The sequence below is a fragment of the Xiphophorus maculatus genome, chromosome 17 (genome assembly GCF_002775205.1).
Source record: "Xiphophorus maculatus strain JP 163 A chromosome 17, X_maculatus-5.0-male, whole genome shotgun sequence".
Taxonomy (NCBI): Eukaryota; Metazoa; Chordata; class Actinopteri; order Cyprinodontiformes; family Poeciliidae; genus Xiphophorus; species Xiphophorus maculatus.
This window is the reverse complement of record NC_036459.1, coordinates 16675383-16951804: the sequence shown is the minus strand read 5'-3', so window position 1 is coordinate 16951804 and position 276422 is coordinate 16675383. Positions and strand designations below refer to the sequence as shown.

Genomic DNA, 276422 nt, shown 5'->3' with positions numbered 1-276422 from the left:
CTCAGGAAAATATAAATAAAATTCAAGCATGATTTCTAGTCATTTTTTTCAACTTCGGTAACCTGCTAAGGAAAGACAGAAGTTTATGTAAAACTTGTCTTAAACCAACTATATTCATGAGTTGGGTCTAAAAATTTCATGTGGTATGTTGAACATAATTTCCCTCTAAGACCATTTATGATTTAAATATTGTCATAATTAAATGTAAACATTGTGCAAGTTTTGAGTTTATTAATGTAAATCTGATCTCTAAAGAGACCACAGTTGGATAAAAAAAAAGACTATTAAATAATTAAAAAGAATAATCAAAAACAAAATTACAGACATGATCAGACAAGGATTAGAGATAATATCAATGTAAAGTCTGCGCACCAACAAGTGCTGCTGGTTTCATGAAGCCTTTAGAGGGCGCCGTTTCAGGCTCTCTGCTTCCTCCTAGTGGTCATTTCAAAGTATGGCTTGTCACTCCTGGTCTTGCTCTGTGGGATCTTCTCTGCAGCTTTCACTGGGTTTCTCTGAGAGGTTGTGGGTTGAGTTATTGTTGCTTCAGGCTTCAGTGCCGTCTTTGTGCTGGGGTTCCCTGGAGCTGCTGGTTTTCTTACAGTCCTCTGTGCTGTGGGGGGGGCCTTCTGATTACCTTTAGAGGAAGAGGAGGGAATACTTGGGACCGGCCCAGGGATGGCAGAGGCCACCTTGATTTTAACCTTTGACATGGAGCAGATAGAAATTACTGTTGCTGGGGACACAGCCTGGGAGCAGGGGGTTGGGGCACGGGAGGAGCCAGCCTGGGAGCAGGGGGTTGGGGCACGGGAGGAGCCAGCCTGGGAGCAGGGGGACGGGAACTGTCGGGGTACCGTTTTTTGTACCGGCACAGTCCTTGTGGCCACCCTGGCCTTCCTGATCGTCCCCAGTCGGAGGCGTGACGCCGGAGAGCCGGAGCGCCTCTGTGCAAGGTGGGAGCGCTGGCTGGCGCCCGAGGGAGGCTTAATGTCTCTGGGGGCAGGTACGGTGGTGGAACGGGGCATGTGCTCAGTAGTGGGGGAGGTACATGGGCTGGAAGGTTTGGGGCATTTGGAGGAAGGCTCAGGGCAGACAGGGCTCCTGGGGTGGGCAGAAGGACCATGTGGGCGGGGCTTTAGCTTTGAGGCGGAGCTTGGCTCCACAGGGGGAGCTGATGGAGTCAGGGCTCTGCGGTGACTGCCCGGGCTGGGGGACCACCTGCAGGAGCTGCTCACAGGTGAGGAGGGCAGAGAAGAGGAGCCTTTGGTGGGGACGGGTAGGGGGAGTTGGGTGGGCTTCCTGGGGGAGGACGGCACCGTCTGAAGGTCCTTCTTCGGTACAGCAGCAGAACCTTTCCTCGCCAAGATGGGGGTGCAGGCAGGGGAGGGGACATATGAGCGGCAGCTCTGTCCTACAGGGGGTGCAGATGCTGATGAAGAGCAGGAGGAAGAGGAGGAAGCAGAGGAGGAGATGAGGCCATTAACTGCAGCAAGAGGGTCCATATGAGGCGGAGGGGGTGGAGCGTTGTTGGCACGGTGACCGCCCAAACCAGGTGGGCCCTTCTGAAAGGCCAGGATCTTCTGCTCCAGTGTGGTGAACTGCAGCACCCGTAGAGGGTCGTACTTGGTCAGGAAGCCCCTCAGGGTGTCCCAGCCCCCGCCAACTCGCACCATCACGTGTTTGCCGTGCAGCATCTGAGGAAACAAACATTCCCACATCATCCCAAAGTCCACACCATGAGCTTTCAGGCAAGCAGCGACCGTTTCACTGCAGCTCCCAAAATAGCAGATGCAGATTAACCCGTCTGCACTGAGGCGTTGTGCCCTGAATAGCAGCGGAGTTGTGATGTAATCACCATCCGCTGCTATTGGCTAATGAGCTTGCATGTGTCCAGCCACGGCCTGCGGCCATGTGCACCACCGGAGCTGCCAGGTCGCAACAGCTAGCAGCTAATCTCTGACAACAACACAAACACTCAGAGCCAAGTTCAAACTGACCGGGACGGACAGACGGAGATACTCACTCTGATGAAGATGGTCTTATCGCCCAGTCTGTAGCGTCCCTCCGACAGGTACTCTATGGACACCTTGTTGGAGCAGTTACAGGGAGGGTCATCCATGCTGAGCTCCTGCAGGAGCAAACCAGCAGATACATTTATCTCTGATATACACAGAATCAGTTTAATGTCGGTATTTAAACCGCTGATTGTTGAAGAACGCTCGAGTCGATATGGATGGATGTTCAATGGTCACCTTTAGGACAATAGCTGTGCTTCCGCTAACCATAAGATTGTCCTATATGACATTTGAGGTGTTTTTTTTTTTTTTTTAAACGCACCCAAAATGGTTTATTTCACAAAACTGCCATGGAAACACTTTTTCCACATCACACAAGTCACATGTTCAATAACCGGATGTTGCTGCTGGAGGAAACCACAAAGACGACAGGAAGTAGTGGGAGGATCACGGTGCAGATAAATCACTTTTTACTGACTTATCACGGGAACAAATTTATTTTTGTGCGATTTTAATTTAATGGAAACACCTCAATTGTGACATTTTTATTGGTTTTCCAATATTAGCGGAACATGAAAACGCAGCTAATGTGAATAATGTCCACTATTCCCCTCATTATATCCCGCAATGTCGTCGCCTTGTCAAATATGTCACTGTCGGTTAAAACATTGATTTGGAAAAAATGAAAGTTGGAAGATGAAAAATCAAAGTTTGAGATTGAAACCTGACAAAATGTGCAAAAGTTCATAGGAAATAAATACCTTTGGGAGAAAAAAAAAAAAAAAAGAGAAAAAACCTTTTAAAGTAGGAACAGCTCAGTTTAAAGCCAGATGCATTTGGGAATATGATTAATCCAACTGTGTCCGTTTTTAATTCCAAGCCATTTCCCGCTTCACTGACTGGTTATTTTTAGAGCGGCCGTCTCCTCTGGGAGGAAAACCATCAACCCCGACTGTTGCTGCTGCGCTCTGATCCACTGAACCAGACTAAATACGTAAACCCATCCAACCGGCTCCGCAGCCCCCCCTTCAGGAGCGTTTCGACATCTGCGCCCACATGTGTGTCACGACGTGGCTCTGCACGTGTGACTGAGTCAGAGCGCCGGCGGGGCGTCACGTGGGTCAGCTGCCGTCGTCAGGGGAAACGGGGCCTGATCTCACCTCTGGCTGGTAGAGCGCCCCGTGCTGGCAGCACACGCTGAAGGTCTTCACCGCGGCGGGAGGTTCTTCCGTCATCAGCAGCGTCTCCTCCAGCTCGATCTCCTTCTCCAGCTTCACCAACACGGGCGGCTCCACCCCGTATCTGGGACAGGCGGAGACGAGTCAGGACTAGGTGGCGTCGAAGAGAGAGAGGGAGAGACTCAAAGGTTCTATGTTCAGAGGGGCCAACGCACCTGGAGACGATCCGGCCGACCTCCAGCAGACACAGACACACCTGCCGAGGCTCCTTGTGCAGCACTGGAGCGGAGAAAACACCCGTTAGCAAGAGGCGGCAGACAAACAGTCAGGATCAAAAAACATGTTAAAAATAATTTTTTTAAAATTCAAAATCAGATCAGAGCTTTCTAAAGTGTTTTATAAACCTGGCCATCATCATTTGTCTTATTTTAAAAATATACACTAACCGCATTTCCATCGACCATATAAATACATAATTTAAAAATTAGTTTATTTTGCAAAACTGCAATGGAAATATTTTTTCCCCACATCATACAAGTCACATGATCAACAGCCAGATGTTGCCAGTGGCACCAACCACAAAGAAGAAGACAGGAAGTAGCTGGAGGATGATTGCGCAGCGCGTTTAACAGCTTATTGTGTGAACAAACTTATTCACATGCGATTTTAATTGCGCTTCTTAATTACTGGAGACACAGGAACTGCTAAATTGTGGGTTTTTTCAACATTAGTAGAGTATTGACAAAGTTTGTGCACATTTGTAATGGAAACTGTACACACACTTTACTTAGGGTGAAACAACTGAAGTGAAAAAAATTTATTTTAATTATATTTTTTATGTTTGCCATCTTTAAGACTATAAAGCTGACAGGACATTTTAAAATATGACTAGGTGACTATGCGTTACTGGAAGACATCAACAGTACCTAAAATCCAACGATAAACATTTAACTCAAAAACACGGCGGGTTGTTGGCCGGCCGGCCCAACGCCTCAACCAACGGACTTAGCAGCTTCACTGGTGGGAAACCCTAACTAGGAAAAAATAATTAGAGCAGCAGTTATTTGGGTTTCCTTCCAGACTGGGATTCAAGTGTGATCCATGTGGGATCACTTCATTTGAGTTGCTCAAACTCCAGAGTGATTGCTCCCTTCATCAGATCCCGTTAAGCCACTAGGACAAGGGTGGGCAATCCTGGTCCTCGAGGGCCGGTGTCCTGTAACTCTTAGATGTCTCCCTGGTCCAACACACTTGAATGCAACAGCTGAATCACCTCCCAAGTGCAGTCAAGTTCTCCAGAGTCCTGCTAATGACCTCATTATTTGACTCAGGTGTGTTGAAGTAGAGATGCATCTAAAAGTTGCAGGAGACCGGCCCTCCAGGCCTGAAGTTGCCCACCCCTGCACTAGGAGGTCCAGCTTAACCGGACTCTGCTGCTCAGATCTGCTCCGTTTGATCCCATTCGCTCCTCAATGCTACATCCAACAATAACGAGCCGCAGCTTAAACATAGCAGCTAATAAATACCGCCTTGGTGCCGTTTTGTTCATCAATGTTCTCTTTTTAAAAAAAAAAAAAAAAAAAAAAAAAAAAAAAACACACACACACAACAACTTTTGACCTGAATGCAGATATATTTTCATATAAAAATCAGAAGTGTAGTATGATAGCTAACATTTTCACTTGACAACCAAGCATTACTTCCTGTTGGTCTTGCATATAAAAACCTTCTTTAAACTTTGTGGCAAAATGAGGACAAATGCAAAAGGAAGGAATGAGTATTTCTGCTAAGCAGTGAAGGTTTAAATAAACTGATAAATGTAGCTTCTAGTAAAAGTTTTTGATTTTCACTGTAACTCGTTACTTTTAATGAATCTAACAAAAAGATTTTTAATCTGTGACTAATGTTAAAGATTATAGCTTCATTTGGCCTCAAACTTGAACCTTTTCTTTACAGCTGCATTTTAATAAGTTACCCAACTGTCTTTCTAAATGACTCAACTAGTTTTAATAGTTCACCAAATCGAGTGGGCAGGTCATTTCAAACGTCAACCTCAGAGGTCATGTCTGCAGGAATCCAGGTTGAAGCCTTCTTTCCCTGAGTTGGAATGATTAGACATTAAACCTGAACGTTTGTCTAAAAGTCCCAAAAGAAATGAGTTTAGTCGTCTGGTTGGACGCGTTCTGGTGTTTACCGAGGCCCTCCGACTCAAACAGGTAGGTGTTGTCCACGCCGACGTGCCGGCACCAGGCCAGGAAGTTGGCCGTGTTGTCCCGAGCGAAGAAGGAACCCGGGGAGGCGTCGCGCTTACAGGCCACCTTCCTGGTGGGGAAGAGCTGGACGGGAAGCGGAACGTCAAACTTATGTGGAGGCGGAACATTCCAGTACACATTTGTCGCGTTTCCACGTCGTACCTTGGGTAGCGCTGAGGGGCAGGTCTGGGCGACCTTGGTCTGCAGGGCGCCGATCAGCTGGCAGAGCTTCACGCCGTTATCCAGCTCCTCCATGAACAGTTCGGCTCTCACCTCCTCTCCTGGAAAAAAAGAAAACCACAGAAAGGTTAAAAGATATAAACCAGAGGAACATCTTCCTTTCTCTCCATGTTCCTGAGCAGGAGGCCACATTAAACACCAACATTTCCTCCTCCAAGGGGCTCAGGCGCTCCCACGCTCCCTCTGCTGTAAATCAAAGCCAGAGGGAACAATACGGCCGCACTAAGTGACAAAGATTGCTCTGTAAAAGTCGACTTCCGCCTGACAAAGGGCTCAGCCTCAGGGCTAGAAACTTTATCCCGTTGATCCCACCTGTTGGTTCGCTGTTTGAAACGTCTAAAAACCTGAAATGCAGGCCATCCTGTCCACGGGAGCGCCAACTCACGTTGAGCGCCGAGAACCTGCCCACATTCCTCGTGTTAGCAGCCAAACACTGGGCTGTGAAACCCTGATTCAGCAACAATAGAGTCAGTTTCGGGTTCCTCGCTGGTCCATTGTGCCACACGGACAATGGGCGTCCATATGAAGGCAGCAGCGGAGAAACTGAGGGATTCTGTTCCGCTCTGCGGTTTCCCCAAGAGATGCTTGGAAATGGAAGCATCGAAATCTGATTATACACGAGAGCCGCGTCGATAGTTCATCGGTACGTTCCTGGCCTCTGGGGGGGAACTGTTGGCAGGCAACACACACACACAGAACTACTGTTGAAGGCAGATGGAAAACTGATTGGATCAAACCTTGCTGTGTCAAAACATCTAAAAAAAACCCCAACAAATTAACAGTTAGGAGAAGCTGGTGTGGAAGTTAAACCCACCCAACATGCCACTGAGCCAGATGGCCAGGTCCTCCTGCATGGGGACCAGCGTGGCCTCGTGACGGACCGCCAGCCACTGGTCATACTGGAAAACGTTGGAGAGACCGGGGCCGTGCCGCTGAGCCAACGGGCTGCGGGGGCACCTGGGACTCAGCAGGGGGGCGTCGAACTTCTCGCTGAACCAAACCTGGAGAACAAAATAAAGTTAACTGAGCTGGAAAAAGGAAAAAAAAACATACAAGTAAAAACACCTTAAATCTAAACAGGTCATTTACAGACAAACGCTTTTGGTGGAAATTAAGTTTGCGTTTGTTAGTCTTACAGCGAAGCTCACAAACACAGGAACTTAGAAAAGTTAGCATCTGAAAAGAAAAGGATTTAAAAGAAGGGAAAAAAAAAAAACATACCTGAAACTATTCCATTTTTCTGAATTGCTGTCATTTTATACACAAAAGCTAACTGGTTTTGTTGGCCAATAATTTCCTTTTAGAAGTTGTTAGCCTTGTTGCCCAGCTAGCAAATACAGGAACTTAAAAAGTTTGTATCCAAGAGGAATAATAAAGTTAAAGTCAACCTTTTCTTGGGGTCCAAATTTGTCTGTGGGAACACAAACATGACAAAAACCAGATAATTTTACTGAAATGCCTCTTTCTTTCCCATTAGTAATTAGCTATTCTAACCCAACATTCTGAGACAGGCATAATTTTCACTTAGAACATAGAGTTAATTTATGGTATTAATGTTCCTAATGCAGCATTATAAATAAGCATTCCTTGCATTGATGATCAAAATACTATTTTAGTAAGAATTTTGGTTTACAAATTCAGTGATTTAAAAAAAACCCCAAATTGTTAAGATTATTTTTTACCGTTTTCACCACGGTTCGCTCAATAAGAATATCAAATTTGAAAATATGATTAAAAGCAGTTACTGTGTGCAGTTTAGTCTCATAATAAAGTGACTTTATTATGAGACTTGTACATCACTCTTGAAAAACATTCCATTATTATCTGTGGGGCGATGATTGCTGTGTCAAGCCACAGCCATACAGTTACATAAAAATGAAACAATGTTTATACGGTCAGTTTTATTATTGGAACAGTACCACAAAATACTGCAATAGTGTTTTACTCTTTAGGACAAAAGCACAAATGATATTCAGTTTTCTCCTTGTGTGAGGAAACACTAATTGATCATATTTAGTGAGCTACCCATGCAGCCTTCACACAGTGCTGCATGTAAGCTCTACTGAAGAATCTGTGCACAAACCTGACCTAGTAACTGTGGTTACTCCATCTTAAAGCCACAAATCCATCTTTAATCAATACGTTTTCTGCACAGCTTCGTGTTATTTTGCTTCTAGTCTGAATATATATATACACACACAGGAACTTAAAAAGTTCATACTTTTTAAGTATGAACTTAAAAAGTGTATATATATATATATATCTCCAATGCTGCTGTACTTTCCCAACATGTGCTTCTTTGTGCCTGAAGCCAACGTCCAATCATATCCATCCCTGCTGTCACACACTGCCTCACCCAGTCAGCATCCTCATCTGGTCACTCAAAGTCTGTCACACAGGGAAACCAAGTGTATGTGGGGGCAGTGGGGAGTTCTCAGTTTTATGGCTCTGAACAAAATGTAAAAAAAAAAAAAAAAAAAAAGTGCTTTATGTTCAACTCTGTCAGTGTAGTTAGAGGAAGAAGGGGGGTGAAAGGTACATTTCTGCCCCCCAAAACTTTTTTTTTTCCCCCAGAAAATTTCTGAGATTAAAGTGAAATTTTTCAACATTTGGAATTGTTCTGATTTTCAGATTTCTGTGGCTTTCCTAGAAATTTCCTGAGATTCATCTTAAAATTTGTGTTCAAAAAGTCACATATTTTCTAGAAAAAGATCTTAAAATTTGAGTCTTTTTCCAGAAAATATGAATCCTTCCTCCCTCCCTCAATGGCCCCAATACACAGTTGTAAAACTCAGACTGAGAAGCAGGGGACCTCCACATTCCCAGCTGATTTCCCAGTTTCCAGGCGGTCCGAGGGGGTAAACCTAATCAGCTGCAGATGTCCACTCTGACATCTCCACACGTTACGTAACCAGCTGCTGATGGACCGCTCCCTCTTCCTGCCATGCAGCTTGTTGACATCTGCCTCGGATGCGGCCTTTAATCTTGGTGTCGTTCGCATGTGACCAGGCGCTGCCGAGACGCGCAGCTCAATGGATTGTTGTGCTGCGGAACAAGGCGGCGAATTCATGGCGTTGGCCCGGACGACAAACAGGAAACCTTCTGGGCAGAGGAACGGACGGGCCGTTCTACACCGACGCAGCGCTGCTGCAAATTGTTCTGTTCCAGATCGCTGGACTGGGAGCGACTCAGGCCTCAGTGGAGCAGAACTTTGAGGTCGATATGATGATTTAACCTCAGTTTGTTCTCCACTGTGACGCTAAAAAGAACTTGTTGCAACTGAAGATTACAGAGAATGCTTTCACCCTAGAAAGTTAACTTTTTTTGCTACGTTTTCAAAGCTCAAGTCAAAGCCAGTTTTTAATAATTAGATAGGCCAGACTGTTGAGATGTTTAGGAGAGGTGGGAAAAAAATAAATGAAAAAAAAAAAAGTAAAAGGGGAAAGGGACAACTCTCGGGGTTTAGATCTGCAACTTCCTGCTTTCCCTGCTGTAGAAATTACAGGACAGACAGCAAAATCTCTTAGTCACTTTTAAACCTCAGAAAGATTGAATCATCTGTTTGAGATAAGATTTTAATATTTTTGTCGTATATTTCTGGATCCAGAATATGTGTGTTAATAAAATTTTGAAGTGGCAAAAAACACAAAGGATGGTTTGAGTGTGCAATCAGTCACATTATTTCAAAGAAGAAAACAAAATGGAAAATCCAACCTGCGACAACTCTACAGATATTCTCAGTGAAAGTGAGAACAGCTTAATATTGGAATCTAAATGCCTGTGGAACAGAGCCGGTCCGAGTTAATCTCACTGGGTACAGGAACGTGGACTCGTAATCCAGAACACAAACGCCCCAGATCCTGAAACACTCCCCACCTTTAATCACCAATTAAAGGTGGTTTAATCTTAAGTGGCTCAAGCTAAGCACATCAAAACTTTCTAAAGGGAAACCATCCAACCAGATGGAAAATAAGAACATGACAAAAACAGATTCTCATAAGCTCCTCCTGCTGCTGCATGTCTATGAATCATCTGAACAGCATCAACAACAATCAGTTACATTTTTCAATGCGGCACAAATGTTCCGTCTCCAAACAATCTGCTTCAAAAGTAGCAGGTTTGCAACTTTCAAGCTGGTTTCCTCCCACTTCCCATGACCTGCTAACTGACCTTTAAACTAAGCCTGAGCCGTTTACTTTAGTCCTTTTCACATTGCGTACTAAAATGCTCAATACAGACTTTACATTTATGGTAAAGCTTTGGATTTCATTGGGACAAATCCCTTTATATTGTATAATTATAAAGGTTTCGATGTTTGGAAATGCCAAATGGAACCCAAACTAAAGCTTCCAGTGGATTCTGCAGCAGTTCTTCCCTTTACAGATTGTAGTTCTACTTCCATGAATGCATACATGTTCAGCATGGCTGAGCAGATATCTGATCTGACTGTGCTCTACATGCGCAGTGAGGCTGCAGCATCACTGCATCCTCACCTTCCAGACCCATTCAGCCTCTTTCTACGCTCACTTCACTTTGAAAAACACAAAACCTCGATTGGTAAAATCAAAGCTGCCATTTCGTCCACAGAGACTGTAACATGACCTATAGGAGCCATGTGCTGCGTTTACAGCTGCAGAACATCCGCGTCATGCTGCAGCCCTTCCTGCCACATGTTATGCCATCAGTGCTTGGGAAGCATATTTTACATTCCCACAATCCAACTGTGGTGGGAATGTGAGAGTCCTGCTTTTTCCAGAGCAGATGAGAGGAGCGCGCCGGTCGAGGAGGTGTCGAACGGGGACAAGGCTGTAACTCGATCCGCTTGTTGTTCTGGGTTTGGGAACAACTTGCGATTCATCGCTGGGAGGGGAAAGGGAAAAAGTGAGGAGCAATCCGCCCACTCCCTACAAGATGTGGAGGGGGAAACAACTAAAGGCTGGGAGTTTAGGAACGCCAGACATGCACAACAACAGCAGCAGCAGCACGGCATGCTGGGACACAGGTGGGCTCGAAGCAGCTGCTTAACTCGTCTGGAGTATCTGAACTGAAAAACCCAGATAGTTTAGGAATAAATAGATTTTTTTTCTTCTTTACTAATGTGACAGTTTGTGGTCCTGAAGCTGAACTTTTGACAGAAACAAGCAGACTCTTACCTGGATGCCAGTCTGGACAGCCATGATTGTGTTCACCAGAAGTTCACTTCTTCATTCTGTCGAGATGAAAGCAAATCTTTAGGGCAGAGTTTCCCCCCCTGAGAACCTGTCTTAGCAGGGCAGTCTGAAGTCTACAGCAAATTTGAAGATGTCACTAAGTAATTATGAATTATTGGAAGACATTGTCAACAATACCCAACACCTGCTAAAAGGTCTTAAAGGCAAATATAAATAAAACAATTCTAAGCCTGGTGGGCACAAGTAAAGACTGGTGGCCTGCCAGGCTTATAATACATTGGAAAAATCTTGTTTTCCCCACCAGCAGCTACAAAACATGAATCAAACTTATTGTTTAGAGCAACTGTGTCCAAACTTTTCAGCTAAAACCGTCACGTTGAAATTGATCGAGATCCACAAAATGTAGATATAAAAAACAAACAGAAGGTCGGGTTTTTTGCAAAAAGTTTCCCCTCTTGCCTGTAAACAAAACAATATTTTAATGAAATCATCAAGTCTGATTTCTATAGAAGAGGGAGCTACAAGTCATCGTACAACTGAAACGTAACATCTGCAAACAATACGTCCCAATTGTTTAACATTTGGATTTTTTTCTCAAAGGCGAATGTTCAAACATCTTGCATTATTTAGTTCAGTTTTCCGTAAAGGCTGTGGCAAAATGTGCTTGAGTGAAAGTCACTGGGTGTTTGTAGTCCTGTTTACTAAGAAAATTAATTAATGAAAAAAAAACAACTTTTGATTTAAAAATAATTTGAAGGAAAAAAAAAAAAAAGTACTTTGTTTTGTACCTTCCACTTTCAAAAGATTTTAAATTGTAACTTCTTTGAAAGGCAGTGAAAATTCCTCAAGATTATTTTTTGTATAAAAAATTTAAAAAAAATCAGCTTGACTTGGAAAACTGAGTTTGTGCATGTATCAATTTGTTTTTCTAATTAAAGGATATGAATGAGCACACTTTGTTCAAATCAATGAATGACCAGGAAGGAAGTTACTTATTAAAATGTTTCAACACATAGCAAGATGTATCAGATCTCAAAGAGAAAAAAAATAATTATATATATATATACACACTTTCATTTGTGAGCAATAAGCATTCAGCAGAAGCCCATGAAAACTGTGAAGCTGCCATCTGCCACGTTAATCATTCAGGAGGTTATGACCAAGCAGACCGACCATTCCAATTTTACAGCCTTATTATTCTATGTAAATGTACCGATCAGGGCAACCGGTTTGCTGTGACACTCCTCAGGGTAAATGCTGCTGCAGATTGAAAAACTCTGTTACCTTCTTCTAGAGTCGCAGGTGTGTTTAAAAAGTGTTCAAAAGTCATCTCATTAACTCTGAATAATTAATTAAATTAGTTTAAAACTCAACATCAAAATGTGTAAGGAGAGTCTGTTTTTTTACTGAACCTTCAAACTTTTCTCAAAGGAAGTGACACAGCTGGTTTCTCCAGTTTTCCCACACCAGTCTTACCCCGACACTCCGCGGTCCCAGTGGGGAGTGTGTTTGACACAGAGGGAGTGGGTGTGGGGAAGCAATCATGAGCACACAGATCCTAATAACAGAGCTGATTTGGACAACACAGCTGAGACAATAGTCCTGGAATACCAACCCCCTCTCCACGAACTGCTTTCACCCCAGATTTATGAATATCAGCAGCAAAAACTCTTGTGCTGCATTCAGATAACATGTTTTCTACTAAAGCACAGAGTGACAGGACTGACAAAGTAAAAACTAACCTAAACAACAGGGAGTGATGCATGCAGACGAGAGGAGACGCAAGTCTGTCTGACATCATCTCACTTACCGCGGAACAGAAACAACTCAAACTACTGAAGAAACCTGTCCAGCGTCCAACTCCTGTCAGCCTATTGGACACACCGTGGACTAACCATGTCAGGTCCCTGCACAGTGTTCAGAAATGTTCAGCCAGAGCGGCTCCTGCCTCTGCGTCCACGACTGGGTGGAGGGAACGCCAGCGAGGGAATGACCGGGCGGAGGGAGGGAGAGAGAGAAAGAAAGGGATGAGAGGAGGAGGTGCACGAGGAGAACCCTGACTAATGAAGTGGCTACGCTTCACTAAGCGCTGACCATCTATGTGCCCCCCACCAATCCCATCACAGCGGGACACTCTTACAAAGCAGCCATTGTTTTCTTAACCAATCTCATCTCCGACCCAGGAACTCCCCGATCGGGATGCAATGAAACGGAAAGAGATGGAGTAGAGGAGGTGATTTACTGCTGCTTAGTGATTTACTCTTAGACCCCCCCCCACACCTCCCGGTTTGAACTCGGTCTGGACCGAGGAGTCAAACAAAGCTGCTGCAGAACGAGCAAACTTGAGGCGCAAAGAGCAAGCGCATGTGACATCCTACGAGTGAATCAGGTGTTTGCTTTGCCACAGCTTTTTCAATCTGATGACCGCAGGCTTGTTTGAGGTTCACCGCTCAAATAAGGCAAGCCAACTTCCAGCAGCCTTCCATTTTCAGCCACATTAGTTGCGTTTCCATTAACCGTAGAATTGCAGCAATTGAAATTACTAAAATAAATTTGCTTTCGATAAGACTTTTTGCAATAGGATGAGATTTTTCTCGGCCACATTGAAAAATATGTATTTTGCATAACTGCAATGGAAAGACTTTCCCCACACGAGTCACGTGACCAATAGCCAGATGATACTACTGGAGAAAACAAAGAAGACAACAGGAAGTAGGAGGGTTTTTTTTTCCTGGGCTATGCATCCAGCTCCACCAGAAATCTCAGTTCATAAAAAAAGTTCTGAGTCTGCCGTAAAACTGCAGAATACACTTTTCCTAAAATCCTGCATATGTAGGCTTCCAAGCCTACATATGCAGGCCTACATACGTCACTCCAATGTCATTGGAGTGACATTGGGTTCGTCCCTCCAATGTCTGAATAACACAGCTGATGGCGCTAGCACCATGGCTGGATGATTAAAATCTCATGTAAATGTTTACCTCCATCCCTGCCATGATTTGTAATGACTTATCGTGTGAACACGCTCATTCAGGTTTGATTTTCATTTAATTTCTTATTAAATGCAGCAATTGCGCAATTCTGTTTTCTCGACATTTGCAGACAATAGACCAAGACCTGCACACATTTGTAATGGAAACAGCTACTGACGATAATAATGCCAGATAAGTCCCTGGAAACCACCTCAGGGTTTGCAGTGGTAGAAAGACCTTTAGAGTTCCAACAGAGAAGTATCTGTTGGATACTTTCATGAGGGGTGACCGCTCAACGACAGAAAAGAGGACAAATCTTTGGCAAGAACTCCAGTTGTGTGCATCTGGAGCATGAAAGGGGCCCACACACACGGTCAAATGTCAAGCGCAGAGGAGGGTGGGAGAACTGAAGCCAAGAGAGGAGATAAAAACAAAAAAATGGTTTTATTATGCTGCCGAAGCCGAGCATGGTACCCCAGAAAGGGCATGGATCGACATGGAGACCTGCCACGCACATTCTTCAGCGGTCATTTGACAGACATGTCCACACAGTGCTAGCTTTATTCTAAGGTTCATTTCCCATTTAACACTCAAAAGTGATTTCCCATGACACCCCCACCCTTTCTATTCAGCAGTTACGGCTTAAGTCGAGCACAAAAGATAACCAGTGGGGTTAGACTAAGGCTGGACTCAGATAAACGCTCAATTACCAATAGGGGTTAAAGATAAAGTTCTTTTTAGTTTTATACAACTCAATTTGTAACACAAGTCATTTAACTTCAGAAAACAGCTCATCCTGCTTCATTTCCCCCATGCCTGCAACAACGTTACACAATGTGGCTGGAATGGATGCCGATTATCCCACTCCCCGTCAATCTGGTTTCATGCGTGAAACCGACACTCTCCCTGGCATCTCATTAAACGGACTTTCAAATTATTGGTTTTGAATCCACAATCATTTGAAATTGTGGCATACCTCAGAACGATCCACCAGCGCATATGTCTACTCTACTGTAAGGATATTAAAGAAAAAATAAATTCAACGATATAAAAATACTGAATTTATCCTAAAGGGAAATTAAATGTCACATTTCTGTCATTTAGGTATCTTTAAAAAGAGTCATCATGGATGGTGTTGCTGCGGGCAAAGCAGATCTCTAGCAGAGATCAGTCTCATCAACACTTGCCAACAGCTCAATATCCAGTGAGCAGAGATGATAACATGCCCTAGATGACGTCCGTTGTGGCCAAGCAGTGCTAATCCACATCACTTGCTTTTGCTACTCCTCCTCAAGTCTATCTTATCGTATGTATGTGTCGTATGACTACAGGTGTATAAATAATTTGCAAGCAGAAACACTTATTTTAATTTGAGCATACTTGATCAGAATAAATTGATGGGGTTTCTGAGCTACAATCAGTGCTTGGATCGTTTAATACAAAACATGAGACCTCACGACTGAGATGATGTCTGACTCTCATAGTTCACAAAAATACTTCATACATACCCAGATATCATCATGTACCCTGAGACCAGTGCTTTGTCCAGAGAATAAATTAGGAAGGAATGAAACAGCAGAGTCAAACCGGTAAAGAAGAAAAGTGAGTAAGGGCAGGCTGGAACATTCACAAACCAGATCACACCACATTCCTAAAAGAAGAAGGGTTTGTGGAGTGAAACAGGCAGACAAATCTGCCAGAGAACCACCAGAGTCAGGTTTAGGGGGAGGAAGCTGTAGTTCACTCTGGGAGTGAAATTACGGACATTTTCAGACTGAACAGTTCCATGTTTACGGTAGAGTAAGCGGCACAAGCCCCGGTTCCCCCTGCAGCCTGAACTAAACTTAGATCCCGTCTGTGCTCTTTAGCATTCAGTGAGGGTGAAGACATCCGACTGTTCCCACTTCACACACGCATACGTCGCACTGCTCTCTAGTCGTATCCAATAATCATTTAAGAGGATTGGGGCTATTCCAGACAGCAAAGCACATCCACGACGCTCCGTCACCAAAACACACAGCACGTGGCGCGCTCAGGGCGCCCGCGGCGCTCCGCTGAAGCATGCAGGCGCTCGTGCAGAAACGCAGAAGAGGGGGCATTACGTAATAAGTGAAGGTTCAGGCGGTGACGGACTTCTGATTTGCCGCTGAGTGATAAAACGCAAGCCTGAACCTGAGGCTTTTCATCCCTCCAGGGATTTTTTTTATTTAATCGGTAAACACTTGAATTCAGTGCGTTATTTGTTATGCAAGCGTCAGTCTAAAGTGGGAAGCAAACATTAGAGCAAATTTCCTTAAATCACTTACCGTTTTTTTTAATGACAGAGTATTAGGGCCATACTAAGAAAAAAAGAAATAAAATTACAATAATAAAGTCCTGCTATTACAAGAATAAAGTCGATATGTGTAAAGTCGTATCTCAATTTATGTCCGATATCACGAGAAAAAAGTTGAAAGCATAAGTTGCAATAATCTGAGAATTGAATACATTTTGAGAAGTCAAAGGTATAATATAAGAATTAAGTCAATATTTCGAGAATAAAGTCTTAATATGATTACGAGAAATCATGAGAATAAAATAGAAATAATACAAGTGTAAAGTCACAGTACCTTAAGTATTCATAACACTGTGAGAACGCAAGTCGAAAAAATACGAGAATAAAGTCGTAACACAATCAAGTCAATATTTCATGAAATCATATTATGAGAAGTTGTAATACAAGCAAAAATAGAATCACAATATGCCTTGCAATACGACTTTATTCTCTTATTATTTAAATTTTGTTAAATTCATTTTTTAAAACCTCTTAGCGTGGCCCTAATACTCCGTCATAGTTTTTCCATTAGCTTTACAGCCATACTGCCAACGTTGGATTTAATCAGTTCATTGTGAACGCAACAATTTCCTTGTCGATTAATAACTTGAGGCGACACAATAACTGAGCGACATCCCTGTTAAGTGGCAGTAGGCCAGTAAACCCCCTTTGTTGGAGTCCAGAGGGGTCCTGCTGGACCAAACTGGCCCCTAGAGAATAGCAGCTCCTTCTCTATTAGACTCCTTCCTGCTGAGCCCTTTGTGTCTGGACTTAATTACTCGATCAGAGCAGCGGTCGTTTAGAGCCTGGCCTGCTTCTTTTTATTGCAGATGGGGCCGTTTGCACCGTGTCCATGAGGAAACTCATTCATTCAGGAAGGAAATAATGTCCCTGAACTGAACGGCTCAGCTTCAATTACTCTAAAGTTATTTAGCCCCCAGGTGTTTACACGTCTACTTGAAGTTTTTAAATAGAACTTTTAGAGGATTAAATCTACTGGACCCAACCTTCCTGTCCTTACTGCAGCGGCCTCTCCTTAGAGGTGGGACGTTATGAGTAAAGCCCATCTTAACGGCTTGAATGAGTGGGCCCCACCTGCCGACCCAATTTTGATTTGATGACACTAATCCACAGCTTGCTTTACATCACAGTCAGCTCCTGGATATTAAAATCTCTCAGTGCCAACTCAGGAACAACGAGGCCGACTCCAGACATGCCGGTGTGGAGTCAACCCACCAGAGACGGCCTTGTAAACGGCATCCTGCACAAACAAGTTTGAGAATGAGTCAACGCACAAACAGATGATTGAATCGGTTATAGCTTCAGACATAAAAGCTGTTGGGTTTCAAACAAAAATAAAGTCACATTTTCTAAATTTTTTAAGTGAACTACCAAACACGTCTAGTTAGAACAGAGTTAGCTTTGTTTCAAGTGATATTCTGTTGCAATATTATGAACAGTAAATATCTTCCCTTTGAAACCATTTCCAGATATGGTAGGGTCCCTTAATCTACATTTTATAAGACTACTTTTTTTTTAATAATGAAGAGCAGAAGTTCTTTTTGCCCTAACAAGCTGTTCGAATCCTCACTTTGAGAACTGTAAACTGGTGAGCTCTCAACAGAGCCTGACTTTGCACATTGGGTTGTCATGGACACCTGATTGCAAAGCCTGACTTTTACACCAAACATTTTCCAATTCTGCAGTCCCGTCCATCCGCCTCAGAGTTATGGGATGTTTCATTTCAGAGTGCGACAGCCCTGGGAAGATTTCTGCCATGAACCGTTTCTGCTCTGAAATCCCACAGAAACAGCAGGTCGGCCATTTGCAACAAATGGCTCAACAACTGCTACCGTTTGTCTTTCCACCAGCATTACTTCAGCTGGTTGGTTCTGTTTGTCCATATATAAATGGAGAGAGCAAAGTGCATCACCTTGTGTGTTTTAAGATAAACAGGAACACAAAACTGGGAACTCAAACATATCCTGGAAGGAAGCAGACAGTTTGCAAATCAACACAACATTTATTTGCCTTTCGTTAATTAAAAAAAAGGGGGGAAGAAGCTATTTTATCCCTTCATGGCAGCTTCAGGTGAAGAGAAACAATGTAAATGCTGTTCAACTGGGCCAGAGCTCTGCTAGTAATCAAATGTTCAAACAAATAGTCCCAGTGTTGCCAAGTTACCAGCTTTATTAAACTACATCTAATCAAATCCTCTGAGGAGTCGTAGGCACTTCTTTTGTAGGGAGGATTTAACCTTTATCATAATTTGCTTTGGAAAACTGTAGGTCAGAGCAGAAACTGGAGAATATTTAAAAAAAGCACCGTCACAGAAGAGACTGGTGGTTAATCCTAGTTCTCAGTAACAGAGGAGCTCCTGAAAATAGCAGAAATATTTGAATTAAATGTTTGCATGCAGCTATCAGGAATTGGCTCAAAGTTCCAGAGTCAAACAAGCATTCAAATGACTCCTTCACTGGAGAAACAGAGAAACATTCTGTATGTCATTTAGGCGGCCTGCACAGTGCCTTGGAAAAAAAAAAAAAAAAAAAAAAAACATGAAATAAAATTCCTGAAGAGAAAATGTCAATTTATAAAAAGTTGCAGCTGATTATATTTCACAAATTCAACAATGCCTTATCAATCCCAAAGGGAAATTAAATAATCTTTATTAATAATTTTATTTATGCCTTTGGTAGTTTGTGGTTTTCATTTCCCCCCATTTACAGTTTTGTGTTTTATTTTGGATATGCAAAATGTCTTCTAATTGCAGTGCTCTGTACAAAATGTAAGTTTATTAGGTCTTTGAGATGGACAACTTGCATCATTATGCCATCATCAATACATTACTAGAAAATGGTTTCAAAACAATATTATTGTTTATCGCAATTATTTCAGGGACAATTTGTTACCGTGACAGGCCTTCCGACTATGCCAACAGGAATTTGTCAATATTCTGCTGTCAGAAGAAAAGAATAAAAAAAGACAGACACAATTTAACTTTTTCTATTAAATATTAAACGCAACTAAAAATCATGTGAATAAGCTTGTTCACGCAATAAGACAACGCGCCTCCTCCAACTCATGCCGTTTTCTTTGTGGTTTGCACCATTAGCGAAATCCGGTTGTTGATTGTGTGATGCAGTTTTGCAAAGTAACCCAATTTTGATACAGAAAAAAAAAAAACTCACTTCATCCTAGCCCCAAAACTTTTTAATTGAAAAGCAAGTTTTCAGATTTGGTGCGATTAAGCCAATTTACTTTCAAAATGTCAAATTGCACAATTAAATAGTCAATGAAAACAGAGCTGGTGAGATAACTTTAACTTAACAGGCTTTGACAAGTATAAATATTGTTCAGTAGCATAATTCCAGTTTAACGAGACTGGAATATAAACCCAATTTTGCTAAATCAAATCAGATTAAAGAAAAAGCCATAGATGAAAATTGGAAGTGCCATCAAACAAATAGTTATGGATTTCCTGTCTGAAGAATCTGCGAGTCTTTAGATGATAAGATTTATACTGCAAGCTGGAACTGTTCACGGAAGCTACACACATCTATCAAACCCTTAAGAAGCAGCACCAGATGAGACAAAGACAACTTAATGAGTTAAACATGAACACAGGGACATATGGGCTGCAACAGTCAGCCGACACAATGGGATGATAATGAAATCTGGGATTACCCCTCATTTATTTGGGATTTCAGCCTCAGGAGGGGAGTGGTGGTGGGGATGTATTAAGGGTTAGTGTGTGTACGCATGTGTTGTAGCTTTGGGAGGTCCTACATGTGAAGCCCAATGCCAAAGATCAAGCAGATGGCGATTATGAAAATTGATGGAAATGAGGTTCCTACTCATTTATTATGAAGAGGCGACCAGAGGCAGCTTTGTCTCAAACAGTGACTTGCTGTACAGAATCTAATCTGGAGGAGGACCTCACTTGGAAACATGGAGCAACTTCTGATAAACAAAAAAAGAAAACTCCAAGTCCTTTAACCAACTAAGAATGTGATGTTCTGCCAAACTCTTATCAGTTTCCACATTGCTGCTACAGTGAAAACCCAGGAATAATGTGTAGAGGTACCAAGATCCTCTCAAGGCTGTTTTCTCTAAAACCCGTCGTTTCAGTTTTGATCTCCAACCAACAGGTTTCTGTCCATGTTTTGTCAAAGCGATGCGTTAAAGACAAGATGTCTGTAGTTATGCAGGTAAAGTCAGCAGCCAGCGCTGTGCATCCATCAGTCTGATAAAACTAGTACGACTGTGTTGTTTGTGAACAGAAATGCATCCAAATGCCCAAACTCTGTGCTTTTTGTGATCATTTAAACATCTTGGTGGCCTCATTTCAACCAGCTGACCAACAGTGTGCAGAAACAGGTGGGTATGGGGCAGTGCTGCATTACTCTAATGACATGTTTATCACATGTAAGTACAAATTGTCCGACACATTTTGAGGTTAAAGGTGCAACTTTAGAACTGACCCATTTGAAATTGGGCTGCAATTAATCATTTTAATACATTTAATATTCTGAACATTAATCAGATGAATAAAAATTGACATTGTGCTGATTTTGTCATTTAACCACTAAAACATCTTTATTGAATATCAGAAATGCATGCAGATGGAAATGTTCGATTTAATTCTTAAAGAAAAACATCTTTTTTGCCTAAAATACATATTATTTTTATTTAAATAATCAGATTGATTAGTAATTGAATAATAGTCAATAGGACTACAGACCCAAAAAAGGCAATTTTGAGAACGTGTAACAGACTTGGTAATTTAAAAAAAAAGAACACACACCAAAATATACATTTTGCACTTAAGCTATAAAAAGCAACTGCACTGATGTTAAGTGAAGCAGAAAGGGCTGAGCTGTTCACATGTTGATGCCAGAGGTTGGGTTTTTTTTAAGCTACAAATGCATCATTTGCTGCAAAATGCTGAAGAGTTCACTGAAGGAATGATGCGTTACTGCATTTTAAACACAAAATGACCTTCCCTAGCACCATTTTTTTTAAAAAAGGGAATAGATTTCTTAATTTTGATGTTTTAATACAATTGTTATACTGCATAAGATAAGTTTAAATGAAAAATATGCAGAATGTGCCTTTTTTGATGGTCAGAATAATCTATAGAATACTTGATTATTAATCGTTAGCTGCAGGCCTTTTGACAAGTTCAGAAGAATGAGCAAACCTGCTCCATGTAGACACGTACAGGCCACCAAAAACAGGATTTCTATACATTTCCAGTCTCAAACTTCATAAATTTCTGCAGCTTAGAATTTAATGTTGAATCAAAGAAATCAGGTTTTGATTTGTGGCAGATCGTTTCCTAGTGGCCAGACTTTAAATATGCAGTCTACAAAAAATACAGAAAGAAAAATAAAAAATCTGAAGGGAGGAAGGCTGATGGATGGACTGACAGACGAATCATAAACGGAAGGTGGAACGATGGACAGACAGGAGAAGGAATAACAATAATCTGTTTGGATGGACGAATGAGGGACATTCGTCTGGGTGGTTCAATGACAGACAGATTAGTAAGTGATCAGAACAAACTTTCAGACGCATCTCATAGGCTTAGTGTCCTGCAACTTCTAGATGTACCCCATGTCCCTGGGCCAGCACAGCAGAATATAATGACCAAATTCACATTCACTGTGAAACTAAACATGCAGGCCGAGGCTCTAGATTATAATGCATGTCTAGCATTTCCCTGAAGACAACCTCTTTGCAGGAAGCACCTGTCCGTCCTTACTTCATCCCCTTTCCTTCAACAGGAAACCAGGATTGTCACACAACAACAACACTTCATCCATAAAAAAAAAAAAAAACAAAAAAAAACAGCCCATCTTTATTGTTCTGGATCCATACGTGCAGCCGCAGGAAGAAACATACCAGCCACTGTGGACTTTGATTTAAAAAAAAACATCTTACATGATTACAATTCCAGACTGGATAATATCAGAATAACTCAGCAGAGACTGGCAACAGATTAAACATGTACTAGTAAACTACTGATCCTCTTACCCATTTATTTTTTGCTAGCTGCCATTCAACCAGGGATCAATATGTACACGCTTCAGACAGCGGCTCAGACTCAACAGAAGCAAGTAAAGACGTGTCAGAACCAAACAGCGAGGCTGCCGTTGGATAACGGAGACGGCAGGGAAATATGGATGGAAATTCTGTTTAAACAGAGCATTCTTCCTTTAAACGTCAGTCATTTTCAGTGTTTAGGAAGCCAAGCCGCAGATTTATTGCAATAAAACCCGATAGACCCCTTCAAAAGTTCCAGGACTGTTCCAGACTCCTCGAATGCTCCATTTTGTGTGGACACAAAGTAACATGTAGAGACAAACGCGTCTCAATGTCATGATAAACCCGACACAAAACTTTAGCTTAGCTTTCAACTCTTCCTCTGTATTCTGGCTGCTAGAAGGCTCCACGAGGCTTCCTCGCGAGGAAACTTTCACACAGGCGAAAATTCCAGCATCTTCCCAACCGCGTATCCTTTTCAATCGAAAAGAGAGCAAATAAACTCACCAGCGGCACCGTGAGTTGGCAGTACTTCGCTTACAACCTCCGCGTCACAGTTGGTAGTGGATGCTCGCTTGGCTCACTGGAAGTTTTCGGTTGGAGCTTCAATTATCGAGAGTTACTCACGTTCTCCCCTCTGTTGCTCCAGCTGTGTATTTAATGGAGAGCGCTGTTCGAAACAGCCAATCGGAGCGCAGAGACTGACTGTGGGCGGGACCTCTGGCCTACCTGAGCGTCGTTTTAATTGGATGATAGAAACCCATTCACATCAATGAAATTCATTCAGCTCTTGCGCTATGCCGCAAGGTCTATGTGCGACAATTAAATAAACATAGATAATTATCCACATAAAAATATACAAAACAATCCAGTTTAAGTGCTCGACCCACGTTTCTTTTATACGTGACACTAATTTTATCCGGACACCTACTACTAGGTTTGTAAAAAAAAAAAATTAAATATAAATGAATAAATAAAAATAAATATAGAGAAACATCTTTTTATTTGTCCTTAATTTTTTTTTAAAGAAAAAAAAGAGAGAAAAATTAGGTTTCCAAAAGTATCAGAAATAGAAAACTCTTGCTAAAAATCTGTCTGCTCTGTACCATAAAAGTCAGTGGGCGGAGCTAACACGGTTATCGGGGACTATGTAGTTAAACTGCAGCACAGGTCAACCAACTACATGATAGGAGTCAGAAGAGTTAAAATGACCGTAAGTAAGAAAAAATCAAAATGGCTGTCGCTCATATAAAAGGTCACGATAGTTAAACTGTTTTTTGTTATTATGTTTGTCTCATTATATCAGTCATACACGCACACTATTGTTCATTTTCTATTTGTGAGTGTTGCTTTTAGTCAAACTATTTTTCCACACTGACCGCCCTGACCTCCAGCAGGACTCTTTATTGCTACAGAGACACAAACTGAGCCATGTAAAATGAACCGCTTGAAGTAAACAGCGGGGAGGTTGTTTCTATTCACATCAAACTCTTGTGTTCATGACTGTTGGCTCCTGAAGGGAAGAAGTAGGTCAGACTTGGGTTTCAGTCGCACACTTGCTATTGTGGAGTCAGACCATGGCAACCTGAAACACGGCGGTGGTAGTGGGATGGTCTGGTTGCTGCTTTGCTACTTGAAGGTTTGGACAACTTTCACCTATGTTTCTCCAACAGATACCTGTTCAAAAAGGCACGATTCACAGTATGTCACGGAAAAACTTGTATTCAGAAACCACAAAGAAATCATGAATTCGGTCTGAAAAACACCAAGGAGCTGTTGGAATAGATTAAAAGAGACAAAGAAAATACTTTATTAGTCAAAGTCAATGAGTTGGTGTAGGTGCTGATGGCTGAAGACAGGAAGGATCTCCTGTAGCAATCTGTAATACAGCGAATCCGAAGAAGCCTGTGACTGAAGACAGGCTGCCGGTGAAGAAGAGGACTGTCTCACGAAGAAGATGCTAAGGTTTAATTTTCTTGATGTTGCGTTCTTTGTGTTTTTTTTAAATGTGCACGGTGACATTTGCTTCAGTGTTATAAAGAAATTATTTTGTATTTATCTATTTTTGGCTGTGTTATCGTTTTGGATAAGTAAATGCTGATGAATGGGATGGGACAACGTCTTTATTTTTCTTTTCTATTTTTTATAGGTAAATGTGGTATCACATGTTTCTCTTAGGTAGCTTGAAGGGGGAGAGGGGAATGGTTAAAAACAGGGAAAAAAAAGTCTAAATCTGCTTCACCTGTTTTGACAAAACAAAACAAGAGCAAGAAAACAAACAAGCACACGTACACACACCACGACCCATTTTAATACTGGCCTGAATTTATATTAATATCAGTTATGAAGAGAGTTCAAAAACCCAAAACTGAATCAGGACTTCCTGTTGAGTTGACAAAAAAGAAAATAGGATTTTTTTGATTGTTTTTTCCAACGTGCATAGGTGGCGTACATTTTATGATACAGTTTTAGATCAGAACACAAATGTTTTCTTTTCTCGAACAGTAGCAAAAAATAAAGACATACCTGTTTTTAAGATTTATTTTATAAGAAATAAGTGTCAAGAGTGGGGCCACTCCACCTCATTACTGAGTAAATCTACCTAAAAAGTTTTTTTTTCTCTAAAATGTTCGCTAAGATGACACTTTTCCACAAAAATAAAACATCTGTTCACGTTTAACAGTGTTGCCAATACATATGGAACACATCGCATATTTAGTATACAGGAATGTTCTTTCATAATATGGAACAACGTCATAAAAGGACTTATCCTGATATATGAAAAGGATAATAATGTTGGAAGATGTATTATTTCCTAACAGTGAACAGTATGTAAATGCGAAATTAAATGTTCTCGATAAATGTGAAAAATTAAACAAAAGTGCCATCTACTGGACTAAATGGATAATTAAATACAGTTTGTGTTCTATGCAAATTTACTGTACGTCACAATATTTTTTGTGTGTAAGTTTTCTAGTTTAAGTTAGTTATGTATAATATCTACAGGACAGATGTAACACTCAGGTTTTTTTCTGTCTTTATTACATTAAAAAAAATTCTGCACAAAAAAAAGTTATGTGAAGTTTTTTATATATATATATATAACACGTCTATTAAAGTTTAAGTCACACTCGTTGATATAAAGTACTGATCTAACTTCAAAAGTACAACGACAGACAACGAGATCCCATCAAAACAGAGAACAAAATAGCACACAGAATAACTTCCATCTGCGCGCGAGAGGATCCCTCGCGGCCACCTGCCGCCTCCTCCAACCGGATTCCCAGCATGCACTTCGCTCCGGCCGTGACAGTATCAAGTTTAAAAATCTCCCAACTGATCTGTCCAAGTACAATGTGTTCCTGAGGAAATAGTCCATGACATGAGGTGGAAGCTGTTGGTCAGAAGATGGCGCTGTTTACCAGAAGGTAGGTGAGTGAGGCTCCGGAGGTAGAGGCGGGTGTAGGAAGCAGTTAGGACGGTTTGTGTCCGAGTGTTTGGGGGGCAACTTGGGCTTTCTGCCCCTTCTCTCCTCCCCATTTGCACCATATGCCAGACCTGACTGTCACTTCAGATGAGAACCTCTGCAGTGATGGCACAACCGTCTGAGATGCGTTCAAGTGCTCACTGACAGCATTTGTTGCCTCTTGAACGGAGTTCATCTTCGCACTCATTTCTAATACCTACTATACAAATGGAGTATAATTATGAATAGTATGCTTAAATGAAAACAAATAATGATTTGTACTACCCTTGATTAGAACTAGTTCGGTTCAAAGACGTGGAAATAGTTTTGCTTCACAAACAAAACAAATGCTTTAGAGAATATAAAATATGCTTTAAAGAATTGCTATAGGGCACGAAGGCATCAAGATACACCACATCAAAACTAATAACATTTTCCATTATACACTTTAAAGTCCTTTAATTGAGACGCCAAAAGTGTTTATAAAATAGCATTAAAATACTTTTTAAAAAATTTTGTAGTTTAAGAAACAAAAAACGGCAATGCAGGGTGACGTGCCTAAAAGCTGCACTTTATGAGCCAGATCTGAGATGCTGTGAATGCCAACTCAAGCACTGAACTCACATTTTTTGTGTTTTGATAAGAACACTAAAGGTTAAACAAATCATGAACTGGCTTTTGAAGAATTTGGAGGGTGTTGGAAACATCTAGCTCAGAGTTGACTTCTCTGAAAATGGCAGTTTTCCAGCAAGACCCCACCTTAGGCAGTCTAAATAAAATTTAAATAAAAACCATTAACATTTTACTTTAGATGCCTACAGAGATATAATAAGCGTCGAATAATTCATGACATGATTTATTTTTCTAATAATTAACAACTAAAGTGGTCAGGACTCAATAATACTGGTGCACCGATTGCAGTTTTTCGCCGATCTTTGAAAGTGCTGACCTGTCGATTGCGACAGAACTTTTTGTCTGAAAAGTCACCACATTGGGGTGATTACTGAAGGCATGAGCTAGTAGGTGATCGTTGAACTTTTTTTTGGGGGGGGGGGGGTTTCAAATATAATAAAGCCTTTGCTGATGATAAACAGTGTGTTAAAGAATCACTAAGCAGTGCAAAATTATTTGGTCAAGGTTTGACTTGCCTAAATGAAAGCATTTTCCAAGCTTGCCCATCTAAGGTGGTGTAAATGCCAAACAGAAGTTAAATTTCCTTGTTATGTATTTTCACAAACAAGGGAACACAATTGAAATCATAAACTGTGCTTTAAAAAAAATGTAGTTAGTATGACATATTCCCAGGTTTAACCTGCTAACATACTCTAGATTTTAAACAGCTGACCAGTTCACTGTTTTAATAAACAGCAGTTTATTATAATTCCGTGTCAGATGGTAACATGACTGGTGTCGTGCCACAGGTACCTCTAAGACCTGCATTACATATTAATTACTACCTATAATTAGCGAAACATCCAATAAGACGGTTAGCAACAAAACAGTGTTGTCGCTCCATAGCTGTAAACAAACCCGCAGCTAACTCGCCTGGCAGTACACACCTTGGGGGATTTTAACATACATTTTAAACAGTTTCGCGTTTACCTTATGTATATGAGATATCACCGTTTAATACTAAGCAGCTAATAAGTAAAAATGTACTTCTTAGTCGCTAACAGACTGTTGTGAACTTATTAGCAAACATTAGCGATGATGTTAAGGGATTGGAATTTAACACACTCGAGAGCGACACCACCACAGCTAGCTTCCAAACGGCTAACTATCAAGAACAGTTATCTCCTCATTGTTGTGGCTGCCATTCGCTTAAAAATGGAAGAAAACAGAAGAAACCCTTCTCCTTAGTGTGAGGTTTCAACGAGTAATTGGATTAACACGGATATCTGAGAGCACTGCGGTTGTTATTTTTTTGCTAACATTCACCAGGCTAGCTAGCCGAGCGCGAGAGCGTGTCCGTTAGCCCAGAAATGGAATTGCAGAGAGGGGAGCCCAAAGAGGCGCGAGGTGAACTCCGGCGCGCCGCCGTTTTAACGGCGAAAATAGCACACTTTTAAAAACCGCACGAGGACGACAAGCACTTTTCTGAGTTGCACGGTGTCAATTCCTCAAAATGGGGTCTGCTAACGTGCGTCTCCGCCATTTTGTGACAGGTTTTTCATTGAGCAAAGGGGTACGTGTAATGGTTGAATGTAACCCCATCAAGAAAGATATCCGCTCGCTTGGCAGTTGCTGCGAGAAGGGATCGGGAGCAATTTTCAACCGACCCCCTCCGTGAGATAAAGTCGTTTTGAGGTGGTCACTAAGGGGTAGTGGCAGTTTACCACTACCGCTGACAAGTATGCAGCAACAGATTTCAGAAAGGAAAATAATATATCTGAGCTTGAGTAACACACAAAAAAATATATATAACCTTACATAAGACTATTTATAGGAATATGCCGAATAATTCAGATTTTCAGAAAATATCCGGCCTCAACAAAATTGATAAATAATTTAAAAAAAATACGATTAGTGTTGCATTTTAAAGCGAAATATTTGTATTGGAGACAGGGCTGTACTTAAGCAGGGGCAGCAGGTTGGGGCAGGCATAGTTTTGGGGGCCAAAAAAATTATTTATTTTTAATTATTGAATTAATGCTTTAGAAACTCGGTATTTTGTGCATTTCTAGAATAAAAAAAAAGACTGTATGAAATGATAGAATTTCATCTCAATAGCTACCATTTAAAAACAATGATGTCATACTCCTTTTTCTTTCTAGCCTAGCTCGTGACATCTAGCTCATCAAATCTATCAGTAAGTTTTATTGCTACATTATATCTGTACTAACAAGTCTGATTTTTGGAGTTCCCATATGGACACTCCCCTCAAGTCTTAGTTCTTAATGGGAAAGTTGGAGATCACTGGATAACAACTGGGTTTAGGGACCACATTCACCCCTAACTAGCTAAAACCCATGAACACTTGAGTCCCCTATAAAAACGCTTATAATGCCTATTTGAATAGTTCAAACACCAAAAATACCTTAATATGCATTACTTCATACAGCGCAAACAGTTGGCACTGCCATGGAAGCTAACATTTATAGTCTTCTTTATTTGGGCTGATATAGCCAATCACCTCTGAGGAAAACAAATGGTGCTCCTGGATTGGCTGCTTTGCAAGCACCAGACCAATAGTCTGCCAAGTAGCATTGCATGTAAATACTTCAGATTCCCCATCTGAATTTTTTGTCAAATATTCTTAATATTCTTGACAGAAAAATAGGTGAATATTCCACAAATAATTAGAATATGCCTACAAATAATTCCATATACACAAGGCCCTTTTTAAAGAGAGGAAATCAATGCAAAAATTGTTTCCAAAAATTTTTTTATTAGGTGGGTAAGGCTTCATGCTACACAGCGTACCTCATTGGATTGTAACAAGATCTTGTGATACTGAAGCATCACAGTGTCTCATTAAGAAGCCCCAAATATGTGTTTTCTGATTGACATCCTGTTGAGCCTACATTTGAATCTCTTATTTTGAAGTAAGGTGAGAACTAGTTGACAACTTAGACTACGATAGACTTCTCAGCTAGATAACTGACAGCAGTTTGTTGCGTGAGCATTGAAATAGCCTTTTAAATAGTTCATACTCTGTAGAGAAAAAAAAAAACAGTGACAGACAATATGGGCATAACTTGTAAGCACTGTGTAAATACTATGACTAGCTAACCACTAGGTTAGCATTCAAAACTTCTGATTTAATGAGTCTGGACTGTATTTCATCTATATAATCTGTCTATAGTTCCAAATCTAAAATCTACTGCTTAAACCAGAGTTGGATTCTTTAAAAACAGCAATGTTGGAAAGGTATTGTTTTACCTTTCCGACAATTTTGTGATTTGTAAAACCTCCAATTCTGAAAACAACAACAACAAAAAAAAAGAATTCTTAATATTACCCAAAATATAAAATCTTACCTTTAGCATAAACATAATATTATTTATTGTCTTTAAGCGGGGTGAAATGCTGCAGCCCGAGTTCCTATGTAACTATTAATCAAGTATAATTTATCTGCATAGAATAAACTTGTGTTGGTAGGGCATCAAAACTAACTCCACCCACCTATTCTCCTGAATTTGGCCCTGACTGGAGATAAGCAGTGTCTAATAACTAGACTGAAGATTTCAAATGAACTCCAAAGCTATTAACTGTGTATCAGAATACTTTTTAAACTTGGCTTTAGTTCAACATGGAAGTAATTTTACCCCTGAAATACTAAATACCCACCATACAGCGTCTAATTCAAATGATTACGAAGCCGTAGTAATTAAATTAGTACCATCCCCATCCCCCCACGGGACACTTCCAAGAACCTTCTGACCCGTTTTCTAGTCGGCAGAGAGAGGAATTGTCAGACTGTCCCTAAAAAAGAAAACAGTCTCTATTGTTTCAGCAGTCACTGTGCCCGAGCATGGAAATAGTACCGCCACAGGCCACAGAGGGCGCTGCGTGGCAGGCCGGGCTCCGCGGCCTTCACATCTTTTTGTCTGAGAACTGGGTCCTCTGCCGCTCTACAGTGTGTGCGATAGCCTCGGAGCTGCGTCCGTAGCACACTGTCAAACCACTCCAAACGAACACAGCCGCGACCAAAAGCACTAATTGAGCACCTTCCGCCATGGCGCTTCTAACCTACCGGTAAATCGGCCGTGTTTTGGACTGCTCGAGGGAACTTAGTCCGAGCTTGTATCGGGTTTGCTCTCTGTGTGCATCAGTCTTTATTAGCGAGCTGCCGCTCTCCTTGCTACCAGCTATTTCTTTAACTTTTTAAACAGTCGGCTCGGCGAATGACTGAGCGCCGGCGGAGTATGGGATCCTTGGTGTCTTAGGAAGCGACTGAAGTGGGGTTCGAGCGTTTTTGCGTGCAAAAACAATGGCAAATTCGACGGGGAAAAATCTCCTAGATCAGCGAAGGAAAGGACAGGCTTTCCTGGACGAGCTGCGGCAATTTCACCAAAGCAGAGGGTGAGATTGGGGCGCCTTTAATCGCGAGAAATACAACTTTAAATTCAAATTGCACGAACATGTGAGTTACCCAGAAGTGTTATTTAAGCATGTGTCAATTTATTTCATGTGTTATCTCAACAGATCGCCGTTCAAGAAGATTCCTATCGTGGGTGGGAAAGAGCTGGATCTGAATGCTCTCTATATCAGAGTCGTCTCTTTAGGTGGATTCGCGAAGGTGAGTGGGGACCTAAAGTGTAATTTCTCCACACTGGACTGCTGGCTGGACCGCTTCAGAACTCCGCGCGGATAACCCGGGACAAGTGTAACCCCCCCATGTACCTCCCAGAAAGACGTTAGTGGGTCGATGTTGGCCTTGTGCTAGTTTGCCATGTATCTCTATGCAATGTGGTGGCTTGTGTTGTTGTGTGGTTTGAATCGAGGAGTCCCACTGCTCGCGGAGTCAGAGTGCAGTTGGAGCGACTCGAAATTAGCGGGCACGTTCACCATCGATTATCGGCAAGGAGCCCGGCCTGGGGGTGGGGGGGGAGCACCGCGCGGGGACACGGCGCGTCGCTCCGGGCTTTTACACACAGTTTACACCGGGAGGAGGAGGAGGTGGGGGGGAAGCCTGAATTCTGCTTCTCGCCATAGCCATCTTTCTTCGGTTTCACGGCTGGGCTCGACTGTAGGCCTCAGTCAGAGGGCCCCGTGTCAGTGGATACAGTAAACGCTCCCGACACTTTACTCCAAAGACCAAACGACTCGCCGCTAGCAAATGCGTTTGGAACCGCACCGAGGCAGCTTATTGGACAGTTTGGCCTCGAGCGGTTTTAACTTCAAAAATGGGAAAAGTCAAAGTTAGCTTGTTAGCAACATGGCTAACTAGCGTCAACTGTAACGTTTATGTCCCGAATGGATTCAGGCGGTTTAAATGATCTTTAATCCCCAAATTGTACATTTTTAGCATTACTAAACAAAAGACACGTTAGACTAAGCAACCCTAAGCTTCTTATTGGGTTTATTTAGTTTTAGTTTGCTCGACGAAGTTTGAGAAAGTTATTGATAAACGATGCTGATATTGGCAGGAGCAGCTGCTTTCAGTGTAACCGCTCTATCTTTAAGTTCTTCCTTTTTTCTTTTCTTTTCTTTTTTCTCTAACCAGCTCCTCTTTTTCCCCTTCTTCTTCAATTTTTAGGTGTCTGACAAAAACCAATGGGCAGAACTTGGAGAAGAGTTTAACTTTCCGAGGAGTTGCTCCAACGCAGCATTCGCTTTAAGACAGTACTACCTACGGTAAGCAGGACCGCCGAGCTGCTCTCCTCCCCGGGTTCAGGTAGCATGTGCGGAATGTTTACAAACGTAAAGATGCGAGCAGCAGGATGCAGCCTGCTAGCAAGCAGCACTCGTGACTTACTCCGAGACTTGAGTTGTATTTTAACTCATATATTTTTTTGAGCATGTTTGGAGTACATTTGTCAGATTGTCACTTGTAAGTCTTTCGGTTCAGGCAGCTGTTTGGAATGAAAGTGGAGCAGCTGGCATTTTGTGGTTCCGTTGCAACGATTGCTCCCCACCCCTGCCACCTGCCCACCAGAGATTGCACCTGTGTAGCCATTCATAATTATTGTACAGCCAACTGGTTGTGAAAGAAAGGAGGCCCTCTTGTTTGTGTGCTGTCAACAAGTGGCACCTAGTTGGAAGTAATTGGATTAAAGTCTGAGGTGTTTGCATGGCAGTATTCTAACTTTTTTTTTGCTGTCAGAAGATAAAACTATTTGTTTTAATCTCTATTTGGAAGCTCTCTAGTATCAGTTTGCTCGTCTGCCTCTAGATCAGGCCGCAGTTTAAAGATTTGGTGGTATTATGATACATTAGTAGTGCATTCCTCATCTGTTATTGACACTCTGTGACCTTTGGCATTTTGGGCAGAGTCTCTTGGAGTGAGAAACCATCAAACAACATGCAAATTGTGAATTTATCACACTTAAGACATTCTAAGCAGTCCTCATCTATACTAAAACTGTGGTGATATATTTTTGCAGCCCTGTGTTCAGTTCTTAAAAGAATTCACACTTTTGGCTCAAGGATACCACAAACTGTCTATCTCATTCAGGTTTCATGTGATGGACCGACACAAAGTTGCACATAATTTAAAGGGAAGAAAAATAATGCATGTTGTTATGTTACTGGGCGTTCACCGGCTCAGTCTAATGTGAAGTCTCATCCATGTTGTTGACAGAAGTAGATGTAATTACCTGTGTAAAAGAAAAAAAAAAAAAAAAGAACATGCTCATGCTGCTCGTCCACTGCAAGTGTAGTTATTCTGGCGTTTGTCTTGTGTCGGAGCGTTCCCGCCGCTGACACAGGCGGAGCGTGTTTGTTCCTACCAGAACCTGATGTTTGCTAACATCAGGTTAACCCTGATCATCCGGTCCGATGCCCACCTGCAATCCCTGTCCGGTTGTGCGTCAGGCAGATGACGGCGAACCAAAACTGTGTTTTTGCCGACCGAGTAGAGGAACGACCATCTGTTGGCCAAAGATCTTCCCGTCGTGAATGAATCGGACCGTCTCGGGTCAACACTTCCCACTCAGCGGTTCGGCGTGCCAAAGCTCCCGCTGCTGCCCACGAGATCCGAATGCAGCTCTGGAATATGCGAGCGCTCATCACCAGGAACTTTTTTTTTTTTTACTTTATTTTTTCCCCCCACTCACACTCGCTTGGAGTCGTTTCAACTGAATCAAAGCCCTCGGCGTCCGCCGGCCCGTTTGTAGGGGAAAAAGGTGTGCATGTTAAACGAGAGACGTTTCAGATGAGAAACTGAGAACGTCATTAATCTGTAGGTCAGGAAATTCACTGCATTTTAAAACGACTTGCCAGTTGTTGCGTTTTTCTTCCTTCCTTTTATTACCCCTTCAAAGCATCAGCATCTGACCTATATTTCCTGTGTACTCCGCATTATTTAATTCTCTACACAAGTTGTTGTTTTCTATTATTTGCACACACACACACACACACAGACACACAAAAATGCGTCCGTTGCAGTGAGTTGTGAGAGAGAAGAAAGGCTCCTGGTGTTCTTGGCGTTTCCTCCGAGCTGCAGAGTGTTGTACCCAAGTCAGGTGACTAGAACCGCCGGTTTAACCTCCGTTTGCCCTCCTGGCCTCTGAGTCAGTGACATCTAGGAAGTTTCAGTAGAGCTGCAGCTCATTGAAGGTTCAGTTTGTGTGTTGGGTTTTATTCTGGTGCGAGTTGTGCACGTGGCTGGAGAGTGTGTTTCTTAGGATTTGAATGCCTTTGTTTATTTCTAGCAAAGTTTTCAGGCATTTATCGGTGACGGGGATTTTCAACCTGTTCTGTGGCAGTGCGCGTTTTGACAGTTAAACTCTGCGGGATGCACCTTTTGAGATTCTCACGATGGTGTAAAACTCTGATAACTTTCCGATCTACCCACATAAATTGAATCAAAGATGATTTAAGTCCTGCTGCTGCTGCCAACTGTAAAATAATTAAACATGCACAGAGCTGAGATGTTCTGGCTAATACTGATCTTTAGTTTTCTTTAATGCTTGGGGCTATGTATAAGATGAACAATGTGTTCCTTGATAGAGTAGTTTTTAAATCCACTGCACAGTGAGGGAATCAAATATTATTTCTATTTATGTATCAAAGCACATGTTTATCATTTTTAACTTAAAGAAGAAAAAAAATCAATCTCAGATAAGTAGATGTTCCTTCCTGATGATTATAGAATAAAATCAACAAGAGTTTCTAATGTTTATATGACCGGTTGAACATGTTTGACTAAATATGTTCTATTTTTTCTAATGATCTCAAAGAAGTAGCTTGTGATGCGTACAAACTCGAAGTACTTCACAAACTGTATTGTCTTTTGCTTACGAAGGTCGCCTTTTTTTTGTTTTGTTTTGTTTCTTTATCTGCGCAATGCATGCTGGGCTGTAGATCATAGTCTACAGCAGCCTATTGAAAACACACGAGAAGTCAAGGTCATGGACTCTGGCGAGAGTCTGGTTGAGGGAAGCTACCTCAAAGTTTTCTTGTGACCTTATACACAAGATATCTGAAGTAAACGAACGTGTCACTTGTGAGCCGCTGTTTACTAGAGCTAACGATGGTTAGCAGAGAGCTTCCGCCATTAACACGGAGCCACCACAGTTGGCGGGAGGCTAGCAGGGAGCTTCTGCCGTTAGCGGGGAGCTAATGTAAAATCGAAACAAATTGGAAGACGATGAATGAATGAAGTGACACTGAAGCATATTTAAGTCTTCTAGGTTAGCCTTTTCAAGCAGCAGCACCAACACCAGCTTTTTCGTCCATCTTTCTCCTCATCGTCTGTTTGGTCCTTATCCTTTTCATTTCTCCTTGTCAAGTCTTTAATGCCTTGTGTCTCAACGCGATACAGGTTCAAATTCAAAGAGCGGAACGTTTCTACTTGCGCAGAGATTACTGCCCTGCCTGGCCGGAGCTAGCGCCTCAGCTATCATACATCATTTGTCCTGGGTGTGATGTTTGCAGGACAATATACACACATCATAGATAGTATTTTACTGCTTTTTTGTTTACATTTTTCACATCTAAAAAAAAAAAATTTCTTTGACTTGCTCATTATTGGAAAATTGGCCAATTGGTCTACATCTTAAAAATAGTGACCAATACAAATAAAATACCGTAACATTTATTCATTTTTGGTGTTTAAATCTATGTAAAAAAAAAAAAAAAAGACTACCAGAACCCTTTTTATTTTTTAAGGCCTTATTGTACAGAATATTGTTCCTTTTTCCTGCTTTGCTGTTTCTAGAATAACTCAAATATGAGGAGACCATGTTAGCTTGTTAATTAGCAGGGCTCTGATATTTATCTTGCAGTTGGCTGCTTATCAAACATTCCAAGCTTTTAGTTTTAATTCAGTTTAATAAAAAAAAAAACTTACAGTATTTATCCCAAAAGAAATAAAATATCAAAATATTAATATCTGTATCTGCCCATATATTGAAATTTTTTTTTATCTAGATCTGGTATTTGTGACAGTGTTCCCATTCTATAAGGATGGATCTAAGTGGTCTAATTCTATGCTTTATTATTTATTGTACATTATATTCATAATTACTAAGGACACTTTGTTGTAGTTTATATATTTTTTTAATGTTTAACCAAAGTAGTGAAGTTATTGTTGTCAGTTTCATTATTGTCTGTTGGCTTTTGTACTCCTAACTGGACTGACTGGACAAATTGAAGTTATGTTGTTTCTCCATGCTTGACTGAGCCTGTGATGCTACTGGTGTATTTAAGTGAGCACTACTGGTGCAGAGTTATCAAATAAATTTGTAGTTGAGTCCAGTTATGTCTGCGTTTAAAAAATAAAAAAAAAAGTTTTAAGTGAATTCAGCTCCTTTTTTCTGTATCTGTTCGGTATCGGCCGATACTAAACCTCATATTTATGTTAGAAGTGAAAAAAGTGGATCGGTGCGTCCCTAATTTAGTGTTGAGAGACTCGTTGGAGGGAGGAGTGTGTGAGGAACCAGAAAATCCAGCGCTGAACTTCAACCTCCTGGATGAGTTCAGTGTGTGTGGGTTTTCACACGGCCTGCTGCGGTTTCCCCGCTTCTTGTTTCTGCTGCTGGACTCTCCTGCTCCTCTGGAAACATCTGGAGCAGCCTTTAGATCTGCCTTCCTTCAGCAGTGTTTTTTTTTTTTTTTTTTTTACTCCTAGCTAAGGCTCCAGAGCTGTCCAGTTGGTGACTTTTTTTGTTGTTGTTGTTGTTTTTATTTTGTGACGGATATGCTTCCCTTTCCCTCCTCCTCACGGACTGTAAAGCAAACTTGTTATCGGCGATAAGATCTGAAGGCCCTGGAGACTTGGTGTTTTTGGTCCGTCTGTAATTCGACCTGCCCTCTAGCAGTGTGGGCCACCACTGATAGCCTAATCTTCTTCTCTCAGCTTCCTCGCTAACAAGCAGATGGACAGATCTGCCTAATGCCTGACAGCGCAGCTACAATCTGGCTCCAGCACTTTATGATATTAAGGATGCGTTCCATGTCTGTTCTAGGTGTTGATTTTGGGCGTCTTCTGCGCACGTTGCCCTTTCCAACGCTGTCTGCTCAGTATTTACACAGCAACATAATGTTGCTAAGCCCATACATGGTAAATATGTCCAAATGTACACCTGAGTTCACCGATCCCATCGAGATCAGATGCTTGTTGTACCACACAGCTGTTTGTTTAGAACCAGATGGAGTAGAAATGTCAGGCCTGAAAACGACCCTCTGATGCTGGTAGTCAGCACAGATACGACCAATAACAATAGGCATAATTTATGTTACTTCCACTGCGTAGAATTATCTTTCTCCAATGGGACAGCAGCAGAATATTATTGTTACTGTCACGATTTAATTCAAAATTGATTTTTGTGTCAAAACAATTCGTAATTTCTGCTCCAATCTGCCGGTGTGCGGAGGATCCGCATCAGGCATCACGATTATTTTTGTAATCGGTTATCCTATCGATTAATCGGATACAAAATTTTCACATTCTGCAGATATTTGATTGAACCACTTTAGCCTTTTTTAAAATACGATTTCAGAAATGCTTATCAAGATGAAAATAAGCAGTTAAATTCCTTTTTAAATATGAAAATAAACAATTTATTGGAACGCTGTAGCATTATATGCAACAGTGTAGCATTCCTTTAGTGAACGTCTGATCATTTCGGTGCAGAGGAGGCATCTGCAGCTAAAATAAAAAGTTCCAGCATCAACATGTGAAAAGCTTCACCTTTGCTGCCTGACTTGATATCAATAGAATAGGACTGATCTGTTTTTTTGTTTTGTTTTTGTTTTTTTGGATTCACGGGTTAAAAGTTGGATTGCAAAATATGTTGTTTTTCTTCTTTCTTTTTAAAGAATTTGAACCTGGTGAAGCCAAAACGTAGCCACTTGAGATGTTTTTGGGTAAAACATAATTACAGACATTTTTTTTTAATCTTAAGTGTAAGATGTGCATATATATATATATTTTTTTTATATAGTTTAGGCTTAATTACTGCTGGGTGTCCTTTCAGCAAATTGCCATTTTTGCGTACATACTCCAGTTAACAATTAATCGATTACTAAATCAATTGACAGTTGTTTAAAAAAAAAAAAGATGAATCATTTCCGCAATAATTTTCTTGAACTACTCCAGTCTGTTTTTTAAGGCAGAATCACAAATAGACGTTAATGAGTCACATTTATTGCATTTAAAATTTTATCCTATGCTTCGATGGAATTACTCCCTCCATGTGTCCTCTTGTATTTTTTGGTTTTATGGAACAACCTTCCTGCAGACAGCCTCCTCCGTAGATGACGATGTTGCATTTCCATCCAGACGTTTGTAGCCATTTAACTGTCGCTATTTAGTGAAGAATCATAAAAAAAAATTATTTTCTTCTTACTATGTCAGATAAGCGCTCCTGTATATATATATATATATATATATATATATATATATATATATATATATATATATATATAAAGAAAAGCGGGTAGTCTTTGAACTTGCATTATTATGCCATTATCAATATATTTCTTGAAAATAGTCTCAAAACAACAATGTTATTGCTTATTGCAATAATTTCTAGGGCATTTTATGATCCGCTTGAACTTCTTGTCACAGGCTTACATGCCACAATAAGTTCGTCTGAGAAGAATTTTGAATTAAACAGAAATGTAAGATTATAACTAATATACTAATTCAACAAATCAGTACAGTATATTATTGAAAAGTCAATTTATTTCAGGAACTTTATCACAAAGTTAAACACGTTTTGTAGATTAATTATACACAGAAGGATGTTTGAAAGGCCATTTCTGTTAATTATGATGATTTTTCCACTTACAGGTATTGAAAACAGGACATTTAAAATTAGAACATTACCTCAGACAATTAAAAAATACACACACACTTGATTCAGAGATAAGGGCTTAATGAAAAGTAGGCTTAGCACCTGCTGAAATAATACTTCTAATCTGGGAAACAAGTGAATATGACTGCATCACTGGATGTCCTTTACCTTTATTTGGTCTTCACTCAGTTCTATCAATCCTGAATTCTTAAACCATGATCCACAGGGCTCATATTTCAAACTCATTTTTCCTTTATGTATTCAAGTACACTAACGTGAACACTCCCACTTTATTTTCCGTCCATAAATACATCAACAACCTGGATGTTCTTTAATGTACTTTTTGTTTTGAGTTCAGGAAAAAGAAATTGGACCGATATTAATATTGCTGTTAGGGTTGATAGCTAATATCTAATATCTATCTCTATTCATATTTATATCTATATCTCTCTGTATCTTTTTCTATTTCCATTTATTTTTGTCTGACTCCATGTATCCATATCTCTCTACCGGGCTAATGCTGAAATATTGTGCATTCCTTGAAAAATGTTATAATTATGTTTAATTGTGTTGCGTGTAGCTGTCTGATTTAAGCTGCAAGGTTCCCCCCCAGAAAATGAGCTAAGCCCGGTGGTTGGGCTCTAAGGCAGTCATTCTTCCAGCGGTCTGTTGTGTTTCTGAGTTAAAAAATGTTTAAAGTTGACAGGAAATTTTAAAATAGCACCTCATAATTCTGTGTTATTGAAAGATTGGAAGAATAATACCTGAATACCAACTATAAAGTCTTAAAAATGCAAAAAAAAAAAAACATTTTTAAAGAGACTTAAAAAAAACAACCCCAAAACAATCAATGCTTAACCTGGTGGAGGCACAACTAAAGCCTGGTGACCCGCCAGGCTTATAATGCACTGGGGGAAACCCTGAGCATTTGTAGTCTGCAGAAGAGAAATTGTAATGTGGAAAAATGGGATTCAGCATTGAATGAAAAGCAGAAATCGGTCAAGGCCGGTGCATTGCTGCTCGGTTCCAAGCATCAAAAGTCATCCTGTTTGGTGTTAAAAAGAGCGGAGGAAATTTTTGAGACTTTGTAGTAATTGATATTTCATCACTGGTTTTGAACTTTTTCTACCTAAAAAAACGTTTGTTCCTCCACGACTTCCAGCTGCTAGCAGCTCGTTTTCAGAAAACTGGTACACGTTCTGCTCTCATCTACTCCACGTTTCACACAGCGTGTGCGCTGCAGATCGTCTGGAATTCTCATGGCAAGACATGGGAAAGCCACCATTGGGACGATTTGTCCGACTTTTCCTGTGAGATCAGGGTTTTGCTCTGGAAACTGTTCCAAGGTGAACACAGAGTTCCTGTCTCTCCACTTGATAAGCAACCTGGTTACTGTCAGCAGGACAGTTCGGACTTTGAGAGGTTTAACTTTCTTTTTGGTTTTGTTTTGGAGAATATGGATTTCTTTGAGGACTTTTCCTCCATATTGCATTCGGTTTACTCCGCTCTGATTTGGAAAAGCAAATGTCATGTCACAAGTACGCCTGAAGTACATCCAGCTCTCTGTAATGTTGCATATGAAAGTACCCAAAAGATAACAGTTTTATTTGACATTAATGCAAAAAAAAAAAGGAAAAAGTAACAGAAAATGAAACTCCTGGATGGGATCAGTAACTTTGTTCCACTTTTTCCATGTTCATTGTAGAAGTCCAAAAACATGGATGTTGTGCTGGTTGCTCATTCTAATCTGCTTTCAGGTGTGACTGTTTGGTTATTAATCCATCTCTTACTTGTGCTGTCCATAATCTGACCTTCATGGAAGAGTGGCGGCATCATACAGGGGGCGATAAATTGATTTGATCACTTCAGGTTTTTGAATTTGTTTGGAATTTCTTTTCTTCACCAATGCACTCCTCTGGTTTCCAGAGTTCAGAGTGACGTTTGGGCGGCCATGTCGTTTGACAAGCGTGTTTTCCAGCTTCTATTTATCTGGACTTGTCTTTGTCAAAGCTGTAGAACTCTAGAAGCGTTTTTTTTTCTCATTAGAATGCTTTTCTGTTCATTTGAAGATATTTTTCTGGTAGCATTGCGTCTTCATTCTGCTAATATTGCGACTTTATTCTTGTAATTCAACTAAAAAAATCTCAGTCTCGTAATCTCTATCTAAGGATGCTCTGATCCAATTTTTCCACTTCTGATGCCAATATCTGAGGTTTAGTATCAGTCAGTACTGATGGTGGGAAAAAAGGTGAATTGATTTTTTTTTTAAACTTTAAAAACAGACACAAATGTACTGAATTACAATGCATTTGATAACTCTGCACACTTAAATACACCATGCGCTTCACAAGCTTCATCAAAAATATAAAAACTGTATAATTTGTTCAGTAGGTGCAGTTAGGAGTAGAGCAGCTGATGTAGAATAAATTTAGAATAGCTGCATTTCCATTGTGCAAATTGGAACTGTGGAAATTAATTTGCCTATTGGCAACGTCAATTTAGAAAGAAACTCACATTTTTTATTTAAAAGTGATGAGTAGGTTTTTCAGCTGTATAGAAATTGGTTTATTTCACAGAACTTTAATAAACAGTTTTCCCATCAAATGAGTCACATGATCCCCAACCAGATGATACTATTGGTGGAAAAGACAACAGGAAGTGGCAGGATGATGATGGTGTGGCATGTTTTTTAATTGACTTATTGCATGAACAAGCCCATTCATGTAATTTTAATTTTGTTTCCTATTTAATGGAAACACCCCAGTTACATTTTTTAACATTTTTTTTTTACGACATTAGCAGAATATTGACAACGTCTTTCACACATTTGTCCTGAAAATGCATCTACTGCCAAAAACAGGTCGACTACTTTGGTCAAACATCTTTAAGTAAACAGCAACAGACCTTTCAAATGGTTCAGAAAGTGCAGTGAGAAATTATGAGTATAATATAAAATAAATTCTAAAATATGATGTCGCTCAGAGCACATGGCATAGAATTTACTGAATAGATCTGCTCTTATGGATTGAGCACATTGTCACGCATAAATGATCTACAATTCTTTTCAATATCTGTACAGATATTGATATTGGATCGCTGCATCTCTGATCCAGTCTGACTCTACATTGCAGAGATGTTAAAAGATGGTTCTTTGAACACTTTTTCGAGCCTGCTTAAAAAACATACACCAATGAACTGCGTCCATGTCCAGCAGGGGGCAAACCGCTCTTTTTCTACATCTCCGTATTTCACAGTGATGGCATCTGGGCTGTTGGCATTCAGGAATGAAAGCCAGAGGATTCCTCTTCCGCTGCGATCCAGATGTGTGTAAGTAACGGCCCTGACAGGGACAGTGTCGCGCTCTGCCTCGGCCAGAGGGAGAGGGCAGAGAACGTCGGTACAGCTCCATCTCTCGCTCGCTCTCTCCTGAACGGTTGTAGTGAAATTCATGCAAACGCTGGCGGTTTGTGCTCTCTGTCGGTTGGTAGACGTCTCTCCCGCAGGAAGAGGCTGCTGCTCTCTTCGTGCATGTAGGGGGAGAAGAGAAGGGGAAGTGCCGTCACGTGCAGCTGCACTCAACAACCCTCCCACCCCCCCATCCCGTCCCCCACCCTGCTTTTATCTCAGACAGCGGTTGATGACGATGCAGTCAGCCCTAGCTTTCTCCCTCCTCTCTCTCTCTCACTCTCTTTCCAAATGATGGCAGAGTGTATTTATAGTCCAGCGTGCCGAGCGGGGGATTACCTCGGTGAACAAGCGGGGGCCTAATTCAGAGGCAGGCACTCGTTCGGTGACTCTCTGTCACACTGCCCAGGTTTTTTTGTGTGTGTGTGTTCATCGCTACCAGGTATTCATCAAATCGCACGATGCTCTTTTGAGAAACGTTTTCCTCTCGCCAAGAGGGACCTCGTATGTATTTCCGACTTTTTCAGCGTTTCGGTAACTTCGAATGTGACCGAAACGTCACAAAGAGCTGCGACTTTGGTGGTTCTGTTGAAGAGAATCCCAGCCCGGCTTTAGGAGCAGCCGCTGCCTGCTAAACCAGCAGAGTGAGACCAGACTCTGCATTGAAAGCAGAGGTGATCAGTTTGCTTGGCAGCAGCAGGGATGTGGGAATAGAACCAGATGGAGCATCAGAACACCTGGGGAAAGATGAGGAGAAAACTTGTTTAGGTGGTCTTGGACAGTACGGACGACTGTTAAGTTCTTGGATCTCGCTTGATGTTCAGCCCGACTCTGGTTGGTGATGAAGTCATGCGTTTGGATATTTAGAATCTAACTCTGGTTGTTTATTACCCGGACTAGAAAAAGTTGGTTCGGCTTCCGCTGGTTGGAGTTTGGAATGATGTCCCGGTTATTTACATGTTGCCATGAACCGGTTTCAAACATTTAATTCAGAACCATTTCTGGAAGCTAGGGCTGAAGTAGAACTTCTTGGTGACATGTTTTTGGGAGCACCGATTGCAGTTTCATGGCTGATCAGATTGTTCAAAAGTCCTATGTTAGATTTATTTATTTATTTTTTGTCTAAAAAAACAAGTTGGCAACAGTGACCTGGCAGGCGGGTCTGTTAATCAGCCTTCTTTCACAGCAGAGCAAAAGGAGACATTGGCTGATTTTCAGATCTTTGTAGAATAGTTGAGATCGATTTCATATTTATGTTTCACCCAAAATTAAAGAAATCGAGGCCCGATTTTTGGGAGTTTTTGATCCGATATTGAACGTCGGTTACAAGTCGAGATGCAAGTTAACGATCAAGTTAATCTAAAGTTGATTGATCTTGTCATATCACTAACAATTAATTGATAAGCGGCGATGTGCATAAAGAGTTTTTCTCTTCTATCAAAAAAAGCCATAACATAGATGGCTACAATGTACTGTATTAAAAGATACAACATTTTTAACATTGTTTTGTGTCAGTTGTATTGAGTCCTTACTTGAAAGTGGTGGTTTTCTGACAATATTAAACTTAAACATGCTCATAAAATATAACAAATCACTTTTTGAATAAATAAAAAAAAGGATGTCCTCCGCTTTTCTGACATATTATCCTCGCTTTTGTATCAAATCTAATATTTGGTTGAGAAGCTGACGCTGCTCTGCCATGCAGCATTATTAAAGTGATAACTAAGAAGCTTGTCAAGTGTTTGCTTCATAACAGGACCGCATAAATTGCATTTTGCATTCCACACCGGATTCTGTTTGGGTAGTTTCTCTTTCAGGTTCCATTATGACCCCGCCATCTTTGTTTCTATATCAACTGGCTCTGCTTAAAGATGACCGGCGGCGGCACTACAACGCCAAAAGAAGGTTTAAGCAAATATTACTAATCAATTGGAACTCATTTTAATCTAATGAACCATTAATTGATAATTGGAATTAGATTCTTGAGAAGGTAGATCAAAAACCCTCGACTGACTGCAGAAGTCCTGCAGTTTCAGAAGAAGTCCTGGAAGATACTAAAGTGGCTATCAAAGCTGTCTGACTTGAACAGTGTCGTAAGGCTGGTGGTGTTTTCTAAAGGCAGTTGTGGCTCATGGATGTTGGTAAATTGGAGAAATCTTCCCTTAAGGAATGGGCTGAGAGTTGTCACGTACGCAGCCAAGATGTCTGGATATCTTGTCGTACCACAGCAACACGGTGCCATGCTAAACTCTAAAGATGATTTTGAAGAAAAAGGTTGATTGAGGGGTTAATTCTGAGGCTGCCGTTGGTGGTTTTTCCTCTTTTTTGGGGGGTTAAATAAAAAAAAAACACATTCAGTTAAGCGTTTTAAGTTCTCGTTTGAATGTTAGTTTAATTGAATAAATTTAACTTGCATCGGGAAGTTGCACATTTTTCTCGACAAGCTGCTTTCAGTTGCTATCGGAACTAAAAGAGAAACTTCTTTGGGGGCCAGCAGCTACTCAGGGTTGAAACAAGAAGCATGTGAATCTGGCTCAGGCGTCGCAGTCTGAAGGGAGAGAGCTGCTGCTAACGATTCTCAAAATAAGAGCTGAGCTAATGTTTCAACAAACACTGTTAAATGGGCAGTATTATATAAAATTTACTATTTTTTTTTACGTATGTTGTTTCCCCATCAAAATCATATCTGGAGTGCCACCTTGACTCTTTTATGCATGTTTGAGAAATCTTTTTATCTCCTATGGCAACCATTCAGCTGTGCAAAACGCCTGGATGCACCAAGCTCCGCCTTCGAGGTGCAGTTTCAAAGTTTCCCCTCCTCTGTGACTTAACAACTTCACTCCTTCAGACTAGACAGCAGCAATTAGCAAACACCTGTTGGAACTGTGCATCTGCTGAGGTCAGTATAGGAGCTACTTCAGAGTTGAACACTTTGTTAGAGGGTTATTAGAGGAGCCATGTTGACTTCCTCAAGGCGGAGCTTCAGAAAGAGTAGAAGCTTCTTAAAGAGACAGTCACTGTTTCAAGGTATTAAATTCCAAAGTCATAATTTTTAAGCCATATTTAAGATCTCTACAGTATTTTTATAGTAACTGTTGACAGTTACTTGATTATGCTATAAAAAGGCACTATTTGGAGAGAAAACACATACTGCACCTTTAAACCAAAGCAGCGAAGGGCGTGCCATGGTGGCGTAACGGTTAGCGAGACCCATATTTGGAGGCCTTGAGTCCTCGACGCGGCCGTCGCGGGTTCGACTCCCGGACCCGACGACATTTGCCGCATGTCTTCCCCCCTCTCCTTCCCCGTTTCCTGTCAGCTTACTGTCACATAAGGGACACTAGAGCCCACAAAAAGACCCCCTGGAGGGGTAAAAAAAAAAAAAAAAAATAAAATAAAAAAAATAAACCAAAGCAGCGACAACCATAAGGAAACTAGGATTCTGCACATTATTACATTTGGTTAAACAGGAAGTGTTTCAATTAAAGCTGGACACTGGGAGGTTGACTGTGCTCCTCTTAGCTCTCCTCTGACGGATCTCTCTTCCCCTGACACAGATACCTGGAGAAGTACGAGAAGGTCCACCACTTCGGCGAGGACGATGAAGAGGCTCAGCCGGGGAATCCCAAAGCCTTCCTTCCAGTCGGTGCAATCCCCAGCTCCTACAACTACCAGCAGCACGTTGTATCAGGTAAGCAGTGCGTCCCCCGTCTGTCATTTCCTCACCGTCCTCCTGAGCCCCAGCAGCCCCAGTTACTGTCTGAATAGGAGATTCCCATTTGCTGTAACTCTGTAACTACGGCTCAGACGCTCTCATTTCATGTCAAATTTTTTTTTATTATTATTCATTTAATTTAGGAAACATCAAAGCTCTCTTCTCAGTTCTTTTAATCACATGCGTTTTGAAATGTTGTCCCCTCAGCATAAACTGTCTTAGCTTCAGTATTTTTAATTTCCGGATAATCTGCTCTGAACTGATTTTTCATACAGATCCCAAAGGAGCGTTCTTTAATTGCAGCGTGCTAATTTTTACTGTAGGAAAAGATGCATAAATGTCATTTTTGAGCTTTGAAGTGGATTTGATTTACGGCCCAGCCCCCTTTTTTAAGTAGGATACAGAAAGACACCGATGAAAATCTGTCATTATAAAGCAAATGACCCAAATTGATCAGCAATGACACAAAAAACTATTCCAGATTGTAAATGAATAAATTGAAAATAAAGTGAAAATAATTACAATCTTTTGTAAACTGTCCCGTAGTGGCTGTGAAGTAAAGACTCATTTAATAAGGCCTGAATTATTTGGAGTTTTCAAAGGGTTTGGTTCATTTGATACAGTGCAGTGAAAATGTAACAGATGTTGCAGTTTTGGTCCAAAAACAGTCTTAAAATAATGTAGATCATTAACTTAACTCCTAGATCTTTGCCAGCATCTCCAACTACAGCATGCTCCACTAAAGGCAATGCAACTGGAGTCAGTTCTGACTCAGTCCATAAGTTGATATCTTGTGGCAAACGGCTCATTTTTAGACCTGAGAAAGTGGTGAAATCGCACCAAACAGTATTGCCTGGTTACACTTTGGAGTGGTGCATTCATGAATCTGAAATGGATCAGGTTTTTTGAGTTTCTGACTCAGGTTAGGGTAGTTCTGTAGTCCAACGAAAGATGACAGACTGAAGTAGCTTAAGAGAGAGAAATGTGACGTTGAGGATTTTTGATGAATTCACGCAGCATAAAAGTTGGAGAATCCAATTATTTTTAGGGGAGGATTGGCTGATTTCAGCTGCTGGTCATTTGATTGACCAGTTGTTGGTGCCACTCAACACTTCATAACCTCATAGAAATGCACTGTAATTAGCTCTGAATCTGTTGACTGCAACAAAAACGCGCTTCTACGTTAGAATTGTCATTTAAAATAAATCAAATACTGCATTTCTGCATTAGCAGTCTGAATAACACATACAAATGGGTCTGTGGTGTCATTTAGCAGAACACACAAACCATTTTAATTTGCCTAAGGAATGCTTTCATCATTCCAATATTGAAAGTCGTTATTGTTCAGTTATTTAGTCAGTATTGACATGAAGATCAGTTTCTAAGTGTGGGATCGCATTGCATTTACGGCAGAAAATGAAAAGTACTTTGCAGTCTACTTTAAAGCCATTCTATTCTCCTGTTTGTTCACTTTTCCAGCACCGATTCATTCAGTTCTCTTCACCGTACTGCTGTGTTTTCACCAAGGTTATCAGGATACCCTTCCCAACCCCTTCCCTCACCACATGAATGCATCAAGTGTCCGTTTTCTCCAGCAGGAGTTCAGCTGTTTTCATGAGGAAAAACCAGCTCAGAGGATTTAAAACTGGATGCCAGTGTGGAGTCCACTGTGGAGTCCACTGAAGCCGGCGGTTCTGTGTTCCTTATCTGGGCTCCGGCTCTGTGAATGCGAGCCATCCCGTCGCCACACAGGGTTGTAGTGTCGGCCGGTGGGGCTGCTCTCTCAGATAATTGACTTTCCTGACAGCGGTTATTGATGAAGGGAAGAAGGACGCACTTGTTGTTGGTTTTCCTTCCACCTCGGTTCAGATTAGTCTCCAGCCTTTTTAGTCTGAGACTCGTTTTTTTTTCTTACTCCTTCTTTCTTTCTTTTTCTTCTGCTCAGCTAATTGACTCCAAAACATGATCACTGTGGGAAATCCAGTTTATTGAAAATGCAGAAGCAAAAGCTAGTCATAGTTTTCACTATAGCACATTGATCTGATTATTAGACCAGTCTATTATTAGTCTTTGAAGCTTTAAACCAATCAGCAGCCACACAAAGATTAATAATTAACTGATGAAAATGAAGCAAAACTTTATTCAAACTGCATCATTAATTCATAAACACATTCTCTTTCAACATTTACTATACACCAGTTATAAAATATATTTTCTCGGCCATATGCATTAAATTGACAATCTAAGTTGCAAACAACATATTGTTTTGAATTGATTTGTTTTAGACCGTTTTTTTTCTACACACTGTTCCATAGTTCCAAACTGTTCCATAGTTTTACTACATGCACTGAAATACACATCTGTTTGTTTTTAAATCATATTTCCTTCTGTGGTTTTTGTGTCTTGAGCTCAAGACAATGAACATTTGTAAATGATCAATAACCTCTTTAGCGTTTCAAGATACTTGAATGAATAAACAACTTATTCATATGTTCTCTAGCATTCAGTTTTTATAAAATTCTCACCTCATTTGTGTCACGAACATAAAGCTGGGTGTTATATATATTTTGCCCCATACATCGATACAGGTGTGTAGCAATGAATGAATAATATAATGCGTGGGGTTTTGATAGGTTTAAAACGTTTTATGTATTTTATGAGCTTTCCAGTTCTTCGTGATCAGCAACAGCCCCTAAAAATGTAACTCCATGTACTTTTTCCATTAGATGATTATCTATTGTTCTGTTGCTAGAAATCGTGCGTTTTCATCCCAGCTTATTGAAGGTTTATTGTATTAAACCGCTGTATTTAAGTTTGACATATGACAAACCATAGTTCCTATGATGGCTTTAAAATCATTTCAAGAACGAATTTTTTATAATCTTTGGATTAATTATAACATTTTATAGACTTCACAAATCTCTATAATGTACAAAACAAAAAGCTGTGGTCCTAGCACTGAACCTTGGGGAACTCCAGATCTGTTTTTGTCCTTTCCTAGCTGTACGAGTTGTTTTTTAGAAGAGAAGTTATAATCAAATGAGGGCTGATTGCAGTCAGTATTGTCATTTAAAATGGTCAACATTTAGATTGCAAAGTTATGTTTTCCAAAATCATCTTTATTTTTGCAGTTTGCCCATTTCATTTTGGCCATCTCTATAGCAACGGCCTCTTAGTCTTCTTAGGTGCACCGACAACAAAGTGCCGAGTCGGCTACAACATCATTATTGTCATGTGTGCTTCATTTTAAAAAAGAAAAGCGATTAGTAGTAGTCTACTACCATCATCCAGTGCAGCTGGGTTACCATGGAGACTGAACGCCGGCTAGTGGGTATTTCCATTCCCTTCAGATGACGACAAGTTCTCTGCAAAGTTTGTGAAGTATTCATTTAACTGCTACAATTTGTGTAAAGACCCATTTGTAGTTTTATGTCTCCCAGGAGATGTTTACAGATCTTTCTGCAAACCTTGTAAATTGTGTTTTTAGCGGCTTACATGATGCTTGGTTCTGCAAATGCGGTCTATAAAACCTGATTGCTGCTGGAAGGTTTTCTGAGCTGAGCTGACAAAAAAAAAGAGCAGATTTTTTTTTTTTTGGAAGATAAAACCCCAGAGGAAGGTTGTGTTTAGAGATAAGGCAGGAAGAGGCTGTGGAAGTGATGAAATGAAGCGGTTTCTCCCAGACTGAAGTTGTATCATATCTAATGTAGCAGAAACTGACCTGAACGATATTTGTGAGCACAAAACATTTTAGGGCTGGAAATACAGTAGGTAAGACCCCGCACCAAACCAAAGGAGCCGTTATCTGGAAAAACTGAGAGACGGACACACACACACACACACACACACACAGAAGGATTGAGGAAAATCGAGCAAGAATAGAGGGAAGAATCTCACATTTCTTGACAGATTGTGCTTTGTAACACTGGATCATCTCTATTTAAGATTTCTTAAACGATAACATGTTGAGGATGTCTCACACTGTAAAAATGACAGTTTAGATTATGAGCAGCTTGGTAGATTGAACACTTTTAAAACAGAGTTCCTATTCTGCATGGAAAAAGTATGGAAAAGCAAAATGGAGTGAGGACAATATGCATTTCCAGATTTTGTTCCCTTTCATATTGTCCCAACGTTGTGTCCGTCCATCGGTCAGTCTGCTGGTAATCCATCAATCCATCTATTCATTCACGTTTCGTCCATCCTTCCCATTTATCCATCAGTCCATCCATCCATTCATCCAGGCGGATGGACAGTACTTCCGCCTGTCCATCCATACATCCGTCTGTTCCTCCCTCCATTCATCCATCCCTATGCCTCTCAGTCAGTTGGTCCATCCATGTCCCCATTTATCATTTTTGTGACATCTCTTGCTGTTGTGTACCTGTAGAAAACCTTGGGTGTGATCTTCAGGCCTTCATTGCTCTTCCATGTAGCCTGACACATTTCCTCCGTTCTTTTTCTTCCAGACTATCTCCGCCAAAGTTATGGGCTGTCTACGGACTTCACCCAGCCGTGCGACTACAACAAACTGGTGCTCTCGCTGCTGTCGGGCCTACCCAACGAAGTGGACTTTGCCGTTAACGTTTGCACGCTGCTCTCCAACGAGAGCAAGCACGCCATGCAGCTGGACAAGGACCCCAAGCTGGTCACGTTGCTGCTGGCCCACACCGGCGTCTTCGACGACTGTAAGCCCCCCACATACAACACTTCAACTTTCATTTGATCGTAGTAGTTTGCTTTTACCGTTTGGGATTATATCAGTCAAGAAAATGACTGAATTAGATGTCGGGTATCCTGAAGGAACGCCACCCAGCAGCTTTCTTCTCTCTCTCCTTTGTTTTCCCATCACTGTTGGTCTCTTTAGCACCTCCCAAGTTCTCTAGTCAAGGAGCCATTGAAGGGCGATAACAGTAACTAAGCTAAGCATTGGCTCTCCCTCTAACCCTTTTTATGTCCTTTTCCAGCTCTAGGAAACTTCTCTGCGGTGTTTGGGACAGACTGGAAGGAGAAAACGTCGCGCGACTTTGTTAGGGTAAAGTTTCCTCTCACCTCCTTTGAGCTGGTCTTTAAGTTGGAACGTCTAATAAATAAAAATCAAATTACTCAAATTTCCATCAGCAACTAAGCTAACCCACTACACTAATGTTCAAAGATTCTTTTTTTTTTTTTTTTTTTTTTTTTTACTTGAGCAGCTAACAAACATCTGGAGTAAGGTGCTCTTATTTAACTGAGGCATTTATCTAATATTAGGTCCTCTAAGTGAGAAGATTTATTAGGGCATTACTAAACGAGGATGTCCAGGTTTTTATTGCTCCAAAGTAATTAAGTATTGATGCTGTAAAATCAGCTTATACGAGCATTCTTCTGGTTTGAATCAGTAATCTCACCTTATGCCCACGATCTGGTGAATCGTAAAAGTTAGATTTGAATGAAGTGGAAAAATTACCTCCTACTGCGTTGTGGTGAACCTATTCCTGTTGGTTTTGATGAAGACCTTCAGTCTGCTGCTGGTTTTAATTATGTGCCACACTTTTTTTTTCTTTTCTTTTTTTTTTATGTTGGTCAGACAGTGAGTAATGCCGACTCATTTCCCTGATCATCGTTTTGTTTGTAGTCCCACTTCGGAAGCTGATCCCACTACGGAGTGGATCGTGGATCCTGTTAGCTCAGTGTTTTGACGCCATGTTGTTCCTTCACAGTTCTGGAAGGAGGTGGTGGAGGACACCGAGGTCAGAGAGCTGATCTGGGACAAGAGCAGCTCAGCACAAGGTGAAACATTTTGGATGAGAGTTGTGTGACCAATTTCCAATCTACAACTAAATTGTAATTTATCTTTAAAAATAATGCAAATATATAATTTTTTTAAAATATATGGTATAGACTACTTTTTTGTCTCGAAATAAAGAGGCGTCTGTTTCATAAGACGCCTGCATTTAGAATATTTGTACACAACACCTGTGACTGGTAATAAGTGTTTTATATTGAAAGGTAGGTGCTTGAATTACGATTGTACTAGAATTTTAAAGCAAATAGAAATTAGCAATTGACATTAGCATCATATATTAGCAATTAGCTTAGTTTGAACAGCTGGCATTACTAAAACCACTGCCAGCTTGTATTTTCTGGAATTCTCTGACTTTTTGTCAGCAGTATCATCGCAATAAATGTATTTTCCATGAGGTTGAAACAAGACAGAAACAACAGAAGTTGGACATATTTTTAATGAATAAATTGTAAAAAAAAAAAAAAAACAAAACCATCCTTTCAAAGGATGAAAAATTCCCAGGAAGACGTCATTCAGTGAATGAATGAATAAAAATAAAGTCAGAATATTACAGAGAATGAACCTGCAGGGAATAGTCGTAGTGTTACCAGATTAAAGTCGTAATAATATGACGATAAGCCATATTAATGAGAATAAAGTCATGGTATGAGGATGAAGTCGTAGTCCTGTATTATGACTGCTCTTTTAATTTTGAGTTTATATTCTTAGCGTGAGCCTAATACTGTCGTAAAAATGTTATAGACAGTAAGGTGTTTGTTTTTTTTTCTTCTTTTTTTCTTGAATCTCTTTCTCTGAATTCATTTTCAATGCTGATTGGTGATGGCATAAAATATTGAGACTTAATTCAGTAGCAACTTCCACACTGAAGAGTTTTCATTTTAGTGTGACTTAATAATTTGCGAATGGTACATTCACTGAGTGTAAAAAGACTGGATTTTTGAGATTCAAACTGGTTAGGACCAGTTAAACTGAAAATCTACAACTTCTCCTGCCAATTTCTCATTAAATCTAGTCCTAAAACCAGATTTTAAGTCCTACAGTCCAACCTCTCGGCTTAGTCTGAACGACCCTTCCCTTTCTGCTCCGACCACAGATGGTACGTTCCGGGAGGACCACTGGCAGAGTCTCTTCCACCCGCCGCGGAACCCAGGCACCAGTGACATGGAGGCCCAGCGGGTGCTGCAGGTCGCCGTCATCCTGCGAAACCTCTCCTTCGAGGAGGCCAACGTCAAGCTGCTGGCGGCCAACCGAACGTGCCTGCGCTTCCTTTTGCTCTGCGCCCACTGTAACCTCATCTCACTCCGACAGCTCGGGCTCGACACGCTGGGCAACGTGGCTGCTGAGGTGGGTCATCAGTTTGTGTATCGACTACAGATCAACCAGATGAAATCCTCAGTTTGTGTTCTCAACGTTTATCTCTTTGAGAAAGTTACTGGTTTAGTTCCTGCTTCACCGCTAGTGTGGTTAGCTTAGCTTCATCAGGTTTTAATAAGACGGCTGCATAAAGACTCTAAAGAATCGTCTTTTTTTTTTTTATCTCTCAGCTCCAACTGGATCCCGTCGATTTTCGGACGACGCACCTGATCTTTCACACCATCACCAAATGCTTGATGTCCAGGGACAGGTTCCTCAAAATGAGAGGTGGGTCTAGTCAAAGCGTAGGCAGGAAACGACTGCGGTTTTGAGAGCTTCTAAAAAGTTTCTGTGTTTCTGCGTAGCTATGGAGATCCTGGGTAACCTGAGCAAAGCGGACGATAACGGCGTGTTGATCTGCGAGTATGTGGACCAGGAGTCGTACAGGGAGGTGATCATGCTCCTCACTCTGCCGGACCTCATGCTCCTCATGGCCTCCTTGGAGGTTCTGTACCTGCTGGCCCAACTGGGAGAGATTCCTTGCAGCAAGATCGCGTCGGTTGACCACAGCATAGGTACAAGTTCACTGAAAGCCTCAATCAAAGAGATTTTCCCCTAATAAATGATTGAAAAACAGAAGTTTTGCTTTGTCTAATCTAAAAATTAGTTTGAAACATTCAATTTCTTCACAGCGCTATGCCATAGTAGTACGTTTAAGTTCACCGTCGAGTCTGCTTTGTCTTCCTTGTCCCGGCTCAGACCTGTTGGTGCGGTTGGTGTCGGTAGACCTCCACACGTTCGGGCCCGACGCCCTGACGGCAGTGCGGTTGATCGAGCACCAGGCCAATGCCGAGCAGGCCGCCGAGGTCCGACCGCAGCTGGTGGAGCAGGTACCTGCAGCGGTGCAGGGGGCGACGGCACCGGGTAAGGGCTCCTCAGAGATGCTTCAAGCTTTTTAACTTCCTTTTACTCTGTTAGACGGTAGATGTTAGGAAAAAAAATCTCTGAAAGTTGGAAAAGAACAATTCCTCACCTTCCAGAAAGACGACGCCCAAAACCATAAAATCAAAGCTACAGTGGAATAGTGAAAACCAGAGCATATTCATGTGTTATAGAAAGGACTCAGCCAAAGTCTGGACCTAAATCGAATTTAAATCTGTTGCAAGACTTTAAATAGAAATGCAGACCACATTTCTTGGATTTTAATTGTGCAAGAAATTTGAAAGCTTCCATTTCAGAATTTTGCTTCCCCTTGTGTCAAACTATGAGGAAAATACATTGAAGTGACAGGAAAAAGTTAAAGGTATTGAAGTACTTCCTGCTCTGTACATATGTGTAAGTCACTCTTCCAAAGTTCCTTAGAACTGTCGTTGTTACGTACATAAAAATGCTGTTGCAGTTACTTTCCTTCAAATCAGTCAAAATCAGCCAGTCTTGAACCAAAGTGAATAACAATAATTAAGAGCCTCCTGGCTTCTGCACATGGTTCTTTATTAGTTTGCTGACATCTAGTGGGTATCTATGTAGCACTACAGTTGAATGAAATTTGTGACAAACCCTTTGTAATGCTTTCATAATGTCTCCTTAGTAACAAGAGTCCCTGTTCAGTCCAACGTACCACCACCTGGTATCGTTGAACTAGATGGGGAGAAGTTTACACTGCAGTGGTGAGATTTGGTTTTTTACATCTATGTTGATCTTTGTAGGTAAAACTCATTTTTTTCTAATTTCTGGTAACTTTAAAACCTGTTCATTGGTTTCTTTCTAACAGGCTGAACGCACACTTTGAGACGAACCCCGAGGGCTCGGTTTCACGATCCGAAATGTACTCCGAGTACCTGGCTACATGCAGCAAAATGGGACGTGGCAACATCTTGAACTCCACCGGCTTCCTAAAATGCCTGCGGTATGTACAGGGCGCACACGACTCAATCAAGTTAGTTTAGCTGCTGGGCAAGATCGGTAGATAAATCCCAGAAGTGGGCTTATATATGTAGAATCACAAGGTCTCTCTTCTGCACAGGACGGTGTTCCCCAACCACACTATGAGGCGGCAAGACGAGGCAAAAGCGAGCAACCCGCTTCAGATCCTCCTGGTGGGTATAAGGCGAAGAGCGATCCCTCTCCCCATCCAGCTGTACTACCAGCAAACCCAGCAGCAACACCAGAACCCGGCCGCAGCTCCTCCACCTCCAGTAGCTCGACACGAAGCACCTGGAGATCCTCAAGCTCCACCACCAGGTACCTCTGGTTTTTGTTTTCTTAGAAGCAGGCGCTCTGGTCAGATGAACATTTTGGTCTGCAAGCAAAATGCTTTGTATTGAAGGAAACTGAGGCTAGGAATGGACCGATATGAAAATTTGGGCTGATATCAATATTTGATATTAATATTGCTGTTGCGGCTGGTAACTTATATTTACCAATATTATACATATTTCACTACTGGGAGATGGAATTTTAATGGGAAGCTTGTTTTACTCGCCTTTTGTAGAAGATGGTACTACTCTACACAGAAGTTTCTGAAACATTGCATCAATCTGTATATTAATAAATATTCATGTTGTTGTGTTACCAGGGTTACCGCCAGGACATCCTAATCCTGGACCACAGTTCGTGCGGTCCCTAGGTGTTTCTAATAGCACCCCACCCATGGCCTCGCCCGCACAGGAAAGTTCTCGTGTAAACCACCCAGCTGTTCCCCGTCACCCTGGTCCCCCACAGGCGTTGCCACAGTTACCCCCAACCCTGGTCCGAACAGCTCCAGGGGTACAGATCACAATGTCCGCTGCGGCCGCCCAAAATCACAGCCCACAGAACCCGGCGCCCCCTCCCGTGCCTCAGCAGCAGCACTCTCCCATGCTTCCCACAGGAGCTCCCGTCACGCTATTTCAGCCAGTACCACAAGGCCACATCCTCACCGCCCGGGTACAAGGTGTGTGCTCCCAGGTCACCCAGCAACCACCTCTGCCTCAAACCCTCCCCGTCTCTGGGCCTCAGGGTGGAGCCCCCCAGGTTGACGCCCAGTGTACTGCTACGGTTTCAGGACCCCCTTCCATCCAGGTGGGAGGCAGCCAGGCTGTAGGGATAACGGGCATGGCCAACTCCCAAGGTTCTCGCGTAACATTTCAAAATATTGCTCCCAAACCAGCACCAAACCAGTCAGGTGGGCCAACAGCCACGTTAGCCCCTCCCAACCAGCAGCCTCAGCCTCAACAGAGCGTAGTAATAGTCAGTCCCAATCCCCAGCAGAATGCAGCCTACACCCCAGCCATACACCAGATCGTTCTTGCCAACCCCTCCTCCATTCCCGGTGCCCAGACTGTCCAGATAGCGGGGCAGCCCGGAGCTGCTTCCAGTCCCTGCTCACCTGCTGCCTCTCACTCAAATACCCAGGTCCAGTCCAATCAAGCTGTCAGCCACGCACTGTCCACGATACGGCAACAGCAGCAGCCGCCGCCGCCTCCTCTCCAAATCATATCCCAAACTCCTCCCACTCAACCTACCTCCACTGAATCCAGCTTGATCAAACAGCTACTGCTTCCAAAGCGAGGGCCTTCTACCCCGGGAGGGAAGTTGATCCTGCCCGCCCCACAGGTCCCCCTTCCGAACAACACGATAGCCCCCAACCCACAGGTCATCTACCAGAACCCCTCTCCTCAGCCGGTCAGCGTCCAGCTGGTCCCTGGCCAGCTTCCTGCTGCAGGTGCACCGCCCCTCCAGGCGGTCCAGCTGCTGCCAGGGCAGCTCATCTCCACCAGTACGCCGGGCGGAGCTGCCATCATCCAGGCCCCCACAGCAGCCGGACAAGTCACGTTCACCGTGGTCCCCAACACTGGCTTCACCACCTCTGCTGCTGCCGTCGCCGCCGTCAGCCAGGGCGCTGTGGCTCCAGGTGTCCCGCCACCGCCGTTTTCTACTGGAACAGTCCCCCATCACGTCTCGACAGGCGCACCGCTCCCACCGCCACTGCCGGCTCCCCTCAGAGGAGACAAGATCATTTGTCAGAAGGAGGAAGAGGCCAAGGACGCCACAGGGCTGCATATCCACGAAAGGAAGATAGAGGTGATGGAGAACTCTTCGTTGGCAGAAGGAGACCCTTCGAACAACAAAACGAGGAACGGGGACGTCGCTGCAGGTGCCAAGCTACTAAACGGTGGGAAGTGCGTGGAGCCGAATCTACCTCCATATCACTCAGGGAACAGCCAGGGAGTACTCAACGGCCCGGTAACGGAGAGCCTCTCCCCCAATGGGAAGCAGGCTCTCTCTCCATGCCCAAACGCCCCTCTCGTGGGCAACGCCGACCCCAAAAAGACCCTGGTCAACGGGGTGTGTGACTTTGAGCGGGGCGATAGCGGTGGCAACTTTAACAAAAACATTCCAAATCACATTGCTTCCAAACAGTACTTGGGGAACGGGGAGGTGGGCGCCTCTGAAAAGACTTCAGATCAGAGTCTGCCCAGTCCGCCCCCTCCCCAGCAGGACACTGCCAAAGCCCAGCAGGCCGAGCGCCTGGCCAACGGACCCCAGGCTGCAGCTCACCGGCCGCCCTCGGAACTAACCAACGGACCTCTGGGGCCGGCGCTGGGGCACGGCACGCCTGTGCTCAGACAGCAACTGCTCCCCAACTCCTCGCTGCCCTGCGCCGTCACTTCGCAGAATCCCGCCGCCTCTCCGGCGAACGGCGTGGCCTCAGAGCCCCGGGGCCTCAAGAGGCCCGCCGAGAACGACGAGCGTGGCCCGACGGCGGCGGCGACTTCCTCCGGGATCCCCAGCAAGGTGGGAGTTCGGATCATCACCATCAGCGACCCCAACAATGCCGGCAGCAGCGCCACCATGGTGGCGGTGCCGGCAGGAACGGACCCAAGCACAGTAGCCAAAGTAGCAATAGAGAACGCCACTCAGCAGAGGAACTGCTCGCCTACACAAGCAGCTGGCGCCACGGTGAGTCACTCTGGGGTTTCCTCCACGTAAACCACATTTCTGCACATGCTGTCCTCCTAATGGGACTTGATGCTTGGTCTACCGCATGATTTAGACTTTTGATGACAGTAAGTTCTGGAAAAGGAGAATCACTGACATAGATCCTGTCCGCAACATGAGTATTTAGCAGAACTTGTTTGTTTTTTTCTGAATTTAATCTATTCAGTAAAATTCAAACTGTCTTTTGGTGGAGATTTTTGTTGTTATATTTAGTGAAGTTTTGAGATTAATCAAAAGGTTATATAGATGACCACTTTGCAAATGTCTAGTATAGATTTTGTTTTAGAAACCGCATCTGTGGAGCCGTTTTTCTATTTTCTGTTGGTTTTGTTAAGAAATATGCTCAAACAGTTACACCTGTTTTGTCGCCTCCTACTGGTGTGGAAAAGGTTTTTGATTGAAATCCTATTCGAAATATTCAAAATGTAGAAATTGTCACGTTGCAACTTTAATTAAGGTTCCAATGCCATCTATGACATTTACTATATTTAAAATTTGACTTGCTAAATTACTGGCATTTTTTCTGTAGATGTACTTTGAGTTTAGAGTATTCTCAGCGGGGCTGTTGTTGGGTAAATTCTCGAATATCTAAAAGTTTGGAGGTAAAGAAGGTGAGTCCAGTCAAGACCATGTGGCTCTCACTGATACCCACCTCCTACAGCGAAGCAGCTGAGTGAACAACCTTTGCCAAGAGAAAGGCCTGGGTTACATCTCAGCCAACATATTGGTCCTAATCCTGATCTCACGCCTGTGTCCGACGAAGCCGTTTGTCCGTCGTCCTTGTTTCTAAAAGCATGTCTCCTCTCCAGCCGACTGCCACCCCGCCCCCAGCTCCCTCCTCGCAGCCGGCAGCAGCAGGCAACCACAGTCCGCACCTCCCAGCGCAGCAGACCCCCACGTCGCCGACGGAACCGGGCAGGAAAGCAGGGCAGCACTTCAAGTGTCTGTGGCAGTCGTGTAAACGGTACAGCGCCCCCTTCAGCTTCACTTTTCACCTCCTGTGTGATCATTTCAGCCACGTCCTTGTAAAAACTCTCATGTTTTTTGGGGGGGGGGTTTCCAGGTGGTTCGAAACGCCGTCTCAAGTGTTTTACCACGCAGCAACGCAACACGGAGGAAAAGAAGTGTATGGAGGGCATTGTCTGTGGGAGGGATGTGAACCTTTCCCCCGGCAGAGACTGTCCTTCATCACACATCTGCAGGTAAAATCCCGTCATCGGCCAGATGAAAAACAATTTTTATTCTCCAATGTTGATCGTGTTATATTACTGCCTTGATATATAAAAAAACAGCATTTAACGTTGTTGTGTGAACCTCGTCTTCTCTGCTTCCCCAGGACAAACACTGCTCCAGAGAGGCTTTGCTGGCTGGACTCAAACTAGAGGAGCAGCAAGCACAAAGTCCCAATCAGACATCTTCCCAGTGCGTGCAACTTCCTGTCTGACGCGACTCGTAACTTGAATCAAAACCATCCACGTTTATCAAAAATCAGCTCTGCTAACAACGGTTTGTGTTTGCTCTGTGAAGGACTCCGCCAGCGGCAGGCAGCACTCCGGCACAACGAGCACCGAAAGCAATCGTCAATCATCCGAGCGCAGCTCTCATGGCCCTACGTAGAGGTTCTCGAAACTTGGTCTTCAGGGACTTCACAGTGAGTACGACCAGGCTCACACACGGTTTAAAGACTGTTATTATTAATAATTTTACTCATGATGGGATTTACAATACTTTATTTCACTTCTTCTTTTTTTTTTTTTTAAAGTGCCAGTTTTGTCTTATTCAGGGTTCATACGGGTTCTTGAAATCCTTGTAAAAGCTTTAAATTCAATAGGTGTTTTTAAGGTTTGGAAAGTGTTTCATATTCAAACTGCAGTTTTGTAATAAAGCGCAGTCTAAAACTTGATTAAAAGAATACATTAGAATATTTTTCACTTTCTGAAGTTAAATCAGACCAAATTTCTCTTGTTTTTTGTCAGTTAGAATTACCAAAATGTCAAAACATTTTTTTATTTTCACTTTTTGGTTTACCATATCTCTGTTGTCAAATGTAGCATACCACCACAAGATATTATTAATAACGGTAATAAAAGATATCATAAAATAGTTATTGGGGCCTGCCCATAGCATTGCATAGGGATAGAATCCATAGCATTGCCCATAGCATTGCATAGAATCCCTATGCAATGCTATGGGCAGGCCCTTATTGTTCTACACCTCAAAATAACTGCCCCTTCCTACTACCGTTAATACGGCTCGTACCGCTGCATGTCCCCTCACAATATATATATCAAAACGTGAGGCTCAATCCTGTGAGGGGAGCTATTACTTTTGTTGGCATTTCGAGTAACTGTGGCGACATAATTAACAAAAAACGAGCCAAATTTAACTCGAAACAAAAGTCTAACTGACACAAAACAGTGTCAGTTAGACTCAAAATAGACAGAATTTAGTCTGCCCCTCTGAGCTGCTCTTTAGAACCACAGTGATGGCAGAACGTCAGAACTACAGACATGGTGGAACAGCTGCTATAAACTCATTGCATCTCTGAATGGTGCTGTTTATGTTATATCTTATATGCATTTCATCTAGTGGTGGCAAAAGCAACAAAATGCTACTATGCTCTGGACATGATGACATGCTTTGATTAAATTAATAAATGTGATTCCAGTACCAAAAAATTAACTTTATACCAGATGAGTCTCTCTAACCTGAGAATGTGAACCTGTACTGGGCTGATTCTGTGCCTTCAAATAATTTTAACAATACTCCTGGAAAAGATTCATAACTTATAACTCTGAAACAGGAACAGGTCTGAAAAACAGCCTGTGTGCTACACTCAAGAGAGAGATTCATTTGATGCATCAAAGAGTGATGTCATCACTGCTGATATCATTGTTACCAGTGGAACTGAACATTCTACTGATGCATTAACATCAAACATGTTTTGAGCGTCAGGCGAGTCTGGTTTATATTCAAAGTCTATGTGAAGCGTTGGATGCGCTAGATTTGTCAAACGCTCCAAACGGTTCAAATCGCGCCGCGCTAGAGGCTTGAAGCACGACGCAACGGCCCTCGACGCGCCTCCACATAGACTTTGAATGCAAACCAGCTGCGCCTGACGCTCAAAACGTATTTGGTGTGAACGCACCATTATATGTCCAGTGTCATATTAGGTTAGTGCTTCTCAATTCCAGTCCTTAAACCCCCTGCTCTGCATGTTTTAGGTGTGTCTCTGTTTCAGAACAGCTGTTCCAGAACAGCATGACCTCTTCTGCAGTCATCAAGTACTGCAGTAGCATGTTAATCACCCACAGATTCAATCCAGGTGTGTGGCAGAAGGGGAACACCTAAAACATGAAGGGCAGGGGGCCTGAGGACCAGAATTGAGAAACACTGCATTAGTTCCATCATATTAGGACCAGGCTTTGGTCCTAATATGATGGACTCATTGTTTTGGGTCAGGGGTAACATTTAGAGGTAAGATGCTAATTAAGTTTTAGTTAGGGTTAGGGTTAGGAATAGACTAATATTGTTTGGGGTTAGGGAAAATGTGTGGATTAGGCAAAATCGCAGCTACTAAAATGAAGGAAATCAATGCAAAGTTCTAATATGGGTCGAAATAGTTTTGACAAACCTGTACAGCATTTTGTTTTCTAAATCAGTATAAACAATGATGATATAATATTAGGGTGTTTTTCTGCCATTTGTGTAGCTGCAGTGTACTAGTAGTCTAATGCGTTGAATGTGCGGAGACACATTCAACGCATTAGAAACCAATCAGAACCAAAGGTTTGCCTTTTGGTTCTGATTGGATGTTTCTGGATAGTAGCAGAGCTAGATGCATTTTCGCAGATTCTCTGTTTCATATTCTACTGTCAGACACTTTTAACAAATATTCATCCATCATCTAACACACTTATCCTTGCGCACACACATTCACACCTTAGGACAATTTAGAGAGATCAATTAATCAAGCAATTAATGCCGAGTGTTAGCAAAACCTAGGTTTGGATAGTGACCTAGGTTAGTGCCACTAGGTTAGTGCCACCTGGGGGTGGGGCGGCGTAAAGGCCGAGCCGGGCATAGATTGGCCTTCATGCCAACGCCAACATGAAGCCCCTTCATGCAACCAGTGGAGGTTGGTCGCATGGACGTCTCCCTTTCCTCTGACCTCCATGTTTGTGTGGAGGTTTGGCTTTGCGTGGACTCCTCTGATTGCAACCTGGGTGTGGGTCGGTGCAAAGGCCGAGCCACGCTATGCATGGAGACCCCTGGTTGATTGGAGGTCTGTATTTCGTTAGACCTCCCAGATAGATTGGACGTCTGTCTTTCCTCGTACCTCCCTGGTTGATGGGAGGTCTGTCTTTCATTAGACCTCCCTGATAGATTGGAGGTCTGTCTTTCCTCGTACCTCCCTGGTTGATGGGAGGTCTGTATTTCCTTAGACCTCCCTGATAGATTGGAGGTCTGTCTTTCCTCATACCTCCCTGGTTGATGGGAGGTCTGTATTTCATTAGACCTCCCTGATAGATTGGAGGTCTCTCTTTCCTCGTACCTCCCTGGTTGATGGGAGGTCTGTCTTTCCTTGAACTCCTCTGTTCGTAGGGAGCCTTCTATTTGCAGGGGGACCTCTGGTTGGGTGGAGACTCTAGGATGGTTGTTTTCCAGAGCAAGTTTTAACTTCACCTTCAGGTCTGCAAGCTGACCCTGCAGAGATTTCACTGTTTCCTCCTGTTCTTTGAATTTGGAAGCTTGCTCTGTGTGACTTTTGAGCTGCTCCTCATATTTAAGTCTCACTCTATATTCTTCAACCATTACTTCTATCAGACCTTTATTGCGGGAGGCGTATTTTTCAGCCTCCCTCTTGAAGTAGTCCAACTGCTGAAGAACGCTCTTGTCGGCTGTAACTTTGGTAGAGCAAGAAACCTTTGATACGTGGATCTCTGGCACGTTTCTTTCATGTTCGCGTTTGACTCGCAGGTGATGTTCTTTTACCACCATTTTTTGCAGTTTTTGAATCTCCTCCTGCTGTGATTTGACTTCAGCCTGGCATGCAATCCTTCGTTCTCTTTCCTCATGGAGATCAAAAATCTTACCCTGCAGTTCTTTTTTAAGATCGTCTACCTGCTTTGTGAGATCGATGAAGTGTTGGCTTGACTCGTCCACGACTTCCACCGAGGGGGTAATCTCGAAGCCAGCAGAGGGAGTTGTTTCCTGCTCGACTTCCAATGATGTTGGATTCTCTAAGTCGCCGGAAGGACTTGATTCCCCCTGGATCTCTGTTGATCCGTCTTCCGGCTCAATGGGGCTGTCTGTGTCTTCCTCGAAAGGGAAAATGACAGCGTCGTAGTCGACTTGGATGTTCAGGTCCATAATGTCGACCCATGAAAGCTCAGGTGGAAAAGCTTCATGTTCACAAGCAATCTGTTGTTGCTTCATGTCGATGTTCTGGTAAATTCTTGCTTCTCTGAAAGGCGTGTAATATCTGGAATCGATATCCCGCTTGCTTCGATTAATTTCGAACTTGCTCTGAAGAGTGATCTGTCGCGATAGAACTGAGGAACAGGTCTGAGAAAACGCTGTCTGCGAGCTACATTCAAGAGAGAGACTCCTTTGTGGTATCATAGAGTGTCGTCATAACCACTGATGTCATTGATACCATAGGAACTAAACATTCTATCAACCTTATTCCTGGGAGGCTTACTGGGGAAACGATTAAGGGTCTTACTTCCGTCGCCCACCAGAAGTAGAAGTATTTCATTGTAATTTGGAGGGTTTTTGGCTAATCTATATTCATGATAGAAGTTACATCTCTGTTTTCAGTTATTGTACAATATTTAGTAAACTTGTTTATGGACACCGTCTGCTATCAGAGAGCTATTCAGTACAGAGGATTGTAATTATGAGCTTAATCACGGGGAGCAACAGTGACACCGCGTTAAGTTTTGTAACGGAATTTCAAAATAAAAGCCTAAATATTCCTCTCAGGGTAGTGCTAACTAATATTAGCATTTACTATCTTTTTTCTCTCAGGTTATTGCACTGCCCTGCTGCGCAAGACAGTAAATTAACCTTAGCACAAACCTTTGCATTTCACTGCCCCCATTAGCATTAGCCTTTTCCCTAAAAGAAGCTTTTAGCTATTTTTCTTATTTATTAGCCATGCTTAGTACACTGAATGGAGTGATGCTCCACATGCTACTGACAACATTTTGGCTAATGTTAGCAGTTTGGCTCATTTTAACTTGTACACTAATTTCAACATACTGAATGGCATAAGTCCATGTTACTCAACATGTTTGTCAATCTCCACATGCTATTGAGTACATTGTAGCTTACTTTAGCATTGATGCTAATTTGTAGCATCAGAACGCCCACGAAGTGTGCCAACCGACAGGCACACTTTGGCAGGCCTCGTTTAAATTTCTTCAGAAATTTTCTAGTTTGAAAATGTCGTCTTTAGATCATTTGTATTGATTTTTGTTTTATCTCCTAAGTGTGGTGCTGGAAAAGTTTTAAAATTTCCCTTGAAAGTGCTTGAATTTTACTGTGGTGAAAACTCAACCAACCTTTTAATAGATTATATTAGACTTGTTGACTTCGTGGGTGTCACTTCTGCTTGTTGAAGGCAATCAGAAAACCAAAAGCAAATAAAATTTCAGTATGCAGAGACATTATAGAAGAGGGGGGGGGGAAAGCATGGATGATGTAGTAGGCGAATGAGCTTCTCATTAAGATAACCTGCTGAGTAAAGTGATGTTTGTATTTCGTGTTTCCTGTAGGACGAGAAGGAGGGACCGGTGACCAAACACATACGACTAACTGCTGCCTTAACTTTAAAGAACATCGCCAAGCACTCTGACTGTGGTCGCATGTAAGTGTCTTGCTTGACTGAAGGACGTTTGAATCCACACTGTGGTGATGTAATTAAGCCTTCTTCAAGATAATTAAATCTACAAAATACAGCTGTGGCCACATTGTTTGGTAAACCCTGGTAAAAATGAATATACAGCCTTAAAATATCATCTATTGTTTTTTCACAAGGATTAGTTATTGGTGCCTCTATATGCCTCTGGAATAAATGTAATTAAGCATCTTTTATTTCTTATTTTTAGAAGCTTTTTGTCAGTAATCCATGACTTCCGAGTCCCTTTGGTATGAACATGATGTAATATTTCAGCTCTTGAAGGCGGGAACCCATAATTAAGTTTCCACTACACACACTGAGCAGGATGGGGAGGGAGAACTACCATGAAGAGAGGCGTCTTGGGCTTTACTAAGTCTCCATAACAACAAGGCTCCACCGACTTTAGTAAATGCATTGCCAAATGTAAACAGGTGGAATTTACTAAACTACTGGGACTTTACTGTAACTGAGTACGTCGGTCTAAATAGAGAAAGATTGACTTTTTTGAATAGAAATACTGTAGTTGAAAAAGCACCTGATGCCTAGTGTTCTGTATGATGGAGGATTTCTGAGGCTCTGGAACCTTTTTTTTTTTCTTCCAAAGGCTCTGAATTATAAAGTCTTTGAAACACCTGGAGTCTTTTTTTCTTAATCTGCTGATTGTTCATCAGCGGTTCAATCAGCTTTTGCGTGGTGATCTTAAACATACCTAGTGTGGATGATTCTACCTTGTGAAATGTGATCAGAAGTGTCCTCATACTGGCTAAAGGGATTGTAGAAACTATTACCTGCATGGGACAGCAATTAATGGACTTGTAACTTTATATATATATATATATAATTTTTCAAACTGGATATTTTTCCCATTGAATAATTGTAGTCAAATTACAAGTTATATGCATATATATATAGATTTTTTTTTTACTTGTCTTATTTTACTTTAAATGTGTTGTTAGCAGAGGTGTCAGTAAATGTAGGAAGCACTGTAGGAAAAATCTGAATTGCCACCTTTCAGATTTTAATTATGCAGGTTTCATGTGATGTTTTGCTGATGTTTATAGATTTTTTTTTTTTTCTTTTTCGTCCCTCAGGTTGGTAAAAAGGCACGAGACGCACCTCTCTGTGCTCGCTTTAAGTAATATGGAGGTCTCCACCACGCTCGCCAAATGCCTTTATGAACTCACGCGCTCGCTTCAGGCTTAACGCCAAAAGGACAACCACCTACCATCCTCCAGCCCTCGCTCCTGCGAAGGCTCTGGCGAGCCGTAGCCGGTCCACCACGGGTGGAGGGACTCGCGGGGAGCGGAGGACGAAGTTCTGCCGCTTCCACCTCCACCCCTAAAACTCTGTTTGATCCTTCACCTACTTCCTCGCTCGCCAGCCTTGGTCCAACCGCCTGCCCACTACATCACACACAGGGGAAAAATGAAAAGAGGGGGAAAAAATTAAAAAAAACTGCCTTTGGGGATCTTCCACCAGCTGCCCACCAGGGGGAGCTCCTTGAGACTGCTTCCCCTGACGAAACCCCCCCAAACATGAGCACATTTTTGTTTCAGTGTAGTCGTTTTTTTTCCTCCTCCTGTCTTTTTTGGTGATCCCGTAAACAGGAGTGTGCTTAAGTTCTAGGGTGACGAGTGTGAGTGGGCGGGGCCGCGAAGGGGGCGGGGCTACTGAAGGTTTCTCACAGGGTTGGGCGGAAGGACGACTCGGCCGGCGACTGGAGCAGAGAAAATTTTTCTTTAGAAACTCGGTAGCTTGGTTTTCTTACTTGAGTCAATATATTTTCACTTATTTATTATTGAAATGAATACCATTACAATTAATAAAAAGAAAAAAAAAAAGAATCTTGTAAATACGTTGTGAATATATATAAAGAAGATCCTTTGATGCCGATGCAGCCACTGGAGAACACGCTCTGTGGGGTAATAGAAGCATTACTTTGACAGGATTTAATAAAGTAGTATGTTTGTTTGTTTTTGTTATTTTGCTCCTTTTTTTTAAATGATCCTTGGTCACTTGTATCTAATGTGATTCTATACTCAGCAGTGGATGAATGTACTTAAAAACTTGTAAATAATTCTGCAAAGGTACTGATGCTGTAAAGCTTAGGGATGGGGTTAAAAGCAGTTTTTTGTGGAACTGTGACATTTTTTGTATTATAATACCTTGTAGAACTCATTTTGCTGGCTGAAAGAGTATGGAATAATATATCTCATGTCATTTTGTAGAAGAAAAAAAAATATTGAAGGTATTCTCTTCCCTTAATCCCCCTCCCCCACACGTTCCTCCCCTCAACACGTGCACACACACACACACACACACAAGGAACATATAATCCACTGTAAGCGTTTTTTGTCATCGTACGGGCACGGTGCGCGTACCAAAAATTTTTTTTGTATTTGTAAATTGGTTTAAATACATGGAGTTTTTATACAGGTTTTCTCCTGTGTTCTTTGCTTTACGTGCAGGTATGATATTTTCTTCACTACTTTTTTCTATCTTAATATAGTGTGGAGTTTTATTGTACTATTTTTTCATTCTTACTACCATGCCACATTCCGGCTCACGTCCTCAGACTGTCCTCTCTACCGTGTGTTGTGTAACATTTGACTGCCTGTCGTATTAGCATCTGACCGGGGCGACCCCAACCATCTTCATTTCTGCGGTGTCAGTAGGATGTGTGACTATACATAGACCTAACAGTCTGTTAGAGATTGGCTTTATTTACTTTGGTGACTGTTTATAGTTTTTAAATAAAACACTGAACATTTTTTGCCTGGGTCTTTGCTCATTTTTTTCCCGCTTTCTTTTGTCCGTTTAGCAGAGAGACAGTTGATTATAGCATTAAATGGGTATTTTTACATACAGCCAAGTTTAGCGTAACTTATTTCCTTTTAATAAATGGAGTAGTCTAAAAGCAGCTTTTTATATTAGCTTTAAAGTGCCTGACTTAAATATTGTTTTATTTTTAAATAACACCACTGATAGCATGTGTTGAGGAATCTTTCCCTTGTTCAAGGTGTTATTCTTTTAGTACACCTACAACTTGTTACAGATTCTCACTGTATACTTAGCGCTAGCACTGATAAAGCTGCGTAAAAAGCTTTAAGGAAACGATCCCACTTGATATTAAGTCTACAAATGTACATTTAAGTGAAGGAGAAAAAAGTTTTCAACAAAATCCGACAGCACTTCCATCCATCCGTCCATTTTCTACCCTAGTGGGGTCGGGAGGGTTGCTGGTGTCTATCTCCTAACGTTCCGGGCGAGAGGCGGGGGTACACCCTGGACAGGTCACCACTCACCAGTGTGTCGCAGGGCAACACAGAGACAGGACACACAACCGTACACAAACATAGAGTTTTTGGACTGTGGGAGGAAGCCGGAGTACCCGGAGAGAACTCCGTGCAGAGGTTTGTCAGGAATCGAACCCAGGACCTTCTTGCTGCAAGGCAACGGTGCTACCAACTGCACCTACCTGGCCTTATGTAACATTTCTCATTTGAACGAGGTCTGCACGATATGCCGATTTACTAAAACTCATTTGGCCGATAACTGATACCAATACTTTTGTTCATATACCTACTTACTATGAATTATATGACTTTCTCTACTGTGGAATTAAGATACTGCATTATCTTTGTCCGTTTAGCCAGCTACCAAATGCAAATGCTACAAAGGAGGCTGAAAATGATGTAACACGTTCAACTTGCATTAAGTTTAATGTCAAATTTATTCAAAACATTTGCTTTCTCTAAGACAATGTCAACAGTGCAAAATGGATGTGCTGCAGGCATTATTGCCACTCGTTTGTCATATAAAAATACCTTTTATATCGGTGAGTTATTTTGACGGAATGGCCGATATCCAATATTAAATTTTCCAGCTAATATCGGCCCGTGCCGATTTCAAGCAGTTAATGGTCATATTGCTGCTTATTCCTCTGATGTGATAGCTTTACTGTGATTGATCAAAGATTCGAGCTTGATTGCACCTACATTCATCAACTGATGTTCTCTAGTTTCTGTTATTTTCCTTTGAAATACCTGCAGAAAATGTCTCCGTTTTTTCTAGTCAATATTTTTATTGGGATATTTTTGTCCCAACTCAAATACTCCTAGTTGCAACTAAGAAATGTGGGGTTGGAAAGGAAAACTAATTTATCATCAGCATAACAGGAAACTGTAGGGTTGTTTTTGTTTGTTTGTTTGTTAGCGATTAGCACCTTCTGTGGTTCTCTCACGCACCAGCGCGTGCGTTCGTCAACGTGCGTTCGTCAGTGAGCGTCATGGAAACGACGTTAACGTCGGCAACCCTATAAATCGCCCTGACCTTCTGAATTCTTTCCCTTTGCTACGGGACTTTTGAAGGAGACGCCAGAAGGAGCATTAACGCCTCGGACGGTTTGAAACTATCGAGAGTCTGCTTTGCAAAACTCGCGGAAGAAGCACTTGCTGAAAACGCACTCGACGAAGAATCGTGTGGTGGAAGAAGAACTGCCAAAGATGGTTCCTGGCCAGGAGCAGCGCCAGCAGGGCGACCAGCGGGAAGGTTAATATTATTCTTCCACTATTTTAAATAAACGAAAGCGAGATATTAGTAAGATATTAGTGAATTGTTTATTTTGTGTCTCTGTGTGTGTTTTTGAAGAAAGTCTGACTGCTATACAGAAAAAAAGACAATTAGCATTCTTGCTAGCGTAGATCTTTCTTAACTAATGAGCCTTTTTTTGGCAGGAATGTTAAACTGTGGTGTAGTGATTTCAGAAATATATGTATTTTAGTGAATGATAGTCAAATTAGTTGAATTGATGTCAAATTAGTTTGTTCGTGACCGTTATTTTTTGAAAATTGCTCCGATAAACATTCCGTTTCCATGGATACGCTGAATGAAATACATTAGATATATAATATTACTTAAATTGTTTTTGTTTTTGAAAACACGTATTCCCCCCTATTATGGCTTACAATTAAATTGCTTAGTTTTGATACATTTTTAAGAAATGGACATGTTGACTTGTTTTATTTATTTAATTTTTTTTTTTTAGTATAGCCAGGAAATCTAACCTGGATGCATGTCTGGAATGTTAACGCTAATGTTTGGGAATAAATGTAATGCTGGTTTAAAAACCCCCAGTGAAATTTCGACCCAGTTCTTGGAAAACGAGCTTTTTTGACCGTTATTTTTTGAAAAATGCCGTGATAAACACTCAGTATCCATGGATACGCTGAATGAAATACATTAGATGTATAATATTACTTAAATTGTTTCTTTTGTTGTTTTTTTTTAAAAAAAAACAACACGTATTTCCCGCTGTTATGGCTTATAATGAAATTGCTTAGTTTTGATATATTTTTAAGAAATGGACATGTTGACTTGTTTTATTTATTTGAAAAATTTTTTTTTAGCATAGCCAGGAAATCTAACCTGGATGCATGTCTGGAATGTTAACGCTAATGTTTGGGAATAAATGTTATGCTGGTATAAAAAAAACCCCAATGAAATTTCGACCCAGTTCTTGGAAAACGAGCTTTTTTGACCGTTATTTTTTGAAAAATGCCGTGATAAACACTCAGTATCCATGGATACGCTGAATGAAAATAAATACTTAATATTACTTTTTACACTTCTATTTACAAAAACATTTTTGTAAATGTATTTTCCCTATGACAGCCGATTTAATTGTTTAGTTTCATTATTTTTTCAAGATGGTGACCTGTTTTTCTTTTGTTTGTTGGTTTGTTTTTGGATAGCCAGGAACTTTACATGTTGAAATGATTTGAAAAAGCAAAATCAATGCTTTTTAGTCTGAGAGTATCATGTTTGAAGACTTTGGTGTCCAATACTTTGACATTTTGATGATTTCTTTGAAATCTAACTTGTTCTTGACTGTTTTTTAAAAAAAATGCTGTGATAAACATATTTGGTCTCCATGGCAATGACATCAGACTTAAATAGAGGTTTATTAGGACACTCGACAAACGTTCACGTTGATGATGATAAGATAATGGATTGTAGGTGTTGTATATTAATACTAAATATTTGCATTTGTGGATTGTAACATATTTGTGAGATGAATTAATTTGCTTTGTGAGTTATATGAAAATACGAAATTTTGGAAAATGTCAGTAATGCTGACTGTAGTTGTTTTGGTTTGAAAGAAATTTTGGAACCATCAGCTTTTTGAAAAATGTGGTATATGAAGTCTCCATGGATACGTTGATTAAATAACAACACACAACATTATTCTTATAAAAATTCTTTAAAGAACAACCAATGTGTGCCTATTAATTTCACAAAGTCACAAAATAACTTAGTGTATTACTCAAGACCAGAAAAATAGAGTTTTGGTCCATTGCATTTTAGTGATGTATCATTTTCAGAAAGAATTTGAAATGTTAACAATGAATGTTAAAATTCATTAGAGAAACAATTATCTCAATTTGTTGTCTTTAATGATTGAAATGATTGATTGGTACCAAAGGTGAAGCTGCAAGTTTGTTTCTCTGAGTGATAACTGTCCATACATGTTTGATCATTGAGTTTTAGAATACGTATGTTGTTCTTTTTTTATGTAAAAATATGTTTTATTCTGTTTTGCTGTGACTAAAGATGAGCTTTATTTATTCTATTTCTTAATTCATGTTCTTATTATGTAATCACATCTAGTGTAGCAATACCACTGTTAATTAAATCTGATCAAGAAAATTAAAGACATTCTCAAACCTGGGTTAATGTATTTTTGGCCTTTCAGTGTTCTCTTTAAACATTTCTTGGATTTTTCTGAAGGTCTTGATACTGAACTATAGTTTTTTGTTTTCTTTTCCATTCTGTAGCGCTCCCAACAGATGGATCCCCAATATTGGGGGGACATCCAGACAGTGGTAAGGATCTCAGTAAGGTGGTCAAATGTTTTCTTGCAGATGTCAGACGACATTTCACTCACACTTCATATTTCCCTCCCTCTCAGTCTCTGAAGACCAGGGAAGGTCAAGCTATCGTTCACCTCCAGACTCTGTGGACTGTATTACCAGCTCCAGTGAAGTCCAGGTTGGTAATGACTGCACTAGCAGTTGCAGTGGTAGCTGTACTACCAGCTCCATTCTGAGAGTGAACCCTGCTTATGCTGCGTCACAGCTGCTTGAGGTTCGTCCTCCAAGTTTTAAATACATATGTGAAATAGGGATGGTTCAGAAGCCTCAAGAGGGCATTTCTCCCTTGACTTCACTTGAATCCACATGTGGACTTGACAAGCAGGAAGAGCCCATTTTGAGTCCAGAGGATTCCAGACCTATTGGTACCTTGCAACATCACCAGGTAGGTTTGGAAGAGGATGCGGCTGATGTGACATCTGTGACTGGCAACAACAGAAAGAGGACAAAGGGCAGGGGTGATGAAGAGGAGCCCCCTGCCAAAAGGACCAGGGAGAATCTGGCTGAAGATGGCCTCCCCTCCAAGAGAACCAGGAACAGTGGTGCTGAAGAGGAGCTCCCTGCCAAGAGGACCAGGGGAAGTGGTGATGGTGAAGAGGAGCCCTCTGCCAAAAGGACCAGGGAGAATCAAGCTGAAGATGGCCTCCCCTCCAAGAGAACCAGGAACAGTGGTGCTGAAGAGGAGCTCCCCGCCAAGAGGACCAGGGAAAGTGGTGATGGTGAAGAGGAGCCCTCTGCCAAAAGGACCAGGGACAGTAGTGCTGAAGAGGAGCTCCCCACCAAGAGGACCAGGGACAGTGGTGATGAAGAGGAGCTCCCTGCCAAGAAACCTAGGGACAGCATTGCTGAAGAGGAGCTCCCTGCCAAGAGGACCCGGGAAAGTGGTGATGGTGAAGAGGAGCCCTCTGCCAAACGTACCAGGGAGAATCAAGTTGAAGATCACCTTCCCTCCAAGAGAACCAGGGACAGGGTTGATGGTGAAGAGGAGATCCCTGCCAAGAGATCCAGAGACAGCAATGATGAAGAGGAGGACGAGCCCATTCAGTCAACCCCTGTGTTCATTGCTTACCAAAACACAGACCATGAAGATCCCATTCTGTCATCCCCTGTTCTCAGTCCCTCAGGAGGGATGGTGCATGATGATTCTTGTCTGCCATCCCCTGTCTTCAGTTCCTCATCATTGTATGGTGACTTGGATGATCCCATTTTGTCACCCTATGACTTCAGTCCTTCGCCTAAAATGGAATCTGAGGATCCCAGTCTGTCATCCGTTATATTCGGTCCCACATCAATGACATACTTGGAGGATCCCATTTTGTCACCCTGTGACTTCAGTCCTTCACCTAAAATGGAATCTGAGGATCACAGTCTGACATCCATTATATTCGGTCACAATTCAACGACAAACTCGGAGGATCCCATTTTGTCACCCTGTGACTTCAGTCCTTCACCTAAAATGGAATCTGAGGATCACAGTCTGACATCCATTATATTCGGTCACAATTCAACGACAAACTCGGAGGATCCCATTTTGTCACCCTATGACTTCAGTCCTTCACCTAAAATGGAATCTGAGGATCGCAGTCTGACATCCATTATATTCGGTCACAATTCATCGGCAAACTCGGAGGATCCCGTTTTGTCACCAGTCTTCTGTTCTTCCCCTGTCCTTGGTCTTAGTTTCTCACCATCAACATACTCCAGAGAACCACTTTTTTCACCCTGTAACTTGAGTTCCTGGATGTGGTCTAACGAGGACATAGAAGAGGAGCCAATACCTTCAACATCTGACGGAATTACAGGAAGAGAGAGATCCAGACATGTTTGGTTTAGACCTCACTACAACTTGTCTAGTGACTCTGATTAGATTGGGATCTTGAAAAACTGAATACCTACCTGGTACCTGGTAACTAATGGAAGTCACATTAGGACATCATAACTTCGCTATTGTTTTATTAAAGCCAACGGCTTTCTACCAGGACTGAGGATGCCTTAGGTTGCGTCTTGCACCAGGGCTTTTCTTTATCCCGCTGGTAGATTTTGTATTTTAGATGTAAAGAATTCTGGCAGGACTGAGGATGCCTTAGGTAGCGTCTTGCACCGGGGCTTTTCTTTATCCCGCTGCTAGAGTTTGTATTTTGGATGTAAAGAATTCTGGCAGGACTGAGGATGCCTTAGGTAGCGTCTTGCACCGGGGCTTTTCTTTATCCCGCTGCTAGAGTTTGTATTTTAGATGTTAACTATTCTGGCAGGACTGAGGATGCCTTAGGTAGCGTCTTGCACCGGGGCTTTTCTTTATCCCGCTGCTGGATTTTGTATTTTAGATGGTAAGGATTTTAGCTGGACAGGCAATGCAGACTTTTTTGCTGTTTAATCAAATAATGACTCAATGCTGGAGGAGACAAATGCAAAATTCTGAGGAATGAGACCATATTTCTGAACAAAAAACACTAAAAGGAGTCGGACATCGCTGGTGCATAAACAAAAAACACTAAAATGAGTCGGACATCGCTGCTGCATAAACAAAAAACACTAAAATGAGTCGGACATCGCTGCTGCATAAACAAAAAACACTAAAATGAGTCGGACATCGCTGCTGCATAAACAAAAAACACTAAAATGAGTCGGACATCGCTGCTGCATAAACAAAAAACACTAAAATGAGTCGGACATCGCTGGTGCATAAACAAAAAACACTAAAATGAGTCGGACATCGCTGGTGCATAAACAAAAAACACTAAAATGAGTCGGACATCGCTGCTTCATAAACAAAAAACACTAAAATGAGTCGGACATCGCTGCTGCATAAACAAAAAACACTAAAATGAGTCGGACATCGCTGCTGCATAAACAAAAAACACTAAAATGAGTCGGACATCGCTGGTGCATAAACAAAAAACACTAAAATGAGTCGGACATCGCTGGTGCATAAACAAAAAACACTAAAATGAGTCGGACATCGCTGGTGCATAAACAAAAAACACTAAAAGGAGTCGGACATCGCTGGTGCATAAACAATAAATGCTAAAAGTATCGAGACAACGCTTCAGGATTAAAACTAAATCTAAAACAATCTTGCTGAGTAAAAATTAAACATCAAAAAAATTGAGACAACACAGCTCGGGACACTGGAAACAATACAATTGCGACAACACGGCTGCAAATTAAACTATTTAAAATTCAATCAATGTTTCTGTCACCTTCTAATTTTTAAGACATGAAAAAACGGATGGGGACACAATATAACTGGTTGTGCTGTAGTATAAACGGGTCGAAACATCGGTTTTAAATTTGAACACACAGGGCAAAAGGTAAGTATCAGTCCCAGACAGAGCAGCTCGCAGTGAGACTGCTTCTTCCATGATTCTCTTTGTGGTTCTGTTTCTGTTTTGAGGACTTTGAGATCTATCTGTCACTTGAGTTTTCTGTTTCGCTCTTTGTGTTTTCCTCTCTACTCTCCCATGTTCCAGGGTGTCATAGTGGGGCTTCGCCACACGGTGATCTCTAATATTGTAAATTGTTCTCACCTGTTCCTCCACTAATCCAGTCTCCCAGTTTTAATCGTTCAGGTTTTAGCCGATCATCGCTGGATTTTTTCGTCGCTGTCCACGTGGTTCCCGTCCTCCTGGTTTCCTTCTTGTTTTTCATACTGTTGGTAAGTTTTTGCATTCTACATTCACATGACACTTGCTTGCCTCTGGCTGGTGTTCGGGACCATCAGCTTTGCTAAATGAAAATATTAATAGAAATTCACAATTGGTAATTTAGAAAGCGAGTCTTTTCATAACAGCTGGGCCCTGATGACAGAAGGACGATCAGGAATAGAGCAGAGGACCTACTGATGTAAAGGTTACATTCAGTTTTATAAATGGTGAGGACATGATTATGACTTGATCAGAAAGTCTGAATCAGTCATCTGTTATTTAGAATTATTTAGAAATGAAGGAATGTGTGTCTGATCATGTGTTGGTTCATTGCATGACTCAAACAAGACAACAGCCCTGGACCAATCAGGGGAGAGAAGACACAGAGGACAGAGGAGACGAAGAAAATCCTGCTGGAAACCCAGAGAAGTTGTTTCCTGGTGGAACAGGAGGACAGGACACAGAATAAAGAGACACAGATCATGTGAAGTAGGTCCTTCAATAACAAATCAAGCTTTGCCATAGAAGATTATGTTGAAAATTCACCTGTTCACGGGTCAGACGTTGAATTTTAAGGAATTTTAGAAACAGTAAATGGACTGAACTTATATAACGCTTTTCCAATCATTTTGACCACTCAGAACGATTTACACTAGAGTCACATTCACCTATTTACACTCATTAACGCACACACGTTTATACACCGATCGGTAGGCACTTTGGTAGGTTAAGTGCCTTGCCTGGGGCACATCAACATGTGGCAGGAGGAAGCTGGAATCAAACCTAAAACCTTTCGAACGCAACGCAACACAACTACACTACCCACGAAACCCTCAAAGAAAACCCAGAGCTGATTTCTGATCTCAGATTTAAACTTTGCAGATCAATAATGTCTCTGATCATCCCAGGTTGGATCTCCTGAGCCTGTAAACCTCCACCTTCAACACCACCAGTCAAGTGAAGGAAGATAAGAGAACCCAGTTGACAAAAAAAGTAAGAACATTTGTATCTTTCAATATAGCTGAACATTTCAAATATAGCTACGGAGAATTGAGCTGAAAGTTAGAAGCTGTTTTTATCTCCTGTCTATGTATATTTTCCTCTTTAACTCTGTGTTCTTTTCTCTTTTTTCTACGTCAACTCATGTCACATGACATGAGTTGAGCAGCAATTAAGGCAGAAGACCTACTATATCTGCTGATTGACTGGTTGTAACAGGTTGTGGAGAAGGTGAGGACATGATGATGACTTGATCAGAAGGTCTGATTCAATCATCTGTTTAGATAGAAATTAAGAAATGTGTTTCTGATCACGTGTTGGTTCACTAGCATGACTGAAACAAGACAGCAGCGCTGGACCAATCAGGAGAGAGAAGACAGAAGATCCTGCTGACATTCCAGAGATTTAATGAAGAAGAGTTTCCTGATGCAACAGAGGGACATCTGAGGACGGGATGCAGAATAAAGAGACACAGATCATGTGAAGTAGGTCCTTCAATAATCAACCAAGCATTGCCATAGAATCTTATGAACTCATAGAAAACCCAGAGCTGACTTTTGACCCCTGGTTCAAATTCTGCAGATCAATAATGTGTCTGATCATCCCAGGTTGGATCTCCCAAGCCTGTAAACCTCCACCTTCAACACCATCAGTTAGGTGGAGGAAGATAAGAGAACCCAGTTGACAAAAAAAGTAAGAACATTTGTATCTTTCAATATAGCTAAACATTTCAGATATAGCTGCAGAGAGTTGAACTGAAAGTTAAAAGCTGTTTTTATCTGCTGTCTATGTATATTTTTCTTTTTAACTCTGTTGTATTTTCTCTTTATTTCAATTCTACATCAACTCATGTCACATGACTTGAGTTGACCAGCAATTAAAGCAGAAGACCTGCTCCACCTGCTAATCTACTGGTTGTAAAAAATTGTGGAAACGGTGAGGACATGATGATGACTTGATCAGAAAGTCTCCTTCAATCATCTGTTATTTAGACAGAAATGAAGGAATGTGTGTCTGATCATGTGATGATTCTCCAACATTACTGAGATAAGACAACAGGATTGGACCAATCAGGAGAGAGGACTGAGGAGACACAGGAAATCCTGCCAAAATCCCGAGAAGACGTTTCCTGATGGAACAGGAGGACGCCTGAGGACAGAATAAAGAGACACAGATCATGTGAAGTAGGTCCTTCTTGGATCAGACATTGAATATTAAATAATTTTAGAAACATTATAGAAAACATGATCCCAGATTCAGATGCAACAGATCAATAATGTGTCTGATCATCCCAGGTTGGGTCTCCTCAGCCTGTAAACCTCCACCTTCAACTCCACCAGTCAGGAGGAGGAAGATAAGAGAACCCAGTTGACAAAAAAGTAAGAAAACTTATTTTTATCCAGCTAACAATTTTAAATATGGATGAAACAGCGGTCAAATTTCAAAACTGTTCTGTCTTCTGTCCATTCTCTCTAACCCTGTTGTCTTTTCTACATCAACTCATGTCACATGACTTGAGTTGATCAGCAATTAAGGCAGAAGACCTGCTATATCTGCTGATTGACTGGTTGTAACAGGTTGTGGAGAAGGTGAGGACATGATGATGACTTGATCAGAAGGTTTGATTCAATCATCTGTTTAGATAGAAATTAAGAAATGTGTTTCTGATCACGTGTTGGTTCACTAGCATGACTGAAACAAGACAGCAGCGCTGGACCAATCAGGAGAGAGAAGACAGAAAATCCTGCTGACATTCCAGAGATTTAATGAAGAAGAGTTTCCTGATGCAACAGAGGGACATCTGAGGACGGGATGCAGAATAAAGAGACACAGATCATGTGAAGTAGGTCCTTCAATAATCAACCAAGCATTGCCATAGAATCTTATGAACTCATAGAAAACCCAGAGCTGACTTTTGACCCCTGGTTCAAATTCTGCAGATCAATAATGTGTCTGATCATCCCAGGTTGGATCTCCCAAGCCTGTAAACCTCCACCTTCAACACCATCAGTTAGGTGGAGGAAGATAAGAGAACCCAGTTGACAAAAAAAGTAAGAACATTTGTATCTTTCAATATAGCTAAACATTTCAGATATAGCTGCAGAGAGTTGAACTGAAAGTTAAAAGCTGTTTTTATCTGCTGTCTATGTATATTTTTCTTTTTAACTCTGTTGTATTTTCTCTTTATTTCAATTCTACATCAACTCATGTCACATGACTTGAGTTGACCAGCAATTAAAGCAGAAGACCTGCTCCACCTGCTAATCTACTGGTTGTAAAAAATTGTGGAAACGGTGAGGACATGATGATGACTTGATCAGAAAGTCTCCTTCAATCATCTGTTATTTAGACAGAAATGAAGGAATGTGTGTCTGATCATGTGATGATTCTCCAACATTACTGAGATAAGACAACAGGATTGGACCAATCAGGAGAGAGGACTGAGGAGACACAGGAAATCCTGCCAAAATCCCGAGAAGACGTTTCCTGATGGAACAGGAGGACGCCTGAGGACAGAATAAAGAGACACAGATCATGTGAAGTAGGTCCTTCTTGGATCAGACATTGAATATTAAATAATTTTAGAAACATTATAGAAAACATGATCCCAGATTCAGATGCAACAGATCAATAATGTGTCTGATCATCCCAGGTTGGGTCTCCTCAGCCTGTAAACCTCCACCTTCAACTCCACCAGTCAGGAGGAGGAAGATAAGAGAACCCAGTTGACAAAAAAGTAAGAAAACTTATTTTTATCCAGCTAACAATTTTAAATATGGATGAAACAGCGGTCAAATTTCAAAACTGTTCTGTCTTCTGTCCATTCTCTCTAACCCTGTTGTCTTTTCTACATCAACTCATGTCACATGACTTGAGTTGATCAGCAATTAAGGCAGAAGACCTGCTATATCTGCTGATTGACTGGTTGTAACAGGTTGTGGAGAAGGTGAGGACATGATGATGACTTGATCAGAAGGTTTGATTCAATCATCTGTTTAGATAGAAATTAAGAAATGTGTTTCTGATCACGTGTTGGTTCACTAGCATGACTGAAACAAGACAGCAGCGCTGGACCAATCAGGAGAGAGAAGACAGAAAATCCTGCTGACATTCCAGAGATTTAATGAAGAAGAGTTTCCTGATACAACAGAGGGACATCTGAGGACGGGATGCAGAATAAAGAAACACTGATCATGTGAAGTAGGTCCTTCAATAACAAACCAAGCATTGCCATAGAATCTTATGCTGGTGAATTTACCTGTTCATGGGTCAGATGTTGAATATTAAAGAATTTTAGAAACATTATAGAAAACCCAGAGCTGACTTTTGACGCCTGGTTCAGATTCTGCAGATCAATAATGTGTCTGATCATCCCAGGTTGGATCTCCCGAGCCTGTAAACCTCCACCTTCAACACCATCAGTTAGGTGGAGGAAGATAAGAGAACCCAGTTGACAAAAAAAAGTAAGAATATTTATATCTTTCAACATAACTAAACATTTCAGATATTGCTGCAGAGAGTTGAGCTTTAAAAACGGTTTCTATCTGCTCTCTTTGTAAAAAATGTTTTAACTCTGTTGTATTTTCTCTTTATTTCAATTCTACATCAACTCATGTCACATGACTTAAGTTGACCAGCAATTAAAGCAGAAGACCTGCTCCACCTGCTAATCTACTGGTTGTAAAAGATTGTGGAAACGGTGAGGACATGATGATGACTTGATCAGAAAGTCTCCTTCATTCATCTGTTATTTAGACAGAAATGAAGGAATGCGTGTCTGATCATGTGATGATTCTCCAGCATTACTGAGATAAGACAACAGGATTGGACCAATCAGGAGAGAGGACTGAGGAGACACAGAAAATCCTGTTGAAAATCCCGAGATCCCAGGTTGGGTCTCCTCGTATTAGCATCTAACCGGGGCGACCCCAACCATCATTCCGGTGCCAAAGAAACCTCAAGTCACCTCTTTCAACGATTACCGGCCTGTGGCACTGACTCCCATCATGATGAAGTGCTATGAAAGGCTGGTAAAAGAACACATCATGTCCAGACTCCCCTCCACATTCGACCCGTTCCAGTTTGCCTACCGCCGAAACCGCTCCACTGAGGATGCTATGTCCTCCACCCTACACCTGAGCCTGGCTCACCTGGAGGAGAAGAACACTCATGTGCGGATGTTGTTCCTGGACTTCAGCTCAGCATTCAACACAATCATCCCACAGCATCTGGCAGGAAAACTGGGACATCTGGGCTTCAGCACCCCCCTGCGCAACTGGCTGCTAGACTTCCTCACCGACAGACCTCAGTCAGTCCGGATCGGACAACACACCTCCGATGTCATCACCCTCAGCACAGGCTCCCCTCAGGGCTGCGTCCTGAGCCCTCTGCTGTTCACTCTGATGACACACGACTGCGTCCCCAGGTTCGCCACCAACCACATCGTGAAGTTCGCGGACGACACAACGGTGGTGGGCCTCATCAGAGACGACAACGACCTGGACTACAGAGAGGAGGTGGAGCAGCTGGTGGACTGGTGCAGAGACAACAGCCTGATCCTGAACGTTGACAAGACGAAGGAGATGATCGTCGACTTCAGGAAGAACCGGCCCAGCCACGCTCCACTGCTCATCAACAGCTCGGCTGTGGAGGTGGTCAGCAGCACCAAATTCCTGGGGGTGCACATCACTAACGACCTCACCTGGACTGTGAACACCACGTCTCTGGTCAAGAGGGCACAGAAACGTTTTTATTTCCTGGGGAGGATGAGAAGAGCACACCTGCCCCCGCCCATCCTCAAGACGTTCTACAGAAGCACCATAGAGAGCATTCTGACCAGCTGCCTCTCTGCGTGGTGTGGAGGCTGCAGCGCCTCCGACTGGAAGAACGCGAGGAGAGTGGTGCGGACAGCAGAAAGGATCATCGGGGCCCCCCTTCCCTCCATTCAGGACATTTCATCCCAGCGCTGCGTGTCCCGAGGCCGAAACATCGTCAGTGACCCCTCACACCCCACCATGGACTGTTCTCCCTGCTGCCCTCTGGAAAGAGGTTCCGCAGCGTCCGGTGCAGGTCCACCAGGTTCCGAAACAGCTTTTTCCCACTTGCCATCAGACTGCTGAACTCTTAACTGGACTGCACTCAAAAACTGGCCTCCACTTTATACCTTGCACATGTACAGACCTAAATAACTTCCTTTCTACTGTCAGTCCTGCACTTTATATTTTATATTTATATTCATATTTTATACTGTATTTTATTTTATTCTGGAGTAACCTCACAACATTGAAAGCTCAAAACATTGTCCTGAGCCGTATGCAACGGAATTTCGTTCTGTATACACCCTGTGCATGCAAAATGACAATAAAGTCAGTCTAAGTCTCTAAGTCTAATCTTCATTTCTGCGGTGTCAGTAGGATGTGTGACTATACATAGACCTAACAGTCTGTTAGAGATTGGCTTTATTTACTTTGGTGACTGTTTATAGTTTTTAAATAAAACACTGAACATTTTTTGCCTGGGTCTTTGCTCATTTTTTTCCCGCTTTCTTTTGTCCGTTTAGCAAAAGAGAGACAGTTAATTATAGCATTAAATGGGTATTTTTACATACAGCCAATTTTAGCGTAACTTATTTCCTTTTAATAAATGGAGTAGTCTAAAAGCAGCTTTTTATATTAGCTTTACAGTGCCTGACTTAAATATTGTTTTATTTTTAAATAACACCACTGATCGCATGTGTTGAGGAATCTTTCCCTTGTTCAAGGTGTTATTCTTTTAGTACACCTACAACTTGTTACAGATTCTCACTGTATACTTAGCGCTAGCATTGATAAAGCTGCGTCAAAAGCTTTAAGGAAACGATCCCACTTGATATTAAGTCTACAAATGTACATTTAAGTGAAGGAGAAAAAAGTTTTCAACAAAATCCGACAGCACTTCCATCCATCCGTCCATTTTCTACCCTAGTGGGGTCAGGAGGGTTGCTGGTGTCTATCTCCTAACGTTCCGGGCGAGAGGCGGGGGTACACCCTGGACAGGTCACCACTCACCAGTGTGTCGCAGGGCAACACAGAGACAGGACACACAACCGTACACAAACATAGAGTTTTTGAACTGTGGGAGGAAGCCGGAGTACCCGGAGAGAACTCCGTGCAGAGGTTTGTCAGGAATCGAACCCAGGACCTTCTTGCTGCAAGGCTACCAACTGCACCACTGTGTAGCCCCAGACAGCACCTACCTGATCTTATGTAACATTTCTCATTTGAACGAGGTCTGCACAATAAGCCGATTTACTAAAACTCATTTGGCCGATACCAATACCGATATTTTTTTTCATATACCTACTTACTATGAATTATATGATTTTCTCTACTGTGGAATTAAGATACTGCATTATCTTTGTCCGTTTAGCCAGCTACCAAATGCAAATGCTACAAAGGAGGCTGAAGATGATGTAACACGTTCAACTTGCATTAAGTTTAATGTCAAATTTATTCAAGACATTTGCTTTCTCTAAGACAATGTCAACAGTGCAAAATGGATGTGCTGCAGGCATTATTGCCACTCATTTGTCATATAAAAATACGGTTTATATCGGTGAGTTATTTTGACGGAATGGCCGATATCCAATATTAAATTTTCTAGCTAATATCGGCCGTGCCGATAATGTTGTGCATCCTTAATTTGAACATTAGGGGTGCTAAGAAGACTCTTACTATTCATTAACAAAGAATAAAAATGGCACCTTTCCATATGTTCATTCGAATAATATGCCACTACAAAAAAAATAGATTAATTGCTACTTATTCCAGTACATTGTCCTCCATGTGTTGGTGATGAAGAGCATGGTGTCACGGAGTGCGGGTGTGAGGTGGTGAGGCAGACGCTGTAGACCCAGATGAGATGAATAATAGAAATTTAATGATGAAAATAGGCTCAAATAAATACCAAAAGTCCAAAAACCTGGCAGCACAGTTGAGCAGAAGGCTAGGGCTCAGCACTGGTAGCAACAGGCTACACGAATGGACAAGATCACATTGACCACGACAAGGACCCGACGAGGAACAAGGAACACAGGTGGAGTTAAATACACGGGAGGGTAATCACAGAACGAGACACACCTGGGAACAATCAAAGGGAGGACAGGACAACGAAGAGACTCAAGGACAAGGAAAACTCTAAATAAACACAGAAAAACACAGATCCTGACACATGGGCACAAAGACATGTCATTGCTTGTTGGTTGTTGATGCTTTTCGCACCTGGAAATATTTACAAGTGTTTATTTTTTCTTCTGCAAGAATAGAAAACATGGAGCAGCTCTCGTTTAGAGACATTTAAATCATAGGCCATGTAATAAACCTTATAATTTGATACAATACCTGACTCATGCATCTGAAGTCTCTTTCCTCTTGGCTAAATCTCTCAACATGGAGTTCTTGCTGATCTGGAAATCTGCTCCCTTGGGCCTGATAATCTTGGCAGAGAATTTTAGCTCTGACTACATAGAGAAGGTAATGATTTCAAGCAGTTAATGGTCATATTGCTGCTTATTCCTCTGATGTGATAGCTTTACTGTGATTGATCAAAGATTCGAGCTTGATTGCACCTACATTCATCAACTGATGTTCTCTAGTTTCTGTTATTTTCCTTTGAAATACCTGCAGAAAATGTCTCCGTTTTTTCTAGTCAATATTTTTATTGGGATATTTTTGTCCCAACTCAAATACTCCTAGTTGCAACTAAGAAATGTGGGGTTGGAAAGGAAAACTAATTTATCATCAGCATAACAGGAAACTGTAGGGTTGTTTTTGTTTGTTTGTTTGTTAGCGATTAGCACCTTCTGTGGTTCTCTCACGCACCAGCGCGTGCGTTCGTCAACGTGCGTTCGTCAGTGAGCGTCATGGAAACGACGTTAACGTCGGCAACCCTATAAATCGCCCTGACCTTCTGAATTCTTTCCCTTTGCTACGGGACTTTTGAAGGAGACGCCAGAAGGAGCATTAACGCCTCGGACGGTTTGAAACTATCGAGAGTCTGCTTTGCAAAACTCGCGGAAGAAGCACTTGCTGAAAACGCACTCGACGAAGAATCGTGTGGTGGAAGAAGAACTGCCAAAGATGGTTCCTGGCCAGGAGCAGCGCCAGCAGGGTGACCAGCGGGAAGGTTAATATTATTCTTCCACTATTTTAAATAAACGAAAGCGAGTTATTAGTAAGATATTAGTGAATTGTTTATTTTGTGTCTCTGTGTGTGTTTTTGAAGAAAGTCTGACTGCTATACAGAAAAAAAGACAATTAGCATTCTTGCTAGCGTAGATCTTTCTTAAGTAATGAGCCTTTTTTTTGGCAGGAATGTTAAACTGTGGTGTAGTGATTTAAGAAATATATGTATTTTAGTGAATGATAGTCAAATTAGTTGAATTGATGTCAAATTAGTGGAAAATTAACTTGTTCGTGACTGTTATTTTTTGAAAATTGCTCCGATAAACATTCCGTTTCCATGGATACGCTGAATGAAATACATTAGATATATAATATTACTTAAATTGTTTTTGTTTTGAAAACACGTATTCCCCCCTATTATGGCTTACAATTAAATTGCTTAGTTTTGATACATTTTTAAGAAATGGACATGTTGACTTGTTTTATTTATTTAAATTTTTTTTTTTAGTATAGCCAGGAAATCTAACCTGGATGCATGTCTGGAATGTTAACGCTAATGTTTGGGAATAAATGTAATGCTGGTTTAAAAACCCCCAGTGAAATTTCGACCCAGTTCTTAGAAAACGAGCTTTTTTGACCGTTATTTTTTGAAAAATGCCGTGATAAACACTCAGTATCCATGGATACGCTGAATGAAATACATTAGATGTATAATATTACTTAAATTGTTTCTTTTGTTGTTTTTTTTAAAAAAAAAAAAAACACGTATTTCCCGCTGTTATGGCTTATAATGAAATTGCTTAGTTTTGATACATTTTTAAGAAATGGACATGTTGACTTGTTTTATTTATTTGAAATTTTTTTTTTTAGCATAGCCAGGAAATCTAACCTGGATGCATGTCTGGAATGTTAACGCTAATGTTTGGGAATAAATGTTATGCTGGTATAAAAAAAACCCCAATGAAATTTCGACCCAGTTCTTGGAAAACGAGCTTTTTTGACCGTTATTTTTTGAAAAATGCCGTGATAAACACTCAGTATCCATGGATACGCTGAATGAAAATAAATACTTAATATTACTTTTTACACTTCTATTTACAAAAACATTTTTGTAAATGTATTTTCCCTATGACAGCCGATTTAATTGTTTAGTTTCATTATTTTTTCAAGATGGTGACCTGTTTTTCTTTTGTTTGTTGGTTTGTTTTTGGATAGCCAGGAACTTTACATGTTGAAATGATTTGAAAAAGCAAAATCAATGCTTTTTAGTCTGAGAGAATCATGTTTGAAGACTTTGGTGTCCAATACTTTGACATTTTGATGATTTCTTTGAAATCTAACTTGTTCTTGACTGTTTTTTAAAAAAAAATGCTGTGATAAACATATTTGGTCTCCATGGCAATGACATCAGACTTAAATAGAGGTTTATTAGGACACTCGACAAACGTTCACATTGATGATGATAAGATAATGGATTGTAGGTGTTGTATATTAATACTAAATATTTGCATTTGTGGATTGTATCATATTTGTGAGATGAATTAATTTGCTTTGTGAGTTATATGAAAATACAAAATTTTGGAAAATGTCAGTAATGCTGACTGTAGTTGTTTTGGTTTGAAAGAAATTTTGGAACCATCAGCTTTTTGAAAAATGTGGTATATGAAGTCTCCATGGATACGTTGATTAAATAACAACACACAACATTATTCTTATAAAAATTCTTTAAAGAATAACCAATGTGTGCCTATTAATTTCACAAAGTCACAAAATAACTTAGTGTATTACTCAAGACCAGAAAAATAGAGTTTTGGTCCATTGCATTTTAGTGATGTATCATTTTCAGAAAGAATTTGAAATGTTAACAATGAATGTTAAAATTCATTAGAGAAACAATTATCTCAATTTGTTGTCTTTAATGATTGAAATGATTGATTGGTACCAAAGGTGAAGCTGCAAGTTTGTTTCTCTGAGTGATAACTGTCCATACATGTTTGATCATTGAGTTTTAGAATACGTATGTTGTTCTTTTTTTATGTAAAAATATGTTTTATTCTGTTTTGCTGTGACTAAAGATGAGCTTTATTTATTCTATTTCTTAATTCATGTTCTTATTATGTAATCACATCTAGTGTAGCAATACCACTGTTAATTAAATCTGATGAAGAAAATTAAAGACATTCTCAAACCTGGGTTAATGTATTTTTGGCCTTTCAGTGTTCTCTTTAAACATTTCTTGGATTTTTGGGAAGGTCTTGATACTGAACTATAGTTTTTTGTTTTCTTTTCCATTCTGTAGCGCTCCCAACAGATGGATCCCCAATATTGGGGGGACATCCAGACAGTGGTAAGGATCTCAGTAAGGTGGTCAAATGTTTTCTTGCAGATGCCAGACGACATTTCACTCACACTTCATATTTCCCTCCCTCTCAGTCTCTGAAGACCAGGGAAGGTCAAGCTATCGTTCACCTCCAGACTCTGTGGACTGTATTACCAGCTCCAGTGAAGTCCAGGTTGGTAATGACTGCACTAGCAGTTGCAGTGGTAGCTGTACTACCAGCTCCATTCTGAGAGTGAACCCTGCTTATGCTGCGTCACAGCTGCTTGAGGTTCGTCCTCCAAGTTTTAAATACATATGTGAAATAGGGATGGTTCAGAAGCCTCAAGAGGGCATTTCTCCCTTGACTTCACTTGAATCCACATGTGGACTTGACAAGCAGGAAGAGCCCATTTTGAGTCCAGAGGATTCCAGACCTATTGGTACCTTGCAACATCACCAGGTAGGTTTGGAAGAGGATGCGGCTGATGTGACATCTGTGACTGGCAACAACAGAAAGAGGACAAAGGGCAGGGGTGATGAAGAGGAGCCCCCTGCCAAAAGGACCAGGGAGAATCTGGCTGAAGATGGCCTCCCCTCCAAGAGAACCAGGAACAGTGGTGCTGAAGAGGAGCTCCCCGCCAAGGGGACCAGGGAAAGTGGTGATGGTGAAGAGGAGCCCTCTGCCAAAAGGACCAGGGACAGTAGTGATGAAGAGGAGCTCCCCACCAAGAGGACCAGGGACAGTGGTGATGAAGAGGAGCTCCCTGCCAAGAAACCTAGGGACAGCATTGCTGAAGAGGAGCTCCCTGCCAAGAGGACCCGGGAAAGTGGTGATGGTGAAGAGGAGCCCTCTGCCAAACGTACCAGGGAGAATCAAGTTGAAGATCACCTTCCCTCCAAGAGAACCAGGGACAGGGTTGATGGTGAAGAGGAGATCCCTGCCAAGAGATCCAGAGACAGCAATGATGAAGAGGAGGACGAGCCCATTCAGTCAACCCCTGTGTTCATTGCTTACCAAAACACAGACCATGAAGATCCCATTCTGTCATCCCCTGTTCTCAGTCCCTCAGGAGGGATGGTGCATGATGATTCTTGTCTGCCATCCCCTGTCTTCAGTTCCTCCTCATTGTATGGTGACTTGGATGATCCCATTTTGTCACCCTATGACTTCAGTCCTTCGCCTAAAATGGAATCTGAGGATCCCAGTCTGTCATCCGTTATATTCGGTCCCACATCAATGACATACTTGGAGGATCCCATTTTGTCACCCTGTGACTTCAGTCCTTCACCTAAAATGGAATCTGAGGATCACAGTCTGACATCCATTATATTCGGTCACAATTCAACGACAAACTCGGAGGATCCCATTTTGTCACCCTGTGACTTCAGTCCTTCACCTAAAATGGAATCTGAGGATCACAGTCTGACATCCATTATATTCGGTCACAATTCAACGACAAACTCGGAGGATCCCATTTTGTCACCCTATGACTTCAGTCCTTCACCTAAAATGGAATCTGAGGATCGCAGTCTGACATCCATTATATTCGGTCACAATTCATCGACAAACTCGGAGGATCCCGTTTTGTCACCAGTCTTCTGTTCTTCCCCTGTCCTTGGTCTTTGTCTCTCACCATCAACATACTCCAGAGAACCACTTTTTTCACCCTGTAACTTGAGTTCCTGGATGTGGTCTAACGAGGACATAGAAGAGGACCCAATACCTTCAACATCTGACGGAATTACAGGAAGAGAGAGATCCAGACATGTTTGGTTTAGACCTCACTACAACTTGTCTAGTGACTCTGATTAGATTGGGATCTTGAAAAACTGAATACCTACCTGGTACCTGGTAACTAATGGAAGTCACATTAGGACATCATAACTTCGCTATTGTTTTATTAAAGCCAACGGCTTTCTACCAGGACTGAGGATGCCTTAGGTTGCGTCTTGCACCAGGGCTTTTCTTTATCCCGCTGGTAGATTTTGTATTTTAGATGTAAAGAATTCTGGCAGGACTGAGGATGCCTTAGGTAGCGTCTTGCACCGGGGCTTTTCTTTATCCCGCTGCTAGAGTTTGTATTTTGGATGTAAAGAATTCTGGCAGGACTGAGGATGCCTTAGGTAGCGTCTTGCACCGGGGCTTTTCTTTATCCCGCTGCTGGATTTTGTATTTTAGATGGTAAGGATTTTAGCTGGACAGGCAATGCAGACTTTTTTGCTGTTTAATCAAATAATGACTCAATGCTGGAGGAGACAAATGCAAAATTCTGAGGAATGAGACCATATTTCTGAACAAAAAACACTAAAAGGAGTCGGACATCGCTGGTGCATAAACAACAAAACACTAAAAGGAGTCGGACATCGCTGCTGCATAAACAAAAAACACTAAAATGAGTCGGACATCGCTGCTGCATAAACAAAAAACACTAAAAGGAGTCGGACATCGCTGGTGCATAAACAATAAATGCTAAAAGTATCGAGACAACGCTTCAGGATTAAAACTAAATCTAAAACAATCTTGCTGAGTAAAAATTAAACATCAAAAAAATTGAGACAACACAGCTCGGGACACTGGAAACAATACAATTGCGACAACACGGCTGCAAATTAAACTATTTAAAATTCAATCAACGTTTCTGTCACCTTCTAATTTTTAAGACATGAAAAAACGGATGGGGACACAATATAACTGGTTGTGCTGTAGTATAAACGGGTCGAAACATCGGTTTTAAATTTGAACACACAGGGCAAAAGGTAAGTATCAGTCCCAGACAGAGCAGCTCGCAGTGAGACTGCTTCTTCCATGATTCTCTTTGTGGTTCTGTTTCTGTTTTGAGGACTTTGAGATCTATCTGTCACTTGAGTTTTCTGTTTCGCTCTTTGTGTTTTCCTCTCTACTCTCCCATGTTCCAGGGTGTCATAGTGGGGCTTCGCCACACGGTGATCTCTAATATTGTAAATTGTTCTCACCTGTTCCTCCACTAATCCAGTCTCCCAGTTTTAATCGTTCAGGTTTTAGCCGATCATCGCTGGATTTTTTCGTCGCTGTCCACGTGGTTCCCGTCCTCCTGGTTTCCTTCTTGTTTTTCATACTGTTGGTAAGTTTTCGCATTCTACATTCACATGACACTTGCTTGCCTCTGGCTGGTGTTCGGGACCATCAGCTTTGCTAAATGAAAATATTAATAGAAATTCACAATTGGTAATTTAGAAAGCGAGTCTTTTCATAACAGCCGGGCCCTGATGACAGAAGGACGATCAGGAATAGAGCAGAGGACCTACTGATGTAAAGGTTACATTCAGTTTTATAAATGGTGAGGACATGATTATGACTTGATCAGAAAGTCTGAATCTGTTATTTAGAATTATTTAGAAATGAAGGAATGTGTGTCTGATCATGTGTTGGTTCATTGCATGACTCAAACAAGACAACAGCCCTGAACCAATCAGGGGAGAGAAGACACAGAGGACAGAGGAGACGAAGAAAATCCTGCTGGAAACCCAGAGAAGTTGTTTCCTGGTGGAACAGGAGGACAGGACACAGAATAAAGAGACACAGATAATGTGAAGTAGGTCCTTCAATAACAAATCAAGCTTTGCCATAGAAGATTATGTTGAAAATTCACCTGTTCACGGGTCAGACGTTGAATTTTAAGGAATTTTAGAAACAGTAAATGGACTGAACTTATATAACGCTTTTCCAATCATTTTGACCACTCAGAACGATTTACACTAGAGTCACATTCACCTATTTACACTCATTAACGCACACACGTTTATACACCGATCGGTAGGCACTTTGGTAGGTTAAGTGCCTTGCCTGGGGCACATCAACATGTGGCAGGAGGAAGCTGGAATCAAACCTCAAACCTTTCGAACGCAACACAACTACACTACCCACGGAACCCTCAAAGAAAACCCAGAGCTGATTTCTGATCTCAGATTTAAACTTTGCAGATCAATAATGTCTCTGATCATCCCAGGTTGGATCTCCTGAGCCTGTAAACCTCCACCTTCAACACCACCAGTCAAGTGAAGGAAGATAAGAGAACCCAGTTGACAAAAAAAGTAAGAACATTTGTATCTTTCAATATAGCTGAACATTTCAAATATAGCTACGGAGAATTGAGCTGAAAGTTAGAAGCTGTTTTTATCTCCTGTCTATGTATATTTTCCTCTTTAACTCTGTGTTCTTTTCTCTTTTTTCTACGTCAACTCATGTCACATGACATGAGTTGAGCAGCAATTAAGGCAGAAGACCTACTATATCTGCTGATTGACTGGTTGTAACAGGTTGTGGAGAAGGTGAGGACATGATGATGACTTGATCAGAAGGTTTGATTCAATCATCTGTTTAGATAGAAATTAAGAAATGTGTTTCTGATCACGTGTTGGTTCACTAGCATGACTGAAACAAGACAGCAGCGCTGGACCAATCAGGAGAGAGAAGACAGAAGATCCTGCTGACATTCCAGAGATTTAATGAAGAAGAGTTTCCTGATGCAACAGAGGGACATCTGAGGACGGGATGCAGAATAAAGAGACACAGATCATGTGAAGTAGGTCCTTCAATAATCAACCAAGCATTGCCATAGAATCTTATGAACTCATAGAAAACCCAGAGCTGACTTTTGACCCCTGGTTCAAATTCTGCAGATCAATAATGTGTCTGATCATCCCAGGTTGGATCTCCCAAGCCTGTAAACCTCCACCTTCAACACCATCAGTTAGGTGGAGGAAGATAAGAGAACCCAGTTGACAAAAAAAGTAAGAACATTTGTATCTTTCAATATAGCTAAACATTTCAGATATTGCTGCAGAGAGTTGAACTGAAAGTTAAAAGCTGTTTTTATCTGCTGTCTATGTATATTTTTCTTTTTAACTCTGTTGTATTTTCTCCTTATTTCAATTCTACGTCAACTTATGTCACATGACTTGAGTTGAGCAGCAATTAAGGCAGAAGACCTGCTATATCTGCTGATTGACTGGTTGTAACAGGTTGTGGAGAAGGTGAGGACATGATGATGACTTGATCAGAAGGTCTGATTCAATCATCTGTTTAGATAGAAATTAAGAAATGTTTATCTAATCACGTGTTGGTTCACTAGCATGACTGAAACAAGACAGCAGCGCTGGACCAATCAGGAGAGAGAAGACAGAAAATCCTGCTGACATTCCAGAGATTTAATGAAGAAGAGTTTCCTGATACAACAGAGGGACATCTGAGGACGGGATGCAGAATAAAGAGACACTGATCATGTGAAGTAGGTCCTTCAATAACAAACCAAGCATTGCCATAGAATCTTATGCTGGTGAATTTACCTGTTCATGGGTCAGATGTTGAATATTAAAGAATTTTAGAACCATTATAGAAAACCCAGAGCTGACTTTTGACCCCTTGTTCAGATTCTGCAGATCAATAATGTGTCTGATCATCCCAGGTTGGATCTCCTGAGCCTGTAAACCTCCACCTTCAACACCATCAGTTAGGTGGAGGAAGATAAGAGAACCCAGTTGACAAAAAAAGTAAGAATATTTATATCTTTCAACATAACTAAACATTTCAGATATTGCTGCAGAGAGTTGAGCTTTAAAAACGGTTTCTATCTGCTCTCTTTGTAAAATTTTTTTTAACTCTGTTGTATTTTCTCTTTATTTCAATTCTACATCAACTCATGTCACATGACTTGAGTTGACCAGCAATTAAAGCAGAAGACCTGCTCCACCTGCTAATCTACTGATTGTAAAAGATTGTGGAAACGGTGAGGACATGATGATGACTTGATCAGAAAGTCTCCTTCATTCATCTGTTATTTAGACAGAAATTAAAGAATGTGTGTCAGATCATGTGATGATTGTGTCTTACTGAGATAAGACAACATGATTGGACTGAGGAGACACGGAAAATCCTGCTGAAAATCCTGAGATCCCAGGTTGGGTCTTCTCAGCCCGCAAATATTCAGATTTACAAATTATGAGACAGTTTTACCTCCATATGGAACTGTCCCTTTCGTGCTATCTGCAGCCTGAGTTTGCGTAAACGAAACCAAATGCATAAATCCACATTGTGCTGTAATGCTCACCGCTTCCAATAGGGGGTGCCAGAAGGGCAACTTTTGCAGCTAGTCTGCAAGACATGTGGCTGAGACTTTCTGAAATCTATGCCTCGTTTTTCGCTAAAAATACTTCCCGGATATCTTCATTCGGCCGAACAACACAGCCAGGACTTAGACGCTAAAAACACAGCGTAGAATTCAGCCTCAGCTCTGTTCAAAGGTGAGTAACGATAATTCACATTAGCTAACCGAAGCTAGCTGCTCTAGAGCTACAGGCGACGTAAGCAGGTGCTGTTGTTCAAAGCCGCTAGCTTTTAGCTGTCTCCTAGCCAGCTAGCTAGCTGCTGACCTTCATTGCAACCGTTGTGGCTAATAATAAACAGTATTCAGGCGCTCTGGTCGCTGCACTAATAACACGGAGATAGCTTTCAGAAGACTTTGGTTGTAGCTAACTGTGGTTGTCCTGCTGTCCAATAACAACCATGTTGTTACCGTCGTGTTGGCACAAGTTGGTGCTAATTTAGTATCTCCAGACTGGAGGCCGTGCTCACCAAAACAGCTTTTAAGAATATAAACTGCAAACCTATTTCACATGCTGGATCCCGTTTAGTACATTTAGGTTTAGTTAAACATTTGAAGTTTGGTCAGAGATTCAGCAGTTAGTCGGTTGTTATAAATGGCCTCTGATTAACTAAGTTGGGTTGACAGTTGAAAAACAAAGCTCAGCAGTGGTGTTGACATGATATCAGCGGAGTGGAGGAGAATGTCTTTAGGCCACAGCATCAAACTGAGTCAGAGTGACCTTAAATGGTTCACTTGGACAGATTTTTATATTAAAATATTACATGAAAAACTAATCTGATCCTGTCCCCAGAAGCACACTGTGCAAGATGAGGGGGTTTACTCGCTCGGTGGCTCATTAACATTGGCTACTGATAGGCTTGTTTACGATGATTCACACATAGTCAAGTCTGAACTCTCCAAAGAGAACTTGGAGTTGATTTGATCTTAAATCTAAGCAATTGTTGTCCGTGTTTTAACACAAGGTGAGTGACAGAGTCAAAGCCTGAAATTATTTCACTTTCATTTTGATTCAACAGCACCCTCCGATCTTCAAATGTTGGTCCAACTTAACCTTTGATAATCAACCGTTTTCTCAACCAAGGGGTCCACTGGAACCTGACTATGTCAACCTGATGGATGAATCACAAATAACCAGCGACTACAAAATGGCAGAGTCAGCAATTTGTTCCTCAGACAGCTCTTTAAAACTTTAGATATGATAAAACAGAATAAATGTTATTGTCCTTGACACAAATACAATTTCCACCACACCCTTAAACATTTCTAAATTTTTGCTGTTTATCTCACTTAAATGTTTTAAACTAACAAATGAACTTTAGTAAGAGATAAAAAAAAAAACCCAGAGTAAATACTAAATATGGTTTTTCAAACGATGTTATGAATCTAGAGGAAGAAAAGCTATAAAGTAATCATTCGCTAAAGCCAACAACTGTTGTGCCAGTCTTCAACTGGCATCAAGCAGTTGATCTTTGTTGTTGAGGATTGTTTTCTAAAGTTCAGCAGCTTTTTTTTTTTTTTTTTCCCCATGCCACAGGATCTCAGCCAGATTTAAGCCAGACTTTGATTAGGCCACTGGTTTTCGAGCTGTCCGGAGGTGGAAATGGCTTTGAGTATTTTCCCCGAGTATTCTGGCAAACTTATTATAAAGACGGTTTTCAACACCACCAGAAAATATTTTTTAAGGCTTGGTGTTCTTTCCGATAAACAGAACATTATAACCAATTACAATTTCAGCATATTTTCATTAAGATAAAACCTGTTGGTAATTCAGTTCCATATTTAATTTTCTTTTCTGTGATGATTAGTCATCAAGGTAAGGTCCCACTGGTTCTGACGAGTTTCTGTGCAGATTGTTAGCTTCAGGCTGAGTACGTTTGTTCTCATTATGTTTTATTAGCTACATTAGCTGTGTGACTTTTCACATTTCACAACTGATGTAGCGTCTATCCCTGGATGTGTACCTGGGTCTGATCAAACCCACAATAGGACGGAACAAAACCCATATTGACACGGGAACTCAACAGGATTAAACTATTGCTAAACTGCAAATGGTTAAAAAGCTAGCGTTAGCTTATCCTGTCCGACTTATTTACTGACATCTTTGGCCTTTTTCTGTTCTTTTGCCTCGTTGGCAAAATACTTTGCAGTAATGCTGGAGTAATGCTTTTGTCTTTTAGTCCAAAGAGGGTTGAACGGCTCTTCTCCAGGTCTACTTGTAACGTTGCTTGTGTTTGAGCCGTGACTGTTCCCGCGAGCCTCTGCAGTAAGATGAAAATGTCTGTTTGTCAAAGATCAATGTCTGTATTGATCTTTGACACGAATGACAATCTTTGACAACCCTAGTTTGCAACACTTCCCAGACTGACAATATCACTGACTTTGATTCCCTTCTCACCTTAATAAATTTCTTTAGCTACAGGCTGGATGTGTTGCGTTTTGAGATGTGTTGTCGTACTTTGTGTTGTCAGACATATTTTTTTTCAGTAATTTCTTGACTCTGCAGGTCTGGGAGTCAGTGTGCCTCGATGTTGCTGGCAAAACTGATCTCAGTTGCAGAGAAATGGACAGTTAGTTTATAATTGAACAAGTGGTGCATTTATTTTCTCAGTACATGAAATCATCATTTGAAAACTGCTTACTAAAACGGAAGTCTGTCAGTCTATATAGGGGCAAACACGTTTTTTTCAGTACTGTATAAATACAACATGTTCTACATAGGTTAAGGTCATAAATTCACATGATTAAAGAAACTCTTGGTAAATGGTTGTAAAATGCTGGTTAGTGTTTTACAAAATGCTAAAAAGTAAAGATTATATGACTTTTATTGCATGTGTTTAAGTGCATATATATCTATTATATTTCACTCATGATGTGCAGTGTTGACAGGCAACAGTTGTTTTCATTTTTATTAATCTTGTAGCTTTTTGATATCCTGCTTTTTAGAGATCAACAAAAATATAACAAGCTGGAATTCTTAAACAGTCAGGCTAGTTTCTCGGGTAGCTAGCCTGCAGCCGCTGCTTTACACGTGGAAGTTTCTACCATTTTTAAATATTATCTTTTATGAGACTGTGTGTTTTTCAAACTATGTGTTGTTGACTTTTTTTCAGCCAGCTAACTGGCAGTGCTATGCTAAAATTTTTAGTCTATTTCAGCCAGTTCAAGTACTCCCGTCTCAGCAAGATTATTGATCTGCTTCCGTGAGTTATTAAATAGACATGAAACACACTTTACGTCACCTAGGCCTGACATTAAAAGCTTGAGTTGTTGTTTTACTGGTAAAGACAAATCGCACAACTAACTCCTGTTAAACTGAGCTGGAACCATGGAGAGCAGTGGAAGTTGTCAATATTGTTTGATGGATTTCCAGCTGAAAACTTTCTAATCTTTATGTTTCTGTCGTCGTCATGATCAGGACCACCCAGGGCCGGACATGACTGGAGCTGGAAGTGGTGAGATGTTTGGATCTTTAAAAAAAATCAATCAGTCAAATAAAAAATAAAATTTTTTTAATATATATACAGTACAGACCAAAAGTTTGGACACAACTGTGTGTCCAAACTTTTGGTCTGTACTGTATATATATAAAGTCCTTGAAGTAGGTTGTTGTTATTTTTTCCAAGTATTAACATAATCTGCCTTTTTATCAATTGAATAATTACATATAAATGTGTTTTGTTTTGTTTTTCTGTGCTGAGTGATTCTTTGTTTTGTTGTGTGTTCAGGGGGCCAGGGCGCTTCGGACGGGGCCGACGGCGAGGAGCCAGAGAAGTGTCCGGTCTGCCTGGGCGCGCTGGCCGGAGGAGAGCTCGCCATGCCGGACAGCTGCTGCCATGTTTTCTGCCTCAGATGCCTCCTCACATGGGCACAGGTGACGCTTGTGTAAACTAACACACTTTTTGCAATTTTTCTCTGTTTGAATCAGTTAGAAAAATGTCTTTGCTCTACCATGCCAGATGTCTTCCTCATGCCCTGTGGACAGAAGACCATTCACTAATGTTTACAGATGGGACGGTCACCTCGGCCTCGTGCAGGTCAGTGACCTTTTAACTGCAGTACTTTCTGGTAACTTCATAACACTGTTATGAAACTGAGAGCTACTTTCTGTTTGACCTGAGCAGATCAAGTGTCTGATGTGATTCAGATAATATTTGTAGAGGTTGAACAAAAAGCCAGATGGATTTAATGCGATGTTGACCTTCTTTGGATCCGAACAGGATTTGTTGCTTTTTGAGGTTTTTTGACCTACTTCATGTTGTCAGAAGTTTTATTGAAGATGTTTCTTAATACGACAGGTCAGGAAGTAATAAGCTGAAGTGAACTAAATAATATGGTTAATCAGTTATACAGTCAGGTTTTATCAATCATTTTGGTTCTGTACATCACCACAATGAATTTTAAATGAAGCAACTCCGATACAATTGAAGTGAAAACTTTCAGCTTTAATTCAGTGGGTTGAACTCAGAGATTGAATGAAATGCAAATAATTAAAGCTTCAAGGGCCCAAAACTAATTGAACAAATTAAAAACATGAAATAATTATTTAAAATCCTAGCCAGGTAAGAACCAGCCCATTGTTTTACGCTTTGCTCTGTCCAGAGGGTCTGCAGTCTCGGCTGTTGAGAAACAATTGCTTCCCAGAGGCGAGGACTCCATTGAAGTTTAAAATTGTACCCAATTGCTGACATTTGGCAGAGGCGTATATTGGATGACATCCCCCAATGCGAAGAGAGAAGTACTGAGCTGAACGAGGCGGCTGTTAATGATGTGGCCAACACGGACTGAACAGCTTTGCTCACTTCCTCCACTACAAACTACATACTACAGTTCAAAAACAGCGCAGAAAATCAACATCAAAATTCTAATTCTCCTACTGTTAGCTGATTGGTTGAAATTCTACTGGAGAAATCCACTTCAATGAGAGAAATCCCAAACAGAGCACTGAAGGGAGATGAGAATTGAGTGGAACTGCATAGAAAGACGACCAGGCTAGTGAATTTCTAATACTTGGTTGAAAAAACCTTTGCTTTTTGACTTTTTCATGACTGTCTGAACAGCCCAATTGCAATCTTTTCACTCTCCCAAAAATTCAAACTTGTGCCACTTCCACATGTGAATCTAAATCGGATATGTATTTGATAGATTTCAAGGCGCAGACTGAACGGTCCGAGACATGCATTGTAATCCTGCCAAGCCTTTAATGTAGTGGCTTTAAATTTGTGGGTCTTTCTGTCCCCAGTTTAGTCTTCAACAAGTGAAATGCTCATTTTGGTTCAAATCAGCTGACTTGGCAATTAAAGAATATACCACTTCTTTGCGTTAATAAACACTATGTGTTTTGGGCCATCTTTATTCATTCCTTTGAATAAATATAAACCTAATTTGAAAATGTTTTGTTTTTACCTTGCTTATCTTTGATATAAAAATGAAAAAAAAAGAACTCGTTGATAAGGGAGCAAATATATTTTTTGATGCATGGAAATGTTTTTTTCTTTTTTAGATTCCTGTAAGGAGGCAAACAACTCAAATAGAATCTGACATTTGCTGCTGTCGAAAACCCGAACAGAAAGTCTGTCTCATGTGAGTTCTCCTGACACATTCTGGCATTTGACTAAAGAATGATCAGTTTCTCTTTAAACTCAAATGCTATTTATTTATTTTTGTTCATACAGAAACAAGCCTGCTAGGAGACTACGGCAGCAGAAAACGGAGAGGAAATCTGATGTCAAAACAAGAGGCCTCGTGCGCAAGTGTATGTTTCTTTCTTCTTTTTTTTTTCCAGAAATGTGCCCTGACTGTCTTTATAACAACTGATTTATCAATATCTCATTTTAGGTAACGACGAGGAGCCATCTTCTCTAAACAGAAAAAAGGTGCACTTCTTCATCCATTTCTACTGGAAACACATTTCTGCTGTTGTGGTTCGAAACTTAAAATGACTCATTTAAATCCAAATAATCTGAAATTTTGATTATTATGAATGGGTGAAAATGCTTACTCCAGTACAGTCGAATAACTGGGAAGGTTGGAAATTCTCCGTCTGTCGCACAAAACTATCTGACGAGCCGTAATATTATTTTCGATCACACCACGGCTTTGAGGCACAAACAAAGGAGCTCGGTGTGACTTAAAGCAAACTGAATCACACCATTAATTGTCAATAATAAAAGACACAGATGGTGTGAGGTTAAGAATCACACAGAGTCTACACACGGATCTTATCCTGAAAATATTTCAAATTATTAAACTACCAACAAGTAACTCTGCTACACAAATATGTCACACAGGAATATTAATCAGAAACAGTTTTTGGTCTGCTTGTCATTTTGAACACAATTGTATCCGAGTCTCAACCTTGTCTGTGACCTACGCCAGCAATCACAGTCCTGGATTATCCAATCAATATTAGCGACTGGCGTTGTGTGGAACACCTGCTGTTTCTGAGCGTTGCCTGTCTTGCTTTCGGGGCTTATCCCACTGCTGGGTAAAACAAAATCCAATTTCCAGTTGGTCTTCCAGAGCTTCCTTTAACTCTTGTTCCAGTTTTAGCATCTTTGTTTGATGTCGTCGGTGTTCCACATGTCTTATCCAGGTGAGGGGAACAGAGTGCTGCACGTGGTCTCCGCCCCCCTGCGTCTCTGTAACGACACCAACGCAGGACGTGTAAGTCTCACCGCTGGCTGTCAGTTTTTAGCTTTAGCATTGTATACGTATTAGCGTTTTTATTTATTTTTTTCTCGTTCTGCAGTGCAGATCCTGTGTGGCTAGCACAGCACCTAGCATACGACACTGGAATCACACAGTGCAAGCTGCAGGCGCAACGATGCCCTTGGCTCTCCTCTGCTGCTCCCATTCCTGCTGACGGACCCCCAAGGTAATGAAACTCCAGGCGACCCCTGCTGTGAGGAAGGTTGACCTACAGTGATTCAGTTGTTCCTTAAACACCCACTGGCTCCTCAGCTGCATTTGAAAGCTTAGGCGAAAGTTGTGTTTTTGTAGCTTAATGAATAAAACCAGCTGATGTTATTGTGATGTTTGACACTAAAGCACATCTCTCTAAAAACATTAATACTAGTCCAGGGTTTCCGCGCGGTAGTAAAAGGCAATAAATTAAATGAGCTTAAATTAAGGCCAGTTAAAGGTAGTAAAAAGTAACTAAAGGTAGTACATTTTTTATCATCCCTTCAAAATATTTAAAATTTTCCATTGATTCTCACTTATTGTTTTAAGTTCGTTTTACTAAAATCTGTATAAAAAAAAATATAACTACCGTACTGGCAGAACCTGAGCTGTCACTGATAGACTCCAAGCTGCTGTACGCATGCGTTGTGTTGGAACCGGCTAACGTGTTGAGACTAGCTAGCATTTTGCTCTTCGCCATGGGAAAATATACGTTTTCATAACTTTGGCTCGATAATCCGAGATTCAAAGATTAGGAGTGAGCGAAAGGCGTTTTGTAAAGTATGCAGGAAAAAAATCAAAATTGGATTCGGAACGATGTGACGGTGATCAGATCAGACCGCCTGGAGCATCCACCATTCATTGTGGCTCCACCGTGGAGCGGATCCCCGTTTCGATTTTTGGTGCTAAACGAAGTGATGCAACTTCAAACTAAAGCTCAGCTACGAGCTAAAGTTTTACCAGCGACGCAACAGGATTTTGTGCTGGTAGTAAAAAGTAGTAAATTCAACTAATTTACTAAATTAAATCCCTGTAGTCTTAGAAATCATAACCATTATGAAATATGCTTCTTAATTCAGTGACATGAATTGTGATTCTTATTTAATTGCACAAAATCTTAGTATAATTTCATATTTTCAAATCTATTGATATATATCGGTGCTCTCAGGAAACAGTGGAGAAAATTATAAAAAAATAATAATAATAACAAAGCAATATAACACAGTCTGTTTTCAGATAACTTGATTGGAATGTATTATGATTGATCAAAAATTTTATTATATGATTGGACATTTTTCACAGTATGATAAATGCCCATTTTTAGGATTTACAGTTGTGTTGCATTGTGCAGGCGGCGTTTTCCAGGTTGGAACAGCTCATCTCCATTTGGTCTCATCTCATCTCCCTTCATCCCCAGTGCATCGTTTAGCTCTAGTAATTTTGGTGAGTAACATCTGATGTTTTGGAGATAATGAAGAGCTATTTAGAGTTATGTAGAAATCACAGAAATACTGATTCTTTTAAAATTTATTTTTGTTTATTGTCAAACTGTCCCAGGAACAAAATTTTTAAAGTCTTAGTTGTTGCTAGTATTCCAGTTAGTCTATTCCAGAGCCATGCAATCCTGGTCCTTGGGGGCAAAATGTAGTGTGCCACAGGTGTAATATTCTACTAATTCAAAAAAAAAAAAAAGCTCATTATTTATCGTGTCTGTTATGTACTGTCCAATAAGGATCAACTGTTCTGTTCTGTCCTGTAGTATTTCAGGGTGTTGTCTGCGCTGTCACATGTCCTAAAGGAGGAGAGAAGCGGGGCAGCAGATCATCAACATCTAAAGCACCCACCAAAGAGCCAGAGTCTCTCCCCTCCAGAAGATCTAGACGCAACACTAAAAGTCAGGAAGAGAGTCAGTCAGACTCCAAATCTCCAGCACAAGCCAGTTTGTCAGACTCCGATTCATCTGCCGGCCAGTCCTCCAAGCTGAGCAAACCTTCTCCAGCGCCAACAAAAAGGAAAGGGAAACGGGTGACAAACAGAAAAGCCAGTGGCAAACGGAAAGCCACAAGAAAAAACAGCAGTAGTCCAGCAGTAAGTGAGGAAGAGGAGGATGGAGATGACAACATTGAGAAGGAAGAACAAGAGAATGCAACTATAGAAGACATAGATATGAACAACTCTGACCAGCTGCAGACTGCTGAAAAAAGCCTCCAAGAAGAGTCGAATGGATGCAACTCTGCTGATGAGGAAGTAGACATAAGCTCTGCGAATGGTGTTAAGCAAAACAAAGAGGTGACGCAAGAAGAATCTTGTGAAAAGCAACAAGAAGAGGCAGCTGGCGAAGAAAAAAATGACTTATCCTATTTTACGGACTCAACTCAGAACAGTCCAGTTTCGACCTATGAGGAAAGCCACAGCCAAAAAGATGAGCCTGTCAGCCCTGTTTCCAGCGCAGATAGAGAGTTTGATGAAAGGACTTTGCAATCTCCCCCTAACACTCAAATGACCCCAGTGGAAGACCAGGTGTCTCTTCAGAGTGAGGAGAACACAGACCTGGATGATAAGATGGAAGTGTGTGAATCAATCGAGGCATCCATACCAGAAGAGTCTTCTTATGAATTAAAGGAGGAAATGTGCAGGGATTTGAAAGAGTCCGATTGTCCTGCTGACAGAGAATCTGACAAAAACATAGCCGATGAAGATGCAAGCACATCTGAGGACAGTGTTGGAATGCCTGAATCACAGGAGTATTCAGAAGTCCAGAGTTCTATAGAACAGGCAAAGGAAGATCCTACACCCAATGAAGACATTTTGGCCAAAGAGGAAGTCTCTACCATCCAAGAGAAGGGCATCATGAAAGAGGACTCTGGCACCCTTGAGGAGGCCATAACCAAGGAAAACGCTACGGTCATAGAGAAAACCATAGTGGAGAAAGACTCTACAACTCAAGAGGGGGCTTTAACAAAGGAGGACTTTGTGGCCCAAGAGGAGGGCACAACCAAGGAAAAATCTCCGTTCAAAGAGGAAGCCATAACAAAAGAGAATGATTCACCAAAGAATGATGTCAAGTCCAACAGTGACTCCACGCAGAGTTACGATAGCACAAATAAAGATGACACAAACGTTGTTCCTATGGACTGCAGCTCACCCACAAGTGAGCCTGCGAGCAGTTCCCTTCAGGAACCTGTGAGTGACAAGGATTACAATAATGACATAGTAACTCCTGCTACTGCTCCTGAAACCCAAGTCAGCAAAAATGCCAGTTCCAAGGCACAAAGGGAGAGAGAAAGGAGCCAAGAGAGGAAGAATGGCAAGCAGCGGCGCTCTCGCTTCCACTCGCCATCCTCCAAATGGTCGCCTCGGAGAGAGTCAAGGAGGGAATCATCAAGACGCTCGCGTTCAAGAGAACGTGATGACATGTCCTCGAGTCGATCGTCCCGTGCTCGCAGCAGAGACAGAGACAGGGAGCGGGACGGAGAGCGAGACTATTTCAGGAGGGACCGCAGCCGTGAAAGGAGGCGAAGACGATCCAGGAGTCGGTCTCGATCAAGGTCTAGATCTCGGTCCAGATCTCGGTCAAGATCTCGATCAAGAACAAGGTCTCACAGGCGAGGGACTAGCCCTGAACGGGCAACATCTAGAGAGCAGTCTCCCCAGAGGAAGGAGCGTAGAGGAGGCTGGAAGACTGGGCATAGTGGTAGCTCTGGTTACGAGGGTCGAAGATATCAAGGAGGGTCTGGCCGCTTTGAAAATGGTGTGTCTCTAGAAAGCTCTCATGACAGACAGACTTGGTCCGAGAATCCTGACTGGGTCACTGAAAAGACTCGGGGTGATGCCGAAGACAAGAGCCGCGACTCAGGGTTCAGCAGTGGTTCAAAGTGGGAAGATCAGCGAAGGGGCGGCGGAAACGAGGGAGAATCACGTGGGCGGGGGGCTCGTGGAGGTTTTGATCGTAGTCGAGGCACAGGACGGGGTGGTGGCAACCGCAGCTTCTACAGCCAACAGGATGAAATGCCCGACACGCGCTGGCAGCCCAGAAACAATTTCTCAGGTACAGGCAACAATTCAGGGAACGACTCCTACAGCCGCTTCAACGAAAACCGGGGCGGCAGTCGAAAGAAGGAGCCGGAGCCAGGAGACTCCATGATCGACCGGTCAGGATGGTCCTCAGCATCCAGCTGGGCTGTGAGGAGGACGCTGCCTGCAGATGTGCAGGATTATTACTCCAAGAGGGAGAGAGGAGGAGCAGGCACCTGGAACCGACAAGAGGAGGAGCAGCAGGCACCAGCACCACCAGGTTATTTCTAGACTTTTTGCTCTATACTTGGAAAATCACATTCTTCTACATTGTGTGCACAATTATTAGGCTTATTTTTATTAATGACCCCCTACATTGCTGTCAGTTACTCCAACATTTTAATAAACCCTGAAAATGAATGTTTAAGAAAGTAAAGCTAAGGTTTTGGCTTTCTCAGGAGAATATTTACATGTGCACAGTTGTTGGGCAGCTAAATGAAAAACACAATTTCCCATGTAGCTTTTTTTTTTCTCCAACAAGTTTCTTGCAACCCTGTTGACTATTATCAACAAATCATTTAATGATTGAGTCATCAAGGCCCAAATTATCTCAGCGATTGTTAAAAGTTCTGCACCCCTCAAAGAGACTTTTGGTCATTTTTAAGTGTCAGGCTAAATCTCTCTTTTTGTTCATTTTGCCTAAAAGAAAAGAAGTTGCCTAGTAATTACACACACCTTGATATTGAGTGTTGACCTCCTTAGGCCACGCCCCTCCATCATTACAAAGACACACACCACCTGCTACACTTAAATCCATAAAGCATTCAAGTCTGTCCAGCTCGGAGTCGGAAAATATGCCAAAAACAAAATATTCATTTTCCTAATAATTGCACACACTGCATATCATATCATATATTTGAAACTTTAGTTACATAAATTCCGAGCTGAGACAATGTTCTACCATGACAAGGAGTAAAGGTAGGAATCATAAAACAGGGATTTACTATGGAGACGGCGAGCAGAAAATGGCTGCAGATTCAGAGCGCAAAAGATTTTAACCAATCAGATTTCTTTCATAATTCATGAACTGAAACTCTTATAGATCTGTTGCACATTGAAATGTTTCAAAACTATATTTCTTGTCATAGTTTAGTTTATTGCTAACAGATAATAGAAACCTGAAAATGTTTGTGTCAGACAATTAGAACTGGCTTGTGTACAGAACTCTGTGAACAAGCAGCTTCTTCACCTCTAGTGTCCATGATTGTCTTCTGGAATCTGTCCAATCAGCAGTTAGTTTTTAACTGCGTTTCCCTCTCTGACCCATTTTGATGCTCAGGAAACCTTAGCAGGTGTTTTGAGTAAATTAACTGATTATGGAGCAACACAAGTTTCTGTTGAACATTTTTTTTTTTTTCACAATATTCAAACTTTCTGAGACACTAGATTTTGGGTTTTTATTAATTATAAGCCAAGGTCATCAAAATGACGAGAAATAAAATCTTGAATCTTTTATTTCACTGTGTGTAATAAAATCTGTATATGGGTTTGACTTTGTGACATTAGTGACAAAAATGTTGGAACTTTTTTTTACGATACTCAAATGTTTTCAGACGTCCTTTTCATGTTACACTAGTCTTAAACTTCCAACAGCAGCTCAGATGGGCTGAGTTGCTTGGCAACTAGGGGAGATGAAAAAAATAAGTCAGTTCAAAGATTTTAATGCAAACGAGTATGTTTGAAGAATTCATTTCTTTTAATATTAATTGTAGCTGAATATCAGATTATATTGACTAACTTGTGGCAGAAAACTACCAGGGTTCCTCTGCAGTCTGGAAGAGATTTCCTTTCTTTTTTTCTCTCAATTACTCTTTCATTTATTATTTCCTTAATTTTGTTTCTTTATTTTTCTTGTTTATTCTCATTTTTTCTTTTATTTGTTCTCTCCTTTTCTCTTTTCTCCTTCGTTGGTTTTCTTTGTCGTATTTATTCTTCCTTCCTTTGCTTTTTTCTCAATTCTTTTTTTTTACAAATTTCTTTCCTTTTTTCTCATTTGTTTCCTTCCTTCCTTGTTTAAGTCCTTACTACCCGCCTTCACTGCTTCCTTTAATTAGTTCTTTTGCTTCCTCCCTTATCCCAATAAATAATTCATAGGATGAATTCAGAGTGAACACTGGTTTTTCCTGTTTTAAAACAGACATAAGGAAATGTCTTGTAATCTATATAAAATGTGTAGAAACTGTGAAATATTTTGATTTGCTCATATTCAAATTTGTTTTTTTCCGTTTTGTGCTTTTAGATCCACCAAAGAGCGACCCTACTCCTCCTAACCCCCAGGTTATCCCTAGTAACGCACCGGTGGCCGTTTTGAGCGTCCTTCCTCCCCCTCCTCCTCCTCAGCTCGGCGTCCTCCACCACCCGTACCCACTGCAGCGCCCCCTGTCGGTCAGCCTGCAGCCCGCTGCCCCCTACCCTTTACCCCCTCAGGTGCCCATACACCTTCACCCTGCAGTGCCGCTGCTCCAGGTGCCCACCGTCGCTGCCCAGGGTCTCCCTCCTCCCCCACCGCCGCCGCCGCCGATGCAGGCCGCCGGCCAGACGGTAGCAGTCGCAGCTCAGCCTGACGGGCACACGGCTCAGGTACGGTAACCATGGAGATGGCAGCTAACTTCAAAATGCAGTAGCAAGTTATGTCTATCTGAATGATCAAAATTCCGTACGATGCCAGATGGTGAGCACAGTCGTCGGCTACAGCAAACCAGCCCTCCTCCCCACGTCGACCAAAGTGGGCGTGGCCACAGCCTCCCAGGTCCAGCCGGCTCCCAGCCAGGCGCTGCCGTCCTCCACCACACAGACTGGCCAGCACAGCAAGGCCCAGGCCGACAGCTCCAAAAAAGAGAAGGTAGGGTAGGGCACTCTGAGCCAGTATGGACGAGTTCAGCTTCCTGTTTGTTGACCGTGTCACTTCCCGTTTGTGCTGCAGAAACAACAGATCCAAGAGAAGGCTATAAATGAAGTGAAGACGGCGATCAAACCGTTTTATCAAAGGAAGGAAATCACAAAGGAGGAGTACAAGGAGATCGTCCGCAAAGCAGTAGAGAAGGTACAGATACACACACGCACGCACACACACACACACACACACACACACACACACGTTTGTATTTCTAACCTTTAGGAACTTAACTAGGAACGCTTAACTAATGAAACAGTTAAGGGGACATTTTTGGGGGCGGGGGACAGTTATGGGGACATGTTGGGGGTCAAATGCAGTCAGATATAAAATAGCATCTAACTTTAATCAAACATGTTTATTCAAACTTTCAACTTCAACTTTTTTTATGGGGATTTTTTGTGAGCTCCAGTTGTGCCAATGGCTTCCTTGGTCCCTAGAGCCCTGTAGGACGTCAGTGGGTTAACCAATATATCAACATGGATAAATATATTGTGAACCCCCTGCCGCTCCAAAAAAACGGCCTAAATATTAAAATTTTTATTAGCCAGAATGGGATAATTGCAGGAAATCAGGACTCCTTTTTTTCCTGCTCAGGTCTGCCACAGCAAGAGTGGAGAGGTGAACTCCAGCAAAGTGGCCAACCTGGTGAAGGCCTATGTGGACAAATACAAACACGCCCGCAAGAAATGAATCTGCAGGGAACACCGGTTTCCCCTCCCAGACCTGTTCTGCTGATCCGATCAAGTGCAATTTCCTCCTGCTGGAATCTGGCCTCCCGAGCTGAGCGACGGCAGAGAGCCAGCGTTTTCCTCCTTTTTTTGATATATCTATCTACCTTTTATTGAATGAAGATTTGTTTTCTATAGATTTTCATATTTTGTTAGAAAATAATGACCTGATCATAAATTGTAATTGCAAGAGCCCTTTATTTTGCTTAGATCATGGGACTTTGGGGGAGCTGCTGTAGAGTGCAGAGATTACTAAAGATGTACTCTGAAGAGTGTGGAGGAGAGCATCCTAATTTCATAGCTTGAGTCAATATCATCAATGTTTCTTTAAAAAAAATCTGTAATATTTCAACTGAAAGATAAACAACAAAAAAACCCAGTGCTTTTGTCTTTAATAGTCTCTGTAGCCCAATGAAAGGCCTGCAATCTGAGGACTGATTGTAATCAGAACTCTGATTGGATCCAAAGTCAGATGCCCAATCAGCAGTGAGTGTGTCTGGAGGTGTATGTGTAATATCTGTGTGTGTGTGTGTGTGTACATGAGCTGTGCAAATTGTCTGGAAAATAAACTAGATGCTTCCTGCTGTGCTATGTCGATCAGAGGGTACCTGTTGTAATTGCAGCTCAGAGCCACAAGGTGGGGGTAGTGCTTCTGGATTTGTGGGAACTCTTAATGCTCATAAATATTTTTGTTTTGTAGAAAGAAAATGTGTTAAATTGTCTGAATGGAAACCAGATTGTTGGGCAGCGATAATAAAATTAGCAGAGGGGATTCCATATAACATGTTTAATTAGATCCTCATCATTTAAACTTAGATCTTTTCTCCTTAAAGGCTAAAGATCTAAATAAAGTTGATTTCACTTTATTTCTCTGCCTTGTATGTTGGGTTGGCTTCAATAAAAACATTCTTTAATAAATTAGCATAAGTGCAGTAAATGATCAAAAAGGTAATTAAGGAAGTTGTGTCATCTGAGACCAAGTCAAGATTGTTCCTATGGGAAAATGTTATTCTAAGCAATAAAAGTCCAATACATGTTCAAAGGTTTTGTGACGTGAACGTTGTATGCACGAATGTTTGTCACCTTAGGAAAACATCAAACTGAGCAGTTTGCTCTGTGCTCAGTCTGTGATAAACCGACTTATACTTTGAACCAGGAGTTTACAATGATCCAATGACTTCCACAGATCTTTAAAAGTTTTATTTTTAGATGTTTGCATAAATTGACTTGTTGGACCAAGTTCTACGACTAGATAATTGAAACGAATTTGAGCCACTTCAGTTCAAAATCAACTGAAGCCGTCTTGTAAAGTTCCTTGGCATGATGTCCCCTCATGAAGGGGGACATTGGAACTCCAGCTAAAATATTAAAACTTAGGATATGACTTGGTATTAAAGCACGTCTCTCTCATCTTTAGATCACCAAGCTACACTAATCCTCCTAACATTTGAAAATAGAGGCCAACATTATACACGATGAACACAGAGAATAGAGGTTCCAAAGGTAGTACGTCACTTTATTTACAAAAATGGTAACGGCGTTTTGTAAAAGAAAAAAGATGACTATGACATAAATCTAGAAAATCTAGTCGGGCCAGCTTTTCTGCAGCGGTGCTGCAGTGCTTTATAAAAAAACCCATTAGATTTAAAGTTGCAGTAATTGTTTATTTATTTAAAAAATTGTAATTAAAATATATCCAGATGATATTGAGCACAAAGAGTCTGATAAAAGTCTGTGACTTTACATGAGCTTAGGGGAAATATTAAATAGGCGTTTAACTGGAAGCTGCCTTTTAGGACATAATCGATATCTTAGTAAAGTATAGCAACAAATAACTTTAAATTAAATTGAAAGAAAATAAACTTCAGTTCTTCTCCACCAGCAGAAGAGCTGGAGCTTCAGTGACCTTGATCTTTCATAGAGTTCACGATCCAGCCGTAGGTGATAAGAGTCATGCAGACAAACATGACAACTAATCCTAATATCAGGAACATCAGAGCCTGGTGGAAGAAATCATTTCACAGTTAATACTTCATAGTTTCAGTTTGTAAATAACCTCAATGGTCCATTCATAAAGCTTTCCTTTTACTGCAACTTAAAATGTTTTTGGCATCAGATGTGTAGAATAAGAGACATAAATGTTTAATAATGTCTACCATAATTTTCTGAGCTGATATCATTGACTCCTTCTTAACCAGTTTGATATAAAGCGCTGAGGGCAGGATGAAGATCAGCATTGCAGCAGCAGAGGCACCTGGAAAAGAGGAAAAATGGCTAAATTAATCCCAAAATAGTCAATAATGCTCTGGCATAACATGTGGCGGTACTTACCAATGAAGCCAAAAATATCTCTGATGCTGGGGACAAAGATGACCAGAATGTTGGTTCCTGCTAGCAGGCTCAGGGTGATAATAACGTGACGGATCCAGCTGAAGTACTTTTTTGGGAACAGCAGGTGGCCGACTGAGGTACGAATCTGTTCAGAACCAGACAAAGATTAGCTCAATGGACTTTATAGTCTTCGTGACTGACTGGATAATTAACAGTAGACCCTCAATACTTACAGGGAAGAGCACCACAGGAACCGTGAGTGTGACAGCGGCCAGCACAGCCAGACGAACAACCAGCAGGAGAATATCGTGCTTGTAGAACTTTGAGTAGGTGTGGAGCAGCTCAGGTCCCACGTGGACTGAATAGAAATATGACAGAGATCACTTTAGTTAAAACTGACACATTTACTTACTTCTTATGTCTAAGACAAGTTTAATTTAACTTCAACTTTGTATCATCCAATTATCAAACATTAACATGCTAACACAAAAGATAAAACATACCTAATACAATACCCTTCATCAGAACCAACAACTGCACCTTCTCCAACTATCTTCAATCACAAGGCATCCCCTCGGCTTGGTGCTTGGCCCTCTATCATCCATCCTGTACATGATGCCCCTGGGTTCCACTTCCACTGCTATGCCGATGATAGGTTACTCCACACTGACCTGATGTCACTGATGCACTCAAACTTTCTCCAACTCAACTGTGACAAGCCAGACATCATGGTTGTCTGTCCCAAACTCCTCACCGAAACTGCCATCAACTTCAGTTTCACCACTGACAACCCCACTTTGTCTTGCTCCACTGACACCTGCGACCTTGGGAGTCATCTTTGACAGTAATCTCTCCATATTCTACCACATCAACCACATCCTAAGAATTGCCTCCTGTCATCTAAAAGTTACCGTTCGTCTCTGATTCTCAGCTGATCAAATTCTCATCTGTGGCTTCGTCACCTTCAGACTCAACTATTGTACTTTATGGTTCACCATGGAAAGTAATTGATACAAGACTCTGCTGCTGGCTAACCAAACCACATGCTACCTCATCAAGCTGCTCCATTGTCACACACAAGCTCTATTGTTTTTCCAAAAATAAAACCACCATGTTAGCATCTCTCCATAATTTTATTGTAACTGGTGTAATGAAACAACGTAATGTGTTAGCACAACCTTTAGCATTTTAACTTCCACAAGCTGTTTAGAACCAAATCAAAAATATTAGTATGTTAATATGATTAAGCAAGTAATGCTTAGCACAACTGCTGAACAGTCAGGCCTTTGTGCTTGTTAGCTGCAGCTGTGTTGCGGCCAGTGGAGCAAAAAATAAAAATAAAATAAAAAATGAATGAAATAAACTACGGACATCTTTCTGCATTTTGAATGATTCATAATTCTTTGAAGTTTAGCCAACAAACCTGAAATAATTATCGGATGTCATCAAGCCAAGACAGACTAAAATGTTTTCGACAACTTGTTGCTGCCATGGCGTTCCAAAGTCAGACAATTTTGAAGGCAAAATGGGTCCAAACCTGGAATTCACAAGCTGTCAGTCATTATTAGCTACTGTATGCCATGGCATCTGATGGATCTAACTGCTGCTAATGACCTAAAGCTACTACACTGTAGTTCTTTATATATTTTAATATTATTTTTATTAATTTTAGATTCGTTACAATATAAAGAACAAAGAAGAAACCTGTGCCGCCACACACATAAAAACAAACAAACAAACTACAACAAAATACCCCACATGCACGAGAAACAGGGTGTCAATCCTCTCCTCCAGTCCACGTCACCCCTCAGCCATCAAGAGCGGAGAAACAAAAGCAGGCAAGAATAAATAGAGCTATAAAACAAAATAATAATAATAATAAAAAATAAAAATAAAATAAAATCCTAGGGACCAAGCAGAAAAGACTCAAGGGTCAAAAATGTATCTGATATGTGATTGAGGTCATGGGTCAGGAAGGATAACAGATATCTGTGTGAGCCACATATTTACTGTGGGGGCAGAAGGAGAAGTCCGTTGTAACAAAATACATTTCTTGGCAAGAAATTGAAGAATTGTAAACAAGGATTTAGAATGTGCATCCAAATGATTGGGGGAAACATTTAGAAGATAGAACACAGGAGACAAAGAAAAGCGAACACCCAGAACCTTTTCAGTCACCAAATGTACGTCCCTCCAAAAGGTCCTTCATAAATCACATGACCAGAATAGATGGAGAAAAGTTCCTCAATCTGTGCCTCAAACATTTGCAGCACAGATTGGAACGGTTGGGGAACATTCTCTGAAGACGAACAGGGGTAAAGTAGGATCTATAGAAAAGTTTGAAATTCTGTTCTTGTATAGAAATAGAAGTGCATTGAGGAAAAGTTCCATTGCAAATCTTAAGCCAATCTAAAGGGCTGAATTTCATCTCCAGATCACGCTCCCACTACAAAGTAGTTTTTAAATCTTGCCCAACTTACTGTTGAAGGTGAGGTATCCGAAGAGGGCAGCCAGCAGGTACATGATGAACATGGCCAGGAAGGACACGTTGGCCACATTCTGCATCTTTCGGCGTGACCGGCTGTTCAGGGAAGGAGAGTTTTATTTAGACACCAGACCAAACTTTAAAGAAATATAACATTGGTGTAGTTTAAACATTATAGAACTTTGAGTTAAATCCATGCAGCAGCACTTACTCTTTGAGCTCATCATACATGGGTAGGATAGTAGGATGGCACACGAAGGCAAAAGTGATGATGGGTATAGCATAGACAGTCTGGAGAGATGGAAAAATATAAAGGTTAGAAGTTATTCTTTGAGTATTATTTAAATATTCATAGCTGTATAATTTGCAATAGATTGATTTACCTGTGAGTTGTAGACAAAGTATTTAGGCTTGCAAGTGTCATCATCTGTAGTGGCGTTGTCGCTGTTGAACATATGCATGGTTTTATTTCCAGAGTCAGGAACAGGCAGAGGGCATGGAATCTGGAACTTCTTTATGATCACCTGCAGGAATATAAAAGGAAATATAATTTTGGTCCTTTTTTAATATTTAAAAAGCTAAACAATGCTTTTCATTCATAGGGTTATAAATGAAACGGTTGATTGTTTCCAAGTTCTTACCACAATCAGAAAAAACACCATGCAGAGCAAAGATAGACCACTGGTGTAACCAAGACTACCTAAGGAAGAAGGAAAGAAAGTCATTTCTGTTTTAAAGCAAGCGCTTCTACCTTTATAAGGAACAACATTTTGTGACACACAGTCATGTTTTTGTATCTTGTGGGGACTTAACATTGACTCCCATTCATTTTCTACAGCCTAACCCTAACCCTAACAGCATTTCTCCTCATGGGGAACAAGAAAATGTCCCCACAAGGTGAAGTGGTCCTCACAACCCCACATTGTAGACACAAATAGGTCCCCACAAGGATATAAAAACCTGGTTCTCACACTCACAACCACACACACACACACACACACACACACACACACGCACACACACACACACGCCCACCCACACGAACGCACACGCACACACTCCTTACTTAAATTCCTGAGTAATGAGAGAGGCAGGATAACAATAATCGAGACCAGAATTATAAGGTAATCTCCATAGATGTACCATTCACTGAAACACGCAAATACATTTTTAAATTGATAGAATCATATATGTGACAGAATCTGATGAGAAAATATAGTTAATTTTATCTGGACACTCAAAACAAGAACCGTTGCGCCTGTCCGACTTTTTAGCTTTGGGTTTGTTCCGATGAGGCTCACATGTCAGATTAAAGTATCTTTTAAACCTAAATTTTAAACAGTATTTTTAATCAAGCCTACATTTTTGTGAATATTGTTTTTAATCGGTCCAGTATTCCAAATCGTCGTCTCTCCCGCTCTTCCTAAGGTCTTTTTTGCACAGGCCTTCAGATGGTGCTGTGTAACTTTGGTTACACAGCACAACAAACGATCCACAAAAAAACAAAAACAAGTATCAGCAAAAAATTGTTCTATCTGCACAATCTGTTCTGTCCAAAACTAGAGAATAATTCTCCAAAACTGATTTTAATTTGTCTGCCAAAAACAATAAAAAAATAATTAACTTTTTAAAAAGAAAAATTTTTTTGATTATAGGTAACAGAGCAACATGCTGCCGGTGTGAGCAGCACAATTATAAAATGTCACAATATAGACTAATTTGATTTTGTGCCTGAAAATTGCAGCAAAACTAAAACTGTAAATGTATTAAGCAGGAAATGATGACATTTACAGCAACCATGGGAACCAATTCTGCTATTTCTTTGTTTTCGTTACTCACCCATCATTTGCTCCAGTAAAGGACTGAATGACAATGGGGAGTTCATATTTGATGATGAAGAGGTAACTCGACATGGCTGATAAAAACACAGAAAAGATGAAAAGTTCATCAAATAAATTTCCATATAGAGATGTTTAATATTTCAGGAGCTAAAAAGCCACTTCTAAGTGCAACACTGGTAAATACACTGTTGAATAGAGGAGCCATGTTCTGACGACTTCCTGAAGGCGGTGTGTCAAAAAGAGAAAGAATTTCTTAAAGAGACAGAGCCTCAATTTCAAGGTATTAAATGATGACGTCGGATGTCTTTTAAGTCATATCTGATATGTAGTATTTTATATAGCAACTGCAGGTAACGGTTACTTGATTTGGTTAAAACGCTATAAAACACAATCATGTTGCTGGAACACAAGGTCAGTCCTTCACCTCCAATGTTCTGCATGGTGATGGACCAGGAAGCAGCCAGTTTTCCTGGGATCCCAAAGGCCTTGTGACCCAGTGACTCGTAAACAACAGCACCTGAGAAAAGAGGGGAAACGTAGAGAGTTTTACATCTAAAATTTAAATGTGATCCAACATGAAAAGTTGCTAGAAAGTCAGAGCTGCTGCTCACCTGCTTCATTTGCTGTCTTTAGCAACAAGTGAACAGAATACAAGGAGAAAACGGCAACAACAACCAGGAGAATCCTGTAAATGCAGGAGAGAGAAAAGGTCTTCAGCTGAAGATGACTTGTGTTTATTGCCAATAAACAAATAAAAAGTGGGTCTTGGTGATAAATGCTACAAGTTACATGATAGCTAAATGGGCACAGTAAGATTTTTTGCTGATAGCTTGTGCTTAAATGTATATATTTGTTCAATGGTCGTCTGTTTCTCCCTGTACTCTCTCTCTCTATTTTGACCCTTTCTTGCTGTCAGCTCCTTTTCGCTCTTGTTTCACTAAAAGTGTTTAGTTTAACAAATGATCATCATTCCTAATAAAAAGACTAGTATAGGAAGGAGGACGTGTCCCGGCAGTTCGCAGGTGTTTAGCACCATTGGTGTGTGAACGTCAGCTTCCACAGAGTCGGGCGTACTGGTTTTTGTTTCTCATTGAGACCAAAGAGAGAGACCCCCGTTTACAGAGTGACTGTGGGCTGCTCAAGTTCATGATTTTACTCACTTTCAACATTTGTCTTGACTTCATTCCTACATTTAGCTGCTAATTTGGCTTGTAGCCCTAGAAAAAGTAAACATGAAAAAGGTGGTGTAATTAAACCAGACCAGAGCACCCACCCACTGTCTGCCGCTGTGGTACAAACAGCTGCGGTGTTACTGCTACACCTGCTTCTTGTGATCATTTCCTCTTATCATCTCTCTTCTTTCAACAGTAACAAAGTGAAGGGGAATCCAAGGCACTGCTTGTTATTTAAGTCTATGTGAACCGAACGGAGTTACAGCAAGTCTTCCAGAGATCGGGGAACAACACTTTTAAAGCAACACTTCCCCAAAACCGGCTACACTAACATGAGGTTTCAGATTTTAGGTGATGGAAAAGTGCTTACACAAACAGGGCGATGCCGGTGTTGGCCATGGCGAAGGACAGACCTAGGATGCCGCTGCCCATGATGGCGTTGCCCAGGTTGAAGACGGACATGCTGACGGAGGCACTGTGACAAGGAGAAGAAGACATAGAGTTACCAAAAAAAAAAAATCAGCAGTAAAAATTAATAAACTTCTTCAAATCACATATCTAGTTTCATACTTTTTGCCTGCGTTATGTTTAGGCAGGAAGGTTTGACTCTCTGCGTCTAAATCAGGGTTTTGCCTTTCAAAAGAAAACAGGAAATTGTGTTTTAAATGAGAGAATACTTAAAAAGCTCTTGTGTGTGTCGGTGAGGACATTTTAATACTAGTCTCACCCATGGAGAGGACGGTTAGGGGACGGAGAGTCCTCGCTGTTGGACCTGCTGCTGTCGTCTTTTCGAGGAGTGTCTGTCATGTTGGAGCTGAAATGACAAATTGAGGTGGGAAATTCTAACATTTATTTTAATTCATTGTGATAAGCATGAATTGGATATATATGTTTTTTGTAAAGAGCCTTGACAGCCAAAGCATACTTTAGATCTTTAGATTTTGTCTCAGTTTACTAAAGAAATCTTCCTGGTACAAATAGGGTCTAAACTTTGGCATTGTTCACATGTAGGTCTTGGTAAAAACAAATATCTCTGCCACATTGTTTAAAAACATATCATACACCTGGAATTGGTTTTTGAAATGAATGGGGTCACCTGAGGTTATATATTTGCAATATTATCATTATATAATTCTTCAGAACATGTCAGTGTTGATTAAAACAGGGCACAGTTTGCACATGGTGCACATGATCAACAAAAACATGCCGTCGAGCTAAAATAGTCTTCTTACCTTTAAAGAAGTCCTTAAAATGTTTCCTGCTGATGGAAAAACAAGAAGCTGCTCACAGCTTTCCCACGAGAAACAACTTCTTTAAAAATAGGAAGTGAAAGAAGAAGAAGAGGGTTTAAAGTCCTGCGATCTGACTGGGAAAGGATTCGAATTTAACTGTGCAATGAATAACCAACACCTCTCAGATCTCTGTTATTCACTGGCTACTGGGAAAGTTTGACATCAGCTGACATCCAGGGCCGGGGAGAAGGGGGTCAGAGGGCGGGGCTTCATGTGTTGTCACTACTGGAAACAGTCAAACAACCAAAAAGCCTCAATTAATGAGACCACCGACTAAACTGATTTAAAATATGGAACAAAACAAAAAATACATTCGTACAGTCGTCGTACCCTTTCTGGGTTTTTTTGTGGTCAGCTTTGGCTTCTGTCTTTACTTTCATCAGACTCTGAGTTGTTATTTATTTATTCATAAAGATAATTCTCTCTCTCGCTCTCTTTCTCTCCCTTAGTCTGCCTTCTGCTCTCCCCTCACAGCTGCTCCCATTTTTTAAATTAGTGCGGTCCGTTGTCTAGTAGCCGAGCTTCCATGTTTTATCCTGCTCTCTTTCACTCAGTTCTCACTAGTTCCTTTATTTTGCTCCATGTCACCCAGTCTGTCATTTCCTGGCTCCCTGTTTTTTTTTCTTTCCATTTTTTAATTCAAATTTTATTTAATCATTTTACCTTCCCGATTCTTGTCTACATTTTAGTCTAACCCACGATGATAGTGTTGCCTTTCTGACAAATCAAGCATTCTCTGTTGCAAGATTCCTATTTTGAATCTGGTCCCAGACGACTCATTAATCCTCTTCCTGTTCCCTTGACTTCATATTATTGCAATAGTATTGTTGTAATTCAATTCAATTAAAAAATACTGCATTGATTCAAAAGGGAGCTTAAATGTTGTAGAAGTTGATGTAGTTCAGTAAAACCAGTTTGAAATTTGTTAAATCATTTTTTTTATTTAGGTCATGACAAAATGCTGTCAACCTTACAAAAAAAAAAGGAAAAACACTTCACCAAGTATATAATGTAACTATACATTGCAGATGTGCAAATGTACATATTCACATTTCTTGCACTTTCACTTGGAAAAAAAAATTACATTCAGAGTCGCTGCTTCAGTTCAGCAGATGCCGTCACTGCAGAGGAGGTTCTGGTCCATCCACTCATCGAAATCAACACGCTGACTAAAAGGGACAGTGGTCATGTGTTGACAGTAATGTATAGTTGTGTCAGTTGTCATGGTAACACACATGATAATATATAACTTTCTGGAGGTTGTCTGTATTTTCATAGCGAGTGCTTTCAGTGACTTTTCTTAAGGCAATTCAACAGCTCCTAGGTGTTCAGCCATTTAGTTCACTTATGGTTCAGGGTGGATACATTTGGATGACACAGAAGGATGTTAGAAAATACTGCAACGTTTAAAAATGTAAACACAAAGCAAAGATCACGATGTACACGTTTAGAATCCTTGGGCTGTACTTGTTCTCAGTGATCCTCTGGCTGAGAAACGATCAGTAATCAGAACTTTCTTGTCTCTTTTGCCACTGACAGAAAACCACCAGCACTGAAAGAAAATCAGGTTTTTATTGGAACCATAAAACTTTTGTCTTTGGGATAAAGACAAAAGCATCTTGGTCTTTACCCCACTCTGACTATTTGATTTATGAAATTTACATTGAAAAAAAAACTGTAAATAGAAAAATATATTCTGGTATAGCTCATAGAAAACTTACCAGTAAGAATAGAGCATTTGAGAAGAAAATGTAGAATCAGAAGGCCCACATGTAATGAAGTCAGAGTCTGCATCCACACAGTTGTGCCACCATATTTAATCTGGAGTCAAATTTAAAACAGCATTGGAACATTTTTGTTGATATATTGAGGTAAACTTCAGACAGTAACTATGAAAAGATGAGAATACATGACATATTTGTGTAGTTTATTGTAAGACACATTTGTTTGGTTCAAACCAGTAAGAACATTCTTGCAAGAAAAGAATAAAAAAGTTTTTTTTTTCTATTATGTGGTAAAAGTCTGCATCTAGTATGTTTTGAATTCACTGATTAACTCTCTTGCTTTAACCCTTGTTGTAAGCTGCACTTTAAAGATTTAGTCAAAATTATCAAAAACAATCTATTACAGAGATTAATTTCAAAATTTCCCAATTTACAAGTTTATGTATGTGTAAAAGTGGTATTGGATTTTAAAATGGCAGCTATTGATTCCTCGGTGGTTATATTAGCAGAACTGTTGGCTTTATGCACTTAAACATCTGGCTGTTATAGATCTTTTAGGCATTTGTCAAATCAGCTGGGATTTTTCAGAGAGAATGTTTGGGAGTTGCTTGTATCCTCCCCGTCTTTCAGTCTTTGCTCCTCTGTTCAAACCCGGTCAGCCCAGCAGGGTGAGCAACAGAAAATCATAATCCCAAAAAATAACTGAACAAGCATAAAACACACAACCACACCAACAAAGTGCAACTAAACTGTTAAATTACAACCAAATACTAAAAATAACTTACCTTTATAGCCCTGAAGTTAGTATTGTTAACTCCTTGGATGTCACAGATAAAGGAGTCTGTCTTGTTATGGTTTTCTTTAACTTTGACACAGGGATGTTGTTTTTCACCCTCAATGCCCCACACCAACAACTCTGCTGCTGTCATCTCCAGTTTATCTGAACTTTTCTGAAATGAAACAGAAACAAACTGTAACCTTTGAGAAACACAAGTCACTTGTTGGGTCATATTTTTAAAAAAAATACTTACGTGAATAACAACACGGGCATCATTTCTCAGCCTCTCTGTAGTGAAGCCGGTAAACTCCGGATCAGGATAGTACGTTAGTTTGACCAAACAGGCCACTGTTTGATTGGCTACTTTCATAAAAACGGTGCTGCAGCAAATCTGACTGCTTTCTGCTGTAGGCGTATCATAGGTGAGAGTCTGCAAATTATTTTAAAATTGTTCGGTCAAAGAGATTTTATGTTAAAACATTTACAATAGTCAGACAACATGTCATGTAACGTTGTATCTTTTCAGCCACAAACCGTTCATCCTCCCATCCTTCAAGTAAATTTAAAATCTCTTCTGGTGTGCCCCAAGGCTCAGTGTTAAGGCCCCTTATATTCATTATTTAACCGTTCAACATAAACAGATATGTGAATATGTATTTCTTATTCCAGAAAGACAATACTTTTACTGTTATGCACAGGATACTCAATTCTATAGCCCCAAAACATTTTCACCCATTCACCTCTGACCATTTGTAACTAAGTTTTAATCATTCTTCACCTCCACTTCAGTAGTAGCAGCATTCACCTCATTTGCGAATGCTGTTTATTTTCCCTTCTGTTTTTTATTACAGCAGTTGTTTTATATCATTTGTAATTTGATCTTGGATTCAAAATGGTGCCTTTAAAAATATATTCACCACAGACAGTTTGCAGAACTACCTCCTGACTGCTGCTGTTCCTGGGAAGCAACACTTGATGCTGGGCGTGGCTCTGCATCAGCCCATCCACAAACTCCAGGTGTGTCCCAATGAGTTTGACCTTCCTCTTCCCACTGCAGGGCATGTAGTGGCAGTCAGATTAGAGGACGTTTGATATACAGAGAAGGTTTTCTTTACTCATCGTTCTACTAACACTTTCTCATAAAATGTTAAGTCCCACTGTATTCAGGTGCTCATAGGAAATGCTATGTGCTTACAAACAGCCAACTGAATAAACATAGACGTGCTTCAGAGTGTTCAAAGGCAAATTAAACATTAAGCATCACAAACCATATTCTACTGCTCTGTGGCAAAAATCAAACAAAAAACATACTGTAGCACTGGAGGATTAAAATTCTGTTCCAAACATTGTGAGTACAAACGACTCCAGAGTGAGATTCATTGTTGGGAACATAGACAGATAAGTTACTAAAAATACCTAATTCACTTATATTTATAGGAGTCTTTTATGGGCAAGTTGTAGCTTTAGAACAACAGATAATTGCTGTACTAGGATGACCAGCTTTGTAAAACAACAACAACAAAAAAACCCAGTAACTTTAATTTTTGAAAATTGGAATGATCATTCTTTTCTAGTTGCTTAGTGGTAAAAATGAGCATAGCAAGGAATATAACTGAATCAAAAAACCTTCATGTCTCTTGAAAGTGCTTTCAAATATCTTCTGATCTAAGGAAATGTAATTGTTTAAGTTTCTGTAGCTACATGTACGAGTCTTGTAGTGAGAAATTTCTTTGAGGAAGTGACTCCTTCACACTCTCTACTTGTGACTGACGCAATTTGCAAAGTTGTTGAAAAACTAATCAAGTTAAGCACGTCAATTAGCAAGGTGCTGCCAAAAATTAACTACAAGCTGTGAAATGACTTACTATATCAATTATAATCCCATATTCAATCTCTGACCACTAATAGTTATATCGTTCTAGTATCTGCTTGGACAAAATTTGCCTTCAAATTGATGCAGGGATGTTTGCCTTGAGTCTTTGTGGCATGAACTCAACAAGGTGTTGGAAACCTCTCAGAGACTCTGGTTCATATCCACATGACAGCACAACTCAGTTACTGTAGAATTGTCAACAAGACATCCAAGATAGTCAATCATTCCACATCCCAAAAGTGCTTTTGATAAAAAAATCTGAAGTCTGGGGACGTACAGTGAACTCATGGTCTTGTTTTTTTAAACCAGTTGGAGATGATCTGAGCTTTGTGATGTGGTGCATCGTCCTGCCAGACGTACATACAGATGTTGGATACTCTGTGGTCATAAATGGACTGACTCTGTAGCATTTTCTAGTAACAGTGACTACTCAAAGCACTTTACACTAGAGTACCCTTAATTAGACAATTAATTAATTAGACAATTAAGGGTTTCCATCTGTAGCTGATGGAAACTTTTGCAGGAATGCTCAAATACCTCCTCCAGCTGCTCCGAGGTACTATGTCAGTGCAGACTGGGGACGACTGATAGAAGATTACAGTGTTTCCGTGGCAACTACCATCAGGCAGAAGAACACACATTTTGACCACTCTTCTAGTTTCAGTGGTGGGGATGTGAAAGGTCAAACTGACACCAGTGTTGTTCCACACAGGAGATCTGTTCAGAAAAATTAGGAAAACACACAGAAAGCAAGATAGTAAGAGTTAAACTGAAACAAGAAGATATAAGAACACTGAAAGGCTGACAGAGAAACTTCCTATTTGTTCACATTTTTAAGGAAATTTACGACAGCAGCTGTAGCCTTCAATTTGCTTATATTTTTCTATTCAGAATCTGTAGGAAAGCCTTCCTCTGTAAGAAAATAGGTTTTCTCGTTCCACCGTTTCAGGTCATCCTTTCTGCCCATAATTTATGCATATTTTTTTTACACCTTGCAATTATGGCGTGAGGGTTGAAATCGACCCATTGACGTGAAACGTCTGATCCACCTTGTGAGGTAGTTATAAGAACGATGAGCTGTAAGTTCTGGAAGCAGGACTGGAAGCTCCACATTCCAGTCAGATGTAAAAAAACATCCCATTTACTTGGCATGTAGTAAATGTTAGAAGTGCCTACTGCGTAGGATTTTAAACATAGATTGTCTTTTTGGTGGTTGTCAAGGAACAGCATCATAAGGAAATGGGTGCAGTTATTGTGGTGAATGTGAATGAGCCGACTGGAGAGTTTCTCAAACCAAAGCTAAAGCAAGTTGTATTTTTAGTTTGCCACCTCAGCTGTTTTAGTCATTTCTTTCCATTTACATAAATATCTTTCTGTCCATTTGTTAATTGTCAATATATTCCTTTTTTATGTTAGACATTTGAATTTTGACTGAACTTGAGAAACAGAATGTGCCGACAGAAAACTTTGCACATTTCATTTATATAAATGGTAAATGATCAAACTGACTATAAATGGTGGCGGCACAGATGATGTTGTAGATTTAGGAGGGTTTAAGAAAAAGAAGGTTGGAATACCAAGCATAGCAAATTTTGGGGGATTCTATCGTTTTGATTGATCTAAATCAATAAAAATTAGAGTTGCTGTCAAAGTTTTCAGCAAAATGTTTTTATTTGTGCATAGAAGGTTGGCAGCAAATTAAAAGTTGCTGCCAATGAAGTGGATCAGAGTGCATCTGTGGTGTATAAGTGTTTATGTGGTGGCCAGACGGTTTCTATAGGGTCACATGCATGACGCTTGCTGATTGAAAACCTTCAAAACGTTCATGCTTGCTGAGTGTCAAAACTTCCTGTTCACTCTTATATGAAGCCTCTCCTCTGTTTAGTGTTGGCTTTTCATTCTTGACACTTAAGCTTCTGTTTCACAGCTTTCAGGCCACTTGCACAGATGAGTTGTTTTATGTGCCTGAGAGTGATGTTTGGTTTGAAACTCTTTGGGCTCTTGTGCTTGTAGAAAAAGTGCACTATGTATGTTCTGTATCTGTTTGCAAATGTTTTCAGTATAACAACGTAGGAGGGTCGGAAAAACGTTTATCTAAGTAATCAATACTAGGCAAAACATAAATATTTCTGAACTACTGTTTGGTTATGGGTCTGTGACTTGTGTACCCCTCATCTCACCAGTTCACTGCTGGATCAGGAGCGCCAACTATGTTAAGGTTAAGGTCACTAGACTGGCTGTGCAAACAAATGTTCTTCTGGCAAATTATTTCCTCCATCAGTTTACATAAGATACATTCCGACTGGCCGTAGTTTTCCGTTGAGTGACTCACTCCTGAGGACTACAGTCCATGTGCGTCGAGATTCTCACTCCGATCACGTCGCTCAGGTTCTGACCCGACAGCAAAGCGTGGTTTTTCCCATATACAGACACAACACTAGGCGTAACGGAGATGACATCTGGTAACTGACAGGGAAACAAAAGATATTTAGCATTCATCCGTTATGCTTATTTGATGACATTACTGAATTAGATTGAGAAACCTGGTTTAGGATGAGTGTTAAGAAAAATGTGCATTAATACTAATTCAGACTCACAGAAATTTTCCTCCCAGCTTCCATCTCCAGGCAAACATCCTTCTGGGTCTGCACAGAAGATTTTGAAATAACTAAACAATGTTGTTCTGGACAGGTTACTACTGATTTGCATAAGACTTAATATGATGGTCATGACAGTAAGCAATAACATTAAGAAATCTATATTAGAGAAATGCAGGTTGGTTTTTACATTGTGAGTAAGTTCACTGGCCCAGGAACAGCTGTTCTCCATCCATTGGCACCCAGAGCTGATGCACTGTCGGCACCTGAAGAGAAAAACAAATTAAACTGGCTTTCAGCTCAGCTTTTGGAAAACATTAACACCACAAACTTGTTGAAACAGATTATGTTAAATGCAAGAGCAGAGACATTCTCCCTGAGGAAACACTGGATGAGCTACAGGTGCATCATTCAAAACATGAACATCCCACCCACATCCTAACGGCCTCCAACCAAACACAGACATTCGACCAAACATTCTCTTTCTCAGGCCGAATTTAAAGTCGCCAACAAACCCAACATCCACTGTCCACTGCTGGAGGACAGTGGAAAACTCAGGGAAAACCTGCTGATGCAAGGAGAAGACAAGCAAACGTCTCATTTGAGATGAGACTTGCACCAACAGCCTTCTTGTCATTATTTAAAAGCAACAACAACAAAACAACCCAAACCCACAAGTTTAGTTTTTTGAGTATATAAATGAACTTACAGAGGAGAACTTGGTTGTCCATGAATACTTGAACAGTTGATTAGTTTTCTTTGCTCTGTCAGCTCAGTTTTCCCAATGCCGATCTTTATGGTGACATCCAGAACTGTGAATTACGACAGTTTTACAAAACTTCCTTTAAGAAAGCAATAATTCACTTTTTTTTTTTTTTTTGTTAGCAAAGAATATATAAACTTGGGTAGCGTAATTGAAATACTGTGTTGAAAATGGCAACCATTTTGAATCTGTTTTCTTGAGACAAAGGAACCTTTAAAGTTGCAGAGAACACATTAAGATATGATCATTTACTGAAACAGGAAAAAACATAAATCTGAAACTTTCAAACTGTTAAAATGTCCTGTCATAGAACTGAAAAACAGAGGATGACTTTTCAAACTTCAAACCTGTTTTCTGCCATATTACATTTACAAAGACAGAAACAGAAAATGTTATTTTACAGATTATCACATTGTTTCTGTCTTTAGTTTTTACTTTACTAGAAAGAATTGACCTTTATATATTCTAAATGATCAGGTTATTACATTACTTTGATCATTTAACAAAAGCTGATTACCATCAGTAAGCAGAGTGTCGATAAGGATGCATGTGCATTGAGGAAACTGTGCTGAAAGCCCCTGTTTCCTACAAATCTGACTAGAATTTGAGGAGAATTCACAGGTGAAGTTAGACTGAACCTTGTGCTGCACAGTCAGGTGGGTCTGGATCAATACTTTGACCTGAGAAAGACAGGAATACAGAAGAATAACATCATCTAAAAGAAAACTGAAATGTAACTGAATTCAGTCAGTGTTAGAAACAAACCATTCCACTGGAAACCTTCACAACTCGGTGGGAAATCACTTCCTGTTGAGCCTCATCAGGGATGGACAACCACTCTGAATCTGTGCAGTGGTCCTCAAATGTACAGCTGGAAAAGTTCAAATGAAGTGTTAGAAAGTTCAGAAGTGTGTGAAGGATTCAGCAGCAAGAGAAGCTCCTGACCTGTCTTCAGAGACACACCACACACAGAGGGGATCCTGTGCCGACAGACAAGCCCTCACATTTCTGTGAGTGCTACACCTCGACACTGGAACACGCTCAATCTGGAACAAAAACACACTTAACATCCGAAAACGCAGTACGGGCGCGTTTCATGAAAAATAAATGAGAAAAAATAAATAAAACACTAACTTTGTTTTTGAGCTGCAAATACACATGGTTCTGATCCACTTGATCCAGATGGATTTTGGGAAACACTTTGCGTTTTTCACTCTCTCTGTAGAGAATCTCTGGACAGGTGGGCTTAAAGTTCCTGTCTACAGCAAGCTGACCACAATATAGATCATAGTTACAGTATTTATGGGAAAAATATGCACTGAACTTGTCAAAGTTATATTTCAGCAAAAATAGTTTCCATAGACAATGGTGTACCACATGGATCAATACTTAATAACACCCTTTTCTCCGTTTATATTAATGTAGCAAATTCAACCTGGAGAGACTCACACAGGACTAGTTGCAATTATTTAAGGAATTAAGGTTTTGGCGCTCTGACTCCAGCAGAATACGTGGGTGCTGTGAATTTAGATAAGCTTGTGATCAGGATTTGAGATTTGAGTTTGGCTGGTGAGCAGATGGAGCCATGGATGTAGGTCCATATAAATGGAGGCTTGTTCGATGATTGGCTATGACGACGTGTCATCCATTGCTGATTGGCTGTGGTAGATGGCCACAGCCAATGCGATTGGATGATGCAGGTGAGGCTGAAGAGTCTTTCAGTTTGAATTTCATTTCTGTTGTTGATTCATATTATTCACCTTTATGCCAATGAGACGATTCTCTACTCTGTTGGCCCATCTCTCAAGTTGAGTTTAGCAACAACTTCTGCTTGGTTTGTCCAAACTCCAAAGCCTTTTTAGTCAGGCTGTTGTGTGTAGAGTTAGATTTTTTTAGTAGGTGGGGAAAGAGAATCACAACATACTCATTTTAAAAGCAGAAACTCATTTCCACTGAAACAAATCCTCCCGTCTCCAGCAGTACGGCAGCATTCAGTATTTTTCTACACACCTTCATAAGCAATCCGTCTGCTGTTCCAATGAAGAACACCATCCAGGCCTTCTGCTTCGTCGCCAACACAGAGGTCATGTCATCGTGTTTCAGAAGAACAACCTTTGGTTTTAGAGTCTTTGACTGAGAAACAGAAACAGTGATTAACTCTAAAGTCTATGAAATCTTCCTACAGAGAAGAGTTGAAAACATTTGGTCTAAAAAAACTGATTTATTGAAGGGTGAATAGCCGATGATCCTGCAGAGTATCAATGATCATACGGTCATGTGTTAGATGATGTAGTTTTTAATGGTTCAGGTTGAGGCCACAGGAGTATTTGAGTGAACATACTTTTTTATAAAGACAACAGAAACCATTGTAAAAAAAACAGTTCAATTATGAAAAACTTTGTTGCCGTAATGAATACTGTCCACAGAAAGCTCAAATGCAGTTAGAAAAAAAAAAGCACTGTTATTGCTCAGAATCGATGTGTAGGGATAAGAAAAGCTAAAATGCCACCAGGAGCTTTTCTGGTGAACAAAGAGAAAAATGTCCTCACTTTATTGATGTCCATTTCATGGAGTAATATAGTAAAATGAACTGCATTCATCTCATGCCTTTTAGACAACATGATCAACAGTGAAACAAAAATTATTATAATGTAATTTTATAGCAGATAAGAGCTTTACCATGTGTCTCTGGCAATGAAATGTCACAAAGGACTCAATTATCTTCGAGCTCAACTGGTGTTTATTCCTATACATTAAATAATAAATGTGAAGTTTCATTGCAAGTTACTAACAAAGGAAATGTGTCTTTGCTAATCTGGTAAAAATACTAGAATATTATTAAACATAATTGGACAAAAAGAAACTTTGTGACTAATAAATGCCAACCTTTGAGACATCAGAACCACAGCAAGAAACCTTTGATCTCACGGCTTCTAAGCTAATCAAATGGAAATTTTAATGCAGAATGCTTTTAGATTGGACATCTAACATTCTTGTTACATTTTACCAATTCAATAATGTATTTGTCACAAAGGGAAATTTAATAGAATGTCCAAGATAACATATTCAACTGAACATAAAATGACTAAACTTATTTCCTTTATATTTACATTCACAGTAACTTACCCAAGGCTTTGTACTTTTTGATGTGTAAAAAAAGTCTGGATCTTTATTCTTCTCCCTGCTGAGATCAGGACTGACGTCAAACAGCAGCAGCTCAGTGTTGCTTTCTCCTCCGTCCACACTGAACACTCCACTCCACAGGACCTGCTGTCCACCTGGGACGACCGAGGAGGCCAGCAGTCTGCTGCCTCCAGAGGAACTGAGAGTCGCTCCATGAAGAGACTCCAGAGTCTGAGCTTTACTGGTTTCAGCCTGAAGCCAGATCAGACGGACTTTGTTGGTTTTACCTCCTGATGCCACGTTGGAGAACAGATACACTGTTGAGTTGATCTGGAATCCGTCCACAAACTCTACATCAGCTTCAGTTTGGATCCCAGGTTTAACACCTGATCGATCAGACCAGGAAAATATTTCCCCAGGCTGTTTATGATCGGTGTTTTGAAGGTTGATTGTCTTTAAATCAGCACTACACTCTGTCTTGTCGCTCGGGTTCTTTATCGCTGTCAGAATGTAAGTCTCAGTCTGACCTGAATCCTCCTTCACATCCACCAGAAAACTGACAGACCCACTGCTGCTCCTCTGAGGTCCCACCTGGATGGATTCACTGTAAACCAGCTTAGAGATGTTCTTCAGGTCCAGAATCTCACAATAGCCACAGTAATTGTTGGTCACACCGCAGCTGACTACTGTATCATTCCTAGCAAATGGAATTAAAATATTGACACTAAACCTTGCATTTAACAAATCTGTTTCTGAGATTCGATGAAACTCCACATCACCCAACCCATTGTCGTCCTTTAAGATCCCTCTCTGGGTCAGGCTGTGCAGCAGAGTCAGGTCATGGCTCAGCTGGTACAGCTTCTCCTCTGTAGCGATGTAAACAGAGTTGGTGGCCACTGAGACCTGCTGAATGTTTCCCTCAAAACTGAAACTTCCATCTTCCTTGTGACTCCAAGCAGGTTCCACCCAGACAGCACAAAGCAGACCAAGCAGCAGGATCATGTTGCACCAAAGGATGCAGCTCTGACTGAGAAACCGACACACTGCAGCACACTGATCTGTGGGTCTCCACAGACATGAGAGCTAAAGCTCGAGGTGCTAAATGTGGGAGGAACTGAGCCCACAAAGCAGAACAACAAATTAAAAAACATGGTTGTTCTTGCATAGCCTATAAATATTGGAGTATAAATATAGATTTATATCACAATGTTTTTTTTATTTGTTACACATGGCAACTCAATGTGCATTTCTTTTAGCTCAAGGCAGAAATAGAGAATATATCCTTGATATGTTGTATTTATATTTGCATTAATTTTGTCTTTGCCTTAATTTGGGTTCACAACTGTGACAATGTATCTCAGCTTTTGTCAAGAAATGGCAGATATTAAATGACTTTTGATTAAATGCTAATTATATCAGCAAACATGGAGCATCACTTTCCAGCTATGGCAACAGTGCCATCTAGTGTTAAACCTCGGAAGGCAATTTTGTTAGCTTAAATAAAAATAAAATAAAATACCTTAGAAATACTGAACAAGGTGCCGTTTTGGTGAAAACTGACAAACGTCCTCAACTATAAGTGCTTTTCAACATACAAAGATGCTTTACAGACACGGTTTTGGTAAAGTTGAACAAAAATAGAAGGCAAAAGTCGAAGCAAACTAAATTGTCCGTGAAGTTTCAAGTCCCGTGGTCTCGTTTGAGTTTTTGGGAGATTCACGTACTTCGTTAAGCAGGATGTTCTCGCTGAGGTCAGAGTTCACAGCTACACTCTCCCACGAATAACACTGTACCTGAGAGGAAGCTGTGTTTGAAACTACAAATTTTCAGTCTGTGTTGTGAGGCCTTTTTGTTTACAGCTGTACCACGATAATGAAACAGAAAAAAAGTAAAAAGCAAAAAACTATTTAAAAAGTTATGATAAAAAGTGGGAAACGCCATCTTTGTGATCTAGAACAGCAAAATGTACAGAGTTCAGATACATTCTCTTGGAATGGTACGGTCCATTGCTCAGAAAGCCAGAGCCGAGCATCAAGTGAGTCCTTGTGGTTTGCTTTGTTCGTCACACTGTTTTTGTTGGTTGTGTGTTTGTTGCAGTCCGACTCTGAAAGCTTCCCCCTCCACCAGCAGAAGAGCTGGAGCTTCAGTGACCTTGGTCTTTCATAGAGTTCACGATCCAGTCGTAGATGATAAGAGTCATGCAGACAAACATGACAGCAAATCCTAATATCAGGAACATCAGAGCCTGGTGGAAGAAATCATTTCACAGTTAATTTGAAGTTGTTAGTTACACAATATTTTACATTGAGTTTACTAAAAAACAAAATATGATTGAAATTGTGAAATGTTTAATAATGTCTTACCCCAATCTTCTGCATGGATTTCATTGACTCCTTCTTAACCAGTCTGAGATAGAAAGCTGAGGGCAGGATGAAGATCAGCATTACAGCAGCAGAGGCACCTGGAATGAGGAAAAATTGAGCCGTTAATCATAAAAGGTCAATAATACGTTGTTAGAAAGTTGATGATACATATTAACATGTGCAGTTACTTACCAATGAAGCCAAAAATATCTTTGATGCTGGGGACAAAGATGACCAGAATGTTGGTTCCTGCTAGCAGGCTCACTGTGATAATAACGTGACGGATCCAGCTGAAGTACTTTTTTGGGAACAGCAGGTGGCCGACTGAGGTATGAATCTGTTCAGAACCAGACAAAGATTAGCTCAATGGACTTCATAGTCTTCATGACTGACTGGATAATTAACAGTAGACCCTCAATACTTACAGGGAAGAGCACCACAGGAACCGTGAGTGTGACAGCGGCCAGCACAGCCAGACGAACAACCAGCAGGAGAATATCGTGCTTGTAGAACTTTGAGTAGGTGTGGAGCAGCTCAGGTCCCACGTGGACTGAATAGAAATATGACAGAGATCAATTCAGTAACTTGTTTATTATGACTAAGAACAGTTTGATTTAATGCCAACTCATCTGCAATTATATATAATTAATAAACATTGACATGCTAACACATAAGACAAGGGTGTGTAGTATACTTAAAACAATATCCTCAATGTTTTCTACATAGAAGATTTAATTTCTGTTTCATCCAGAGAAGGAAAAGAGTCATAGTGAACACAACTCTATGCAACAGCTATATACCATATAAATAATCACCACCAACTCGTTTTTTCTGTATACAATAAATACCATAAACCTGAATGTGTCTGTTGTGAAGTCAACCTACTGGACCTGAGACGAGCAAAGGAAGGGTTACATATCTATCTGTTCATCACACTCCTTGCAGGATCCTCTTGTTAAATCCTGTTATTTTCCTTCTGTTTGTGGTTCTTGTAATTTTTTTTGTTCAGCTCGTCTTCATTAAAGACGAGCTGCATTTGGGTCCAACACCAACAAGCATCTTGACAATACCTCAGTATCTCAATACTGCTAACACTCTACCACAATGTAGTTTTTAAATCTTGCCCAACTTACTGTTGAAGGTGAGGTATCCGAAGAGGGCAGCCAGCAGGTACATGATGAACATGGCCAGGAAGGACACGTTGGCCACATTCTGCATCTTTCGGCGTGACCGGCTGTTCAGGAAGGAGAGTTTTATTTAGACACCAGACCAAACTTTAAAGAAATATAACATTGGTGTTTTTTAAACATTGTAGGACTTTGAGTTAAATTCATGCAGCAGCACTTACTCTTTGAGCTCATCATATATGGGTAGGATAGTAGGGTGGCACACGAAGGCAAAAGTGAGGATGGGTATAGCATAGACAGTCTGGAGAGATGGAAAAATACAAAGATTAGAAGTTATTCTTCGAGTATTATTGAAAATATTCAAATCTGTTTAATCTGTGAGAGATTGATTTACCTGTGAGTTGTAGATAAAGTATTTAGGCTTGCAAGTGTCATCATCGGTAGTGACGTTGTCGCTGTTGAACATATGCATGGTTTCATTTCCAGAGTCAGGAAAATATTGAAGAGGGCATGGAATCTGGAATTTCTTTATGACCACCTGCAGGAACATGTAGAAAAAATATATTTTTGGATGGTGCTATATTATTACAGTGCCTAAATAAACTAAACATTACAATGGGTTGTATCTAACTGTCAAAGGAGGAAGAAGGAAACAAGGTGGGATTGTACTCACCACAATCAGAAAAAACACCATGCAGAGTAGAGACAGACCACTGGTGTAACCAAGGTAACCTAAGGGAGACAGAAAAAATGTCACTGCAGTTTTAAAGCTGTGTCGTGGAAAAAATACTATTTCCAAGCACCGTTCAGGTGAAATCACTTAATCGGGTTTATTCATATATTGTGCACAATACAGAGAGCTCATAAGACAATCAGTAATGAAGCAGATCTGGATGAAAAGCTCTGTCAGGCAGAGACAACACATGAGTTTTATACCAAAGATAAAGAATTAACAACAAGGGGTGAGACAGTCTGGTTCTGATGCAGCTGTAGAAAACAACTTCCAACCTTTTACATGTAACCCAAATAGTTCTTTTGGTGAGAGTTCACAAGCACTTCATATAACATGACTAGCAGATGTGACCTTAATGTAATTTTTCCATCACACTGCCACGTCTACTTTTATTATTACTTAGGAACGACATTTTATGACACACATGCACACACACACTCCTTACCCAAGTTCCTGAGCAGTGAGAGAGGCAGGATAACAATAATTGAGACCAGAATCACAAGGTAATCTCCATTGATGTACCATTCACTGAAACACACAAATACATCTTTAAATTGATAGAATCATATTTGTTACACAATCTGTTGAGAAAATGTAATTAATTAGTTTGAATACTCAAAATGAGAATTTTTGCACTTGTCTTGAATTTTCAGCTTCAGAGGAGGTCATGTCACTCTCTAGATTCAGACCTGCCCACCAATTTTTCACAAAAGGTCATAAAACTCAACAGTGTGCTCAACCTAACCTCATGCTAGAAAAGGAAATGTTGCAAAAGGGGTTTGAATGTGGAAATCAATGAAGAAGAAAAGAAGCAGAAGGTAGAGAGGGAGAAGAGATTGGCAGAAAAGTTAGCCAATGAATTCAATTCTTCTCTAACCAGACAATCTTTAATACATGGCAGACTTAAACCAACACAGTGATGCAATATCATAGGAAAAAAAATGTTAAGCAAGCATAAAACAGAAATGCAATTAACAATAGCCTTATTTTAAACAACCAATTCAACCCAGACAATGAAATGATCTCACTTTGAGTCAATTGTTAGTTGGTCAAAGCAATGTCCAGAAGTCCCAAAATTTATGGAAAAGGAAAAAAAACTCATGTTCTTCAGGCAGGTGTTAGGTTCAATGGCATCTCAGCAGAGTACTCAGCAGAACCTATTGGTAACATTTATTGAAAAACCAAAAGATACTTTCTCGTCAACGAATACCTGGTTTCACCAGGGTTCTGGAAATAAATGTCAAAAAGATTTTGTACATCCTGGTGAACTTTAACAGCGCACTAACACCGTTTTTCTTGAAGTTCTCCTGTTACATCAAAGGTTTCAAATGTCCTTTTTCCTGGCCAGCAGGTTAGAAGGAAAAATGCTCAGAGCTGATGTGAATGCAAATGGTGAAATGAACAGCAGCCATGCAATTAATAAGAACCAATTCTGCTATTTCTTTGTTAAGTTGTTATAATAACCAAATATTTAACTACTTACCCATCACTTGCTCCAGTAAAGGACTGAATAACAATGGAGAGTTCGTATTTAATAATGTAGAGGTAGGTTGACATGGCTTCATAAAAGATAAAAAAAGAAAGAAAACATAAGAAAATAAAAAATAAACACAGAAGTTAGCAACAGCCCTAGCATAAATTTACACATTTAGAAAAAAGAGTCATTTCTGATATTTTGAGAGATACAAGAAAGTTGCAGGAAACTCAGAAATAATAATAATAATAATAATAATAATAATAATAATATATAGACTATCTAATTCTGCCTCTATTCCCAATTTGGACATAGAAAAGAAATGTTTCAGTTAAAAAACATGGTAGATGAATATAAGCATCATAACATTGCATTAGAGCTCATAACACCAGTTTTAAAGTCTCTCCACTGGCTCCCTGTAGCTCAAAGAATAGACTTTAAAATGCTGTTGTTAGTTTATAAATCACTGAACGGTTTAGCACCACAATACATTAAAGATCTGCTGTTGTTGTACCAGACCTCTCAGGTCTTCTGGTTCTGGTTCTGCTCTGCATTCCCAGAACCAGAACCAAACGAGGAGAAGCAGCATTCAGCATCTATGTACCACAAATCTGGAACAAACTTCCAGAAAACTGTAAAACAGCTGAAACACTGACTTCTTTTAAATCTAGACTAAAAACCCAACTGTTTAGAATTGTATTTGAAACGTAATCAATTACACATTTAATGATGGCATTTGACTTAATGTCGTGTTTTGATTGTTGATTCTATGTCCCTGCTCAAAATTCTGTGAAAGAAGTGTACGGAGCCTGGTGCCAGAAGCCCATTAAAATGCTTGTTTACATCGTTTTAAACTGTGTGATTGTGATTGTGAGTGGGAATAAAAATAGCAACAGGTATGTTGTTCCATATAACACAGTAGGAGTGTAACAGGTAAACCTTCTATGGATGCAAACTCGACTAAAAACCCGCCTGTTTAGGATTGTATTTGAAACGTAATCAATTACAAATTTATTGATTCTATGTTGCATTGTGTTTCTGTGTTTGATATGATGTAAAGCACTTTGAAATGCCTTGCTGCTGAAATGTGCTATACAAATAAAATTTGATTGACTGATTGATTGATTGATTGATTGATTGATTAGTTACACTGCATAGCTGTTATACTTAAAGGTCAGTCCTTCACCTCCAATGTTCAGCATGCTGATGGAGCAGGAAGCAGCCAGTTTGCCTGGGATCCCAAAGGCCTTGTAACCCAGTGACTCGTAAACAAGAGCACCTGGAAAAAGAGGAATAAAACGCTAAGAGTTTTAAATATTGACATTTAAATGTGATCAAACATAAAACATTGCTAGAAAGTCAGAGCTGGTGCTCACCTGCTTCATTTGCTGTCTTTAGCAACAAGTGGACAGAATACAAGGAGAAAATGGCAACGGAAACCAGGAGAATCCTGTAAACACAAAAGAGAGAAAAGGGCTTCAGTTGTAGATGACTTGTGTTTATCGGCAATAAATAACTAAAAACTACAGTATATGCTTGATGGTTCTTTGGTGCTCAATAATACAAGTTGTGCAATAGGCACAGTAATGACTAATAGGAATTCTGATTTTTTTTTTTTTACAAATTCAGGCTTCTGCTGACAGAAACCTTTTTAGTCACTAACAAAACATTTTCTCAAAAACAAAATACATTGAACAGCCATTAGAGGCGTATTTGTATAGAATAGAATAGAATATAGAATAGAAGTACTTTATTCATCCCAGCAGGGAAATTACTTCGCAGTTACAGCATAGAGACAAGACACAATAACAACTACCACTGAGTAGTAGTTGTAGATAAAATAAAAAAAAATAAAAAAATATAAAATGCTATAAATTGTAAAAATATGAAATGCTGTTAATATAAAAAGCAACTTAAGAGCAGTCCTTGCAGAGGTAAAAAAAAAATGCAGATATGTATCTGTAAATATATGTACAGCATGTGTGCCACAGTGCAGTTGTGCAAAATTGGACTGATTAGTGCAGAACAATGATTTAGCTTTTATTGTACAGTGAGATGGCATGTGGCAGGAAGGATTTCCTGTATCTGTCCCTACGACAGCGGAGCTGGAGCAGCCTATGTGAGAAGGTGCTCTGCTGTCTGTCCACTATGTGGTGGAGAGGGTGCTGTTTATTGTCCATAATAGGCAGAACCTTCTTCAATGTCCTCCTCTCCACCACAGTTTCCAGGGACTCCAGCCTTAGTCCCAGTACAGAGCCAGCTTTCCTGAACCTCCAATAACTTTCTTTTAGCGAAAAATGAACTTATGCTGGAGGTGCATGTGTTCTTGGAACAAACACACACACACACTTTATTATTGATATTTTTCACAGCTGGTCTTTTACAGAATCTTAGACCAACAGGTTCAGGTTGCCGGTAGCATCACATTACTTCAGATATGAGGTTTTTCTTCTTTGTTTGCAAGTCAATATGAACAGAATAGTTCAAAATTTCTTGCTGATCTTAGGAATATCATAGCCTGAGACCTGAAAACAACATTTGTCTGAATGCCGCTCAGCCAAATTAGGATGAAAAGACGAGTGCTTACACAAACAGGGCGATGCCGGTGTTGGCCATAGCGAAGGACAGACCCAGGATGCCGCTGCCCATGATGGCATTACATAGGTTCAAGACGGACATGCCAAAGGAGGCACTGCCCTGGTGCTGAAGAGGAGAAAACAGAATAAAAAAAAATAGCAGGAAAAACAACTACATTGTGGAATAAATAAACCTGAACTTACATATTCAGTTTCAAACTTCTTCTTGCTTGGCTTATGATCAGAGAGGAAGTTTAAACTCTCTGGATCTGCATCAGGGTATTGCCTTTAATAGAAGAAAGAGATGTGTTAAATGAGCTGACATGTCAAACTTCTTTTTTTTTTTGGTCTGTTTGTGAAGACATGTTAAAGACGAGTCTCACCCATTGAGAGAATTCTTCTCGGAAAAGTCAGAGTACGCAAAGTCGTTGCTGTTGGAGCTGCAGCTGTCGTCGTCTTGAGGATCGTTCAGATATTTCATCTCAGTTGTAGAACCGGCCAGCTTGTTCCTGATAAGATGTGCTGATAATAATAAATTGTTAATGATAGTTAGTGTTTTAGAAGAAATTTGCTTATAGTCATTACCGTGACGGCCAGGGAGAAATACTGACCCTGTGTTCCAGTGTCCTGGTTTTTATTACTCTGGTCTACGGTGGGTTTACAGGTAGAAGCACTGCTGGAGTTCTGATGAGAGAGGAAAGAACATCTGTGAAGTCATGCTAGAGGACGTGTTAAAATAAGCCTCACACCTCCAGAGGGCCATTGTTCTTGACCTCAGGCTGAGAGAAAACGTTGCTGTTGGAGCTGCAGCTGTCGTCGTCTCGAGGAGCGTTCAGGCCTTTCATCTCAGTTCTAGAACCAGCCTGATTGTTCCTGATCAGTGGCGCTGACAATGATAAATTATTATTGATTAGTTTTGTGTTTTCAATGCTGAAACAGACATGTGATGTCCCATTGGCAAGACTAACCAGGGATGTCACTGTCCATGTTTTTATTGCCCAGGTTGATGTGATTCCTCCCACTAGATGGATCAACCTGGTACTGCAAGAGAAACTACAGGATAGTCAGGAATTCCAGAAGGAAAAGTGTTAACAGGTGAAATCTAAACCTCTTACTTGTTCAATTTCTTTCTCTTTGCTTGGGTTTTGGTTTTGGAGGGAGTTTTGACTTCCTGCATCTAAATTATAGCCTTGGCTTTAATAGAAGAGAGAATTTTATGTTAAATTGCATTGGCAGGATGTTCAGTTTTGTCTCTTTGTCAGCCCAGGTTAAGCCTCACCCATCCAGAGGAGACTCTATCTTGAAATCAGGAGGCATGTCTTTGCTGTCATCAGAGTTGCAGCTGCAGCTGCTGTGTCCAATTCCATCTTAAGAAGTGTGAGAATGTTTCATGTCAGTTTCAGCATCAGACTGCTCATCACTGGATAGTGAGGCTAAAACTGGTAAAACTCTGAATCAACCTTATTTTTTTGGCAATATTTAGACAGATGTGTGCTAACACAAATCGGGTGATACCATTGTTGGCCATAGACTGAAATGAAACCTACCACTAGAAGAACTGTCCCGTTGTTCAGGAAAAAAACACACAAAATGGTCAGGGAACAAGAAAATAAATGACTGCAGAATTATACATAAAGATTTTGCAACTTACAGGTTTTGCGTTATATTTCTCCTGGCTTGATGGAGCAGAGAGCTTTGTGTTAATTGAGTTGACAATATTTAAAAGGTTTCTTTGGTGTGTTTGTGAGGAGGAGTTATAATGAAGCTCACCCATCCAGACGTTCCTCATTGTAAGGGACATTAACACTGATGGAGCTGAATCTGTCATCATCTTCACCAGCGTATGGCATTTTAGAGCTGAAAAGCCAACAAGGAAATGGTGGATATTATTATAATTCATTCTAGTAAATGTTTATGTATAAACTTTCTTTAGTAAAAACAGTCCCTTTCAGAGCGTCCTATTAAATCCACGGTCCAGAACAGGACTATTATAGCCGAATTTGTCGTATAATATGAGGTCTGCAGCACCAGATAGTTATGTGGATTGCCTCGACGCTGGATAAATCCTCAAGATTATATGACGAGTCTTTTTTTACCAAGACAATGTGGATCATATCCTAAATATATGCATATTTTTTTCGAGATACCTTGTCTGGGCCAGACCATTAGCGCATTGATGTACTTACTGTGATTCATTTTGCTCTGTTTTGAACCAGAGAAATCCACGTCCTGACCATTATCTGCATGTCGCGCATCATCCAGATATATACTACTATTTTTAAAAAGAGTTTCAGTCTATAAAGGTATTGAATCACAAAAGGATGTCAGTTGGTTATCATATCAAAGAAGGTATGTGGATATATTGGAGCATTTGTTTGTTGCAGACCTTAACGCAAAAGACCTTAGATCTCCGTTTTCCCATATACACACAGAAACACATAGTTTTCTCAAATCTCCACTTCGGTCTGAGTTTTTATAAATAGTAGTTCTTAGTGATTTAGTATTAATCAGAGTTTTATGTGGATGAAATGCCAAAACGCATAAAATTGTATTTGTTTACAACCCCAACATGTTCCGATCATGTTAGCCACTTATAGCTTCCTGAATCGGAAGCTGCAATCAGTACCACCTTCAGCTCCGTGCCTACAACACATGTTACAGTTTGCAGATAATCAGATATAAAATAATACTTCTTTCCAAGAGGATGTACAAATTACCAGTCGAAACAAACTAGTTTTCGTACCTTTAAAAGATGACTTTGAGATGACAAAATGAAAGTGAAAGGAGGATTTAAAGTCCGACTGTAAAAGATATTACAGCATTTCACCTACATTTGTGCAAAAAGTAACTTACACCTCAGCATGACTCTGGTTTCGATAATAGTTAAAGATTTTTTTCTAGTAGCAAAAGAAGTTAAGACAGCGAACACGTTCGAAGAGAGAACATCAGCGGATGTTGTAAAGGGCGTAACTATCTGTATCTATCTGTAGGGGAATAATGAAAACACGGACACGATGTCACTGCTTCCGTCTCCAGTGTTGTAACTCAGCTCTTGCGAAGACCTCTTGTGCGCAATTCTGTTCCCCTGTGAAAATCTGCCCCCCTGTGTCGGGAGCGCGCATTACAGCCGGAGAGGCGGATCTGACCATTTTCACGGCGCTTCTGATCGATTTCTCGGTAAAAACAACTCGGTTAATCATGTCAAGCTTGTAACATTTAGTTTAATCGGCAGCTGTTGTTTACAAAATTGTAAAAATAATTAAATAAACGAGGTCTTTTTACGCTGTTTTGTGTTATTTTAAACGCCAAGAGAATCGGTCTTTTTCCAACTTTTGTCACTTAACGCCTGACAGAAATAAAAGTCAGTCACCAAAACACAGTTTTCCAACACGTAGTGTGTATTTATAATTTTTCATTGCTGATATAAGAGGATGGCTGAAAGCATGGCACAAAAATTAAGACTTCCTGAAAAGACGAGAGCGTGGACTTTCTGGTAAATCCCATTATAATGTAAAATATGACAGATTACTGTAGTAAGGAAATTTCTAGTATACTACAGGCTATCACACATAACAATATTTGAGAATTTGGCAACAGTTGCTCTTTATTCCCAAACGTTATGGGTGGAGGAGAGTAGAGAATGGATATTTCAGCTGCCTGAAATAATCTGTTCCCCCTCCATAACATGGGAACAAATTAATTCACCAACAAGTCTTTAACTGTGTTTATTCCTCTTATCATCAACAATAAATCCTGTGAATTTGGTAACATTTGATCATTATTTGCCAAAGTTATAAGGGGGGAACCATATATTTTAGCCACCTAAAATAATCCGTTCCCCCTCTATAACATGGGAACAAATTAATTTACAAGAAAATGTTTTACTGCTTTGGAAACATTTGCTCTTCATTTCTCAAAGATGAGGGGCCTCGGGATTTAAACTTTTTTCCATAGCTGCCTTATATCAAAGTCTTGTAAGTATAAATATCAAACAGTTTTCAAAATGTAATTTATTAACCATTAAACAACATACATAAACAAGAACACCACAGCAAACTCAGGAACAAAGGCAAACTAAGGCAACTAAGGCAAACACGCAAAGCAGTGATAAGTTTTTTCAGTTGGTGGGTTTCCAACACACGCATGATGGAACCACCTCAGACACACGTCACACTGGATCTAGGAAAGAAACCAAAAATATCAGTTTTTTTTAGAAAAATATGTCTTTACAATTACAATATACAATCAATCATTTTAGATTCCCTTATATTCCAACTGCTGGAGGATCATATCATAGCTTGTTTACGCAAGATAAGATTAGATAAACATAACATGGGAACAAATTAATTTACAAGAAAGTGTTTAACTGTGTTTACTCCTTTCATCATCAATAATAAATCATGTTTGTTTGGTAGCATTATACTATATACACAGTAGGAGTGTAACAGGTAAACCTTCTATGGATGCAAACTCGACTAAAAACTCACCTGTTTAGGATTGTATTTGAAACGTAATCAATTACAAATTTATTGATTCTATGTTGCATTGTGTTTCTGTGCTTGATATGATGTAAAGCACTTTGAAATGCCTTGCTGCTGAAATGTGCTATACAAATAAAATTTGATTGACTGATTGATTAGTTACACTGCATAGCTGTTATACTGAAATGTCAGTCCTTCACCTCCAATGTTCAGCGTGGTGATGGAGCAGGAAGCAGCCAGTTTGCCTGGGATCCCAAAGGCCTTGTAACCCAGTGACTCGTAAACAAGAGCAACTGGAAAAAGAGGGGAAAAACACTAAGAGTTTTAAATCTTGACATTTAAATGTGATCAAATAGCTTGTTCTAGAGATGGCTGAAGGTCACGTTTTATGTTATCGTTCAACAAACCAGTCATAACTGTATGGAGAAACATGTTCTGCACTAGCACTGGACGCAAGCCTGACTCTGACTCTTGTGATGCAAACAGAATCTTCTGTCGTAGGTCTAGAGTGTGGATGAGAAAACTCTGAGGAGTCTCTTTAACGCTCTGTGCTTCTGATGACAGCTGTTTATATAATTCTGTTGCACTTTTTTCCTGATAATGGCAGCGCAGTATTCATCTCAGAGTGGGGAGTGTAAGGTCATTTTTTCCCTCTCGGTAGCTCCGCAATTGCATCCCCGGGACAATGGCCCTTATGACAGCATCAACAATCTCCATCTCTCGAAAGCCTTTGAGGAGGCCATGCTCAATTTGTCGTGCGAGGCTGGAAAATGTGAGGCGATCTTTTTGTCCTGGGTCTCCAATTTGTCCAGATATTTTGTATTCTTTGTGCCATACAGCAGGGGTCTGACGTAGAGCTGAAGCTGGAATTCCAAGAGTGGACATGGCAGTCTGAACTTTATGTACATCCTCCTCGTGAGTATGTTTTATTTGGGATGGTACATGAGACTGAGAAGGTCTGGTTTCTGTTGATGTAGTGCCCAGTATCTCATCATATTCATTCTGCTGTTCGTGTCGTGCTGCTTTAAGTTCCTTTACATGGATATCTGTAGCCTCAACTTGGAGCTCAGTTATCTTATCTCTAAAGCAGAGAAACGCTGACATTCCCAAATCCTCTAACTTTTGGACCTCATCACTCTGTAGATGATTACTAATCATTAAGATGAGCGATGTTCTATTCTTTCTTGTCACATGTTCAAATTTTGGCCCCGCAATGGTGAGAAAATCATACAGTTCTGTTAGGCTTTCTGCAGGCAGTGTGCACAAAAGTCCGATTATCTCCAACTGTAATGCCTCTACCTCGGTTGACTCCATCTTCGTTGTGGTAGCTGATCAGTGTTCTGTTGTAGCAGTAATTTGTTTGCTAAACCTTGGTTGCAGCACTCCTGGCACTTTAGGTTAACCTCAGATTACTGTTGCCCTCGGTTGCAGAAACTCACACTGCCACACAGTTGTCCAGTAGATGTTGTTGGCCTGGGTAATGTTGAGGCGCTTATCAAGCTCAAATACATTCACATGCTTTCACACACTCATATTCTCACACAAAGGCCCTTTGTAATTGTAACATCTATAGAAACTCCTCAGACTCCCGTCTCCCAGGAAATAGAAACTTAGTTGATAAAATGACGTAAGACATCAGATGACCACCAGGTGCATCCGTAGTATAGTAAACGAATCTTCCCGTTTTTGATGAGATGCTGTATAGACTCGGTCACATCCACACCTAGTCTGTAAGGGTAAGCGTCTCCTTTTTTAGCGCTAAAAAAGAATAAAATAAGTAAAGTCTGATTACTTGTACTGGCTGATTTTCTGCTCTGTGTGCGGTACATTTTTGATCCATTTTCAACAATTGGTAGCAGAGGATGGTTTTGTGCTGAGACACGAGCAGAGATTGAACAGGCCGTTCCGGCGCAGCCTGACGGAGGCAGTGTTCTGGTGTTGGGCCCAAATATAAGGTGAGGAAAATTTTCCTTAATAAACACCATAGCATTGTTTCTGTTGGACTGTCTAAATTCCAGAAATCAGCAGTGGATGGTGTTGCATTCTTCTTAAACCTCTGAATTCCAGCTATCGATTGCTGTTATATTGTGTGTTACTGAGTTGTCTGAAGTGGTCAACCATTGTTCGATTGTCAGCTGTTGTTCGTACTGCTTTTGATTTGTTTGTCTAAAGGCTTTCGAGTTAGTCATAGGAGTAAAGTTAAGGTTACTTAAACAGTTAATAGTCAAAGTAAAAGGTCGATTGGCTCTGTAGTGAGAACTGGTCGTCTCCGACCTTTCCTGGACGCGGGAAAGGGAAAGACTAGGTTTTGTCGGTTCTATCCTTGGGGAGTGCTGCCCCCTAAAAGAACGCGTTAGCCAATCTGTGACTTGCTCAAAAAACACAAAAGTGTTGAGAGGGGTCCACCATAGGAAAAAAGATAAGAGAATAAGATAAAGGATGATCGCGATCTGTTCCTCTGCAGAGAAATAAGTGAAGAAAATAAGTGAAAATAAAAAGAGGACATCATAGGAGCTGAAAAGCGTGGATCCATTTCTGTGTATCTGTCAGCTGTGTGTGTGTCTGTCAGCTATGTGTATGTAAACGTCTGCCGCTGAGCAGACTTTGCGTGTTTAAATGTACTCTCCTTCGTTTATTGCAATGTCTTTTAAAACCATGGTAAACATTCGGGAATTATAATCTGTGGGAAGTTTCTTTATTTCATCTGTGGTCTTTGATTTTCTCGCCGCCGCGCGAGAAAAATCTTTCTGCTGTGTGTGATTTCCTCGCCGCTGTGCGAGCAAAAACAAAAAAAAAAAAAGGGGAGACAGAGGCTCGCCGCAGTGCGAGGCAGTAAAAAAAGGCAGAAAAGAGGAGAGGTGATCTCTGGGTTTGAATATGGCGCAGGAGGTCGACAGGGAGAAATATGATCCAAAGTGGGGCATCGGGCCATGGATTGCGCTCAGTGAGCAAATAGATGGATTAATAACTTATCTGGGGGAACATGACGAATTCCAAACGGACGGGGACGGATAAAAAATACAAAATAAATTAAAAGGTCTGGTTGAAATGGGTGGAGGCGATTTGCTAAGCAGACAGCCCCTGGGGAAACATTTGTTGCAGGGAATCAACAATTCTAAAAAACATTTGATAGACACTATGCAAAAAGAAGGAGAAGCAGGAGTTTTCACTAAAAGAAGCTGTAAAACAAACAAGCAGAATGCTGAGAGAGAACTCAGGCAGAGGGAAGAACTTTTGGTTTTCTGGCAGGGACTTTCACATGCATTTGAACACAAAAAACAAAAAGTTGCCACTAGCTCTGAACACACAAACATAAGTACAGACAATTCACTTCCTCCACCATATAGTGGAGACGAAACTCGGCCTTCCCAGGGCATTTATCCCATAGTTAACATTACACAGGGAATTTTAGCAGTCGAGGGGGAGACAGCTACCCCACAAAACGCTCCCGAAGTCCACACTGGGACTGATACCCCGAACTGGACTATATTAGATCAGACCCCGTCCACACCAAATCCCATGGCTTGGTCTCAGCTAAATGACACCTTTGTTAGATCTGCTCAGAGGTTGCAGAACCTGTGTGACAGAGCAGAACAGATGGAGAGAGGAGAGATAAAATCTAATTTAGCCAAAAACGTTCAAATTAAAATGGATGCAAATGGAACGTGGGTTTCAGAGGAGAACCTTACAGATAAAACTGATGAACTGAAAGAGGTCTATCACATCTCGTGCCCTCTAGAGAGCATGCGTGGCTTAGGCCTTCACACAGCAGAAGGACAGCACGCCCTGGTTGGGAGCAACACAGGGGCTTATCCTCTTTTGAAAAACAGTACTGAGGGTCAGAAATATGTTCCCTTTCCTCTAGGTGACAGGGATGCAATAGTCGATAAACTGCCCAGCATTACAGCTGGTGGGAGTCTTTGGTTGGCAGAGTTAGACCTGCTGACCCCTGGAATGACTCTAGCGCTGGGAGATTTCAGAGCAATAATGAGCAGAGCTATGTCTGGCATGGTTATGAGAGACATAGAACACGCAGCAGGGACCCAAAATGTAAGTAATTCTACTCCAGCACATCAATTCATCACACCTTTGGCACGGGAAATAAAAAGGCAGTTTCCATTGGCCACAATCACTCCCATCACCAGGTTTGGATGGGATTACAGCATGGATCCTAAAGAATACATAAATAAAGCTGCAGAAACCTGGCTCGGACAAACTACAATTAATCCAAAAGGCCCACACTCAAACTTAACTGAAATGTTTAGAGAGGCAATCTTGAAAGGTGTTCCTGAACAGGTTGTACAATCTATGAGAAATAATCCAGATTTAACAAGGTGCGAGTACGTTAGATGGGAGGGGCATCTGCTTCATCACTTATTAAAGGCACAAGATGAGTTGAAGAAAAAGCAGTCTGACACAAAGGATTTAGAAATTCAACTGTTGAAGCTCCAATTGCAGGAAGCAAAACAAAAATTGAATAAGAAGACAGATAAAAAAGAACATGTGATGGTTGTGGCTGTAGGTGCTGCAGCCCACACACAAAATGCAACTTCCTGGCAAAACACTAATCAGATTGGGGGAGGACTGGTTCCTCTTTCTGTTTTTTCTGTTTCATATCCCCAAAACAGGTACAGAGCGTTTCCTCGTGGACGGGGAAGGCGTTTGGCCGGTCACGGGGGCGGTGCTCCGTGGAGAGGTCGTGGGGCGCGGATCAGGGGACCACAGCAGGAGGACATATGCTACCGATGTGGATGTGTTGGACACTGGGCAAAACATTGCTGGGCCATACCAAATCACGGGGAACCAGGTATGATCCCCCACAATCCCAATGTTATACCTGGACAGTCTTTTCAGGGGAATAACGAGCCCACACAGAACATCTAGTGACACGCCCCTGGAGACCCACAGCCCAGCATGGGAACTGCAGACCCCATGCTGTCAGCAACACTGGAGGGGAGAGAAACACACTTCCTGGTGGACACAGGTGCTACACACAGCACATTGAACTTTGTTTCTCCCCTCAGTTTGACATCACAAACTGTATCTTTAACTGGGTTCTCAAGGACAGAACAAAGTCTGCCTTTCACTAAGCCTCTGACCTTCACACTGGGCAATCAGCACCTGCAACATTCTTTTGTCAGCTCTCCCACAACTCCCGTCAATTTGCTAGGAAGAGACTTACTGATAAAACTGGGAGCAACAATTATGTGCTCTGTGAATGGATTAATTGTTTCATTTCCCGATGGCACGTCCCTCCCTTGTGCAAACTTTCACACGGATGGACAATTTCTCATGCAGCCAGTTGTTTCTGAGTATGCAGACATATATTGGGGCCTTTTAACGAACTTACCCTCCAGCTATCTAATGTCAACGTTTGTGGACTGGAAACCTTGGCTCCTGTGTCTGTGCTCCTACGTCTCTCCTCCGGATCCCCCCCCCACGTGACCCTGTTCTACGACAGAGACGTCTCTGAATGGTACCAGGAACCTTTCCTTTCCACTTTGGAGGAAACAACCTGGGAGGTAAAATCTCAGATATTCATGTAGCTCCAGTTGGTGTAGCTGCTGCTGTCTCTTTCACAGAAACACAGTCAGAATGTTATCAAATATCTGATGAAGCTGTGCCTCACATCTCTCTCTGTTTGCACCCTGAGCACCAAGCAAAAGAATTGGGCCCAATGATGAAACGCTCCCTGGCAGCCACAGATTGGATTGCGACAGCAGTGCCAGGTTTGTCTTTCTCCCCTTCTCTTGACACATATAAGATCAGCTTTTCAGGGTCTGAAACAGTAGAGCTACATCATGAACAGGTGTCCAGACATCACGGTAGGGAAAAATCAGACCACCCTTCAGCAGAACATATGATAACATCTATGCCTGCATCTCTCTGGGCGGAAACGCCTACGGATGTGGGGCTGGTCTCCTGTTCTCCTATTCCATTTCAGGTGGACTCTGAGAGACCCCTCTGGATTCCTCAGTATCCACACAAACCCGCAGCTGAACAGGGCATCGCAGAGACAATAACAGGACTGATTGAGGCTGGAGTGCTGGAACCCTCACAGTCTGACTGGAACACACCCATTTTGCCAGTGGAGAAAAAAGGTACTGGCAAATACAGAATGGCTCATGACCTGAGAGCAGTAAATGCAGTTCTGAAAACAAAAACTGTGCCAGTTCCTAATCCATGGAGACATATTGCTGCTTTGACTCTTAGCCAGCAGTGGTATAGCTGTATTGATTTGGCAAATGCATTTTTCTGTGTCCCACTAGCTGAAAGCTGCAGGGACTACTTTTCATTCACTTTCAGGGGAGAACAGTGGCGTTACACCAGGCTGCCACAAGGTTTTGCCCTGTCTCCAGGGCTGTTTAACCAGGTTCTGAAGGATGTTTTGCAGGACTGTCCTCTCCCTCCACAAACGACCCTCATCCAATATGTGGACGACCTTTTGCTGGCTGCCCCCACCGCGGAGACCTGCGTTAAAGGGACCTCCCTGGTTTTGCAGCACCTACATCAGGCGGGTTTCAAGGTTAGTAAAAATAAATTGCAGATTGCAAGAAAACAGGTTTCTTTTCTGGGCAGGATAATTTCTGCAGGCACAACTAGCATGTCTCCTTCCCACAAGCAGTCCATTCTGCAACATCCTAAACCCTCCAAAGTTAAAGACATGCTCTCTTTTCTGGGGTTAACTGGCTACAGCAGGAGCTACATTCCCTCTTACACTGACCTGACTCAGTCTCTTCGAGCCTTGGTTAATGAACAAGGCATGAGAAATCTGAATAATCTCCTCTTTTGGACAACTGAGGCAGAACAAGCTTTTATAGCTGTAAAACAACACATGTCGTCCGCTGCAGAGCTCTCCATGCCAGACTACACTTTGCCGTTCTTTCTGGATGTTTCTGTTACAAAACTGGCCGTTAACAGAGTTTTGTATCAGAAAAAAGGGGGTGAGAGACGAATCATGATGTATTTATCTGCAATTTTGGACAAAATGGAACAGAGACATCATCCCTGCACACAGCATGCTGCTGGTGTAGCCAAATTGATACAAAAAACTGCACACATAGTCATGGGACATTCACTGTTGGTGTTAACGTCACACAGTGTAGTGGCATATGTAAACTCACAAAGTTTCACCATGACAGCGTTGCGACAACAAAGACTTTCTAAAGTCCTGGAAGCTCATAACATTTCATTCACACACGAAGGCGTGAACATGGCAGACTGTTTTGCAGAAGGAGAACCACACGTGTGTGCAGAACTTGTGGCAAAGTCAGAAAAGGTAAGACCAGACCTGGAAGCAACTCCCTTGATTGGACCAGAGGTGAGACAGTTCTTCACAGATGGTTGTTGTTACAGACACCAAACACAAGAACTAAGAGCTGGTTTTGCAGTAGTAGAAAGCACAAAAGCAGGCTTTCTCACAAGAAAAGCAGAAAGACTGGAAGGAACAGCGTCTGCGCAGAGGGGAGAAATAAAAGCAGTGATCGAAGCGTTAAAGCTTGCCCAAGGATCACAGGTAAATGTGTACACAGATTCCGCTTATGTTGCAGGAACAGTGCATTTGGAACTTTGCCAGTGGATGAGGGGCGGATTTCTGACCACCAGCAGCCGAACCATAAAACATGAGGCGGAGGTAAAAAAAAAAAAACAAAAAAAAAACTTGCGGAAGCATTGCTATTGCCAAAAACAGTAGCTGTAATCAAATGCAAAGGTCATAACTTATCAGACACAATGATTGCAAAAGGTAATCAAGCAGCGGACAGAGCAGCTAAAGTAGCTGCGGGGTACACCAATTTGGCCATGGTGTGTTCCTCGGAGGAGGAATTACATGACAAACTCACACTGGAGGAGGTGATAAGATGCCAAAAGGGGGTGCCACTTGAAGAGAAAAACATGTGGAAGCAACGAGGGGCCACTGACACAAATGGATGCCGGAGGGGCCCAGACGGCAGGTTAATTCTGCCCCCTGGGAAAAAACAAGAGCTGCTTCTTGAAGCTCACGGGGTTGGACATGTTGGGACTAAACAGATAATGCATAATCTTAAAGACTGGTGGCAACCCCAAATGATTAACATGGTGAAACAGTTTGTAAATAATTGTGAAATGTGTGGACAGGTTAACCCTAAGAAAACTTTGAAGCCACATCAGGGACAGTTTCTTCCACTCACATGTCCAGGGAAAGAGGTTGTGTTGGATTTCACTGACATAATAAACATGGTGCAAGGCAAAAAATATTTGTTGGTTTGTGTTGATGCTTTCACAGGATGGCCTGAAGCGTGGCCAGCAGCGAGAGAAGACAGTAAAACGGTCATAAAATGTCTGATCAACCATTACATCCCCAGGCACGGTTTTCCAGAAAAAAATCAGATCAGACAATGGAACACATTTCAGAAACAAGGACCTGCAAACAGTGGAAGCTCATCTTGGTTTGAAACACAAGTTCGGTACGGTTTATCACCCGGAATCCTAAGGCAAAGTAGAACGAATGAATCAAAATTTAAAAACAAAATTGGCTAAAGTTTGTGCACAAACTAAATTAACAGTGACCAAGGCGCTAGAAGGACTTAAGGCCCTTAGTAAAACGATGCATGAGCACTCTGGAGTTTCAAACCCCTTGGATAAGTGGTTCACTGATCTGTTTGGAAAATATAAAGAAATCATCATCTCTTTGCTCCTTTCTGTGACAACTTTCCTTGCCCTCCTGATCACCTGCGGTTGCTGCTGTGTCCCCTGTCTGAGGTCATTGGCGGTGCGGTGCATCACCTCAACCATAGAGAAAGGCAGCAGTAGTGATGGAAATCCACCTGCCTATCAGATGTTTTCCCGGAGACGTGAAAGAACCGTGAAATTCCAGATTGCCAGAGTTTAAGGGCAGTACTAGTATCCAGTGACAAAAGAAAATTTTCCTTCACTTTAATGTTCTTTATATAATCCATTGATTTCGCTTTTGTTGTGTTTTTTCTTGCAGAATGAAGTCCAATCCTTTCTGGGTGTGCCTTGGTGTGAGACTGTGGGCGCCTTCCATGATTGTTGGACCGAGTTACAGCCGAAATCCCACACTGAAGCCTTCCAGGCAATGTCGGGGTTTCCCAGCGACCGCGCCGGCTCTACATCTGGACACACGCAGAAACTGATTTGACGTTGATAGGTCTCGCTATAGAGAGGCTGCAGTGATTTGATTTCATTACAATGATTAAAGTTTGATCAGAAAACATTTTTACTCACTTTTAATACTAGTTTAATCATGCCAGTGTATTTTGAGTGTACTGCCTTTAATCCTGATTTACTTTATTGATTTGATGTTTTACGAATGTGTTCATTGTTCTGTGCCTTTCAATACTCAGAATTCTAAGCTTTTCTTACCATTTCATTAACTTTGCATCCTTTTCGTAGTTCATTTACTTTTACATATTACATAGAAATCTCACCTTTTAGTCTTCTAACAATGTGTTCATTTTTGCATACTACCTAACATTTCACTGATTTTACAAATAATTTTAACCTAACACTTCACTATTGCATTTTTATTAAGTTCCACACATTATCCTAACATTTTGTTCACTTAGCACTTTTGTAGAACGTAACAACTTCGTAGCTGTGACTTTTCATCTTGTTTTTAAATACTAACAATAAAAAAAAAAAAAAAAAAACATACAAAACCTAACACAAAATTTTAGACTTTGCTCTTTTGAGTTCATTACCCTCCTGTGGCATGGCGTTGACCTGAGGTAACTACAGAATGAATATAATGAAAAATCAGACATATGAAGTAATAATGACAACAAAAATGATTAAGACAAAACTCACAAGACTACGGATAACATTTTTATTGAAAATAAATATAATATATAAAACAACAGAAACAGCTGACATAGTCATGCCATGGGTGGTTGACTAACATTTCCCTAAACCCTAACACCCTTCAAAATTTTGTTTCTATTTGTGCATTTCTCCAGATTGTAAGGGGGACATTGTGATTTTTTCCACCGCCTGTGAGGCCAGGGGTGCCCTGTCCGTTTTTACCCCCAAAATATGTGATGAAATGAAATAAAGACATTGGTTGAGGATGCGGGAGGACGAAGCCTCAGGGGGAAGTTTTCCGGAAGGGACAGTGTCTACTCGAGGATGTACAGCCCCCCTCTTTTATTCTTTTCGTTATTTTCCATTTTTCTTGTTTTGTGTGGTCTCGTTGAGACCAAAAGGGGGAGCTGTTGAGGCGCTTATCAAGCTCAAATACATTCACATGCTTTCACACACTCATATTCTCACACAAAGGCCCTTTGTAATTGTAACATCTATAGAAACTCCTCAGACTCCCGTCTCCCAGGAAATAGAAACTTAGTTGATAAAATGACGTAAGACATCAGATGACCACCAGGTGCATCCGTAGTATAGTAAACGAATCTTCCCGTTTTTGATGAGATGCTGTATAGACTCGGTCACATCCACACCTAGTCTGTAAGGGTAAGCGTCTCCTTTTTTAGCGCTAAAAAAGAATAAAATAAGTAAAGTCTGATTACTTGTACTGGCTGATTTTCTGCTCTGTGTGCGGTACATTTTTGATCCATTTTCAACAGTAAGTAAGTTAAGGGGAGCTGAATGAGAGCTGGAGATGTCTGGTCCTAGCAGAAGTCAATCTTTGTCTCACTCAATCCAAAGCGGTGCCTCCAAAATATTACGCCCCTTATGAGTAAGATATAAATATATACTGACAAAAAATTAGATTGGGCCCACCCTGCTGTTAAAATGTTTTTAGTCTATTTGACCCATAAAAATTTTAAAGGCTTACAACTGCTTTGCTTTCTTTGGTCCAAGACTAATACTAGCACAATATTTACTGCTAGTGCATTTTACATGCAACAGTCTGCATACAGTATGCAAGTAGGTTGCTTACATTTTTTCTATTAGTTTTAGATTAATGAAATATCTCTCTCCTCGAACAACCATCATAGGCAACATGCAAAATATGCATAAACCAATCCAGACTTCTCAAAAATGCTGTGTAGTTGCATTTTATTCCTGAATCGGAACCCACTTCCTGCACGTTCCAACGCGAGGGGTTCTGGAAAGCGATCCCTTCCAAGACCGTGCGCCGCTTCTTGGAGGTCTTCATGGAGACCTTCATGGAGACCCAGATGTTTGGCTGGTTTTTCCAGGAGAGAGAGCTCCATCGGCAAGCTCTGAAAGGTACCACAAAGGAGAAAGAGGGGCTTCAGGTTCGGGAGATTGAGTGAATGTTGATGATTTTTATTCAACCTGCAGTATATAACTTTAATAAAAAATGTTTTCTCCATATTTGTTAAAGTTGTCCCCATGTTGTGACGGTTTGCTATGAGACAGATAATCTGTGAAAACAATCAGTCTCCTTGATTGTTTTCAAGGAGATAATAGCAAACTCTACATCAGCTTCAGTTTGGATCCCAGGTCACCTGATCGACCAGACCAGGAAAATATTTCCCCAGGCTGTTTATGATCGGTGTTTTGAAGGTTGATTGTCTTTAAATCAGTGCTACACACTGTCTTGTCTCTCGCTGTCAGAATGTAAGTCTCAGTCTGACCTGAATCCTCCTTCACATCCACCAGAAAGCTGACAGACCCACTGCTTCTCCTCTGAGGTCCCATCTGGATGGATTCACTGTAAACCAGTTTAGAGATGTTCTTCAGGTCCAGAACTTCACAGAAACCACAGAGTTTGTTTCCAGTCACACCACAGCTGATCAATGTGTCATTTTTCTCAAATGGTAATAAAACATTAACTTTGAAAGTCACGTTTAAGACAGCCTTCATGGGGTCTCTGTAAAACTCCTCTTTATCCTGTTGATCGGTGCTCTTTAAGATCCCTCTCTGGGTCAGGTTGTAGATCAGAGTCAGGTCACGGCTCAGCTGGTAAAGATTCTCCTCTGTAGCGATGTAAACAGAGTTGTTGCCCACAGCGAGCTGACGGAGGTCCTCTGTAAAGTTGAACTCTCTGTTCTCCTCCAGACATTGAGCAGGTTCTCCCCAGATGGAGCAAAGCAGACCGAGCAGAAGAAAGATCATCTTGTACCAAAGACTGAGTGAGACAGTGAGACACTGATGGACTGCAGTACACTGTGGTCTCTGTGTCCATAGAGATGTGCGTAAATGCGCTGCGGCTTTGCCGAAAGAAGAAGTGCTGAAATTGGAAGGAAATGAGCGAAACCGGAAATAAAAACAACACATAATTTATAAAGGTTTTAGTACCTATGTTGCGTGTTTACACAAATTAATTTGCCCGGTTCAAACTCTTACAGCGTGTAAAGCTCCGAGAAAAAAACCCCGCACACCTGTTGAGTGAGCGCGCGCTCCCCAGGTAAAAATACTGCGTTAAACCTGGCTGAAATTAACGTTTTTTGAATGACATTTTACATGGTCGTGCACCTCCGAAAGCTAATAGAACACGAGCCATCATGAAATAGGCCGAACCGACTTATTCTAAAAGTCTAAGAGTATTTCTGAAATCAAGGCGAAACGTTGTCCTCGCATGAAGAGATCAGTTTTATTACATTTCATTAACAACAATGCCCTCTAGTGTCGGGAAGTTGTCATTACTGCCACCTCAACGATTCCGACTGTTGCTAAGCTGATGAAGCCTTACCGGTTACGATGCATCTGTAGCTGACCATTTAGGAAAATCTGAGAAAATATCGCTTGCATAATGATTTGGAACACGGTGTAAATCTGTATACATATTTAAAGTAATAGAAAAATAAAACATTATTTATCAAGTCTTGTGTTAAATTTAAACCGTTGATAAGTTGACAAAGTTGTTCATGAGATACATACAATAATATGAGTTTTCTTCTGCCCACCACATTTCTGTAAACGTTTGACGTTTTTACCTATGTGTTTGACCGCTATCTTTCTTCATGTGAATGATCAGTTTTCCCTGTTTGTGTCACATAAATTAAGAATAGATTGTGAGTTTCAACACCAATCATATCTAATTATCAAACAATAGCATGCTAACACTTTGGACTAAGATGTAAGCTCTGCCTTTTGTAGCCAGTGTTGCTAGTGTAACAGAGTTAATATTGTATATAATTCCATTTCTAGTTTGAGTTCAAGAGTAACGGGTGAAACAGCTCCCCCTGCTGATGATTGGCAGTTATCACTATAGTGATCACAGACGTCTCGTTGCCAGTTCATCAGACTCGTGCGCGAGGCAGATTCACTGAGTTTAACACTCTGGTAAAATGTTCCGTTAGCTTGATGTTAACATGAAATGCTATTCTTCATAAGGTGCTGTGGCTGCTGTGATGAACCTGAGTCCTTACCAGTACATATTATGTTCCGTACAGGTACGTATTGTTTTATTTCTTTGTATTTCTAATACAAATTTATTAAATACTGTTGCTAGGCCAGTTCATGAGAGACGTGCGCGAGGTGCTGTACCCGCTGTGATGAACCTGAATCATGACCAGTATATATATTATGTTCCGAGCTGAGCTAATACCCGGCTATAATTATTGAGGTTATTAAGCTACTAATAATTATGCTAGTCTTTTAGGGTTTTTGTGTACAATTTGTTAAAATATTTACAGGTTATTAAAATGAAGACGAAATTCGTCGTGATCTCGAGCAAAATTGCTCAAGAGAAGCTTTTCAGCCAAGTCGCTGTGCTCGTTAGCAGTGGTGGAGAAAGTACTCAAAAAATGTACTTAAGTAAAAGTACAAATACACAGGCAAAAATGTACTCAAGTAAAAGTCAAAGTACCACATTAACATTTTACTTAAGTAAAAGTAAAAAAAGTACTGGCTTTTAAAAATACTTAAGTATTAAAAGTAAAAGTACTTGCTGAATACATAACCTAATCGCTAATATCATTAAGTGTGCCGATAGTATTTAATTTGAATACATCATAAATGTGCCATTTTAATAAACAATGTCACAGATTAAACATGTTCTTATTGTGTTTATTCTCTGTAAGAGTTTAGACTTAGACATGTGATTCTATGCATCATAATTTCAGGGATGGAAACATCTTATTTCCTGTCCTAACGTAGCATGAACTTCATTAGTGACATTTATTTAGAAAGAAATCCAACTGAAAGGGGATGGAACGAAGGTGTGGGGGGGAAGACATGCAATCGAGGAGCCACGTAGCAGAGTTGTAGTCAAGACCACTGAACACGAGACCAAGACCAGCGCCCTGCGCTACATGACACAATAAAATGAAGTGCACCTATCAAAATTGGTTCTCAGATTGATCTGAAAGATCCACATTTCCATAAAAACACCTAGATATAAATACTTAGAGCTGAAATATATTTAACCAGTATCAATTACAACTCATTTCATTCTGTTTTGCTTTCATCGCTGTGCTACAATCCGCAGAGGTCGCCTGCCATCCCTATAAAAATAACGCCCTGGGCGGTTGCCCATATTGCCCATGTCAGAAACCACAACTGTCTGCACCATTAAACCATGAAACATAGCAATTAACTGTAATTGTAACATTACAACAACACTATGAACACTGTCCAACGGCGCAACAAGCAGAAGGAGCACCATGACTGTTCTCATCCTCCCTCCCACTGCATGTTTGCCACCATGACAGGAGACAAAATCAATCAATGAGCATGCTCTGTGTTCATACGTTCAACTTTTACTTATTCGGCAATTAAATAAATGTGTGTGTGTGTGTGTATATATATATATATATATAGCTACATATAGCTATTGCAGTGTATACAAGAACAAAGAACGGCTCTCAGTGAGGCTTCAGTCCCATCAACCTTAGTAAAGATCCGTCCAGAAGAATCGGATCGTTCCTGAATCCACACAATAATTCAGCGCATGAGTGACAACTTTTTTTCATCGCAGATGCAACATGTGTCTCAGTACAGCTAGCTTTGCTAGCATCACGTCCACAGATCTTACCTTTCTTTAAGCTTTCCTTCCAAGTGACGCTAAAAGTTGGACAAAGTCCCACCGTCTGTGAAAGCGAAGCGCTGCTGGTTTTACATGTCGTCATATCTTATGATTTATGCAGCTATTATCGATTAGTTAGACATCTTCTCCCGCTCAGAGGAAACCACTGCGCATGTCTGGAGCTCCGCGTGCTAGTAAAGGGGGAGGCGATGGGTGACAACAGACACTAAGTCACGTTATTGCTTGGATTTTACGGCGCCACCTTAAAGTCCCTGAACTTCATATTTTAACGGACAAAAAGAGAGCAGTGCGACTTGGATGTAACGAGTAACGCGACACTTTTGTAGAAATGTAGTGAAGTAGAAAGTACAGATACTTACTGTAAAATGTAGTGGAGTAAAAGTAGAAAGTACCCATTATTAAATCTACTTAAGTAAAGTACAGATACATGAAAGTTGTACTTAAGTACAGTAACGAAGTACTTGTACTTCGTTACTTCCCACCACTGCTCGTTAGCATGTGGAAGCTAACATTTAGCCACAGGACCAAATAGTACCAACAAAGTTTTCAAAAAAACAAGATTGAATGTTGTTTTAATATTTATAAATTCTAAAATTTCAACCATTTGTTGTTTTGCTAACCAACTAATAAAACATGAATGCTTCATGTGTCGTCACTACTGGAAACAGTCAAACAACCAAAAAGGAACAATTAATGAAACCACCGACTAAACTGATTTAAAATATGGAACAAAAACAATACAGTCGTCATACCCTGTTATTGTTTTATATCTGATTCCTTTCTGGGGTTTTTTTGTGGTCAGCTTTAGCCTCTGTCTTTACTTTCATCAGACTCTGAGTTGTTTATAAACCGGAGGGAATATTACGGCTCATTTATTTTGTGTTCTCTCCTTGCATTTAGACAACCAAGCTACAGAATCTGTTGACCAAATTTTATTCAGATTCTTATGGAAAAAAAATTTATATATTACTTAAGAAAATCAATGGCAATGAATTCTTATGAAAGAATTAAAAATATAAAATTAATATTAAAAGTCCCTCTTAAATGTAACTGACACCACCGTTGGTAAAGCTTGTTTTTCTTCTTGTAAGAATAAGAACTATTCGTGCCTGGTTCTTTTAGATAACCTTGATCATTTTACATGAAAAGATCAAATGAACATAAATAACTGTGTTGGACAAAGAAACTCAATCATTTTCATTTACTTGATTTATCGTTTTTCTCTTTTTACCAAAAACTGAATGATAAAAGTCGTCAATCTAGTTCTTTGTTCTCAACTATCCATGTTTTTTTTAAAATAAGTTTACAGAGACTTCAGAATTTATTTGTTGTTTTTGTTGATTTTCTTTACTTATTTAGTTTTTTTCAAATGTCTTCCAGTTCCAGTGTTTAAATTATCAGTAGAATTTAAAGTTTATTGATTTGTAAGAATGCGTTCTTGCCATTATTATGCCATTTCCGTTACATTACTTGAAAATGGTTTCAGAACAACAATATTATCATTTATCGCAATAAGTTCTGGGACAATTTATTGTCCAGCAAAATTTGTTATTGTGACACATGTGGCTATGTATTTGATTCCTCTGCTCAGGAATGAATTGTATGTGGACCAAAGTTCTAAATGACAGGAAATAAACTGAAAGTGCTTTATAAAGTTCCTTGAGATGACAAAAATAAAAATAAAAGATCAAACTTGGAAAAGTCGAGATTGGAACTCCTGCTAAAATATTCACATTTAGAACATTACTTGGTATTCAGGCATGTCTTGCCTCAAATACAGACATTTGAAAACAGAGACCAACATCAGACATGATGAACACAGAGAATCGAGGTTCAATACAACATTTTATTTAAAATTTTTAAAAATTGAATATAACACACTGAATCAAATGCTTCATAAGAAAATTATTGATGTGACGTTCCAAAATATTTCTTTTACGGTCTTTTGAAAAAAGTTTAAATTAAAAAAATATGTATCTTTTTAATATACAAGTAGTATTACTTAAGCTGGAGTACATAGTGTTAGCATGTCAATGCTAACACAGCTTAGCACCTCTGTGCAAAGTCATAGGATGTTAGGAGGAATATTGAATAGGTTTGGCTTACCTGAAAAAAGACAAATAATATGTCCTTTTTAGGATATATTTGATACAGTAAAAAAAATAGCAACTTTAAAATAAAAGTTAAAAACGGAAAATGAATTCAGTTCCTGAATTTATTTTGCTGAAGCTCCAGCATCAGAAGAGCTGGAGCTTCAGTGGCCTTGGTCTTCCATAGAGTTCACGATCCAGTCGTAGATGATAAGAGTCATGCAGACAAACATGACAACAAATCCTAATATCAGGAACATCAGAGCCTGGTGGAAGAAAATATTTCACAGTTAATTTGAAGTTGTTAGTTACACAATATTTCACATTGAGTTTACTAGAAAAACAAAATGTGATTGAAATTGTGAAATGTTTAGTAATGTCTTACCCCAATCTTCTGCATGGATTTCATTGACTCCTTCTTAACCAGTCTGAGATAGAAAGCTGAGGGCAGGATGAAGATCAGCATTACAGCAGGAGAGGCACCTGGAATGAGGAAAAATTGAGCCGTTAATCATAAAAGGTCAATAATACATTGTTAGAAAGTTGATGATACATATTAACATGTGCAGTTACTTACCAATGAAGCCAAAAATATCTCTGATGCTGGGGACAAAGATGACCAGAATGTTGGTTCCTGATAGCAGGCTCACTGTGATAATAACGTGACGGATCCAGCTGAAGTCCTTTTTTGGGAACAGCAGGTGGCCGACTGAGGTACGAATCTGTTCAGAACCAGACAAAGATTAGCTCAATGGACTTCATAGTCTTCATGACTGACTGGATAATTAACAGTAGATCCTCAATACTTACAGGGAAGAGCACCACAGGAACCGTGAGTGTGACAGCGGCCAGCACAGCCAGACGAACAACCAGCAGGAGAATATCGTGCTTGTAGAACTTTGAGTAGGTGTGGAGCAGCTCAGGTCCCACGTGGACTGAATAGAAATATGACAGAGATCACTTTAGTTAAAACTGACACATTTACTTACTTCTTATAACCAAGAACAGTTTGATTTAATGCCAACTCAGCTGCAATTATATGTAATTAATAAACATTGACATGCTAACTCATAAGACATGGATGTGTAGTATACTTAAAACAATACCCTTGATATTTTCTACATAGAAGATTTAATTTCTGTTTCATCCAGAAAAGGAAATAGTCATAATGAACACAACTCTGCAGTTTTTGTGCTGTTGCTGTTGTGGTTCGGGGTCCTTTGGTTCTTCTTTGTGGGTTTTTCTGTGCATACACTCACCTTTTACGACAGATGGCGCCATACTCACCCGACTGGAGTGTGTGTAGACCGTCATCAAGCACACCTGAACCCGATCAACTCATCAGCGGCGTGTACTAAAGGAGGCCTCTGCCAGTCCTTCAGCGCCCGAGTGTTAGCCAGTAACGGTACCTCTGAGCCTCCTAGAGCTAGCCTCTGATCTTTCCTTGTTGATCTGAATCCTCAAGTGACTTTTCCTGTTGTTTTTTGCCTTCAGGTTTTTCCCCGGAGAAGCCCTTACAGATCCTGTCTGCTTCTCTGATCGAGATTCCCCTCGTGACGCCGTGAGTCCTACCCACTGGTTGCCCGAGTTCCCAGACTCACCTCCTCAGTCTGAATACAAGTTCCCCCCCCGGATTCCACGACTGGCAGTTGCACCGCTCCTTTGTCCCCGCCGAGCCCACCTGTCCGCCCTCCGACGCAATCCTCTGTTTCCCTCCTGGACACCAGCTGTCAAGCACCGGACCACCTGGACCACTTAAGAGACTAAGACTCCGAACCTTCCAGTAAACTCTCCTAGATCTCATACCATCGAACCACAAGTAAGCTCCGTTTACTCTGTTCTGTGACTTTCCCGTTTCCGACAACCCTGAACTCACCATTCTGCTCTGCCTCTTTAGAGAGCCGATCGCTCCGTGAACCCGTTTCACGGGACCAGACCAGAGCTTCCACTACCTTCGCTTGCCGTTTTACAATAAACCAATTACCGTATATATAGGCCTGTCACGATAGCAAATTTTGCTGAGCGATTAATTGTCTCAAAAATTATTGCGATAAACGATAATATTGTTTGAAGACCTTTTTACACTGATTTAATGGAAATGACATAATAATCCATGTGATTTCTTGCCAAAGATAGATACACTTTATTTTCAAAAGAACACTAAACACTGGAACTGATAAACAAAATAAACAAAACAACCAAAAACGAAAATAAAATGGTCTCCATTAACAAAAAACGCACTTGAAAAAAAAACTAAACAACATAAAGCAGGGGTGTCCAAACTTTTTGCAAAGAGGGCCAGATTTGATAAAGTCAAGATGCCCGGGGGCCAATAGTTTGTTCGGACATTTTTTATCTACAAAAGTTTCACACACCGTTATAAAACAATTTTCATTGTCACAATTATCTTTATTTTTCAAATGACAAAATAACCAAATATAAGCCACTCAGGCAAATGAGAACAACTCTAAAAACACAAATTCTGCCTTTCATTCATATCTGGAGAGTCAAATAACATTGAACAAACTGTATGAAATACCTTAAATTTACATGAGTTTAAAAATATCTTTGCCTCAAGAACATTTTAAACAGGAGTTATAAGTAATGCAAAGTTGTCTGTTATTATTAAATCTTAAAACAAGTGAATTTTGCTCTTGTCATTTACAATATCTACAGGTTCATAACCAAATCTTACTCAAGAGTTTAATAAAAATAAGTGCCATAAATCCAGGTGCATAAATGTTTTTTGGCTCTTCACTGCTGATAGTGACAGACGTTACCGTTCAAAATACTCAATTTCATGTCCTCAGCTCTCAGTGCCACACTGTTACTGCCAGGCAAACATTTTTCTCAAATTCTTGCTTCTTCTCAGGGCAAAATGTTCTCCACCATTTTCATAACTCAGTCTTTGATAAATGTACCTCCAGTAGAAGGTTTGCCATGTTTAGCTATTAACATTAACTTCATAGCTTCTTTGGTATTTTCTTTTGACTCACAGGCCCAAAGAAATCGCTGTTGTGATGCCAGTCCAGCTTGGAGCTGCTTCAGTTTTTCAGCACGGTCACTTCCTGTTAGCTTGTTGTATGTGTTAGCATGTTTAGTCTGGTAGTGTCTCTTTACGTTGAAATCCTTAGACAAGGCAACCGTCTCATTACAAATTAGACAAGCACAATTGGCTTGATTTTCATTGAAGTATTATAATTCCCATCTCTCTTGAAAGCGGCGGCCCTCACTGTAAACTGGTTTTCTTTGCAGTGGCCATGGCAGAAATGAGTGGAGAGCGGTTCGCTGCACGGAGGCAGAGACTGATAGTATTAAAGTGGTGCTGCCACCATTTGGTGAAAGGAGGAATTACAGTTTCAAGTTTTATGATTTATTTATTCTGTTTCACGGTGCAGGCGGGCCATAAATAATACATTATAAAACCGAAGCTGCGGGCCGTATGAAATCTGACCGCGGGCCGTGATTGGCCCCCGGGCCGGACTTTGGACATGCCTGACATAAAGCCAAAGTGGAAATAAATACTGCATTCAACCAAAAGAGTGCAGATTATGAAGTCTGTATATCATGTTGCCCTTCAGTAATAATTAGATTTAAATAGAGAAGATGGGCACATCGACTACCTGATGCAATAGTTCACACTACACGATTTTTTGCTCCTATTTTTCCCCTTACAACAATCTTAGAAAGTTGGTCTTTCTAAGAGTGTGTGGTGTGTTACGGTAGATCGTCGTTGCCGCTCCGATCTAAATCAGGGTTTTTCCCCGACTGGGAGCTTAACGCAGCCTGTTGAATGTGACAGGGAGCCAATCAGAAAGCGCGGATTCTCCTCCGTGTTTTCTGAGGGGAAATTACGTCGGGGAATCCCAAACAGCTGACAAGACGCAACCCGAAGTCCAGCGGACATTGGAGATGATATGTGGAAACAACATTAATGTTTATTCAACATGCAAAGAATATAGAAATGACAAGGGGAGGAGTTGGAGTGAAATTGCTACTGCAGTTGATAAACCCGGTAACTTTTCAGCTGTTCTTCGTTAACGTGACGTAAATAGGTTATAATGATTTTCATTCAGTCAGGACTTTACGCTGACACTAGCCACATGCATTGCAGGTAGACTGTAGTAAAGCATTGATTAATGCCCGGTTTTAAAATTAGTTCACTGAACTTGTAGCCATTATTCTGTGCCCATTGTTGGACACCACACGGCAGGAACGAATCCGATTGAACCGTTATACCTAGGATTTCTGTCGGGTAATGTGTGGTCTGTCAGGTTTTGAAAATGGGCCGACAATCGTCCGACAGCTCTAAGATTGTGCAGTGGCGCTGGGCTTTACACTAAGGAAATGAGGAAGGGAGGAGTCAGTGGAGAGCACCGGAGTTGAGCCTTTTTTTCATTCAGTGTCATAAAGAGAAAAAGGCCAGAAGAGACGATAATGCCGATAATTAAAATGACGTCGATAGTTTTAATTTATCGTACGATTAATCGATTTATCGTTTATCGCGACAGGCCTACGTATATACCTCTCCTGAATTGTGTTCTGCATGTGGGTCTGAAAATAGTAATCCATCATGACAGTTGCCCACCTAATATCTCTCTGAGACAATGTCTTGCCCACAACCAGATTTAAAGCCAACCTAAAAGAAGCAAATCTAGCCTAAATGATTTGACACCTTCTAAATATTTACATTTTCACGTTCCTTAAAGTACTAACTGATGAGGAGAAGAAGGAATTATCATTAGCCTCTTCTGGACACAAACTGGCCCGGCTTCAAACCCGGATCCGGTGTTGTTGCATTAGCTCTTCAGCTCACCTCGCTCCCTGGAACCTCAAGAATTGTGGCTCCAAACCAGCCAGCCAAACAGGGCTGGACTGAGGTCAGCCATCATAAAATAATTCCCATCATAATCCATTCTTACCCTAAAGTTATTAAACACTAATAATGGCATATTCAATTGCATTTTATTTTCTTTCAGTTTAAATTATATTCAACAAGCTGAATGAAGAATTCATTCAGCTTGTTCATGAAGCCCCGTAGTCCTGTACTGAATCACTACGTGTCATCACACATTAAACAAATAAATATGGTAACACTTTATTTGACGGGTTGTGAATAACACTGTCATTACACCGACATAAACGTGACATAACACCTGTCATGAACATGAGTAAGTCTTCATGAATATTTATGACTGTTGTCATAAAGCATCATTCGGTAAATCATGACACTTTTAATACAAAGTTGACATTATTCAAAATGTCTTCGTTATGACAACTTGACATTAACCAAGAAATCATGATCTGACATAAATTTGTTATAAAAGCATTACTGATTAAACTTTAAAAATTATGTAGCTTTATGTTATTTAAGCTAAAGTCCAGGCGATGGAACACTAAATCCAACGCTACTTCTCATCATAAGGGGTCTTCAGGCTGCGCTTTGTCTGTCTGCCTTGGGTGATCCTACCAAGGGCATAAAGATCCAGACAGTGTAGCTCCTAGGATCACTGGGACACTCAAACCCCTCCACCACGATAAGGTGGCAGATTATGGAGAGGTGTATAACCACCAACTTGATTCCCTGCTTGTAAGAAAAATACAATGAACACTGAATGTGTCTGTCGTGACGTCAACCTACTGGACCTGAGACGAACAGCCAGTCTCACTTCTTGGTGGATCTTCCTGTTATTATATGGGATTTAAATAATCCTGTGATTCCTGTGATTTATTTGTTCAGCTCTTCTTCATTAAATCTTTAAAATCTACTCGACGTCTCAACCTGCTGCATTTGGGTCCAACATGCATCTTGACAATATCTCAATACTGCTAACAGTCTAAAGCTAACACATTGTTGTTTTTAAATCTTATTGTATATCTTACTGTTGAAGGTGAGGTATCCGAAGAGGGCAGCCAGCAGGTACATGATGAACATGGCCAGGAAGGACACGTTGGCCACATTCTGCATCTTTCGGCGTGACCGGCTGTTCAGGGAAGGAGAGTTTTATTTAGACACCAGACCAAACTTTAAAGAAATATAACAATGGTGTAATTTAAACATTATAGGACTTTGAGTTAAATTCATGCAGCAGCACTTACTCTTTGAGCTCATCATACATGGGTAGGATAGTAGGGTGGCACACGAAGGCAAAAGTGAGGATGGGTATAGCATAGACAGTCTGGAGAGATGGAAAAATATAAACATTAGAAGTTATTCCTCGAGTATTATTGAAAATATTCAAATCTGTTTAATCTGTGAGAGATTTATTTACCTGTGAGTTGTAGACAAAGTATTTAGGCTTGCAAGTGTCATCATCGGTAGTGGCGTAGTCGCTGTTGAACATATGCATGGTTTCATTTCCAGAGTCAGTAAAATATTGCAGAGGGCATGGAATCTGGAATTTCTTTATGACCACCTGCATAAAGGGAAAGAAGTGTTTGGACTACACTATATTTTTACAATACTCAAAAAATTAAATAACTATTGATTTGAAAACTTTAATGAAACAATTTACAAAATCTAAGTCACAGGAGAAATAAAAGAGGGAGGGGTCATACTCACCACAATCAGAAAGAACACAATGCAGAGCAGAGAGAGACCACTGGTGTAACCACGGTAACCTATTGAGGTAAGATAAAAAAAAAAAAAAATTGTTTTAAAGCTGGTGTTTCAACTTTTGTTAGTACTTAGGAAATATATCCTTACCCAAGTTCCTGAGCAGCGAGAGAGGCAGGATAACAATAATTGAGACCAGAATCACAAGGTAATCTCCATTGATGTACCATTCACTGAAACACACAAATACATCTTTAAATTGATAGAATCATATTTGTTACACAATCTGTTGAGAAAATGTAATTAATTAGTTTGAATACTCAAAATGAGAATTTTTGCACTTGTCTTGACTTTTCAGAGTCAGAGGAGGTCAGATCACTCTCTAGACTGGCAGACACAAAGCACACATTCCTTGTGTCTCCAACACAAGGAATGCTTAAGAAATGGGCCTGATCAGTTTGTGAATAAAAATTAATTCCAACAGTGATCAAATGTCCTCCTTACACTGGACATGTCCACTTTTCACATTCTGTCCGGGAAACTTTCTATGACTGAAAAAAAATATCTGGATTTTGATAGTTTTTCAGGGAACCAATAGACATGGCCTATAAACTGACTGGTGCTATGCATGGAATAAGACAGCCTTCATTATTCATTTGACATTCTCTCCAAGCTGCACTGTTTTTTTCTTTATGAAACTGTTGCTTTATTATTATTATTACATTGGATATAATTTCAAATTTTGTGTATTTTTCATCCAGGTATTTCTAAGCTACAGAAGATTAATTATTAGGGCTCATCAATATGAAAACTTGAGATGATGTTGATATCTGATATATTGCTGTTATTTCAGAATTTACCAATATTTTAATTGAAGCAGACGACCAATGTAGCCCCGTAGTCACTTTAACTGTCACATGACCAAGCAGATACCACTTGCTTGGTCATGTGAGTGTTTACCACATATAAATATCTAGGCTGCTGAGATGACACATCACAGTAAAACTCCTGGATGACGCCATCTTTTATCGTCAATGTTTCAGTTAATCCATTTCCTTTATAAAGCTTTGTCGGCTCGTAGAGTCAGAAAGCCTGGGAGATAAACGTTACAGTCCAATGATTACGTAGTACTGCGTTCCTAATACTCTGGCTGAGTCCAGTTCATTCAACGTTTTAGACAATTGGATGAAATTGGACTCGTCTTGTTCATTATCATTGATGGAGGAGTTTGAATGTTCTTCTCTCTCTCTTCTTTGCTCCTGCTCTGCATCCAACAACACTTCATTTTCAACTATTGTGCTTTAGTTGGGTTCAAATTTGGTCATAAATAATTAATTTCCTGCCAGAAATAAAGGAATTAAAGTTTTTAAGAAGATAAAATCTGAATATAATTAATAGAGCAATTCCAACATTCTGCCACGTTGAGCAGCACAACTATAGAGTGTCACATAATTTGATTTTGTACTAGAAATTTCAGCTCTAAAATAACAAAACCTATAAATGTATTAAGTGGCAAATGGTGAAATGAACAGCAGCCATGCAATTAATAAGAACCAATTCTGCTATTTCTCTGTTTAGTTGTTATAATAACCAAATATTTAACTACTTACCCATCACTTGCTCCAGTAAAGGACTGAATAACAACAGGGAGTTCGTATTTAATAATGTAGAGGTAGATTGACATGACTGCATAAAAGATAAAAAAGAAGAAAGAAAATAAACACAAAAGTTAGCAACAGCCCTAGCATAAATTTACACATTTAGAAAAAAGAGTCATTTCTGATATTTTGAGAGATACAAAAAAGTCAGAGGACACTCATAGAAATAATAATATTAATAATGTAAAAACTATCTAATTCTGCCTGTACTGCCAATTTGGACATAGAGAAGAAATGTTTCAGTTAAAAAAATATGGTAGATGAATATAAGCATTGCATTAGTTATAATGCATAGCTGTTATACTGAAAGGTCAGTCCCTCACCTCCAATGTTCTGCATGCTGATGGAGCAGGAAGTAGCCAGTTTGCCTGGGATCCCAAAGGCCTTGTAACCCAGTGACTCGTAAACAAGAGCACCTGGAAAAGGAGGAAAAAAACGCAGAGTTTTAAATCTTGACATTTAAATGTGATAAAAACATAAAAAGTTGCTAGAAAGTCAGAACTGGTGCTCACCTGCTTCATTTGCTGTCTTTAGCAACAAGTGGACAGAATACAAGGAGAAAATGGCAACGGAAACCAGGAGAATCCTGTAAACACAAAAGAGAGAAAAGGTCTTCAGTTGTAAATGACTTGTGTTCATCGGCAATAAATAAATACAAACTATATGCTTGATGGGTCTTTGGTGCTCAATGACACAAGTTGTGCAATAGGCACAGTAATGACTAATAGGAATTCTGATTTAAAAAATAAATCCAGGCTTCTGCTGACAGAAACCTTTTCAGTCACCAACAAAACATTTTCCCTAAAACATGATACATTGAACAGCCACCAGGGGGCGTATTTGCAAAACAACCTCCAATAACTTTCTTTTAACGAAAAATGAACTTATGCTGGAGGTGCATGTGTTCTTGGAACACACACACACACACACACACACACACACACACACACACACACACACACACACACACACACACACACACACACACACACACACGCGTGTGCACATTTTATTATTGATATTTTTCCCAGATGGTCTTTTACAGAATCTTAGACCAACAGGTTCAGGTTGCCGGTAGCATCACATTAATTCAGATGTGAGGTTTTTCTTCTTTGTTTGCAAGTCAATATGAACAGAATAGTTCAAAATTTCTTGCTGATCTTAGGAATATCATAGCCTGAGACCTGAAAACAACATTTGTCTGAATGCCGCTCAGCCAAATTAGGATGAAAAGACAAGTTCTTACACAAACAGGGCGATGCCGGTGTTGGCCATAGCGAAGGACAGACCCAGGATGCCGCTGCCCATGATGGCATTGCCCAGGTTGAAGACGGACATGCCAAAGGAGGCACTGCCCTGGTGCTGAAGAGGAGAAAACAGAATTGAAAAAAAAATAGTAGAAAAAAAACTACATTGTGGAATAAATAAACCTGAACTTACATATTCAGTTTCATATTTCTTCTTGCTTGGGTTATGATCAGAGAGGAAGTTTTGACTCTCTGCATCTGCATCAGGGTATTGCCTTTAATAGAAGAAAGAGATGTGTTAAATGAGCTGAAATATCAAACTTTTTTTTTTGGTCTGTTTGTGAAGACATGTTGAAGACGAGTCTCACCCATTGAGAGGAATCTTCTTGGGAAAGTCAGAGTACGCAAAGTCGTTGCTGTTGGAGCTCCAGCTGTCGTCGTCTTGAGGAGCGTTCAGACATTTCATCTCAGTTCTAGAACCGGCCAGCTTGTCATTGGGCATTTTAGAGCTGAAAATATAGAAATCATAACAAAAAGGTTTTAAGTAATTGTGTTTTAGTGTTTCATCTCTGTTCTAGAACCCATCCCATTGAAAAGGACTGACCCTTGGCAATGGGATCAACAAAAATCTACTGCCCAGGTTTTTGTTGGTCAGGTTGAAGGGAATCCCATTTTAGTTATGGAGGGAGTTTGGACTCTCTGCAACTAAGTTAGAGTCTTGGCTTTCATAGAAAAGACAATTTTATGTTTAATGTGTTGACAGGATGTACAGTTTAGTTTTGTCAGCACAGGTTAAAATGAGCCTCACACTTCCAGCAGTTTCTCACACTTAAAATAAGACGACTGCTCTTTACTGTCATCCTAATTGGGACTTTTGTTGTCTTTTTGAGTAGTCTGAAAATTTCATCTCAGTTTTAACATCAGACTGCTCTTCACTGGACAGTGAGACTTAATAATCTGAAATATTTAAAAATGTTAAAAAATGTTCGTTGCGACAGACTGGCGACCGGTCTAGTGTGACCCTGCCGCTCGCCCGGAACATTAGCTGGAGATAGGCACCAGCACCTCGCGACCCCACTAGGGACAAGGGTGTAAGAAAATGGATGGATGGATGGAAAATTTGTTTGTACACAAACAGTGCGATGCTGATCTGTAACAATAAGATGGCACTCCAAGGATCTTTGCTAGAAAACTCCGTCCCACTTGACGAAACATTCTGTTGCTGAGTAAAAAATACAGAATGAGACGTGAGAAACGGAAACCTAAAGGTAACTGAAGTTTATGATGTTGCCGCTTACATATTCTGTGCCATGTTTCTCCTTGCTTGGTAGAAAAGAGAGTTAGTGTTTAAATGCTGCTATTATTGTCTCAATCAGTGTCTGGATATCACAATTTTAGTACCAGGCTTCTAGTTGATGGATATTTTACAGATAAAAAGCAACAAAAGAAGGCAGTGGGTCAATATTTTTATATTTTCAGTTTGATTATGTCCACTTGTCTGTTCACTCTGCCAAATGTGTATGTATAAACTCAGAATGGTTGAGATAGTTTTTTTCAGATTAAACTTTCAATATATGACCTACAATCATCCATTATGTCAACTTATTAGCTGACAAACCCATACAGAAGAATAACTACAATATTTCCACCTTGGGAAGTTTTTTTTATGTGGCAGTCAACATGAGGGACAACAAAAAAAGTCTAGCGTGAAATTTGACTAGAGGACAGTCAAACATTAGATGTTGTAGACAAGACTTTTTCTGTTGTTCATACTTTGATACGGACCACTGACTTGTCTGACCAGTTTTAAAAACCTGTTTCAAGCGAGTCAGAAAAGAACAACTGAAAGTAAAACCTTTAGAACTGACACAAACATCTTATTTATTTTCAAACTATACAGAACTATAAACATATTCAGTTTGATATTGCAGCAATAAACTGATTTATTTGTTGAAACAGGTGTCATAATTTCGCTTATATAAGATCCGAAAACACAGAGAAACAGCCTAATAGTAATCATGACACTGTTCACTTCAGTAACAGATGAAAGTCATTATGATTTGAGCCTCATATCTTGTTCTTACTCCAGAAAGAGACCAGAGTTCAGGTTGTTTTCTAAAAATGAACACTTTCAGATGTTCGGCATGAACTTTAATTACCAACAGAACTTCTCACTGACATAGTAGCTGCCCTTCAGTAACATGACGATGACGCTCAACCAACAGAATGTTTGACGCAGATTAGAAATGGATTATGTGAAACTGTAAAAAGTTCTCAATTTATTCATTATCACAATAAAAACTAATATCAGTTGCATAAAGTCATATAATTTTTGATATGACTTATCACATATTATTATTTTTTCTTTTTACTGCATCTCAGAATTGCCAAAAACAGATTTACAATAAACTTGTAAAAGCTAATCCACTGGGTAGAATGGCAAAAAAAAAAAATGTATATTCATATCAGAGCCTCATACTATTAACAATAATATTTACTTATTATTATTATATCTAATAATTTTTACTTAATGTTTAAGCAAAAATTAAAGGTATGGTACAGTAAAACTGCTCTAAGAAGTTTAAATTTATCAAAAAGTTACTAAAGTAACAGAGTAAATGTAGACTACTCACCTTTAGAGACGTGAACAAAGTGAAACTATTTAAAAGGGAGGAGACTTTACTCCTGGAGCAGGTGTTAGGACTTACCTTTATTTGCGTCAGCTCTGATACTTATAGGACAGAGTCACAGGAAGAGTGAGAGGCGGAGACTGGCACACAGCGATGTGCTATTGGATAAAAAACAAAGATTTAGAAGAGAATCACAGTAGCTAATCTCCACTTAACATATTACCTTCAAATATATTAGGTTACACAGGCCTACCTCCTATTGTTGTGCTGATAATGATCAGTTATATTTATTCATACAGACTTGTTGAATCCAATCAGTTTATACAGTTTTCAGCTCTGTTTAAGAGATAAAAGACCAGAATAGAGCAAATGTCACGTTAAGATGCGAACATCAAATCTAGACCAATACCAGGGTATTTGTCTCCAACTTTATAAAGCGGACAACATAGAAGACAGAGAGTGAAGGTTTCAGGTCATAGTTCATTTTATTGGGACGTTATTTACACCATGTACATATTGTTTCATTGAAACAAGAGTGTAGCACTGACAGGCAGCATCCTTTCTGTGTTTGACCAAAGAGAACGGTTTGCTGATTTGTGTCTGTCTTCAGGGGCTTAAAAAAATGTCAAAGTGGCTCCAGCCATGACCTTTCACCACTGAATCCATCCAGGACGAATATTCAGTGTTTCTAAAGAAATGAACAGATAACACTCTGATGTTCTGAGCAAACTCTTCACAATATGACCTCATTTGGATTTTGAGCTCCATGAAATTGTTCAAACAAAAATCTTTAAAAACAGACATATACTGTATATACATTCACATATACATATAACATTGTATAAATATATTAAAATAGTTTAAATTACATTTCTTTAACGGCCTTCCATAAATAGATGACACAGTTTTTCTCGATGTGTTAGTGTTGGAAACACAGTGCACTCTCTGATGAGCGGTTCTTGACTCGGTTGGGAATTGGCTCCATGCTGAGTTGCCATTGTTCTTCATTGTAAAACACTGCATTGTGCTACTGAACACTGAAGAATTCTGGGTATTTTCTTGATGTTTAGGAGTGCACCTGACTTTGTACGGCTGAAGCTGTTGCGGTTTAACAAGTGTAACAAGTATATTATTACGACCACTGTATGTGGTCAAATTCAAAGTATTCTCCCATAAAGAAAAAAACATTCTAGGTTTCCCTCCGTGGCCCCCGATCAGGAGTCAGGGGACGGTGGATGGAAACGAAAGCCTTGGCAGCCTTCTCGAAGCAGTAGTGTCGCTGCCGCACACGCCTGTCAAACAAGATCTAATACAGACCTCCCAGTGTCTGGTTCTGTTCACAGATTCGCTAGCTGACACTTTGAGCGAAATCAAAGGACCTTAGAAATACTGAACAAGGTGCCGTTTTGGTGAAAACTGACAAATGGCCTCAACTATAAGTGCTTTTCAACATACAAAGATGCTTTACAGACACGGTTTTGGTAAAGTTGAACAAAAATAGAAGGCAAAAGTCGAAGGAAACTAAAGTGACCGTGAAGTTTCAAGTCCCGTGGTCTCGTTTGAGTCTTTGGGAGATTCACGTACTTCGTTAAGCAGGATGTTCTCGCTGAGGTCAGAGTTCACAGCTACACTCTCCCATGAATAACACTGTACCTGAGAGGAAGCTGTTTGAAACTACAAATTTTCAGTCTGTGTTGTGAGGCCTTTTTGTTTACAGCTGTACCATGATAATGAAACAGAAAAAAAAGTAAAAAGTATAAGACTATTTAAAAAGTTATGATAAAAAGAGGGAAACGCCATCTTTGTGATCTAGAACAGCAAAATGTACAGAGTTCAGTTACATTCTCTTGGAATGTCCAGCAAAATTTGTTATTGTGACACATGTGGCTATGTATTTGATTCCTCTGCTCAGGAGTGAATTGTATGTGGACCAAAGTTCTAAATGACAGGAAATAAACTGAAAGTGTTTTATAAAGTTCCTTGAGATGACAAAAATAAAAATAAAAGATCAAACTTGGAAAGGTCGAGATTGGAACTCCTGCTAAAATATTCACATTTAGAACATTACTTGGTATTCAGGCATGTCTTGCCTCAAATACAGACATTTGAAAACAGAGACCAACATCAGACATGATGAACACAGAGAATCGAGGTTCAATACAACATTTTATTTAAAATTTTTAAAAATTGAATATAACACACTGAATCAAATGCTTCATAAGAAAATTATTGATGTGACATTCCAAAATATTTATTTTACGGTCTTTTGAAAAAAGTTTAAATTAAAAAGATATGTATCTTTTTAATATACAAGTAGTATTACTTAAGCTGGAGTACATAGTGTTAGCATGTCAATGCTAACACAGCTTAGCACCTCTGTGCAAAGTCATAGGATGTTAGGAGGAATATTGAATAGGTTTGGCTTACCTGAAAAAAGACAAATAATATGTCCTTTTTAGGATATATTTGATACAGTAAAAAAATAGCAACTTTAAAATAAAGTTAAAAACAGAAATCTAAAGTTAAAGTTAGAAACAGAACTGAAGCATCAAAAGAGCTGGAGCTTCAGTGACCTTGGTCTTTCATAGAGTTCACGATCCAGTCGTAGATGATAAGAGTCATGCAGACAAACATGACAGCAAATCCTAATATCAGGAACATCAGAGCCTGGTGGAAGAAATCATTTCACAGTTAATTTGAAGTTGTTAGTTACACAATATTTTACATTGAGTTTATTAAAATAACAAAATATGATTGAAATTGTGAAATGTTTAATAATGTCTTGCCCCAATCTTCTGCATGGATTTCATTGACTCCTTCTTAACCAGTCTGAGATAGAAAGCTGAGGGCAGGATGAAGATCAGCATTACAGCAGCAGAGGCACCTGGAATGAGGAAAAATTGAGCCGTTAATCATAAAAGGTCAATAATACGTTGTTAGAAAGTTGATGATACATATTAACATGTGCAGTTATTTACCAATGAAGCCAAAAATATTTCTGATGCTGGGGACAAAGATGATCAGAATGTTGGTTCCTGCTAGCAGGCTCACTGTGATAATAACGTGACGGATCCAGCTGAAGTCCTTTTTTGGGAACAGCAGGTGGCCGACTGAGGTACGAATCTGTTCAGAACCAGACAAAGATTAGCTCAATGGACTTCATAGTCTTCATGACTGACTGGATAATTAACAGTAGACCCTCAATACTTACAGGGAAGAGCACCACAGGAACCGTGAGTGTGACAGCGGCCAGCACAGCCAGACGAACAACCAGCAGGAGAATATCGTGCTTGTAGAACTTTGAGTAGGTGTGGAGCAGCTCAGGTCCCACGTGGACTGAATAGAAATATGACAGAGATCAATTCAGTTAAATTCAGCTTTCCATAAATTCAGTTTCAACATCAATCATATCTAATTATCAAACAATAGCATGTTAACACTTTGGACTAAGATGTAAGCTCTGTCTTTTGTAGCCAGTGTTGCTAGTGTAACAGAGTTAATATTGTATATAATTCCATTTCTAGTTTGAGTTCAAGAGTAATGGGTGAAACAGCTCCCCCTGCTGGTGGTTGGTAGTTATCACTATAGTGATCACAGACGTCTCGTTGCCAGTTCATCAGACTCGTGCGCGAGGCAGATTCACTGAGTTTAACACTCTGATAAAATGTTCCGTTAGCTTGATGTTAACATGAAATGCTATTCTTCATAAGGTGCTGTGGCTGCTATGATGAACCTGTGTCCTTACCAGTACATATTATGTTCCGTACAGGTACGTATTGTTTCATTTCTTTGTATTTCTGATAGAAATTTATTAAATACTGTTGCTAGGCCAGTTCATGAGAGACGTGCGCGAGGTGCTGCACCCGCTGTGATGAACCTGAGTCATGACCAATATTATGTTCCAGAGCTGAGCTAGTACCCGACTATAATTATTGAGGTTATTAAGCTACTAATAATTATGCTAGTCTTTTAGGGTTTTTGTGTACAATTTGTTAAAAATATTTACAGGTTAAGAAAATGAAGACAAAATTCGTCGTGATCTCGAGCAAAATTGCTCAAGAGAAGCTTTTCAACCAAGTCACTGTGCTTGTTAGCATGTGGAAGCTAACATTTAGCCACAGGACCAAATAGCACCAACAAAGTTTTCAAAAAAACAAGATTGAATGTTGTTTTGATATTTATAAATTCTAAAATTTCAACCATTTGTTGTTTTGCTAACCAACTAATAAAACATGAATGCTTCATGTGTCGTCACTACTGGAAACAAACAACCAAAAAGGAACAATTAATGAAACCACCGACTAAACTGATTTAAAATATGGAACAAAAACAATACAGTCGTCATACCCTGTTATTGTTTTATATCTGATTCCTTTCTGGGGTTTTTTGTGGTCAGCTTTAGCCTCTGTCTTTACTTTCATCAGACTCTGAGTTGTTTATAAACCGGAGGGAATATTACGGCTCATTTATTTTGTGTTCTCTCCTTGCATTTAGACAACCAAGCTACAGAATCTGTTGACCAAATTTTATTCAGATTCTTATGGAAAAAATTTATATATTACTTAAGAAAATCAATGGCAATGAATTCTTATGAAAGAATTAAAAATATAAAATTAATATTAAAAGTCCCTCTTAAATGTAACTGACACCACCGTTGGTAAAGCTTGTTTTTCTTCTTGTAAGAATAAGACCTATTCGTGCCTGGTTCTTTTAGATAACCTTGATCATTTTACATGAAAAGATCAAATGAACATAAATAACTGTGTTGGACAAAGAAACTCAATCATTTTCATTTGCTTGTTTATCGTTTTTCTCTTTTTACCAAAAACTGAATGATAAAAGTCGTCAATCTGGTTCTTTGGTCTCAACTATCCATGTTTCTTTAAAATAAGTTTACAGAGACTTCATAATTCATTTATTTGTTGTTTTTGTTGATTTTCTTTACTTATTTAGTTTTTTTCAAATGTCTTCCAGTTCAGTGTTTAAATATTCAGTAGAATTTAAAGTTTATTGATTTGTAAGAATACGTTCTTGCCATTATTATGCCATTTCCGTTACATTACTTGAAAATGGTTTCAGAACAACAATATTATCATTTTAGCAATAAGTTCTGGGACAATTTATTGTCCAGCAAAATTTGTTATTGTGACACATATGGATATGTATTTGATTCCTCTGCTCAGGAGTGAATTGTATGTGGACCAAAGTTCTAAATGACAGGAAATAAACTGAAAGTGTTTTATAAAGTTCCTTGAGATGACAAAAATAAAAATAAAAAATCTAACTTGGAAAAGTCGAGATTGGAACTCCTGCTAAAATATTCACATTTAGAACATTACTTGGTATTCAGGCATGTCTTGCACACTAAACCCAATATTTGAAAACAAAGATCAACATCAGACATGATGAACACAGAGAATTGAGGTTCAATACAACATTTTATTTAAAAATTTGAATCAAATGCTTCATAAAAAAATTATTGATTTGACATTCCAAAATATTTTAAAAAGATATGCATCTTTTTTTTGTGGGTTCTAGTAGGCTGACAGGAAAGAGAGAAAGAACATGCGGCAAATGTCGCTGGGTCCGGGAATCGAACCCACGACGGCCGGTTCGAGGACTCAAGGCCTCCAAACGTGGGTCGTGCTATGCCCTACGTCACCACAGCACGCAGATATGTATCTCTTTAATATACAAGTAGTATTACTTAAGCTGGAGTACATAGTGTTAGCATGTCAGTGCTAACACAGCTTAGTACCTCTGTGCAAAGTCATAGGACTTTAGGAGAAATATTGAATAGGTTTGGCTTACCTGAAAAAAGACAAATAATATGTGCTTTTAAATCCTAAAAAGCACATATATTTGATACAGTAAAAAATGGCAACTTTAAAATAAAAGTTAAAAACAGAAAATAAATTCAGTTCCTCGCTAGCATCAAAAGAGCTGGAACTTCAGTGGCCTTGGTCTGTCATAGAGTTCACGATCCAGTCGTAGATGATAAGAGTCATGCAGCCAAACATGACAGCAAATCCTAATATCAGGAACATCAGAGCCTGGGGGAAGAAATCATTTCACTATTAATACTTCATAGTTTCAGTTTGTAAATAACCTCAAAGATGCATTCATAAAGTTTTCCATTTAATACAACTCAAAATGTTTTTGGCATCACGTGTAGAATAAGAGACATAAATGTTTAATAATGTCTTACCCCAATCTTCTGCCGGGATTTCATTGGCTCCTTCTTAACCAGTTTGAGATAGAAAGCTGAGGGCAGGATGAAGATAAGAATTGCAGCAAAAGAGGCACCTGGAATGAGGAAAAACTGAGCCGTTAATCATAAAAGGTCGATTATACGTTGTTAGAAAGTTGATGATACATATTAACATGTGCAGTTACTTACCAATGAAGCCAAAAATATCTCTGATGCTGGGGACAAAGATGACCAGAACGGTGGTTCCTGCTAGCAGGCTCAGGGTGATAATAACGTGACGGATCCAGCTGAAGTCCTTTCCTGGGAACAGCAGGTGGCCGACTGAGGTACGAATCTGTTCAGAACAAGACAAAGATTTGCTCAATGGACTTCATAGTCTTAAGTGACTGACTGGATAATCAGTAGACCCTCAATACTTACAGGGAAGAGCACCACAGGAACCGTGAGTGTGACAGCGGTCAGCACAGCCAGACGAACAACCAGCAGGAGAATATCGTGCTTGTAGAACTTTGAGTAGGTGTGGAGCAGCTCAGGTCCCACGTGGACTGAATAGAAATATGACAGAGATCAATTCAGTTAAAACTGACACATTTACTTACTTCTTACAACTAAGAACAGTTTGATTTAATGCCAACTCAGCTGCAATTATATGTAATTAATAAACATTGACATGCTAACTCATAAGACAAGGATGTGTAGTATACTTAAAACAATACCCTTGATGTTTTCTACATAGAAGATTTAATTTCTGTTTCATCCAGAAAAGAAAATAGTCATAGTGAACACAACTCTGCAGTTTTTGTGCTGTTGCCCACCTAATATCTCTCTGAGACAATGTCTTGCCCACAACCAGATTAAAAGCCAACCTAAAAGAAGCAAATCTAGACTAAATGATTTGACACCTTCTAAATATTTATATTTTCACGTTCCTTAAAGTACTAATTGATGAGGAGAAGAAGGAATTTTTATTAGCCTCTTCTGGACACAAACCGGCCTGGCTTCAAACCCGGATCCAGTGTTGTTGCATTAGCACTTCAGCTCACCTCGCTCCCTGGAACCTCAAGAGTTGTGGTTCCAAACAAGCCAGCCAAACAGGGCTGGATTGAGGTCAGCCATCATAAAATAATTCCCATCATAATCCATTCTTACCCTAAAGTTATTAAACACTAGTAATGGCATATTCAATTGCATTTTATTTTCTTTCAGTTTACATTATATTCAACAAGCTGAATGAAGAATTCATTCAGCTTGTTCATGAAACCCCGTAGTCCTGTACTGAATCACTACGTGTCATCACACATTAAACAAATAAATATGGTAACACTTTATTTGACGGGTTGTGAATAACACTGTCATTACGCCGACATAAACACGACATAACACCTGTCATGAACATGAGTAAGTCTTTATGAATATTTATGACTGTTGTCATAAAGCGTCATTCGGTAAATCATGACACTTTTAATACAAAGTTGACATTATTCAAAATGTCTTCGTTATGACAACTTGACATTAACCAAGAAATCATGATCTGACATAAATTTGTTATAAAAGCATTACTGATTAAACTTTAAAAATTATGTAGCTTTATGTTATTTAAGCTATAACAAAGGCGACGGAACACTAAATCCAACGCTATTTCTCATCATAAGGGGTCTTCAGGCTGCGCTTTGTCTGTCTACCTTGGGTGATCCTACCAAGGGCATAAAGATCCAGACAGTGTAGCTCCTAGGATCACTGGGACACTCAAACCCCTCCACCACGATAAGGTGGCAGATTATGGAGAGGTGTATAACCACCAACTTGATTCCCTGTTTGTAAGAAAAATGCAATGAACACTGAATGTGTCTGTCATGACGTCAACCTACTGGACCTGAGACGAACAGCCGGTCTCACGTCTTGGTGGATCCTCCTGTTATTATATGGGATTTAAATAATCCTGTGATTTCTGTGATTTATTTGTTCAGCTCTTCTTCATTAAATCTTCAAAATCTACTGAACATCTCAACCTGCTGCATTTGGGTCCAACACCAACACGCATCTTGACAACATCTCAATACTGCTAACAGTCTAAAGCTAACACGTTGTTGTTAAATCTTATTGTATATCTTACTGTTGAAGGTGAGGTATCCGAAGAGGGCAGCCAGCAGGTACATGATGAATATGGCCAGGAAGGACACGTTGGCCACATTCTGCATCTTTCGGCGTGACCGGCTGTTTAGGGAAGGAGAGTTTTATTTAGACACCAGACCAAACTTTAAAGAAATATAACATTGGTGTAGTTAAAACACCAAACTACACCAAGTTTGGTGTTAAAACTGCACCATGCAGCAGCACTTACTCTTTGAGCTCATCATACATGGGTAGGATATTAGGATGGCACACGAAGGCACAATTGAGGATGGGTATAGCATAGACAGTCTGAAGAGATGGAAATATACAAAGATTAGAAGTGATACTATGAGTGTTATTGAAAATATTCATAAGGTAAGGTCATTTTATTTATATAGCACATTTTCAGCAACAAGCCAATACAAAGTGCTTTACAGGAATTAAAAGGAAATGCAAACAAAATATCAAACCAAAGGAAAGAGCAAAAGAAGAAAAAGAAACTAATAATGTTGATCCAAAGTATATAAAACTAGATTCTCCTATTCAGGATTGCTAGATAAGCATAAGTAAATATCCTCTGGTCTAATTCCTTTTCTGGGTTGGAGGAATAGGAGTCTAAAACATAGTTGCCAAGGTAGTTTTTCTGGATTCTAAGTTTGTTTTAATTGCTGTTCTTGGCTGCTAAATAAGTGTAAGTAAGTACGGTAAGTATCCTTTGGACTTCTGGGTCTAAATAGTATAGTATTGGTCTAAATAGTGAGCACTCTACAGTTTCTAAAAAATAAGTTAAAGAGTAACTAATAAACTAGACTCTCTGGATTCCAAGTTTGTTCTAATTCCTTTTCTGGATTAAAAGTGAGTACTCCACAGTTTCTAACAAGTAATAATCTAAAAAGTAATTGATAAGTAGGATAAAAAGACAACATTGGGTAAGATTTGGCACATATAGCAAGACAAAAACAAAGACAGGCTGGCAAAGGCTCTCGCAGCCTCTTCTCCCAAATAAAGTCTCTGATAAAGTCGGAATAATCAAGAGCGAGTCCTTGAGAGTTCAGCCATAAAATTCCAGGGTGACTTCATGAGGGTGAGGAGATGGGAAGGAGCAGGTTGTTTACATGAACTCCAGGAGATTCGAGATAGCCAGAAGGCCACAGGGAGCCATATTCAGAATAACAAATTCTCTTTAGATCGGGCAGACTTAAAATTTCTGTCTGTCCTAGAGTTTTTAACCGGTATGTCTCTTATAGTTCATACCAATCATCCAAATTGATGTGGCCGTTCCACTGAACCAAAGCTAGTAACTTCTCCAAGATCTATTCCATCCCGCTAGTGAGTTTTGAGTCCTCAGCTGGGCTGCAAGTCTGAGCAAGACTTGCATCTTACTTGCGTCTCTGTCCCACACCAACAGTCTGAGTTTTCACTAGTTAGGCCAAATCCGTCACAAATTTGTCAATAATCCAGGTATTCACAAGCTCCAAACAGCAGAAATCCTGTTTCGGGCTCCTTAGGTTGAAACTTGAGGTGAACATACCTACTACAACCTGTTGTCAGGTGCAATATGATCACTTTATTGCGTGCTTATAAATTGTAATACTCCAGCCATGTGGAGATGATTTCTGTGAAAGTTTAGAGGTACGGACATGGAGGTACCTCTAATGTCTGTACATGTGTCCGTACACCTCCAATGTGAGACCAATGTGCAGGTCTCACATTGGGTTTAAGCCGTTAAACCAAAGGTAATAATCTGAGTTTGTTGCAGATTATATGTTAGCATGTTTAAAACATGCTAACGTGTTAGCATGTTAGCAGCGTGATTTATTTATGATAAATCACCCTGGATTTATTTATGATAAATCCAGGGTGAATCCCGCCGGGTGTGTCCCTGCAGGACAAAAGGGCTCTCCTATGCCCTGTCTTCTTGTTGAGAAAATTTGATCAATTGCACTGAGAGACTGGTTAACCAGATCCATAATTTGTAGATTCAGAGGATGTGCAAAGAAAGGCTCCAAAAAAGCAACACAAAAACAGAGCAAGCAGGATAAGAATGGGTAAGGAGAGGAGCAGAGGAAAAAAAGCGTTCGCCTTCACCGAGACGCTTGTCTCATGCCTATTTAACCTGCATTTATTTACCTGTGAGTTGTAGACAAAGTATTTAGGCTTGCAAGTGTCATCATCTGTAGTGGCGTTGTCGCTGTTGAACATATGCATGGTTTCATTTCCAGCGTCAGGAAAATATTGCAGAGGGCATGGAATCTGGAATTTCTTTATGATCACCTGCATAAAGGGAAATAAGTGTTTGGACTACACTATATTTTTACAATATTCAAAAAATTAAATAACTATTGATTTGAAAGCTTTAATGAAGCAATTTACAAAATCTAAGTCACAGGAGAAATAAAAGAGGGAGGGGTCATACTCACCACAATCAGAAAGAACACAATGCAGAGCAGAGAGAGACCACTGGCGTAACCAAGGTAACCTATTGAGGTAAGATAAAAAAATATTTTTGTTTTAAAGCTGGTGTTTCAATTTTTATTAGTACTTAGGAAATACATCCTTACCCAAGTTCCTGAGCAGCGAGAGAGGCAGGATAACAATAATTGAGACCAGAATCACAAGGTAATCTCCATTGATGTACCATTCACTGAAACACACAAATATATCTTTAAATTGATAAAATCATATTTGTTACACAATCTGTTGAGAAAATGTAATTAATTAGTTTGAACACTCAAAATGAGAATTTTTGCACTTGTCTTGACTTTTCAGCGTCAGAGGAGGTCAGATCACTCTCTAGACTGGCAGACACAAAGCACACATTCCTTGTGTCTCCAACACAAGGAATGCTTAAGAAATGGGCCTGATCAGTTTGTGAATAAAAATTAATTCCAACAGTGATCAAATGTCCTCCTTACACTGGACATGTCCACTTTTCACATTCTGTCCGGAAAACTTTCTATGACTGAAAAAAAATATCTGGATTTTGATAGTTTTTCAGGGAACCAATAGACATGGCCTATAAACTGACTGGTGCTATGCATGGAATAAGACAGCCTTCATTATTCATTAGTCATTTGACATTCTCTCCAAGCTGCACTGTTTTTTTCTTTATGAGACTGTTGCTTTATTATTATTATTACATTGAATATAATTTCAAATTTTGTGTATTTTTTTCTCCAGGTATTTCTAAGCTACAGAAGATTAATTATTAGGCACCCATCAATATGAAAACTTGAGATGATGTTGATATCTGATATATTGCTGTTATTTCAGAATTTACCAATATTATAATTGAAGCAGACGACCAATGTAGCCCCGTAGTCACTTTAACTGTCACATGACCAAGCAGATACCACTTGCTTGGTCATGTAAGTGTTTACCACATATAAATATCTAGGCTGCTGAGATGACACATCACAGTAAAACTCCTGGATGACGCCATCTTTTATCGTCATTGTTTCAGTTAATCCATTTCCTTTATAAAGCTGTGTCGGCTCGTAGAGTCAGGAAACCTGGGAGATAAACGTTACAGTCGAATGATTACGTAGTACTGCGTTCCCAATACTCTGGCTGAGTCCAGTTCATTCAACGTCTCAGACAATTGGATGAAATTGGACTCGCCTTGTTCACTATCATTGATGGAGGAGTTTGAATGTTCTTCTCTCTCTCTTCTTTGCTCCTGCTCTGCATCCAACAACACTTCATTTTCAACTATTGTGCTTAGGTTGGGTTCAAATTTGGTCATAAATAATTAATTTCCTGCCAGAAATTAAAGAATTAAAGTTTTTAAGAAGATAAAATCTGAATATAATTAATAGAGCAATTCCAACATGCTGCCACGTTGAGCAGCACAACTATAGAGTGTCACATAATTTGATTTTGTACTAGAAATTTCAGCTCTAAAATAACAAAACTTATAAAGGTATTAAGTGGCAAATGGTGAAATGAACAGCAGCCATGCAATTAATAAGAACCAATTCTGCTATTTCTTTATTAAGTTGTTATAATGACCAAATATTTAACTACTTACCCATCACTTGCTCCAGTAAAGGACTGAATAACAATGGAGAGTTCGTATTTAATAATGTAGAGGTAGCTTGACATGCCTGCATATAAGATAAAAAAGAAGCAAGAAAACAAAAGAAAATAAACACAGACGTTAGCAACAGCTCTAGCATAAATTTATACATTTAGAAAAAAGAGTCATTTCTGATATTTTGAGAGATACAAAAAAGTCACAGGACACTCAGAAATAATAATAATGTAAAAACTATCTGAATATCTGTACTCCCAATTTGGACACAGAGAAGCAATGTCTCCGTTTATAAAACATGGTAGATGAATATAAGCATCATAACATTGCATTAGTTACAATGAAGCTGTTATACTGAAAGGTCAGTCCCTCACATCCAATGTTCAGCATGCTGATGGAGCAGGAAGTAGCCAGTTTGCCTGGGATCCCAAAGGCCTTGTAACCCAATGACTCGTAAACAAGAGCACCTGGAAAAAGAGGAATAAAACGCTAAGAGTTTTAAATATTGACATTTAAATGTGATAAAAACATAAAAAGTTGCTAGAAAGTCAGAGCTGGTGCTCACCTGCTTCATTTGCTGTCTTTAGCAACAAGTGGACAGAATACAAGGAGAAAATGGCAACGGAAACCAGGAGAATCCTGTAAACACAAAAGACAGAAAAGGTCTTCAGTTGTAGATGACTTGTGTTTATTGCCAATAAATAACTAAAAACTATATGCTTGATGATACAAGCTGTGCAATAGGCACAGTAATGACTAATAGGAATTCTGATTTAAAAAATAAATCCAGGCTTCTGCTGACAGAAACCTTTTCAGTCACTAACAAAACATTTTCCCCAAATCATGATACATTGAACAGCCACCAGGAGGCGTATTTGCAAAACAACCTCCAATAACTTTCTTCTAGCGAAAAATGAACTTATGCTGGAGGTGCATGTGTTCTTAAAACAAACACACACACACACACACGCACTTTATTATTGATATTTTTCCCAGATGGTCTTTTACAGAATCTTAGACCAACAGGTTCAGGTTGCCGGTAGCATCACATTAATTCAGATGTGAGGTTTTTCTTCTTTGTTTGCAAGTCAATATGAACAGAATAGTTCAAAATTTCTTGCTGAGCTTAGGAATATCATAGCCTGAGACCTGAAAACAACATTTGTCTGAATGCCGCTCAGCCAAATTAGGATGAAAAGACAAGTGCTTACACAAACAGGGCGATGCCGGTGTTGGCCATAGCGAAGGACAGACCCAGGATGCCGCTGCCCATGATGACATTACATAGGTTGAAGACAGACATGCCAAAGGAGGCCCTGCTCTGGTGCTGAAGAGGAGAAAACAGAATTAAAAAAAAAATAGCATGAAAAAAAACTAAATTGTGGAATAAATAAACCTGAACTTACATATTCAGTTTCATCTTTCTTCTTGCTTGGGTTATGATCAGAGAGGTAGTTTTGATTCTCTGGATCTGCATCTTCGTATTGCCTTTAATAGAAGAAAGAGATGTGTTAAATGAGCTGACATGTCAAACTTTTTCTTTTAGTCTGTTTGTGACGACATGTTGAAGACGAGTCTCACCCATTGAGAGGAATATTCTCGATAAAGTCAGAGTACGCAAAGTCGTTGCTGTTGGAGCTGCAGCTGTCGTCGTCTTGAGGATCGTTCAGACATTTCATCTCAGTTCTAGAACCCATCCCATTGAAAAGGACTGACCCTTGGCAATGGGATGAACAAAAACCTACTGCCCAGGTTTTTGTTACCGCTAGAAGAATCACCCTGGTATTGTGAAGAAACTGTCAAGGATACCAGAAAGAAAAATGATTACAGGTGGAATAAAAACAGGAACTAACCTGTTCAGTTTCTTTCCCTGAGATTGAGTTTTAGTTATGGAGGGAGTTTGGACTCTCTGCAACTAAATTAGAGTCTTGGCTTTCATAGAAAAGACAATTTTATGTTTATTTTGTTGACAGGATGTACAGTTTAGTTTTGTCAGCACAGGTTAAAATGAGCCTCACACTTCCAGCAGTTTCTCACACTTAAAATAAAGCGACTGCATTTTACTGTCATCGTAGTTGGCACTTTTGTTGTCTTCATCTTATAGTTCAGGTATGAACTATAAGAGACATAGCAGTTAAAGTCTCTAACATCAGACTGCTTTTCACTGGACAGTGAGACTTAATATTCTTAAATATTGAAAAATGTTAAAAAATGTTCGTTGGGACAGACTGGCGACCGGTCCAGGTTGTACCCCGCCTCTCGCCCGGAATGTTAGCTGGAGATAGGCACCAGCACCTCGCGACCCCACTAGGGACAACAGTGTAAGAAAATGGATGGATGGATGGAAAAGGTGTTCGTACACAAACAGTGTGATGCCACTTCTGTAACAATAAGATGACACTCCAAGGATCTTTGCTAGAAAACTCCTTCCCACTTGACGAAACATTCTGTTGCTGAGTGAAAAATACAGAATGAGACGTGAGAAACGAAAACCTAAAGTTTACGATGTTGCCGCTTACATATTCTGTGCCATGTTTCTCCTTGCTTGGTAGAAAAGAGAGTTAGTGTTTAAATGCTGCTATTATTGTCTCAATCAGTGTCTGGATATCACAATTTTAGTCCCAGGCTTCTAGTTGATGGATATTTTACAGATAAAAAGCAAAAAAAGAAGGCAGTGGATCAATATTTTTATATTTTCAGTTTGATTATGTCCACTTGTCTGTTCACTCTGCCAAATGTGTATGTATAAACTCAGAATGGTTGAGATAGTCTTTTTCAGATTAGACTTTCAATATATGACCTACAATCATCCATTATGTCAACTTATTAGCTGACAAACAGAAGAATAACTATTTCCACCTTGGGAAGTTTTTTTTTATGCTCTCAGTTAACATGAGGGACAACAAAAAAAGGCTAGAGTGACGTCTGACTAGAGGACAGTCAAACATTTTTTTCTGTTGTTCATACTTTGATACGGACCACTGACTTGTCTGACCAGTTTTAAAAACCTGTTTCAAGCGAGTCAGAAAAGAACAATAGAAAGTCAAACCTTTAGAACTGACCCAAACACCTTTTTTATTTTCAAACTATACAGAACTATACACATATTCAGTTTGATATTGCAGCAATAACATGATTTATTTGTTGAAACAGGTGTCATAGTTTTGCTTATATAAGATCCGAAAACACAGAGAAACAGCCTAGTAGTAATCATGACACTGTTCACTTCAGTAACAGATGAAAGTCATTATGATTTAAGCCTCATATCTTGTTCTTACTCCAGAAAGAGACCAGAGTTCAGGTTGTTTTCTAAAAATGAACACTTTCAGATGTTCGGCATGAACTTTAATTACCAACAGAACTTCTCACTGACATAGTAGCTGCCCTTCAGTAACATGACGATGACGCTTTTTTCAACAAGAAAGTCTAGTGTGACATCTGATTAAAAGACAGTCAAACATTAGATGTTGTAGACAAGACTTTTTCTGTTGTTCATACTTTGATACGGACCACTGACTTGTTTGACCTGCTTTAAAAACCTGTTTCAAGCGAGTCAGTAAGAAACAGCTGAAAGTCTAACCTTTAGAACTGACACAAACATCTTATTTATTTTCAAACTATACAGAACTATACACATATTCAGTTTGATATTGCAGCAATAAACTGATTTATTTGTTGAAACAGGTGACATAGTTTATATAAGATGCGAAAATGAAGAGAAATCATGACTTTTTTTACTTCAGTAACAGCGGATGAAAGAAATGCGTCATTATGATTTGAGCCTCATAGCTTGTTCTTACTCCAGAAAGTGACCAGAGTTCAGGTTGTTTTCTAAAAATGAACACTTTCAGATGTTCGGCATGAACTTTAATTACCAACAGAACTTCTCACTGACATAGTAGCTGCCCTTCAGTAACATGACGATGAAGCTCAACTGTTTGACGCAGATTAGAAATGGATTATGTGAAACTGTAAAAAGTTCTCAATTTATTCATTACCACAATAAAAACTAATATCAGTTGCATAAAGTCATATTATTTTTGATATGACTTATCACATTTTATTATTTTTTCTTTTTACTGCATCTCAGAATTGCCCAAAACAGATTTACAATAAACTTGTAAAAGCTAATCCACTGGGTAGAATGGCAAAAAAAACATATATTCATATCAGAGCCTCATACTGTTAACAATAATATGTACTTGTTATTATTATATTTAATAATTTTTACTTAATGTTTAAGTAAAAATTAAAAGTATAGTACAGTAAATCTGTTCTAAGAAGTATATATTTATCAAAAAGTTACTAAAGTAACAGAGTAAATGTAGGCTACTCACCTTTAGAGACGTGAACAAAGTGAAACTATTTAAAAGGGAGGAGACTTTACTCCTGGAGCAGGTGTTAGGACTTACCTTTATTTGCATCAGCTCTGATACTTATAGGACAGAGTCACAGGAAGGGTGAGAGGCGGAGACTGGCACACAACGATGTGCTATTGGATAAAAAACAATCAAAAGGGGAAAAAACAGAGCTTTAGAAGAGAATCACAGTAGCTAATCTCCACTTAACATATTACCTTCAAATATATTAGGTTACACAGTCCTACTTCCTATTGTTGTGCTGATAATGCACAGTTATATTTATTCATACAGACTTGATGAATCCAATCAGTTTACACAGTTTTCAGCTCTGTTTAAGAGATAAAAGACCAGAATAGAGCAAATGTCACGTTAAGATGCGAACATCAAATCTAGACCAATACCAGGGTATTTGTCTCCAACTTTATAAAGCGGACAACATAGAAGACAGAGAGTGAAGGTTTCAGGTCATAGTTCATTTTATTGGGACATTATTTACACCATGTACATATTGTTTCATTGAAACAAGAGTGTAGCTCTGACAGGCAGCATCCTTTCTGTGTTTGACCAAAGAGAACGGTTTGCTGATTTGTGTCTGTCTTCAGGGGCTTAAAAAAATGTCAAAGTGGCTCCAGCCATGACCTTTCACCACTGAATCCATCCAGGACGAATATTCAGTGTTTCTAAAGAAATGAACAGATAACACTCTGATGTTCTGAGCAAACTCTTCACAATATGACCTCATTTGGATTTTGAGCTCCATGAAATTGTTCACACAAAAATCTTTAAAAACAAACATATACTGTATATACATTCACATGCATATGTCATATAACATTGTATAAATATATTAAAATAAATGAAATTACATTTCTTTAACGGCCTTCCATAAATAGATGACACAGTTTTTCTTGATGTGTTAGTGTTGGAAACACAGTGCACTCTCTGATGAGCGGTTCTTGACTTGGTTGGGATTTGGCTCCATGCTGGGTTATCATTGTTCTTCATTGTAAAACACTGCATTGTGCTATGACACTGAAGAATTCTGGGTATTTTCTTGATGTTTAGGAGTGCACCTGACTTCGTACGGCTGAAGCTGTTGCGGTTTAACAAGAAAAAAACATTCTAGGTTTCCCTCCGTGGCCCCCGATCAGGAGTCGCGGGATGGTGGAGGGAAACGAAAGCCTTGGCGGCCTTCCCGAAGCAGTAGTGTCGCTGCCGCACACGCCCGTCAAACAAGATCTAATACAGACCGCATAAAGTTTTGTTTTTATTGGTAAAATTGAACAAAACAGAAGGCAAAGGTCGAAAGAAAATAAATTGTCCGTGAAGCTTTAAGTCCCGTGGTCTCGTTTGTGTCTTTGGGAGATTCACGTACTTCGTTAAGCAGGATGTTCTCGCTGAGGTCAGAGTTCACAGCTACACTCTCCCACGAATAACACTGTACCTGAGAGGAAGCTGTGTTTGAAACTACAAATTTTCAGTCTGTGTTGTGAGGCCTTTTTGTTAACAGCTGTACCACAATAATGAAACAGAAAAAAAAGTAAAAAGCGAAATATTATTTAAAAAGTTACGATAAAAAGAGGGAAATACCATCTTTGTGATCTACAACAGCAAAATGTACAGAGTTCAGATACATTCTCTTGGAATGGTACGGTCCATTGCTCAGAAAGCCAGAGCCGAGCATCAAGTGAGTCTTTGTGGTTTGCTTTGTTCGTCACACTGTTTTTGTTGGTTGTGTGTTTGTTGCAGTCCGACTCTGAAAGCTTCCCCCTCCACCAGCAGAAGAGCTGGAGCTTCAGTGACCTTGATCTTTCATAGAGTTCACGATCCAGTCGTAGATGATAAGAGTCATGCAGAGAAACATGACAGCAAATCCTAATATCAGGAACATCAGAGCCTGGTGGAAGAAATCATTTCACAGTTAATTTGAAGTTGTTACAAAATATTTCACATTGAGTTTACTAAAAAACAAAATGTGATTGAAATTGTGAAATGTTTAATAATGTCTTACCCCAATCTTCTGCATGGATTTCATTGGCTCCTTCTTAACCAGTCTGAGATAGAAAGCTGAGGGCAGGATGAAGATCAGCATTACAGCAGCAGAGGCACCTGGAATGAGGAAAAACGGAGCTATTAATCATAAAAGGTCGATAATACAATGTTAGAAAGTTGATGAAATCCCACCTGTTTGGAATTGTATTTGAAACGTAATCAATTACAAATTTATTGATGGAACCTGACTTAATGTTGTGTTTTGACTGTTGGTTCTATGTTGCATTGTGTTTCTGTGTTTCATATGATGTAAAGCACTTTGAAATGCCTTGCTGCTGAAATGTGCTATACAAATAAAATTTGATTGATTGATTGATGATACATATTAACATGTGCAGTTACTTACCAATGAAGCCAAAAATATTTCTGATGCTGGGGACAAAGATGACCAGAATGTTGGTTCCTGCTAGCAGGCTCAGGGTGATAATAACGTGACGGATCCAGCTGAAGTCCTTTCCTGGGAACAGCAGGTGGCCGACTGAGGTACGAATCTGTTCAGAACCTGACAAAGATTAGCTCAATGGACTTCATAGTCTTCATGACTGACTGGATAATTAACAGTAGACCCTCAATACTTACAGGGAAGAGCACCACAGGAACCGTGAGTGTGACAGCGGCCAGCACAGCCAGGCGAACAACCAGCAGGAGAATATCGTGCTTGTAGAACTTTGAGTAGGTGTGGAGCAGCTCAGGTCCCACGTGGACTGAATAGAAATATGACAGAGATCACTTTAGTTAAATTCAGCTTTCCGTAAATTCAGTTTCAACACCAATCATATCTAATTATCAAACAATAGCATGCTAACACTTTGGACTAAGATGTAAGCTCTGTCTTTTGTAGCCAGTGTTGCTAGTGTAACAGAGTTAATATTGTATATAATTCCATTTCTAGTTTGAGTTCAAGAGTAATGGGTGAAACAGCTCCCCCTGCTGGTGGTTGGCAGTTATCACTATAGTGATCACAGACGTCTCGTTGCCAGTTCATCAGACTCGTGCGCGAGGCAGATTCACTGAGTTTAACACTGGTAAAATGTTCCGTTAGCTTGATGTTAACATGAAATGCTATTCTTCATAAGGTGCTGTGGCTGCTGTGATTAACCTGAGTCCTTACCAGTACATATTATGTTCCGTACAGGTACGTATTGTTTTATTTCTGATACAAATTTATTAAATACTGTTGATAGGCCAGTTCATGAGAGACGTGCGCGAGGTGCTGCACCCGCTGTGATGAACCTGAGTCGTGACCAATATTATGTTCCGAACTGAGCTATTACCCGGCTATAATTATTGAGGTTTTTAAGCTACTAATAATTATGCTAGTCTTTTGGGGGTTTTGTGTACGATTTGTTAAAATATTTACAGGTTATTAAAATTAAGGCAAAACCAGTAATGATGTCGAGCAAAATTGCTCAAGAGAAGCTTTTCAGCCAAGACGCTGCGCTGGTTAGCATGTGGAAGCTAACATTTAGCCACAGGACCAAAAAGATGTTCCCTTTTTTCAACTTTTCAAATAATAGCAACAGAATTTTCAAAAAACAAGATTGAATGTTGTTTTGATGTGTAACCAGCCTTGAATCAACATATTAAGATTTTTAATCGAAGTCCTCCTTACATTGCAATTTACTAAAACATTTCAAATTCAAGGTAAATGACCAGTGAACCCATAAAGTGAGAGTTTCACTCAAGACCAGAATGTGTGAAAGAAAACATGTATTGTTTTATTTATTTCTCAATGGACAGTGTATGTTAATAAACATTAATACGCAGCTCAAGTAAGCTAATTTTTACTTGTAGTCCGTTTGGCAGTTGTCAAAGCTAGCCTAAAAATCTATTATCTAGCTGCCTATTAATTATGAAATAGATTTTTCAAAAATACATATATCTAAAGCTACCACAATGTAGTTTTTAAATCTTGCCCAACTTACTGTTGAAGGTGAGGTATCCGAAGAGGGCAGCCAGCAGGTACATGATGAACATGGCCAGGAAGGACACGTTGGCCACATTCTGCATCTTTCGGCGTGACCGGCTGTTCAGGGAAGGAGAGTTTTATTTAGACACCAGACCAAACTTTAAAGAAATATAACAATGGTGTAGTTTAAACATTATAGGACTTTGGGTTAAATCCTTGCAGCAGCACTTACTCTTTGAGCTCATCATACATGGGTAGGATAGTAGGGTGGCACACGAAGGCAAAAGTGAGGATGGGTATAGCATAGACAGTCTGGAGAGATGGAAAATTACAAAGATTAGAAGTTATTCTTCCAGTATTATTGAAAATATTCAAATCTGTTTAATCTGTGAGAGACTGATTTACCTGTGAGTTGTAGACAAAGTATTTAGGCTTGCAAGTGTCATCATCTGTCGTGGCGTTGTCGCTGTTGAACATATGCATGGTTTCATTTCCAGAGTCAGGAATAGGCAGAGGGCATGGAATCTGGAACTTCTTTATGATCACCTGTAGGAACATGTAGAAAAGATATATTTTTGGATGGTGCTATATTATTACATTGCCTAAATAAACTAAACATTACAATGGGTTGTATCTAACTGTCAAAGGAGGAAGAAGGAAACAAGGTGGGATTGTACTCACCACAATCAGAAAAAACACCATGCAGAGTAGAGACAGACCACTGGTGTAACCAAGGTAACCTAAGGGAGACAGAAAAAATGTCACTGCAGTTTCAAAGCTGCCACTTCTGCTTTTATTATTACTTAGGAACGACATTTTATGACACACATGCACACACACACTCCTTACCCAAGTTCCTGAGCAGTGAGAGAGGCAGGATAACAATAATTGAGACCAGAATCACAAGGTAATCTCCATTGATGTACCATTCACTGAAACACACAAATACATCTTTAAATTGATAGAATCATATTTGTTACACAATCTGTTGAGAAAATGTAATTAATTAGTTTGAATACTCAAAATGAGAATTTTTGCACTTGTCTTGAATTTTCAGCTTCAGAGGAGGTCATGTCACTCTCTAGATTCAGACCTGCCCACCAATTTTTCACAAAAGGTCATAAAACTCAACAGTGTGCTCAACCTAACCTCATGATAGAAAAGGAAATGTTGCAAAAGGGGTTTGAATGTGGAAATCAATGAAGAAGAAAAGAAGCAGAAGGTAGAGAGGGAGAAGAGATTGGCAGAAAAGTTAGCCAATGAATTCAATTCTTCTCTAACCAGACAATCTTTAATACATGGCAGACTTAAACCAACACAGTGATGCAATATCATAGGAAAAAAATGTTAAGCAAGCATAAAACAGAAATGCAATTAACAATAGCCTTATTTTAAACAACCAATTCAACCCAGACAATGAAATGATCTCACTTTGAGTCAATTGTTAGTTGGTCAAAGCAATGTCCAGAAGTCCCAAAATTTATCGAAAAAGAAAAAAAACTCATGTTCTTCAGGCAGGTGTTAGGTTCAATGGCATCTCAGCAGAGTACTCAGCAGAACCTATTGGTAACGTTTATTGAAAAACCAAAAGATACTTTCTCGTCAACGAATACCTGGTTTCACCAGGGTTCTGGAAATAAATGTCAAAAAGATTTTGTACATCCTGGTGAACTGTAACAGCGCACTAACACCGTTTTTCTTGAAGTTCTCCTGTTACATTAGTCATTTGACATTCTCTCCAAGCTACAGTTTTTTTTATTTTATTTTCTTATGAGATTGTTGCTTTTTTGTTATTATTACATTGGATATTATTTCAAATTTTTGTGTATTTTTTTCTCCAGGTATTTCTAAGCTACAGAAGATTAATTATTAGGGCCCACCAATATGAAAACTTGAGATGATGTTGATATCTGATATATTGCTGTTATTTCAGAATTTACCAATATTATAATTGAAGCAGACGACCAATGTAGCCCCGTAGTCACTTTAACTGTCACATGACCAAGCAGATACCACTTGCTTGGTCATGTAAGTGTTTACCACATATAAATATCTAGGCTGCTGAGATGACACATCACAGTAAAACTCCTGGATGACGCCATCTTTTATCGTCAATGTTTCAGTTAATCCATTTCCTTTATAAAGCTTTGTCGGCTCGTAGAGTCAGAAAGCCTGGGAGATAAACGTTACAGTCGAATGCTTACGTAGTACTGCGTTCCCAATACTCTGGCTGAGTCCAGTTCATTCAATGTCTTAGACAATTGGATGAAATTGGACTCGTCTTGCTCATTATCATTGATGGAGGAGTTTGAATGTTCTTCTCTCTCTCCTCTTTGCTCCTGCTCTGCATCCAACAACACTTCATTTTCAACTATTGTGCTTTAGTTGGGTTCAAATTTGGTCATAAATAATTAAATTCCTGCCAGAAATAAAGGAATTAAAATTTTTAAGAAGATAAAATCTTAATTAACAGAGCAATAAACAGCACCCTCTCCACCACATAGTGGACAGACAGCGGAGCACCTCCTCACATAGGCTGCTCCAGCTCCGCTGTCGTAGGGACAGATACAGGAAATCCTTCCTGCCACATGCCATCTCACTGTACAATAAAAGCTAAATCATTGTTCTGCAGTAATCAGTCCAATTTTGCACAACTGCACTGTGGCACACATGCTGTACATATATTTACATATACATACTGTATCTGCATTTTTTGAATCTTTGCAAGGACTGCTCTAAGTTGCCTTTTATATTAACAGCATTTTATATTTTATTTTTATTTTTTTTATTTTATCTACAACTACTACTCAGTGGTAGTTGTTATTGTGTCTTGTCTCTATGCTGTAACTGCGAAGTAATTTCCCTGCTGGGATGAATAAAGTACTTCTATTCTATTCTATTCTATTCTATTCCAACATGCTGCCACGTTGAGCAGCACAACTATAGAATGTCACATAATTTGATTTTGTACTAGAAATTTCAGCTCTAAAATAACAAAACCTATGAAGGTATTAAGTGGCAAATGGTGAAATGAACAGCAGCCATGCAATTAATAAGAAGCAATTCTGCTATTTCTTTATTAAGTTGTTATAATGACCAAATATTTAACTACTTACCCATCACTTGCTCCAGTAAAGGACTGAATAACAATGGAGAGTTCGTATTTAATAATGTAGAGGTAGCTTGACAATACTGCATAAAAGATAAAAAGAAGCAAGAAAACAAAAGAAAATAAACACAGACGTTAGCTCTAGCATAAATTTATACATTTAGAAAAAAAGAGTCATTTCTGATATTTTGAGAGATACAAAATACACTCATAGAAATAATAATAATGTAAAAACTATCTAATTCTGCCTGTACTGCCAATTTGGACATAGAAAAGAAATGTTTCAGTTAAAAAAACATGGTAGCTGAATATAAGCATCATAACATTGCATTAGTTACAATGCATAGCTGTTATACTGAAAGGTCAGTCCTTCACCTCCAATGTTCTGCATGGTGATGGAGCAGGAAGTAGCCAGTTTGCCTGGGATCCCAAAGGCCTTGTAACCCAGTGACTCGTAAACAAGAGCACCTGGAAAAAGAGGGAAAAAATGCCAAGAGTTTTAGATCTTGACATTTAAATGTGCTCAAAACATAAAAAGTTGCTAGAAAGTCAGAGCTGGTGCTCACCTGCTTCATTTGCTGTCTTTAGCAACAAGTGGACAGAATACAAGGAGAAAATGACAATGGAAACCAGGAGAATCCTGTAGGTACAAAAGAGAGAAAAGGTCTTCAGTTGTAAATGACTTGTGTTTATCGGCAATAAATAAATAAAAACTATATGCTTGATGATACAAGTTGTGCAATAGGCACAGCAATAACTAATAGGAATTCTGATTTTTTTTTAAAAATCCAGGCTTCTGCTGACAGAAACCTTTTTAGTCACTAACAAAACATTTTCCCAAAAACATGATACATTGAACAGCCACCAGGGGGCGAATTTGCAAAACAACCTCCAATAACTTTCTTCTAGCGAAAAATAAACTTATGCTGGAGGTGCATGTGTTCTTGGAACAACCCCCCCCCCCCACACACACACACACACACACACGTGTGTGCACATTTTATTGTTGATATTTTTCCCAGATGGTCTTTTACAGAATCTTAGACCAACAGGTTCAGGTTGCCGGTAGCATCACATTACTTCAGATATGAGGTTTTTCTTCTTTGTTTGCAAGTCAATATGAACAGAATAGTTCAAAATTTCTTGCTGATCTTAGGAATATCATAGCCTGAGACCTGAAAACAACATTTGTCTGAATGCCGCTCAGCCAAATTAGGATGAAAAGACAAGTGCTTACACAAACAGGGCGATGCCGGTGTTGGCCATAGCGAAGGACAGACCCAGGATGCCGCTGCCCATGATGGCATTGCACAGGTTCAAGACAGATATGCCGAAGGAGGCCCTGCCCTGGTGCTGAAGAGGAGAAAACAGAATTTTTAAAAAATAGCAAAAAAAAAACTACATTGTGGAATGAAAGTGAATAAACCTGATCTTACATATTCAGTTTCATACTTCTTCTTGCTTGGCTTATGATCAGAGAGGAAGTTTAAACTCTCTGGATCAGCATCAGGGTATTGCCTTTAATAGAAGAAAGAGATGTGTTAAATGAGCTGACATGTCAAACTTCTTTTTTTTTTGGTCTGTTTGTGAAGACATGTTAAAGACGAGTCTCACCCATTGAGAGGAATCTTCTCGGAAAAGTCAGAGTACGCAAAGTCGTTGCTGTTGGAGCTGCAGCTGTCGTCGTCTTGAGGATCGTTCAGATATTTCATCTCAGTTGAATAACCGGCCAGCTTGTTCCAGGTCAGTGAGCCTGACAACGATAAATAATTCTTTATACTTTGTGCTTTCGATGCTAGAATAGACGTAGGCTTACACCATCCATCAAGGACTGACCCTTGGCAATGGAATCAACAGAAACCTACTGCCCAGGTTTTTGTTGGTCAGGTTGAAGGGAATCCCACCGCTAGAAGAATCACCCTGGTATTGTGAAGAAACTGTCAAGGTGTCCCAGAAAGAAAAATGATTACAGGTGGAATAAAAACAGGAACTAACCTGTTCAGTTTCTTTCCCTGAGATTGAGTTTTAGTTATGGAGGGAGTTTGGACAATTTTATGTTTAATGTGTTGACAGGATGTACAGTTTAGTTTTGTCAGCACAGGTTAAAACGAGCCTCACACTTCCAGCAGTTTCTCACACTTAAAATAAAGCGACTGCTCTTTACTGTCATCGTTTGTTGTCTTCATCTTTTTGAGTACATGAAAATTTCATCTCAGTTTTAACATCAGACTGCTCTTCAGTGGACAGTGAGACTCAATATTCTTAAATATTTAAAAATGATAAAAGGTGTTTGTACACAAACAGTGTGATGCCACTTCTGTAACAATAAGATGACACTCCAAGGATCTTTGCTAGAAAACTCCGTCCCACTTGACGAAACATACTGTTGCTGAGTAAAAAATACAGAATGAGACGTGAGAAATGAAAACCTAAAGGTAACTGAAGTTTACGATGTTGCCGCTTACATATTCTGTGCCATGTTTCTCCTTGCTTGGTAGAAAAGAGAGTTAGTGTTTAAATGCTGCTATTATTGTCTCAATCAGTGTCTGGATATCACAATTTTAGTACCAGGCTTCTAGTTGATGGATATTTTACAGATAAAAAGCAAAAAAAGAAGGCAGTGGATCAATATTTTTATATTTTCAGTTTGATTATGTCCACTTGTCTGTTCACTCTGCCAAATGTGTATGTATAAACTCAGAATGGTTGAGACAGTCTTTTTCAGATTAAACTTTCAATATATGACCTACAATCATCCATTATGTCAACTTATTAGCTGACAAACCCGTACAGAAGAATAATGTCATGATTCCAGCCCTTCAGCTCTGGCTTGGCTGTGCTGATTGCTCATTGCCCTCACCTGCACTGAGCTGGTCCCTACTTAATCAGCTGCTCGTCACCAGCTCAGTGCGAGATCGTCTGTTGCCCCTGTCACAGCTTTCAAGCCTTGTCTCATGTTTCAAAGTGTTTTCTGGTTTCTGATCCTGCCTGTTTTTGACCACAGATTTTTGCCTAATCCTTTTGCTGTTGAAAGTCCTGTTGCTGAACCCTGCCTGTTTTTGACCCTGCCTCCTGCCTTCTGGATTCTGGATTTTCACTGCCTGAGACCCTCCCGTGCATGACCCTGGACCGTTTCACGACTCAGCCTCTGGTTGGTGGATTTTGCCCCTGTCGTCTGTTTGTCCCCTGAGACTCCCACAGATCTCCCCTTGTCCATTCACCCTCCCCTCCCCCGGCTGGACTCCTGACCCCTGTGGATTCCTCGTCCCTGACCCACTAGTGTGACCACATCCTTCTACACCATTTACTTTAGTAATAAAACTTTTTGGTTAACCATCCTCTTGTGGCTGCGTTTTGGGTTCTGGCTGATTCTGCTTTTACCATTACAGTACGATCTCGCCAGTATGAACCCACAGCCAAATCCCGGTTGGTGTTCTAAAGTAGAGGATGCTGTTACCGGCCTAGAAAGAAATGTCCAGGAGCTTTTACAGGGACTTTCTTCTCTAAGGGATTCCCAAACCCAAGCTAGGCCCTCAGTTATGCGGCCACTCCCACTTACTGCCACTCCCATGGTTAACGCTAACAACGAACCCAAGATTCCCCCACCTGAGCGTTTTGATGGGGATCCTGAACAATGCAGACCTTTTTTAACCCAGTGTTCTCTGCATTTTGAACTCCAGCCCTCAGCCTTCCCTTCTGAACGGGCCAAGGTGGCCTATACCATCTCTCTACTATCTGGTAAGGCTAAGCTGTGGGGAACATCTGAGTGGGAGAGTGCTGCTGACAGCTGTGACTCATTTTTAGAGTTTTCTGATGAGATGAAGAGGGTTTTTGATCCTATCCGTCCCGAGAGAGAGGCTGCCAGGAGACTGTTTTCTCTCAAACAGGGCTCTCGACCTGTTTCTGACTATATCATCAATTTCCATGCCTTGAAGTCCAGTTGTCTTTGGAATAATGAAGCCATGTTTGACATTTTTTACCAGGGCCTGTCAGATGATATCAAGGATGAGATTGCTACCCGTGACCCTCCTGTGTCCCTCGAGGCCTTAGAAAGGCTTGCCACGCGGATTGACCAACGCCTTCGTGAACGTAAGAGGGAGAGGTCTCCATCTAATTATCAAAGAAGGGTCTCAACTGTTCAGGTCAGTCCAAGCAGCTTGCCCCAAGTCTTCACGCCCCCCCTTGTTAACACTGAGGAGCCCATGCCGTTGGGTAGGACCTGGCTTTCTGCTGAAGAAAGGGAGAGGAGGTTCAGAAATCACCTGTCTGCGACCTGCTGCTACTCTCCCTGTAACATCACCTATTCACCTTTTTTTAGACACATGTATTCTGTCTTGTGGTGCCTCTCTTGTCCAGTATATACCTTCACATCTCTAGCCTTTCCTTTGCCTATACCCTGGTTTCACTGTAGGTCTCAGTGTCATCTGCAAACATCACAGTCCATGGACACTCCTACATAACCTCATCTTTAAGGCTGTTAATCACAAGAACAAACAAGAAGTGGATTAGGGTAGATCCTTGATCTACCATCTTTTCCTCTACAGACCTCCTCATGTTACACCACAGTTCATCTCTTGGCATCCATATGTCGAAGAACACTTTATCTCCATAAAACTCTGCCATCATACCTTCACAAGTATGTTATCAGGACCAAGTGCAATTTCCCTCTTTTCCTCTTCAAAGACTTTTTTTTTTTACAGTTCCCAACTACTGGTGTTGATTCTAAGATTAGAGCATGTAATTAAGCTAATAGGTCATTTATAACCTTTTTGCTGTTGTTTTTCCACTGAAACATTTAAGTATGACAAAACAGCAAAAGCAGGAGAAAACTACAAGGGGGCAAAACATTTTTCACACCACTGAAAGCTTACTGTAATGTCTACAATTTTGTGGGTTACCTGGGTCAACATTTCTAATTTAGGTCATTTTTTTAGGGTAACATTATTGCCTTCTAGAACTTTTTATTTTGCTTATTTGTGCATGCTTATTGCTTTTAAAATCATTGTTTGATGTCATTGGAGTTTCTTTTTTTTTTTGCTTTTGTGCAGGTCAGGACACATTTTATTTTATTTTATTTTATTTTATTCAGGTGAGACCGATCCATTATCTTCTGCTGTGCTGTGTTTATCTGAGGGAGCCTAGCAGTCATTGCAACTGAACATGCTTTGAGTCCTGTCATACATTTAAAACGTAATGCCTCCAAAAGAGCAAAGTACACACTTAGATCGTTTAACTTTAAGTTCTAGGAATAAAAAAAACCCCATCACTTTTCAGAGAGAGAAAGTCAACCACTGACCACTAGAGGTCATCATTGGGAAGAGAATAGTTTACTGTGTAACAATGCTACCGTCTTAATAATAATTAATTTTATTTATAATGACCTTTATATCTCAAATTGAACTCTCAGTGCGCAAGATGATGAAGGCAAGCTACTGAATTGTAGCTACAGAAGCGAGGTTGCAATTTACCGCAACACCAGCAGGCGAGGCGGTTGAAGTGTCTTGCCTAAGGACATAAACAATAAGGGCAGGCAGACCAGGAATCGAGCTGGCGATCCACCTTAGGAAAGTAAACTTTTCTCCGTTTCCCATAAGAAGGCTTTCACTGATTAAGCTCCTCCTGAGCTGTATACTAAGCTAAATACTTGATACTTTATATATATATTACCAAGAACAATAAAGGTAAGAAGAAATAAATTCAGATTACAACAAACAAATTTTGCTCTTAATATCAAGAAAATCAAGGTGATGACTTCATGGGTAATTTTCTGAAAACAAACAAAAAATGATAATAAATAACGTTCATGGCATACTTCCAACACGGTAACTCTGTCATATCAAGTGCAGCTTCCTTTGGGGTAAATGAAGATCTATATTTAGACTTTTGGTGATCTGAAAATATTAGCTTTTATCCAAACCTTTTTCAACCTTAGACCCCATGCCAGCCAAACTATTACTTTAGTTGTCACCACAGTTTTAGAAAGGATTAATCCATCCTTAGTGAACAGATGTAAATCAAGGCATTTTGGGGCACGTTGACACGTGGCATGAGGAAAGTGGAATTGAACCCACAACTTTTGGCTTGCAAGACAAGAACTCTCTCCACAGTCATCCATCTGCTTCTAACCCAGACAATCTGGATTAAGGACAATTGTGTTGATGTTAATGATAATGAAGGCAATGATAAATCTTCCACTAACACTACAGCTGTTTATGGAGTACCACGGGGTCTGGTACTTGGGCCCATTTGGTAAATATACTTCCACTGTAGGAAACCAATTTGTTTGGTCCTGGTATTGAACAACTGAACAGCAGCAAGATTTATGAAGTTTATTCTCAAAGGATTTAGGGGCGGATCAGATTAAGAGGCCGTCTTCTTCTTTGAAACAGAGCTTTAGAAGAGAATCACAGTAGCTAAACTCCACTTAACATATTACCTTCAAATATATTAGGTTACACAGTCCTACTTCCTATTGTTGTGCTGATAATGCACAGTTATATTTATTCATACAGACTTGATGAATCCAATCAGTTTATACAGTTTTCAGCTCTGTTTAAGAGATAAAAGACCAGAATAGAGCAAATGTCACGTTAAGATGCGAACATCAAATCTAGACCAATACCAGGGTATTTGTCTCCAACTTTATAAAGCGGACAACATAGAAGACAGAGAGTGAAGGTTTCAGGTCATAGTTCATTTTATTGGGACATTATTTACACCATGTACATATTGTTTCATTGAAACAAGAGTGTAGCACTGACAGGCAGCATCCTTTCTGTGTTTGACCAAAGAGAACGGTTTGCTGATTTGTGTCTGTCTTCAGGGGCTTAAAAAAATGTCAAAGTGGCTCCAGCCATGACCTTTCACCACTGAATCCATCCAGGACGAATATTCAGTGTTTCTAAAGAAATGAACAGATAACATTCTGATGTTCTGAGCAAACTCTTCACAATATGACCTCATTTGGATTTTGAGCTCCATGAAATTGTTCAAACAAAAATCTTTAAAAACAGATATATACTGTATATACATTCACATACATATGTACATATAACATGGTATAAATATATTAAAATAGTTTAAATTACATTTCTTTAACGGCCTTCCATAAATAGATGACACAGTTTTTCTCGATGTGTTAGTGTTGGAAACACAGTGCACTCTCTGGTGAGCGGTTCTTGACTCGGTTGGGAATTGGATCCATGCTGGGTTGCCATTGTTCTTCATTGTAAAACACTGCATTGTGCTATGACACTGAACACTGAAGAATTCTGGGTATTTTCTTGATGTTTAGGAGTGCACCTGACTTCGTACGGCTGAAGCTGTTGCGGTTTAACAAGTGTAACAAGTATATTATTATAACCACTGTATGTGGTCAAATTCAAAGTATTCTCCCATAAAGAAAAAAACATTCTAGGTTTCCCTCCGTGGCCCCCGATCAGGAGTCGGGGGACGGTGGATGGAAACGGAAGGCTTGGCGGCCTTCCCGAAGCAGTAGTGTCGCTTCTGCACACGCCCGTCAAACAAGATCTAATACAGACCTCCCAGTGTCTGGTTCTGTTCACAGATTCGCTAGCTGACACTTTGAGCGAAATCAAAGGACCTTAGAAATACTGAACAAGGTGCTGTTTTGGTGAAAACTGACAAATGGCCTCAACTATAAGTGCTTTTCAATATACAAAGATGCTTTACAGACACGGTTTTGGTAAAGTTGAACAAAAATAGAAGGCAAAAGTCGAAGGAAACTAAAGTGATCGTGAAGTTTCAAGTCCCGTGGTCTCGTTTGAGTTTTTGGGAGATTCACGTACTTCGTTAAGCAGAATGTTCTCGCTGAGGTCAGAGTTCACAGCTACACTCTCCCACGAATAACACTGTACCTGAGAGGAAGCTGTGTTTGAAACTACAAATTTTCAGTCTGTGTTGTGAAGCCTTTTTGTTTACAGCTGTACCATGATAATGAAACAGAAAAAAAAGTAAAAAGCAAAAGACTATTTAAAAAGTTATGATAAAAAGTGGGAAACGCCATCTTTGTGATCTAGAACAGCAAAATGTACAGAGTTCAGATACATTCTCTTGGAATGGTACGGTCCATTGCTCAGAAAGCCATAGTGAGTCTTTGTGGTTTGCTTTGTTCGTCACATTGTTTTTGTTGGTTGTGTGTTTGTTGCAGTCCGACTCTGAAAGCTTCTCCCTCCACCAGCAGAAGAGCTGGAGCTTCAGTGACCTTGATCTTTCATAGAGTTCACGATCCAGTCGTAGATGATAAGAGTCATGCAGAGAAACATGACAGCAAATCCTAATATCAGGAACATCAGAGCCTGGTGGAAGAAATCATTTCACAGTTAATTTGAGGTTGTTAGTTACAAAATATTTCACATTGAGTTTACTAAAAAACAAAATGTGATTGAAATTGTGAAATGTTTAATAATGTCTTACCCCAATCTTCTGCATGGATTTCATTGACTCCTTCTTAACCAGTCTGAGATAGAAAGCTGAGGGCAGGATGAAGATCAGCATTACAGCAGCAGAGGCACCTGGAATGAGGAAAAACTGAGCCATTAATCATAAAAGGTCGATAATACATTGTTAGAAAGTTGATGAAAACCCACCTGTTTGGAATTGTATTTGAAACGTAATCAATTACAAATTTATTGATGGAACCTGACTTAATGTTGTGTTTTGATTGTTGGTTCTATGTTGCATTGTGTTTCTGTGTTTGATATGATGTAAAGCACTTTGAAATGCCTTGCTGCTGAAATGTGCTATACAAATAAAATTTGATTGATTGATTGATGATACATATTAACATGTGCAGTTACTTACCAATGAAGCCAAAAATATTTCTGATGCTGGGGACAAAGATGATCAGAATGTTGGTTCCTGCTAGCAGGCTCAGGGCGATAATAACGTGACGTATCCAGCTGAAGTCCTTTTTTGGGAACAGCAGGTGGCCGACTGAGGTACGAATCTGTTCAGAACCAGACAAAGATTAGCTCAATGGACTTCATAGTCTTCATGACTGACTGGATAATTAACAGTAGATCCTCAATACTTACAGGGAAGAGCATCACAGGAACCGTGAGTGTGACAGCGGTCAGCACAGCCAGACGAACAACCAGCAGGAGAATATCGTGTTTGTAGAACTTTGAGTAGGTGTGGAGCAGCTCAGGTCCCACGTGGACTGAATAGAAATATGACAGAGATCACTTTAGATAAATACAGCTTTCCGTAAATTCAGTTTCAACATCAATCATATCTAATTATCAAACAATAGCATGCTAACACTTTGGACTAAGATGTAAGCTCTGTCTTTTGTAGCCAGTGTTGCTAGTGTAACAGAGTTAATATTGTATATAATTCCATTTCTAGTTTGGGTTCAAGAGTAATGGGTGAAACAGCTCCCCCTGCTGGTGATTGGCAGTTATCACTATAGTGATCACAGACGTCTCGTTGCCAGTTCATCAGACTCGTGCGCGAGGCAGATTCACTGAGTTCAACACTCTGATAAAATGTTCCGTTAGCTTGATGTTAACATGAAATGCTATTCTTCATAAGGTGCTGTGGCTGCTGTGATGAACCTGAGTCCTTACCAGTACATATTATGTTCCGTACAGGTACGTATTGTTTTATTTCTTTGTATTTCTGATACAAATTTATTAAATGCTGTTGCTAGGCCAGTTCATGAGAGACGTGCGCGAGGTGCTGTACCCGCTGTGATGAACCTGAGTCATGACCAATATTATGTTCCGAGCTGAGCTAGTACCCGACTATAATTATTAAGGTTATTAAGCTACTAATAATTATGCTAGTCTTTTGGGGGTTTTGTGTACAATTTGTTAAAATATTTACAGGTTATTAAAATCAAGGCAAAACCGGTCATGATGTCAAGCAAAATTGCTCAAGAGAAGCTTTTCAGCTAAGACGCTGTGCTGGTTAGCATGTGGAAGGTAACATTTAGCCACAGTACCAAAAAGATGTTCCCTTTATTCAACTTTCCAAATAGTAGCAACAGAATTTTCAAAAAAACAAGATTGAATGTTGTTTTGATATTTCTAAATTCTAAAACTTCAACCATTTGTTGTTTTACTAACCAGCTAATAAAACATGAATGCTTGTTTTTCCATCACAACACCCATACATTAATCCTCAAGATCAAACACAGAAAATTAGTAGGTTTATAGATAAAGACACATTTACAACTAATGTCAAACATAACTGCTAATTGTTAAGAAGGCCTTGTGAGATCAGAGGCTAAGTTAGCTATAGTAAAGCTATGCTACTAGCTGCAAAAATATGCTGACTTTGAATTACATCCAATGTAGTGATATATTATCAATGTAATATGTTTTTTTCTTAAGAAATACATCAAAATGTCTCCTTTCATTACCGGTGCCTGCTTTGACTATTGTGTATAATGTTAAATAGCGATTTTCAAGTCCTTATGTAACTGCTGCGATGTTCCAGGAAACATTTCTGGCTGTTTTTTTTTTTTTTGTACTGACCCACTGTATTTGTGAAGTCAAACAGGAACATGCTGGCACCAGCTGCATCAGCTGGTTACACTGTTGTGTAACCAGCTTTGAATCAACATATTAAGATTTTTAATTGAAGTCCTCCTTACCCTGCAAATTACTAAAACATTTAAAATTCAAGGTAAATGACCAGTGAACCCATAAAGTGAGAGTTTCACTCAAGACCAGAATGTTTGAAAGAAAACATGTATTGTTTTATTTATTTCTCAATGGACAGTGTATATTAATAAACATTAATACGCAGCTCAAGTAAGCTAATTTTTACTTGTAGTCCGTTTGGCAGTTGTCAAAGCTAGCCTAAAAATCTATTATCTAGCTGCCTATTAATTATGAAATAGTTTTTTTTTTAATTACATAGATCTAGAGCTACCACAATGTAGTTTTTAAATCTTGCCCAACTTACTGTTGAAGGTGAGGTATCCGAAGAGGGCAGCCAGCAGGTACATGATGAACATGGCCAGGAAGGACACGTTGGCCACATTCTGCATCTTTCGGCGTGACCGGCTGTTCAGGGAAGGAGAGTTTTATTTAGACACCAGACCAAACTTTAAAGAAATATAACAATGGTGTAGTTTAAACATTATAGGACTTTGAGTTAAATCCATGCAGCAGCACTTACTCTTTGAGCTCATCATACATGGGTAGAATAGTAGGGTGGCACACGAAGGCAAAAGTGATGATGGGTATAGCGTAGACAGTCTGGAGAGATGGAAAATTACAAAGATTAGAAGTTATTCTTCGAGTATTATTGAAAATATTCAAATCTGTTTAATCTGAGAGATTGATTTACCTGTGAGTTGTAGACAAAGTATTTAGGCTTGCAAGTGTCATCATCTGTAGTGACGTTGTCGCTGTGGGGGGTGCTGTTGAACATATGCATGGTTTCATTTCCAGAGTCAGGAATAGGCAGAGGGCATGGAATCTGGAACTTCTTTATGATCACCTGCAGGAACATGTAGAAAAAATATATTTTTGGATGGTGCTATATTATTACATTGCCTAAATAAACTAAACATTACAATGGGTTGTATCTAACTGTCAAAGGAGGAAGAAGGAAACAAGGTGGGATTGTACTCACCACAATCAGAAAAAACACCATGCAGAGTAGAGACAGACCACTGGTGTAACTAAGATAACCTAAGGGAGACAGAAAAAATGTCACTGCCATTTTAAAGCTACCACTTCTACTTTTATTATTACTTAGGAACGACATTTTATGACACACATGCACACACACACTCCTTACCCAAGTTCCTGAGCAGTGAGAGAGGCAGGATAACAATAATTGAGACCAGAATCACAAGGTAATCTCCATTGATGTACCATTCACTGAAACACACAAATACATCTTTAAATTGATAGAACAATATTTTTTACACAATCTGTTGAGAAAATGTAATTAATTAGTTTGAACACTCAAAATGAGAATTTTTGCACTTGTCTTGACTTTTCAGCTTCAGAGGAGGTCGAGTCACTCTCTAGATTCAGACCTGCCCACCAATTTTTCACAAAAGGTCGTAAAACTCAACCGTGTGCTCAACCTAACCTCATGCTAGAAAAGGAAGCCTAACCTACCTAAATTGACTGGCGCTCTGTATGGAATAAGAAAGCCATCCTTATTCATTAGTCATTTGACATTTTCTCCAAGATACACTGTTTTTAAATTTTTTTAATTTTATTTTCTTATGAGATTGTTGCTTTTTTGTTATTACATTGGATATAATTTCAAATCTTTGTGTATTTTTCATCCAGGTATTTCTAAGCTACAGAAGATTAATTATTAGGGCCCACCAATATGAAAACTTGAGATGATGTTGATATTTGATATATTGCTGTTATTTCAGAATTTACCAATATTATAATTGAAGCAGACGACCAATGTAGCCCCGTAGTCACTTTAACTGTCACATGACCAAGCAGATACCACTTGCTTGGTCATGTAAGTGTTTACCACATATAAATATCTAGGCTGCTGAGATGACACATCACAGTAAAACTCCTGGATGACGCCATCTTTTATCGTCATTGTTTCAGTTAATCCATTTCCTTTATAAAGCTGTGTCGGCTCGTATAGTCAGAAAGCCTGGGAGATAAACGTTACAGTCGAATGCTTACGTAGTACTGCGTTCCCAATACTCTGGCTGAGTCCAGTTCATTCAACGTCTTAGACAATTGGATGAAATTGGACTCCTTGCTCATTATCATTGATGGAGGAGTTTGAATGTTCTTCTCACTCCTCTTTGCTCCTGCTCTGCATCCAACAACACTTCATTTTCAGCTATTGTGCTTTAGTTGGGTTCAAATTTGGTTATAAATAATGAATTTTCTGCCAGAAATAATGGAATTAAAATTTTTAAGAACATAAAATCTGAATATAATTAATAGAGCAATTCCAACATGCTGCCACGTTGAGCAGCACAATTATAGAATGTCACATAATTTGATTTTGTACTAGAAATTTCAGATCTAAAATAACAAAACTTATAAAAGTATTAAGTGGCAAATTGTGAAATGAACATGCAATTAATAAGAACCAATTCTGCTATTTCTCAGTTTAGTTGTTATAATAACCAAATATTTAACTACTTACCCATCACTTGCTCCAGTAAAGGACTGAATAACAACAGAGAGTTCGTATTTAATAATGTAGAGGTAGCTTGACATGCCTGCATAAAAGATAAAAAGGAAGAAAGAAAACAAAAGAAAATAAACACAGAAGTTAGCAACAGCCCTAGCATAAATTTATATACATTTAGTGAAAAAAGAGTCATTTCTGATATTTTGAGAGATACAAAAAAGTCACAGGGCACTCATAGAAATTCTGCCTGTACTGCCAATTTGGACATAGAAAAGAAATGTTTCAGTTTATAAAATATGGTAGATGAATATAAGCATCATAACATTAGTTACAATGAAGCTGTTATACTGAAAGGTCAGTCCCTCACATCCAATGTTCTGCATGGTGATGGTGCAGGAAGCAGCCAGTTTGCCTGGGATCCCAAAGGCCTTGTGACCCAATGACTCGTAAACAAGAGCACCTGGAAAAAGAGGAATAAAACGCTAAAAGTTTTAAATCTTGACATTTAAATGTGATACAAACATAAAACATTGCTGGAAAGTCAGAGCTAGTGCTCACCTGCTTCATTTGCTGTTTTTAGCAACAAGTGGACAGAATACAAGGAGAAAATGGCAACGGAAACCAGGAGAATCCTGTAAACACAAAAGAGAGAAAAGGTCTTCAGTTGTAGATGACTTGTGTTTATCAGCAATAAATAAATAAAAACTATATGCTTGGTGATACAAGCTGTGCAATAGGCACAGCAATAACTAATAGGAATTCTAATATTTTTTTTAAAAATCCAGGCTTCTGCTGACAGAAACCTTTTTAGTCACTAACAAAACATTTTCCCCAAAAACATGATACATTGAACAGCCACCAGGGGGCGTATTGGCAAAACAACCTCCTATAACTTCTAGCAAAAAATTAACTTATGCTGGAGGTGCATGTGTTCTTGGAACACACACACACACATTTTATTATAGATATTTTTCCCAGATGGTCTTTTACAGAATCTTAGACCAACAGGTTCAGGTTTCCAGTAGCATCACATTAATTCAGATATGAGGTTTTTCTTCTTTGTTTGCAAGTCAATATGAACAGAATAGTTCAAAATTTCTTGCTGAGCTTATGAATATCATAGCCTGAGACCTGAAAACAACATTTGTCTGAATGCCGCTCAGCCAAATTAGGATGAAAAGACAAGTGCTTACACAAACAGGGTGATGCCGGTGTTGGCCATAGCGAAGGACAGACCTAGGATGCCGCTGCCCATGATGGCATTACACAGGTTCAAGACGGACATGCCAAAGGAGGCACTGCTGTGGTGCTGGAGAGGAGAAAACAGAATTTTAAAAAAACTAGCAGGAAAAAAAACTACATTGTGGAATAAATAAACCTGAACTTACATGTTCAGTTTCATATTTCTTCTTGCTTGGGTTATGATCAGAGAGGACGTTTTGATTCTCTGAATCAGCATCTGAGTATTGCCTTTAATAGAAGGAGATGTGTTAAATGAGCTGACATGTCAAACTTTTTCTTTTGGTTAGTTTGTGAAGACATGTTAAAAACGAGTCTCACCCATTGAGAGAATTCTTCTCAGAAAAGTCAGAGTACGCAAAGTCGTTGCTGTTGGAGCTGCAGCTGTCGTCGTCTTGAGGATCGTTCAGACATTTCATCTCAGTTCCAGAACCCATCCCATTGAAAAGGACTGACCCTTGGCAATGGAATCAAGAGAAACCTACTGTCCAGGTTTTTGTTGGTCAGGTTGAAGGGAATCCCACCGCTAGAAGAATCACCCTGGTATTGTGAAGAAACTGTCAAGGATACCAGAAAGAAAAATGACATAAAAACAGGAACTAACCTGTTCAGTTTCTTTCCCTTAGCTTGAGTTTTAGTTATGGAGGGAGTTTGGACAATTTTATGTTTATTTTGTTGACAGGATGTACAGTTTAGTTTTGTCAGCACAGGTTCAAACGAGCCTCACACTTCCAGCAGTTTCTCACACTTAAAATAAAGCGACTGCTCTTTACTGTCATCGTTTGTTGTCTTCATCTTTTTGAGTAGATGAAAATTTCATCTCAGTTTTAACATCAGACTGCTCTTCAGTGGACAGTGAGACTCAATATTCTTAAATATTTAAAAATGATAAAAGGTGTTCGTACACAAACAGTGTGATGCCACTTCTGTAACAATAAGATGGCACTTCAAGGATCTTTGCTAGAAAACTCCTTCCTACTTGATGAAACATTCTGTTGCTGCGTAAAAAATACAGAATGAGACGTGAGAAACAGAAACCAAAAGGTAACTGAAGTTTACGATGTTGCCGCTTACATATTCTGTGCCATGTTTCTCCTTGCTTGGTAGAGCAGAGAGTTAGTGTTTAAATGCTGCTATTATTGTCTCAATCAGTGTCTGGATATCACAATTTTAGTACCAGGCTTCTAGTTGATGGATATTTTACAGATAAAAAGCAAAAAAAGAAGGAAGTGGATCAATATTTTTATATTTTCAGTTTGATTATGTCCACTTGTCTGTTCACTCTGCCAAATGTGTATGTATAAACTCAGAATGGTTGAGATAGTCTTTTTCAGATTAAACTTTCAATATATGACCTACAATCATCCATTATGTCAACTTATTAGCTGACAAACCCGTACAGAAGAATAACTATTTCCACCTTGGGAAGTTTTTTTTATGCTGTCAGTCAACATGAGGGACAACAAAAAAGGTCTAATGTGACGTCTGACTAGAGGACAGTCAAACCTTTTTTTCTGTTGTTCATACTTTGATACGGACCACTGACTTGTCTGACCAGTTTTAAAAACCTGTTTTAAGCGAGTCAGAAAAGAACAATAGAAAATCAAACCTTTAAAAGTGATCCAAACACCTTTTTTATTTTCAAACTATACAGAACTATAAACATATTCAGTTTGATATTGCAGCAATAACATGATTTATTTGTTGAAACAGGTGTCATAATTTCGCTTATATAAGATCCAAAAACGCAGAGAAACAGCCTAGTAGTAATCATGACACTGTTCACTTCAGTAACAGATGAAAGTCATTATGATTTAAGCCTCATATCTTGTTCTTACTCCAGAAAGTGACCAGAGTTCAGGTTGTTTTCTAAAAATGAACACTTTCAGATGTTCGGCATGAACTTTAATTACCAACAGAACTTCTCACTGACATAGTAGCTGCCCTTCAGTAACATGACGATGATGCTCAACCAACAGAATGTTTGACGCAGATTAGAAATGGATTATGTGAAACTGTAAAAAGTTCTCAATTTATTCATTATCACAATAAAAACTAATATCAGTTGCATAATGTCATATAATTTTTGATATGACTTATCACATTTTATTGGCTTTTTTTTTTTTTTACTGCATCTCAGAATTGCCAAAAACAGATTTACAATAAACTTGTAAAAGCTAATCCACTGGGTAGAATGGCAAAAAAACTGTATATTCATATAAGAGCCTCATACTATTAACAATAATATTTACTTATTATTATTATATCTAATAATTTTTACTTAATGCTTAAGTAAAAATTAAAGGTATGGTACAGTAAATCTGTTCTAACAAGTATATATTTATCAAAAAGTTACTAAACTAACAGAGTAAATGTAGACTACTCACCTTTAGAGACGTGAACAAAGTGAAACTATTTAAAAGGGAGGAGACTTTACTCCTGGAGCAGGTGTTAGGATTTACCGGTTTTGTTGCATCAGCTCTGATACTTATAGGACAGAGTCACAGGAAGGGTGAGAGGCAGAGACTGGCACACAACGATGTGCTATTGGATAAAAAAACAACCTAATAACAAAAAAAAAACAGCAACAAGTTTACATTTCTTACACTCATTGTAAGAAATATAAACTTCTTCATTTTTCAGGTCAACCAAAATTATTTTAAATCTGGAGCAAAACAAATATAGCTGGCATAATTGTGACATATTTGGTTTTCAAATATGTCACCAGAACCATATGCAAGCCTAAGAGAATACTCAAAATCCGCAGTCAGTAAGTGGACAAACGTTTTGAAGCTGATTTTAGAAAACTTCATTCACTTCCCCAGACTATATACACAGGACACTCTGAAAACAAAACAAATAGACAACTTTTTTTTTTAGATGGACAGCAGATGTTAAGATTTGGTAGATTTGGTAGATATTTGTTCTAAAAGTGGATGTGTTTTGAAGTCTACAGTTGGTGTTGATATATTTGAAGTATAAATGTATATTTGTCATGACATATTATTGAATTGACTGGAGAGTTGGGTCGGACTCTCTGGTCCAGTGCTCAACTGGTTTGAATCTTAATTAAAGAACAGGGATTTCTTTGTTTCAATTGGAAACTTTTCATCAAAGAGGTCAGAGGTCACATGTGGAACAAGGTTCAAGGTTCAATCCTAGGACCCCTCTTGTTCAATATTTATATGCTCCCACTAGCTCAGGTTCTAAAAGGAAATAATATTAGCTACCATAACTATGTAGATGACACACAGCTCTACATTACAATGTCACCAGGTGACTCAGAGCCCATCCAATCACTGAACAGATGCTTAGAACAGATAAATATGTGGACGTGCTAAAACGTTCTCCAGCTGAACAGAAACAAAACTGAAGTTATTATTTTTGGACCTAAAGGGGAACGATCTAGAGTTATAGATCTAGAGTCAATGCACAGCTTCAGTTATTACAACTAAAACCCAGCGATCAGGCCTGAAACCTGGGAATAGTGATGGACTCTGACCTGAACCTCCAGATTCACAAAGTCGGCCTTCTATCACCTGAAGAACATTTCCGGGATTAGAGAATTTATATCTCAGCCAGATCTAGAGAAACTCATCCATGCGTTCATCTTCAGTCGCATTGATTATTGCAACAGCGTCTTCACAGGTCTGTCCAACAAATCAATCAAACAGCTGCAGCTGATCCAGAATGCTGCTGCTGGTGTTCTCACTAAAACCAGGAAGATAGAGCACATAACACCAGTTTTAAAGTCCCTCCACTGGCTCCCTGTAGCTCAAAGAATAGACTTTAAAATACTGTTGTTAGTTTATAAATCACTGAACGGTTTAGCACCACAATACATTATAGATCTGCTGTTGTTGTACCAGACCTCTCAGGTCTTCTGGTTCTGGTTCTGCTCTGCATTCCCAGAACCAGAACCAAATGAGGAGAAGCAGCATTCAGCTTCTATGCACCACAAATCTGGAACAAACTTCCAGAAAACTGTAAAACAGCTGAAACACTGACTTCCTTTAAAGCTTTTTTGTTGTTGTTTTTCCACTGAAACATTTAAATATGACAAAACAGCAAAAGCAGGAGAAAACTACAAGGGGGGCAAAACATTTTTCACACCACTGAAAGCTTACCGTAAAGTCTACAATTTTGTGGGTTACCTGGGTCAACATATCTAATTTAGGCCCTTTTTTTAGGGTAACATTATTGCCTTCTAGAACTTTTTATTTTGCTTATTTGTGCATGCTTATTGCTTTTAAAATCATTGTTTGATGTCATTGGAGTTTCTTTTTTTTTGCTTTTGTGCAGGTCAGGACACATTTTATTTTATTTTATTTTATTCAGGTCAGACCGATCCATTATCTTCTTGCTGTGCTGTGTTTATCTGAGGGAGCCTAGCAGTCATTGCAACTGAACATGCTTTGAGTCCTGTCATACATTTAAAACGTAATGCCTCCAAAAGAGCAAAGTACAGACTTAGATCGTTTAACTTTAAGTTCTAGGAATAAAAAAATACCCATCACTTTTCAGAGAGACAAAGTCAACCACTGACCACTAGAGGTCGTCATTGGGAAGAGAATAGTTTACTGTGTAACAATGCTACTGTCTTAATAATAATCAATTTTATTTATAATGACCTTTATATCTCAAATTGAACTCTCAGTGCGCAAGATGATGAAGGCAAGTTACTGAATTGTAGCTACAGAAGCGAGGTTGCAATTTAACGCAAAGCCAGCAGGCGAGGCGGTTGACGTGTCTTGCCTAAGGACATAAACAATAAGGGCAGGCAGACCAGGAATCGAGCTGGCGATCCACCTTAGGAATGTAAACTCTTCTCCGTTTCCCATAAGAAGGCTTTCACTGATTAAACTCCTCCTGAGCTGTATACTAAACTAAATACTTGATACTTTATATATATATATATATATATCTATACAGTATATATTACCAAGAACAATAAAGGTAAGAGGAAATAAATTCAGATTACAACAAACAAAATTTGCTCTTAATATCAAGAAAATCAAGGTGATGACTTCATGGGTAATTTTCTGAAAACAAACAAAAAGTGATAATAAATAACGTTCATGGCATACTTCCAACACGGTAACTCTGTCATATCAAGTGCAGCTTCCTTTTGGGGTAAATGAAGATCTATATTTAGACTTTTGGTGATCTGAAAATATTAGCTTTTATCTAAACCGTTTTCAACCTTAGACCCCATGCCAGCCAAACTATTACATTAGTTGTCACCACAGTTTTAGAAAGGATTAATCCATCCTTAGTGAACAGATGTAAATCAAGGCATTTTGGGGCACGTTGACACGTGGCATGAGGAAAGTGGAATTGAACCCACAACCTTTGGCTTGCAAGACAAGAACTCTCTCCACAGTCATCCATCTGCTTCTAACCCAGACAATCTGGATTATGGACAATTCTGTTGATGTTAATGATAATGAAGGCAATGATAGATCTTCCACTAACACTACAGCTGTTTATGGAGTACCACAGGGTCTGGTACTTGGGCCCATTTGGTAAATATACTTCCACTGTAGGAAAACAATTTGTTTGGTCCTGGTATTGAACAACTGAACAGCAGCAAAATTTATGAAGTTTATTCTCAAAGGATTTAGGGGCGGATCAGATTAAGAGGCCGTCTTCTTCTTTGAAACAGAGCTTTAGAAGAGAATCACAGTAGCTTATCTCCACTTAACATATTACCTTCAAATATATTGGGTTACACAGGCCTACCTCCTATTGTTGTGCTGATAATGATCAGTTATATTTATTCATACAGACTTGATGAATCCAATCAGTTTATACAGTTTTCAGCTCTGTTTAAGAGATAAAAGACCAGAATAGAGCAAATGTCACGTTAAGATGCGAACATCAAATCTAGACCAATACCAGGGTATTTGTCTCCAACTTTATAAAGCGGACAACATAGAAGACAGAGAGTGAAGGTTTCAGGTCATAGTTCATTTTATTGGGACATTATTTACACCATGTACATATTGTTTCATTGAAACGAGTGTAGCACTGACAGGCAGCATCCTTTCTGTGTTTGACCAAAGAGAACGGTTTGCTGATTTGTGTCTGTCTTCAGGGGCTTAAAAAAATGTCAAAGTGGTTCCAGCCATGACCTTTCACCACTGAATCCATCCAGGACGAATATTCAGTGTTTCTTAAGAAATGAACAGATAGCATTCTGATGTTCTGAGCAAACTCTTCACAATATGACCTCATTTGGATTTTGAGCTCCATGAAATTGTTCAAACAAAAATCTTTAAAAACAAACATATATATATATACATTCACATACATATGTACATATAACATTGTATAAATATATTAAAATAGTTTAAATTACATTTCTTTAACGGCCTTCCATAAATAGATGACACAGTTTTTCTCGATGTGTTAGTGTTGGAAACACAGTGCACTCTCTGAGAACGGTTCTTGACTCGGTTGGGAATTGGCTCCATGCTGGGTTATCATTGTTCTTCATTGTAAAACACTGCATTGTGCTATGACACTGAACACTGAAGAATTCTGGGTATTTTCTTGATGTTTAGGAGTGCACCTGACTTCGTACGGCTGAAGCTGTTGCGGTTTAACAAGTGTAACAAGTATATTATTACGACCACTGTATGTGGTCAAATTCAAAGTATTCTCCCATAAAGAAAAAAACATTCTAGGTTTCCCTCCGTGGCCCCCGATCAGGAGTCGGGGGATGGTGGATGGAAACGGAAGGCTTGGCGGCCTTCCCGAAGCAGTAGTGTCGCTGCCACACACGCCCGTCAAACAAGATCTAATACAGACCTCCCAGTGTCTGGTTCTGTTCACAGAGTCGCTAGCTGACACTTTGAGCGAAATCAAAGGACCTTAGAAATACTGAACAAGGTGCCGTTTTGGTGAAAACTGACAAATGGCCTCAACTATAAGTGCTTTTCAATACACAAAGATGCTTCACAGACACGTTTTTGGTGAAGTTGAACAAAAATAGAAGGCAAAGGTCGAAGGAAACTAAAGTGACCGTGAAGTTTCAAGTCCCGTGGTCTCGTTTGAGTCTTTGGGAGATTTACGTACTTCCTTAAGCAGGATGTTCTCGCTGAGGTCAGAGTTCACAGCTACACTCTCCCACGAATAACACTGTACCTGAGAGGAAGCTGTGTTTGAAACTACAAATTTTCAGTCTGTGTTGTGAAGCCTTTTTGTTTACAGCTGTACCATAGAGAGACAATATGGGCACCCTTCTGTCAAAATTTAATCGGAGTTTGATGGATGAGTGATTTATGACCCTAATCATTAATTGCTATTACTATCCACCCCCCCGCCCCCAAAAAAACAACAAAAAAAACTGTTACTCCAACTGTTATTCCCGCTATGTGTTTTAAAAATAGTACAATTAAAGAACTGAGTTTGATGGATGAGTGATTAATGACCCTAATTAATCAATTTTAATTTCCGGTATCAAAGTACACGCCCTCATCCCCTCCCCCACTCCATCTGTTACGACACCTGTTATTCCTTCACCTTCTGACATCTAGGGGGTTTGAATTAGCCAATAGAAACAGAGACAAGGGGTTCGGCCTTTAGTGTTTCTGTTATAAGTAATGTCGGAAAAAATCAAGCACTCTACTTGTAAGAGTTGTTCAAGAACTTTACAATGAATGGAATTAAACGAAGTCTGGGCCTCCCTTCTGAAGCTGCTACCCCCGCGACCCGACCTCGGATAAGCGGAAGAAGATGGATGGATGGATGAATTAAACGAGTTCATCCTGCTGCTGAGAAAAATGGACCTACCTCCTCTGCATCAGTTGATACGGATTCGAAGTTACCTAGCCCGAAGACATTCGCTAAAATGATGAAGTCAACACCGTTAACAAACAAATACTTGCTTGCTGAACAAGAAGAAGAACCTGCTATTGTATATGAGATCCCAATAGCAGTGAAACCGGATTTGGGACCTGTGTTGGATAAACCTGCAAGCTCACCTTCATCGCCTGATGCATCTGCCTCAAAAACTGTGGATAAAAGAGAAATAGCGACAGGCGGAACATCTCTTCTATGCGAGACCCCAATATCCATCTATGACAACTCCAGACTTAGAGCGGATGCCCCAAAGCAATCGAAATTTTATTTGTGCCGCGTGCAGACCCCGGTACTTGGATCCCTCAAGGCAGACTGGTCTTTAAAACCTCATGGTCTATGGGGCTCATGGGGTTATGTTTTCCGTTATGAGATCGGCGAGCTTTACCTGTACCAGCTGGACAAGGATGAGGAGCTTTCACCGATATCAAATACATGCAGCCTCGCCTATAACGACTGGGCAGTGCTAAGGCTCGCAATTCCTCGCGCCAATCAAGACATGGAATTGGCCTTAGAGCAAAATGCAAGAGAAGATGAACCTGACCCTCGATCTGCAAAGAAAACCAGAAGACGGTGTTTCCCAACCGATACTGAAATTGGAAAGGGACAAATTCTTTTCAGCGCAGTGTGGGAATCGAAAACTACAGAATCTGGGCGCTGGTCCTTAAGGGCAAGCAGACGGAGGGGCGAGAGCCTGAATTCCCCAGACCTGTTCGTGTTGGAGGCTTTCAATGTGGACTGTGGTATATTCAGAACCATGCTGGCTCTTCCATTTGAGGCCTGGTCTGAGAAAATGACGGAATTCGGGGATCGGATTTCAGAACTGTTCCGAAAATCTCGCTGCTGGCTCGATATTTTGTCAGTGAAGAAAACTCTGACATTTCCTGTCCCGCCATCCTCTTCTGGGCCGACCCTCTTCTGAGGACCCGCCCCTCTACCTTATATAATGAGAGCGCTGCGAGGACTTCTGACACCAGACCTTTAGAATGGAAGAAGTAAGGAGCTATGGACTATGGGGATCAAACTGGGGCAAGCCCAGTTATTCTACAGAGAGCCTCTTCACTCCGTCTCCTGGAAGCTACAACATGGGTCCATATTATCCGCCTTCTCCTGTTTTATACTCTTCCTCATCAGCATCATCTCCAGCACTCTCTCCTACAAAATTTCTGATACCGAGTACTCTAGCTGAAGAGGGTATCCCTCCGACAGCAGCAGCAGCAGAGGACTCTGAGGAACCTGCTACCACCTACCCCCAACCTCCAGCACTGGCAGCAGAGGATTCTGGAGAGCCTGCAACCGACTACTCCGAACCTCCACCTTCTCCAATTCAACAAGAAAATGAAATTGATGGATGGATACCGAGCACGCTGATTGGTGGTGTAAAAACAGCCTTACTGCATCTATTCAGTTTAATTTGTGCCAAGTATGTCAAGGAAACCTGCTACGGCTGCAAAACAGATCACCCAAGCCAGCGACAGCATCAGTGCCTGGAAATACCGGAGGAGGAATATTACCAACTCCACTTTCATCGCATCACACAGCGACTCCTGACTCCACGATTCATTCCGGCTGTCCAGAAATTGCTGAAGCAGCGCTACATACAGGTTGAGGATGCAAAAGTGAAGATGATTGCAGAAACGGTTTTACACGAACTGAAATCGGCATTCGGAATCCAGACTGCAATTAACGACATGTATCTGAGCATGTCCACTGATGAAAAACTCAACCAGCTTCGTTCTGTTTCAGAGTGTTACACTCAGAATGAAAAGTAATCTCTCTTCTGTTCTGACTTGTATTTTTCTAGTTCTATAGATTTAGTTTAAGTATTATCCTTTTCTTCATCTTATTTAGCATGTTTAAGTATTTTATTCATTATCCTTTACTTCTGTTTTATGACTGATTAGCATTAAATATATCTTTATACACATATTATCGGTAAAACATTTAATTGTAATTTCTAGTAAATAATTGTACTGTTTGTGATTTCTTACTATTAAAGGAAGAATAAATCCTTTGTACTATGATCTGGTTTTGTCATTATTTAACATCCGTTCATCAAAGCAAGGTGACACTAGGATGGCTGGGAAAAGGTTAATGAAAACGGTATATTACACTCCGTCACATACCGGTATTTTAGGAGGAATAGAGAGACTGAAAAGAGGTCTGGAGGATGAAATGGGAAAGAAGGTTAAGGTGGAAAAAGTACAAGGTTTTTTATCGGAACAAGACACTTATACTTTGCATAAACCTGCATGCATAAATTTCCCAAGAAACAGAGTTTTTGTCACGAGGCCTTTAAAACAGTTTCAAGCAGACCTTTGCGACATGCAAGCTTTGGCTGAGGAAAATGATGGTTATAATTACTTATTAACAGTCATTGACATATTTTCTAAAAGAGCATATGTACGGATTTTAAAGAGGAAGACTGCAGATGAAGTGGTAAAAGCCTTTGCATCCATTTTCAAAGATAGTCAGACTCCTAAAAAATTGCAAACAGATGCGGGTAAAGAATTTTTTAACAAAAAATTTAAAGCTTTAATGAAAAAGCACGGCATTGAGCATTTTGCCACAGCAAGCGAAACAAAAGCCTCAGTGATTGAAAGGTTTAATCGTACGTTAAAAACAAGAATGTGGAGATATTTCACCGCTAATAATACCCGTCGTTACGTCGATGTTGTGCAAGACTTGGTGAAAAGCTACAACCACAGCTACCATGCAAGTATTAAAACTACCCCTATGGAAGTGAATTCAAAAAATGCCTTTCAAATCTTTCAGAACCTGTATGGTACGTCCTCGAGCACACGTCACAAGAATACCAAACCTAAGCTTAAACCCGGGGATCTGGTTCGATTATCTAAATTACGCGGCGTTTTTGATAAAAAATATGAGCAGAGTTTTACGGATGAAGTGTTTACAGTGGCTGATACCATACTTCGATCTCCTCCTGTGTATAAACTCAAAGATCTTGATAACGAACCTATTCAAGGTTCTTTTTACGATGAGGAGCTTCAGAAAGTGAAACTGTGTAAAGATAAAATGTACCAAGTGGAAAAGATATTAAACCGACACACCGTAAGGGGGGTTAAACAGGTTTTTGTGCAGTGGAAAAATTGGCCTCAGAAATTTAACAGCTGGATCAGACTGGCTGACCTTCAAGATGTATAAAAGACACGTGCAGTAAATCTTACACCTGACACAACATCATGGAGCGCTCGGTAGAGAATGAAGGGTTCTACGTTACTTTACCCTCAAACGCGGTGTTGGAGCCTATTAAGAATTGGATTAATTTATTTTTGCTAATGTCTTAGGGCTACAGATCTAAATTTATATAAATAATATATCTATTGTAACTTGTTTATTTATTTGTTTTGTTTAGACCCTCCTCCTTATCAGGTGGCCTCCTGCTGTGATTAGGCAGCGGAAGCAGCTGCTGCAGGGCATCTGATTGTTTGGTTAAGGAGCGAGGGGTGAAATAGTTTTTCCACCGCACCAAATAAAGTTTAATTTTACATTTTTTGGAAAGTCAACTCGGAGAGTGTTTCTGTTATTTTTGTACATTGAGAAAGTCACCGTTTGCCACCAGAAAACTTTCCGCGAGTGCTTTGTTTTGGATGAGTCGGAAAACCCTCCTCCTAGAAACTACTCTGGCACCTTTTGATTTTTGATTTTTGTTAAAATCCAAGAGTAGCCGTAACAAGTGGAAAAACTTCACTGATGACTTGATGAAAGACGCAAAGTTGGGGGATCCAGCGGATCACTCGCAGACGAACAAAGAAAGCAGCCAGCGGGCCGTGAGTACAACCAGCTGATTAAGTTTATGAATGAAAGCGCCGCTGCGCTACAAAGAAACTATGGATCACTACCGAAAGCAAAGTTGTTGATTTTGAAAAAGGACAGTGGCAAAGAAGAATTCTTATTGATGAACTTATTTGAAAGAGAAGGGATCTGTGTGATAATTAACGATGTCTGATCCTGAAACTCCTCCTGCGTCTGAGGACATGTTAAAGGTGCGCGTTCTTTCGCGCAGAGGCAGACTGGGTGCCTGTACTAGAAAGATTAATTAAATCAAGACTTTGATGTCGGATGCAGGAAATGTTGATGCAGTCAATGAATCAGTGCAAGCATTTAAGGAAGCTGTGGTTGAGTTTAGAAATGCTCATAAGTTAGTTCAAGAGCTCTTATCAGAGGAAGAAAAAGAAAATGATTACGATGATTGGTTTGAGCCTCGACTAACTAACCTAAATTATTTTTTGAACGATGTCGAAACATGGAAAAAAGACATTGTACAATCAACAATCAGACCATCTGACAGCATATCCAATGTATCACAGAAATCAAAATCCTCTTCTTCCATAAGATCATCAGCATCCAGATCTTCCTCAGTCTCTTCAGAGTTAAAAAAGGCCAAAGCAGAACAGGCTGCTGCACTGGCACGAGTAGCTGCCTTGAAAGAGAAACATGCTTTGCAAATGGAGGAAGCAAAATTGAAGTTAAAGATGGAGCGAATTGAGCTAGAAGCTGATCTTGCAGCATCAACCGCTAAAATAAAGACCTTGCAAAGTGATGAGGTGGACCAGAAACCATCTTTAGGTGATGGTATGAATGAATATTATAGCTCTCATCAAGAACCAGAGTCGATAGAGGGCAATGTGGAATTTATGCAGCTAGGTGCTATACCAAAAACTCCACTTCAACGGACTATTTTTGAGAGATGTACATCTTCTCCCAGGGGTTTAAGCACAGCAGAGAATAAACCTCAAAATAAGAATCCCACTGAAAGTGAAACTGAAGCTGCAACTTATGATCATAATGCATCTCAAACTGTACAAGATTACCCAGATGTGGCTGTTACTGCTGCTAATGACAATTTTAATGTTGTTATTCAAAGACAAAATGACATAGCAGAACTCATTGTCAGCCAGCAAAACCTGTCTTTGTTACCTCCGAGAAATATTTCTGTGTTTGATGGTAACCCATTAAAATACCAGTCTTTTGTTCATGCATTTGAACAATTAATTGAAGACAGGACTAAAAATGATAAAGACAGACTGTATTATCTAGAACAATTTACATCTGGTTTGCCAAGAGATTTGGTTCGCAGCTGCTTACATATGGAAGGAAGTAGAGGCTACAGAGAAGCTAAACAACTTTTAAAGGAGCACTTTGGAAATGAAATTAAAGTTTCTGGAGCTTATTTGGATAAAGCCTTGAACTGGCCAGCAATTAAAGCTGAGGATGGAAAAATGCTGTATGCATATGCAATGTATTTGAGAGGATGTTGTAATGTAATGCAAGATTTACAGTACATAGAGGACCTTGAAATCCCATCAAACTTAAGGCTGCTAGCATCCAAACTACCTTATAAACTGCGAGAAAGATGGCGAACCACAGCTTATGAAATACAACAGAAAACTGGCAGGAGAGTCAGATTTAAACATCTTGTTGAGTTTGTGGAAAATCATGCTAACATGCTTTTGGATCCTTTGTTTGGAGACATTCAAGACCAAACAACAACCAAAAAAACATTCCCAAGAGGCAAAGGTGAACTAAAATCAATAAGAGGTAAAAACAGCAGCTTTGCAACATCAATAGTTACCGAGAATACAGGATGTGCTTTAAAGCAATCAGTTTTGCCTCCACCACCTCCTGAAACCACACCCAGTCCCATTATCCCTCACTGTGGATTTTGCGAAGGAAAACACAACTTAACTGACTGTTTGCATTTTAAAACAGAGTCACATGATAGTAAAGTTGAATTTTTGAGAAGTCACGGATATTGCTTTGGTTGCCTACGAAAAGGTCATTTAAGCAAAAATTGTAAGAGGAGACTAATGTGTCAAGTTTGTCAAATGAGACATCCAACAGTACTCCATATTAAAAGTGCCAAAGTGTCAAAGCAGGACAGTCAAACTGAGATTGAAGAAACTCCCATAAGCAGTGCTCTTGTTTCAGCAGGTGACTCAACCGGGGCCGGGAGAAAATGTGCACTTGCAATTGTTCCTGTCCGAGTTAAGGTGGCAAAAGGGGACAAATATATTCAGACCTATGCTTTCCTTGACCCGGGCAGCACTGCAACGTTTTGTACTGCAAGATTGATGAACCGACTAAATTTGAAAGGACGCAAAACAGAGATACTTCTGCGAACAATGGGACAGGAAAAGCCTGCAGAAACCTATGAGGTTAGAGGACTAGAGGTGGGAGATTTGAAGGGCTGTACATACTTGGACCTGCCGAAGGTTTACACACAGGATAAAATACCTGTCTCAAAAGAAAACATCATCACACAAGCTGATCTGGAGATGTGGCCTCATCTCAGGGGTGTCCATTTAAAGAAAATTGAGGCAGACATTGAACTCCTCATTGGAACTGACATTCCTCGAGCATTAGAGCCATGGAAAATAATAAATAGTCATGATAATGGACCATACGCAGTGGAAACTGTACTTGGATGGGTGGTAACCGGACCAGTTGGTGTTGATAGTACCGCAGAATATGCTGGGCCTATTGCAGTGTCAAGTAACAGAATTTCTGTTACTGAATTGAAGGATCTGCTCATCAGACAATATAACCAGGATTTCTCTGAGAACTTCTATGAGGAGAAAATTGAGATGTCTGTTGAGGATAAGTGTTTTATGGAGATTGCTTCTGGCTCATTGTATATTAAAGATGGACACTATCACCTACCACTTCCTTTCAGAAATAAAGACAAAGTTATGCCTGATAACTATAAAATGGTTAAGGAACGCACACAGCACCTTATGAAAAGGTTTAAGAAGGATAGGATGTATGCAGAAGAATACACATCATTTATGGAGGACATTTTGAAAAGGGGCTATGCAGAAAAGGTTCCATTTGAGCAGCTTTGCAGGGAGGATGGACATGTCTGGTACATTCCACATCATGGTGTCTACCATAAGCGAAAGCACAAACTGAGGGTGGTGTTTGACTGTACATCCTCATATCAAGGAACCTCTCTGAACAAGGAGCTCCTCCAAGGGCCTGATTTAACAAACACCCTTATTGGGGTACTGCTAAGGTTTCGCCAAGAACCAATCGCAGTAATGGCAGACATTGAGGCAATGTTTTATCAAGTCTGTGTGGATGAGAAAGACAGAGATGTCCTGAGGTTTCTGTGGTGGCCAGAAGGGAACATTAACAAACCTCTGGAGGTTTACAGGATGAAAGTTCACCTCTTTGGCTCTGTATCATCCCCAAGCATCGCTAATTTTGCTCTGCGTCAAACTGCTACTGACAACCAGAAGCATTATTCCGATGAGGTTATCGAAACCATTAAAAGTAACTTTTATGTGGACGATTGCCTCCGATCAGTGGCAACGGTAAATCAGGCAATGAAGCTTGTCACAGATCTCACCAAAATATGCAGTGAGGGAGGTTTCACATTAACAAAATGGGTCAGCAACAACCATGAAGTGCTGGCAAGCATCCCTGAACATCACAGAGCTGGAGCATTTAAGGAACTAGACCTGGACAAAGAAAAGCTGAAAGAACAAATAACAGTTGAGTCTGCACTTGGACTCCACTGGGACACTCTCAGTGACACCTTCAGCTTTAAAGTAACCATCAGGAGTCGACCTGCTACCAGAAGAGGTATACTCTCCACAGTGAGTTCAGTATATGACCCATTAGGATTTCTTTCTCCTTTTGTCCTGAAAGCCAAACAATTACTCCAAGAACTCTGCAAAACCAAATATGGATGGGATCATGTGATTCCCCAGGAATATGCAAAGCCTTGGCAAAGATGGCTCAAGGAGTTAAATCTGCTACATGACTTTCAAGTTGCAAGGTGCATAAAGCCTGAAAACTTTGATCCTGTGGAAACCGCTGAATTGCATCACTTTTGTGATGCAAGTGAGTCAGGCTATGGTACAGTAAGCTACCTCAGATTATCAAATCACCAAGGTCAAATCCATGTCTGCTTCATATTTGGAAAAGCTAGAGTGGCACCTCTAAAGCAGATGACCATACCCAGACTGGAACTCACAGTAGCAACATTGGCTGTAAAAGTGGATCGAATGCTAAAGAAAGAGCTGCAATTACCACTTACAGATTCAACTTTCTGGACAGATAGTACATCTGTGTTGAAATATATTCACAATCAAACGAAAAGATTTCACACTTTTGTATCCAACAGGATTGCAGTAATCCATGACCTCTCCCACACCAGCCAGTGGAGATACATAAGTTCAAAAGTCAACCCAGCCGACGACGCATCAAGAGGGCTTTATGTGGAATCTTTCATAAGTTCAAAATGGCTGACCGGTCCAGAATATCTCAGCAGAGAAAAAAGAACATGGCCGAGGCACACAGAAGGTCTGGAAGAAATACCAGCAAACGATCCTGAGGTGAGAAAGGAGATCACAATCAACAGTGTGATAGTGGAGGATCAACATCCAGTATGCAAGCTAATCAAGTATCATTCATCATGGAACAAACTTCAGAAGGCGGTAGCCTGGATATTAAAAGTGAAAAGACATCTTCTACTGCTAAGCCAGCAAAGAAAAAGTCAAACTCACCTGTCTTCAGGAGTGATGAAAAAGCTGAAAAATCAACATGAAACCCACAACCTGTCAGTGGAGGACATGCAAAATGCAGAGAAAGCTATAATTTGTTTTGAACAAAAACGCTACTTTGACTGTGAATTTACTTACTTGGAACAAGGCAAACCTCTTAGTTCAAGAAGTACCATCCTCAAACTGGATCCGATGCTTGATGGTAGCATTTTGAGAGTTGGCGGCAGGATAAATAAAAGTACAATGCCAATCCACCAGAAAAACCCGATCATTTTACCTAAAGGTTCACATATATCTAACCTCATCTTACAACAAATTCATCACCAAGTTGGACATTCAGGAAGGAGCCACATGCTCTCCAAGCTAAGGCAGAAATTCTGGCTCCCACATGCAAACTCTTTAGCTAGAAAAATTATCAAGAGCTGTGTATTCTGTAGACGCATACAGGCAAAACCTGGTGAACAGAAGATGTCGGACCTTCCTGAGGACCGTTTATTTCCAGACCTACCTCCTTTTAGTCATGTTGGCATTGACTACTTTGGTCCTATTGAAGTAAAAAGGGGACGAGCTCAGGTGAAACGATGGGGAGTCATATTCACCTGTCTGGTGAGTCGAGCTGTCCACCTGGAGATGGCCAATTTCTTAACCACAGACTCGTGCATAAATGCTATACGCAGATTCATCTGCAGAAGAGGATCAATGATGAGCATCAGAACAGACTGCGGGACAAACTTTGTGGGAGCACAAAAGGAACTACAAGAAGCATTAAGAGAGCTAAATCATCAGAAAATCCAAAAGGCTCTTTTAGTAGAGGGAATAAAATGGATTTTTAACCCTCCTTATGGGGCTCACCACGGTGGAGTCTGGGAAAGACTAATACGTCTAATCAAAAAGACCCTCACATCTATTCTAAAGGAACAAACACTGGACGATGAAACCCTGTCAACAGCACTATGTGAAGTAGAAGCCATCCTAAATGACAGGCCAATAACTTCAGTGTCAAATGACCCCAATGACTTAGAACCACTAACACCAAACCATTTACTCCAGCTGAAAGGGAAAGCAACCATACCACCAGGAGTCTTTGACAAAACGGATCAATATTCAAGAAGAAGATGGAGACAAGCACAGTATCTTGCAGATCTTTTCTGGAGACGTTGGATAAGGGAGTATCTCCCACTCATGCAAGAACGAAGCAAGTGGAACAGCAGAAAGAGGAACTTCAGCCCTGGAGATCTGGTTGTTATTGTGGATAACTCGGCACCAAGGAGCGCATGGACAATGGGCCGTGTTATGAAGACTTTTCCAGATGCCAAAGGCTTTGTTAGAAGTGTTTTGGTTAAAACCAAAGCCAATGTTATCCAGCGACCAATAGATAAGCTCTGTCTTTTAATGGAGGCAGCAGGATGAAATAAAAGACTTTCTAATATTTACTATGGACTGCTTTAAGCATTAGAAATGTTGAGAGGCTCTAGATAACATACATAGACAAAAGGATTATGAACATTGATTTTTAAAGATCATAATTGAATTTCTGTCATGTTTTTGCTAGATACTAGGCTCCTATGAATACTATTTTTGTAAATTGTTACTTTGCTAAGGCTAACAATTTGGGGCCGGGATGTTGGAGCCTATTAAGAATTGGATTAATTTATTTTTGCTAATGTCTTAGGGCTACAGATCTAAATTTATATAAATAATATATCTATTGTAACTTGTTTATTTATTTGTTTTGTTTAGACCCTCCTCCTTATCAGGTGGCCTCCTGCTGTGATTAGGCAGCGGAAGCAGCTGCTGCAGGGCATCTGATTGTTTGGTTAAGGAGCGAGGGGTGAAATAGTTTTTCCACCGCACCAAATAAAGTTTAATTTTACATTTTTTGGAAAGTCAACTCGGAGAGTGTTTCTGTTATTTTTGTACATTGAGAAAGTCACCGTTTGCCACCAGAAAACTTTCCGCGAATGCTTTGTTTTGGATGAGTCGGAAAACCCTCCTCCTAGAAACTACTCTGGCACCTTTTGATTTTTGATTTTTGTTAAAATCCAAGAGTAGCCGTAACACGCGGGTTTAAATGTTTTTAAGGATAATACCATTTCAAGTTTTCGTGTGAATTTAGCACAGCATATTAATTTAGAAGGTTCCTGGCAAGTTGCCTTGACAGAGATTTCTTATCCTCATACCTGGTATAATGTCCCGGAAGAATTAGCTTACTTTGAATGGAGGGATAGAAAAGTGAAAAAGGTGTTTCGGGAAAGTATTACTCACGGATACTACAAAAACGCGACACATCTGGTTGGAGAAATCGAAACTGTCCTTAGAGCAATAAAATCTGACATTTACTTTGAACCGATTTACACGTTTGTAAATAAAGTATTCTTTCAAGTAGGAGGACAATATCAAATACGTTTTCATGCTCCGATTGCTTACATGCTCGGCATGGAACCTGGAAAATGGTTAACTTTTGATAGAAAAGCTTCTCAACCAATGGACATGCAAGCAGGATTTTACATGATTTATTGTTACAGCGACGTGGTCGAACAGCAAATAGTGGGGGATAGTTATGCTCCTTTGCTGCGTACGGTTAAAGTGGACGGTAAATTCGGTGATATGATCACTCAAACCTTTAATCCCCCCGATTATCTTCCTGTGGCGCGGAAACATATCGAATCTATTCAAATAGAACTGAAATCAGACCAGAACGTTCCGATAGATTTCACCTATGGAAAGGCAAACGTGAAATTGCATTTTCGACCTGTGAGGTCACGAGGAAGCCTGAGATAATAACTGTATGAACTTTGATGAGAAACATTCGTATAAAATACGGCTGATGATAAGGTGATCATTCATACGGGCTCACCCTCGCAGCGTGAAAGAGAGTATTTACCTTAAGAGAAGAACTGTATAAATCAGGGGTAACATGAGTCAAATAAATCTGAGAGATGATCCTCACCGGTTTGTACATTATTACCATAACCAGGTAGGGGGCGCGTTACCTGGTTTCTATGGGGCGCCGGTGATGTACGGCAGAGGTATAGGGGCGGTATTCTCAAGATTATTCAGATTTGTGTCGCCCCTAGTCAAATCAGGTTTCGCCCTGGCTAAACCTCACTTAAAAAGAGCAGCAGCCAATATTGCCACGGATGTTCTAGGCAAAGCTATGAATAAAATATCTGGTTCTAAAGAGGGTCAAGAAGGGTCAGGAATTATGGTTCTGTCAATAAGAGCAAGGACGCGCCCACCGGGAGAGCGTGCGCATAACTTACAAATACGTAGAGCACTGAAGCGAAAGAAATCAAATGGGAGAAGGAAGGCTAAAGCGAGGAACTCTGTTCCTAGCAAAGATATATTTCAATAAAACATGGCTCTTTTGCATCACAAATCACCGGAATGCCCTTTAGCCGAGTTAGATTTATTTTCAGCCCCTATGACCCAGCTATCTATAGAGGATAAGGTCTACACTGAAATTTTGCCACTGTCGGCTCTTACGGACAACGGTCCTATCGAATTTATGATCCCGGGAGGAGAGAAATATCTGGACTTAAACGACACCCTGCTTCATCTACGCATCAAGATCACCAACGCCGATGGTAGCAACCTGGCTAATGACGCTGCTGTGGGATTAATTAATTATCCTCTTAACACAATATTTTCCCAATGCGACGTCACGTTGGGAGACCGTCTGATATCTCAGTCGAGTTCCACCCACCCTTACAGGGCAGTGATTGAAACTTTACTTAATTTCTCTCAAGATATGCTGAGAAGCCAATTTAGCGCAGGTCTTTTTTACAAAGATACGGCGGGAGCCATAGACTCTATAGTTGTAAATAATGGTCCAAACCAGGGTTTAAATAAAAGGGCCTCCTTCACCGCTGAGTCCAGAGAAGTGCACCTGTTGGGGGCACTCCATGCCGATATATTTTTCTGTGAGAGGGTGCTGCTTAATTCTGTGGATTTAAGGATTAAATTAACAACAGCCAGCGATGCATTTTGTCTGATGGGAGCCCATGACTCAACTTTTCGATTGAAAATTTTGGGGGCTTCTCTTTTTGTGAAAAAAGTATCGGTTTCTCCCGCGGCCCGTTTAGGACACGCTTCTGCTTTAATGCGGGGAAATGCGTTGTACCCACTTTCCAGAGTTAATGTTAAAACATATTCTATCCCTGAAAACTCAAGAATATGTACTCAGGAGAACCTATTTTTGGGGGCTATACCAAAGTATATAGTTCTGGGAATGGTTCATCACGAGGCCTTCACAGGAAGAAGGGACTTGTCACCTTTTCATTTTAAACATATGGACGTTGAGTACTTGGCTCTGTGTCAGGAGGGCAAACAGATCCCGGGCAAAGCTTTCCAGCCCCAATTCAACCAAGGAATATCGGTCAGAGAATTTTACAACATATTCTCTGCATCAGGCCGTCATCTTAAAGACCTTCCGCTGAGCATAGACCGAACTGATTTTAACCAGGGATACTCACTGTTTGTCTTTAATCTCAACCCTGGAGAGGACGCAGACGCATTATCACCGGTTTCTAACGGAAACTTGAGGTTAGAGATCCAGTTCAGAGTCCCTTTACCCCATACCACTACGCTGATCGTATATACCTGTTACGATTCTATTCTGGAGATCAATTCTAAAAGAGAGGTTTTGGTGGATTATTATTAATCATGAATAATCATCAACTTGAGAGTCTGCTACACCAGCTGTTGGGGAAAGTATTTTTGCGGAGTCTGGGCATGCGATGAACTGTCTTTGCTCTCACACGAGTACGCAGGACCCGCATATTTTATTGTGAACACACATCCTGCTCACATGCCCGGAGAACACTGGCTAGCTCTTACTTTGGAAGGGAATGGGATTGCCACGTTTTTTGACTCCTATGGCTTTTGGCCAGACTTTGATTTCTATCCAACAAGCATCGTAAAATTTTTGAAAGACAGGTCTTCAAAAATAATATATCATAATAATCAACTTCAAGATACTCTGTCTGTTGTCTGCGGTCATCATTGTGTTTATTACTCATGTAATAGAGCATGTGGTTTATCAATGCAACAAGTGCTTGATTCATACCCCGGGGATGTGAAAAAAAACGATGTCATGGTTTCAGATTTTGTGAAAAAATATCAACGCTCTGTAAAAAACCAAAAGTTTTGTTCTTTTCACCACGGAACATGTTCTATGCAAATGTTTAAAGATTGTCACAAATTGTTAACATGATTTTCTAATATTATTGTATTAAAACAAGAGACTGTACACCTGAAAAATTCTTTAATAAAATATTTTATTGGAAAAAAAAGAATTGTTGTCAGAGAGTTTATGGAGTAAAAGCAATCCAACGTGATGGTTTTGTTCTTTTACGCGTACTTTGTCTGTTTCTGATCTTATTCTGTAGATCAAATTTAGGGGATAAGATAAATTTCTTGTTACGAGTACTTTTTACATCCATCACCTCATCCCCAAAATCAAATTTAGGGGATAGGATAATCTTCTTTTTTTCTCTTCTGGAAGGGATTTTGACACCGTCTGTCTTGACGCGCAAATATTGTTCACGAGCTTGTGGATTATTAACAGACGATACCGGGAAATTTAATTCATCCAGTGTGGAAAGGAAATCGGTCCATCCTGCAGGCAGGAGGCTTTGGGATTTTCTTTTAAACGGAAGCAGAAGGTTTTTGAGTAAATCAACCAAATGAGAACATTTCGTGACATTTCCTTTATAAACAAATTCTGCTTTAGATGTCCAACCGCTGTTACTTTTGGACAGCTTTTTCAAAATGTATTCAGCATTTTTACGATCTCTTTCAGGAAGCGCTTTCACAACTTCATTAGCAGTTTCATCCAATTCGGTAGTTTTATGAATAGAATCATCTTCACGGTTTCTAAGTTCAGGATCATCCTTGGTACGCTGCACAGTCACAGATAACTGTGGCTCTTCTAGTTGACCTTGCTTGATTAAAGATAGATATCTTTGTAGCAAGGCATATTTCTTAATTTTCTCGTATGCAGTGAGCCCTGATTCATTCAAAATGGCTCCCATTTGAGAATCCAGATCCTCCTCCGCCGCATCTCTGATTGAAGTCTTCGAGGAGTTCAAATGTTTAAACTGATGAGGTGAGATGAGAAACATCTTTTGAGATGTTTTAAGAGCCATTGCTTTTGTTCTATCTGCTGAGGATTCCGCCCACTAAGTTTCCTATTAACGGAGTCAGAGCAGCAAGCAGGGGGAGAATAAATCCTCCTCCTTGACTTTTAAGAGCCAGCTGTTTACGCTTTAATCCGGTTCTTTTATCGGCCAACAGTCTGATAATTTTTCGCTGCTTTTTCAATTTCCGGTGTTGAGAAGGTGTTAGTTTAATATTTCCTTTTAGAATGTTCAGAGCAATCTCACATAAAGTTTTAAGAAAATCCGGTGAGCAATGAGCTAAAATATCTTTACGCTTCTGAGGGGTGGCCTGGTAAAGAGCCCTGAGCATCCGAGCATTCCTTTTTATGCGTGCAGACATTCTGACTTACTTTGATTTAGGTACATACACCACAGGACATTCGCCAGGTAATATCCCCGCCCTTAACCTGTAACGTTCTGGGCAGCTAGGAGTAAGATCTACGATTAAATATCCGTGAGCTTCTTTGGTTGCGTCTTCAAAACTCTCCAGGAAACTTGCTTTAGCTGATTGGAAGACTTGACGCGCTAGTATGTCCACCTGTAATTTATCTCTAGGGTTCTTAAAGAGCACCATATAATTACTGTTGAGACTAATGGTGCGGCTGTATTTTCCCTGCTGAAATACATTCTGGGTGAGATATAGAACAGACATATTTCTATGATGTCGATATTGGGTGAACAATTTGGCTACTTCAGGGTGGTTAGAAGCCTGGAAAATGACATCATCCAAAATGACCAAGTGACTTTGATTCAGAGGGAATAAATCTTCGTCATCAAAAGAATCAGGCAGTCCTTCCACAAATTTAATATTTTTATTCAGTTTTTGCAATTCAGCATATAATGGTTGAAAAGAAGTAAAAATCCAAACATTATTGTCCGGTACAACATTCATGACATGCTCAAGATTTTGCAACATTTTCCCTACAAAGTATGATTTTCCACATCCACTTGCCCCCACGATCATACATGAGAACGGTTTCCTGAATCTGGGATCAAAGTATACCTCTTGAACATCGTTGGAATAAGACATTTTTATTTTTTTATTTTTCCTTGTCTCTTAAACTCTAATAACCAAAAGGTAGAGTTGAACCATCAGGAAAAAGCCTGCGTTTGTCATACACAACCTGAAACCTTTTAAGAAATGTCGCGTTTCTTAAAACGAACCCTTTTTTATCGCGTTTTATGGTGTGTTGCGGTGTTTTGATAACTCCGTGTCGGGACCCCTCTAAGTACCCTCCCACCAGCTCTCTGATGCTGTCAAAATTGAATCTCTCGCTGCACTCATAAGTTTGAGTGATGCCTTTCACACGGATCACTACTTTCTTTTGATTTTTTGTTTGGTAAGCATAGCTTTTAGGCCCCGCTGCTACAAATTCCTGAATGGTGTCAGCTCCTAATTCGTCGGTTAAATCACCGAGATAATTTCCCAGTTCTAGAGGACTCTCACCATCTTTTACCACATAGATCAGGCTGTCTGTGTCTATGTAGAGAATCTTATCCTGCACTCGCTCCAGACAGCTGAAAAGTTTTAAACGAGCATAAGCTGTGTTAAATGCTGCGATGAAAATATTATTTGATTTGTTAGGACGAACGATGCAACGTTTGCTTTAATTCCACTGGATCAGACAGGTTTCAGGGTTGATAAAGTGAAAGTACTTCACCACGTATTTACCTGAGAAAAAAAAATTGAAATATTCATCAGGATCACTTACAAAGCTGGTCTGAGAGAGATCATTTCTTTGCGCAAACTTTCCCCAGAAGCTATTGAGACACAGTTTAGCTACTTGTCTTTTAGCAGGGTTCACCTCAATTTTCCCAGCATCTAGTTGAATACCTTGATTAATTTGATAATCTCTCACATATTTCAACCTGCTCTCCTGATCCATCGCTTCAGGGGGATAACCACTGGCTTCCTGTTTCCCCTTCAAAAAGGTGTGAATGTAGCCTTTAAAGATCGAGCTACTGCTTCTCTCAAAATGCCAGACCTCAGTGATTTTTCCAAGACGATAACCACATTGCAATGCTTTTTGAAACTCCGCACTCACCCAAACACCTGTCAGAGATCGAGCGTCGTCCTCATGGGTGCAGATCCCTGTTTGATTGATAATATCTGCACATGTGCGGCAAAGAGTGAAAACTAGCTTACCCCTAGATGTCTTGTAGGGCAGAACTGGAAAAAACAGGCCTCGTGGAGGATAAACGGTAGCTCTGATAAAACCAAAGTAGTTGACGGGATCATCGAAATCTTTGTAAATGAGGGTGGGGTGACCTAGCGGATATTCACACGTAGCATTTACATAAGGGTAGAGAGATGTGAAGTCCACATAATGCACAGACTCACCCGGTCCAGCTGTGAACCTGAGCTTTAGAGCACAAGTTCGACCTCCGTACGGAGCGTTCCGAGGGGTCGAAGGTTCTGGCGCATCAAATTTTTCCAGGAATCTGATTACCCCTGGATCAGACTTTTTCATTTCATCCCACTTATGTTCCCACACAGTCTCGACTCGAACACCATAAACGGCTTGCAGAATCTTAGATCTTTCAATCGTAGCTGCATAAATTTGTTCAAACGGTACTTTTCTCAAAGGACACATTTCAGTCTGCTTGAAACACTGAGGGCAGCCATGGTAAAGACATCCGTTGAAAGAGAATATGGTGGCTAAACCTGAGATTACTGTGAATCCGTCAACAAAATAGGGTCCGATTTTGCGTTCGCCCGAGTTTAGCGCGTGCTCAATATGTAAGTTCTCACTGTCCATCTTCCACTCTAGCCACTGAATTGAAGCATTGGAGAAAGTTTTGGACCCACGCCTGTAATCTACAGCGGATGGGATCGCCAAGGATTTCTCCGGAAGAAAATTGGTCACAAAAACCTGCATGCATGCAGAAGCAATTGTGATGTTCTTAAAGGGATCCACATTTGTCTCCTTAAAAAACTCCTCTCCGAATTTAACACAACCTTGAAAAAGAATGTCCACATCATTTATGCAATAATGCAGGGATTCTTTCTCAAAGTCAAAAATGCCTTTGGATGCTTCACCGTACCAGTCAGTAATTTTCTGCCTCTCATCAGGATTCATAAGTTTGACGCCGTAAGAATCTAAAGGAGGAAACACACCCACAAACTTGAGATGCTCTTCAGCGGAAAATTTGTGGGGAAAATATCCTTTCGAGCGGTCATGGAAGCCCAGTGCTTTCGGCATGGTACTCAGTTTCATAGTCAGAAATGACAGGCTATCAATAAATTTCAATTTGTAATCGGGGTCTGTAAAACAAAGAACCTTTCCTCCTTGCATGATTAGAAAAGGCTTGATACCTAACTGCACCATAGAGTTAAGCATTAAATAACTATCAAACCCACGAGCATTATGTGCGATGAAAGTGTATCCCTTAAACATAGGTCTTCGAAAATGAAGAAGAAATTGCTGTGTACAATCCAGGCCATAAACATGCCATTCAACACCTGTCACGGATTTTGAACAGACTAGAAAGGGTTTATGTACGCCGCTCTGATCTACAAAGGTTTCAAAATCGTAAAACACAAGTTTGTCATGAAGTTTGTCATCAGTAGTACTGGTTTGAATGTAGCATTGATGATCGTTAAGAGTTACATCTGTACCAGGAGGTAGATTTTTTTCACCACAGATTACACATTTTGATTCGCATACGTGAAAAGTTTTCTCTTTGTTCATAGGTACGTGATACAGCCTTTTACACGTAGAACAAAATTTGATCATCTCGCAATCACTTACAAGCATTTCAGCATGAGGTCTGTTGCGAGGTTCTTTGTGCCTATCGAAGCATGTAGAGTTTCGACATATTCTGTTACAGTCATCGCAGCGTACTGGATTGTACTGCAATTGTGTGCAACTGTAACAACTGCAGACACCACAGTAACCTTGGCAATGATGGGTGTTAGAATTATTATAACCGCCGTAACAAAATTTGCAAATATATCTCGATCCGGTAAAACCTGCAAGATTCCTAATGCCATAGAAGTGATTATTATGGAGGAGGAGAAAGCAGGGATTTGACCGAATTTGGAAATCTGTTTCAAATTTAGATAAAGCCCTATCTTTTGAGGTTCGATGAAACACTACAATTTTTCTTTGTAGAATGTTTTCAAACTTTGCGACGTCGCTGAATGTAACCGCTGTCTGATCAGTTAGACCTGCCTGATGCTGCCACTTTCTTCCCTGTTCAAGAGCTTCAATATCTGTAAATTCAGGGTGAGCTACATGTGCCAGGCTGGTAGCAAAACACAATTTATTTCCTGTATTTTCTACAATATACAGGTGACGCCTCTTCTTATTAATCAATTCACATTCCAATGTTTTTTCAGCCTTGCGTTTTGAACCTCCTGCGGGACTCTTGACTATCTGAAGAATCAGCTCCAATTTACTTTCTGAAGGCAGCTCTGCATTAGATTGAACGAGCTAAAAATTCTTCAAATGCAGGCAGGATTGCATCGTTATCAGTAACAGAGATATTTATGTGATGATATATATTATCCCACACCAATTCTAACTGTACAACGTCATTACGTACAGCTATCGATCTTGCAGCATTTGCCAGATCAGTTAAAACATTCATGACTGTGGTGTAGAATTCAGCAATGTCAGGTACAGCATGGGTTGGAGGCGTGATTGATAACGATCTCCTTATTTCAATGTTATTGAAACGCTGACATTCAATTCTCTGATTTTGATCTAGATTACCTCCTTGCTGCTGCTGTTGCTGCTGTGCTTGATCATTTGCGGCAGAAACTGTTTCAGATGGTAACACAGATTCAGTATTTTGAAAACCTTCATCTAATGAAATGCTAGACGAGGCAGCCGGTGAACCTATGGGGGAGTTTTGCGGAGATATACAGTTATTTAAACCGTGGACGGCATCGTCAATTTGTCTGAAATAGTCTGAGACTTCAGATGCGTTTAAAGTATCAGAGATTGATGATCTAGCAGGGCTAAGAGCAGGGCTCTGTGAAAAGTTATTTTCCCCGGTATTCAAAGCTGAAGCGATTGTTTGTAGAATATGGATGGAATTAATAATTTGTTGGGAATAATCTGATTGAGATTCTGTATTTTGAAAAGTTTCATCCAACACAGATGAGGCAGCCGGTGAACCAATGGGTGAGTTTTGCGGAGATATGTAGTCATTTAAACCGCGGACTGCATCATTAATTTGTCTGAAATAGTCTGAGACTTCAGATGCGTTTAAAATATCAGAGATTGGTAATCTAGCAGGGCTAAGAGCAGGGCTCTGTGAAAAGTAATTTCCGGTATTCAATGCTAATGCAAGTGTTTGCAGAGCTTGGATGGAATTAGAAATTTGTTGGGAATAATCTGATTGAGATGATTCAACTCTAGCTTGTTGGTCTTCCATTCTTTACTGAGTTATAAGAGACAAATCATACATGGATCATTTCACAATCACCTTTGCATCAGAGGAAAATTATGCAACACTGTTCTGCTGGCTTGTAGCAGGATTTTAACTTGTTCTCGGTTGCGAGCTAGAGCTTGTCGTCGTCCTCTGCCCGTAGGAGGTCTGTCCAGCAGCATGAAAGATTCTGCAATAAATAATTGGGAATAAACTTCTAGCAGCTATGAAATGTGATTTTACTAGATAAATTCAAATAAAATACCTGTAATCAATCCATCTAATAAAACGGTTCTGATTTGGAGATTATGTGCTCTCCTCCTCCTCTCCCAGGCCCTGAGTCTGGAAGCTGTGGAATATATTTATTGTGATTACAATCAGTTAGGTAAGGCTGCTTTAATTCTAAACAATACTTTACTGAAAAAGCATTTAAAAAATAAATAAATAAAGTAGATTAGGATAAAGTAAATACAAAAAATAACATAGAATAAATTAATAAATTATTTTTTTTTAAAAAAAGCATGTAGCATGTTAGAGGGGGTAGTGAACAAACATTGCACTTTAATTTTGCAATAAGACAAACTGGAGTCTCCAACTTGACAAGAACGTAGCTCTTGGTGACTTGTAAGGTTTTTTTAATTTTTATTATTTTTTTTTATAGTGGTATGTGGGGAAATAAATACACACGAACTCCTTTTTATTACGTCTGCTTTTAAAGAACGCACGTGGTATATGTCCAGCTTTATGTCTTGTCACACACGCACGCAGAGAGCAAGAGGGGTCCTCTGCGGCGGGGGCTTACTACTGATTGTCAGCTGTTATGTCATGGAGACACACACACACACACACACACCCACACACCTACACAGACACTATATGGCCTGACTAAAGTTTTCAGTGAAATGTTCCCAGTGCAGAAAAATATTCACACCCCTCCCCATATTTCATATTTTGAGGTGTTATAAAGACAAACTTTATTAGAGTTTATGTTACGGATATATATCTTTCTTTAATTTAAAATAACAGTTTGAAAATTGGGACTTGCATTTGTATTCAACCCCCTCCCAGTTTACTTTAATGTTCAATGGAATCAGACATGAGAAGCATTAAAGGTATATATCTTCATTATCTAAAACAAATACCGTATTTTCCGCACTATAAGGCGCACCGCATTATAAGGCGCACCTTCAATGAATGGCCTATTATAAAACTTTTTTCATATATAAGGCGCACCGCATTATAAGGCGCATAGAATAGACGCTACAGTAGAGGCTGGGGTTACATTATGCATCCGTTAGATGGAACTGCGATAAAGGGAATGTCGACAAAATAGTCAGATAGGTCAGCCAAACTTTATTAATAGATTACAAACCTCCGTTCATTCCCAAAATGAACAGCTGTTGCTTCCTCCACTTCCGCACCATTGATTGTTCATGTTAAATTCTCTCGCTGCTGCTTTATGGGCTCTTTGCACCTCAGCTTAATGATTAACATCGAAGCCCCGACAATAATCTGGAGAAAGGTTTTAAGATGTCCTCCTCGTTATACACAGGTGAGTTTTACTTTCTTTAAACTTTGTGGCTAACATTAGCTTTAGCTTATGCCGGACATTTTTCTTGTAAAAATGTGCTAAGTATCTAAACATTTTTCATCCATTCTAACGGACAATGTTTTTACCTTATGTTCAAGTATATTACGTGGTTTATTGTCGTTAGTGTCAGAGACCAAGTTACGGGGATTTTACGGTTCAGGCTTTTTGCTTCTGAAGCACAACGAGCCCATAGCTTAACATTAGCTCTGGTGTCAGAGTTCTAGTTCAGCTGACGGTTCAGGTTCAGAGTTGTTGCTTTTAAAAAAATATGGCCGTGTTCCTTAAGGTCTCCGTGTTATTTCACTTTATTAGTTTTGCATGCTTCTTGTGAAGCAGGACGGTGTTTACAGCAGTGTGTACAGGCGGATCAGTAGCTCGGCTGTCTGGCTCTGGTCTGCTCTCTGGTTCCCATAAACTCTTTCAGGCTGAATACAGATGTGATTCCATGGAAATAACACAGGAGGCTCCTTTACCTTCTTCTTTAGGCTGAAGAAGTTGATCCGGAGTGAAGTGAAGGCTGTAAACTTTGCTGTGCTGCGTTAGCTTTAACTGGTAGCCACGAATATTTACAAGCCACCGTCGTCTTAATTCAGGACCGCTTGGAAATCCATGAAAACTTAAAAGCCCATTATATTAGAAAGACAGCAATGTTCATAGTATTGTTTTATTTGCGTCTGAAATAAAACTTTGTCTTTTCTAGCTGTCATGGTAACTCAAAGCGAAAAAAGAGAGCCGCATTTGCACATGCGGTTGTGACGTCAGCGCGGCAGGTGCAAAGAGCCCATTCCCGTGTTCTACTGTGTGACTGATCGCCTTGAGCTTAAACTCTGTGTTGTAAGCATGTCTCTTAATAGGAGCCATTTTGGGATCTTTACACAAAACCCAGCTTGCACCGCTGGCTGCATCGGCGGCTGCTTTCCCCCATTTCTTCTTCTACGGGGAAAATGAAGTTGACGTCTGCATTCCCGTTTCTTCTTCTACGGGGGAAATGAAGTTGGCGTCTGCTTTCCTCCGTTTCTTCCTCTACGGGGAAAATAAAGTCGGCGTCTGCTTACCCGTTTCTTCTTCCACGGGGGAAAATGAAGTTGGCGGCTGCTTACCGTAGTTGCGAGACCTGTTGTGGCTCAATATTGGTCCATATATAAGGCGCACCGGATTATAAGGCGCACTGTCGGCTTTTGAGAAAATTGAAGGTTTTTAGGTGCGCCTTATAGTGCGGAAAATACGGTAATTAAACTTACATGGGTGGAGAGAATTAGTAGCCCTCTCAGGTAGCGCTTCCGGTTCCGGTTCTGGTTCCGCTTCACGTTCCGGTTCTGGTTCCGGTTCAGGTTCTGGTTCTGGTTCCGGTTCTGGTTCTGCTCTCTGTTCGATGTCTGGCCTTGCCCTGGCAGCCTGCCGTGGTGTGGGAGGAGGCGTGACGGGGTTGAAATCAAATCTCTGCCCTGAAGGCAGGTCTGCCACAAGCAAATAATATTTTAAATTATGTTACAACTCTGGTTAAAAAAGAAAAAAAGGTATGCTGAAAACAAACTTACCGCTTATAAATTCCGACTCTAAGACAATGTTTGGATCTTCTGAGACTGCCCCTAAAAATAAGAAAATCATTATTAAGCATGATGCATTTCTGTATATACATATATATACAGTATATGATTAGAGAAAGAGAATTTGAGAATTGTATTTACTTACGATTGAACAACGTGGATAGAACCTGAGAACTTATAGCTGCAGATCTTCCTGTAAAGTCAGACATGATTCAAAATAATACTTCTTTAAAGAAAATTAACAAGTTTGGAAATACAGCTGGATTTGTAACAAAAGTCAGTCGAAAATTCTGCAGAGATGTGATTCTTACGCCGAGATGCCGTCTGCTTTTAAAAGAACGCGTGAGGTATATGTCCAGCTTTATGTCTTGTCACACACGCACGCAGAGAGCAAGGGGGGGGGTCCTCTGCGTGGGAGGGGTCACCACCGACCCTCAGCTCTTATGTCCTGGACACATACACGCACCCACCCTGGCACACAGATGGCCTGCTTGAGAGCTGAAACTCCCCCGCTCAAATTCTGAGAGTTGCATCATTAGAGCCACCTAGGCTTGTTTAGTCCCTGTCAGATATTGTTCAGAAGTACGTGTACAAATGAGGAACATTTCCTGAAATGTATTACTCTAGCAAGTGTTACAGAAAAAAAACTGAGTTTCACATGTATTTAAACCAAGATTTACTATTTTGGAGAAAACATGAAGCAGTGGGAAGATCAGTGTTGATTCAACAGTGTTAAGAAAAATGATTATTTTTTTGGTGCTTAATACAGTTAATCGACGACATGTGTAACAGTTATATACAATACTTTTATTTGGAACAGGTTTCGTCTGAGATGCGGTAAGCAGACAAAACAGGGCTTCTTTTTTCCTCCCCCGCTGACAGACACAGCAATAAAATTTACATTCCGATAGAGCAGGAGACTCTTTGGCGCCTCTCCCCGTACCTGGCACGGCCCAAGACGAAGTGGTTCCCCCCCCTTTTTGCCTAGACAAAAACCAGACATCTGAGCTGTGATGAGGGGAGTTTCTAATAGGTCAGCACGAGGAACGCCTTGGCTGCATAAATTAAATAGGGAAACACCTATTTGGTATAAAATTACGTACACGGAGCATGCCGAGAGAGAGAGAGCGCGGCCGCTATTTTTGCTTTTTTTGTCTTTGTGTTTTGTGTTCGTTTGTCTTTCCCTTGTGTGTGTTTTTTTATTTTTTATGAGAAAATGCATATCTCTGTTCCTCTGCAGCTTTGTTGTCAATTGCTTTGTATGAGATTAAACTCTGTGATCTGTGACGTCAACACGCTTTGTTGTTGTTTCGTTTTAGCAGCACGCGGTCGCTACACGTCGACCACGGAGAACGTCACTCGCCGATCCCGGGCAAAATTAAAAGAGGAAGAAGGAGCCAAACGTTTTGTCCAAAGCTAGCATTTAATTGATCCTCTTTTTTAATAACAGCAAGAAAAAAAAACTGAACAAAATCATTCACAATGATGCCGGACCAAATTCTGGAAAAGTCTGGACAAATTCTTTAACTGCGGAAAGATAAAAGTTAAATTTGAGCAGCCTCACGTAGGTCTGTTTACTGTCTGTCACATGTTCTTCAGAATTACGTGTACAAATGAGGAACATTTACTGAGACGTATCACACTAGCAAGTGTTACAGAAAACAAAATCTATAAGAGTTTAAAATTTAAGTGATGAAGGAAATCACAAACTCATAGTCAGCACTGACTAATCGTGCTACCATAAAATAAAGCAGTAAAACAGTTAGGCTTTCTGTAGAGGTATGTGTTCAATCTTACGGGTGCACACACACACACACACACATGCCTCTGTCCACCCTTATGCCCTCTCCGTTCCTGATACACAGCATTCAGGAAGATTGTCTAATACCTAATAATTGTTGAGAATCACCCTGAAAGACACAGACAGATGGCAGGAACCCTTTTCCCGCGCAGATCCCGAGCTGATAATCGATGACGGTTTGAAAATCTGTTTTCCGGAGACATAGAGTTTCCTTGCAGGCCGTCTGTGATGACCCTCAGGTCAAGAGAATCGCCTACCTAGGGGTTTTTTTTTAGCCAGCCACACACAGATGACAGGTGAGGCCTGTCCCGTATTCAGTCACAAACTCATAGTCAGCATGAGAGAGCCGAACACACACGCACAAACACCAAATGGCTTAGTGAGAAAAACCGGAGGTAACTACAACATTCTATTTAAATATACTATATTATTATATTATTCTCAATTATCTAACGCATTGTTTTTCATACTTTAATTGTACTATTTTTAAAACACATAGCGGGAATAACAGTTGGAGTAACAGTTTTTTTTGGGGGGGTGGGGGGTGGATATTAATAGCAATTAATGATTAGGGTCATAAATCACTCATCCATCAAACTCCGATTAAATTTTGACAGAAGGGTGCCCATATCGTCTCTCTTACCATGATAATGAAACAGAAAAAAAGTAAAAGGCGAAATATTATTTAAAAAGTTATGATAAAAAGATGGAAATGCCATCTTTGTGATCTAGAACAGCAAAATGTACAGAGTTCAGATACATTCTCTAGGAATGGTACGGTCCATTGCTCAGAAAGCCAGTCGAGCATCAAGTGAGTCTTTGTGGTTTGCTTTGTTCGTCACACTGTTTTTGTTGGTTGTGTGTTTGTTGCAGTCCGACTCTGAAAGCTTCCCCCTCCACCAGCAGAAGAGCTGGAGCTTCAGTGACCTTGGTCTGTCATAGAGTTCACGATCCAGTCGTAGATGATAAGAGTCATGCAGAGAAACATGACAGCAAATCCTAATATCAGGAACATCAGAGCCTGGTGGAAGAAATCATTTCGCAGATAATTTGAAGTTGTTGGTTACAAAATATTTCACATTGAGTTTACTAAAAAACAAAATGTGATTGAAATTGTGAAATGTTTAATAATGTCTTACCCCAATCTTCTGCATGGATTTCATTGGCTCCTTCTTAACCAGTCTGAGATAGAAAGCTGAGGGCAGGATGAAGATCAGCATTGCAGCAGCAGAGGCACCTGGAATGAGGAAAAATTGAGCCGTTAATCATAAAAGGTCAATAACACATTGTTAGAAAGTTGATGAAAACCCACCTGTTTGGAATTGTATTTGAAACGTAATCAATTACAAATTTATTGATGGAACCTTACTTAATGTTGTGTTTTGATTGTTGGTTCTATGTTGCATTGTGTTTCTGTGTTTGATATGATGTAAAGCACTTTGAAATGCCTTGCTGCTGAAATGTGCTATACAAATAAAATTTGATTGATTGATTGATGATACATATTAACATGTGCAGTTACTTACCAATGAAGCCAAAAATATTTCTGATGCTGGGGACAAAGATGACCAGAATGTTGGTTCCTGCTAGCAGGCTCACTGTGATAATAACGTGACGGATCCAGCTGAAGTCCTTTCCTGGGAACAGCAGGTGGCCGACTGAGGTACGAATCTGTTCAGAACCAGACAAAGATTAGCTCAATGGACTTCATAGTCTACATGACTGACTGGATAATTAACAGTAGACCCTCAATACTTACAGGGAAGAGCACCACAGGAACCGTGAGTGTGACAGCGGCCAGCACAGCCAGACGAACAACCAGCAGGAGAATATCGTGCTTGTAGAACTTTGAGTAGGTGTGGAGCAGCTCAGGTCCCACGTGGACTGAATAGAAATATGACAGAGATCACTTTAGTTAAATACAGCTTTCCGTAAATTCAGTTTCAACGTCTCGTTGCCAGTTCATCGGACTCGTGCGCGAGGCAGATTCACTGAGTTTAACACTCTGATAAAATGTTCCGTTAGCTTGATGTTAACATGAAATGCTATTCTTCATAAGGTGCTGTGGCTGCTGTGGTGAACCTGAGTCCATATCAGTACATATTATGTTCCGTACAGGTACGTATTGTTTTATTTCTTTGTATTTCTGATAGAAATTTATTAAATACTGTTGCTAGGCCAGTTCATGAGAGACGTGCGCGAGGTGCTGTACCCGCTGTGATGAAGCCGAGTCATGACCAGTATATATATTATGTTCCAGAGCTGAGATAGTACCCGACTATTATTATTGAGGTTACATTAAGCTACTAATAATTATGCTAGTCTTTTAGGGTTTTGTGTACAATTTGTTAAAATATTTACAGGTTATTAAAATTAAGGCAAAACCGGTCATGATGTCCAAAAATGCTCAAGAGAAGCTTTTCAGCCAAGACGCTGTGCTGGTTAGCATGTGGAAGCTAACATTTAGCCACAGGACCAAAAAGATGTTCCCTTTTTTCACCTTTTCAAATAGTAGCAACAGAGTTTTAAAAAAAAAACCAAGATTGAATGTTGTTTTGATATTTCTAAATTCTAAAACTTCAACCATTTGTTGTTTGCCTAACTTACTGTTGAAGGTGAGGTATCCGAAGAGGGCAGCCAGCAGGTACATGATGAACATGGCCAGGAAGGACACGTTGGCCACATTCTGCATCTTTCGGCGTGACCGGCTGTTCAGGGAAGGAGAGTTTTATTTAAACACCAGACCAAACTTTAAAGAAATATAACATTGGTGTAGTTTAAACATTATAGGACTTTGAGTTAAATCCATGCAGCAGTACTTACTCTTTGAGCTCATCATACATGGGTAGAATAGTAGGGTGGCACACAAAGGCAAAAGTGAGGATGGATATAGCATAGACAGTCTGGAGAGATGGAAAAATACAAAGGTTAGAAGTTATTCTTCAAGTGTTATTGAAAATATTCAAATCTGTTTAATCTGTGAGAGACTGATTTACCTGTGAGTTGTAGACAAAGTATTTAGGCTTGCAAGTGTCATCATCGGTAGTGATGTTGTCGCTGTTGAACATATGCATGGTTTTATTTCCAGCGTCAGGAACAGGCAGAGGGCATGGAATCTGGAACTTCTTTATGATCACCTGCAGGAACATGTAGATAAAATATATTTTTGGATGGTGCTATATTATTACAGTGCCTAAATAAACTAAACATTACAATGGGTTTTATCTAACTGTCAAAGGAGGAAGAAGGAAACAAGGTGGGATTGTACTCACCACAATCAGAAAAAACACCATGCAGAGTAGAGACAGACCACTGGTGTAACTAAGGTAACCTAAGGGAGACGGAAAAAATGTCATTGCCATTTTAAAGCTACCACTTCTACTTTTATTATTATTTAGAAACGACATTTTATGACACACATGCACACACACACTCCTTACCCAAGTTCCTGAGCAGTGAGAGAGGCAGGATAACAATAATTAAGACCAGAATCACAAGGTAATCTCCATTGATGTACCATTCACTGAAACACACAAATACATCATTAAATTGATAGAAAAATATTTTATTGTCATTGTTTCAGTTAATCCATTTCCTTTATAAAGCTGTGTCGGCTCGTAGAGTCAGGAAGCCTGGGAGATAAACGTTACAGTCGAATGCTTACGTAGTACTGCGTTCCCAATACTCTGGCTGAGTCCAGTTCATTCAACGTCTCAGACAATTGGATGAAATTGGACTCGTCTTGCTCATTATCATTGATGGAGGAGTTTGAATGTTCTTCTCTCTCCTCTTTGCTCCTGCTCTGCATCCAACAACACTTCATTTTCAACTATTGTGTTGAAGTTGGGTTCAAATTTGGTCATAAATAATTAATTTCCTGCCAGAAATAAAGGAATTAAAGTTTTTAAGAAGATAAAGTCTGAATATAATCAACAAAGCAATTCCAACATGCTGCCACGTTGAGCAGCACAACTATAGAATGTCACATAATTTGATTTTGTACTAGAAATTTCAGCTCTAAAATAACAAAACCTATAAAAGTATTAAGTGGCAAATGGTGAAATGAACAGCAGCCATGCAATTATTAAGAACCAATTATGTTATTTCTTTATTAAGTTGTTATAAAGACCAAATATTTAACTACTTACCCATCACTTGCTCCAGTAAAGGACTGAATAACAATGGAGAGTTCGTATTTAATAATGTAGAGGTAGGTTGACATGACTGCATAAAAGATAAAAAGAAGCAAGAAAACAAAATAAAATAAACACAGAAGTTAGCAACAGCCCTAGCAAAAATGTATACATTTAGAAAAAAAAGAATCATTTCTGATATTTTGAGAGATACAAAATACACTCATAGAAATAATAATAATAATGTAAACACTATCTAATTTTGCCTGTACTGCCAATTTGGACATAGAAAAGAAATATTTCAGTTAAAAAACATGGTAGATGAATATAAGCATCATAACATTGCATTAGTTACAATGCATAGCTGTTATACTTAAAGGTCAGTCCCTCACATCCAATGTTCTGCATGGTGATGGAGCAGAAAGCAGCCAGTTTGCCTGGGATCCCAAAGGCCTTGTGACCCAGTGACTCGTAAACAAGAGCACCTGGAAAAAGAGGGAAAAAATGCCAAGAGTTTTAAATCTTGACATTTAAATGTGATAAAAACATAAAACATTGCTAGAAAGTCAGAGCTGGTGCTCACCTGCTTCATTTGCTGTCTTTAGCAACAAGTGGACAGAATACAAGGAGAAAATGGCAACAGAAACCAGGAGAATCCTGTAAACACAAAAGAGAGAAAAGGTCTTCAGTTGTAGATGACTTGTGTTTATCAGCAATAAGTAAATAAAAACTATATGCTTGATGGGTCTATGGTGCTCAATGATACAAGTTGTGCAATAGGCACAGTAATGACTAATAGGAATTCTGATTTAAAAAAAAATCCAGGCTTCTGCTGACAGAAACCTTTTTAGTCACTAACAAAACATTTTCCCCAAAAACATGATACATTGAACAGCCACCAGGAGGCGTATTTGCAAAACAACCTCCAATAACTTCTAGCAAAAAATTAACTTATGCTGGAGGTGCATGTGTTCTTGGAACAAACACACACCCCACACACACACGTGTGCACACTTTATTATAGATATTTTTCCCAGATGGTCTTTTACAGAATCTTAGACAAAGAGGTTCAGGTTTCCAGTAGCATCACATTAATTCAGATATGAGGTTTTTCTTCTTTGTTTGCAAGTCAATATGAACAGAATAGTTCAAAATTTCTTGCTGAGCTTAGGAATATCATAGCCTGAGACCTGAAAACAACATTTGTCTGAATGCCGCTCAGCCAAATTAGGATGAAAAGACGAGTTCTTACACAAACAGGGCGATGCCGGTGTTGGCCATAGCGAAGGACAAACCCAGGATGCCGCTGCCCATGATGGCATTACACAGGTTCAAGACGGACATGCCAAAGGAGGCCCTGCTGTGGTGCTGAAGAGGAGAAAACAGAATTTTAAAAAAACTAGCAGGAAAAAAAACTACATTGTGGAATAAATAAACCTGAACTTACATGTTCAGTTTCATCTTTCTTCTTGCTTGGGTTATGATCAGAGAGGACATTTTGATTCTCTGAATCAGCATCTGGGTATTGCCTTTAATAGAAGAAAGAGATGTGTTAAATGAGCTGACATGTCAAACTTTTTTTTTGGTTTGTTTGTGAAGACATGTTAAAAACGAGTCTCACCCATTGAGAGGATTCCTCTCGATAAAGTCAGAGTACGCAAAGTTGTTGCTGTTGGAGCTGCAGCTGTCGTCGTCTTGAGGATTGTTCAGATATTTCATCTCAGTTGTAGAACCCATCCCATTGAAAAGGACTGACCCTTGGCAATGGAATCAACAGAAACCTACTGTCCAGGTTTTTGTTGGTCAGGTTGAAGGGAATCCCACCGCTAGAAGAATCACCCTGGTATTGTGAAGAAACTGTCAAGGAGTCCCAGAAAGAAAAATGACATAAAAACAGGAAGTAACCTGTTCAGTTTCTTTCCCTTAGCTTGAGTTTTAGTTATGGAGGAAGTTTGGACAATTTTATGTTTAATGTGTTGACAGGATGTACAGTTTAGTTTTGTCAGCACAGGTTGAAACGAGCCTCACACTTCCAGCAGTTTCTCACACTTAAAATAAAGCGACTGCTCTTTACTGTCATCGTTTGTTGTCTTCATCTTTTTGAGTAGATGAAAATTTCATCTCAGTTTTAACATCAGACTGCTCTTCAGTGGACAGTGAGACTCAATATTCTTAAATATTTAAAAATGATAAAAGATGTTTGTACACAAACAGTGCGATGCTGATCTGTAACAATAAGATGGCACTCCAAGGAGCTTTGCTAGAAAACTCCTTCCCACTTGACGAAACATACTGTTGCTGAGTAAAAAATACAGAATGAGACGTGAGAAACGAAAACCTAAAGGTAACTGAAGTTTACGATGTTGCCGCTTACATATTCTGTGCCATGTTTCTCCTTGCTGGGTAGAGCAGAGAGTTAGTGTTTAAATGCTGCTATTATTGTCTCAATCAGTGTCTGGATATCACAATTTTAGTACCAGGCTTCTAGTTGATGGATATTTTACAGATAAAATGCAAAAAAAGAAGGAAGTGGATCAATATTTTTATATTTTCAGTTTGATTATGTCCACTTGTCTGTTCACTCTGCCAAATGTGTATGTATAAACTCAGAATGGTTGAGATGGTCTTTTTCAGATTAAACTTTCAATATATGACCTACAATCATCCATTATGTCAACTTATTAGCTGACAAACCCGTACAGAAGAATAACTATTTCCACCTTGGGAAGTTTTTTTTTTATGCTGTCAGTCAACATGAGGGACAACAAAAAAAGTCTAGTGTGAAATTTGACTAGAGGACAGTCAAACATTTATTTCTGTTCGTACTCTTTGATACGGACCACTGACTTGTCTGACCAGTTTTAAAAACCTGTTTCAAGCGAGTCAGAAAAGAACAACTGAAAGTCAAACCTTTAAAACTGACCCAAACATCTTTTTTATTTTCAAACTATACAGAACTATAAACATATTCAGTTTGATATTGCAGCAATAAACTGATTTATTTGTTGAAACAGGTGTCATAGTTTTGCTTATATAAGATCCGAAAACACAGAGAAACAGCCTAGTAGTAATCAGGACACTGTTCACTTACCTGAGTGAAGTTGGCCCCCCCACCTTCTTCAAATTAGACAAAATTGGTGTCAATCAACTCGGCTACGTTTGTGCTGGTTTGTGCAGCAAAAATTTTCGTGTGTGCTGCTATCATTTTAAAGATATAAAGAAATGTTTTTAGAGGTCATCAAAGGTCAACCAGCCCCCCACCTTCTTCAAATCAGACGAAATGGGTGTCAATCAACTCGGCTACATTTGTGCTGGTTTGTGCAGCAAAAATTTTCATTTGTGCAGCTATCATTTTAAAGATATTAAGAAATGTTTTAGAGGTCATCAAAGGTCAACCAGCCCTCTTAATATCTTTAAAATGATAGCTGCACAAATGAAAATCTTTGCTGCACAAACCAGCACAAATGTAGCCGAGTTGATTGACACCCATTTCGTCTGATTTGAAGAAGGTGGGGGGGCTGGTTGACCTTTTGACCTTTACCCTTTCCTTAATATCTTCAAAACCGAAGCAGCACAAACAAAAATCTTTGCTGCACAAACCAGCACAAACGTAGCCGAGTTGATTGACACCAATTTTGTCTAATTTGAAGAAGGTGGGGGGGCCAACTTCACTCAGGTTGTTCACTTCAGTAACAGTGGATGAAAGAAATGCGTCATTATGATTTAAGCCTCATAGCTTGTTCTTACTCCAGAAAGAGACCAGAGTTCAGGTTGTTTTCTAAAAATGAACACTTTCAGATGTTCGGCATGAACTTTAATTACCAACAGAACTTCTCACTGACATAGTAGCTGTCCTTCAGTAACATGACGATGACGCTCAACCAACAAAATGTTTGACGCAGATTAGAAATGACTTATCACATTTTATTGGCTTTTTTTTTTTTTTACTGCATCTCAGAATTGCCAAAAACAGATTTACAATAAACTTGTAAAAGCTAATCCACTGGGTAGAATGGTAAAAAAAACGGTATATTCATATAAGAGCCTCATACTATTAACAATAATATTTACTTATTATTATTATATCTACTAATTTTTACTTAATGCTCAAGTAAAAATTAAAGGTATGGTACAGTAAATCTGTTCTAACAAGTATATATTTATCAAAAAGTTACTAAACTAACAGAGTAAATGTAGACTACTCACCTTTAGAGACGTGAACGAAGTGAAACTATTTCAAAGGGAGGAGACTTTACTCCTGGAGCAGGTGTTAGGACCTACCTTTATTTGCATCAGCTCTGATACTTGTAGGACAGAGTCACAGGAAGAGTGAGAAGCGGAGACTGGCACACAACGATGTGCTATTGGATAAAAAACAAAGGGGGAAAAAACAACCTAATAACAAAAAAACAGCAACAAGTTTACATTTCTTACACTCATTGTAAGAAATGTAAACTTCTTCATTTTTCAGGTCAAGCAAAATTATTTTAAATCTGGAGCAAAACAAATATAGCTGGCATAATTGTGACATATTTGGTTTTCAAATATGTCGCCAGAACCATATGCAAGCCTAAGAGAATACTCAAAATCTGCAGTCAGTAAGTGGACAAACGTTTTGAAGCTGATTTTAGAAAACTTCATTCACTTCCCCAGACTATATACACAGGACACAATAAAAACAAAACAAATAGACAACTTTTTATTTTAGATGGACAGCAGGTGTTAAGATTTGGTAGATTTGGTAGATATTTGTTCTAAAAGTGGATGTGTTTTGAAGTCTACAGTTGGTGTTGATATATTTGAAGTATAAATGTATATTTGTCATGACATATTATTGAATTGACTGGAGAGTTGGGTCGGACTCTCCAGTCCAGTGCTCAACTGGTTTGAATCTTAATTAAAGAACAGGGATTTCTTTGTTTCAATTGGAAACTTTTCATCAAAGAGGTCAGAGGTCACATGTGGAACAAGGTTCAAGGTTCAATCCTAGGACCCCTCTTGTTCAATATTTATATGCTCCCAATATAACAGGAAATAATATTAGCTACCATAACTATGCAGATGACACACAGCTCTACATTATGATGTCACCAGGTGACTCAGAGCCCATCCAATCACTGAACAGATGCTTAGAACAGATAAATATGTGGATGTGCTAAAACGTTCTCCAGCTGAACAGAAACAAAACTGAAGTTATTATTTTTGGACCTAAAGGGGAACGATCTAGAGTTATAGATCTAGAGTCAATGCACAGCTTCAGTTATTACAACTGAAACCCAGCGATCAGGCCTGAAACCTGGGAATAGTGATGGACTCTGACCTGAACCTCCAGAGTCACAAAGTCGGCCTTCTATCACCTGAAGAACATCTCCAGAATTAGAGGATTTATATCTCAGCCAGATCTAGAGAAACTCATCCATGCGTTCATCTTCAGTCGTATTGATTACTGCAACAGCGTCTTCACAGGTCTGTCCAACAAATCAATCAAACAGCTGCAGCTGATCCAGAATGCTGCTGCTGGCGTTCTCACTAAAACCAGGAAGATGGAGCACATAACACCAGTTTTAAAGTCCCTCCACTGGCTCCCTGTAGCTCAAAGAATAGACTTTAAAATACTGTCAGTTTATAAATCACTGAACGGTTTTAGTACCACAATACATTATAGATCTGCTGTTGTTGTACCAGACCTCTCAGGTCTTCTGGTTCTGGTTCTGCTCTGCATTCCCAGAACCAGAACCAAATGAGGAGAAGCAGCATTCAGCTTCTATGCACCACAAATCTGGAACAAACTTCCAGAAAACTGTAAAACAGCTGAAACACTGACTTCCTTTAAAGCTTGACTAAAAACCCACCTGTTTAGAATTGTATTTGAAACGTAATCAATTACAAATTTAATGATGGCATTTGACTTAATGTAATGTTTTGATTGTTGATTCAATGTTGAATGACTGTTTTTGTGCTTGTTATGATGTAAAGCACTTTGAAATGCCTTGCTGCTGAAATGTGCTATACAAATAAAATTTGATTGATCGATTGATAGTTATTTGGAAGAAAAATACAAATCTGTGGCTCCAGCCTCAGCATCCTTCTAAATAAATAATCATCTTCTCTCCTCTAAACATGTTCAGACCATCTCAGTCTGACCTCTCTCACTTTATCTCCGAACATCTAACATCAGCTGTCCCTGTGAAGCTCTCATTCCATGATTCTATCCATCCGCAACATTTTGAGCTCTGAAACCTCCAATATTGCAATTGCCTTTTTCTCATCAATACTGTCTGTAAACCACACATCACTGATCTAACTACTGTCTTGCACACCTTTCCTTTCATTCGTGACCCTGAGAACTTTGAGCCCTCTACATTCTCTGCTTCTACTCTCCCTGTAACATCACCTATCCACCTTTTTTTAGACACATGTATTCTGTCTTGTGGTGCCTCTCTTGTCCAGTACATACCTTCACATACCTAGCCTTTCCTTTGTTTATACCCTGGTTTCACTGTAGGTCACAATATCATCTTCAAACATCACAGTCCATGGACACTCCTACATAACCTCATCTTTAAGGCTGTTAATCACAAGAACAAACAAGAAGCGGATTAGGGTAGATCCTTGATGCAGCTCCATTTTTTCCTCTACAGACCTCCTCATGTTACACCACAGTTCATCTCTTGGCATCCATATGTCCAAGAACACTTTATCTCCATAAAACTCTGCCATCATACCTTCACAAGTATGTTATCAGGACCAAGTGCAATTTCCCTCTTTTCCTCTTCAAAGACTTCAAATCATTGTTTGATGTCATTGGAGTTTCTTTTTTTTTGCTTTTGTGCAGGTCAGGACACATTTTATTTTATTTTATTTTATTTTATTCAGGTGAGACCGATCCATTATCTTCTTGCTGTGCTGTGTTTATCTGAGGGAGCCTAGCAGTCATTGCAACTGAACATGCTTTGAGTCCTGTCATACATTTAAAACGTAATGCCTCCAAAAGAGCAAAGTACAGACTTAGATCGTTTAACTTTAAGTTCTAGGAATAAAAAAATACCCATCACTTTCCAGAGAGACCTCTAGTGGTCAACCACTGACCACTAGAGGTCGTCATTGGGAAGAGAATAGTTTACTGTGTAACAATGCTACTGTCTTAGTAATAATCAATTTTACTTATAATGACCTTTATATCTCAGAACTCTCAATGCGCAAGATGATGAAGGCAAACTACTGAATTGTAGCTACAGAAGTGAGGTTGCAATTTACCGCAACGCCAGCAGGCGAGGCGGTTGAAGTGTCTTGCCTAAGGACATAAACAATAAGGGCAGGCAGACCAGGAATCGAGCTGGCGATCCACCTTAGGAAAGTAAACTCTTCTCCGTTTCCCATAAGAAGGCTTTCACTGATTAAACTCCTCCTGAGCTGTATACTAAGCTAAATACTTGATACTTTATATATATATATTTATATGTATACAGTATATATTACCAAGAACAATAAAGGTAAGAGGAAATAAATTCAGATTACAACAAACAAATTTTGTTCTTAATATCAAGAAAATCAAGGCGATGACTTCATGGGTAATTTTCTGAAAACAAACAAAAAATGATAATAAATAACGTTCATGGCATACTTCCAACACGGTAACTCTGTCATATCAAGTGCAGCTTCCTTTTGGGGTAAATGAAGATCTATATTTAGACTTTTAGTGATCTGAAAATATTAGCTTTTATCTAAACCTTTTTCAACCTTAGACCCCATGCCAGCCAAACTATTACTTTAGTTGTCACTACAGTTTTAGAAAGGATTAATCCATCCTTAGTGAACAGATGTAAATCAAGGCATTTTGGGGCACGTTGACACGTGGCATGAGGAAAGTGGAATTGAACCCACAACCTTTGGCTTGCAAGACAAGAACTCTCTCCACAGTCATCCATCTGCTTCTAACCCAGACAATCTGGATTATGGACAATTCTGTTGATGTTAATGATAATGAAGGCAATGATAAATCTTCCACTAACACTACAGCTGTTTATGGAATACCACGGGGTCTGGTACTTGGGCCCATTTGGTAAATATACTTCCACTGTAGGAAACCAATTTGTTTGGTCCTGGTATTGAACAGCTGAACAGCAGCAAAATTTATGAAGTTTATTCTCAAAGGATTTAGGGGCGGATCAGATTAAGAGGCCGTCTTCTTTGAGACAAACCTTTAGAAGAGAATCATAGTAGCTAATCTCCACTTAACATATTACCTTCAAATATATTAGGTTACACAGGCCTACTTCCTATTGTTGTGCTGATAATGCTCAGTTATATTTATTCATACAGACTTGATGAATCCAATCAGTTTATACAGTTTTCAGCTCTGTTTAAGAGATAAAAGACCAGAATAGAGCAAATGTCACATTAAGATGCGAACATCAAATCTAGACCAATACCAGGGTATTTGTCTCCAACTTTATAAAGCGGACAACATAGAAGACAGAGAGTGAAGGTTTCAGGTCATAGTTCATTTTATTGGGACATTATTTACATCATGTACATATTGTTTCATTGAAACGAGTGTAGCACTGACAGGCAGCATCCTTTCTGTGTTTGACCAAAGAGAATGGTTTACTGATTTGTGTCTGTCTTCAGGGGCTTAAAAAAATGTCAAAGTGGTTCCAGCCATGACCTTTCACCACTGAATCCATCCAGGACGAATATTCAGTGTTTCTAAAGAGATGAACAGATAACGCTCTGATGTTCTGAGCAAACTCTTCACAATATGACCTCATTTGGATTTTGAGCTCCATGAAACTGTTCAAACAAAAATCTTTAAAAACAGATATATACTGTATATACATTCACATACATATGTACATATAACATGGTATAAATATATTAAAATAGTTTAAATTACATTTCTTTAACGGCCTTCCATAAATAGATGACACAGTTTTTCTCGATGTGTTAGTGTTGGAAACACAGTGCACTCTCTGATGAGCGGTTCTTGACTCGGTTGGGAATTGGATCCATGCTGGGTTATCATTGTTCTTCATTGTAAAACACTGCATTGTGCTATGACACTGAACACTGAAGAATTCTGGGTATTTTCTTGATGTTTAGGAGTGCACCTGACTTCGTACGGCTGAAGCTGTTGCGGTTTAACAAGTGTAACAAGTATATTATTACAACCACTGTATGTGGTCAAATTCAAAGTATTCTCCCATAAAGAAAAAAACATTCTAGGTTTCCCTCCGTGGCCCCCGATCAGGAGTCGGGGGACGGTGGATGGAAACGAAAGCCTTGCGGCCTTCCCGAAGCAGTAGTGTCGCTGCCGCACACGCCCGTCAAACAAGATCTAATACAGACCTCCCAGTGTCTGGTTCTGTTCACAGATTCGCTAGCTGACACTTTGAGCGAAATCAAAGGACCTTAGAAATACTGAACAAGGTGCCGTTTCGGTGAAAACTGACAAATGGCCTCAACTATAAGTGCTTTTCAATATACAAAGATGCTTCACAGACACGTTTTTGGTAAAGTTGAACAAAAATAGAAGGCAAAGGTCGAAGGAAACTAAAGTGACGGTGAAGTTTCAAGTCCCGTGGTCTCGTCTTTGGGAGATTCACGTACTTCGTTAAGCAGGATGTTCTCGCTGAGGTCAGAGTTCACAGCTACACTCTCCCACGAATAACACTGTACCTGAGAGGAAGCTGTGTTTGAAACTACAAATTTTCAGTCTGTGTTGTGAGGCCTTTTTGTTTACAGCTGTACCATGATAATGAAACAGAAAAAAAGTAAAAAGCAAAAGACTATTTAAAAAGTTATGATAAAAAGTGGGAAACGCCATCTTTGTGATCTAGAACAGCAAAATGTACAGAGTTCAGATACATTCTCTTGGAATGGTACGGTCCATTGCTCAGAAAGCCAGAGCCGAGCATCAAGTGAGTCTTTGTGGTTCGCTTTGTTCGTCACACTGTTTTTGTTGGTTGTGTGTTTGTTGCAGTCCGACTCTAAAAGCTTCCTCCTCCACCAGAAGAAGAGCTGGAGCTTCAGTGACCTTGATCTTCCATAGAGTTCACGATCCAGTCGTAGATGATAAGAGTCATGCAGCCAAACATGACAGCAAATCCTAATATCAGGAACATCAGAGCCTGGTGGAAGAAATCATTTCACAGTTAATTTGAAGTTGTTAGTTACACAATATTTTACAATGAGTTTACTAAAGAAACAAAATGTGATTGAAATTGTGAATTGTTTAATAATGTCTTACCCCAATCTTCTGCATGGATTTCATTGACTCCTTCTTAACCAGTCTGAGATAGAAAGCTGAGGGCAGGATGAAGATCAGCATTGCAGCAGCAGAGGCACCTGGAATGAGGAACAATTGAGCCGTTAATCATAAAAGGTCAATAATACAGTGTTAGAAAGTTGATGATACATATTAACATGTGCAGTTACTTACCAATGAAGCCAAAAATATCTTTGATGCTGGGGACAAAGATGACCAGAATGTTGGTTCCTGCTAGCAGGCTCAGGGTGATAATAACATGACGGATCCAGCTGAAGTCCTTTTTTGGGAACAGCAGGTGGCCGACTGAGGTACGAATCTGTTCAGAACCAGACAACGATTAGCTCAATGGACTTCATAGTCTTCATGACTGACTGGATAATTAACAGTAGACCCTCAATACTTACAGGGAAGAGCACCACAGGAACCGTGAGTGTGACAGCGGCCAGCACAGCCAGACGAACAACCAGCAGGAGAATATCGTGCTTGTAGAACTTTGAGTAGGTGTGGAGCAGCTCAGGTCCCACGTGGACTGAATAGAAATATGACAGAGATCACTTTAGTTAAATTCAGCTTTCCGTAAATTCAGTTTCAACACCAATCATATCTAATTATCAAAAAATAGCATGTTAACACTTTGGACTAAGATGTAAGCTCTGCCTTTTGTAGCCTGTGTTGCTAGTGTAACAGAGTTAATATTCTATATAATTCCATTTCTAGTTTGAGTTCAAGAGTAATGGGTGAAACAGCTCCCCCTGCTGGTGATTGGCAGTTATCACTATAGTGATCACAGACGTCTCGTTGCCAGTTCATCAGACTCGTGCGCGAGGCAGATTCACTCTGATAAAATGTTCCGTTAGCTTGATGTTAACATGAAATGCTATTCTTCATAAGGTGCTGTGGCTGCTGTGGTGAACCTGAGTCCTTACCAGTACATATTATGTTCCGTACAGGTACGTATTGTTTTATTTCTTTGTATTTCTGATACAAATTTATTAAATACTGTTGCTGGGCCAGTTCATAAGAGACGTGCGCGAGGTGCTGTACCCGCTGTGATGAACCCGAGTCATGACCAATATTATGTTCCGAGCTGAGCTAGTACCCGACTATTATTATTGAGGTTTTTAAGCTACTAATAATTATGCTAGTCTTTTGGGGGTTTTGTGTACAATTTGTTACAAATATTTACAGGTTAATGAAATTAAGGCAAAATTGCTCAAGAGAAGGTTTTCAACCAAGTCTCTGTGCTTGTTAGCTTGTAGAAGCTAACATTTAGCCACAGGACCAAAACGATGTTCCCTTTTTTCAACTTTATACGATATGATACGAGGTTCGCACGATAAAGTCAAATTTACAACTAATGTCAAACATAACTGCTAATATTTAAGAAGGCCTTGTGAGATCAGAGGCTAAGTTAACTATATCAAAGCTATGCTGCTAGCTGCAAAAATATGCAGACTTTGAATTACATCCAATGTAGTGATATATTATCAATGTAATTTGTGTTTTTCTTAATAAATACATCAAAATGTCTCCGTTTATTACCGATGCCTGCTTTGTATAATGTTAAAGAGCGACTTTCAAGGGCTTATGTAACTGCTGCGATGTTCCAGCAAACATTTCTGGCTGTTTTTTTTCTTGGGGGGTTGTATATGTAAAGTCAAACAGGAACATGCTGGCACCAACTGCATCAGATGGTGTTTTCACACTGTTGTGTAACCAGCCTTGAATCAACAAATTAGGATTTTTAATTGAAGTCCTCTTTACATCGCACATTACTAAAACATTTCAAATTCAAGGTAAATGACCTGTGAACCCATAAAGTGAGAGTTTCACTCAAGACCAGAATGTTTGAAAGAAAACACGTATTGTTTTATTTATTTCTCAATGGACAGTGTATATTAATAAACATTAATACGCAGCTCAAGTAGGCTAATTTTTACTTGTAGTCCTTTTGGCAGTTGTCAAAGTTAGCCTAAAGATCTATTATCTAGCTGCCTATTAATTATGAAATAATTTTTAAAAAATTACATAGATCTAGAGCTACCACAATGTAGTTTTTAAATCTTGCCTAACTTACTGTTGAAGGTGAGGTATCCGAAGAGGGCAGCCAGCAGGTACATGATGAACATGGCCAGGAAGGACACGTTGGCCACATTCTGCATCTTTCGGCGTGACCGGCTGTTCAGGAAGGAGAGTTTTATTTAGACACCAGACCAAACTTTAAAGAAATATAACAATGGTGTAATTTAAACATTATAGAACTTTGAGTTAAATCCATGCAGCAGCACTTACTCTTTGAGCTCATCATACATGGGTAGGATAGTAGGGTGGCACACGAAGGCAAAAGTGAGGATGGGTATAGCATAGACAGTCTGGAGAGATGGAAAATTACAAGATTAGAAGTTATTCTTCGAGTATTATTGAAAATATTCAAATCTGTTTAATCTGTGAGAGATTGATTTACCTGTGAGTTGTAGACAAAGTATTTAGGCTTGCAAGTGTCATCATCTGTAGTGACGTTGTCGCTGTGGGGGGTGCTGTTGAACATATGCATGGTTTCATTTCCACCGTCAATAATAGGCAGAGGGCATGGAATCTGGAACTTCTTTATGATCACCTGCAGGAACATGTAGAAAAAATATATTTTTGGATAGTGCTATATTATTACATTGCCTAAATAAACTAAACATTACAATGGGTTGTATCTAACTGTCAAAGGAGGAAGAAGGAAACAAGGTGGGATTGTACTCACCACAATCAGAAAAAACACCATGCAGAGTAGAGACAGACCACTGGTGTAACCAAGGTAACCTAAGGGAAACAGAAAAAATGTCATTGCTGTTTTTAAGCTACCACTTCCACTTTTATTATTACTTAGGAACGACATTTTATGACACACATGCACACACACACTCCTTACCCAAGTTCCTGAGCAGTGAGAGAGGCAGGATAACAATAATTGAGACCAGAATCACAAGGTAATCTCCATTGATGTACCATTCACTGAAACACACAGCAAAAACATCTTGTCAGATTCTTCAGCTTACAACTTCACTGTTGCAGTGACAACAAGTAAACATCAGAAATAACTCAGACGAACTGGTCTGCACAGGATGAGAGCATCGCTCCCAGAAATAGGCACAACAAAGCAGCACAGAGAAGCTGAAGCCACATCAATTTTTAAAAGTTGGAGCGAGGTCGCAGTGAGCTCATACTGCACACCATCTTGATGCGGCACTAGCCGTGACTTCTAAAAGAGGTTCTTTGAAGGGTCTGCTCTGAGTAACAAGGTGCTGGCATCCGTTCAAGATGTCCAGACGTCCCGCCTACATGGACACAGCTGCTCACCACGAACAGACAAAGATTCTGCTTCACCTACTCTTGAGAGTTGGCTCCGGATAAACAACAGTCAGCCATTTTGGGTGGTGTTCCACTTTACTTTGAGTGCTTGCTGACATAACCCTACTGCTCATTTGCAAATATGTGACCTAATCTTTTGCTGATTATTGTTTTGACAGATTTTTTAAGTTGGCCTCACCTAAGCAGATTGATTTACATTTTTAAAACGAGTTTGGAACATTACAAATTCATTACAAATATAGATAAGAGTAGGGCAAGGACAAGCACATAATCCTGGAAAGATTATCCATCATGTTTTCTTACAGTACTATCCGTAAACTCTGTTTTTATTTCTGACCTCTAGAGGGTGCTATAGAGCACTGTCCTCCTTTACTGTGAAACATATGCTGACCATTTTGTACCTTTGCAGTTTTTGTCATTTTGTGAAAAACTGTATGAAATGACAAACAGTATAAAGGTCATTTCATCAAACTTTTTAATGAAACAACAAAATAACTTTTCTGGTACAAAATGAAGCCATCTGATGCAGAATATTTTGTACTGACCAGGCATAAATTAATACCCACCTTGGGGACATTTTCATAACTGCTTTGACAACCAATGATTTAAAGCAATTTTCTGTATTTGACTTACACTCAAAAGCAATAATGTGTCTCTAATAGAGAATAGCTACCAGCAGGAGGTTGCTTAGTGTTATTTCTATTTCGTTAAGGTTGAAAGTAGTCATATTTCATAAGAGTCAGCTGGTCCAAGAAGTGATCAGAAAGAAAATAATTTAAAACAGACCACTCACCCATCATGTGCTCCAGTAAAGGACTGAATGACAATGGGGAGTTCATATTTGATGATGAAGAGGTAACTCGACATAGCTGCAAAAAATTAAAAAGAAACAAGACCAGTTAATACGTTTTATTCAAACATAAGCTGAGTCATGCTCCTGTAAGGCATCCAGGAACAAAGATGTTCCTAAGGAAAAAGAAATGACTTCAGTCATTACTCCATTTCTACAATCTATTATTTTCCAAGATGCACCACATGACGGTGAGTGTAGGGAGCAGTTCAACCACAGTCGCATAACACAAAAAGAGCCGTTTTGCTACTTAAAGGTCAGTCCCTCACCTCCAATGTTCTGCATGGTGATGGAGCAGGAAGCAGCCAGTTTTCCTGGGATCCCAAAGGCCTTGTAACCCAGTGACTCGTAAACAAGAGCACCTGGAAAAAGAGGGGAAAAAAACAAAAAGATTTTTTTAAATATTGACATTTAAATGTGATCAAACATAAAAAGTTGCTGGAAAGTCAGAGCTGATGCTCACCTGCTTCATTTGCTGTCTTTAGCAACAAGTGGACAGAATACAAGGAGAAAATGGCAACGGAAACCAGGAGAATCCTGTAAACACAAACGAGAGAAAAGGTCTTCAGTTGTAGGCTTGTGACTAAGATGTAATTACAAGGAAAAAAAACGTGACTGCAATGAGTAGCAGGCCCCGATCAATGCTAAAATGCTGAACCTGAGACTTAAAGCTCAACTGAAAGACAACTGTTCTTTCCTGATGGTAAACAATCACACCCACATATAGCTAAAGTGAAGGTCAGTTGTTATTCCGTGACTGCTGAGCATGTGCTACGTTCATTGACTTTCTGAAAGGCTCGGACCTTGCATTGTTTTTTTGGGGGGTTTTTTTGCTTGTTTCGGAGTCTTGACACATCACCGCTCCCCAACCTGAGCCATCAGCTTTTTAAGGAATTATCTTTGACAGCTAGGAGTCTGCACAGAATCACTTTGATGTAAAAGCTATAAATCTAGAGTGAAATCTGGGTGAAATCCGGAACAACCCCCTTCAAATGATAGACTGCACCAGCAGAGTAGGATAGGATGAGAGGTTTCCCTGCACAGGATCATTTTAATGCCGCTCAGATACTGTAGGGTCAGTACAGTTTGTCCCAATGTATTAATAGACCAGGTAGAAATTAATCTCTCAACCATTTGAGACTCGCAATGCAAAAGTAAGATCACTGTCTGCCCACTTGCTCTCATTGGACGTCCTTAGTATGTCTCTTGACAAAATTAGCTTCCACCCAGCAAATATGCCTCTGTTGACGTCTGGTTGGGAGCCACTTTCTCCTACCAATAATCAGCTTCCACCCAACAATGTACACAAGAAGTAACTACTTTAGTTTTTTTAAGCTCCAACTTCCTACAGACCCTGACCTAGATTAGTCGATCGCCGTCAGACCGAGATCCTCAGTGGACCATTCATGATCCCCAGCATGTGAATGGCATCTATTTGGTTTACGTAACGCCTGGCCACCAGGATTATCAGTAAGCTGCTTCTCTGGAAAGTGGCCTACAGCTTTCGACTGATGATATGCACACTACCACAAGGCTAACTGAGAGAATACATCCACATTCTGCTTTATTCAGGAAATCACTTCTATTTTTTCATTGCTTAGACGAAAAGTTAGTAGAGATCTCTTCCTCATACTGAATACCATCTACACATCATGCACTAGAGTAAACAAAGCCTCAGTAACACTTTTCTTTGTTCTGTTTAAAAAACTATCAAGAGTCTGATGAAACCCAGGGTGCGAATGTCACAAGAAGTCTGGAAGTTGTTCACATGAACAGCCAACAGGGGTCACCATTACCAAAACCCTCCAACCACCTGCTTTTCCTTGAAGATGTATTTTTCTCTTCAACATTTCTAATCTACAGCAAACATAGGTGAAGCGCGCACAAATCAGAACAACTGCAAATGTTTAACCTGGCATGTTGCCTCTCTGTTAGGGTCACACCCCTGTTGGCAGAGTGGGGGGGGGGAGAAACCCTATCTTGCACAATTTGGGAATACCAGGACCTGAGACCTTGAAGAGACACCTGCCTGAATTGGAGTTGAGAAATGTTGGAGCTAAAAATGAGGTTTCAGGTTTTAGGTGATGGAAAAGTGCTTACACAAACAGGGCGATGCCGGTGTTGGCCATAGCAAAGGACAGACCCAGGATGCCGCTGCCCATGATGGCATTGCCCAGGTTGAAGACGGACATGCCAAAGGAGGCACTGCCCTGGTGCTGAAGAGGAGAAAACAGAATTAAAAAAAAAAAAGAAAAAAAAAACTACCTTGTGGAATAAATAAACCTGAACTTACATATTCAGTTTCATATTTCTTCTTGCTTGGGTTATGATCAGAGAGGAAGTTTAAACTCTCTGCATCTGCATCAGGGTATTGCCTTTAATAGAAGAAAGAGATGTGTTTAAATGAGCTGACATGTCAAACTTTTTTTTTGGTTTGTTTGTGAAGACATGTTAAAAACGAGTCTCACCCATTGAGAGGAATCTTCTTGGGAAAGTCAGAGTACGCAAAGTCGTTGCTGTTGGAGCTGCAGCTGTCGTCGTCTTGAGGAGCGTTCAGACATTTCATCTCAGTTCTAGAACCGGCCAGCTTGTCATTGGGCATTTTAGAGCTGAAAATATAGAAATCATAACAAAAAGGTTTTAAGTAATTGTGTTTTAGAATATGTCTATTTTCCTTTATGCCATATCTACCACACCTCTGGCTCTTGTTAAGGTGTGTTAATAATAAAAGATAAGGCAAGCAGGTATTTCTTGTCTAAGAATGCATATCGTCAGAACAGATTAAAATCATATCACAAAATCATAGACTGTTTATTGAAGCGTCAAGGTTTACTTTTAACTGTCTTTTTTACAAGGTTTACTGATATTACAAGTAGGTGCATAAGATGTGCTGGCTAAGTATTTCATAAAGCTTATTCTGATGAGGCTTTTCAGGTCATCAAAATGTACTACCTGTGTTTTTTTAAGGTCGGAGACTGTCATCTATTTTATTTAATCAAGATGTTCTATTTATATTTATTGTATGCAAAGGAGGCATAACAGATTCCATTTTGAAATCTCGTTTCAATGCCAATCTTTCCTTTAAGCAGGTCTTTTTGGGGGGTGTTGGTAACAGTTTTCGATTAGGTAGCACCGACCGACAGATGAGGCAGCATCGATGAGATCGGTATCAATATTGGACCACGTGAGTGAGATCTTTTCAGCGACGGGAGGGGCTGAGTGACGAGGCAGCGAGTGGAAAAATACCGGAGCTCGAGTCTTCACAGCATCACCCAGACTAGAGTGAAGAGGAAGTGATGCTGAAGGACAAAAAGACCCGCAGAGGCTGATCTTTACAACGCCCCTCAGAAAATCATTTATTATTTACATTTCTTCATAAAAAAGTTTTAAAACAGCTTTAAAGACAACCTGCCTTTAAGAGCATAAAACAACAGAATCGGATAAAATCTTGAGCCAAACGTGCTCCAGTTGTCCTGACTTAATAAAATTATCCCTCCTGTTTCTTCCTGTTATTCATTTCTCCCGAGGCTGGCCAACCAGATCCTTTTAATAACATTATTTCCACAGCCGGCTCCAGCAGAAACACAGACACGTGTGTTCCTTTTATGGGCATAGCGGGCCATTTTTTGTCCGCAACGGCTCGCGCTCTGACTCACGCCCAAGTTATGTTTCTACATCTTTCAAAATAAATTAAGCTCTATATTTTAATGTCAGTTTTTTTTTTGCCTAGAAAAGCAACATTCAGACATCAATATGACACGACATCATTAAATTAGATTGACCATAATGGCTTCATTTGTTCACATATGACGCATCTGCTTTTTTTTTTTTTAAGAAAAAAAAAATCCAAGATTTAAATATTTAAAGTGTCAAATTTTTAATTCTTCGCCACAGGGGAATTAAAATAAATATATATATTATTTAATGAATACATAGTCAAGTTACGGATTACAAGTCATAATAAAACAAGAGTTTGATTTTCTAAGCTTCCTGCAATTTGAAAGTCTGCACTTCCGCCGTCTGGTAATTTTCCAGTCCTTCATTCAACACCGGCATTCTTACCTTCGTACGGGGGAAAGAAACCTAAAAGAAAAAATCCTTCCTTTTGTGGACAAAACAAGAGATCTCCGATCGATTTCTTCACAAAAATCAGCCGATCCTTAAGATTATTTACGTTATTTGTAAATGAATAGGAAATGAATGAAAAATTCTAAGCAAAAAGACGATCTGATCTTTGAAAAGACAACCAAAGCAATTCAAGTAATCAAAGTAAAAAATACTTGAAATGTCAAGAACCGACACGCGTAAGAAGGATAAATTTGGTTTATAGAGAAAGACGGACAGAAAGCAAGAGTCCTCGGCGATGCGATGTGTTCCCAAAGAAGAGCCAGCACTGCTGGAGGAGTGGTTGGGACTCACCCTTTATTGCATCAGCTCTGATCCCCGGCAATAGAGGGGGGCGGAGCAAAGGCTGGACTAGATTTACGCACGCTGTGACGTGCTATTATTTACAAACAGAGAGCTGACCAAGAGCCCTAGCTACTGGGAAACCACATCCACCAAAGGAGGAGCTCTCAAGTAAAATCACCCTGCCTTGAATTCGACTTTACAAAATATAGAAGAACTATTTCTGCAAAAGGACTATTGTAGATGGGGGAAAAATGCTTTTTAGTTCCAGCAGTATACTTGTTGAATATCCACAATGCAACATTTATGCTTATGTAATTTTATCACCAGTAATATAACTCTCTGCCTGTAAAACTCACTCATCTGTCCAGTTCGTTCTGGTCATCATTGCTGTGATGATGCCCAGTGAAAACATAAATGTCATGATGTGAAAAGGCTTGTGTGTGTGCGTGCATACAAGACAAACATAGGAGGTCAGAGGTCGTTACCCCTGAGGCAAACAGGGGCAATAAAATGCCATCAACCTTAAAAAGTTGTGACCTTTTGTTTTGGGACATCATCAGTGAACAAACTGGGCCAGAATCAATGCTGATGCTTTCTGAACTTTCCGCTGAAATGTTAATAGAGTTCAGTTCAATTCAGTAAAACTTTCTTCATCCCAAAGGGAAATTAAAAGTTGCAGTAATTGAGTGGTGATGGCTGTGGGCAGGAAGGATCTTCTGTAGCGTTGTCATAGCCAAACTGGCATTCTGGGTACAATGTCATGCAGTAATGAGCCGTAATTTTAGCTTTATGCTTCAGAATTCTTTATAAAACATGCAGGTTTTCCAAGATGGCAACAAATTAAAATGCTGACAACCTGAAATTTTAGACTCGAAAGCAATATGCTCTCAGTTAGTGTTAATCGTTAATCTACCTATTCATTTGTTGCAATTGATTACAGCTGAAGAACTATCAAAAATACTGACGTAATAAGAAAGAAAAGCCAGAGAATTTTAAGAACAGCGTCACATCATCAGCATATAAGGATAACTTTTGTTCCAGCTCTGCCAGCTGCATGCACAACAAGTCTGAATACGTTCTTATTGCCACAACATCTGAACATCAAAAATCATTTCAAGATTATTGATTAGGATAGTGACAGACAGAGTTGTGCACAAAATCTGAATCCCTCTGGGCCAGCTAAGTAAAGCAAGCTGACAGCTACTGACTAATAATTACATGTAAATTATTTTAGGTTCCTTTTTTAACAGCCACACTCAATAAAAAGAGGAACATATTTGGATTTTGCTGTTTACACAGATATGTTGCCGTATCTGTATTGTTGAAGGTGGCAGTGAAAGGTGATGTACAAACACACAGTGTTAAGCTGGATAATATTTTTAGCCCTGCTTTGGTGTTGATGTCTTTAGCTTGAGTTAATATTTATGTTGTTTTTGTAATCCATGCCATTACTAATACATTACACAATGTCTTTTTATAAACTTAGTTAGCTTCACTGTATTATTTATGTTTTTGAGAATTTTTACAACCAATATTCATAACTTATAGCTAATTCAGTAGTTTAGATAGTTAGGTAGTTTAGAGACTAGTTAGCTTGACTTTCATTACACATACCATATAGCTAATTCGTTAGACAAGATAGCAAGTGTACATTGCATTTGTAACTTCAAAATTCAAATTCATTCTTCTTTGATGAATCCCACTCCCTGCTCTGATCTCCACGGATCCACGGCAAGGTTTTTGAAATGACAGTGGACCCAGGTGACGGGTGTCAGTCCGGATCAGGGCGTGAGCGCGGCTTCAAAGCCAGAACTCCCCGCCTGAATGAGATTACACCCGAACACCCTCATGTGAGCAGCGGTCATCCTAATCCTCACTCATCCTGCTGGCTCCTCTGGATGTGTCATGTGTATGCACGTGGAGTGTCCTATTTCCTAATGTATTAGTAATGGCAAGGCTTACAAAAGGAACAGTACACCTGCTGGCAGGGACTTCATGAACCGCTTGATGCCTCTCAGTTGATGCTGCTACTATTAAAAGCGATTTCACTGTTGCACAGATGTTGTCTATTAATAACTGTGTCATTGCTTGTGTTTTTCCATCTATGACGGATTGATCAACTTCTAACATGCTTCACTCCTCTCCCTGCACTGCAGGCTTCGTCACATCGTAGAGATAAAGCTAACAATAGTTAGTTACTGTTACTACTACTGATAAAAGTTTATTTCTGTACCTGCAGCAACAGTAGTAGGGCTGAATGAATGATTAATCCAAGCCAATAATCCACCCTGCAGATCTGAGTCATACAGGACGCAGATTTCATCAGACATGCAAGTATAGACAGGAGTTGCACACAATGCAGCGAAGAGTAAGTACGATATGAAGCCACGGTCATGGAGCCTCTCCTTAAAACGGACCAAATCTAAATAAAGAGATCTTTGTTGACATGTTATGAAACATGATGATGTCTTTAAAGCCTGAACTGCTCTACAAAGATGTTCACAGCCTCACATTCGTTTTTGTTGGTCATGTGACTAGAGCTAAAAATTGAGCACATTCCTGCTTTCCTTCATGACGTGGCAAATTTAGGAAGGTTGGGCTGAAGGGCAGGCAAACTAATTTATTCTATCGTACATGTAAAAATATGAGGCAAAGGTTGAATTTGATCTGAGTGATAGTGACATAAAAGCTTATGCCGATGAAAGCATGACACTGAATCATGATCTTCTATGAATGAATGTATCAATTCAAAGAAAATGTCTCATATTCTACTGGACAGGTGAAAGAGGGCGGAGCCAGTCAGTTAAACCGACTGCTTTGTGTATTAATCTATTTAAGATGGTTTCAGTACTTCCATTGTTGGTGTATATCAGACCGTCTCTCGCTGCTGCTACGAACCCAACAGCTGCGGTCTCTTCGAATAACGCCGACTTTGTCGCCGACTGCCTCATAAGTACCAACAAGAGCCAGTTCTGAGACGTTTAGGGAAACAATGCTTTCACTGTTATGGTTGCTTGGATCTAAATGGCTGGGAGTAAACAGTAGAAGAAGTGAATCTGCTAACAAAGCGATTAATCAGAAACCACATAGGTGTGTATAGGCGCCAGAGAAATCTTCGAGAAAGTTTCGGTATGCTTACAAAGAAGATTTAATTACATTTGGTGAGAATAGCAGGAGCGTAGCAAGAATTTTTAGGTCCTTTGACTCGGTGGGCCCCCTTTCTCACTTGATCAGTTTTTCCCACAAGAGAAAAATAGACTTACAAGTATATTAAAATATTGTGTAATTGTCAGCATAATAAAAATCAAATGTTATGATTTCACACAACCTTTTTTGACTGAAAATAAAATAAATAACATCAGTGTTGCCATCTGGACATGATGCTGCTGATGTCTGTTACTATTCTTTGCTTCTTGTGGTTCTGAAAGGTTAAATATATGTTTCTCATGACATAAACACATTTCCAAAGAGGCTGATGAGACAAATTTCATACTGTACCTCTCGTTTACTGTAAACTCTGTATAAAACAAGTGCAGGCTGGGCGCCTTTCTCATTCGTGACACTCCTTCAGAATTTATTTTTATATTTAATACAGTGAATTAATTAAGTCATTCAGTAATACTTAGAAAACCACCCTTTTTCAAGGTCAGAGGCATGAATTCTGACTCAAGCGCATTGACTTTTTGTAATATGATGTGTGTCATATAAAAAGTGGACTTAAATCGTGTTCGTCACTAATTATGGTCTTTTACTCTGTTTGGTTCCAATCCTCTGTAAATTGATGGTTAATCACCTGGGATTAGCTATGAATTGTTTTTAATTTTCTTTCATTCAGTGTTTCCGGCAGCATGATTACGGTGCTATTTTATAAAACTGTGGGATTACAAAGAATTCATTTAATGCTAAATGCGTCATGATTAATAATTAACAGAGTTGTTTTACTGCAGGATGACATCAACTGATAGGTGGTGGATAACTTTGGTCCTGAATGGATTTATGATAGCAATTAGCCCATCTAAAGCAATAAGATGTCCTGTTCACTTCCAAGACTGACTATCCTATAGTACTACTCTATTTACACAATACAAGCACTGTGCAGTTAAAATTGGGGGTTTTCTATTAGGTTACAACAAGAAAATCAATATTTTTATCATCCTCTAATATGTTTGAGACATGAGTGCAAAAGCAACCCAGCAAACGTTTGTTAAGCTGAGTCTTTTGTTATAGCAAGCCTGAAAAATGGCTCAGTTCCCATTTTATCATGACAATAAACTGGTGCAAACCTGCCCTGCCTTTAAAGGAATGCAGCAGACCTGCGTCAGACCAAGTACCAGGACTGTTCAGAATGCCGGTTCTTTCTTCCTCAACCTGTAAAGTAAGTCTATCATAGAAGTATGCAGTCTATTTAATGGGAAGGAGCGTCTATAATAATGTCCTTAACAATCCCAGCCCTTCAATTCTCATATGTCACCACCACAAGCTCTGCACAAGCAGAGCATTTGGTGGACATCTCCTGCAGCCTGGAGATGTCCACCAACATCGGTCTCAGTGGACACCAGACAACCTTATTGGACATCCGCAGTACGCAAGGACACGGGGCTGTGAGTCTGGCAGGCTGGTCTGTGGTCCCACAGGGAACTCTACGGACACCCTGCAGACTTCTCATTGTTCTCCTTGTGTTACCATCTGCAAAGTTTTCAGATAACTCTGACACAGTCTATCTCATCACAGGTGACAATGACTCAGAGTACAGACAAAACTTTGTGAACTGGAACAAACTTCCAGAAAACTGCAAAACACCTGAAACACTGAGTTCCTTCAAAGCAAGAATAAAACCCCTCTGTCTGTTACTGGTTTTTGCAATTGTTGACTGTATTATGTGTTTATGATGTTATATGTTTTCACAATGCAAAGCACTTTGAACTGCCTTGTTGCTGAAATGTATTCACATGAAACTGACTGACTGACTGGTTGACTGACTGGTGCCAGTGGAACCACCTCAAGACCAATGTAGGGGAAAACTAAGAAGCTGGTGGATCAAATCTACTATTCTCAGCTGCCAACAAAGTGTTTCTTTACCTGTTCCATCAATGTGATAAATTTATGTGATTTCTAAGAAGTGAATCGCTGATTCTATGCAACAGATTAAATATCCTGTAGTATTTAAGGAGTGTCTAATTTGTACTTTCAAGGAGGAGTTGCTGAATCCTCTACTGAAAGGTTTTCATCTCGCCGAGGCACAGTGAGGCAAATGTATCACATCACGTGACCAACTATAGTCGTCATATCAGCTGTCTACATTGTTCTGTGTTGGTTGAAGCTGACATACTCAGTCTATCTTCCCCTGGTAACACTGCTAGCTGTGGCCTTGTGGGGTTTTGTAGATTGTCAAAGTGAAAACATGATTTAGATTTTTGCAATTCTTTGCTTCTCTTTTCTAAAATGAGTCAAAATCAACAATTTGGAAGGTGTGTGACCTTTTCCTACACAGTTTGAAGCACATATAATGCAGGATCTAATTAGCCCTTCAGCCTAAGAGTGTACCCGATTACCCCGGGGCTAATCACCTCCCCGGCAGCCCTCCATGTTCTTATGCAAGTTTGTCACCCACTGACCGAATGAATAGCACATCACATTTAACCCTGCCAGTCTCCCGCCAAGTCGCCCCCTTCTGGGTCCAAGTTGGATCCCAAACAGCGCTCTTGTCCTCTCGGGGGGGTTTATTTATTAACTTTTCATATTAACTCCCTTTAGTGTGGAGGTTTCCTTGCTCTCTCACCTGACCCCAGCTGAGTGTTCTTGGAACAATCAACCACGGAGGAGGATATTCATTACAATGTAGACAGACATCTTTTTCTTGCCTTTTTTGTTTCCAAGAAAGAGATATCACGATGAGCCAAGTCTTATCTGGAAAACAGGTCAATGGGTTTTTGTTCTCGTGTTGGTGTGAGCCAAGCATAAAATGTGAAGATTTGGCTCAGTCCATCATATGGGAGGTAACTGGGTTATTTCCATTAGAAAGAGTGCAGAAGGGGATAAGTGGAGCTTTGGATGCTGGCAAAAATATGAATTTTACATTTTGTTTGTGAAGCCAGAACCACAGCTTTACAATGTCTGGGATTTTTGCTGGACATGCCTCTGCATATATAAGTACATTCCTTTTTCGTGGGGCCAACTGGTGCGTCCAAACAATCCCTGTTCGACGCTCCCAACACAAAGGAACGTTGTGGTCATCAGACTGTAAAGAAAACAATTGGCCGAAGAGGAAATGAGTTATCATTTGGGAACCTTGTAATGTCATTCAAACTCATACACAAACGATCACACAATGGCAAAGTTGATCCTGATCGGACACAAGGACCCCAGAGGATCAGGGTCACTACGTCAACAAGAGTTAGCTAAACATGACCTGCTAACACAATGGGAAATCCTACAGAGTCCATACAGCCTTATTGTGTACAGATTGCTTTTTGTGGCTTTGCATGTCCAGGTTGGATTTCTATGTTAGAACCAGTTTTTGAATAGAATTTGACCGATTTATTTTCAGAAGCATAATGCAATTACAAAAAATGGGGTGGAAACACGATTAAAATGTGATTTTTAAAGTTAACCTCAATTATTGATGTTTGGTCTTGTTCACTTCAGACTTTTATTCTTGCATTTTATTTATAAAAATCAGGACAGATTATGAAGTACTTGGATAATTTATGTCCCAGGAAACACAAGAGTTGGAAAAACTGCACAAATATGTTGGTTAGAAATCATGTTATTTTTTTTCCTTTCAGTTACTTTTTTCCTTCTGTTGGGGGTAAACAAATCTCATTATCAAAAAACAATACAATGATTTGTGTATCACTGGTGTAATAACAGTTGGATAAACAAATACCTTAAACCGCATTTATGCATTGCAGTCATGGTGGATGTTGAACTCAAGAGTTTTCAGGATGACTTTTTGTTGTAATTCAGACTCAGGATTCTGAAACTGGAACCCAGTAGGATGTCAAAGAGCATCATGATAGTTAGCTAGATTGTTATTAGCTTGATAATCACTGTTAGCTACTATCTTACTTGTCCCTATTAGCCTGCTAATAAAAAGACTGCTATTAATCTTGTTTTTGAAGAACTACAATAATTTCACTTCTGATTAGAAATCCAAAGACAATAGTCAAACACGTAATTTGTACATAGTTCCTGAGATATTTCCTTTGTCTACAGGCAAGGGTGCCATCTTAGCTGAACATCTAGGTAGGCAACCAGGTTGATCCACTGGACAAAATCTCAGTGCAACTTTATATAAGTTATTAAATTCAGCTTTGTAAAGTCTAGAGGTACCAGAGCATCCCTTGATTTGGGAGCATTACCTTCGTAATCCTCTTAGTGGTGGGAAAGTGGTTTAATGTGCGCAGTCTTTATGACAGCCACACAAATGGGGGGATCACGTTAGTCTTAGGGGCCCCACAGGGGGCTGGGGGGGCCGCCCGTCTCGCGCTCTGAAAACTTTCCACCCAGGATGGCTCTCTGGTCAGCCATGTGAACCCGTTGACTCTCTGATCGGAGAGAGAGCGAGTCCATGGGGCAGACAGAGGAAGAAGAAATGAGTCAGAGGTCAACCGTCAGTTAACCTAACGATAGGTTAATTGACTGTTAGCTGACTATCACTGTTAAAAAACCCACATTGAATGGAATAGGCTTATAAATGACATTAATTTACAATTTAGCATGTACTCTTTGGCTACTAAAGCTAAGCTACTGTTAGCCACAGGAGCCTAATTATTTTTGGTTTAGAGCTATAATTCACATCATCATTTATAGGTGCTCAACATTATAATCAACTGTAGTTAATAGTTGGCGAACAAATGTCAGTAAATGTCAAAAAGTTCACATAACATGTTTTCAGTTCCAGGTTAGCCAGAATAGTGTTTTTCTTACACGTAACATAATAAGACACACAGATGTGCTTTCAGGTTGGAGAGACGTATAAAGTGCGAAATCACTTATCGCAGCTTCACTGCTCACACGGCTCCTGCTGCTTGGCTTTGTGCTGCTATACGTGTGTGTTTGTGTGTCTGTCCATGATCGTGTAGTTCTTAAAACATAAAACCAGTCTCAACATTTCACTCTTCACCAGCGGGGAAAGGAAAAAGGAACAAAAGGAGATACAAAGGTGACTTGGTTCGGTCTGAACCATAACGTCAGGGCACTGCGTCAGTTTAAGGCAATCTGTGGCGTTACACTCATTGGTGGGACAGTAGTTCCCATTCTCACATCCATACACTAACCTTTATATATGCAGGTTGATGAGCTTTGATGCTCATCAACTATTTTATTAGGTGTACTTATGTAATTTCTTGTTAGGATACACAATGAATTAGCCAACCATATGACAACAACTCAATGCCTTTCGTGACCTACAGGATGGCAGTTGTGTGGATGAAAAAGCCACGTTGATGTCTGAGCTCAGAGGAGGAACTTGTTCCAGCCAAGGTCAGTGGAATATTATCTCTCACTGCAAAACATGTCAAACCCTAAAAAAGACGGACTTCATTACCGCTCCATGTTCTGTTAGCGTAGAACGAGAAACCGAGGCAGTGCCTCGCCAAACAACTAAAGAACACAAGCCTCCATTTTAGGACTGGGTCAATCAGATGGTAGGAAAGCAAATTCCTTTTCGTGGCGGCATCTTGTTGCATCTTGGAAATATTTTTGTAAATAAAGTAAACACATCCTCGAAGCCAATAAGCCGGTTAAGATATGCGCCCCGTCAGATGAGTTGGTGAATCTGCTGATCTCGTGAGTCATCCCCCTTCAACTTCCTGCTGTCTTTTTTATCGTTTTTTTCCGGTAGAAAGATCCGTTTGTTCATCAAGCAAATTTACTTTTGGAATTCCAATTTGCAGTTTTATGGTAAATGGAAACGCAGCTACTGATCTTTCTGCTGCGGGTGAGGGAACGTAACGCAGAACTTCTGGAAAAAACAACCAGAAGTAGCCATTTAAGGAAATGACCCGATTGGGAGTCAGAATCCCAGTGGAAGAACAGCACTCCCATGATGCTCTCCATCCATAGTCAGGTCCCGCCTCTTCCTTGCATTGTTCATGTCATTAAAATTCTTCTGCATCCTGAACCTGGATTCCATCCACATGCACAAAGACTTATGACACCTAAAATATCACATTTACAATGTGGCTCAATATACAAGTCTGTCGGGATTTATCAAAGCATTGCTGGACAGTCGAAAGACTTCTCAAATTCTCCCGTTAACCATTCAGTTTGGGCATATGCTGTTCACGTAAGGAGAAAAACAAACCCTGATCAGAGCCTTACAGCTTCCTGTTTGTCTCTGTTTGCTGAGGTCGACTCAGCACAGGACATGCGACCCGAAATGCCTTCACCGTGATGGCTTTAAAGGAAGTTAAAAGGAAGTAAACAGTTTCCTGATGCAAGAAAGAGGTGTCTGCTGCCTGTAGTCATCCGACTGACACACACAGAGAGCGAGCGGTTCCAACGTTTACAGAACTGCATGTTATGTTTTTAATAGGCTTTGTAGTTTTCTCAGGAGGGCATTGCATTACTAATTAGTTCCCGCCACAAAGCAGGTCCAGAAAGGTATTTGAGAGCGGTTCTCATCACATGATTACAAATAGGATTTAGCATAATGTTCTTACTCATAATTAGAAAATTGCATACCAAAGCCTCACAGAGGATTAGATCTGGACCTGGACGGATGAAAATATATTTAAGGAAGTAATTCATTTAGTGAGAATCCACCAAGCTGCTTAGTAGGTATCTGCAAATGGAACGGCAGGATAAATTCAGTCTGGTGACAGAATGGGTGCAGCAGTTTTAGTGCATCAAACCTATTCTTGGGTGTGTCCCCCCACACCCCCCAAGAGTCCTTTCATGTTCTTTGTGCGTACATGCTACTATGAGTGCAGGTATTCGACAGAGCGGTGCGACAGAGCATGTGTGATGGATGGATTTTGTCGTGTGCGCGCTAACCTCCGTGCCCGGCTGTGTTGGCCGAGCACACACGTGTAAAGTTTAACCAGGCTCGGGAATGTAGTTATGCAATGCGAGAGGTTTTTCCATGCAGACACAGAAAAAGATTTTACCTCCCCCCGCCAAAAAAAAAAACGACACAAAAGCAAACATAAACACAGCTAAAAGAGGAAACACTATCGCAGACTTGCATAAGCGGAGATGGTTACTATGGCTGCGGTAACAGTGAAGGTCAGTATATTCCCTTTGATGGTCCTGTGTTTGTTATTTCTCAACTTATGTGAACTGAAAGCAAAGCGACTGAAATGTGTAGCCTGCTGTACATCCCACTCCAACTCACTAAATCTCCTGTTTATTTACTGAACATACCCAATATACTGTACTATGCTATACCCAATAGCAATAGCAACCACTGCAAACTGACAGCTACAGTGAATCAGAAAATTATTAATAACCCTTTAATCTTTTCACATTTTGTGTGCAGATGAAAAGGAACCACACATGCAACCCCCATCGCCAAGCAGGGTGATGACAGCATCTGATCAGTCACCTTCCAAAGACATCCTTGTCTTTGGAAGACCATTTCCTAACGCTTTCACTCTGTTCCCCGTCCTGCAGAGCGTAACAATGCCGTAACTCGGATGGATCTGCAGTAACACCCAGGGCTCTCACCCTGTGTGTTTGGGTACGCTCCGTCTTGACTTGTATCGTAAAATCTCTTGGGGTTTCTTGTGTCTGTGAGCTCAAACAGATTTAACTCACAAATTCCAGATACAGAAAGGCAACCAGGGTTCATTGGTTTAATCATTCCTTTGCCCATAAACCACATTTACAGAACAGTCATCTTTAGCAGAAAGGCATTTTAATGAAAGATTAACACCTGACTAATCTTTTACCTTCCTGAGTACAGGACGTCTTTAGGATTACTCTGGTTGGTGTTGGAGACTAAAGAAGGGTTCTCGTTGTTTTCAGCCATGTGGGTTTCATATTCATGCAGAAGGGCCGTGTTATTCTAGAGTTATCTTTACCACCAGCAGCAGCAGCACATAAAGCTGGATAGTTTCCAATCTGCTGCTCAACCATGGAACTGTGACATTTGTTGTCCTTTTTTGAGCTTTACATCATGTTAATGTTATTCCCTCATCAACAACAAACCTGGAGTGTTGCTTTGATTTGTTTATGCATGTTTGAGAAATCCCTTAATCTCCATGGCAACCATTCAGCCGTGCAAAACACATGGGTGGACCTAGCTCCGCCTTCTTGGAGCTGCAGTTTCCAAGCTTCTCTTCCACCTCACAGAGCAGCTCCTCCCCCACTCGGCTCCTTCAGACTAGCCAGCAGCAGTTAGCAAACACCTGGTGGAACTGGGGATCTGCTGAGCTCATTATATGAGCTATTTCAGGTAAAAACATTGTTAAACGGTTTATAGAGGAGCCATGTTGTAATGACTTCCTGGAGGCAAAGCTTTCGAAAGAGCAGGAGTTTCTTAAAGAGACAGAGACCCAATTTCACGTTGTTGAAGTATGAAAAATTACATAAACATCCATTTAGCTTCAATAAATTATGAAGTCTGATTTCTTTCAAGTCATATTTGACATATACAGCATATTTGTAACAACTAAATGTAACACAGTGACTAGATTTTGCTACACTTTGTGAATGGAAAACACATAACATTGTGATTCACACTGTTGTGGATTGATCCTATAAAAGTCCAACTGATGACCGGATCGCCGCTGCCATCCCTGGATGTGTGAGTAAGCGTGTTGCCAAAATAAGTCTACCCTGTCATTGTCAAACTGTTGTGAACACCGTGGCTTAGCGTAAACTTTGCACGCTTGAATCGCTCGCTTGTTCCCAGCTCAGATGTTTACCTGTAACCAAAAGCTGATCAAACGTCACGGAAACACACGTGCTGCTCTTACATTTCACAACATACCTTTAGACCGGAGGGAAAGTTCGACCTCAACATATTGCTAAAGAACAGGTGTGGAATAAACATCCATCTAAACCTCTAGTTCGTTGTTGTTGCATATTAACGTAACGGCTCCACGCGTGTCGAGGAAAACGCCGAGACCAGGTTTGACCTGCCGGTGCTGAGTCATGCCGGGTTGCACACAGGTTGGATTACCTGGAGGAAGAGACACATGCAGCTTCTGAACAGGAACTCCAGCTGAGCAAACACAGACCCAGAACCCGTCCTCTCATGAGAACTCATTTGGATGTGTTCCAGTACCAGATCATTCCTGTCCTTGCTGTTTGCTTTAATAAAGCAGACTCCGAGGCTCAGACGTTCTGAAGCCTCTGAACTGTAGAAGACAATATTTCCTCCTGGCTGTTTGCGTCCCTCGCATTAAAACAGCACATCTAAGCTCCTCAAAAATGATAAATCCTGACTTTTTGTTTTGGTGGGTCCTTTAAATCTCTATAAAAGTCTCCTTCCTGGTCGGGACAGAGGCTGGCACCGGGGGCAAGTCTAGATTGTTTCCTTTGAAAACCTAGGAGGGGTGGCACGCTAAACTGTCACTAAATGCACTGCAGTCTTAGATTGTAATAAACAGAGAACCAAAATTTGAATAATGCAAACTATTTAACCAAACAAAACACATGGATGTGCTTAGCATTTGAAAACTATGCAGTAAATTTGTTTAAGGTGGATCATTTTTTTAGTCACATGATTAGCTTAGCATAGCTTAAATGTACACAGCTCTATTTTTAGTGCCGTTATGCTAACTCTATTCAACTTATTTATCAACTTAAAGTTGAAATTATTGAACTATTATAGACTATAAGTCTAATTAGCCCTTTATAAAGAGTTGTGTTTGTGTGCAGTAGTCTGGACACAAAAACAACTCTTGTATTTACATGTAAATGTTAATTCATTTGTAATGTCCCATTTTTAAAAACAAATAAACTTGAATCAATCAACAAAAAATTTTTTTAATGTCAGTTGTAAAATAACAAAAGAAGCATTTCTGTCATTTACTGACAGAGTGGTGACAAAACGCTAATCTGGATATGATATGAACAAACTGGTGGGCAGCTCTGGTTGGCCAGATAGGTTGGCCAATCAGATTTCAAGGGCAGCTGGAGGGTTAGACCCGCCTCAAAGTTTGTAGACACCCAGAAACTTTGTCCAAATTCTGTCCTTAGATTTTAATAAAATTAACTTAAAGGAAAACTAGAAACACCAGAATAAAAGACAGAATTTTGATATTATGTCAAACTCAGAGAAAAAGTATCAGTATCGACATCGACGATACTGGCCCTGT

The 276422-nt window shown here is 40.0% G+C and overlaps 13 protein-coding genes and 2 long non-coding RNA genes across 24 annotated transcripts; 4 read left to right on the top strand and 11 right to left on the bottom strand.

Moving 5' to 3' along the window:
* Positions 1–214: 214 nt before the first annotated feature.
* gas2l3 (growth arrest specific 2 like 3) lies at positions 215–22819 on the bottom strand. 3 transcript variants are annotated; one of them, XM_023350482.1, is made up of 10 exons: positions 12667–13108; positions 10839–10894; positions 6500–6686; positions 5608–5726; positions 5388–5529; positions 3409–3472; positions 3176–3317; positions 2024–2128; positions 786–1694; positions 215–749 (listed from the first exon to the last, which is right to left on the bottom strand). In XM_023350482.1, exons 2-10 carry the CDS (start codon positions 10860–10862, stop codon positions 417–419), a joined length of 2025 nt encoding a protein of 674 aa, XP_023206250.1. In that variant the 5' UTR covers positions 10863–10894; positions 12667–13108; the 3' UTR covers positions 215–416. The 3 variants fall into 3 exon arrangements, with proteins under 3 accessions (XP_023206250.1, XP_023206249.1, XP_014327611.1); XM_023350481.1 differs by lacking the exon at positions 12667–13108 and adding an exon at positions 22698–22819 and having other exon boundaries at positions 215–1694; XM_014472125.2 differs by having other exon boundaries at positions 215–1694.
* Positions 22820–30138: 7319 nt separating this feature from the next.
* On the top strand, positions 30139–67485 carry arid2 (AT-rich interaction domain 2). Of its 2 annotated transcripts, XM_023349971.1 has the most exons (21): positions 30139–30681; positions 30805–30898; positions 31859–31956; positions 45527–45660; positions 50154–50372; positions 50652–50719; positions 51387–51456; positions 52566–52816; positions 53017–53113; positions 53191–53400; positions 53585–53749; positions 54414–54492; positions 54597–54731; positions 54849–55066; positions 55401–57766; positions 58615–58769; positions 58869–59007; positions 59142–59227; positions 59333–59456; positions 64588–64679; positions 65804–67485. In XM_023349971.1, exons 1-21 carry the CDS (start codon positions 30590–30592, stop codon positions 65913–65915), a joined length of 5004 nt encoding a protein of 1667 aa, XP_023205739.1. In that variant the 5' UTR covers positions 30139–30589; the 3' UTR covers positions 65916–67485. The 2 variants fall into 2 exon arrangements, with proteins under 2 accessions (XP_023205739.1, XP_023205740.1); XM_023349972.1 differs by lacking the exons at positions 30139–30681; positions 30805–30898 and adding an exon at positions 31289–31765.
* Positions 67486–79716: 12231 nt separating this feature from the next.
* LOC111611810 lies at positions 79717–80244 on the top strand. The gene is made up of 3 exons (XR_002754243.1): positions 79717–79751; positions 79918–79987; positions 80089–80244. It is a non-coding gene; the product is annotated as an uncharacterized LOC111611810 (long non-coding RNA).
* Positions 80245–91028: 10784 nt separating this feature from the next.
* LOC111611804 lies at positions 91029–91539 on the top strand. Of its 2 annotated transcripts, none has more exons than XR_002754236.1 (3): positions 91029–91077; positions 91176–91331; positions 91455–91539. It is a non-coding gene; the product is annotated as an uncharacterized LOC111611804 (long non-coding RNA). The 2 variants fall into 2 exon arrangements; XR_002754235.1 differs by having other exon boundaries at positions 91429–91518.
* A 1335-nt stretch (positions 91540–92874) lies between these two features.
* scaf11 (SR-related CTD associated factor 11) lies at positions 92875–108209 on the top strand. Its single transcript, XM_014472126.2, has 15 exons — positions 92875–93048; positions 96328–96364; positions 96638–96783; positions 96869–96946; positions 98413–98492; positions 98585–98664; positions 98748–98785; positions 99505–99575; positions 99661–99786; positions 100945–101036; positions 101353–103887; positions 105907–106247; positions 106336–106509; positions 106591–106710; positions 107158–108209. Exons 2-15 carry the CDS (start codon positions 96346–96348, stop codon positions 107251–107253), a joined length of 3996 nt encoding a protein of 1331 aa, XP_014327612.1. The 5' UTR covers positions 92875–93048; positions 96328–96345; the 3' UTR covers positions 107254–108209.
* Positions 108210–108866: 657 nt separating this feature from the next.
* Positions 108867–115934, bottom strand: LOC102230929 (sodium-coupled neutral amino acid transporter 2-like). Its single transcript, XM_023350509.1, has 15 exons — positions 115848–115934; positions 115691–115753; positions 115491–115595; positions 114560–114633; positions 114373–114465; positions 113947–114022; positions 113174–113256; positions 112749–112807; positions 112491–112631; positions 112319–112398; positions 112103–112203; positions 109856–109980; positions 109623–109767; positions 109448–109545; positions 108867–109291 (listed from the first exon to the last, which is right to left on the bottom strand). The coding sequence occupies exons 1-15, from the start codon at positions 115925–115927 to the stop codon at positions 109190–109192; spliced, it is 1425 nt and encodes a 474-aa protein (XP_023206277.1). The 5' UTR covers positions 115928–115934; the 3' UTR covers positions 108867–109189.
* A 1436-nt stretch (positions 115935–117370) lies between these two features.
* On the bottom strand, positions 117371–128408 carry LOC111611854 (plexin-C1-like). 2 transcript variants are annotated; one of them, XM_023350502.1, is made up of 16 exons: positions 127274–128408; positions 126158–126280; positions 125282–125416; positions 125093–125193; positions 124913–125018; positions 124665–124827; positions 124094–124196; positions 123575–123650; positions 123385–123432; positions 123120–123253; positions 121325–121504; positions 119854–119965; positions 119168–119344; positions 118922–119086; positions 118134–118233; positions 117371–117964 (listed from the first exon to the last, which is right to left on the bottom strand). In XM_023350502.1, exons 1-16 carry the CDS (start codon positions 128270–128272, stop codon positions 117912–117914), a joined length of 2775 nt encoding a protein of 924 aa, XP_023206270.1. In that variant the 5' UTR covers positions 128273–128408; the 3' UTR covers positions 117371–117911. The 2 variants fall into 2 exon arrangements, with proteins under 2 accessions (XP_023206270.1, XP_023206271.1); XM_023350503.1 differs by lacking the exons at positions 117371–117964; positions 118134–118233; positions 118922–119086; positions 119854–119965 and having other exon boundaries at positions 119194–119344; positions 127274–128393.
* Positions 128409–128465: 57 nt separating this feature from the next.
* On the bottom strand, positions 128466–138595 carry LOC106700416 (sodium-coupled neutral amino acid transporter 2-like). Of its 5 annotated transcripts, XM_023350508.1 has the most exons (25): positions 138397–138595; positions 138287–138299; positions 137314–137400; positions 137195–137219; positions 137091–137101; positions 136823–136910; positions 136659–136737; positions 136512–136596; positions 136293–136429; positions 136155–136227; positions 135927–136065; positions 135748–135829; positions 135555–135670; positions 134344–134417; positions 134154–134246; positions 132977–133052; positions 131939–132021; positions 131434–131492; positions 131155–131298; positions 130982–131061; positions 130767–130867; positions 130059–130183; positions 129826–129970; positions 129634–129731; positions 128466–129515 (listed from the first exon to the last, which is right to left on the bottom strand). In XM_023350508.1, the coding sequence occupies exons 3-25, from the start codon at positions 137372–137374 to the stop codon at positions 129414–129416; spliced, it is 2076 nt and encodes a 691-aa protein (XP_023206276.1). In that variant the 5' UTR covers positions 137375–137400; positions 138287–138299; positions 138397–138595; the 3' UTR covers positions 128466–129413. The 5 variants fall into 5 exon arrangements, with proteins under 5 accessions (XP_023206276.1, XP_023206275.1, XP_023206272.1 ...); XM_023350507.1 differs by having other exon boundaries at positions 138287–138595; XM_023350504.1 differs by having other exon boundaries at positions 137314–138595.
* Positions 138596–156764: 18169 nt separating this feature from the next.
* On the bottom strand, positions 156765–169184 carry LOC102231915 (sodium-coupled neutral amino acid transporter 2-like). The gene is made up of 16 exons (XM_023349821.1): positions 169123–169184; positions 166858–166998; positions 166683–166764; positions 166489–166604; positions 165755–165828; positions 165566–165658; positions 165195–165270; positions 163735–163817; positions 163591–163649; positions 163301–163444; positions 163128–163207; positions 162912–163012; positions 157839–157963; positions 157606–157750; positions 157414–157511; positions 156765–157294 (listed from the first exon to the last, which is right to left on the bottom strand). The coding sequence occupies exons 2-16, from the start codon at positions 166989–166991 to the stop codon at positions 157193–157195; spliced, it is 1512 nt and encodes a 503-aa protein (XP_023205589.1). The 5' UTR covers positions 166992–166998; positions 169123–169184; the 3' UTR covers positions 156765–157192.
* Positions 169185–171677: 2493 nt separating this feature from the next.
* On the bottom strand, positions 171678–172477 carry LOC111611879 (sodium-coupled neutral amino acid transporter 2-like; the record flags this gene model as incomplete). Its single annotated transcript, XM_023350635.1, has 4 exons — positions 171678–171786; positions 171906–172003; positions 172098–172242; positions 172331–172477. Coding segments are annotated over 4 exons (492 nt in total), but the record flags the coding sequence as incomplete, so codon positions are not given.
* Positions 172478–174811: 2334 nt separating this feature from the next.
* Positions 174812–185867, bottom strand: LOC102231190 (sodium-coupled neutral amino acid transporter 2-like). The gene is made up of 16 exons (XM_023349823.1): positions 185813–185867; positions 183057–183271; positions 182882–182963; positions 182687–182802; positions 182041–182114; positions 181850–181942; positions 181473–181548; positions 180004–180086; positions 179863–179921; positions 179573–179716; positions 177672–177751; positions 177444–177544; positions 175751–175875; positions 175520–175664; positions 175328–175425; positions 174812–175172 (listed from the first exon to the last, which is right to left on the bottom strand). Exons 2-16 carry the CDS (start codon positions 183170–183172, stop codon positions 175071–175073), a joined length of 1494 nt encoding a protein of 497 aa, XP_023205591.1. The 5' UTR covers positions 183173–183271; positions 185813–185867; the 3' UTR covers positions 174812–175070.
* A 1586-nt stretch (positions 185868–187453) lies between these two features.
* LOC102234411 (sodium-coupled neutral amino acid transporter 2-like) lies at positions 187454–194618 on the bottom strand. The gene is made up of 15 exons (XM_023350634.1): positions 194521–194618; positions 194343–194424; positions 194144–194259; positions 193473–193546; positions 193282–193374; positions 192914–192989; positions 190647–190729; positions 190479–190537; positions 190203–190343; positions 190030–190109; positions 189814–189914; positions 188468–188592; positions 188235–188379; positions 187848–187945; positions 187454–187733 (listed from the first exon to the last, which is right to left on the bottom strand). The coding sequence occupies exons 1-15, from the start codon at positions 194616–194618 to the stop codon at positions 187632–187634; spliced, it is 1473 nt and encodes a 490-aa protein (XP_023206402.1). The 3' UTR covers positions 187454–187631.
* A 5021-nt stretch (positions 194619–199639) lies between these two features.
* On the bottom strand, positions 199640–209703 carry LOC106700396 (sodium-coupled neutral amino acid transporter 2-like). The gene is made up of 16 exons (XM_023349822.1): positions 209643–209703; positions 207577–207812; positions 207405–207486; positions 207210–207325; positions 206575–206648; positions 206384–206476; positions 206029–206104; positions 204685–204767; positions 204517–204575; positions 204229–204381; positions 204058–204137; positions 203842–203942; positions 201963–202087; positions 201730–201874; positions 201343–201440; positions 199640–201224 (listed from the first exon to the last, which is right to left on the bottom strand). The coding sequence occupies exons 2-16, from the start codon at positions 207690–207692 to the stop codon at positions 201123–201125; spliced, it is 1503 nt and encodes a 500-aa protein (XP_023205590.1). The 5' UTR covers positions 207693–207812; positions 209643–209703; the 3' UTR covers positions 199640–201122.
* Positions 209704–240737: 31034 nt separating this feature from the next.
* On the bottom strand, positions 240738–246087 carry LOC102217987 (sodium-coupled neutral amino acid transporter 2-like). Its single transcript, XM_005816421.3, has 15 exons — positions 245883–246087; positions 245709–245790; positions 245514–245629; positions 244845–244918; positions 244654–244746; positions 244277–244352; positions 243569–243651; positions 243401–243459; positions 243125–243265; positions 242952–243031; positions 242736–242836; positions 241888–242012; positions 241655–241799; positions 241268–241365; positions 240738–241149 (listed from the first exon to the last, which is right to left on the bottom strand). The coding sequence occupies exons 1-15, from the start codon at positions 245996–245998 to the stop codon at positions 241048–241050; spliced, it is 1491 nt and encodes a 496-aa protein (XP_005816478.3). The 5' UTR covers positions 245999–246087; the 3' UTR covers positions 240738–241047.
* Positions 246088–252750: 6663 nt separating this feature from the next.
* Positions 252751–263142, bottom strand: LOC102218871 (sodium-coupled neutral amino acid transporter 2-like). The gene is made up of 16 exons (XM_023349820.1): positions 262804–263142; positions 261210–261350; positions 261035–261116; positions 260842–260957; positions 259205–259278; positions 259011–259103; positions 258685–258760; positions 257452–257534; positions 257284–257342; positions 256996–257148; positions 256824–256903; positions 256609–256709; positions 254936–255060; positions 254703–254847; positions 254511–254608; positions 252751–254391 (listed from the first exon to the last, which is right to left on the bottom strand). The coding sequence occupies exons 2-16, from the start codon at positions 261341–261343 to the stop codon at positions 254290–254292; spliced, it is 1521 nt and encodes a 506-aa protein (XP_023205588.1). The 5' UTR covers positions 261344–261350; positions 262804–263142; the 3' UTR covers positions 252751–254289.
* Between the last annotated feature and the right edge of the window lie 13280 nt (positions 263143–276422).

What these genes read in the sequence shown, in the direction of transcription:
- LOC102231915 (XM_023349821.1), bottom strand. Translation starts at nt 166,991, where the DNA reads ATGCCCAATGACAAGCTGGCCGGTTCTAGAACTGAGATGAAATGTCTG. An exon ending in ACTTTGTCTACAACTCACAG is followed by an intron (nt 163,208 to 163,300) that starts GTAAATAAATCT and finishes CCATCTCTCCAG; the next exon opens with ACTGTCTATGCTATACCCAT. An exon ending in TTCCTGTGGTGCTCTTCCCT is followed by an intron (nt 157,751 to 157,838) that starts GTAAGTATTGAG and finishes GGTTCTGAACAG; the next exon opens with ATTCGTACCTCAGTCGGCCA.
- LOC111611854 (XM_023350502.1), bottom strand. Translation starts at nt 128,272, where the DNA reads ATGATCCTGCTGCTTGGTCTGCTTTGTGCTGTCTGGGTGGAACCTGCT. An exon ending in TGAAGGTTTCCAGTGGAATG is followed by an intron (nt 124,828 to 124,912) that starts GTTTGTTTCTAA and finishes TGTCTTTCTCAG; the next exon opens with GTCAAAGTATTGATCCAGAC. An exon ending in CAAATGCTCTATTCTTACTG is followed by an intron (nt 117,965 to 118,133) that starts GTAAGTTTTCTA and finishes ATTTTCTTTCAG; the next exon opens with TGCTGGTGGTTTTCTGTCAG.
- arid2 (XM_023349971.1), top strand. Translation starts at nt 30,590, where the DNA reads ATGGCAAATTCGACGGGGAAAAATCTCCTAGATCAGCGAAGGAAAGGA. An exon ending in CACCGGCGTCTTCGACGACT is followed by an intron (nt 50,373 to 50,651) that starts GTAAGCCCCCCA and finishes GTCCTTTTCCAG; the next exon opens with CTCTAGGAAACTTCTCTGCG. An exon ending in CCCAATCAGACATCTTCCCA is followed by an intron (nt 59,228 to 59,332) that starts GTGCGTGCAACT and finishes TGCTCTGTGAAG; the next exon opens with GACTCCGCCAGCGGCAGGCA.
- LOC106700396 (XM_023349822.1), bottom strand. Translation starts at nt 207,692, where the DNA reads ATGGGTTCTGGAACTGAGATGAAATGTCTGAACGATCCTCAAGACGAC. An exon ending in CACCATGCAGAACATTGGAT is followed by an intron (nt 206,105 to 206,383) that starts GTGAGGGACTGA and finishes TCTTTTATGCAG; the next exon opens with GCATGTCAAGCTACCTCTAC. An exon ending in AATCCATGCAGAAGATTGGG is followed by an intron (nt 201,225 to 201,342) that starts GTAAGACATTAT and finishes TTCTTCCACCAG; the next exon opens with GCTCTGATGTTCCTGATATT.
- LOC102231190 (XM_023349823.1), bottom strand. Translation starts at nt 183,172, where the DNA reads ATGGGTTCTAGAACTGAGATGAAATGTCTGAACGATCCTCAAGACGAC. An exon ending in TTGTGTTCTTTCTGATTGTG is followed by an intron (nt 179,717 to 179,862) that starts GTGAGTATGACC and finishes CCCTTTATGCAG; the next exon opens with GTGATCATAAAGAAATTCCA. An exon ending in ACTTTGTCTACAACTCACAG is followed by an intron (nt 177,752 to 179,572) that starts GTAAATAAATGC and finishes CCATCTCTTCAG; the next exon opens with ACTGTCTATGCTATACCCAT.
- LOC102217987 (XM_005816421.3), bottom strand. Translation starts at nt 245,998, where the DNA reads ATGGGTTCTACAACTGAGATGAAATATCTGAACAATCCTCAAGACGAC. An exon ending in AGAAAGATGAAACTGAACAT is followed by an intron (nt 245,630 to 245,708) that starts GTAAGTTCAGGT and finishes TCTCCTCTTCAG; the next exon opens with CACCACAGCAGGGCCTCCTT. An exon ending in TTTACTGGAGCAAGTGATGG is followed by an intron (nt 243,652 to 244,276) that starts GTAAGTAGTTAA and finishes TGTGTGTTTCAG; the next exon opens with TGAATGGTACATCAATGGAG.
- LOC102234411 (XM_023350634.1), bottom strand. Translation starts at nt 194,618, where the DNA reads ATGAAATATCTGAACGATCCTCAAGACGACGACAGCTGCAGCTCCAAC. An exon ending in ACCGGCATCGCCCTGTTTGT is followed by an intron (nt 193,547 to 194,143) that starts GTAAGCACTTGT and finishes TTGTACCTACAG; the next exon opens with GATTCTCCTGGTTTCCATTG. An exon ending in CTCACTGCTCAGGAACTTGG is followed by an intron (nt 190,538 to 190,646) that starts GTAAGGAGTGTG and finishes TGTCTCCCTTAG; the next exon opens with GTTACCTTGGTTACACCAGT.
- LOC102230929 (XM_023350509.1), bottom strand. Translation starts at nt 115,927, where the DNA reads ATGACAGACACTCCTCGAAAAGACGACAGCAGCAGGTCCAACAGCGAG. An exon ending in TTTACTGGAGCAAATGATGG is followed by an intron (nt 113,257 to 113,946) that starts GTGAGTAACGAA and finishes TGCGTGTTTCAG; the next exon opens with TGAATGGTACATCTATGGAG. An exon ending in ATGTATGATGAGCTCAAAGA is followed by an intron (nt 112,204 to 112,318) that starts GTAAGTGCTGCT and finishes TTCCCTGAACAG; the next exon opens with CCGGTCACGCCGAAAGATGC.
- LOC106700416 (XM_023350504.1), bottom strand. Translation starts at nt 137,443, where the DNA reads ATGAATTATAATAATATCCACCATTTCCTTGTTGGCTTTTCAGCTCTA. An exon ending in ATAGAGTCTCCTCTGGATGG is followed by an intron (nt 136,738 to 136,822) that starts GTGAGGCTTAAC and finishes CTTCTATTAAAG; the next exon opens with CCAAGGCTATAATTTAGATG. An exon ending in CTCACTGCTCAGGAACTTGG is followed by an intron (nt 131,493 to 131,938) that starts GTAAGGAGTGTG and finishes TGTCTCCCTTAG; the next exon opens with GTTACCTTGGTTACACCAGT.
- scaf11 (XM_014472126.2), top strand. An exon ending in GCAGGCACCAGCACCACCAG is followed by an intron (nt 103,888 to 105,906) that starts GTTATTTCTAGA and finishes TTGTGCTTTTAG; the next exon opens with ATCCACCAAAGAGCGACCCT. An exon ending in ACAGCTCCAAAAAAGAGAAG is followed by an intron (nt 106,510 to 106,590) that starts GTAGGGTAGGGC and finishes TTTGTGCTGCAG; the next exon opens with AAACAACAGATCCAAGAGAA.
- LOC102218871 (XM_023349820.1), bottom strand. Translation starts at nt 261,343, where the DNA reads ATGCCCAATGACAAGCTGGCCGGTTCTAGAACTGAGATGAAATGTCTG. An exon ending in ACTTTGTCTACAACTCACAG is followed by an intron (nt 256,904 to 256,995) that starts GTAAATCAATCT and finishes CCATCTCTCCAG; the next exon opens with ACTGTCTATGCTATACCCAT. An exon ending in TTCCTGTGGTGCTCTTCCCT is followed by an intron (nt 254,848 to 254,935) that starts GTAAGTATTGAG and finishes GGTTCTGAACAG; the next exon opens with ATTCGTACCTCAGTCGGCCA.
- gas2l3 (XM_023350481.1), bottom strand. Translation starts at nt 10,862, where the DNA reads ATGGCTGTCCAGACTGGCATCCAG. An exon ending in CTGTCCAGACTGGCATCCAG is followed by an intron (nt 6,687 to 10,838) that starts GTAAGAGTCTGC and finishes TTTGTTCTCCAG; the next exon opens with GTTTGGTTCAGCGAGAAGTT. An exon ending in GGGCGCTCTACCAGCCAGAG is followed by an intron (nt 2,129 to 3,175) that starts GTGAGATCAGGC and finishes TTGCTCCTGCAG; the next exon opens with GAGCTCAGCATGGATGACCC.